This window comes from Coenobita brevimanus, chromosome 14, assembly GCF_032717465.1.
Source record: "Coenobita brevimanus isolate Jiangsu-jjx chromosome 14, ASM3271746v2, whole genome shotgun sequence".
NCBI classification, from domain to species: Eukaryota; Metazoa; Arthropoda; class Malacostraca; order Decapoda; family Coenobitidae; genus Coenobita; species Coenobita brevimanus.
In genome coordinates, this window is record NC_136967.1 from 60456526 (window position 1) to 60681525 (window position 225000).

General features: G+C 41.3%; 1 protein-coding gene across 1 annotated transcript; it reads right to left on the reverse strand.

The window, feature by feature from the left end:
• Nucleotides 1-22718: 22718 nt before the first annotated feature.
• On the reverse strand, nucleotides 22719-186703 carry LOC145390422 (uncharacterized). Its single transcript, XM_080265351.1, has 31 exons — nucleotides 186044-186703; nucleotides 184665-184787; nucleotides 175143-175291; nucleotides 173507-173644; nucleotides 170754-170876; nucleotides 169306-169404; nucleotides 167189-167347; nucleotides 157043-157201; nucleotides 145536-145661; nucleotides 144772-144891; nucleotides 135246-135365; nucleotides 130347-130507; nucleotides 129220-129421; nucleotides 119181-119344; nucleotides 114148-116000; nucleotides 108037-108165; nucleotides 105938-106084; nucleotides 100045-100187; nucleotides 93029-93226; nucleotides 90223-90420; nucleotides 82335-82449; nucleotides 75096-75232; nucleotides 73425-73564; nucleotides 61776-61878; nucleotides 38613-38638; nucleotides 38291-38365; nucleotides 34668-34755; nucleotides 26778-26886; nucleotides 25857-25888; nucleotides 24045-24131; nucleotides 22719-22921 (listed from the first exon to the last, which is right to left on the reverse strand). Exons 1-31 carry the CDS (start codon nucleotides 186565-186567, stop codon nucleotides 22719-22721), a joined length of 6150 nt encoding a protein of 2049 aa, XP_080121477.1. The 5' UTR covers nucleotides 186568-186703.
• Nucleotides 186704-225000: the final 38297 nt, after the last annotated feature.

A 225000-nucleotide genomic window follows, 5' to 3' on the forward strand; every position in this document is an offset into this window, starting at 1 on the left:
CAAAGAAATGTAAAATATTGGAAATGGGTAAAAGTACCAAGAGGCCATCTTTGAATTATTTGATAAGTAATGATCCAATCACAAAAGCGAGAGAAGAGAAAGATTTGGGAGTGTTGGTCCATGACAGTTTGTCACCTGAAAAACATTAACAAGACAGTTAGAGAGACATATAAACTCCTGACTAATATAAGAGTAGCTTTTCATTATATGGATGAGGAGATGATGAATAAATTGAGTGCCCATGATTTGCCCCAGGTTAGAATATGCAGTAGTAGTGTGGTCCCCACACACAAAAAAAATATATATATAAACAAGACTGAGAGAATACAAAGAACAGCAACCAAAATGGTCCCCAGTTTGGCAGATCTGTCATACAGAGAGAGGCCGGAAAAGCTGGATTTGTCTTCCTTGGAAGCAAGGAGAAAGAGAGGTGACATGATTGCAGTGTTCAGGACCATGATAGGAGCAGATAAAATTGACAAAGAAGATCTGTTTTTATGGGATAAGAGAGTAACAAAAGGACACGGAATGAAATTGAAGAAGCCAAGCCGCTTGAAGGATGTCAAGAAATATAGTTTTCCTTATAGATGTATAGACCTGTGGAAGGGATCGTCTAGGCTAAAAAACTTGAACGAGTTTAAAGCTAAATTTGACTTACTGAGAAACGGAGATGGAACTCCACTAACGTAGGTCATTTCCTGTTTATCATAATTAGGTAAACACACACACACACACACACACACACACACACACACACTGCTATACAAGAAAATGTACAGGTGCCACAGGAAAAAATAGTAATACAAAAAAAAAAAAAAACATAAGCCACAACAAAGGTTTCCAAAAATGTAGGGCAATAGTTAAGAATGCTCATTAATCTTTGACATTAATGAAGGGAAACAACTCAAGATGCTCATTAACCTCAAACATAAGTGATGGGAGACAACTCGGGATGCTCTTAAATATTTGACATAAATGAAGGAAAACAACTCGGGATGCTCAGTAATCTCTGACATAAATGAAGGGAGACAACTCGGGATGCTCGTAAATAATGTATTTGACTGCGGTCTCTGCTACAGGGGGAACATGTAGGGAACACGTATGGGTTGGTTATAAGGTTACCACCCAGCACTGTAAATGGTTTTCCTGGCTTACAGGAAACCATCAGGCTTGTCACTCAATATAAAGACACCAAAAAGTTAAAGAATAAAAAGTGACAGGAAAAATGGGAGAAATAGGAGGAGGAGAGGAGAGCAGACACAGAAAATGAGTAATAAAGGTGAAGGAGAAAGTAGGCAGCACTACATCAAGTGAGTAGATGATGGTCACCACCACCTACCACCAGTACAAGTCTTAATGCAAATAATTTGTGTCTTATTCTCCAATAGTTTATTGCAACAGTATCTGTATCAGTATCAGCCATATGAGGTCCCCTAGCCTTTCTCCCTGGGTGGATGAGTACCAGCAATAACACTGCCCCATGTTGAAGTATGAATTGGTAAAGGGTGTTTGCAAGAAGAGTGATGCATGTGAAAGTCAGTGCTGTACTGTAATGGCTACATTAGTTTGTGTTACAGTTTGTATGTCATAGACAAAAGTAACAAAGTGTGAATATATGCAAGTATATGAAAGGATATACAATGGTACCTGTATCCACTTAAAATTTTTGTCACAGCTTGGGTTTAAACCCCAGACTCAGGGTATATGTATTGCAAGACCAATACACTAACCATCAAGCCATCACAGCTCCTCTAGCAGCTACTGAGAAGTACCTAAAATGAGTTTGGCCACCACCAATATGGGGGTTCCTTAAGATGTATTTTTTTATCCAATTAGAGAAGGGGCTCTCAAAATGGGCTAAATCTAAAGAATCAAATGGATCCTGACTATACACTGAACAAGCAGGTTACTCAAAGTACAGTTATTGCTTTAAATTTATGTATTTGACATTCTGGTACATATCTGTAAGATGCAGCTGATAATTTCATTTATCAGCAATGAGAAACAAGCACAGTGTGAGTTTATGACATGGCAGTGATGGTGCTCACAGAACCGAAGTAAACCACAGTATACAGCTTATATGACAATATCTTCTAGATTATTGATCACTAAAACAACACATAAATGCCTCAAGTTGGCACTTGTAAGACAGAAGTCTTACCTTGAACTGAGATCCAACCTTTGGGTTACTACTGTACTAGAAACTCTGTACTGTAATTATGACTACTTTCCAATAAAATGATTAATGGTTATCTCTTGGCTAATGTATCAGTGCCAATATAACAAATGGAGTTGCAGTACTGCTGAAACTGAGATTGATGAGAATAATCTACTACATGCTACAACAACAGGTTGTTCTTGCTGAGTAACCCTGGTCTGTCTGGCTGAGCAGACCCATCAACCTCAGGCAAAAGGCTGCCCCAGCAGGGCCATCCTGTGCCATGAACTTTTTTTTTTTTTATAGTGGACAGTACTTCACCACAGTGAGATGCTAGGAAGAGTGTAAAGTTTGGTTCCTGGATGGATGCCGCATTTGTCTATCCACCCAGTTAACAGGCATCACAGTAGGCTGCACATCATCCCATTATTTGGTTATATTGATACTGGCACTACCCAGCATTGTAAATAGTGTCTTGGGTTACAGGAAACCATTAGGCATGTCAATCTATGTAGTGCCACCTGAAGTGGAAAGAAGAGTAATATAAGTGAAGTGACAGGAATGGATGGGAGAAATAAGAAGAGAGGACAGGCACAGAAAAAGAATGAAGGTGAAGGCAGAAATAGGCAGCACTACATCAGGGGAGTGGGTAATGGTCGCCACCACCTACCACAATGAAAGGTCTAAGGATTAATCATCATCATAGGACATGAGAGGAGGAGGAACCTATAACCATACAGGGAGCCCTTTAGTGACTTTACAATTAGGGATTCTCATGTGCCTTTTAAATGTGTGGTGAAAAAGCTATTTCCTTGAAAAATGAGTCATAATCTGCCAAGACAAATGGGGATGACATAACAAGGGTACTGTATAGGCATTTTGTTCTAGGAGCTGTTGTTGCTGATCAACCCCAGTCTCTCTGGCTAAGCAGACCCTTCAACTGCAGGCATGCAACTGCTCCTGGAGGGTTGCCCTGTGCAGTGAAATAAATGGTCCTTTGTGACTGACAGTGCCTCACCATAGTGAAGCACAGGGTTGTGGAGGTTTGGTCCCTGGATGGATGTTGTATTTCTCTCTCCACCCAATTAACAATGGGTACCATAGCTGCCTCCCCACAATTTGATTGTATGGTTACCATCCAACACTATAAATGGTTTCCTGGGTTACAGGAAGCCATATGGCTTGTCATTCAGTGTAGAGCCACCTGAAGTAGACTGAGTAATATAAAGAGACAGGAAGGAAAGGGAGAAAGAAAGCAGAGAGGAGGGCAGACAGAGATTGAATGAGAAGGGGAGGAAAGATATAGGCAGCACTATATCAGCTGAGTGGATGATGGTCAACACCACCTACCACCAGCTCCAGGGTTAAATGTGTACCTAAGCATTTATGTATGTTAGAAACGTAAACAGAAAGCTTTTTATCAATGCCCCACTGACAAGTAACTGTATAATGGCCACTTTCTTAGTACTGTAACTGAATTTATAAAACTGTCATTCTAATTCTATTACCTGCTAAAACGTGAGGTGTGACAAAGCAGAAGTACGACCAAGAATGAATAAAAACTACATAATAAAATTTAAGTACTACATACTGGATACAAAATAAAAATATATACAGTAGTATAATTTGTCAGTTATGCTGTGTAAAGATGAACTCTGGATAACCCTGTTTGAAAGCATGTTGTTAGAGGTATATAGTGTAATTACTTAAAGCTCTGACCTCAATTACTGTACCATGCCTAATGAGATGATGGTGCTTAGTAATGTGGCCATTTAACCCGTTTATACAGTTTATGGGTGTTTTTCTGGTCACTGACTGAAAGGGTTAAATACAGTCTTCATAAACTCCATCACAACGAGCTACAGGTATCTCCAAGCTGAAGAATGCCATCTGGCAGTTGCCTGATAAAAATTAAAACTACATCAGATTCAGGGGGTTAACCCAGTACACTGATCCCCAAATTTCAAGAGATCTGAGGAAACAGTTCATTTGGAAATAAAGTTAATAAACCATGTACAGCAGATGCATGTGGCAGTTTACAGAACAGTAAATTAAACCCTAATACATCAAAAGCCAATTAATTACTCGGAAATTCATGATGATAGCTATGCACTGGGGCATTTCATTGTGAGGTATGACCCTTTCCAATGGTGTATCTCTTGCAGGCAATAAGCTCTAAGGATAAGGTCTCAGCTAGGATACCAAATTTATTGTGGCACATGCCACCATTACTCATAGATATTCACATCCAAGCTCCTGTATCATGTGTAAATAAAGTATAACTGTAAATGGGTGGTGCTTATATCCATTATAGTGTTAATATATATTAAAACTGTGCAGTGTCAATTAAGTCTCGTGCTAGTACACAATATGTTTCAAATACATAAGAAACATACTCTCTTGTACATATCAAAGTAGAGGTGTTGGAAATGTAATGAGCCAATATGCACTAAGATGCCCAAAACTGCATTACAGTATACGCTTGATACAATTTAATACAGTCTACCAAAATGGACTACAATTCATGATAATTTACAGTACACAACTGTTCATTTAAACATTAATATAGTTAAATTGCAGTTATATGCAATGCACCCCTCTCTGAGTAACTAATACACTGCCTGTATGTAGAGGACTTCTGTTGGAGAGTGTAGCACTTTAAGACTGGATATCCTTCCTGATGCCAACCAACAGCCCTTGGGTGGGATCAAGTATTCAACTTTTTGAACAACAGCATGTGCTCTAAGCCACTTAGCCTTGGCAGCTTAATATAATATACTGTAGTTAGAATGTTAAGCTCAATAGCAACACTTTCTGTCATTACTAGCTTGACACTAAGAATGTTCTGTTTTGCTTTACTTAGCATTGTTTTGGCTCAGCTCACTTCACACTAGTCTACTTAACATAAGTCATCAAATTAAATGCTGAATTACAAAAACTTTACCAATACACTTACAGTGTATATTAATGGTTGCACTTTACTGAATTAAACTCCTTCCAACATAATCATCAACATACAGAAAGAAATGAAAATGACAAGACTGACTATATATATATATATATATATATATATATATATATATATATATATATATATATATATATACAGCGTGTCCCAAAAGTATTTAACACTATAATTTTTGTTTAACACTGATTTATTAATTAGTTTTAATATTTTCCAGATTGTTACATTATGGCGCCAAAGTTAACGAGAGCAGAAAGAATAGAGCTGTTGCTTTTGTACACAAAGGATGGTGCCACTTCACATTTGGTTGCAGATACTTTCAGGGCTAATCACCCCGAAAACCTGTCAACTACAGAACCCTCAATAAGATCTTTGTTCGTTTCATGGAAATGGGAAATGTCTGTGATTGACCACGAAGTGGTCGACGAGGAACTTCTACTGATCCCAAAACATCTGCGCTGGTAAGAAGTCGTGTGGAGGAAAGCTCCCGTAAGTCGATACGAAAATTATTGCAGGAAACAGGTGTATCTAGGAGTTCGATTCAGCGCATTCTAGCCACCAATAAATTCCACCCGTACAAAGTCCACTTAGTCCAAGACTTACATGGTGATGATCGAGATTGTCGTATAGAGTATTGTGAATGGTTTATGCAGCATAAGCGGATGGAGAAACGTATCATGTTCACTGATGATGCAATTTTCTACCTAAACGGTGAAGTCAACAGACATAATGCACGATATTGGGCTCCTACTAATCCACATTGGGTAAAGGAAAGTCGTGTGCAATGCAATCCAAGAATTATGGTATGGGCTGCTATGTTTGGAGATAAGGTAATTGGTCTATATTTTTTTCCCCGATACTGTGACTGCCGAGTCACATCTGCATATGCTGACAAACTTCCTTACAGCTTAATTGGATGAAATACTATTACGCCATCGGAGAGATATGTGGTTCCAGCAGGATGGGGCTCTGCCACATTTTGCAACGGTTGTTCGTGAATTTTTACAAGAAGAATTTAGAGGGAAATGGATTGGATGACGTGGACCAATTGAATGGCCACCCAGATCTCCAGGTTTAACACCTTTGGATTACGTCCTATGAGGGCATCTTAAATCAGTACGTTATAATAACCGTCGTAGAACAATACAGGCGCTAAAGGATAACATAACAAGGGAATTTGAAGCCATAAAAACAAATACTTCCATACTCAGAAATGTGCAAAGGTCTGGCATTGTACGCATTAGAAATTGTATAGACGTACACGGATGTCATTTTGAACATGTAAATGATAAACTACCTAATACTTGATCATCATCACCATCATCATCCGGACCTCCTTTCCCACCTAAGGGCAGGGTGAGGAGTAGCAATGTCCAGACAGCCCAAAATTGCCCAATCCAATGGGCCACGCTTCCATTCACTCATCATTCAAGCCCCCGGAATCCTGGCTCTATCGGATATGCCAGAAACATTCACCACGATCTGTAGTCTCACACAATCGTATCCGTCAGAGTTGATCCAGATGCTGCCACGTTAAAAACGGGTGCCAAAAATCCCTGATCATGCACTTCTCCTCACAAAATTCATCCAGCCAGCTCGATCTCCTGTCAGTTCCCTAGCCTCACCGACTTCCAAACCTCTCTTCCTCACACATTCATCCACCATATCTCTCCACCTTCTCCTTGGCCTACCTCGCCTCCTCCCTCCTTCGAATTCGCTCAGATATACCTTCATCACCACTCTGTTGTTATCCATTCTCTCCACATGACCATACCATCTCAGTACACTCTCTTCAATTCTGATGTCCACAGACTTCCTCACTCCGCATCTTTCTTGAATCACATTATTTCGTATCCTGTCCACCCTCTGTACTCCACATACATTCCTAAGCAGTCCCATCTCCACTGCTCTTACTCTTGACTTTTCATTTTCATACCACACCATACTGCATTCCCTCACCATCCAACCTCGCTGTACATTCACTAACTTCACCTCTCTCAAAGACAATCACTTTACTCTTCCCTACATTCACCTTTAGATTCCGTTTCTTACACACTCTCTCAAACTCCTCCACCAAGCCTTGCAGCTCCCCTTCGTCTTCACTCAACAACACAGTATCATCTGCAAACAACAGTACAGGGAGTTTCCAAACACTATCCTCTCTCACCAGGGCCACTCCAACATCCACTACCCTACCTTGTACCTCTTTTATTACCCCATCCATGTACAGATTGAACATTACCAATGGCAGATAACAGCAAAACACCACACTTAAGGGGTCTAGGGAGCAAAATAAGGAGTGGTTAAAACTTATGTGGTTTTGCACAGAACGCGCCACAGTTGGAACGAAACCCTCGCGTTAGGGGCAAGCTTGTTGTACATGTTTATTTTGTTATGCTGTTTTAGCACTAGTAAACACTCTTCATTAAATTTTGGATAGGGCCTGTTTGGTGTTATAGTACTTTCTGATAGGGTAGGTACGTGTCCCACTAGAATGCTCCTCTATTTTTCGCATTGATTCTTAACTTCACAATTCGACGTTTCACTTTTCGCTTAGTTTTGGCGGAACATCCATGGCTTGAAAAACGAGGATTTACATGTACGTATATATATTTTATATATATATATATATATATATATATATATATATATATATATATATATATATATATATATATATATATATAATATATATACAGGTATATATATATATATATATATATACTGTATATATATATATACATATATATACAGGTATATATATATATATATATATACTGTATATATATATATATATATATATATATATATATACACGGTAAAACCTTAATATAACAGACTTCAACAGACCGGAATTTGCTTTTATCAGAATCGAGGAGCTACCAGACTAAATTCCCATATATCGGAAATAGTCTGATAAAGCCAAGAGCAATCCAGACTGCCTGACCACTTCAGCTATGTTCACGACAATAAGATAAATAAAAGACATGTTTACCACTGTACAGTACAGTATTACTATATATATTATACCGTTTAATTAATGTAGTGAAGTTATAACACAGTACAGTATTGCAGTGGTACTGAAAACAGTTTAAAAACCATTGGTGCGATCCGGACTAATGTCTGATATGTCGGTAAAATTCCGGGTTAGCAGGGGAAAGTCCAGATGTCGCTTTTATCGGAATTTCACATTTTCCGGAATGGCTTGGGCCCCAATTAGTCCGTTATAGTGAGGTCTTACTGTATACAGTATATATAGACAGATAGATAGATATAGATATATATCTATCTATATATACACACAGTCAAGTCGCCTATGATGCAGACTTTTATGCCACGGTTTGCTATGACACAGCAATTTACCAGAACCAAAAAAAACGAACCACACACATAAAATACCTATGGCACAGGGGCGCGGCAAGGTTTGAAACACACCTCTTCCCTTGGAACCACCAACCCTACCCCTTCCACTTTGGCACTATCATCGTCGGAGTTAGGTACGTTCAGTATTTTATGCCCTTAAAGCCCTGTATTATTTATTGTTCAGTGTTTAATTTGTGTGTAATACATGCATTGACTGATTGTGTGCCTGTGTAAAGTGAGGGAAAATGAGGAAATGTGGGGTGAAAAGGGGGACTTTGGACAAACATCTAGAACCGAATTCCATTTTTCTCATAGGTTTAGTTATTTGTATGGCACAGTTTTCTATGGTGCGGGCTTGGCTGAGAACCAATTAGTCGTGCCTTAGGTGACTTGACTGTGTATATATATATATATATATATATATATATATATATATATATATATATGCAGTAGAACCCCGGAATTCGTATGCAGTTTGTTCCTGGAGGCTGTATGAGTTGCAAACTGTTCGGAAACAGAATTTTTTTTTTCCTTAAGATGCAATGTAATTTACATTAATCCATTTTTTAGTATGGATGAAACGGTCAATTTCGCCATTCTATAATGAATGGGAAGATCTCAGACACGGGTTCCACTTTCAAACTTTGCAATGAGTTCTTCTTTCAGCTCAATTATTGTTCTCGCTGCTTTACTTTTAGCTCCAGCTGACTACGTAATTCATCACAAAGTTTAATCGAGCCTGTATGACTGATGCATAGCTGGCGGAAGACAAAGCCAGACTGGCAACCATGTGGCACCTATGACGCAGCATCTCTTAGTGTGAATAACGGGTCACTGTACGAAAACTGGAGCGATTTTGGGGCGAAAAAGCTGTACAAAAACCGAGTTGTACGAGTAGAGAGGCGTACGAATTCTGGGGTTCCACTATATACTGTATATATATATATATATATATATATATATATATAAATATATATGCATTTAAGAAAAAAAAACATGAATAAATGACATGGTTGAAAGATCAGTTATCTTTACATAATCCTGTGAGATGTAAATACAGTACTGTATTATAGCTCTGAGAAGACTCTGTGATATGCTCCTTAAGTGTAAGCAGATCAAAGTGAAATGTGGAAGACATTGCTTTTCTCCTTTTTGTCAAGCAAGTGAATACAGCTGGTGATGAATATACAGTACAGTATATAAATATTATACCCACACAATTTTAACAATGAATCACTTGAGAGATTTAAATAATAATTGGTATGAATGTTCAATACAGATATGTAAAATGTTATCACACCTAGACACCTGAAAAGATTATCTACAGTGCTTACCATTCACCAATTATCTTGTACTGGTATTTCAACATGTGTAAGTTTATGTATAAACTCTGTCTTGTTCTTGCCCTTGCTCATTCATTTATGCTTATTTTATGAATGAATAGTGTTGCCTGTACAGTGCTAGTACAACATCTATTACTTATTTCGCAGTTAAAATGAGTGTCATAAAAAAATAATAATAATAATAAAAGCTACATCCAGTTCCTTAATATCTCTTGCAAGGTGCAGAGGCTTAAGAGTAGGCTACCTCAGTCCAGAATATCATGCAGGAGACTGCCTGACAACATTGGAGACATTATATATATACTGTATATATATATATATTTCTTGGAGAACAGCATAACTGTGTGAGCACATTATATTAATCCTATCTGGTGCCTCAGACCATTAAACCACTAGTGCTAAAGGTAAAGGTGGGGGCAGACACTGTGGTGCTCATCCCTGTAACATTGGTCTTTCAGCCTGTAGTGGGTTATTCAACCAACATCCTGGGAAATGAAGCCATTGCATCATCCAGATTACCACAGTTACCTCCCCTCGGTGTTACCCTAGGTACTCTTTTTACCTACCAACCCACAAAGGGTGGGTGGACACCTGAGCTGGGGGATGCCAGTGGCCTGCCCCAGGATTCCAACCCTGGTGCTAACAGGTCAGCAGATTCACAGTAAGCAATGCTGACCACTCAGCCACCGTGGCTAGATTATGATAAAACTGGTAACTGGGCTGGTGTCAATTTTATTAATAGAAAAATCGTGAACTTTAAACAAAATACTTTAAGATACTGCCACATGATCAGTAAAAGCTCCTTCATTTTCCTTCAGCCACTCCTATACCTCTAATAAAATCTCTACTAGTGGTCTAAATTTAACTATATATGGTATGGCACCAAATGGCTATATGTAGAGTGGTAAAGGCAAATCTATAACTCACGGTGGACACATATCCCATTAAGCTGTTTAGCAATGAGGGAAATCTGTGCACAAATGGATAAAAAGACACCTGCATCTTATTAACTGTGGTATGTACTGTCCCTACATTATAGTGTGCAAGTGCCGATATGTATGAAACTACTGTGTTACAATTGTGATACTGGATAAATCAATAGTTTACAAAACCTGACTGCAATGATTTACAGTTCTACCATTTACTCTAAATGGCTGAATTATAATTAACTATACAGGGAGCAGCAGCGATTCTGGTTAGCTTAGTGTGCATCAGTACAGCATTTGATAACTCCAGTTATTATAATACTATGAATGACTACATTATTTACAAGAAAAGAATGACCAATGATACAATCTGCTATACTTTCAGTGATACCTTAAAGGCTTAGTTAACAGACAACTTTTGCAGCTTCTAAAAAACACTATTCTATGTTCACTGTACAGTAGAGTATCTTGCAACATCATAACTTGAATCAGCATGGCTGTCAGTGGGGGGATTTTTATTTCCAGGACTGAGAAAATCTGACAATAGATTAAAGATCAACCAAAAGTTTAAACCATCAAGACATATCAGCACATTCAAGATCATTATATTTACCTATAAACTCTCCTAAAGTAATTAATCTGCATACAGTTAAGTATACTTACAATAAAAGCTGGCACTCTTTATGGTATTACTTAGGAGAAAAATCCACTTAAATACAAGTACAGTACCATAGATAACCATGCAAATCTACGGTAAGTTACAAAATGCTGATTAAAAATTTTATGTAAAATTTTGGAGCCTCCTCATATCCAATTGATATTAATTTAAGACTATGAAATGCAAAAGAGGTCCCACTGCATTCATTAATAATGTAATTTTATGACAATAAGTTAGTCAAAGAAAGGGTATTTTAACTTAAAGCTAGTACATCATGCCTTTAAGGCTAATGCACATACCATATACAAGTATACTGTACACAAGTTCAGTCGACACATACAAGTATTACAGATGCTTTACACATGAAGGGAAATGTAACACTTAGAACATGAACACATACACACATACAGTACTTAAACATGACAATACAACTGAAAATATATACAAATCTTCCTGAATCAAATCAACAATAGGATTCATGACAATATCTGCTATACAGATACATTCATACATCAGACTGGGAATCCTAAAATATATATGTGAGTATATATATTATGTACATCACAGCATACAAATATGTAATCATACACCTCTATTCTTGCTTAAATAACAGATCTATGCCTCTCTATGTCTTAGCCTTCTGTCCAAAATACCACTCCTTACCACCATGGTATCATCTCGAGAGAAGGACACCTTCATGTAGCTATTGTCATCATTTTCATCCTCCTCATCATCATCCCACCTCTTTTTTCCCACCCATAGGTTGGGTGAGGGTGCAAGAAACAAGGAAAAAAATATGACACCAAGAGACCTAATGAACAGCATGTTCAAATGGGCCACACACTTAGTCACTCATCATAGACATCATTCAAGCATTCGGAATCCTGACTACCTTACAGGCACACCCTTCCACATATATGGGCTTCAAGTGATGGAACTGATAAAACTGGGTAGCTCTGCTCCCCAGTTATAAAAGTATCCCAGCTCCTTCCTCATCCTCCAAAAGGGAGATGACGAACTGCAGAAAGGCAACTTCAGCCTGTACTCCACTAGGTTCATGTCCAAATAAAAGTTGGGCTACCACAGCAACCTAAAAAATTCCTTTCATGTACACTGGTACTTCACACTCAATATTTCACCTCAGTCTTGCCTAGAACAGCATTTTCCTACATCAACATATTCATTTGATTTTCTTTGCTCTGTTCTGTTATTAAATGTACAAATATATATATATATATATATATATATATATATATATATATATATATATATATATATATATATATATATATATATATATATATGAACAGCTAAAAGAATGAACATACTACATCTGTCTGACTCTATTATTGTAGCATCTACACTATTGGATTATGAATACAAAAGATGCCCCATTAGACTGACATGACATAAAAAGATGTTCTATATTTACTACATACAACATAGGAGTTGACATATTTTCATCCATCCATACAACCAAATAAACATCACTGTATTATGAATTCAAAATTTACCAGACATACAGAGGGGAATGAAACAAATGAAGGTGTTTCTATAAGTGAATACCATGTGCATCAAGACTACAGCTATACACTGCATGACCATGCACTGCTACTGTATTGCCCTAGAATGAGAAAATGTATGTTAAGGGATATTTGTGCTTCCAAACACTGGCTGAAATATTATAAGATTTTTGCTGGCTACTGCAAGACAATTCTATTCAGATCTTATTGGGATTAACTGGCATGAGAATGACTTCAGTGACTGGATCAGAGTGATCATCATCATCTGGACCTCCTTTCCCACCTTAGGGCAGGTTAAGGAGTAGCAACATCCGGACAGCTCAAGTTTGCCCATTCCAATGGGCAACGCTTCCATTCACTCACCATTCAAGCCCCCAGAATCCTGCCTCTATCTGATACACCAAAAACATTCACCATATTCTGTAGCTTCACATAAATGCATCTGATAAAGCTCGAAAATTATTCGTTACAGAATTTAACTACCTTTAATAAAGGAAAAACATATTATTCTGTTTGCATTCAACCTATGTGCTCCTACATCAGGAATGCAATCCTATATACAAAAAAAAAAAAACTACCTATATAGCTTCATTTGCAACGATATGAATGTTACCAAGAACACAAGTTGTATTCAGTGGCTGATGAATTACTTGGAATGAATTTCAGCTGGTTCTCCTTACATTTTCGGGGATGAGTGTAAATAATTTGGAAAAATAAAGTTTGCATTCTCTGGCTGTTATTTTGATTTGAAGCTGATTACAGCATATTGTTATCTATCTTCAAAGACAAAGAAATAAATTTCACCCAATTATAACTATATAATGCTGGTCAGAGCTCTACATGTCAACAAATGAGTTTGTGGTGAGTTAGTGTCCCTCCCCATAAAACAACAAACTCAAAGACAAATGGCCACCCCTTATGGGATTATATCATCGGGCTATAGACAGATAGATAGAATCCAATACCAGTATGAGATGGCACTATATAATGCAGTAAAATCCAACTTCCAAGAGGACATTGTAATAAACATTCCCTACAAAACAGCACATGTAATCAATGTATTGTCGTATCATGAATAAAGGCCCCAACATGCTTGCATGCATCGGCCTTGGTCACCTAATGGTGGCTCTCCTTGCTGCTTGATTTCTGGCAGCCTCCCTATTCAGTCCCTTATCCCTGAGATCACATTATCACCTCGTACCGATCTGTTTCACTCCGCCTCTCGCAACCCTTCCCCTAACGTTCGTGTTTACTCTGAGGATGACTGCAGCAATCCCACGTATTATTTAAATGCACGTAGTTAAATTATATATCATCTAGTGTTTCTTTCATTCTTTGCAAAGGAAACTTCAGACAAGACAAGCATTAAACTTTACAACAAAAATTCTATTCATATTTCTTGATGCAGTGCTGCTCTCAGGTGTCTGCCCTTTCCTCTCCTCCATCCTTCTTTCCTTCCATCCTCTTCTGTCTTTCTTTCCTTCATTCTTTCCTTGTCCTTCTGCCTATCGGTGACTTGACACTCCCTCTTCTGTCTTCCTTTCCTTCATTCTTTCCTCTTCCTTCTGCCTGTGGGTGACTCTACACTGAATGACAAGCCAAATGTTTTCCTGTACACCAGGAAACCATATACTATGCTGGGTGGTAACCATATAACCAAATTTTGGCGCCTGGTGGTTACGGAGCTCCAATCAGACTAGGCCGGTATAGGTTTATATCCAAGAGGTGGTTGGGGTTCATTGCTCACGTAATGTCACTCAGGGATGAGTGAGGCTGGTTACCATCATCTTAAATGTCAGGACCAAGTTGCCTAGCCCTGGGCTCCTATGCTCCTCATGAGGCAACATAGGATTGGATGATGAATGAATGAAATGAATTTCTATAACTTGACAGCTTAGTCCTGGAGGTGGTAGCCACAAACAAATCACATTAATGTCACCCTGTTCTTCACCATCTGGCAGCCCAACCTCAAACTCACCCAACCCACATTCATGTAGCTCTCCATCTCATCCTCAGTCCCCTTCTCCCCCTCCTCCTTTGCACCTCACTCACATAAACTACCCTAGTTCATATCTCCACATGACCAAACCATCTCACAGTACAACTTACACTTTCAAGCACATCCACATCAATACCTCAACTTACCTTAATTTCCTCCATTGGTTATCTGTCTGTCCACACAGTTCCACATACTCCTCTCAAATAACTCATTTCCACTTGCCTCACTCTTGACTCCAACAAAGTCCAAACTTGAATTCCATTCATTAGAGTGGGGATCACAGTAGTGTCATAAACTGACATATTTATTATCATTTTAGCTTTTCTACTTTTGATCACTGCCCTCAATGTATCTATGGCATTCCTTCTCTGCTGCATCCTTTCTTGGAGTTCACCCTCTTAACTCCCATCCCTGCTCATCACATTATCTAAATACAGTATCTGAACACAATAACTCCCAGTTTTTTTTACCAATGAGCCTCACTTTGCAGTCTCATATCGTATCATTTATAAAGGCTCCAAAATGCTTGCATGCACTGGCCTTGGTCACCTAATGACAGCTCTCCCCACTGCTCAATCTCTAGCAGCCTCCCAGTTCAGTTCCTTATCCCTGAGGTCACACTCTATGACCTCATTCCAGGTCTTTTTCAGTCTGTCTCTCGTAACCCCACCCCCAGTGATCACACCTCTCACCTTTCACACTTAAATGTCATCCTCCAACCTCTCAACACACCCAAACTATCTCAATCTACCCCTCCTCATCCCAACACCAATACATTTCAGTCGTATCCTTCCTCTCAACTTTTCAATCATAATCCTAGCCTCCCCCAGGCTTTGCATTCAATGATGTAGTAAATATCCATCTAAACATTGTCATTTCTGTATATTCAAGCCTACAAATATCCTCTTCCTTTACTGTCCAGGTCCCACTACCATACAACGGTATACTCCTAGCATATGTCACATACAAAGATCCCTTAGCATAGAGGGAGAACACACTCAGTGTCAGCAGAGCAACAGCTCCCTCAGCTTCCTTCAACTATTCCTTACCATGGCCACAGAACCAGTTCCAGCCCACCTCCAGTGCATAATATGTCCTCAAAATAACAAAACTCATCCATGCACCCAAGACCCACAGCAAGATCAATCATTTCATGCCTGATAATCTCTACATGCTCTCCCCGACACACCGCACACACAAAATCAGCATTATCTTACAGTCTGCCTCTAATACCACTAAAACTCTTATGCGCCCATATATCAAAAATACTGCACACAATGGTATTACTTCCCACACCCTTGTGGCAAACTGCACTTGACCACACTCCCTGTGCTTTGACATTACCACCACTAGCTCTAGATATCATCACCTCAGTTTTATCTGCATTTACTCTCAAACCCATGTGCCCCATTCCATCTCTCCATTTCCCAAATCTTTCCTCTGCATCCCTGTTATAACATAATTCTTTGCTACATTCACATCAAAGTTGTTTCTTACATGTTCAAAAACATTTATTTAACTACAAGACTGCATCATCTGCAAGCTACCAGAATACTCCATGTACTGCCTTATTACAGTACAGTATATATATCTTTTATAACACCATATATACAGTACCCTCGCATCCAACACGCGTTAGTCCAGCACGATTCACGTCCAGTACGGAGAGCAAATAATTAGTATTATTTAATACGATTTAATTACTGCAACACGAGTGTGTTAGCATAACACGCACAGAGCTCCGAGAAGTGGGTGAAATCCGCAGAGTTCACCTTTAGCACGATCACCCCCGGTCCAACACGGTCATACTGGACATTCCCATGATGATGATAGCCAATGAAAAACTTCTGATCAAGTAGCCTTCCCTGCCCGCTATCGTGACGTGATCGTGATGCCGCCCAATTAAAAACGCTTCTGCTGTCACGTGATGTTTTGTTTAAATTTCTCCCGCCACAGCGCCACTCAGTCGCATAATTCGCATTGGAAGGTGCTTTTTTCTTGCTGCATTTTCTGCCCTTGTTACTGCATTTTACGCTGCTCACGATGCCTAGGAAGCCTTCTGAGAACCTCAAGAAGCGTTGGCACCTCCCTCAGGCCACCAAACTAGAAAGCATCGAGAGGAAGAGGAAAAGGGAGAGGAAAGTTGACATTACCAAGGCCTACGACATGAATGAAGCCAACGTGAGGACCATAATAAAAAACCAAGACAAGATCCTGGCAGCAGTGAAGGCTTACAGAGTGCTAGGACTGGCAGAAGCAGGACCTTCCATGGCTGTGGATGAAGATAGTGATTCTGAGTGTGATTTCGAAGGATTTATGAGGGAGGTTGAGGAGGAGCAGCAGCCATTACCCGCTAGTGACGCCAGCAGCCATCCCAGTAGGACTACCTACAGCCTTGGATACCACCTTCCATTCCCAGCAAGCCCACCAACACTATCCTAAAAGGTTAGTTATCATTCATAGCACAGTACCATTTATTATAATTACAACAGTACCAATATATGTATAGGTATATGGTAGGTATTTAGGGTGACTTTTCCTAGGGTTGCTGACATAATTCATTTTTCCCCATAGGCTCTATTGTTTGTTCAACATGTTTTTGGTCCAAGACGGGACCCATGCATGACAATATTACCGTGTTGGATGCGAGGGTACTGTGTATATATATATATAAATATATATATATATGTAGTATTTATCTATCTATCTGATCTATCTATCAATCTATCTATATAGTATTTATTTATCTATCTATCTATCATCATCAGCCATTTGAGCATCCACTGCAGGACCAGCCTATCCCGATCGAAGTGGGGACGATACAGCCTATGTATCTCTACCAAGTGGCTTAAGCTGTCTGGCTGAGATTGTATGTAAGGTAAGAAGTGCTTGTGTGATTGCAATGTTGGAGTGGCTTTGGATGTGTGTGTAGTCTGTGTAATCAGCCCAAGCAAGCCGACTGGGTGCAAGCATACTTTATAGTCTGCGACACTGGCTCAACCACAGCACCTCTTATGTCTGCCAAAGCAGTACATGGCCGGGTGAACACTTCCAAAGTTTATTACCCTGGTTCTCCCATGTATGAAAATGCACACTCTACCATTGTACCACAAAGGCTCTCACACACACACACACACACACACACACACACACACACACACACACACACACACACACATATGGACAGATAGGCACAGACAATATATATATATATATATATATATATATATATATATATATATATATATATACAGTATACCCAACCTATGTTTTCTTCTATGGATGGAATAAAGTTGGGTTCAGAGCAAGAAAAAAAAAAACTGACAGAGGGCCACACTCTCATTCACTCCCCATTAAAGCCCCTGGAATCCCAACTCTACTTCATCAGCACTTATATTACTCACCAGTGAGGGACAATTCGGCAACTTACATCACTGAGTAAAAACAGGAATGCCAAACCTACATCATACACTCCATACAGCATTCTTCCAACCAGCTTGATCCCATGTCTGTAACTTAACCTCATAAACTTCTATTCTTTCCTTCCATGTTCATTTAACATATCTATTCATGAAAACATTCAGTCCATCAAACGAGTCACTCACTTCATTTTCCATACACTATCTTAAATGCATTCAGCAATTTCTAATCTACTCCCTTATATTTTCAGTGCCTTCCACATTTTTCTGTCTACAAAGCAAAGTCCGATAAAAACTTACTTTTGAAGACATGCTATTTCTTTTTAAAATGGGATTTTACAGTATGAGATGATTACAATGCCATGTATACGTACAGCAATGTTATACATTTATTACAAGATCAGCTCCAGAGAAGTACCTCATATGAGACCTCACTTAACACATGACTATACACACTGTCAGACCACTGATCAGTACTTCTGGTAATTTATATAAACAGGTTTGGTCTGCTAGCTTTTACTGTGTTTGCTTTCTCTGATCAGGATACGACCATGAATGACTACCGTATTTACTCTTAAATGCTTCAAATACATTTACTGGCTTCACTTGTGCATTTCAGCTTACTACTGGTTGCCTGTATATTTGTGGCACGACATACAAACCTGTGATTCATACTTTACCACATTTAAGCAAAGTCAGATCCTTGCTCATCATCACAAATGTCTTTCATTCACTTCAGCCATAGTTTGTCAATCTGGCCTGTGCATGAGCATGTGCTGTGGATTGTGCCTGAGCTTGTGCATGCACATTTTGCCCTCTAGCATGTGCATGGGCAAAGGCCAAAGAGGTGGCAGTGGAGCCAGATCGAAGAGGTGGGAGAGGGAGAGAAAAGTGATGAAAGAATGAGCTCCCTGCTGCCTGCCTTACACTCCCTCCTGCTGGCTGTTGAGCTACAGTGGAAATCGAACTGGTGTCTCCATGCACTCGACTACTGCAAAGCCATAAAGAAGAGTCAGTAGCTGAAGACAGGGTACTATACTGCTGTAAGGTGAGACTTCAAGCTTTATTACAATTCACAATCAGAACATATTATTTATATTTATATATATTTATAACTCAGGACTGATACTACAGCACATAACTTACTTTCCATGCAAATCTTCTCCTTGGTTTCGGTGATTTCTGTCGCTCTGTAACCTATATTAAGGGAGACAAATAAATCAGCTCAATAACTGTTCATCATCTTGCCAACTTATGATTCTTTCTTTAAAAGTAACTATTGGAAAATCAGTCAATGCTACCCAAGCATAATTCTAACAACATTATGATTAAATTAAAATTTAAAGTGTGTATTTAAGCTTTCTATAAACAGGAAGCTGATATAAGAAGTCTGGAAGTTTATATATATATATATATATATATATATATATATATATATATATATATATATATATATATATATATATATAAATATATATATATATAAATATATATATATATATATAATATATATATATATATATATATATATATATATATATATATATATATTTATATATATATACTGATATATATATATATATATATATATATATATATATATATATATATATATATATATGTATCATTTAATTTCCTAGATAAAGGCTCCAACATGCTTGCATGTGTCGGCTTTGGTCACCTAATCGCAGCTTTCCATGCTGCTCAATCTCTAACAGCCTCCCTGTTCAGTCCCTCATCCATGAGGTCATACTCCATGACCTCATCCTTTTTTTTTTTTTTTTTTCCCCAACCCTACCCCCAACATTCACACTTCTCACTTTCTACACCCAACTGTCATCCCTCAAGTTCTCTACATGCCCAAACCATCTCAATTTACCCCGCCTCATCACAACACCAATATACTCCAGTCCCATCCTTCCTCTCAACTCTTCCATCATAAACCTAGTCCGCCCAGGTCTCGCATTCAAGGATGCACTGCACATTCACCTGATCATTGTCATTTCTGTACTTTTCAGCCTACAAATATCCTCTTCCTTTAATGTAGAGGTCTCACTACCATTCGGCATGACAGTCCTAACACATGCCGCATATACAGTAGGCTCGCACAGTGAGCGAGAGATTGGGCGGTCCACGACCTCACGCACTGTGAATACATAATATAATGGGAAAAATTACATATGGGCGGTATGCCCTCATACCTGGACATTTTTTGGCCCTTAGAGACATAATAATGGTCAAATTTTTCAGACACTGTACTACAGATATAACGACAAAAACAAAAATATGGGTAGTCACCTTAACAACAGTAGACAACAGGCCTGATGGACTTTAAGAACAGGTTCTGAGGCGCGGCAACACTTACAACGCCGCACCCCCAGCCACATCTCCTGCTGCACCGACACTTCCCTCCACAGACTCCTCTTAAGCACCTTCCCCAGGAGCCTCAAAGTCACTCACTTTGGCCATAAACCCCTTGAAGTCCGATGCTGACACTTCTGACATTGCATCCTCTTCATCATCAATAGGAACAGGAGCAGACGATGTAGCTGGTTCCACAATTTCACTAACTTGAGCCCGCTGTGTGTAACTTGTTATGAGCGTCTGTCTTCTTCTGTTTATTTCTTGCCTGTACCTGTCTGTGTAGAAATGGAAGAGCTTGTCGACACCAACCAGAACTTCCTGCATTCTTAGACTGCTCATTTCCTGTTTCTTCACCTCTTCCTTGAGCTTATCCACGCAGCAAGGATCTTGCTTATTCTTGACATACACAGCACTGTATTCCCCTCCATCACACTAGGCTGCTCAACTTGACTGCCTGGCGTCGGGCTCTGCATCAGCCTCATCTATCTGTTGCAACACTTCCTCGGGAGGCTGTTCCTCATTAGCGGCATGCACTTCTCGTATGTCCGCCAATGTAATGTCCTCGAAACCTGGTACAGCTTGTGCTGCTGTCAGTGTTGCTGCCTCAACCTCGGCCAGTGGTTGAATGGCCGTCTCCTGGGTCATGCATAAGTGAGGCAAGAGCATTCACCATGCATGGTTCACCGTTGCAGGTGTAATCTGGTGTCATACTTGTAGGAGAAAGTCAACTGTGTCCTTCACTGTAAAACGACACCAAAATGCCTCAACAGTCATGGCACCTGTGGCAGGTCAGGATACAGCTGCTGGCGGAGATGGAATGGAAGCAGGTGCCTCATCGAGGTCTTCGTTGTGATCTTCTTGTAGGGCATGAAGCTCCTCTTGTGTGTCGGTCTTCCAGCATAGGTAGTCATACACTTGCTTATGGTGGCAGTGCTTCACAGTGGCGATCAGTTCTTGATCCAGTGGCTGCACTAGTGATGTCGTCCGGGGCGGCAGAAACACAACACGACAATCCTTGTGCAGATCTTCTATGTATGCAGAGTGATTTGGTGCACTGTCCAGCACAAGGAGCATCTTAAATGGAATGCCAAGTTCCCGACACTTGGCCCTGGCATCGGGGACGCAGCGCCTTGTTAACCAGTCTATCATAATGTTCCCAGTCATTCAACCATTTGCAGACTTGTACCAGTACATGCGTTCATGTTCGTGAGGTTTTTGTGGCACCTTGGGTGTGAAGCTGTGTGTACAAAAACCGGCCTCATCTTGTGGCTCCCAGACAGGTTTACAGCAAACATTACTGTCATCTTACACTTCCGGAGCTTGTGACCAGGGATCTGTTTCTGTCTTTTAGCGATGTAAGTTGATTTGGGCATGGCCTTGAAGTATAACGACGTTTCGTTGACGTAGATCTGGTCCTTGGTGTACTGTCCCTCTTGAAGAAGCGCTCTAAATATCGCAGGACAGTCTCTCGCGGTCAGCTTGTTGGCAGAGGCACGTTCACCAGACACTTTTATGTGACGGAGTTCCTTGCGCTTCAGAAAACAGTCCAGCCATCCAACCGATACCTTGAAAGGTTTGTCCACATTTAACTTGCGAGATGCTGCCTTGTAAAAGAGCTGGGCTTGGTTCCGAATAAATCTGCCATTCAGTGGAACACCTTCCTTCTCCTTCCTCATTATGAATGTGGCAAGATAGCGTTCCATTAGTATCACTGCATGATTTCCCACCCGCAAACAGCCATCTAGGTCAGAGACACCATTCGTCTTCACTACAGCCCTTATGGCATCACGGTTCTTCCACACTGTCCTCACTGTTGATTCAGCCAGTCCCAGGGCTTTCCCGATGGCGGTGTTTCCTTGTCCCCCCTCCTTCATCTTGATAATCTCTAAGTTGGTGGCGTGCATTAGAAGTTTCTTAACTATTAGGGCTGGAGTCATGGTGCGGTGAGTACAGGCCAGGATGGAGAAGCAAAAAAAACGCCACATGTTGTACACGACAGGTTAGCTGTAGAGAGCGGATCCGCACTGTGCACAAGCCAGGGCTGTTAATGGCACGCCTGCCGCCTTGTATCCCAAGCTGCACGGTAGAATGCCCGGGAATTTCTGTGCATCAACATGATGACACGTGATGTGTTGTGTGATGGGGGGGTCACGTACTAATAGAAAATGACGTTTTTGAGCACTCCTTGCCTCTACCTTGCGTTCTGTGAGGTATACATGCGCATTCAAGGTTTTTGGTTATGATTTTTAGTCACTCCCGCACAATGCGAATCGCGCACTATGCGAGCCTACTGTATATAAATATATATATACAGGCGGGTCCTGATCTTACGAGCTAACTGAGAGCAAGGATTTTGCTCGTTAGCCGAATTCTCATTAAATGAAGTGAAGCACTTATGGGAAAAATAGAGTTAGGGAGCAAGGCCTCCGAGCAGCCTCCCCCCAAACCACCAAAACTGACTTTCTGATCATTTTAAGCTGGGGTCAATAGAAGAGGGTAATACACAATTTATGAACAAAATTGGTTCCAAGAGACCGTTCGCAAAGCTGACTTCGTCTGCAAAATGAAAATCCCTTACACTACTACATGTACAACATAAAAAACACTGTACTGTTCACTGATCTGTCGGCAGGATTTTGAATGTTCTGAAGCAGATTATATAATATTATGAAATATAAACACATAAATTAACACAAGAAACACACAAGAAACACATACAGTATAAGACACAACTCTGTTCCTGCTGTTGTCCGATACCTACTTACAACTGACGAAAGATGATGGAACGTATACCACCTGCGAAGATGTGGATGTAGCAAGCATTTAATTTTGTTTCGTTAGTTGTACATGTACACTGGACATAAGCGATAACAGAGTTATCTTACTTTATAAACATTACTGTAGCTCGCCTGAGGGCAGACATAGCAGGACCTGCAGAAAGTGAGAGGAGGCAGATGGAGGAGTGGAGTTAGTTGGAAGTGGCGGGTGAGGAGAAAGCAGTGGGTGACTCAGGATTTTCGGGAGAAGCAGGCTGAACACGCATTATTATTTTGAGTTTTTGTTCCATAAAGATGGCACGTCGCTTCCTAGATGAGCCAGAAGCACCGCTATCAACACACTTGCATTTATCAGCCATATTAAATGGAGTGAAAATACTTAAAGCACAATGAGCAGCGATCCTCTCTCCTCCAGGTGAACAAAACAAAAACATTAGATGGCAGGTTATCCGCCTAGCAACTCGTCTCGCAACTGTCACCCGCCACATTCAAATGCAGTCGCAATGGGCCGCTACAAGCTAAATTATTTTGTCGTGGTTACATTCGTACCTGTGAAATGTTCGTTATTTTTTCCGTGTTCGAATTTTTGAAATGCTCGGATCTTGAATGCTAGTAAGTTGAGGTATGTCTGTACACCTGAAATTTAAAAACGGCATCAATATACGCAGAATAACATAATTTATAGGCAAATAGGGATGGGGTGAACAACCAGCCAAGTAACCTCCAACGAACACCAACACCTGTGACAGACAATTTCATGCAGGAATAAAGGATTAATATATATATATATATATATATATATATATATATATATATAATAGGAAAAGTGTATGGTAGGATACTTATAGACAGAGTTAGAGAAAGGACAGACAAATTAGTTGGAGAAGAACAGGGAGGCTTTAGGAAGGGAAGAGGTTGTGTAGATCAGATATTCATTCTTAGATCTTTAGTGGAAAAGTTTCTAGAGAAGGGAAAGAAGTTGTACGCAGCTTTCATGGATTTGGAGAAAGCATATGACAGGGTGGATAGACAAGGATTGTGGAAAGTGTTCAGAATATATGGAGTAGATGGGAAGTCGTTGAATGCTGTGAAGAGTATGTACGATGGTGCGAAGGCTGCAGTGTATGTGGATGGTGAACTAAGTGAATTTTTCTCTTTGAAAGTTGGTTTGAAACAGGGATGTGTCATGTCTCCATGGTTGTTCCTGTACATGGATGGGGTAATAAAAGAGGTACAAGGTAGGGTAGTGGATGTTGGAGTGGCCCTGGTGAGAGAGGATAGTGTTTGTAAACTCCCTGTACTGTTGTTTGCAGATGATACTGTGTTGTTGAGTGAAGACAAAGGGGAGCTGCAAGGCTTGGTGGATGAGTTTGAGAGAGTGTGTAAGAAACGGAATCTAAAGGTGAATGTAGGGAAGAGTAAAGTGATGGTCTTTGAGAGAGGTGAAGTTAGTGAATATACAGCGAGGTTGGATGGTGAGGAATTGGAAAACGTGAGTACATTTAAGTACTTGGGTAGTGTGATGAGTAAGGATGGAGGTTTGGAGGGTGAAGTGCTTGAAAGGGTACAGCAGGGAAGAAAGGTTGCTGGTTCTTTGAAAGCAGTGATAAGAAACAGGGAAGTGAGTATGGAAGTGAAAAAGTTACTACATGACAGTATTGTGATACCAACTCTAACATACAGAAGTGAAGCTTGGACATTGTTGGAAGGACACAAGTCAAGAGTGACAGCAGTGGAAATGAGTTATTTAAGAGGAGCCTGTGGAGTCATGTGGAGAGACAGGCTGACGAATGAGGATATAAAGGGGCGTTGTGGTGTGTATGTGGATGTGATAGGAAGTGTTATGAGCAACACACTGAGGTGGTTTGGCCATGTGGAGAGGATGGAGGGTGAAAGACTGACGAAAAGAGTGTATGTGAGTGAGGTGGAGGGGGGAAGAGGGAGGGGGAGGCCGAGGATGAGATGGAGGGATGGGGTGGAGAGGTATATGAGAGAGGGGGGTGTGAGTTGGGAGCAGGGCAGTGAAATGGCGGGGGACAGGGCGACTTGGAGGCAATTTGTTTGTGGCCACCCCAAACGGGATTGAGGCGTCTGGCAATAGATAGATAGAAGAGTTCCTTTATACTGATGTGGAGTGATGCACCCATAGTGTCCCAGATGTCTGACTATTTATACCCAAATGATGAGTGGTATCCGTAGCCTGACCTGATGCATCTATGCATACTATGTTATCTTGAGGCACTTTCGTCCATGGTACAGAGACCATCAGATTGTGGTCAGTGATCCACCAGTGTCATGGGCTGGGTAACCTGTCTGATATGGGATGATGGTAATATCCTGGCATGCCAAATACTGTATTACCCTCTATTATAAGCCTTTTATAGTTGGTGTACCTGGCTCAAAGGTAGAATGACGGTGATTATAGGTGTAGTTTTATTCTGATTCCAGGGTGGGATGACTTCTAAGACTACAGAGTACTTAGATGTAGAGAGAAGAGAGGGTCACTGTTTAGGGAAGTGAGCTGATACACCTGCTTGAATATAAAAATTATTAAGGTATTCAAATAGTTAGATTAGGTAGCACAAGGACACTGAAAAGTATGACATTCTTACTTGTAGCCGCATCATGCACTATCGCATCAGCACACTGGTGCTAGTTTTAAAAGCTTAGCCTGCCACATAGGATTAACTAATATTATTTTTGATGTTATAAAAGTTTCTGGAGTTTCCACTTTCCTGTTTATTAAATAACTACATTTTCAATGTATGGGCTTTTCGAGGGTAACTGTAGGTTTGACACTGCATTCTTCTTGACTGCTTGAACTGTACGGTGGAAGGGGGGGGAATGATTACTTGGGACATCCCTCCTGACCCAGACACAGGAGGGAAATTTCCCCCCATTCCTCCAGGTTCTATGCCCATGACTGCGGTTAGATTTAGCAGGCCTAATAATAATTTCCACTGGTGGCTGTGATAACAGAAAACTTACTATGTCAAAAGTGGAGATTGCCAAGCAGTATGGAGGAAGTGCAAGAATGCAAGAAGCTCATTGTTACCTAGTCTCTTCTAATGAGCAGACATGAAAACTGTTGGGGAAAGGTAGTTATGCCCAATGATGCATTTCACCTGAACATATGAAGTACTGCAAATCCTTAGTTCTGTATCTGGGTTGATTCCTTCTGACACTATTTAAAGTGCCTGGATGGTTACTGAAACCTTCCAATACCATATAGTACATTATTATATTTAAATATTGCATTTAAATAACTGATCAACAACTGACCTGGAATGTGGGTGACGATGTGTGGGTGACTGGGTAGAGGCAGAGGGTGTGAGAGTGGGTCCCGGGTTCAATGGTTGTGCCCCCATCACCACACTGTTCACACCCAGTGCTACAGCATGGAATAAAACAGTTAGTCTTCAACTGGATGTGTGCTTATATACATTAGTGAGTACTGTACTTTCCACAAGTAAGGAATATTAGTTAAAAATGGCCAAGTGCATTATTGCAAATGTGTGCCACCATAAGCTGCATAAGCAGTGATCCACTGTGATACCAAGACTAAAATTAGGATTAGATAATGAGATAAAAAAAAGTCTAACATTACAAAGATGACTGCATACTGTAGCTGTTTACATTTCCATACTGTATTTAAAGTTCCTAGTTTTGACCCTGTTCTGCCTCTTTAATCTGAGAGGTGTACCGTACCCTAATTTAGTACTCTAAAAATATAATAATAATAATAATAACAATAAAAACTAGAAGACTGTAGCTGCAAGAGACAGTTACTGATTTCCACCTATGAGAATACTGCTGACAGGTACAACTTATGTTTTTTTTTAATAACTCAAAAACCGTTGGTCAAACTGCAACCCAAAAGTATACAGACCTGGTCCAGGACAAGACAACACTTCTAGGGCCAAGATGTGTTTCATTTATGTTTTGGTTTTTCCTGTACAAAGGAGCAATTGAAAAGTGTTGAAAAGTTGGGTATCTGAAATATCGTAATGTCACACATGCGTATGACCTCCAAATTTGTTTCCATACAAATGTTTGGAAAATAATTTTATATCATGATTTCGTTTCATGTATGTATAACTGTTTGGGAGTAACTGGGGTTGAAAGTTTCTGATATTTGGACATTTTTGGACCTGTGACCTTGAAAGGGTCAAGGTTACTGAAACACATTTTTTTTTTTTTAAATAACTCAAAAACCATGGGTCAAATGGCCACCAAAAAGTATACAGACCTGGACCAGGACCAGACAAAATTTCTAGGGTCAAGAAGTGCCTCATTTATGTTTTGGTTTTTCCTGTATGAAAGAGCAATTGAAAACTGGGAATGGCCAGTATATCATAATGTCACGCATGACTGACCTTCAACTTTTTTCCATACAAGTGTTTGGAAAATAATTTCATCACAGGATTTTTTTCCATGTTCATGTTCCTATAATAGTTCTGGAGTAAACTGAAGTTGAAAATTCATGATTTTTGGACATGTTTTGACATGTGACCATGAAAAGTAGGCCAATGTAACTGAAACTGGGTCAGGGTAATAAGGGTATGATGCTATACATTCTTAATAAGTCATCATCATCTGGACCTCCTTTCCCACCCTAGGGCAGGGTGAGGAGTAGCAACGTCTAGATGGCCCAAGTCTGCTCAATCCCATGGGTCACACTTCCATTCAATCATCATTCAAGCCCCTGGAATCCTGGCTCTACCTGATACGCCAAAAACATTCATCACATTCTGTAGCTTCACATAAATGTATCCGATAGTGTCAATCAATAAGTACGAAGAAAATCTGCGATGAAAAGTGACAGAATAATAATAAATAATACAGATGAGTGAAGTGAGTGCAAGAATAATCATGGCATAAGTTTACTAAGTGTTGTTGAAGGTACAGGTACACCCTGAGATATGATACCCCTAGATGTGATACCCCCATATGCGATACCCTGACTTAGCGAAATACCAAACATACTTCGCCTAACGATGGCCAAACCCCAGTTTAACAATGGGTTTAAATTTTTGTTTTTTTACTAATTTTGATGATATCTTTGACTTAAATTTTGTTAGGTTGATATATAAACTGTTTTTAGACTTGGATCAATGTGTTTTAGTCATAGGTGGGGTGAACACTGTCATTTTGGGGTACAGTTTACTAAGTTTGATTTTTTCCAGACTCATACACTATTATGATGATTTTCACATTTTATTTTTGGGTTTATGTGAGTTATAAACTGCTTTTGGGCTTAGTTTCACTCATCTGAAAGCTATTTGGGGGTTTAGATTAGCTAGAAACTTGTTTTTGGACTCATTTGGGTGGGTTTAGGACTTGGTTGGGAGGGAAACCCACGAGACAAAAACGCATCCCTATACTTTACATGTAAAATCTACCGAGATGATACCCCGCCTAGCTATGGGTTTTTACTTAACCAACTGCATTGTTAAACCAGGGTACTGTATATGGAAGAATAATTATAGAGAATGTAAGAGAGATATCAGAAGTCCTAATGAGTAATGAACAGGGTGGTTCTAGAAGTGGCAGAGGATGTGTGAATCAAATACCTGTACAGTATTTGCATCGAGACAGATAGTAGAAAAGGCTTGTGAGATGGACCGCAAGGTGTTTAAGGCATTATGGATCTGGAAAAAGCACACGACAGAATAGACAGACAAGGATTGTGGAATGTTTCACACATGTAATGTGTAGATGGTAAGCTGCTAGATGTTGTCAAAGAGTTTTTATGATGGTAATGCGGCATGTGTAAGGGCACATGGGCATCTAAGTGAATGGCTTACGATCAATGTGGGCGTGCAACTAGGTTGTGTGATGTCCCCATGGTTGATCAATATATATATATATATATATATGGATGGGGTGTTAAGAGAAGTAAAAACATGAGTAATGGAGAAAGGGATGGCATTGGTAATGAATGGTGGTGGATAGAATATCTCAAAACTGTTGTACACTGATGATGCAGTGCTACTTGCAAATACCAACTGAGAACTTGGTAGACTAATGTAGAGTTTGCTGATGCCTGTGAGCGTTGTGCCTTGACAGTAAATGAAGAAAAAATAAAGTGATGGTAATCGAGTGAGAAAGTGACTCCCAGTGTGATGTTACAATGGATGGAGAGAGATTGGAACTGGCAAGAGAGTTCAAATACCTGGATACAGTGATAGAAAAGAGAGGAAAATGTGCAAGAGGTGGAAAATAGAGTGACATATGGAAGAAAAGTAGCTGGTGCAATGAAGGCCTTGATCAGAAACAGAGGCTTGAGTGCTGCAGCTGCTCGAGGCTTACATGAAGAAATGTTAGTGCCACCTTTAAACATATTGATGTGAGACTATGGTGTGGCATAAAAATGAAAAGTAAAGAATGACAGCAGTGGAGATGGGACTGCTGAGGAATGTATGTGGAGTACAGACTGGATAGGATACAAAATAATGTGATTAATGAAAGATGCGGAGTGAGGAAGTCTGTGGACACTAGAATCGAAGAGAGTGTACTGCGACAATGGTCATGTGGAGTGAATGGATAACAACAAAGTGGTGTAAAAAGTATATCTGAGCGAATTTTAAGGAGGGGAGGAGGTGAGGTAGGCCAAGGAAAAGGTGGAGGGATATGGTGGATGAGTGTGTGAGGAACAGAGGTATGGAAGATGATGAAGCTGAGGGGACTAACAAGAGATTGAGCTGGCTAGATGAATGTTGTGAGAAGTGCATGATCAGGGATTTGGCACCTCTTTTTAACATGACAGAGTCTGGACTGACTAGCAGATATGTTTATGTCAAGCTACAGAAAGTGGTGAAAATTTTTTGGCGTATCAGACAGAGCCAGGATTCCGGGGGCTTGAATGATGAGTGAACGGAAGCGTGGCCAATTGGATTGGGCAAACTTGGGCTGCCTGGATGTTGCTACTCCTCATCCTGCCCTAGAGTGGGAAAGGGTCTGGATGATGATGATGATGATGATGATGATGATGATGATGATGATCTATCTATCTATCTATCTATTGCCAGATGCCTCAATCCCGTTTGGGGTGGCCACAAACAAATCGCCTCCAAGTCGCCCTGTCCCCCGCCATTTCACTGCCCTGCTCCCAACTCACACCCCCCTCTCTCATATACCTCTCCACCCCATCCCTCCATCTCATCCTCGGCCACCCCCTCCCTCTTCCCCCCTCCACCTCACTCACATACACTCTCTTCGTCACCCTCCATCCTCTCCACATGGCCAAACCACCTCAGTGTGTTCCTCATAATGCTTCCTATCACATCCACATCCACACCACAACGCTCCTTTATATCCTCATTCGTCAGCCTGTCTCTCCATGTGACTCCACAGGCTCCTCTTAAATAACTCATTTCCACTGCTCTCACTCTTGACTTGTGTCCTTCCAACAACGTCCAAGCTTCACTTCCATACGTTAGAGTTGGTATCACAATACTGTCATGTAGTAACTTTTTCACATCCATGCTCACTTCCCTGTTTCTTATCACTACTTTCAAACAACCAGCAACCTTTCTTCCCTGCTGTACCCTTTCAAGCACTTCACCCTCCAAACCTCCATCCTTACTCATCACACTACCCAAGTACTTAAATGTACTCACATTTTCCAATTCCTCACCATCCAACCTCACTGTACATTCACTGACTTCACCTCTCTCAAAGACCATCACTTTACTCTTCCCTACATTCACCTTTAGATTCCGTTTCTTACACACTCTCCCAAACTCATCCACCAAGCCTTGCAGCTCCCCTTCGTCTTTACTCAACAACACAGTATCATCTGCAAACAACAGTACAGGGAGTTTCCAAACACTATCATCTCTCACCAGGACCACTCCAACATCCACTACCCTACCTTGTACCTCTTTTATTACCCCATCCATGTACAGATTGAACAACCATGGAGACATGACACATCCCTGTTTCAACCCAACCTTCAAAGAGAAAAATTCACTTAGTTCACCATCCACACGCACTGCAGCCTTCGCACCATCGTACATACTCTTCACAGCATTCAACAACTTCCCATCTACTCCATATATTCTTAACACTTTCCACAATCCTTGTCTATCCACCCTGTCATATGCTCTTTCTAAATCCATGAAAGCCGCATACAACTTCTTTCCCTTCTCTAGAAACTTTTCCATTAAAGATCTAAGAATGAATATCTGATCTGCACAATCTCTTCCCTTCCTAAAGCCTCCCTGTTCTTCTCCAACTAATTCCTCTGTTCTTTCTCTAACTCTGTCAATAAGTATCCTACCATACACTTTTCCTATTATACTAAGAAGACAAATGCCCCTATGATTACCACACACTTCTTTTTCCCCTTTTCCTTTGTACAAGGGAATAATTATACCTGACTTCCAATCCTCCGGGACTCTACCTTCCTCCCAGGCCAATCTGCACATCTTCCACATCCATTCTACTACTATCTCTCCCCCATGCTTCAGCATTTCACCACACACTCCATCAATTCCTGGGGCTTTCCCCAATTTAACTTTCTTCATTGCTTCCACAACTTCTATCCTACTGATTTCTTCCTCTCTTCTCACCTCCCTCCTTCTCCCAGCCATTCCCCAGCCACTTATACGCGCATTACTTCCATCCTCTATGTTCAACAATTCCTTAAAGTGTTCTCTCCATCTGCTCACTTTTTCTCCCTTCTCCACTAGTAATCTACCGTTTTTATCTTTCACTCCCCTGCTAACTTCACTTCCACCCTGTCTTACTCTTTTCACCTCTTTCCAGAACATTTTCTTACAGTCCCTCCACTTTACACTCAAATTCCTTCCAAATTCCTCATCCACTCTCTTCTTACTCTCTCTTACTAATCTTTTCACCTCTCTCTTTCTCTCTGGATATAACTCTCTCTTCCGCCTCTCAACTTCTTCCACGCCCCTATTTCTCATCCATTCATTGTATGCTTTCTTCTTTTGTGCCACAGCCTGTCTCACCTCTTCAGTCCACCACGTTGTTCCTTGCACCCCCCTCCGTCTTCTCTTCCTTCCACACACCACATCACATGCTGCACATATTTCTTCTGTAAATATCCTACACACACCTTCCACATCTCCCATTTGCTCCAATTCATATTTGCCCAATCGTTCCTCCACTTCTCTCTTATACTCTGCCATTTTCTCATCCTCTTGTAACCTTTCCACTCTCCTTGCAACTACTCCTTCCTCTCGTCTTTCCCTTCTTCTATTCCTCCATCTTACTTGCATTCTAATTCTAGCCACCACCAAGTAGTGGTCAGAAAGTCCACTCCCCCAACCTCTATAAACTCCTGCATCCATTACACATCTTTGCATCCTTTCATCCGCACACACATAATCAATCATTGCCTTCCTTTCATTCAGTTCACCACACACCCTTCTCATCACTCGCCATGTATACCTGTGGATCATTTTATGCCTGAAGAGGGTATTGGCTATCACCAACCCCCTCCCAGCACAAATGTCCACTAACACACACCCATTCTCATCTATCTCAGCAGGCACACCCCACTCACCAACTATTCCATCCACCTTCACATTCTCAACTTTACCATTCATATCACCAATCAAAAACACTCTCTCATTCCTTCCAAACTTTTCCATGCACACTTCTACATTTGTCCAGAACTCTTCTCTCACTCTTCTAGCATGATCTTGCATTGGCGCATACACACACACAATCGCCCACATTTGTATTCCAACTTTCAACTTTACCCACACAATCCTTGACCCAACTGATCCATACTGTCTTATGCTCTTCTTCCATCTTTTACTCACAACTATACATACTCCTTCCTTTGCCCTCTCATTCTCACCTACTCCTGCACATATACCCCATCCATACTCCCATTCTCTCACACTTTCTCTTCCCCATTTTGTTTTAGTTATTCCACATACATCCACTTTCGCACCCTCAAGCACCTGGACAATCTCTCTCTCTTTCACCTCATCATTCGCTCCCCTTACATTCCACGTTAATAATAATTATAATAATAATAATAATAATAATAATAACAAGAATAATAATAATAATAATAATCCATCCACCCATCATCCAATCCCATGTTGCCCCATGAGGAGCATAGGAACCTGGAGCTAGGCAAGTTGGTCCTGTCATTTAAGATGAGAGTGACCAGCTTCACTCATCCTTGAGTGGCATTACATGAGCAATAAACCCCAACCACTTCTTGGATATAAACCTGCTCTGATTCAATCCGATCAGAACGCTTTAATTTAATAATACAGTACCCTTGCATTCAGTACGGTATTTTTGTCAGACAGTACTACCGTACTGGACTGAATCTGTACTGGACAAACAACAGGCCTTATGGGAAAAATGTATAATGTCAGACAAGCCTTGAAAAAGTCCCCCCAAAATTCAACTTAACTATATTTTGACACAACTAAGGTTTTACCAACCTTTAAGGTGAGTGGTGATGGGCTTGAGGGGGGGGGAAAGGGGAGGGGTTTCCGAGGCTGTAGGAGGTCCTACTGATGCCCTGGACGAGGGCCTTCAGGATCCTGAGGAGGTCTCTCTGCCTCAACCTCCCTCATAAATCCGTCATAGTCACACACTGACACATCGTCGTCTTCATCATCAGGGGGAAATGCAATACTGTACTGCAATTTGACTGGCACATGTCATGAGTCATGCGGAAGGCGTACTGGACTGGCATGACAGTACTAGGGAAACATTCCTTAGCGTTGGTCATCTTCCCACACGCGCGCGGGTAGTAGTACTGGTCGCAGCTAATCAGTACTAGAAAGGAACTCCTCGGATTTTGCTCACTTTGTGCGGCTGATCTGTACAAGCCTAAAAAATCCATACTGCAGTACATTAATAAATTAGTTATATAATTTTTTGCCGTCTGTACTGGACAAGAATAGTACTGGACAAATGTGTACTGGATGCGAGGGTACTGTAATAATAATAATAATAATAATAATAATAATAATAACAAAATAATAATAATACAGTAATAATAATATAAATACTGACAGATACAAATATCTCCACCTATGGTAATAGGTAGAGATCAATAATAATACTGCACTGTACCAAACCCCCCATACCAGAAAATGTGTTCATGTTGTACAGTACTGGAGTCAGTGGTAACGGTACATCATTAATATGTACCGTACTGTAAGTTACCTTGAGTGCCTACTAGAGTATGTTCCCACTGGGCATGGTGTACACTGCTGCCTGCCCCCACCACTGTACATCCCTGGGGCACACGCCACTGGTGGTACAACAATACAATCAAGTTACAAAAATAATAGTATCCTACTTGGTAAGATAGTATGATTATTTATTAGAACTATTGCCTGATAAAAGATTCCAGTATTCATCCATGGTGGCCGTGGTAATAATGTCTCCAAATGTTCTCTATAAAACCTCACCAACACTCTCTCCTACTTTTGAAGAGAATGATTCTAATCAATAAAATTCAATTCATGCCTTCATCATCTAATACCAACTACTAATTGCATGGAATAGGTACAATCCAAATACTAACAAGAAAACAGATAAGCATGAGTGGCTGTCAACAAAACATCCTGTGAACTGACTAGCATTTACTCACTCATCAATTAAGCATTCAAAATTCTCAGGTTAAAAATACCCATATAAAACAGGAATTAGAGACCATTTTCTATTATTTCTTTGTGCCCTGATTCTTTCTACCTGCTCTTGGGTACTGACCCTCCTCAAGCTTATCATGTACATAAATGATAAATGCTGCATATTTACTTTCTGAAAACATTTCAATGCACTCTCCATTACAATATAAAATTTTAATCAACACTTCATCTAGCTACCATTGCACTCTTTAAATAACAATAGAGGAAATCATAGCTTTCTACACTTTTGACTCATATACTCCTTGGAATTCCACTTCTTCCTCTTCTTGTGGTCCCATACCCAAACATATCACACCTAATTTATTTTATATTATACAGTAAAATTTTTTTTTTTTTTAACAAAACTCAAATAAATACACACTGAAAGACCGTAACTTGTTTTTGGCACTTAACAGACACCAAAAGGTAATACTGCTCTCTTTTTTCCTAACTGCACATCAGTGGAGGTCTAGGTAATGACACTTTAGTAAAGCAGATATGAAAACAGATATGAAGAAAAGGAAGTCCCAGGTAGAATGCCTCCTCCCCCCTTACCTATCCTGTCTGTGCCATACAAAACTGATAGCAATAGATCTGCTGGGTGGTGGGTTTACCAGATCAGTGCACCGACAGAAAAGGAGCTAAGAGCACTTCACTCCCGTTTGTTTAAGTTGTTTAAACACTAAGAGAATATGTGAGAACTGAAGTATTCTTTCTCCCTACCTTTAATGGATTAAAGAGGAACACCACACTACCGAGAATATACTGTACTGTGATAATCTACATCTACCCCGTACCAGTTCTTTATTGCATAGTGTTCAGGAACACAGGCATACGGCTAGGCTACTCAGTTCTGGTATTCAAGGCAAGGGTAACTATCCTCACTGGCCCCTGATTGGCATTATTTGAGCAATAAACCTGAATCACTCTTCAAACAGAAATGTTTACAGTTCTCATCCAGCTGAAATACAACAACCTACAAAACCACCATGCATACCTTGTAAATGGAGTGCTCCCGCCGCTGGACTCCCCACCCCGCTACGGAGCCGCAGCCCTACCCCCACCCCAGGAGGACACCACGGTGGGCCAGGCGAATGCGACACTGGCCCAGAGCGAGACGGGCTCAGGTGCGCCCCGACCTTGTGTCCCTCTTCCCCTCATCCTGCCCAACAACGATGTCGCAGGAATGCGCAACTACTTCTCGGCCGGACCAGCCCTCGTCAGGATCGGGGTGGCACTACTCCAGATACAGTCCCAGGCAGCACCGTGATAATGGCCACTGTACGTACCGGGGAGGGAACGGCCACTGTACGTCTCTCAGTTGCTTCCCCCTGCAGTCCTGTGATGATGGCCACTGTATGTCTCGGGGGAAGGAATGGCCACTGTAAGTCCTGCGGCAGCCACATCTGGAGCCCGCCTCAGTGTGATGGCCACTGTACACACACCGACAGGCAAACGCAAGAGAAGTGAAACCGCGACGATGGCCACTGTACGTGTCGAGGAGGGAATGGCCACTGTATGTCCCTCATCCACCTCCTCCTCCTCCTACGGGAGTAGCACTGCTGTAACGGCCACTGTAAGTACCGGGGAGGGAATGGCCACTGTATGTCCCTCAGCTACTTCCCATTGGGCAGGCAGACCCACAGCAACAGCCACTGTACGCGCCGGGGAGGGAACAGCCACTGTATGTCCCTCATCTGCCTCTTCCTCCTTTGGGAGCAGCCCCGTGGCAATGACCACTGTACGTGCCGGCGAAGGAATGGCCACTGTACGTCCTTCTGCTGCTACCCCGAGGGGTTGTGGAACCACGACGACGATCACTGTACACGTCGGGGAAGGGACGGCCATTGTACGCCCTTCGTCCACAGTCCCGAGGGTTCTCCCGGAGGAGAAGGTCCCTTGTGCGGCCCACTCTCCACCCCTCGGCTGCATGGGATGCCCTTCTGTCTCTCCCTCCATGTGTGGTTCCCCGGAGGTGCTGCCGCTCCAGGAGTGGTGGCGTGGTCACTGAAGGCGGGGTTCATGCCCTCCTGCCTGCCCCTGGACGACGCTGGATCCTGACGGACGCCCCGCGGGTGAGGTGCCGCAGCCAACCCCTGACAGCACCCCCCCACTAGAGGCGATCGCAGTCCCAGGCCTCCCAGGTCCAGCCCCCGGATCCCAGGGCGGGACCGCTCTGGCCCCACTCACCGTCAGCCCTCCGTCAGGAGCAAGAAGCGGCAGGCCCGACTCCTGACACTGTTTGGCCCCAGTCCCGAGGGCCCCTCACCAGGTCGAGGCCGGAGCACGAAAGGGCATCCCTGCATCCCAGAACAGACTTGCGCCTGGGCCGTGACGCCCCCGAGAGCTGTCCCGTGCCTTCTGCAGGAGGGCTTCCCCAGTAGGGTTCCCTCCAACCCCCGGGTGCCACCTCAGTTAAGCCCAGACCTCAGCAGCCCAGTGACGATGCCTCAAGACCCCAGTGTCGTGCTAGAGACTTAGTGGTGACAGTGACTGTGTGTAACATAGAAACAATGAGACCGAAACACCACCCATAAAGTGTCTCTACCCCAGTTTATCCAGAATGCTGTGTTAATGCCTAAGCACCCTAGAACCAGAGTAATATACTAGTGTTTGGCCAAGAGATCATATACCATGTAGAGTCCAAAGAGACCGAGTGTAAGAACAGTGTCACCATATCTATGTGATATTCTCTTCTGTAGTAACTCAGGTGTGAGCACAGTGCCCATGTGATATATCGTACCAATATGAACTGACCTGTCACTATACCCCATCCACATTCACTGTACCATTGTATGTATATTGTAAGGAAGTTGGGCTAAGGCAATATATGTGTTAAGGTGTCCTGCTGAGTTTTTATGCCCTGTTCCTTTGTAAGTGTTCTATTTCCGGTCTAGAAAGAGGACCCTGCTCAGTCGCTGGTGTCTTTAGAACGAGAAGTCGGTCTAAAAACACCCAGCATAACACCTTGGTTATATCGTTAACAACCAATGTACTAAATGACTTCTTGGATTACATAAAGTCCTTTGGCTTGCCACTGCGTAAAATCACTTGAAATGAATGGATGGTGGATGTCTCACTTAAATCTTTAAGAAAGTCATGCCTGCATATTTATATTATTTTACCAAAGTTATCCATATCTATCACCGTACTCACAGCAAACATGTGGATGGGTTTCCCGCCATTCAAACCCGGGCAGACAGCCATCACTTGACTGGAGTGGAATGCTGGCTGTAAAAGAATAGCAGTCCATCAAAAGACTCATCATACACATTTAAGCATTGTAGTTGAACAGTTATAAAATTACATATTCAAGAAGTTCTGGTATCAATATCAATATCAATTGCATAATGCTTAAGGTCAGCCAATTATACTTTTCTTTAATATTTACAGCTTAACACCTACACAGTATTTCTAGTACAATAATTTACAAAACTTGTTTTACCTTTACTCTACAAAAATCGTGGCTGGTACTCACGCGTGCAGACTGGGGGGTTGGCGGTGCTAGAGGGATGCCAGAGCCCCGAGGATGTACCGCATATGTAAAGAGGAGAGGGCGGATCTTGGGTCATGGTGTGTCCGAGGAGGCAGCGGGCACGGCACACCCGCCCCCCAGCCAGCCCCCAGCATACCCATGTCCCGCCCCGCAACACCCCTGGTTCCTCTCCACAACCCAAACCTCCTCCCACTCCTCCACCTTCAACCACTGCTGCTGCTGTGTTGGTGGTGTTAGTAATGTAGCCAAACAGGTACTATCTAATGAGGGCCATTGTGGATGTTATGGTTACAATCAAGTGCAGTGCTAATGTTTCTCACGAATGTGTGTGTGTGTGTGTGTGTGTGTGTTTATTTACCTAATTGTGATATACTGGAAATGAGCTACGCTTGTGGGGTCCCGTCTCTGTTTCTCAGTAAGTCAAATCTAGCTTTAAACTCATTAACGTTTTTAGACTGGACGATCTCTTTGTCCAGGCTATTCCACAGGTCAATACATCTATAAGGAAAACTATATTTCTTCATATCCTTCATGCAGCTTGGCTTCTTCAATTTCATTCCATGTCCACTTGTTACTCTCTTATCCTATACAAACAGATCTTCTTTGTTAATTTTATCTACTCCCATCATGGTCCTGAACACTGCATTCATCTGTGTGTGTGTGTGTGTGTGTGTGTGTGTGTGTGTGTGTGTGTGTGTGTGTGTGTGTGTGTGTGTGTGTGTTTATTTACCTAACTGTGACATACAGGAAATGAGCTATGCTCATGGGGTCCCATTTCCATGTCTCAACAAGTCAAACATAGCTTTAAACTCATTTAAGTTCTTGGACTGGACGAGCTCTTTGTCCAGGCTATTCCACAAGTCAATGCATCTATATGGAAAACTGTATTTTTTGGTAACCTTCAAGCAACTTTTTTTCAATTTCTTATCATGTTCTCTTGTTGCTCCCCCATCCCATACAAACAGATCTCTGTCAATTTTGTCTACTCCCATCATGGCCCTGAACACTGCAATCATGTCACCCCTCTCTCTTCTTTCTTCTAAGAAGGGCAGACCGAGCTTTTCCAGTCATTCCTTGTATGCTAGATCTGTTAGGCTAGGGACCATTTTGGGTGCTGCCCTTTTTATTCTCTCTATCTTGTTTATGTCTTTTTTTGTGTGTGGGGACCAAACACTGCCGCATATTCCAACTTGGGGTGGATCATAGCCGCAATCAATTATTTCATCATCTCTCCATGTAATAAAATGCCACTGTAATATTTGTCAAGAGCTTATATGTCTCTCTAACAATCTTGTTAATGTGTTTTTCAGGTGACATTATCATAAACCAACACTCCCAGGCCTTTCTCTTCCCTTGCTTTTGTAACTGGATCATTACCAATCGAATAATTCATTGAGGGCCTCTTGGTACTTTTACCTATTTCCAGTATTTTACATGTTTTTACGTTAAATTTCATTTCCCATATCCGGCTCCAGTCATAAGTCCTGTCCAGATCTTCCTGCAGCATTTTACATTCCTCTTCATACTCTACTTTCCTCATAATCTTTGCATACCTGCAAACAGACTTGCATAACTGTTCATTCCATTCACCATATCATTTACGTAAACCAGTAACATTACAGGCACTAGCACCGAGCCCTGTGGAACTCCACTTAATATTTCCCTCCACCCTGACATCGTGTACTTTACAGTATTATTGTCCTCATCCTTCTGCCTCTCATGATGTCTCTCATCCACTTTAAGAGATTCCCCTTCAGTCCTCCTATATGCTCCAATTTCCACATTACTTACTTACGGGGTACCTTGTCAAAGGCTTTCGCCAGATCTAAATACGCACAATCCACTCAATTATCTCTCTCCTGTAGCATGTCAATCACCCTTGAGTAGAAGTTCATCAAATTAGAGATACACAATCTCCCATTTCTGAACCCAAACTGACCAGATATTTCAGAGATTCAATATCATCAGGTTCTTTGGTTAGCAGTAAGGCCCCCCCACACACGGGCCACATTTCAGTGGACGGTGGCTGCCACTTTTTCTTGGCGAGAAATAAAACGCACGTGTTTCTATGGATGCCCGCACACGGGCCAATTTTTAGTGGCAGCCGCAAAAATATGGTGACTGGGTCCATTTTACCCACCATGCCATGGTGGCTCGCCACTGGTGACCGATGATGGATGCCGTTAATTCAAATGGCAACCCGCACACGGGCCACTTTGTGGTGGTACTGGCAGACGGACTGGCATTGCTGATAGTCCAATCCCTACCCAAGGTCATGTGTCTATCCCAGGTCCTCTCCCTAACCAAGGCCATCTTCCTTCCCAAGGTTACATGCATACACAAGATCATTCCCAAAATAAAAGTTACACTACACTAAAAAGTCATTCAAAGCCTGAAGTTTGCAAAAGTCTACAGTTTGTACCTGGTAACATTATAAATGTGTCCTCCCCTGTGCCAGACAGAATGTCAGGCATTCCAAGCAAAGCTGAACAGTTTGACTGATTCATTTATATATTTTGTTTATTGGCAGCATGTTGGTAGATTTTTCCTAGCAGGGATACAGTTCTTTGATAAATCAGTGTTGTATGTTTTGTTAATATTAATATATTTGCCACTAGGTTTCATCATTTTCAGAAAGGCAAAACATTATGCCATTTTCTTAAATATCTGTGGAACGTAGTTCTGTGTTATACAATTTCAGAGTAACATCTTTACACTTGCAAAAATACAATGTCTCATTTATGACATGTGGTTAATTTACTCACAAGTTTTCTCATTAAAATTCTTGCGCAACGTGTACAGTATGTGTTTTTCTACTTTTACTGTAAGATTGCAAGTCTTTCTTCTGTTGGTACACTCTTCCTCATGTCTGTGTTTAGACATGAAACTGAAGGCCCAACTGCAGTCAGCAGGTCATCAAAAGAAGCACAGGTCATTTTAAAATAGTTTGTAACTTCTTTGGGTATGCTTTTAAGTCTTCAAATAGTGTATAAAATTAACCCCTGATAAGGCTATGGCTGATTATTAGATGTACCCAGTACTTTCTTGTATGGTAGGTGCTTCTTTTCTTATTGTGAGGAGCACAGTGATACATGCCACCTTCTCAACATCCATGATGGAACTGCCTGTGGCTGCCACGAAAAAGTGGCCCGTGTGCAGGATATCATAGCATCCCTCTCCACTTTTAGTGGCACCACAAAAAAGTGGCAGGCACCGTCCACTGAAAAGTGGCCCGTGTGCGGGAGGCCTAATTCTAGTCTTGCTGGTGTGTCATCACCTGTAAATCTTGTCTCTTGTTTGACCCACTGGGTCATTACATTAGTCACTGCTGTATTTAATAGTATACTGCCCCATGAATATTCACTACTTCCTGAGTCCCATTCCTCCCAATTCAGCACTTTACAATTAAAATCACCCATCAGGATTATCTTGTTACTTTTTTCAGTCACTTTCTGTAGGTATCTAATCATGTCTGACAACATCTGGTATTCATCCTCATTCCATGCCCTTGTCGTAGGGGGAACATGTTAAAGTGATGTCTCTCTTGCCTTTCCATCTGGTATCTGGTTTCATATTTATCACTTCAGCCCTACCTTCTCCCCAGTTCGACATTCTCTGCATTTAGGCTGTTCTTCACTGCTATCATACCTTCTCCTCCCATTTTCCTTTTCTCTCTCTTCCCCATAATTTGTATTTACCATCTATCTATCTATCTACTGCCAGACACCATAATCCCGTAAAGGGTGGCCATTTGACACTGAGTTAGTTGTTTTACAGGGGGGGGGCACCAACCCTCCACCAACCCACTTGTTGACACGTAGGGAGCACGTATAGTTTGGTTATATGGTTACCACCCAGCGTTGTAAATGGTTTCTTGGCTTACAGGAAACCATTTGGCTTGTCACTCAATGTAAAGCCACCTATAAAGGAAAGAAAAGGAATAAGAAGTGACAGGAAAGATAGGAGAAATAGGAAGAGAGGAGGGCAAGCACAGAAAAAGAATGATAAAAGCTAAGTACGCAGCACTACATCATGTGAGTGGATGATGGTCGCCACCACCTACCATCTCAAATTTGGATATCGATATCCTCTCCTAACTTAGTCTCTACAAAGCAAATATTATCTGGCTCATTTACCCTCAGGAAATCGTTAATTTCTAGCCTTGCCGAGATTAAACCATCTACATTAGCATATGCCACTTTCAATCTTTTTTCATTGTTTTTTATTCCCTTATTCTTTCTCCCTCTCTTCGTTGATACCACTTCTTCAATTTCTGATCCAAACTCTCCAAAAAGAACTCTGTCTTCTCTTCTTCCATTCTCTGTTTTTTTTTTCCTTGGCTTCCTTCACTTGCTCCTTTACCTTAGCTATTTCTTCCTCATTTGCATCTCTCCTTATCCAAAGACTCTTGAACCCCTCCTTGTCTGCTAGTTTCCATGCCTTGTTCATGATTTCATTTACTGTGATCTGAGACATAAATTTAACTTTAAGTGGCCTCGCCCTTCCCTCCTCATATCTTCTCAATCTAAACACCTTTTCAGTCTCTGCTTGAGCTTCATTGTCACCCTCCATAACTACTGACACTAACTCTTTAGCCCTTCTCAGTTCTTTGTTTTCCCCTTCTGATCTTACTGACATTGGTTTTTCCTCTAATCCTGAAATTATCACATTTTTTTTCTTGTCTGCTACATCCCTGACTAGTGATTCCCTATTTTTTAGTATCCTAACCACTTCCTTCTCCACATTATCCTGGTTTTTCTTTCTCTGTTGTTCTATAATCTTTTTTAGGTTTATTTTCCCCTCCTCCTGAATTTTCTTCCACCCCATGCTCTTCCTTGATTTCCTTAATGTGCTCAACTTGCATCCTCATTTTTTATTTATTCTCATCAAGAGTACTTTTCTTCCTATCCCTATCTTCTTGCAGCCTCTTGCTTTCCCTCCTGAGCTGATTTATTTCATTTGTGGCTGATTCATAACTCACTTTCAATTTTGTTACTTCTCCCTCTTGCTCAGCACTATGTGAACATATGCTCTGTAACCTATTTTTCAATTCTTTAATCTCTCTCTTGTTGTAATGTTCGTTCCTGCAACTCTAATTACAGACCATACCCTTTTAATTCTTGGGCAATCCTCTCAGCCATTTTCTCTACACCTGCTGCTCTTGCTTGGTCAGTTTAATACTCCCTCCTCTCAGGTCTTCACTAGAAAAACCTGCAATTTCACCTTCACTGAATGTGAACAGTGGACTCTCTTCTTCTGCCACTACACAGCCATATGAAAAATTTTAACTTCTAATGTGTCTTGTGTTTCTGAGTGAAGCCTCAGGCTTTTTCGTTAACATCAGATGGGACCACCACTCATGCATTCAATTCACATAATTACAATAGACTGACCCCTTTTTGCCGCTGTTTTGGCGATATTTCCCCACAGTGTGTGTGTGTGTGTGTGTGTGTGTGTGTGTGTGTGTGTGTGTGTGTGTGTGTATATTTACCTATTTGTATTTACCTATTTGTAGTATACAGGAATTGAGCGATGCTTGTGTTGTCCTGTCTCCATATCCACATTTATCTAGTTTACTTTTACACACATGAATGTTTTTCTCCTGCACCACCCTTTTGTCTAAGTCGTTCCAAATACTTAAGTATTTACCCAATATACCTAATTGAGATACACACGAAATATGCTATGCTCGTGGGTTCCCATCGCTGTTTCTCAGTAAGTCAAATTTAACTTTAAACTCGTTTAAGTTTTTAGAATGGATGATCTCTTTGTCCAGGCTATTCCAAAAATCTATACTTACGTAAGGAAAGCTATATTTCTTGATATCCTTCAAGTAGCTTGACTTTTTCAATTTCATTCCGTGTCCTCTTGTTGCTCTCTTATCCCATAAAAACAGATCTTCTCGGTCAATTTTATCTACTCCCACCATGGTCCTGAACACTGCAATCATGTCTCCCCTCTTTCTCCTTTCCTCTAAGGAAGGCAAAATCCAGCTTTTCCAGCCTCTCTCTGTATGACAGATCTGCCAGACTGGGGACCATTTTGGTTGCTGTTCTTTGTATTCTCTCAATCTTTTTCATGTCTTTCTTTTTGTGTGGGGACCACACTACCGCTGCATATTCTAACCTGGGGCGGATCATGGCCACTATCAATATTTTCATCATCTCCTCAACCATATAATGAAATGCTACTCTTATGTTCGTCAAGAGTTTATGTCTCTCTAACTATCTTATTAATGTGATTTTCAGGTGACAAACTATCTTGGACCAGCACTCCTAAGTCTTTCTCTTCTCTCATTTTAGTGATTAATCCATTACCCAACAAATAATTCAGTGATGGCCTCCTGGTACTTTTACCCATTTCCAATATTTTACATTTCTTTACATTAAATTTCATTTCCCACTTCCGGCTCCAATCATGTATCCTATCCAGATCCTCCTGCAGCATTTTACAATCCTCCTCAACCTCTACCTTCCTCAAGATCTTTACATCATCAGTAAACAGACTTGCATAACTGTTCACTCTATCTACCATACCATTTACGTAAATCAGGAACATTACTGGCGCCAACACCGAACCCTGTGGGACTCCACTTGTTACTTCCCTCCATCCAGACATCCTGTCCTTTATTACTGTCCTCATTTGTCTGTCTCTCAAAAAGTCTCTCATCCATTCCAGGAGTTTCCCCTTCAGTCCTTCTAGATATTCTAGTTTCCACATTAGTCTCTTATGAGGGGCCTTGTCAAAGGCCTTCTGTAAGTCTAAGTACACACAATCCACCCAACCATCTCTCTCCTGTACCACGTCAATGGCTCTTGAATAAAAACTCAACAAGTTAGAAACACATGACCTTCCACTTCTGAATCCAAGCTGACATTCGGCCAAAATATTCATCTCTTCTAGATATTTTATCCATCTGTCTTTCAGGATTCTCTCACACAATTTTGCGACCATGCTGCTTAGAGACACTGGTCTATAATTCAGGAGTTCTTCCCTGTTTCCTCCCTTATAAATTGGTACCACATTTGCCCTCTTCCATTCTTTGGGCACTTTCCCCTCTTCCAGAGAACACATGATTAAACTGTGAATTTTATCTGCCAGTTGTTCTCTGCATTCCTTCAGTACCCAATTAGAAATTCCATCAGGTCCTGAGGCTTTCCTTACATCATGAGTTTCCAATAATTTGTACACTTCCTGTTCCTCCACTTTTATATCTTTTATCACCGGTACATTTCTAGTCACTCCCTCCCCTTCCACAAACTCTTTTTCTTTAGTGAAAACTGATTGGAAACATTTGTTTATTATTTCAGCTTGCATTGCTGCATCTTTATAGACCTCTCCTTCTACTTTCAATTTAGTGATTCCTTCCCTTTGTTTCAATTTGCCATTAACAAATCTATAAAACAGTTTGAGTTCATCCTTGTATTTGTCTATTATACCTTTTTCAAAATTCCATTCTTCTTCTCTACGTATTCTTGTGTATTCATTTCTAGTTCTTTTATATTCTTCCTTTGTTCTGGTGTTGCCCCTCTTTCTCCAGTTGTTCCACACCTTATCTCTTTCTTTTTTTGCTATCATACACCTTCTATTAGACCACTCCTTTTTCCTGTTTTCTTTCCCTCTTACTCTTGGTACAAATTTTTCCACTCCCAAATTGTAGAGGTCTAGAAAGATATCCCACTTCCTTTGTATCTCTCTTGTTTCTCTGAATTTTCTCCAGTCCGCATTTTCAAAAAAGTTTCTCAGTCCTGTGAAGTTAGCTTTCCCAAAGTTGTATCTTCCCTGTCTATGACGCTCGTCTCTTGGCTCGACGTTCCCTATTATCATCTGGAACTCAATGACCACATGATCAATTTTTCCTCTAGGACAGAAATATTTCAATGATTCTATTACATCGGGTTCTTTGGTAAACAGCAAATCTAACCTTGCTGGTGTGTCCACACCTCGGAACCGTGTCTCTTCTCTGACCCATTGCGTCATCACATTATTCATTATTATATTTAATAATATAGTGCCCCACGAATCCTTGCTGCCTCCTGAGTCCCATTCCTCCCAGTTCACCTCTTTACAGTTAAAGTCACCCACCAAAATTATATTATTGCTTTTCTCAATTATTTTTTGTAAATAGCTAGCCATATCTGACAACATCTCATGGTATTCGTCATCATTCCATGCTCTCGTCTTAGAGGGAACATACACTACTGCCATATCTCACTTGACTTTCTCTCCAGTTTCTAATTTCATATATATCACTTCAGCCCTGCCTTGTCCCATTTCCACGGTATCTACATTTATGTTGTTCTTCACTGCTATCATCACTCCTCCTCCCGTTTTTTCTTTTCGATCTCTTCTCCACAGTTTGTATTTACCATCTCCCAAATGAACATCAATATCCTCTCTTAATTTGGTCTCTACAAAGCACATGACATCAGGTTCATATTCTCTCAAGAAGTCGTTAATTTCAAGCCTGGCCGATATTAAACCATCAATATTAGTGTATATCACCTTTAAATTATTTTTCATGTTTTTTATACCCTCTTCTCCCCGTCAGTACCACTTCCTCAATTTCTAATCTTTCACAGCTATCCCCCTTACTTTCCTTTACTTCTATTTCCTTATATACCACTTCCTTACTTTCATATCCAATACTCTCCAAAAAAAAGTATTACATTCTTCCTCTGTCCTCTTATCATTTTTTTCCTTTACTTGATCCTTCAATTATTTTAAAACTTCTCTTTCTTCTTCATTTAAATCTTTTCTTATTATAATATTTTCCATTCCAGCCTCTTTGCTTAATATCCAGGCCATTTTGAGTATATCATTTACTAAACTTTCTGATGTCAACTTGACTCTCATTGGTCTTGTTTCCCCTTTCCTATAAGGCCCTATCCTCCTTACTTCCTCAATTTCTTTTACCTACTTGTCTCCTTCAGGGTCAATTTTGCCTAATATACCTCTCACCAGGTTCATGTCTCTCTCGAGTCTCACGGATCTAACCCTTTCTTCCTCCTCCCTGTTTCCAAATATTACCACGCATCTGTTCCTTTCTACAGTTTCTCTCACTACTTTCTCTTTTTTCTTCAGTATTTTCACTACATTTTCTTCCATCTTTTTCTTGTTCATTTCCCTTTCTTCCTGGATGATTTCTCTTAAGCTGACCACTTCTTTCTGTTCTTCTTCTACGTGTGCCCACTTTGCCTTATGTTCTTCTAATACACTATTCACCTTCTCTGTTTTATTAGTACTCTCTTCGTTTCCTCCTCAATTCAACATTTTCACGCTTCAAATTTCTGATTTATTCATTCGCCGTCTCATTGGACTGGATCAGACTCTGTATAGTAATTTCCGTATTCTCAGACACGTCCTTTAACCCTAAATTCTCCACTTTCTTTTCAAGTTCACTAATCCTCATTATCAATGTTTTAACCAGATCCATGATATTAGTATTTCTATCAAATCCTGGAAATTCAAGTCCCTCAGTGTTTACATTTTCGGCCATGTTGGATGTTGGTTACTGTAGCAAAAACAGCTGTTACCGAAAATACTACAAAACATTCCTGTATATTCTTCCCAATAAATCTTTACATTTTTTGTAGTCTCTATTAACTTACAATATTTTAAACTTAAAACAAAACTATAGGAGACAGGATAAACATAATTCCTGGAAACTATTTAAGGTATACAGCCTGGGCCTGGGAGCTGTTGAAAGACACGTCCGTCCGTTGTGGCTGTCCGTGTGTGTGTGTGTGTGTGTGTTGAGAGAGAGAGAGAGAGAGAGAGCAAGCAAACTCTGGTACCTTTTCTAATATATGATGGACTCCACCTACAGATAAGTAGGTTGTGGATGATGGTTTCATTTATGTGTATATTGTATTTGTACTTCTTTTGAGGCAGGAATAGGACAGGGTACAGTTGGATGTTCATAAGATTTTGTGAAAATGAATTTCCAAGTAGTAAACAATTTTGATGACCACAGTAATAATGGAATACATTCAAGAAATATAAAATAATGCAATGTACAAATACTGGACAAACTTACAAATTATGCAGTTAAAAGAAACATTTAAATATCTCAAACTTTACAAACTATACATCATACATCTATCCACTACATTACATCCAGTCAGACACTGATAACTGATCAAGTTAAAAAAGAAAACTGTTGTACTACTGTGTTCTGTACATATATTACAGTATTTGTGGTCAGCAATTCCGTCTCTTGGCTGATCAGCTAACCACGAGAAGAGCATTTACATTAGTACAGTAATATAAGGATGAATGATACTAGGTTAATGGTAACTTGGTGCAATATTTGATAATATATGATATGGAATGCTACCATACTTTCAATTTGATGATGCCATATTAACTGAAAAATTTCCTCAAACCGGTCTTTTAGGCTATTTCTTGAGGATATATGGCATGGCAGGTTAAAATATATACATATACATATATATATATATATATATATATATATATATATATCCATCCATCATCCAATCCTACATTCGCCCATGAGGAGCATAGGAGCCCAGGGCTAGGCAGTTGGTCCCGACATTTAAGATGAGAGTGACCAGCCTCACTCATCCCTGAGTGGCATTACATGAGCAATCAACCCCAATCACCGTTGGATATAAACCTTCACCGGCTCAATCTGATTGGAGTGCAATAATTACCCACTAAACCACCAGGTGCCAAAATTTGGTTATATGGTTACCACCCAGCATAGTAAATGGTTTCCTGGTGTACAGGAAACCATTTGGCTTGTCACTCAGTGCAGAGTCACCCACAGGCAGAAGGAAGAGGAAAGTTTGAAGGAAAGAAAGAGAGAAGAGGGAATGTAAAGTCACCCGTAGGCAGAAGGACGAGGAAAGAAAGACATCTGAGGATGGAAGGAAAGAAGGATGGAGGAGAGGAAAGGGCAGACACCCGAGAGCAGCACTACATCGAGTGAGTGGATAGTGAGCGCCTCCACCTACCACAATAAATATATATATATATATATAAATACAGGATAGTCCAAAGTAGGTTGACATTTACCATTTATTCCAACACAAAAGACACACTTTTAGTCTTGTAAGTGTTCAAAGTGTCCGTCCTCACCACTGACACATTCCTGGAGTCTGTCAGCCACACTTCAACACACAGTAATGCACAGGTCCAGGTTGGTGTTGATTTCCTGGCAGGCCTCTGTAATGAACTCATGCAGTTGAGACAGAGTGTGTGTGTGTCAACCTACTTTTGCACCACCCTGTATATATATATATATATAATGTACAGTATATACACACGTTACCAAATTAATTTTAATGCACCGTTACAATCAACCTCTTTTTAACCCCTTTCTTCTTGCTCATATAGTGATACTATTCTCCATTTCACCGAGTCTGGTACAATCAGTGATGTCGTCATCACCTGTAGCACTGATAAAGGTCCTCAGAACTGGATATACCTTTTTGTATTGCCTTTGTATATTAATTTTCAAGGTAATAAATAGAGGTTTACCCAGTGCAAAGGATTTATTGTACATCAACACAATAGACGTTGAGGACATCACTGATGGTGCCAAACTTGGTGAAATGGAGTATAGTGATGACAATGGGTGTTTAGGAAATGGCAGGAACTGTTGTGATGGTTGTTATGTAGCAAGTGTGGCTGTACCAACAGTTATAATGCATTAGTAATGACAGCAGCAGTGATGATGTGGGTACTAATAAGACAATGAAATGACAGCCACTCTGTGTTCAACCAAAATTCATGACAGTATCCAAGTAAAAGAGCAGTTACATAATGGACATTCATTTGCAGCTTGCTGCAGGTGACACTGGTGACTTCATAAATTACTTTCACACATCTTGAGTGATAAAAGTTTTTGACTGAAATGTATTTTTAAAACTATGAATGTTACTTTACCACCAACTCAAAATGACATTGAAGCAAACACTGTACAGCAATGCAATTTCTTAATAACAATGAATACTTTGTGTTTTAATTCCAGGTTGTAATACTGAAATAATACAGTGAAATGTCATTTCGAGTTGGTGGTAAAGTAACATTCATAGTTTTAAAAATACATTTCAGTCAAAAACTTTTATCACTCAAGATGTGTGAAAGTAATTTATGAAGTCACCAGTGTCACCTGCAGCAAGCTGTAAATGAATGTCCATTATGTAACTGCTCTTTTACTTGGATACTGTACTGACCCTTAACTGATTATTGTATCTCAGCTATCTTATATGAATATGACAGTCCAGCACTGTGAAAGATGATCATATACTATACTTGTTTGGTTTTATTTATTTTGGCTCTAAAACACTTTGTACATGCTTCCAGGTGTCAGTCTTATTCACCTCATGCTGCACTACCTCTGGCAGCATCACTATTTAATCCATTCAACCTGAAGCAGTGGTGTTAATGAAGAGCCTACTCTTGGTGGTATCATGTACCCTGGGTGGAGCTAAATAGCTATAGCATCAACTATTTCCCTGAATCTCACTGTGCAGGAGGACCCTGGTCAAACCCTGGCGAGGCACTGTCTAGCCTAAGGGGGTACTGGTTCCCTACATGATAAATTGTACTATACTGTATTTGTAGAATGGCCCCACAGAAGCAGTTGCATGCCTGCTGTCCATAATTACAAAAACACCCCTGATGTGGTTTTGTAGGACTTGATCCAAATTCTAAGGTGCAATTCTTGGTGTTCTATTCTTCACATTCACACTCCTAGATTTTTCATCCTATTTTCATCAACTAACCTTTCCACATTTTCACACCACCTCATTCACTCCTTATACATCACATCCTCACTGCATGCAATTCCTAGCTGACCCCTCAGCTGCTAATTTTTTATTCAGTCTTATGCAGCACTGTCTATCTATCTATCTATCTATAGCCCGACGCCCTAATCCCGCAAAGGGTGGCCGCAGACAAAACGCCTCCAAGTCACTCTGTCACCCACCATTTGACTCCCCTCCCCCCAACTCACCCCCCCCTCCCTCATATACCTCTCAACTCCATCCCTCCACCTCATCCTCGGTCTACCCCTCCCTCTCCCTCCCTCCACCTCACCTACATACACCCTCTTAGTCAGTCTTTCATTCTCCATTCTCTCCACATGTCCAAACCACCTCAGTGTATTTCTCCTAATCTTTTCAACCACATCCACATCTACCCCACAACGTTCCTTCACTTCTTCATTCGTCAACCTGTCCCTCCACGTCACTCCACATGCTCCTCTCAAGTAACTCATTTCCACTGCTCTCACTCTTGACTTGTTCCCCTCTTGCAAGGTCCATGCCTCGCTTCCATACGTCAGGGTAGGAATCACAATACCATCATGCAGTGACTTCTTAACTTCCATACTCACCTACCTATTTCTCATCACTGCTTTCAGTGTACCAACAACCTTTCTTCCCTGCTGTACCCTTTCACGTACTTCATCCCCCAAAGTTCCATCCTTACTCATCACACTACCCAAGTACTTGAATGCACTCACATTCTCCATATCCTCACCATCCAACCTCACTGCACACTCTGTGACTTCATTCCTCTCAAACACCATAACTTTACTTTTGTTTCCTCCTCCTACACACTGTCCCAAATTCATTCACCAAACCTTGCAACTCCCATTCATCTTCACTCAACAATACTGTATCATCAGCAAACAGCAACAGCGGAAGCTTCCAAATCTCACCCTCATTCATTAGGGCCACCCCCACATCCACTGCCCTACCTTGCACCTCCTTTACAACCCCATCCATATATATATTAAACAGCCATGGAGACATCACACACCCCTGTTTCAGTCCCACATTGAGATCAAAGAACTCACTCAGCTCACCATCCACTCGCACCGTAGCCCTAGCTCCCTCGTACATACTCTTCACAGCACTCAACAATTTCCCCTCCACTCCACATATTCTTAATACTTTCCACATACCTTGCCTATCTATTCTGTCATAAGCTTTCTCCAAGTCCATGAAGGCAGCATACACTTTCCTTCCCTTCTCTAGATACTTCTCCACTAAACATCTTAGAACAAATATCTGATCTACACACCCTTTTCCCTTCCTAAATCCCCCTTGTTCTTCTCCAACTAGCTCCTCTGTCATATGCCTAACCCTATCAATGAGTATTCTACCATATATTTTACCAGTCACACTAAGAAGGCAAATACCCCTATGGTTACCACATACTTCTCTCTCCCCTTTTCCTTTGTACAGAGGAACAATTATACCTGATTTCCAGTCCTCTGGAACCCTTCCCTCTTCCCAAGCCAATCTACACAACTTCCATATCTACTCCACAACAATCTCACCCCCATACCTAAGCATTTCACCACACACTCCATCAATTCCTGGGGCCTTTCCCAGCTTAATCTTCTTCATCGCTTCCACTACTTCCGACCTACTGATCTCTTCCTCCCTCCTCTCATCTCTTCTTCTCCCAGCCATTCCCCAACCACTTATACTCACACTGCTCTCACTCTCTACATTCAACAAATCCTCAAAGTGCTCCTTCCATCTCCTCAATTTCTCTCTCTTCTCCACCAACAATCTATTATTCCTATCTTTCACTCCCCTACTATTTCCCCTTTCACACTGCCTTACTTTCTTTACCTCCTTCCAAAACAATTTCTTACTCTCCCTCCATTTCACACTCAGATTCCTCCCAAACTCTTCATCCACTTTCTTCTTACTCTCCTTCACCAGTCTCTTAACCTCCCTTCTCCTGCTCACATATACCTCTCTCTTCTCTCTCTCATCTTCTCCCCTACCTCTACTCGCCAACCATTCACCATATGCCTTCTTCTTTTGTTCCACAGCTCGTTTCACCTCATCATTCCACCATGCTGTCCCTTGCACACCCTTGCATCTCCTCCTCACTCCACAAACCGCCTCACACGCTGCGCTTATCTCTTCCGTGAATATCTTACATACGTCTTCCACCCCTTCCATCTGCTCTAGCTCATACCTTCCCACTGTCACACACAGAAAAACTACACATTCATATGGCCATCCTCATCTCTGTGAATAGAGAATCACTGTGCCCTCATCACAACACACTAATCTCATGTATTTCACTATCACAAAGAACCCTTTAAAAAAATCTGTCTAACTATATACAGTACCCTCGCATGCAGTATGGGTTTGTCCAGTACTATTTTCGTCCAGTACGGCAGACAAAAAAATAAAATAATTTATTACTGTAGTACGGATTTGTTGGGCTAGTACGGATCGGCCGTGCAAACTGGGCCAAATCCGAGGAGTTCTTCTTTAGTACTGTCGCACTGAGTCCAGTACTATTACCCGCCTGGGCGCGGGAAGATGGCCAACATCGAGGAACGTTTCCCTAGTACTGCTACACCAGTCCAGTACGCCTTCCTTGTGACTCGTGATATGTGCCAGTCAAATTGCAGTATTGCACTTCCCCCTGATGACGAAAACGACGATGTGTCAGTGTGTGACTGTGAGGGATTTATGGGAGAGGTTGAGGCAGAGAGGCCTCCTCAGGATCCTGAAGGACCTTCTCTAGGGGGTCAGTAAGACCTTCTACAGCCTCGAAAACCCCTCCCCTTCCCCCTCATGACCATCACCACTCACCTTAAAGGTGGGTAAAATCTTAGTTGTGTCAAATTGTAGTTACGTTGAATTTTGGGGGGACTTTTTCATGGCTTGTCTGACATTATCCATTTTCCCCTTAAGGTCTGTTGTTTTTCCAGAAAGGATTTAATCCAGTACGGCAGTACTGTCTGACAAAAATACCATACTGGACGCGAGGGTACTGTACCTAGGCTGCTTCCCCCAAAGAAAGGGAGGTAGCCAAGACAGGATGACACACTCCCAATTTACTCATCCACACGCCTACATTCATTTGCATCTTAGCCCTAAGGGGAGAAGGGACAGATCCCTACTGCACCACACTGCATAAGGGTCAACTGCACAGGACACTCGGCGACATCCACTGCAGGGCCCAACAGCAGAGCTGGTTTACCCCTGCTGCATCATAATGGACTTATCCCCTTACTCGCACCTGATCTGATCAGCTGATTAGACCAAATGCGGGAGAATATTCCCTCAGGGCTGCGTCATCATTTACTCATTCACAACTTCTCTCCAATAATTTCTACCACATGCAGCCACTCTTCCTTGCTCAACAGACATCCCTCTCGCATCCAACGCTCTCTTCACACTGTCCATCCATCCTATTCGTAGTCTTCCTCTCGGCGTTACACCTCTCATATCTGATCCAGTTATTTTTTTCACCAATTGCTCATCATCCATTCTCTCCATATACCCTAACCATTGCAACACCCTCTGCTCAACTCGATCAGCCATCTCCCGCACGACTCCAGTTCTCTTTCGCACTTCATCAAAAATATTTTAAAAAATAAAAAATAACCTCTAGAATTGCTCAGCTGAAATGGCTGGCTTCCTGTGGTTCACTGAACTCACATCCAGATGTGCCTGGCACTGCAATTACTAATACAATACATTATCATTACTCACTTCCCACTATTATCAACACATAAAATCCATTCCTCAGCACCCAACTTCCTCTGTGCCCACTATACCACCTCTCAATGTATCCCATCAAAAGCCTTCTTAGATCAACAAAAGGAGAGTAAACTATCTCTTGTCACCTAGGAACTTTTCATGGAGTTGCCTGACAAGTCAAGTAGTTCCTCTTCTGGGCATGAAGCTAAATGTATCTTATTAGCCTCTTCAATACAATGATGATTTTTTTTTTTGCAATTTAATTATGTTTAGTAGACCCTCTTTTGAAAGAATGAATGAGGGCTATTTCTAACCTTTCCAATTAAAACAGAAAATCTATCTTGAGGTGAAGAAAATTATTAAATAATATATTACCAGACTGAAGGGGTAAATATTCACTCTCTCCCTAACAATACATTCCCAAAACTCTGTTCGTTCATTTGTTTTTGAAGGCTCCAACATGCTTGCACATGTCAGTCTTGGTCACCCAATGGCAGCTATCCATGCTGCTTGATCTCTGGCAGCTTCCCTATTCAGTCCTTTATCCCTGAGGTCACACTCAATGACTTAGTTCCAGGTCTTTTTTGATCTACCTTTCACAACCCTGCTCCCAGCAATAACATTTCTCACTTTCTGCATCCAATTATCACCCCCTATCCTCTCCACATGCCCAGACCACCTCAATCTACCTCTCCTCATCATAACACCAATACACACCAGTCCCATCCTACCCCCAAACTCTTCCATCATAAACCTAGCTCCCAAGCCTCACATTCAAGGACGCACTGCACATCCACCTTATTGCTGTCATTTCTGTATATCTGAGCCTGCGAATATCCTCTTCCTTTACTGCTCAAGTCTCACTACTGTACAACATTACACTCCTAACACATGCTGCATACAAAGATCCCTTAGCATGGAGGGAGAGCCTTCTCAATGTCAGAAGAGCCAACAGCTCCCTGAACTTCTTCCAGCCACTCCTCACTCTAGCCACAAAGCTTCCTCCAGCCCTACCTCCAGTACATGTTTCCCAAATAACAGAACCCTGCAACACACCCAAGAAACTCTGCAGCAAGTTCTCCTTTCATGCCTGACAACATCCACCTGCTCTCCCCAACACAATGTACACATGAAATCAGCATTATCTTGCAGTCTACCTTTAACACCACTGCATCTCTTATGCACCCACTTATTACAGGTAGAGTCCCGGAGGATTGGAAGTCAGGTATAATTATTCCCTTGTACAAAGGAAAAGGGGAAAAAGAAGTGTGTGGTAATCATAGGGGCATTTGTCTTCTTAGTATAATAGGAAAAGTGTACGGTAGGATACTTATTGACAGAGTTAAAGAAAGAACAGAGAAATTAGTTGGAGAAGAACAGGGAGGCTTTAGGAAGGGAAGAGGTTGTGTAGATCAGATATTCATTCTTAGATCTTTAGTGGAAAAGTTTCTAGAGAAGGGAAAGAAGTTGTATGCAGCTTTCATGGATTTGGAGAAACCATATGACAGGGTGGATAGACAAGGATTGTGGAAAGTGTTAAGATTATATGGAGTAGATGGGAAGTTGTTGAATGCTGTGAAGAGTATGTACGATGGTGCGAAGGCTGCAGTGCGTGTGGATGGTGAACTAAGTGAATTTTTCTCTTTGAAAGTTGGGTTGAAACAGGGATGTGTCATGTCTCCATGGTTATTCAATCTGTACATGGATGGGGTAATAAAAGAGGTACAAGGTAGGGCAGTGGATGTTGGAGTGGTCCTGGTGAGAGAGGATAGTGTTTGGAAACTCCCTGTACTGTTGTTTGCAGATGATACTGTGTTGTTGAGTAAAGACGAAGGGGAGCTGCAAGGCATGGTGGATGAGTTTGGGAGAGTGTGTAAGAAACGGAATCTAAAGGTGAATGTAGGGAAGAGTAAAGTGATGGTCTTTGAGAGAGGTGAAGTCAGTGAATGTACAGCGAGGTTGGATGGTGAGGAATTGGAAAATGTGAGTACGTTTAAGTACTTGCGTAGTGTGATGAGTAGGGATGGAGGTTTGGAGGGTGAAGTGCTTGAAAAGGTACAGCAGGGAAGAAAGGTTGCTGGTTCTTTGAAAGCAGTGATAAGAAACAGGGAAGTGAGCATCAAAGTGAAAAAGTTACTACATGACAGTATTGTGATACCAACTCTAACGTACGGAAGTGAAGCTTGGACGTTGTTGGAAGGACACAAGTCAAGAGTGAGAGCAGTGGAAATGAGTTATTTAAGAGGAGCCTGTGGAGTCACATGAAGAGACAGGCTGACGAATGAGGATATAAAGGAGCATTGTGGCGTGGATGTGGATGTGATAGGAAGCGTTATGAGGAACACACTGAGGTGGTTTGGCCATGTGGAGAGGATGGAGGGTGAAAGACTGACGAAGAGAGTGTATGTGAGTGAGGTGGAGGGGGGAAGAGGGAGGCGGAGGCCGAGGATGAGATGGAGTGATGGGGTGGAGAGGTATATGAGAGAGAGGGGTGCGAGTTGGGAGCAGGGCAGTGAAATGGCGGGGGACAGGGCGACTTGGAGGCGATTTGTTTGTGGCCACCCCAAACGGGATTGAGGTGTTTGGCAATAGATAGACAGATAGATTATTACAGACACTGCACAACATGGAATTACTGTACTTCTCATGCCCTCTTGGCAAATCACACATGGCCACTCTCCCTCTTCTCTGACAGTACCACCACCAACCCTAGATATCATCGCTTTTGTTTTATCTGCATTTGCTCTTAAGCCCTTCTGCCCCATACCATCTCTCCACTTCCCATATCTTTCCTCCGCCTCCCTTTCATTCTCTGCAATCAACACCAAATCATCAGCATACAACATCTCCCACAGAAGTCTATTTCTAAGTCATGTGAGAGGGCTTCAAGTACCATGATAAACAACAAAGGACTCAAAACTGACTCTTGGTGCACACCAACATTCACAGAAAACTCATCACTCAAATCTCCACTCATCCTTACGTGGGTGCAAGCACCCACGTACATTGCCATAACCACCCTAACCAGCCACTCCTTGATCCCAAGTTTTCCCATTGCCCACTTCACCACCTCTATAAGGACTCTGTCAAAGGCCTTCTCCAAATCAACAAAAACAATGTACAGTTCACATTTCTTTCCTATATATTTTTCCTGATGCTGTTGAATAATGAATATGGCATCAGTGGTCCCTCTGCCTGGCATAAATCCAAACTGCATCTCATCAATATTCACTGTTTCTCTAATCATACCTTCTAGAACTCTCTCCATTCCTTTATTATCTGGTCTAAAATCTTTATGCCTCTATAAATTCCTCTTTCCAGGGCATCACCCTTTCCCTTTATACACATTCACAGTCACACTCTTCAGCCAGTCATCTGGGACAACACACTCATATATAATCGTATTTATCAGGTCAGTGACAAACCTCACACCTCTATCTCCTGAGGCTTTCAACATTTCAGCAGTCAACCCAGAAACACCCACTGCCTTCCCCACCTGCATCCCGCCTATTGCCCAGCTCACAGTAGCAGTGCCAATTAAAGGCCAAGGGCCAAATACTGGATCTGTTGGCTCAAAACCTTCCCTGTCCCAATCAAACTCCTCATTTAACAACCAGCTGTAATGATCTCTCTATGTATCTTTAATATCCCCACTGTTCATCACTACCCTTCCTTCATCATTCTTCACACTCTGCTCACCAATGATATCCCTACTCTCCCTCTTCCTCTGATTTGCCACTTTAAATATCATATTCTTCCTTTCCACATGATTTAGGTTATCAAGTCTCCGTGACTCAGACTTCACCATGTAAACCTCTTTCCTTGCCCTATGCTTGGCAGCCAAGTATTCCTCTTTGTTACCATCCTTCTTCCATTCCCGGAAAAGCCTTCTTTTCTCCATAACTGCAGCTTCCACACACCCATCCAACTTACTTTATGTCTTGGTGGGCCTATTGTCCATCCACACACTGAATCAGTAACTCTCAACTTTCATTACCTGCTTCAACAGTTTTAGACACCTATATGCTGTTCCCCAGATCAAGAACACCAGCCTTCTTCTTATAAACCTTCACAACCACATTCTTCAACCAATCATTTGTTACACAGCACTCACTCTGTAATAGGATTCATGATATCAGTTACTAATTTCACCATTAAATCCCTAGACACTTTCAAAATTTCTGTTAAACGTTTTTATTTTTGAAGGCTCCAACATGCTTGCATGCATCGACCTTGGTCACCTAATGGTGGCTCTCCATGCTGCTTGATCTCTTGCAGTTTCCCCATTTAGTCCCTTAACCCTGAGGTCACACTCAATGACCTCGTCCTAGGTCTTTTTCAGTCTACCTCTCACTACCCTACCCCCAACATTAACACTTCTTACTTTCTGCACCCAATTATCATCCCCCATCTTCTCCACATGCTCAAACCATCCCAATCTTCCTTTCCTCATCACAATACCAATACACTCCAGTCCCTTCCTACCTCCCAGTTCTTCCATCGTAAACCTAGCCCTCCCAGGCCTTGCATTCAAGGATGCACCGCACATCCATCTAATCATTGTCATTTCTGTACGTCTGAGCCTGCGAATATCCTCTTCCTTTACTGCCCAGGTCTCTCTACCATACAGCATTACACTCCTAACATATGTCACATACAAATATCCCTTAGCACGGAGGGAGCGCCCTCTGAATGTCAGGAGAGGCAACAGCTCTCTGAACTTCTTTCAAACACGGAAAAGGATTCTGGGCTATGTTGTCTTATTGCGGCAAAGGAAACAGTCTCATATGAGGTTAGTACTGGACCATTCAAAAATTTCTGTACAAACTTTAAGATAACTGACAAATTATAATCACCTAGTTCATGCTGTCATGAACTAAAGACACTTCACTGTACAGTAATAATGCATATCTTTTTCTTTCTTCAACTCTGTGTGAAGTCTAGTACAAGACATTTTGGAAAATGAAAATATTCCACATTTAAACACAGAGCAGGCTTCCAAACTCACCACACAAATGAAGGGAGCTAATGTGCCATGATTTAAAAATTCCTTCATCTCACCCTTCCTTAGAGATGACAGGCTGGTAAGGGGGTAGAGCTGTCGTGCCCAGTGCATACTCAGGCAGAAATTCATATGCAGGCACAATAATCTCCACAGTGAGCTATGTGGAAAATATTAATATAACAAGGGTAGGGTACTGTCAAACATTCCTGTGTACAAATTTATGACACATCTTTAAAAGAGAAAACTAATTCTTCCATAGATTAACCCTCCAGTGGTCTGGGATTCATTTTTGAATTTACTTTGGCTATTGCCAGATAATTTTTATCATAATCACCATCATCATCACCCCACCTTCTTCTCCCATCCAAAGGTGGGGTAAGTTTCCCTGCACACTAAAGGGTATAGATGATAAGGGAATAAGTTAGATGAATAGAAAGATCTTTGCATTTACAGGCTACATATTGCAATATACAGCAGGAAAGCTAACAGGAGAGTACAAGAAAAAAAAAAAGAAAAAAAAAGAAAAAAAAAAAAGGGTAAAACATATGCTTAAAGTTATACTGTATATAAAAAAGATTAACCAATCACCTGTACAGTCTCCCCCCTACAAGGCAATTAGGACAGATTTCACATTTTTTCTGACCGCTGATCATGCTTGACAATCTGGGGTGGGTTGAAATGATAAGTAATCAACACTATAATCATTTGCACAACTGTACACAGGTTTCATCACTTAGGCAAAACAACAGAAATATACAAACTATGGCAGCAACTATCATATCACCTGCATGCTTCAATAATAAAAGTACCATAATAGAAATACTAGCCACATACTGATTGTTACAATAAAACTAGATATTAGGGAGTTGAGTAAATACCATAACTCTGATGGTGAAACCTTATTTTTTCTTTAATATATATTTACAGTAATCTTTCTTTTCTAGCCAAAACATAGGAGTATTATCAGTCATGGATAATCAACAAGCACATTCACTTGCCTATCAGTATTGTAGAATATGTGGCCTAAGATCTCATTTGCACCCAGCTGACTAGAAATTTCAACTGTTATGATTTCTCCCACATAATAATGGAGTGTGACAGGATTCACAAGAAGGCAAACTGAATGCATTAATGTGGGAGAACTATCAACTCAATGCTCAGTGAAATGAGCCATGCAGTCACCCACATATTCAAGTTCCTGGAATGCTGGCTCCACTTCAAAAACCTAACTACAGTATATGCATATTTTTCTTCTAACAGATGGAAAAATAATTTGAAATATGCTGAAAATATCTGTATGTTTCCTGATTCCTTTCTATCATCACATTCTAACTGTAAGTCATCCAATTTAAACAAGTCCAAAAGTGCCATGCTATTTTCATCCACTCAGTACTCATTACTTGTCTTCTTAGAGTGTACATTCTAATACTCTATTCCAACTGAACTTTATTTATATCATTATATATAACTAAATTATGCTAGCATTTTGGTCAATCCTTAAGGTATAGAGATTTAGTTTTGGTCCATGTTTTCATTTCACTGTAACTCTGCCCTAATGTATCCACTACTACCTTAACTGTTTTCAATTCTACTACAGTACTTTCAAGACCCATATCTATACAAGGGAATGGAGGAAATACTTACAGTGGACTGTGATTGTGAAAGAACATTTTCCCCGATTACGGTAGGGATCCATGGCCACATAGTGAACTGGGTAGGTACCAGCAGTTAGTGACCGACCTGGTTCCTGAAAAGTAGGATCAAGTAATGAATGAAGACAGTAAAGAAATACCAGCCATTATTTTCTGCACTCCAACCCTAATTCTCACCTATGAGACTGAATGAGGAAGGACCCACAAACAAAGAAAATGGGGACAAAAGTTGGAGGTTTATCAAGCAGTGCTGCTGTTGTGGCCCCAGGCTAATCTGAACATGAATTGGGTTAACTGCATGCTGAAGTTGCCCTCTTTCTGCAGTCCATCCTCCTCCTTTTTGGGAACAGGGCTAGTGGTAAGTGGTGGCGACCATCATCCATTCACTTGATGTAGTGCTGCCTACTTCTTCCTTAGCTTTTATCATTCTTTTTCTGTGCCTGCCCTCCTCTCTTCCTATTTCTCCCATCTTTCCTGTCACTTCTTATTCCTTTTCTTGCCTTTACAGGTGGCTTTACACTGAATGACAAGCCAAATGGTTTCCTGTAAGCCAAGAAACCATTTACAATGCTGGGTGGTAACCATATAACCAAACCATACGTGCTCCCTACGTGTCAGCAAGTGAGTTGGTGAAGGGTTAGTGCCCCTCCCCATAAAACAAATAACTCAAAGTCAAAAGGCCACCCCTTACGGCATTATGGCATCTGGCAATAGATAGATTGATAGATTCCGTTGAGAGGCATCTTTAGTTCTTGCTGCTACTTAACCCTAGTGTATCTAGCTGAGCAGACCCACTGACCTCAAGTAAGCAACAGCTTCTGTGGGACTGCCTGCAGATGCAGTACTGTACAGTACATACATTGTGAGGGGAATCAGTAACCAGTTATGTGAGTATATGGCATATGTAACACCATCTGTGGCTGAAACCAGTGTGATAGGCTGAGGATGATGAGGGAGTGGGGGGGAATCCTAAGCTGAGAGTTTAAACGAGTGGGAACTGAGCAGTGCTTTTAACTCCTCAAGGGGCGAGATGTCATCAAAGTCCTCAAACTCACTCATTCCTGCAGATGTCAGAGGCACATGTCTTGGTGAGACAGATGGTGCAGATTCACCTATGCTTCTTAAACTGTGTGCTCCAAACACTCCTTAAAAGTCTCATTTCTACTGATAATATTCACAATCCTTAACTGTCTCAGTTCTACTGATAATATTTAAGGGTATCCTAGGTTTGTTGAAGGGTGCCACCCATTAAAAAAAAAAAAAAAAAAAAAAAAAAAAAAAAAAAAGTTTCACCCAACACTCCTTTTTCGGGAAACAGTTCAGAATAAAAAAAAAAAACTTCAACAACCACACCAACTCCAATCATACCCACCACCCCAACATATTCCAAAGCTGTCCTTTCTGGATATATCCTGGAGACACACCCCAGATGTACACCACACACACCTCAACCCCCACCCCTAAGACACACCACACATGCATACCAGATATACTTGTACTACCAATACCCTCTGCCCCTAAACATCCCCATATAAAGATGTTAATAAAATTATGTCACTTCAACTTTAGAGATTTCACCGTTCACGACTGGATAGTGACTCAGTGAGTAAGTGAAACAGTTAGGGACACACACTGGACATGGCTGCTGCTGTGGATGCAGCAAAATGTAACAGCCAGTCTTATATATCTCTTTACAAGCTCTCGAAGACCAGAAACTCTGGAAGGTTTGAAGCTTGGCTACAGTAGTCTAGATCATTTAAGTCACAGTAGACTACCCTGTGTCCCTGGTATCATTAAGATAACAGTATAATTTCAGCCACCTCTTGGAATCTAACTATGCTCACCTCTGACCCAAAATCACTATCAACCATGTCACCATGGCATTTATATTACCAGTATGGTAATTTATTTCAGGATCTTCAAGTTCCGTACACAAGTGGAGGCCACGTTAACTGTGGTGGAATGGTGCCACATCAATCTTCAAGTTCCGTACACAAGTGGAGGCCACGTTAACTGTGGTGGAATGGTGTCACATCAATCTTCAAGTTCCGTACACAAGTGGAGGCCACATTAACTGTGGTGGAATAGTGCCACATCAAAACAGAGGTTATGCTAACCAGCCCTCAGCTCAGCACCACAGCATCAACCAGATCCCACTCTCCTAGGCAGCTCTGTACTCTGCACCACCCCTCCAGCCAGACCTTCACACAAAGCCTGCTAAGTCTGTTATGGCATTCATGCAAAAACTTAACTTTTTCACTTTGGGTGTATTTTTTGGGCTGGATGTCCCATACATGGGAGTTTTGAGAAATATAAAGATAATTGTCTAAATAAAATATTCCACACCAAAAAAACAGACCATAATTTCCTGAGTAAAATTATGACAGAGCCTCATCCTCAATGGCTGGTATCGACATTGTAATGGACAAGGTCAAGGAGAGAAAGACGAAATGCGATTCAGACGTGCCACAGTGAAAACAGAAAGACTTAACGGAAAGGAGAAGGTTGGAGGAGACAGTGATTTTGAAGGAATCCAGCTCTACATCAGCAGCTTCCACATATGACGATGAATTCGTCAGTCTGACTCCAGCCAAATCTCCCTGCTGTCATTATGCAGCAACAAGCAAGAACTGAAAAGCTGTCTGGGAAGAACTTGACTGCTGCCTGGGACAGGAACAATCTTTCGGTGTGTCAGGCAACAAGTTTATATGCTGCTGCTGCCCAAAGCCTTGGTCATAATCTCAGGGAGTCTGTGATTTCACCTGCTACAGTCTATAGCTGGAATCTCTGCATCAACCATGACACTTCACTGGGATGAAAAACTATCTATCTATCTATCTATCTATTGCCAGACACCTCAATCCCGTACGGGGTGGCCACAAACAAATCGCCTCCACGTTGCCCTGTCCCCCGCCATTTCACTGCCCTGCTCCCAACTCACACCCCCCTCTCTCATATAACTCTCCACCCCATCCCTCCATCTCATTCTCAGCCTCCCCCTCCCTCTCTCCCCCTCCATCTCACTCACATACACTATCCTCGTCATCTCTCACCCTCCATCCTCTCCACATGGCCAAACCACCTCAGTGTGTTCCTCCTAACGCTTCCTATCACATCCACATCCACACCACAACATTCCTTTCTATCCTCATTTGTCAGCCTGTCTCTCCATGTGACTCCACAGCCTCCTCTTAAATAACTCATTCCCACTGCTCTCACTCTTGACTTGTGTCCTTCCAACAATATCCAAGCTTCACTTACATCAGAGTTGGTATCACAATACTGTCACATAGTAACTTTTTCACTTCCATGCTCACTTCCCTGTTTCTTCTCACTGCTTTCAAAGAACCAGCAACCTTTCTTCCTTGTTGTACCCTTTCAAGCACTTCACCCACCAAACTTCCATCCTTACTCATCACACTACCCAAGTACTTAAATGTACTCATATTTTCCATTTCCTCACCATCCAACCTCACTGTACATTTACTGACTTCATCTCTCTCAAAGACCATCACTTGACTCTTCCCTACATTCATCTTTAGATTCCGTTTCTTACACACTCTCCCAAACTCATCCACCAAGCCTTGCAGCTCCCCTTCATCTTCACTCAACAATACAGTATCGTTACCAACAACAGTACAGGGAGTTTCCAAACACTACCCTCTCTCACCAGGGCCAATCCAACATCCACTGTCCTACCTTGTACCTCTTTTATTACCCCATCCATGTACACACTGAACAACCATGGAGACATGACACATCCCTGTTTCAACCCAACCTTCAAAGAGAAAAATTCACTGTTCACCATCCACACGTACTGCAGCCTTAGCACCATCATACATACTCTTCACAGCATTCAGCAACTTCCCATCTATTCCATATATTCTTAATATTTTCCATAATCCTTGTCTATCCACCCTGTTATATGCTTTCTCCAAATCCATGAAAGCGGCATACAACTTCTTTCCCTTCTCTAGAACCTTTTCTAAATCCATGAAAGCTGCATACAACTTCTTTCCCCTCTCTAGAAACTTTTCCACTAAAGATCTAAGAATGAATATCTGATCTACACAACCTCTTCCCTTCCTAAAGCCTCCCTGTTCTTCTCCAACTAATTCCTCTGTTCTTTCCCTAACTCTGTCAATAAGTATCCTATCATACAAATTTCCTATTATATTAAGAAGACAAATGCCCCTATGATTACCACACACTTCTTTTTCGCCTTTTCCTTTGTACAAGGGAATAATTATACCCGACTTCCAATCCTCCGGGACTACCTTCCTCCCAGGCCAATCTGCACATCTTCCACATCCATTCTACTACTATCTCTCCCCCATGCTTCAGCATTTCACCACACTCTCCATCAATTCCTGGGGCTTTCTCCGATTTAACTTTCTTCATTGCTTCCACAACTTCTATCCTACTGATTTCTTCCTCTCTTCTCACATCCCTCCTTCTCCCAGCCATTCCCCAGCCACTTATACTTGCATTACTTCCATCCTCCATGTTCAACAATTCCTTAAAGTGTTCTCTCCATCTGCTCACTTTTTCTCCCTTCTCCACTAGTAATCTACCATTTTTATCTTTCACTCCCCTGCTAACTTCATTGCCACCCTGTCTTGCTCTCTTCACCTCTTTCCAGAACATTTTCTTACAGTTCCTCCATTTTACACTCAAATTCCTTCCAAATTCCTCATCAGCTCTCTTCTTACTCTCTCCTACTAAACTTATCACCTCTCTCTTTCTTTCTACATGTAACTCTCTCTTCCACCTCTCAACTTCTTCCACGTTTCTATTTCTCATCCATTCATTGTATGCTTTCTTTTTTTGTGCCACAGCCTGTCTCATTTCTTCATTCCACACGCTGTTCCTTGCACCCCCCTCCGTCTTCTCCTCACCCCACACACCACATCACATGCTGCACATATTTGTTCTGTGAATATCCTGCACACACATTCCACGTCCCCCATCTGCTCCAATTCATGTTTACCCAATCATTCTTCCACTTCTCTCTTATATTCTTCCTTTTTCTCATCCTCTTGTAACCTTTCCACTCTCCTTGCAAATACTCCTTCTTCCTGTCCTTCCCTTCTTCTATTTCTCCATTATCCTTGGATCTTGATTCTGGCCACCACCAAGTAGTGGTCAGAAAGTCCACTCCCCCAACCTTTATAAGCTCTTGCATCCATTACATATCTTCGCATCCTTTCATCCACACACACACAATCAATCATTGCCTTCCTTTCATTCAGTTCACCACCCACCCTTCTCATCACTCACCATGTATACCTGTGGATCATTTTGTGCCTGAAGAGGGTACTGGCTATCACCAACCCCCTCCCGGCACAAATGTCCACTAACGCACTGCCATTCTCATCTATCTCAGCAAGCACACGCCACTCACCAACTATTCCATCCACCTTTGCATTCCCTACTTTACCATTCATATCACCGATCAAAAACACTCTCTCATTCCTTCCAAACTTTTCCATGCACACTTCGACATTTGTCCAGAACTCTTCTCTCACTCTGCTTCCAAATATCTGTCAAGGCAAGAGTTTGCAAAACTGGATCACAGTACTAGCTTCCAGGGAAGAGACTGAAGACCTTCTAGGTGTTCCAGTAGCACTGAATGGAACTGGAGAAGTACTTGTTTGTTTTGTACCGAAAGAGGTTTAGGAGGCCAATCATCAAGACAAGATTGTTGTGGTGAGCTTCGATACTACGGCAGCAAATACTGGAATGCATCGGGGTGCATGCATACTAATCAAGCAAAAACTCAGAAGATCAACTGTGTGGTTGGCTTGCAGACATCATGTTCATGAAGTCATCCTGAAACCCGTCTTCAAAGTTTGCCACGGATCTTCCTCTGGACCAGATACAGGATTATTCAAGTGGTTCCAGACATACTGGCCCTTTATCAATCAGTCCATGTACAAAACTGTGGATACCAATGAAGATTTTGTGGAATTCTTTGCCATCATCATCGCCCTTCAGGAACAGAAGTACATGATGACATTCTTGAATCAACCCTTGTGAGTGGAAATCAGCCTTGTGAAGACTACAAAGAACTATTCCAGTTGACATACAGCTTCTTGGGAAGTCAACATGACCAGTCAACTTTCCACCCACCAGGAGCCATGCATCAGGTGCGACTGATGGCAAAAAGGATTTATGTGATTGTCATGTTCGGCAGCCAATTCCCAACAATGACACAGAGAGAGGCATAAGGCATGCGCCTGATTGCACTCTTCATATCCTTCACATATGCTGAAGCATGGCATGGAGCGATGATACCTCAATGAGCACCTTGAAATTATGTTTTTTTTTTTTTTTTTTTTTTTTGACAGCTACTTAGATCGATGCAGTCGAAAAGGTGGCAAAACATCATTTGTGGTATCTGACAGAGGAGCTCATAGGCCATGCCTTCTTTGACAAGCATCTGGAAGCTTCAGTGAAGCGGGACATGGTGAACAACTTGACAAGGAAGAGTTGCAGCAAAGGCTTTAAAAGGCCCAACGGCATGAGGGTCTGGTTGAATAAGCACTAGGCAGACTTCATTTCCAAAAAATCGACTGGTCTAAGCAAGTGTCTTATGGACTCTGGCTAGGAGCCAACATTTTTGAACAAGGATCCAGAGAATTGGGAAGACGATGGAAACTACCAGTTGGCAATGAAACAAGTGAAGTCCTTAAACGTCATCAATGGCGCTGCTGAGCATGACATTGCCTTAATCAAGTGCTTCAACTCACTGATGACAATGGCACAGGATCAGAAACAGATCCTGCTCAAACTGGCACGCAAACATGCATGGGCAGTTCAAAAGAAGATAAAAGAGCTAGTGAAAGTGGCTTCAGTTAGTGTATTAGTTTCTGCATGGTATTTTATACTTTGAATGAAAAAGAAAAATTATCAAACATTTCTTTTCCACTACATAGACAAGTCATCATTTTAAGCAACTGGGCTTGAATGATCATTATGATTTGTGTAAAAAGGGCATGATGTACTTGCATGAAAAAAATGAAGATGGAATTCTTACCCTATTTTTGATACACCCTATTCTTCAGCCTGTATCTATTATAATTCTTTTCTGGCATACCATAACAATCCATTACAGTATATGATTTGCAGGACCTGTAACAACTCCCCCTTTTATCAATCCTAAATATTCTTCAGCTCCTATGAATGTGTTCTGCTGCACTTCACAGCTGATTCAAAAACTCATAAATTTTCTATCATACCTTGGTTATCACACGCGAGCAAACAGCCAGAGCAAACGGACATATTTTTACTGCTCCCAGCCACCGCTGCAAACCTTAAGTAGTTTTCCGGAATTATGTTTGTCCTGTCTCCTATGATCTTGTTTTAAGTTTAAAATACTGTAAGTCAATATAGACAACCAAAAATGTAAAGATTTATTGGCAAGAGTATGCATGAATGTTTGTAGTATTTTTGGTAACAGCTGTTTTTGGTACTGTAACCAATCTCTAACATGGCTGATAATGTAAACATTGAGGGACTCGAATTTTCAGGATTTGACAGAAATACTAATGTCATGGATCTGGTTAAAACATTGATTATGAGGATTAGTGAACTTGAAAAGAAAGTGGAGAATCTAGTGTTAAAGGACGTGTCTGAAAATACTGAGATTACTATACAGAGTCTGATCCAGTCCAATGAGATGGCGAATGAGGAGATCAGGAATTTGAAGCGTGAAAATATCGAATTGAGGAGGAAACTAGAAGAGAGTACTAATAAAACGGAGAAGGTGAGTAGTGTATTAGAAGAGCATAAGGCAAAGTGGGCACACGTAGAAGAAGAACAGAAAGAAGTGGTCAGCTTAAGAGAAATCATCCAGGAAGAAAGGGAAATGAACAAGAAAAAAATGGAAGAAAATGTAGTGAAAATACTGAAGAAAAAAGAGAAAATAGTGAGAGAAACTGTAGAAAGGAACAGATGCGTGGTAATATTTGGAAACAGGGAGGAGGAAGAAAGGGTTAGATCCGTAAGACTCGAGAAAGATATGAACCTGGTGAGAAGAATATTAGGCAAGACTGATCTCGAAGGAGACAAGTGGGTAAAAGAAATTGAGGAAGTAAGGAGGATAGGGCCTTATATGAAAAGGGGAAACAAGACCAATGAGAGTCAAGTTGTTATCAGAAAGTGTAGTAAATGATATACTTAGAGTGACCTGGAAACAAAGCAAAGAGGCAGGGATGGAAAATATTATAATAAGAAAAGATTTGAATGAAGAAGAAAGAGAAGTTTTAAAATCATTGAAGGAACAAGTAAAGGAAAAAAATAATAAGAGGACAGAAGAAGAATGTAATACTTTTTTTTGGAGAGTGATGGATATGAAAGTAAGGAAGTGGTATATAAGGAAATAGAAGTGAAGGAAACTAAGGGGGATGGCTATGAAATATCAGAAATTGAGGAAGTGGTACCGACGGAGAGAAGGAGAGAAGTGGGTATAAAAAACATCAAAAATAATTTGAAGGTGGTATATACTAATGTTGATGGTTTAATATCGGCAAGGCTTGAAATTAACGATTCCTTGAGGGAACATGAACCTGATGTTTTGTGCTTTGCAGAGACCAAATTAAGAGAAGATAATGATGTTCATTTGGGAGATGGTAAATACAATCTGTGGAGAAGAGATCGAAAAGAAAAAACGGGAGGAGGAGTGATGATAGCAGTGAAGAACAACATAAATGTAGATACTGTGGAAATGGGACAAGGCAGGGCTGAAGTGATATACATGAAATTAGAAACTGGAGAGAAAGTCAAGAGAGATATGGCGGTAGTGTATGTTCCCTCTAAGACGAGAGCATGGAATGATGACGAATACCATGAGATGTTGTCAGATATGGCTAGCTATTTACAAAAAATAATTGAGAAAAGCAATAATATAATTTTGGTGGGTGACTTTAACTGTAAAGAGGTGAACAGGGAGGAATGGGACTCAGGAGGCAGTGAAGATTCGTGGGGCACTATATTATTAAATATAATAATGAATAATGTGATGACGTAATAGGTCAAAGAAGAAACACAGTTCCGAGGTGAGGACACACCAGCAAGGTTAGATTTACTGTTTACCAAAGAACCCGATGTAATAGAATCATTGAAATATTTCTGTCCTAGAGGAAAAAGTGATCATGTGGTCATTGAGTTCCAGATGATAATAGGGAACGTCGAGCCAAGAGACGAGCTTCATAGACAGGGAAGATACAACTTTGGGAAAGCTAATTTCACAGGACTGAGAAACTTTTTTGAAAATGCGGACTGGAGAAAATTCAGAGAAACAAGAGAGATACAGAGGCAGTGGGATATCTTTCTAGACCTCTACAATTTGGGAGTGGAAAAATTTGTACCAAGAGTAAGAGGGAAAGAAAACAGGAAAAAGGAGTGGTTTAATAGAAGGTGTATGATTGCAAAAAAAGGGAGAGATAAGGCGTGGAACAACTGGAGAAAGAGGGGCAACACCAGAACAAAGGAAGAATATAAAAGAACTAGAAATGAATACACAAGAATACGTAGAGAAGAAGAAAGGAATTCTGAAAAAGGTATAACAGACAAATGCAAGGATGAACCCAAACTGTTTTATAGATTTGTTAATGGCAAACTGAAACAAAAGGAAGGAATCACCAAACTGAAAGTAAAAGGAGAGGTTTATAAAGATGCAGCAATGCAAGCCGAAATAATGAACAAATGTTTCCAATCAGTTTTCACTAATGAAAAAGAGTTTGTGAAAGGGGAGGAAGTGATTAGAAAAGTACCGGTGATAAAAGATATAAAAGTGGAGGTACAGGAAGTGTATAAATTACTGGAAACTCAAGATGTAAGGAAAGCCCCAGGACCTGATGGAATTTCTAATTGGGTACTGAAGGAATGCAGAGAACACCTGGCGGATAAAATTCACAGTTTAATCATGTGTTCTATGGAAGAGGGGAAAGTGCCAAAAGAATGGAAGAGGGCAAATGTGGTGCCAATTTATAAGGGAGGAAACAAGGGAGAACCCCATAATTATAGACAAGTGTCTCTAACCAGCATGGTTGCAAAACCGTGTGAGAGAATCCTGAAAGACAAATGGATAAAATATCTAGAAGGGATGAATATTTTGGCTGAATGTCAGTTTGGATTCAGAAGTGGAAGGTCATGTGTTTCTAACTTGTTGAGCTTTTACTCATGAGCCATTGACGTGGTACAGGAGAGAGATGGTTGGGTGGATTGTGTGTACATAGACTTACAGAAGGCTTTTGACAAGGTACCTCATAAGAGACTAATGTGGAAACTAGAATATATAGGAGGACTGAAGGGGAAACTCCTGGAATGGATGAGAGACTTTTTGAGAGACAGACAAATGAGGACAGTAATAAAGGATAGGATGTCTGGATGGAGGGAAGCAACAAATGGAGTCCCTCAAGGCTCGGTGTTGGTGCCAGTAATGTTCCTGATTTACGTAAATGATATGGTAGATGGAGTGAACAGTTATGCAAATCTGTTTGCTGATGATGTAAAGATCTTGAGGAAGGTGGAGGTTGAGGAGGATTGTAAAATGCCGCAGGAGGATCGGAATAGGATACATGATTGGAGCCGGAAGTGGGAAATGAAATTTAATGTAAAGAAATGTAAAATATTGGAAATAGGTAAAAGTACCAGGAGGCCATCACTGAATTATTTGTTGGGTAATGAATTAATCACAAAAATGAGAGAAGAGAAAGATTTGGGAGTGCTGGTCCAAGGTAGTTTGTCACCTGAAAAACACATTAACAAGATAGTTAGAGAGACATAAACTCTTGACTAACATAAGAGTAGCATTTCATTATATGGATGAGGAGTTGATGAAAAAATTGATAGTGGCCATGATCCGCCCCAGGTTAGAATATGCAGCAGTAGTGTGGTCCCCACACAAAAAGAAAGACATGAACAAGATTGAGAGAATACAAAGAACAGCAATGAAGATGGTCCCCAGTCTGACAGATCTGTCATATAGAGAGAGGCTGAAAAAACTGGATTTGGCTTCCTTAGAGGAAAGGAGAAAGAGAGGAGACATGATTGCAGTGTTTAGGACCAAGATAGGAGATAAAATTGACCGAGAAGATCTGTTTGTATGGGATAAGAAAGCAACAAGAGGACATGGAATGAAATTGAAAAAGTCAAGCTACTTGAAGGATATCAAGAAATATAGTTTTCCTTACAGAAGCATAGACTTATGGAATAGCCTGGACAAAGAGATCGTCCATTCTAAAAACTTAAACGAGTTTACAGCTAAATTGACTTACTGAGAAACAGCGACGGGAACCCACGGGCATAGCATATTTCGTGTATATCACAATTTGGTATATTAGGTAAATACATAAATATTTGGAACGACTTAGACAAAAAAGTGGTGCAGGAGAAAAACAATCATGTGTGTAAAAGTAGACTAGATAAATGTGGATATGAAGACAGGACAACACAAGCATTACTGAATTCCTGTACTCTACAAACAGGTAAATACAAATAGGTAAATACAAGGTGACAAAGAAATACATGGAACGGTAGATTACTGGTGATATAACGCAATCCTATGTAAAGGGTCTGCAGAGTAAAAAAAAAAAAAAAATGCTCGTAACAAAATAATAATGTTACAGTTACTCACAAGAGACTTCCACAGATTTGAAACTTCCACATTGTCCTTGAAGACAGGTTCCTTCCACCTGACGCGTGTGCTGACCTCTCCTTCTGCTAACTGAACTGAGAATGACTTTGGGCACCCGAACACTTGTGGTTCTTCTTTGTCTGGTGGGAGTAGAATATTTCAACACACCATGTCATTTTCTGTATTGTAATACTGTGGACCTTGTGTGTGTTTATTAATCTGTATACAGTATGTGTTTCTTATGTTCAAAATCAGGTAAATAATGTACAGTTATGGGGTATGCAGAACTGGTTACTTTCAATACCTGTACAATGCTGGGGTGAGAGCTGTTTTATGAGGCAAGGTTGAAGATTCTAGATATCATCCATAAATGAGGAAAAAAAGAGGAAAGATTTAATTATGATGCTTAAAAGAGTGAGAAAAGTGGAAAAAATACAGTAAACTATCAATTATTCGGCACAATTTAGCCAACCCCTCCCCCCCGCCCGCCGGATACTGCCGAACTCTGGGTATTGCATAGATACCCCCCAGTCAGCTATCCATTCAGCGTCAAACCGGATAATGTGTCACTATCTGTCTGGACCCTCTATCCTAAAAACTTTCCTATAATTTTATCCATGAGTTAATGATTACAATCAAGCATAAAATACAATACAGTACTGATACAATACATATAAAACAGTAATACAGTACATAATACAATATACTGTACTCATCGTGTCATCTAATCTTCGCATCAATGGAGAGTAGATACACACAGATATGTCCTCACTAAACAGTAGTCAGGAAACTGGGGCACAAAGCTCTGAGGGGGGTCACAAGGTTAATCACTACAGCAATGAGTGATGCATGGGAGGCCACAGACTAAGTCACGGAACTAAGGGCTAGCCACTGTGTGGATCACAAATGAAGAGTGCATTGATACGTCCTCACTTTAGGTGTCCATGGGAGAGAATGAGAGAGCAACGGTAGGCTCAGTGCACCGGGTGGGCCACTTCCACAATGCATTATGAGAGGTTGGCACACTGCGGGATTTTCCTGTGTGCTAAGTGGGTCTCTCACCTGAGCCAGATAATACACTTTGCCACCAAAAATCACATAGGACTGTTGATTGCTTCCTGTTTTGGTGCCAGATATTGCCAAATTCTGCCAGATATTGTTTTAACAGCGCTGAGCATAAGAGTTGGATATTGTGATAAAGAATAACTGAGAGTTTACAGTACACTGAGGATCTTTTTGTTAAAGAAAATAGAAGACGATGAGGATACAAATATAAACTACGGAATGATGGAAAAGTTTATTTTTCCTAACATAAGTATAGATGTTTTTAGCAGTTTGGAAGGGAGAAGTGATTTAATAAGATGAAACTGGACAGTTCTGTATGGTAAAATGCAATCAGGTAAATATAGTACACGTAAGTACCAGTGGCCATTGTTATATATCATGGGGTTTCCAAAATATCACCATGTTCCATGCATTTTGCACTCTAACTGATGGAACTGGCAAATCAGCTTTAAAGGTAGGAATGGAACTTACTATGAATGAGCAATTTTTCTGTAATCTATTGTGGACAAACAGATTTTTTTTTTTTTTTTTTTAAAGTGAATCATAATGAGTACCTCCTGTAAAGAGTAGTGTGAAGAAAAAGGAGTTGAAGGGGAATGGACCTACCAACAACCTCAACAGTGAAGGAGCATGAGGCAGCTTCATGAGACAGGGGAGAGCGTGCCAGGAATGTAACTGCTGTCTTGCCAGCTGGAAGATCAGCCTCTAACTGCTTGGCCCATTCAGGTGATGCCTCCACATACCTGCCCACAGAATCAATGTTACCAATTATCTTTCTTCCTTAAATGGATATACTGTATTTATGTATATCATTTTTTACCTCTGATGTTTATTTTGTAAAGATTATATGGAAAATAATTATAAAATCAGAATGGCATTACTAGCATACTGTTCTATTAAATCACTATGAATCATCAGTAACAATACTGCATACCAGTTGTATTAAGAGAGTCATTATTATTTGTAAGATTTCTTCAAAATCCATTAAATAAAAAAAAGGGGGATTCTGCAAGGTAAAAAACCCATTTTCACTTTGAGAGAAATGAAGGTACCCTTAGGAACAGAATTTGAGCCACCTATATCATTACCAAGGAATTATAATGAAGGAAACATCCTAGACTCAGAAAGCTGAGGGGAGGAAGTAAATGGCTCATGTCTCCATTTTATAATGCATAGTGAGTTTTGAAAACCTTCTTCCAAGGTCAATGAAGTCTTGTGCACTGATTATTGGTATAGTCCCTGGCACTCTGCCCAAGGCTGCCCCAAACATACAAATGCCATTATGTTCCCAGCATGAAGGAGTAGGGTAGCACTAAACTGAGTGGGCTGAGGCTTTTAGAAGATTTAGGTGTCAAGTCTTTGACTCAGTTCAGTAAAAACAATAACTGCCTCCATATCTGCTTGATGCTTGGGCTCTTCTTGCCTTGACAATCCCTCTTTCCATCTTGGGGATTCTTCTTAGGGGTGCTTCAAAAAGGAGTACAATAAAGTACAATAAAAAATGAAAGGTTTTGGAAGGCCAAACTCCCAGTTTGCATTCATACTGAGTGAGTTTGCATGCACTAAATTCACAAGGGCAAACTTGAGGGAACCCTCCTCCTTCTGCCTCCCCATGTTGCACAATAAAAAACTGGCACATGCAAGTAGCAGCAATACAGTACAACTAGTCTCCCTGCTTCAACATTTATGATAATGCAGAGGTGATGCTGGACAAGCACATGCCTCAAAATATTCAAACTACCTACAGCTGACCTTTAAGCCTCTCTTATCTCTACCATTACTGCTCATCCTCTGTTTCTTGTCCTCCGTAATGAAAATGCCTTGTCGGTAACAAGGGTACCTGAGAGGGACAAACCGTGGCAATTCTGGTCCATGATCCAGATTTGAAGGACATCTCCTCCATGAAAGGACTTGTTAACTTCTTGGCAGTCAAGAAGGATACATGCTCCCCTGAAGCCACAGTTGACTGTGGAAACCCTACAGCACTTTGCAATACCACCAGCACCTTGCCCTTCCTTGTGCTGCTTCACAATATCTAACTTGACGTCTGGGGATAAGCTCTTCCTTGCCTGCTTTGGCTTAGCACAACTAGCACCAACAACCTCACCAGCACCACATTTGCTTCACTGCAATTCACTTGCTGCTTTAACTGCAACTCTATGCTACGGCCTGATAACCGATACTGCACAGTAAAGACTGAGATGGCTGAGTTATGGCAAGACACATGAAAGAAGAGAATGCAACATGTAGTACATGGGAGAAGATTACAGAGGAGGCACACCAGTAACTGAGATGGATTTGGCAGGAGAGGTGAGGCCACTGCAGATGACTAAAAATCAGGTTTTGTGCATGTAAACACCACTGGAAATCTTGGTACAGACAAATGACTGTAGGTTTGCAGGTTGATGACCACTTGAGCAGCATAGGGCAGGGTGACCCAGAAAAACCTCCCACATTTCAAAAGTAAATGAAAAAAAGAAATGGTTAAAGATAATCAAAATATTATTTGCACACATGAAACATCATTCAATACAGTTTTTATTCATCATGTTTTAAAGATGACATCCTCCAAATGGTGGCTGTCATTGTCTATACACGCTTGGAGGCGATTTCTGAAGGCTGCCATGGCTCGACGGGTCACGTCGGGTGGAACAGCGGCTATCTATTGCTGAATAGCAACCTTAAGGGCTTCAACAGTCTGGGGTCAATGAGTATACACTCGTGATTTAAGGTAGCCCCACAGAAAAAAATCACAAGGGGCGAGGTCAGGGGAACGGGCCAGCCTTAACCTGACTGATTACTCATCACAAGGCTCTAGTCAAAATCATAATTTCTGCTCAAAAAACACCTGCCAGCCACCAAAACTACCACTACCAAACTAGTTAAAAGCCATTTACAGTCATTACCACCACACCATCACCAACCACAAACTTGACACTAATCATCACTACTGTCAGTATCATGACAACTATGGTACAGTAAAAAAAAAAATTAAATTTCCGTCTTATTTAAAAATATGTAACATATCTGGAAGAGAGAGAGAGAGAGAGAGAGAGAGAGAGAGGGGACTGTTTAAAAAGTGCTGCCTTCCACATAAAACGGATTTAGCTTTTATTTCACTATTTTACTCCTTTCTCTTTTATATCTTTAGGATGTGATAGAAGAAGGAAAGAAGAGAGGAAGAAAAAAGAGGTATAGAAGTAACAAGAAAGGAAAAGAATGTAAGAGAAAAGGAGAAAAGGTGAGGAAGAGAAGTGACATGCAGAGGGAAAAGGGTGGAGAGAGGGAGAGAAGGGAGACTCAAAGTCACTGCTAGCCAGATAAAAAGGAGGTTTGCAAATTTCCACTTCTTCCCCTCCTTTATTGCACTCTTTTAATATACTCAATGTGACAAGAGAAGAAATGAAGGCAAGAATATGACAGACGACTAATGCAAGAATATGAGTAAGAGAGAGAAAAGTAACAGGATGAATGGAAAAAGGAGAAAAGCTGGAAGACAAGCAGAAGCGGGACAGCAACTGATGGGAGAGAGATGGTATGGAAGCAATGAAGTTAGGGCACCAAAAGTTAACCCTTATGCTAGAGGTATCACAAGAACACATTTGGATAAGATAAGGGATGAGTGTGGTGGAGGGGATGGCAATGCTGGGTGAGAGACAGGTTGATGCTTCAAGCTACCCAAATGAAGTCAAACATTGGTTGAAAATGCCATACTTGGGTCATCTGGGGCCCATGTTTTATATATATATATATATGTATATATGGGGTAGGTCGGGGCCCTCACCATCCATCCACTCACCTGATGTAGTGCTGCTCTCGGGTGTCTGCCCTTTCCTCTCCTTCATCCTTCTTTCCATCCATCCTCTTGTCTTTTTTTCCCTCATTCTTTCCTCTTTCTTCTGCCTGCAAGTAACTTTACACTCCCACTTGTGTCTTTCTTTCCTTCATTCCTTCCTCTTCCTTCTGCCTGTGGGTGACTCTACACTAAGTGACAAGCCAAATGGTTTCCTGTACACCAGGAAACCATTTACTACACTGGGTTGTAACCATACAACCAAATTTTGGCTCCTGGTGGTTCAGTGGGTAATAACGGTGCTCCAATCGGATTGAGCTGGTGAAGGTTTATATCCATGGGATGGTTGGGGTTTATTGCTCACGTAATGCCACTCAGAGATGAGTGAGGCTGGTCACCTCATGGGGTAATGTAGGATTAGATGATGGATGGATGGATGGATGGATGGATATACTGTATGTGTGTGTGTGTTTATTCACCTATTTGTAGTCTCTCATCCATTCCAGGAGTTTCCTCTTCAGTCCTCCTATATATTCTAGTTTCCACATTAGTCTCTTATGAGGTTCCTTGTCAAAGGCCTTCTCTAAGTCTAAGTACACACAATCCACCCAACCATCTCTCTCCTGTACCACGTCAATCGCTCTTGAATAAAAACTCAACAAGTTAGAAACACATGACCTTCCACTTCTGAATCCAAACTGACATTCGGCCAAAATGTTCATCTCTTCTAGATATTTTATGCATTTGTCTTTCAGGATTCTCTCACACAATTTTGCGACTATGCTGGTTAGAGACTCTGGTCTATAATTCAGGGGTTCTTCCCTGTTTCCTCCCTTATAAATTGGTACCACATTTGCCCTCTTCCATTCTTGTGGCACTTTCCCCTCTTCCAGAGAACACTGTGTGTAATTCACCGGGTCGGTCAGGATCACTTGATGGTCATGATCGTCAGCTTTTTACCCTCCCGGAAGGGAGCTGAGAGCTCATATAGTCTGATCTAAAGGCAAGGCTGTGACCTTCACACACCTGTCCCCTTGCTCAAGGGGGACAGTAACCACCCACTTTGTCAGTGAAACTTTTCGCAACCTGAGCGAGGCGCGAACTCCCGTCTACCAGATGGCAAGCGAGAACGTTACCACTGCACCAGCAAGCGGTGTGTGTGTGTGTATTTTGGGCAGCCGAAACTACACATTCAAATCGCACCAAAATTGGCACCAAAATTGCAAAAAAATCGCTGATGTAAGAAAACTTGGTCCCATCACGATTGAAAAACTTCTACTACATTTAGCAAGCAATCATATTTTGACCAAAAAATGATGCTCCCGGAGCCCAGCATAGGATCTCTGTAGAATTTTTTGCCCAGAGGTAGAGCTAAGATAAACTGTAGCAGTAGACGTGTGTCTGTGTAAGTACTTCGGACTTGCGTTCGGACAACTTGGGTTCCATTCCCAAAGCTGCAAATAACACAATCAATTGGTTAGCTGCAAACAATCCAAGGGACAATGTTACACTAGAACAGCACATAAACGCGAGAGCCCTCAGCAGGAGTAAGTGCGAGGGGCCTGAAGGGCCCACAAGCACTTGTAACATCTATGTACCCTATGTGGAATAACTCGTTTACTTGCTATGAACTGTTACTAAAGTTCTTAACGGTTGCTCTGAAATATGTACAAAGCTGGCATACAGTGATTATGCAGGAAGGAAAGGACTGTCAGTTTGGTAATTTGACTGCATTCTGTTTGCTAAAGTTTTGTTGTAAAAATGTGCAGAAAATGACCTATTAATTAGGCTACCTAGGGAATATACATACCACATTGCTTTACTAGAGCATTGCAACATTAGGAAATGAAAATACCTACTTCATGTACTGAATAAGGTAAATAACAATTCTGTTTGCACCAACCCCCTAAAGCTGACAGTATGGTCATAGTGAAAATGTTAATACTGTACTGTAATAATTACAAAACACTGCTAATTAAGCATGGTAAGTACTAAGTTGTGCTTGAGATGGACCCCTTCACACTGTGGCATTGATACAATCAGAAGGTTCCTCTGCCTGGTTATACAAAATCTATTAAATCCCTCTCTCTCCCTCAGAGGAAGATGGTGGACTGCAAGAGAAGGGCAACTTCAGAGTGCAATACACTGGGCTCATGTCCAGATAAGTCTGGGAAAAAAAAAAAAAAAAAAGCAACATAAACAATTTGTGAGTAAATATATATTTCTAAAAAAAAAAAAGAAAAAAGAAAAAAAATCAACACCTTAAGAGACACACAGCTGTCTAAATCATGTCAATCATTATAATTCTCTAGTGTTTATTTTTTCCACTATCAAAGTCCATTAACAACATGAAGATACTCCAGTGGAGCATGACAACTCACAAAGAGTACTTTTTATATCTTAAAATAATGGTCACTGACATCACTATCAAACTACAATATGAAGCTAATGGAGCCAGAGAATAATCAACAATAATCCAATTTTAAGTTACAGTACTGCACAATTTTCCCTCTTGATCACTTTGTTTTTCATTTCATTTTTGATGGCTCCAAAATGCTTGCATGCATCGGCCTTGGTCACCTAATGGCAGTTCTCCATGCTGCTTGATCTCTGGCAGTCTCCTTGTTCAGTCCCTTAACACTGAGGTCACACTCAATGACCTCATCCCACGTCTTTTTTGGTCTACTCCACCCCTAATATTAACACTTCTCACTTTCTGCACCCAATTATCATCCCCCATCCTCTGCACATGCCCAAACCACCTCAATCTACCTCTCCTCATCACAACACCAATACACTCCAATCCCATCCTATCTCTCAACGCTTCTGTCATAAACCTAGCCCCCTCAGGCCTTGCGCTCAGGGATGCACTGCACATCCACCTAATCATTGCCATTTCTGTACATCTGAGCCTGCAAATATATTCTTCCTTTACTGCCCAGGTCTCACTACAATACAGTTTTACACTCCTAACACATGCTGCATACAAAGACCCCTAAGCACATAGGGAGAGCCCTCTCAGTATCAGGAGAGGCAACAGCTCCCTGAACTTCCTCCAACCACTCCCCACCCTAGCCACAGACCTAGCTTCAGCTCTGCCTCCAGCACATAACATGTCTCCCAAATAACAAAACTCTTCCACACACTCAAGAGACTCACCAGCAAGTTCAATCCTTTCACGCCTGACAATCTCCACTTGCTCTCCCCGACACACCGCACACATAAAATCAACATTGTCTCGCAGTCTACCTCTGATACCACTACATCTCTTGTGCACTCACTTACCACAAACACTGCACATGATGGAATTACTTCCCATGCCCTTGTGGCAAATTGCACATGGCCACTCTCCCTCTACTTTGACAGCACCATCACCAACCCTAGCTATCATCACTTTTGTTTTATCTGCATTTACTCTTAAGCCGTTGTGCCCCATACCATCTCTCCACTTCCCAAATCTTTCCTCCACCTCCCTTTTATTCTCTGCAATCAACACCAAATCATCAGTATACATCTCCTATGGGAGTCCATTTCTGAAGTCATGTGAGAGGGCTTAAAGTACCATGATAAACAAGGGACTCAAATCTGACCCCTGATGCACACCAACATTCACAGAAAACTTATCACTCAAATCTCCATTCACTCTTACCTGGAGGTGAGCACCCACATACATGGCCATAACCACTCTACACAGCCACTCCTCGATCCCAAGCTTTCTCATTGCCCACTTTACCACCTCTCTAGGAACCCTGTCAAAGGCCTTCTCCACATCAACAAAAACAAAGTACAGTTGATCAAGAGTATTATCAACATAATGAACCACACAATTCTCGTTCTTTACACAATGACGAATATTCATTCCCTTATTATCTGGGAGGTCATAAAATGCAGGGCACAGATGGATGAATTATTATTTCAACATACATGGTCAGCTGAGTAATCAGTCTAGCTGTGAGTGCCTCATACACTATAACACCCAATCTTTTATAAGAGTATTATTATGTCCCGTTTAATATGAGGTAATTGATGCAATACAGGTACTATGTACTAACCTGAACCAATCGACATTTGCCTTTGGTTGTTGTAGTCTGACATGGGCTGAGTTCTGGTGTGGAGCCAGGTTCACCTTCATATCATTTGGGCACTGGATAAATGGCTTCAGTGTGTCTATAGGCAAAAGAGATGCAGTAAATGAAAATCACAGAATATGATGAACCGTTGGACTGCTTGAAATTTCAGATTTAGTAAGGGGGAAAAACTAAGATACAGCTTCCTCAAAACTAATAATTAAATCCTATGCATAGATAATTATAAATAAAACTAACATTACCCTGCTATGAGCTATGAAAGTCCTGAAGATATATACTTAGCTCTCTGCATCCACTGGGTCCAGTCCCTTAAAATTTACACTGACACATTCTGCATCTGAGAAACAGATTTTTGGATAAAAGAGAGAAACTCAGTACTTTATTACACGTCCACTCAGTGCTGAAGTCAGTAAACCAGAAATTCACACGTGGGAAGTACACAAAAAAATCTCGAGCTCACTTACGGAAAAGTTCAGAAAATTCTGCGATATTTCTGTTCATGCTGGCTCTAATTTGTTTTGTATTTAGAGTACTGTTAGCCATATTTATTGTGCTGACATTGTCATAGAAGGTAGAATTATGAGGGGGAAATGCTGTAAAAAATTAGTGCTTGGATCTACAGCTGACAGACAATGACTAGCAAACAAGTTCAGTTTCATCAGGTGCTTGAATTTGTTTATTCATCCTCATATTCATAAGAATAAAATTACAAAAATTAATATCATGAATAAACTTAGCATCCATGACTGAATGTTCACATAGCTGAAAGATTAACTCCTTCCGCCAAAACTAATGATTTTTTAAAACCACTACTTAACTTGCTCCCAGCACCAAAAGTGGGTGAATACATTACTTCCACTGCACAAGTTCCTGAGTCTTGTATATATTGAAATGACTGTTATTTACCACAGTCCTCTTACTTCCGAATGCAAGAAAATAACAGATAATGCTAAGAAAAAAAAACTTTTTGTTTATGTCTGAATACCATACTCTAAAGATGATAGATGACTTAATACCAAAGGCATGTGAGAAATTCCACTGTGCAAGTTTCTAAGTGTTCGGATAGTTACAGTCTGAAACAGTTTGTTAACAGTTTTTCTTAACGTATTCAAAATTTCTGTTTCATTTGGAGCTGGATGTTATAATTTGTTTAAATTTGTTTCTCTTTCCTTAACCCCTTAACCGCGGGGCGTCACTTTCGTGACGCTTGGGAGCAAGGGATCATACCGCGGGGCGTCGCTTTTGTGATTCTGTGTTATTTTGAATTCACCCGGGCTTTCAAGTGGGGGCTTGTATCATCTATCAGTACTGACAATGTCCAACACTAGTCAGCACTCCTAATCTCATCTGTACTCCCATCCATTGTTGACAATTTAGCCATTTCTCCCTGTTCTTGACTCCCCTCCCTACCCCCCCTCCATTACCCTATCCTCTCGCCTGCCCGGCCATGCTACGCTAAGTAAATCTTCCCTGGAATTTTTCACTGATTTCATCCATTGAAATAAGCCCTATGTCGTATTCTTATACCAAATAATATATGCAAGAAAGAAATCAGGTAAGTGAGAGTGCCATACACCTGGAATTGGCTAATTATCACCTGACAACACCTCACGTGCACTCGTTCGCTAATTTTCGCTGTTTTTTCCCCTTGAAATATGCCGTATAATCTATTTTCGTAATGAATATACATGTAAGGAGAGAAGGGAGAGGCCTAAGTGATATTTACATTCACCTGGAACTACCTAATTTATAATGTATTGTCTAGATTTCCTGCCAATCATATCAGTGCTACACAAAGCTGTTTCAAGATTTAACATTGGTAGCTCTGATTATATATCTCCTAAGTAGGCCTCTAATCTATTTTCGTAATAAATATACCTGTAAGGAGGGAAGGGAGAACCCTAAATGATATTTACATTCACCTGGAACTACCAAATTTATAATGTATTGTCTAGATTTCCTGCCAATCATATCAGTGCTAGACTTAGCTGTTTCAAGAAGTAATATTGGTAACTCTGAATAACCCCTAAAGCAGGCCTCTAGGCTGCCCCTGCGTTATCAGTGTACTGTCATCTTCCGAAGTGAGAGGACGTATGTTTCATCTTGCTGACTTCAAGGCCTTTTTTCACCCCCATGCAAATGGCTCTGTGACCTTTACCCCCTACTAAACCTCGTGTGGAAAGAGGTAAAGGGCTGACAATTGATAAAAGAGTGACTACGATCTTTCTATTGAGTAAAACAGTGCAAGTGGAATTGTAAATAATGTGTAAATAATGTGTAAACAGCAAGTGAAAGTAATGAATGTAAATATACGTGAACAATGGAAAATAGTTTTATAAGTTATTTCAAGTGACAGTGCATAACACTGTAAATAAAATAGAAATGTAAATAACGTAAATAAAATAGAGATCGTAAATAGAAATGTAAATGAGTAGTATTATAAGAATATGAGTATATACCCTAGGAGTAATGAAAGTGAGTTTCACTCTAGCATGTCTGAATGCTATGAGTTATGAGAGTGAAGATGAAAGTGACATTCACTCTCAATGCCAGTATAGCCTACAGGACGAGAAAGTGAATGCTACGTATTTTACTGAAAGAAATTGAATCCCTACAGTGACAATAAACTAATACTACTGAAGGAAACTTATGGATAAAGACTGTAGATATATATAAGTGTTATATAGTAATAGAAATATAAAGTGTGAGGGGTTTTATGAATAATAAATGACAGACTACCATGAGCGAACTAGTGCCAGTGCGACGATCAGACGCGCTCGTAATTTCCATTGCTTTCACAGTGTTTTTTTTTTTGAGTATGGATCCCAAACTACTTGAAAATTGTAGAATAGTGTTTATAGTGTTTGTATCTGGCTGTGGTAATCATATTACGGGTTGTTGGGAAGTGTAAAGTGGAGACTTCGTTACCCTACTTCAGAGGTCTCCACAAGTCCTACGGTAACCGACGAAGGCTCAACAATCATTCCAGGAGAAAGCTGAAGGTATGTGCCATAAGCATATGTAATTTTATTATTCTAGGACTAATAACTGATTTTTGGCAAATATTTTTTGAGAGTCTGTCGGAGCCCAAATAACCCCGCGGCACACGCAAGTAATTGGTAAACAAGCCCGCGGTGTAGGGGTTAATGAACTGTCCGATCTAGAGTTAGAAATATGGATTAAAGCTCTCAACAGTACCAGTAACATTACATATATATACAGTATATATATATATATATATATATATTATTATACACTCAAACTTCGATTTAAGGGACTAAATGGGGAACCAACTTGTCCCTTACTTGAAAATGTCCATTGTTTTACCATATATAAAGACAATCTTATTATGAAATGCAATGATTGTTTCACTTATTTATATGATTATGAATATTATTTTACGGGTATTGTATAAAGAAACATAATAATGTGTATAACCTAGAAATTACCTATCATTTATGAATGGTCTAGTCTGTTTGTCAGGTAGAATATGGAGTCCCTTAAATCCGAAATCCCTTAAATGGAGGTCCCTTAAATCGAGGTTTGAGTGTATATATATATAGCCCGACGCCCTAATCCCGCAAAGGGTGGCTGCAGACAAAATACCTCCAAGTCACTCTGTCACCCACCATTTGACTGCCCTCCCCCCAACTCACTCCCCCTTCCCTCATATACCTCTCAACTCCATCCCTCCACCTCATCCTTGGTCTTTGCCTCCCTCTCCCTCCCTCCAATTCACCTACATACACCCTCTTAGTCAGTCTTTCATTCTCCATTCTCTCCACATGTCCAAACCACCTCAGTGTATTTCTCGTAATTTTCTCAACCACATTCACTTCCACCCCACAACGTTCCTTCACTTCTTCATTTGTCAACCTGTCCCTCCATGTCAGTCCACATGCTCCTCTCATGTAACTCAATTCCACTACTCTCATTCTTGACTTGTTCTCCTCTAGCAATGTCCATGCCTCGTTTCCGTACGTCAGAGTAGGGATCATAATACTATACAGTATTGTGATTTGGCTCTCTTTTGTATTGTTTTTGTTATTTTCTTGAAAGGAACGTTCATGCGGGCTCTGCCTTTGGTTCCTTCTTCCTCGCATGAAAATTATATATATATATATATATATATATATATATATACAGTAATCCCTCCACTTTCCGATGTAATAGAGCCAAAAGCACGTCCGGAAAGTGGGCCCCAGCCTCCTGGACTTGTACTTATGGACCTTAACCTACCCTGACTCAGAAAAACACCTATACAACTCCCTCTGGACATGCAGAGCACCTATTTAAGACCCAAATCACACCAATAAGGGACATAAAAGACTGAAATAAATGCAAAAGAACCAGAGAATGAGGTTTTAGAGGTGAGTTTATACAATATTAAACATTCTGGGTACTTACAACAAGTTCCTGGCTCCTGGATTGGTACATATGGACCCTGACCTAGCCTAACTCAGAAAAACACCTCCCTACTGCACATGCATAGCACCTAAGACCCTATTCACACCAATAAGGGACATAAAAGAGTGAAATGAGGTTTCAGAGGTAAGTATGAAAAGTACAGTATAATACAAAACATTCTGGGTACTTACAACAAGTCCCTGGCCATCTCGATGAATAACCCACCTCCTCTCAGACTCTGACAGTAAAAAGGAGTACCTGAGGCACCTGCAGTAAACTGTACATGAAGTCTTGCACTGAATTTTGTCATTTGCACTCAGATTTCCATTCTCTTAACACTGCGCACTCTAGTCTTACTTGCGCTCCATTGCACCTTAATGAATTAAGTGTTGCACTCTGCACTTAAGTCTTTGCACTTATAAATCCATTTTCTTAACATTACACACTCTAGCCTAATTTGCACTCCACTGTACATCAATAAAATCAGTGTTGCACTCTGTACTGTACTTTAGTCCTTGCACTCACAATTCTAATTTCTTAACACTATGCACTTTTTTCTTCACTGCACAAAACTGTAAATTCCAGTGTGGTCTAGTGGAGAGTTCTTGTCGTTTAATCACTGTCAGAGTCTGAGAGTAGCTGAAGCAGGTGGCCTAGGGGTGCACTGCTGGGTCGTGGTGATGGACTACCCACTGCAGAAGATTCTGAAGACAGGCGCAAACTCACGTCCAGAGGTGACTCCACCGTGCCTGATGTGCTGGGCTGTGGCTCGAAGAATGAGGGTCTGTCTTGGGGAGGCAATGGTGTGGAGCCAGGGCTGGGCACAGTGGGGGTCGTGGGTCTGAAAAAGCTGTCAATGGTTGATTGACGCAAGGAACGACGATTTTGGCGATTAATGATGCACTGCCTGAAAGCGCGCACTTACCCCACAAGTCCCAAGGGCCCCATCTCCCTGTCGCAGTCCGGGTGCTCCAGGTAGTCAAGAACGAACTCTACGTGTTCCCGGAGTGCGCTCAGCTTGGGGATGGCTGTAGTAGTGTCAAGCTGAGAGGAGTCTGCATCATCGTCGCTGTCCTCGTTGGAATCTTCAAGCTGGGTACTGACACCTGCTTCATCCACATCAACATTGTCGCCATGCGCATGTAGACGTGCATGGAAGTCATCCACGTCGAAACCTAGGAAATCGTGCTCCACATCCATTCCAAGAAGCAGATGAGACAATCATTTTCTAGAGTCTTGAGAGGGACTTCCTTCCATGCACTGGTCTAGTTATAGATTGCAGACTTGATGTTGTGGCGGCGAAGGTTTTCCAAAGTCTGCTGGCCTCACGTGTCCCATCCCTCCCTGAGCTCATCCTCGTCCTCGAGAACAACCATCACCTCGTCCAGGAACTTCCGTCGGTACGGCCTCTTCGTTGCCACAATCACTCCTTGGTCCATTGGTTGGATGAGAGCAGTCGTATTAGGTTGCAGAAACATGCACCAAATGCGCCCATTCTAAGCCACCAACTCCTTGTCGCACGGGTGAGCAGGTGCATTGTCGAGGAGAAGGAGGGCCATTACCTGGTCGCGCGGAATTCCCAGTGTCTTCGTCTGGTAATGAATGACCTCCTTGATGAAATGGCAGTGGAACCAGCCTTTGAAGGTCTGGGCTGTGAACCATGCCTTCAAAGAATGGTACCAAACGACAGGAAGGACATCCATCACCCCACGAAGACACCGAGGCTGCTTTGCACGGCCAACAATAACGGGCTTAAGCCGGTGCATGCCGTTAGCATTGGCACAACACAAAGCAGATATCTGTTGCTTGGAGAGCTTGCGGCCAGGTACACACTTCTCCGTCTCCTCGGCTAAAGTGTTCGTTGGCAAAGAGCGATAGAAAAAACCAGTTTCGTCAGGGTTGTAGACTTGACCAAGAGTGAGGCCCTCCCTGTCGATCAAGCGCTTCACCTTGTGCTGAAACTCCTCTACTCCATCCTCATTGGCGTCCAAAGCTTCGCCATGGGCCTTACGGTTGGTAAGGCCATGTCGTAACTTGAACGCAAAGGGCCAACCATCAGATGCCTTGAAGTCTGGGGCGTCGTGAAGTCTTGTGAACTTCTCAGCAGCAGCCTTCAGTTCCGTGCCATGCACCAGCACACCAGCAGCACGTTGCTGTCGATACCAAATCAACGTGGCGCGGTCGACTTCAGCATACCGGGGAGTAAACATCATCTTCCTCTCCATGTTGTGTTTGTTCTTCAACAAGAAGTCAGCTGTGTATTGCATGAGTTTGTCGCTGGATCTCTTGATATCAAACAAAGTAGATCGGGCCAGGTTGAACTCATAGAGGATGCATGAGGTTAACCATCCCTAGTCCACCTTGTCCAATATCTCCTTCTTCTTCTCCAGAGTCAAAACCACTCTCTTCCTCTTCTCAGGAGGCGGGGCCATCATCACACACACTAACAAGGGGCAGGAGAGCAGCAGCAGAGCCTGCAGCAGGTAAGGCACCACCATAAAAGCGAGCACGTGGGCGGCCATGATGACAAGCATGCACTCACAACAAGAGACAGGCGGTAAGTGGGGAGGATGCAGGGGCGCTCTAGCGGACGGCGGCGGAACAACGCACCAAAACACAGCTGGTCTGCGCCATGTATGCTGAGTTCAAATTACGGGGGGGATAAAGTTGGATTTTTTCGATATTTTTTGCGATTATTGGCCCATTTTAGGAATATTGGATCCCAGGCCCAAAATATCTGGTAAGTGGGGATGTCCGGAAAGTGGGCGTCCGGATAGTGCGGGGATTACTGTATATATACATACATATATATATGGAGCCTCTGTGGTACAGAGGTAAATTGTGCATTTTCGTACACTGAAAAATGAGGGTTTGCATCCCACTAGGGTAATAAACTTTGGGAGCGTTCTTCTGGCCACATACTGCATTGGTGGACATCAGGGGTGCTGCGGTTGAACCAGTGTCACATACTATAAAGTATGCTTGCACCCAGTCGGCTTACTCGGGCTGATTACACTTGGTTCACAGACTACACACACATCCAAAGCCACTCCAACACTACAATACACTTACAAGCACTTCTCACCCTACATACAATCTCTACCAGAAAGCCTAAGCCACTTGGTAGAGATACATTGGCTGTATCGTCCTTGCTTCGGTTGGGCTAAGCCGGTCCTGCAGTGGACACTCAAACGGCTGATGAGATGAGAGAGATCTCTATCTATCTATCTACAGAGTATCTATCTATAGCCTGACGCCCTAATCCCACAGAGGGTGGCCGCAGACAAAACGCCTCCAAGTTGCTCTGTCACCCACCATTTGACTACCCTCCCCCCAACTCACCCCCCCTTCCCTAATATACCTCTCATATATATATATATATATATATATATATGTACTACCAATACCAGTTCTGCATCTTCCCAGGAAATGCATTATGACATACCTTTTTCACAGTATGGGCTGGGTGCATCAGGTGACCAGTGACCATCAGGTCGGCATGTTCTAACTGGGTTGCCAACAACCCTGTAGCCAGGTGAACATGAAAGGTAGCAGTGTTGACCAGGTGTTGATGCCCTTGACACACATCGTGCTGGAGACACACGCCCATGCTCTACATCAGCTAGCACTGAACACTTCAATGCTGCATGTGGGACAGGAACAGTTAAAATTGAAGCACAGCTTTTTCCTGTAACCAATTATCTATCTATCTGTCTGTCTATCTATCTATAGCTGGGCAACTCAATTCCCAATTGGGCAACCACAAACAAATCATCTTCATGTCACCATGTCCATCAACATCAGGCTGCCCTACATCTAACTTGCATTTTCCTTGTTCATATACCTCTCCACCCCATTCTTCCATCTCATCCTTGGTCTCCCACTCCTCCTCTCCCCTTCCACCACTCTCTCTTCCAGTCTTCTAGTCTATCTTTCACTCTCCATTCTCTCCACATGGCCACAACATACACCATATCATTTTGCTGTTTTGCTGAGAAATGCTATTACAAAGTCAAGTTATACTGATTACTTTAAGGTGCAATTACTCATTTCTGGACACATAAAACTGTAGAAGCAGTGAAAATTTTTAGAAGCTGGGCACAACAGTGACACACTGGAAGACAGAGAAGCATGGGAAAGAAGTGGATGAATGGAAGATGTGACATGTGTTGAGTAAGGTCTGGTTTGAGTATGAATGGGTGGAGTTTTGAGGAAGTAGTTCTGCTAATGAATGATAAAAGGCCAAGAAGAATAAGTCACCATAAATGTAACAACATGCAAGTCATGCATGTTAAGCTGAAGTCTGAGTGGATCATTGCAGCACTAATTACCTGCACTGCTTATGCACCTTGTAATGACAGATAATGAAGAGAAAGATATATTTTCACACCAATATGACAGATTGATAGCAGATATGTCAATGGGCTACAGAGTGTTTGTGTTGGAAAATCTGATAGGAAGAGTTAATATGATCTCCGTGAATGACGTACACTGTAATGGGTTGTTGTGGAGTGTAAGGGGATAAGGATAATGGGCAAAGATTGCAGAACATGAGTTAAGAAAGAAAGCTCTGAATTAGGAATTCATATTCTAAACACAGAGAAGTACATAAGTACTGCAGGATGAGATATATAAGGATCCATGAAAGATACAGAATAAGGAAGTCCACTGATAAGGGGATATAAGAAAGTGTGCTTAGATGTTATGGTTATGTAGAATGAAAGGATTTTGAGTGATGGGAAGGTATTTTGTGACAGAGTTTGAAGGTGAGAGGAGACAAGGTAGCTCAAGAAGATGGTGGATGCATATGGTAAATGAATATGTAAAAAAGCAAGATATGACAGCTGATGAAACTAAGCAACCAGTAGAAAAGCATTTAATAACTTTTTATTATGGTAATTTACATACAGCTATCAGACATATGTAGTTATACAAAAAGAACTTGCAACAAGTGCCCTAGGGAATGGGCCCCACACCTGTTGAGTAATTATTCAAACTTTAAAAATTCTTTGCTCAGTCTCACAGCCAAACAATCCAGGGCTTTTTTCTGTCATAAATACCTGTGGAATAGAGCAATTCTATCTATTATAAAGTACAAAAGGAAAACCATAACCCTTATCAAAAGCATCTCCATTCATCCTTTGTCAATTACTTTGAATCACCAATATCCACACCAAAATTTCTAATACATTTCTTTACTATATCCCTCCATCTTCATCTTGGTAGTGTATACCAAAACCCAGCCTCCTCCCACCTTGAAACTTATCATACACCTGTTTCACCACTCTGTTCATATGCATTCCCAGTATATACTCATAACATCTAGGCACATTCTTCTACAATATTACTAAAAGACTTCCTTACTCTACACCTCTTGTGACTTTATATTATTTTATTCTATCCAGCCTATTCAATCTAAATAAATTCCTTAGCTCCATTTTTACTGTTCTCATACTTTACAAACCCTAGACTTTTCTGTCTAATACTGTAAATACTAAAAACACACAGGCACAACTCAGTGCAATCCTGCTTCTAATCTAGCTCTTCATATTACCAGCCAATTTTATTCCTTCAGTAATTCTACTCTCCACATTTACTTGTTTACCTTTCCATCACTGCACTGAAGAACCTACAATCTTCCACCAGTTCAAACCTCACTCTGTTCACCAGCATACTGTATAGCACTCCAGAATACCCACTTGCTGAAGAACTTCTAAATTTCTCATACCTACATTTACTTTCAGACTTCAGCAATTTATAAAGGAAAGCATGCTGATATTACACAATATTTACTCACTGAATTTCTGCTAATAAATCTAAACCATTCTATGTATCCTGAGCACTGTTATTATAAACTTGGAGGTCTGATATCAGAGAATACCTGGAAGCTTGATACAGAAACTATTATATTATACACATAAAATTTAAAGTACTGTATTGTGTGCTGATGTGTCATTCTATGATATGCCATACTACAACACAACAGAAATTATGTCCTGCAAGTACAGGGAAAAAAAAAAATCATATAATTAATAATTACTTTCTGGAACATACTGCAGATTAATCTTTTAAAATAGTGTACCCATAATATGATATCAATCGTAATTTTTAGCAACTTCGAATTTCCAGGCATACTGATGTTTATGAAAGAACATTTCTTAGAGCAAATACAATAAAAGTTTTGAGCAACAGTACTTTTTGTTGCCTGTACATGCAGTCTTGTGGTATATATGCTAGAGTACATCCCTCACCCTGACATACAGGTGTCTCAGTGGACCATGCTCCAGACACGAGGCAGGTGGTGGTGCGAGCTCCCCGCAGTGACGCCCCAACATCGCACCTGAAGGTGCAGGAGGTGCCTGGAGGGTAGCCAACCCCTGACACACCCTCAGTGCATCTCATATCACTATGTTGTGGTGTTGGAAGAACTGGACATAATTCTACCTTTGCTGGGGAAGAAGAAAGAAGTGCACTCTGATAATGATTCAACAGATATGTACCAGAGCATCAACCTGAAATACTGGAATGCAACAATGATCTGATGTAATGAAAGATTCTGTAAAAGATATCCCTATGAATCCTCTTAGCATATATATATATATATATATATATATATATATATATAAATACTGTATATATACTATATATATATATATATATATATATATATATACTGTATATATATATATATATATATATATATATATATATATATATATATATATATATGTGTGTGTGTGTGTGTACAGTACCCTTGTGTCCAGCACAGTAATACTGTCAAGCATGGGTCACGTGTTGGACCAAAAACGTGTTGGACTAACAACAGAGCTTATGGGGAAAAATGAATTATGTCAGCAACCCTCAGAAAAGTCACCCTAAATACCTACCATATATATATATATACAGTATTTATATATATATATATATATATATATATATATATATATATATATATAAATACTGATATATATATATATATATATATATATATATATATATATATATATGTGTGTGTGTGTACAGTACCCTCGTGTCCAGAACGGTAATACTGTCGTGCATGGGTCACGTGTTGGACCAAAAACGTGTTGGCCTAACAATAGAGCTTATGGGGAAAAATGAATTATGTCAGCAACCCTCAGAAAAGTCACCCTAAATACCTACCATATACCTATACATATATTGGTACTACTGTATTGTAATTATAATAAATGGTACTGTGCTATGAATGATAACTAACCTTTTAGGATAGTGTTGGTGGGCTTGCTGGGAATGGAAGGTGGTATCCAAGGCTGAAGGTAGTCCTACTGGGTCCCCGGAGGATGGCTGCTGGCGTCACTAGCGGGTAATGGCTGCTGCTCCTCCTCAACCTCCCTCATAAATCCTTCAAAATCACACTCAGAATCATTATCTTCGTCCACAGCCATGGAAGGTCCTGCTTCTGCCTGTCCTAGCACTGTAATCCTCGGCAAAGGGCATGCTTCTCACACTGTTGCCAGAGCCCCGTCTCGTGACTGTGGAAAGTGATCGCTGTCGCTGACTCGGTAGAGAATAAGGAGAAGCAACTTTGTTTATAAACTGGTACGCACGCCGATGAGAAGGGTTTCAAAACGATTGATATTTATTCTAAAATATTAATATGTATTCAGTGTCAGGCTAAATGTTCAATGCTGTAGTATGATACATTCTCTGTCGAGTCGCCTGGGTTTTGGTCACACTGTTTTTCCCGTCGTATCCTCGGCAGGAATCCATCCAGATGAATTCCAAATGCCCGTGGTATCGTCGGCAATTTTACCACGTTACCGTTCCAATTTACCATCGTATCCTCGGCAAACCTGGTATGAAGTGACGTGTGATAGCCTTCGGCTGCCAGGATCTTGTCTTAGTTTTTTATTATGATCACGTTGGCTTCATTCATGTCGTAGGCCTTGGCAATGTCAACTTTCCTCTCCCCTTTCTTCTTCCTCTCGATGCTTTCTAGCTTGGTGGCCTGAGGGAGGTGCCGACGCTTCTTGGGGTTCTCAGAAGGCTTCCTAGGCATCGTGAGCAGGATAAAATGCAGTAACAAGGGCAGAAAATGCAGCAAGAAAAAAGCACCTTCCAATGCAATTATACGACTGAGTGGCGCTGTGGCGGGAGAAATTTAAACAAAACATCATGTGACTCCAGAAGCGTTTTTAATTGGACGGCATCACGATCACGTCACGATAGTGGGCAGGGAAGGCTACTTGATCAGAAGTTTTCATTGGCTATCATCATCATGGGAATGTCCAGTATGACCGTGTTGGACCGGGGGTGATCGTGCTAGAGTGAACTCTGCGGATTTGGCCCACTTCTCGGAGCTCTGTGCGTGTTATGCTAACACATTCGTGTTGCAGTAATTAAATCGTATTAAATAATACTAATTAATTGCTCTCCGTGCTGGACCCGAATCGTGCTGGACCCGAATCGTGCTGGACTAACGCATGTTGGACGCGAGGGTACTGTATACAGTGCTCGTCAGAAGTATAGAGCGCCCTGCGTCCCTCCTGAGAAACAAACCTTTCAACATTGAAAAAACATATAAATAATGCATTTTATTTACCTTTAGTGCTTCGTAGGGTAGCCTTTACGTTTCTTCACGGACCTGAGACGTCTTGGAAGTGAAAGGGCGAGGCTCCTGAGGTGCTGGAGGGGTATTTTGTCCCAGGAGTCACGAATGGCGGCTTCCAACTTAGGCAGAGAGCTCACGTCTTTCCCTTGGAGACTCTTCTTTACGAGGTACCAGAGGTTTTCAATGGGGTTGAGGTCTGGGCTATTTCCTGGCCAGTCTGTCATGAATGATACCTCACAGTCACGAAGCCAATTGGTGACCGAGTTGGCTCTAGGAGCAGGTGCACCGTCCTGCTGAAACACTCGTGCACCTGTTAGCTTGAAGGAGTCTGGTAAATGATCACACAGAAGCTCCAGGTAAACATCCTGATTCACTCTGATGTTCTTGGGAAGTACAACAAGCTTCCCCAAACCCTTCCCTGAGAAACAACCCCATACCATGAGTGAATCAGGATGTTTAACTGTGCTTTCTACATACCGTGGGTCAAGTGGGTCACTACCTTTGCGTCGATACACACGTGCTCTTCTGTTACAGGTAACACTAAACGTTGCCTCATCAGACCACAACACTGACAACCATTGCTCCTCACCCCAGATTAGATATTTATTAGCAAAGGCAAGCCTACGAATTCTCTGGCTCTTGGTGAGAAGAGGCTTTTTCACAGGCCTGTGACTTGTGTAACCAAGCTCATGCACCCTACGAGACACTGTTCTCACTGACACCTCACCAAACACTTCCGGGTTGCTCTCCTTAATTTTCCTTGCACTCACACGAGGATTAAACTCCACTGCACGTTTTAAAACATTAACAGACCTTGGGGAAGTTTTCCTAGGCCTACCAGACCGCGGTTTCTTTGTGGGAACTGCACCACTGTTTTCCTCCCGAAACCGCGCACACCAACGGCGCACTGTCGATCGTGCCACACCAACCAATTCACTAATTTCCTTTGTCTGGTGGCCTGCCTCCTTTAGAGCAATGATCTGGGATATGATTTCACTCGATAGTTCACGGGTAGGTGCCATAACAAAGTTGTGAAGGCCAGAACACTGTGGGACACTCGGTAAAAAATGGCGCAATTTGAGAGGGACACTCGGCGGAGTTCCTCTCTCTCAGGCAGCCCGTGGGCGACTGAGGCGGGAACCAACCAGCGCGTCGGAAGGCCCCAGGCTACCGTGACGTCATGCTCGGAGCTCAAACTTGTGGCTCAATTCTTACCCCCCAGAATGGGTGATTCTTTTTGGGCCATAAGTATTGCGCGCCTGGCGGACAACGCTGAATACTTCTGACGAGTACTGTTTACTGTATATATAATATATATATATATATATAATATATATACACAGTATATATATATATATATATAGTGGTGGTTGGGGGCACTCACCATCCACTCACTCGATGTAGTGCTGCTCTCGAGTGTCTGCCCTTTCCTCTCCTCCATCCTTCTTTTCTTCCATCCTCTTCTGTCTTTCCTTCATTCTTTCCTCGTCCTTCAGCTTACTTGTGACTTTACACTCTCTCTTCTGTCTTTCTTTCCTTCAGTCTTTCCTCTTCCTTCTGCCTGTGAGTGACTCTACACTGAGTGACAAACCAAATGGTTTCCTGTACACCAGGAAACCATTTACTATGCTGGGTGGTAACCATATAGCCATATTTCGGCACATGGTGGTTTAGTGGGTAATTATGGCACTCAAATCAGATTAAGCCAGTGAAGGTTTATATCCAAGGGGTGGTTGGGGTTCATTGCTCATGTAATGCCACTCAGGGATGAGTGAGGTTGGGCACTCTTATCGTAAATGTCAGGACCAACTTGCCTAGTCCTGGGCTCCTATGCTCCTCATGGGGCAATATAGGATTGGATGATGAATAAATGATTTTATATATATATATATATATATATATATACACACACACATACATGTGTGTACATATGTATATATGTATAGTACATATACTGTATATATAATATTCAATCTGCAGTTTCTCATTCCAGTTCTTTATTCTTACATCACCAATGTCATCATCATCATCACCCATATGCCTTACCCAAAGATGGAATCATTTAGGATCAATAAATGGGGTAAAAGAAAATACTACTTTGGAAAAATGATCAACTGTACATGTATGCTCAGTCCCATGGGCCACACAAACATTCGCACACTGCATATGTCTTCAGAATCCTTGCTTTACTTCACAAGAATAACCATCTGCATATAATGTACTTTTTTTTTTCTTTCTTTACTGATGCTGTCAGATACAGTCATTCCATCAACTATAAAGTTACAAAAAAAGGGTGCCAACCCTTGTCACGTAATTTGGTATATAGACATCATCTGACTGCTGTACTTCCATCCATGTTAGCTCCAAAACAAAATAACCTTTCATACCTCATTAACTTACATTGTCATTTACCTTCTACACCTTCTATCATCTTGACCTATCACACCTCCTCCAACCTTCAAACTCACCAATAGATACCAATTTCATCACCCAATCTATATAATTTTTCTCCTTTTGACCACATCATGCAAACACAAACTTTTACCCCAATTTTAACATTTATCCTTACTCCAAATCTCTCACGAATCACTATGTCTCATCTTGTCTCCACTATGTTCACCACACATACCTCAAAAATTACCTACAAGGTACCATACAGTACATCCCCCTAGTACGTGCCTATATGGGCGGCAGAGGACATCGCGTACTAGGAATTTGAGTACTGTGAATGCATAAACTTATGGGAAAAATTACATATGGGTGGCACCCCCCTTCATGGGCAACTCTTGAGATGCTATTCAGACATAAGTATTGTACTGTACAGGGAAACTATCTAAGACATACAGTATTACCTAAGATGAAGTAAACCAACAAGATTATGGCTTTACTAGGTAAATCAACAGGGATATGACTTAACTAAACCAACAAGCATATGGCTGAAGGTGGGTGGAGTGTAGGCTACCGTTATCGCTTCTTCGGGGGGCAATGTCCCGTACTCGGCGTTACCCCAGAATTGTGCAACTCTTCGCTGCCCGTCTCGCTTACAAGGAGTTCAATTCGTGTACTAAAAAAAAAGAAAAAAAGAAAAAAAAAAAAAAAAAAAAAAAGTCCTCTCGTATAAGGGAGATCGCGTACTCGGAACTCGCATACTCTGGGGATGTACTGTACTACAGTATAATCTTACACATGCTAACCTCTCACAGCACAGTCATTACAGCTTGTGACAGTTTTCCATCCACAACATACATACATGACACCTTCCCCACTCTCTACCTATGCATTTTGTTATAAAAACTGCATGAATGCCATAAGAATAATTTTCACATGTATTCTCCAATGTCTTACTGTAAGTACCTGATCCATTCATCCACTACCCCTCTTCATCATCCACCAACATTCAGATATACAGTATTGCATTTTTTTCTTTCTCTCTTCTAAATATACTTATTCTTCCACATACTTTTCCTACAACACTCAGCAGTTAATTCACACACTTACTTTGATCATCTCTACTTTTGCACACATGCACAATCACAGCCTTCTTCAACTTCTCTGGTACAATTTCACTCATCGAAGCTTTCAGACATATTCCAAAAATCAAATAATCTCTCTCCACTACATTTTATTATCTCTGGAAACATCTCATCAACACATGCTGCCTTCCACTTCTTCAAACTCTTCATGGCATTCTTTGCTTCTGTCAATGTCATACTCTCAGGCACGACAGTCTCTGTGCACCATCAAAAACCAATCATCTCCACCGTCACCCTGCTCTCGTCATTCATATTCATTAGCTTTTCAAAATATTTCCATCTGCTCCTTACCTTGCTTCCATGAGTCTGTACCCTCCCACTACTATCCTACACATTTTCACACTATTTTTCACACTCATTCCTATACAACCATCCCTATTTCCATAGGAACCCATAATTATACATTACAGTCATCGCTCGCATAACACGGGAATATTGTATCCTAATTCATGAAAATTCCACGTTATAGGGCCATGTGTTTATACGTTAAAGGGTTTCATGGTACCCAAGCCAAACTCAATTTCACCTTTTGGGGTAATTTTCAGGGTTTTTTCTAGGACATTTACCTACCTAATAAAGACTTCATTACATACAAACACTAGAGGATTCCCCACCTTGAATGGAAGAGGTTGTAGGCTTGCTGGGGGGAGGTGGAGTGGAGTTCTGTGGCCAAAAACAAGAGCAAAGATCACACAGAGCATGTGAGCAGCCAGACTGAGGGGAGAGGGTAGGCTCAACTAGGGCAGGAATGCTCAGTGGACCGTGACAATACCCCACACAGACACGTGACAGCTATACATTATTGGCTGATGCAACCCGCACTAAGACTATCAGTGGCCACATTATGTTCATTCCCATCGCGTTATGATCCTGTTTTTCCACATTATGGCTGTTTGAACCATAATATGGGGCCTCTGGCCGTGTTATCTCGATCGTTGCAGTGTAGTATGGTTTTCAAAAAATGGCCAGCTTCCTCCACCTGCGTTGTCTAACATTTTCGCGTTGTGACCATTTTTTGCCCTCAAATTGTGCCTTCCGTGTTATGTGAGTTTTGCGCACTAAGATCGCATGTTGTGCGAGTGGTGACTGTACACAAGATCTTTTTACTGAAACGGTGGTATGGAGAAACACAATGCATACTGACCTTCACATGAGCGTCCATCTTCACTGAGCTGGTAGCCAGTGGAACAGCCGCAGTGATAAGAGCCTAGAGTGTTGAAACAGTCCTGGGCACACCCGCCATTGCTCTCCTCACACTCATTAACATCCCAGCACTGACCCACACCGCTGACACACACCAGGGAATAGCATTCCACAGTTAATATTCCTTCAAGGTATAAACGTACCTACCAGTAAATAAACAGTAACAGCCAATCTCACTGTACTCTCTTCAGGGTGTAAGAGCCCATAGCTGGGTAACTGTAGCTAAGAACATTTAAGGATAGGAGAGCAACCGATGCTGTTTGCAACACATTTATATGACAGAAAAGTTACAGTTTTCTTCTAGGCTTTAAACTTATGTATGTAAGGCACTACTATAGCTGCCCTGAGAACTCTACCACAAGATTATTAAGCATCTAACAATTAGTGACTATGAAAAAAAAAAAAAAAAAAATGCATCCCTGACAAAACTGCATAAACATTGCCATCATTATTACTAACATCCTAATCCTATATCCCATTAGAATGTAGGATGGGTAGGATTCAGAAACAGCAAAAGGAAATTATAAAATTAGGAGAACTATAAACAGACTGCATGATGAAATGATTCGGACATCCACTTGTTCATTATTCAAGTCTCAACTTACATTACACTGAATATATAGAGTACAGTATATGCAGTACTGTACATATACATAGACAATACAGTATATGCATAATGGCAATACACATGCAAAACACAATATCTCACATAGTAAAACTAGCTGCATGTTGCCATGCTATGGTCTCAAAGATGAACCCTCATTTAATTGTTGCCATGTTCAACAGAGTCTGTTATTCATTGATCTCAGGCTTTGTGGCCACTCAGTTAGAATTCACGATCCATTCACTGGGATGTACTGTAGGAAGGTGCAAGCATTAAAAAAAAAAAAAAAAAAAAAAAAAAAAAAAAAAAAAATTAACCTGAACTTTGTCACTTTTTCATAGCACCTAATGAGGTAGCGACAATGACAATTATTTGAAGCATTTTGTAATTTGCCAATTTCCAGAGGGCTGTATCAAATTTTGATAAAAGCACAAATTACTGCACTTTGAATGTCCTTTCCAGTTATGCCAATTACATGCCTATACTCTTGTACATAAAAGACTGCTTTATTGCCTTGACCCTTTTGATCACTCTGATCTTAGGGTTGACCTGATCATGTCGGACAACGAAACATCAGCTGGAGAGGGCTACAACTACAGGCTGTAGAGTATGAACTCCCAAATGTACTGACAGAAAACTCACTCACTCAGCCACTCAAAGTCCTCAACTTTGTCTTCAGGAAAAATAATACTTTAAACCAAACATCCCATGTGCCCAATACAATTGACACCCTTAACACCTCTTCAGCAAATAACCATAAGCTATTACAACTTTAAATACATTACTGTATGTTCACTGTCTTGTACCAATGCCACTATATCATAGACCACAGTACAGTACTACAGTAATTCTAAGCGAGGGTTAAAGGTTTCCTTGTGTATAATGAATAAATTATACTGTACAGTACCTCATCATTACCATCATCATGCAAACCCTATTCGCCAACAATAAACTGGGTAAGGAATACTCTACAAACAGGAATAGGAAAACAAACATGATTGAAACTACCGATACTCTAACAAGTGAAACAGACCACACAGACATTCACTCATTCTCCAAATCTTCTAAAAATCTTGGCTTCCACACACACACACACACACACACACACACACACACACACACACACACACACACACAGTAAAAAAAGACTTAGAAACAAGGGTGGAGGAAAAAAGCATTAAAAAGGAAGTGAAAAGAATAATCCAAAACAATCCAAAGTTAGTCAGAGATTCAGTAGAGATAAACAAATCTATAGTAATCACTGGTATAGAAGAGGAGGAAGTAAAAAACAAGATCACAACAGACAAAAAGGAGATGGAAAATGTAATGAGCTTACTGAAAGAAGTATCAGAGGAAATCTGTAGTAAAGTCATAGAGGAACACAAAAGGTTAGGGAAGTACGAGAAAAGCAAGACAAGACCTCTAAAGGTGACTTTCCAGAGTGTAAACACTGTGGAAGACATACTAAAAAATGCAAAGAATCTTATGGAAAAAGAGGAGTTCAAAAATGTATGGATAAAAAGATGCCTAACACAAGAGGAACTGGAATTACTGAAAGAGAAAAGGGAGGAAGCAAAAACAAAAAATAAGGGAAGATCAGAAGAGGAGAAGAAGAAATTTTTTTACAAAGTAATAGGATTGCAGGTACGAAAGTGGTACACAAACAGGATGGAAGAAAAAGGAGGAAGATAGTAGAACCATGACATGACAAGTATATAAACAAGATGATAAAGTTGATGTACTCAAATGTGGATGGAATGGTATCTAAATTACTGGAGATGAATGATTATGTCAGAGAAAATGAACCACAAATAATATGCCTAACTGAAACAAAATTAACACCAAGGATATCCAATGACATATATACTAAACTTAGAGGAATACAATATATGGAGAAGAGACAGAAATTTAAAAAAAGGAGGAGGAATTATAATATTAACTACGAAAAATCTAAAAGTGAGTTTGTGTGAGTTTTACGCCAGGTACCCGTTTTTGGATAAGGGCTAAGGCGTTGCCCCTGGGTAGAGGACTTTGGTTTGGAGCGTGTAGCATTTTATGACTGGATGCCCTTCCTGATGTCTACCAATGACCCTTGGGTGGATTCGATCCTCCGACCCTACGGTCAGAGCGGAGCGCTCTAACCCACTGAGCCACGGCTGCTAAAAGTCAAGGAAATAAAACTAGATATACCATCACAAGTAGAACTGATTGCAGTAGAGATCAACACATCTGAAGGTAAAGTAATTGTAGCCAATTTGTACATGCCACCCAGATCAAACACATGGGAAAGAGATGAATATGAGGACCTGGCAGAGAGTACAATTCAGAGTTTAAGATCATTACTACATAAAATGGAAGAGAAATCGGAAAGAATTATACTAACTGGGGATTTTAATACAAATATAAATTGGAATACTCTAGATATAATTAGCCAAGAAAGCTGTTGGGACCAAAAGCTCCTGGATCTAGTACAAGAGTTTTTCCTAACGCAACATGTGAGGGAAACCACCAGAAAAAGAGGACTTGATGTACCTTCAGTGCTAGATCTAATATTTACTAGGCAAGAAAATGATACTGACAGTTTAATATATCACCCTCCACTCGGCAAAAGTGATCATGCAGTACTAAATTATAACTTCAGGATAGCATATGACATAGTAAACAGCAATGATAGTTACAAAAAGAGCCTAAACTATAAAAAGGGAAATTATCAAGACCTAAAGAAGTATTTCTTAGAAGTTGATTGGGAAAATGAGCTTAGAGGACAAGATTTAAATGCTGTATATAAAAAATTCTGTGAATTTTATGAAATAGGAGTCCAGAAGTACATCCCACAGCACAAAGAAGCAGATAAGAAAATACAGAAATGGTTCAATACAGAATGTAAAAGATCAAAGGAAGAAGAGATTTGTTGTGGAATAGATACAGAAGACACAATAGTGAAAGGGCGTATAATAATTATAAACAGGCAAGAAACGATTATACAAGAAGAAGGAGGGAAGCCCAAAAACAGTTGAGGAGGATATCATAAATAAAAGTAGTGATCAACCAAAGCTGTTTTACAGCTATATCAGAAGCTGAACCAAAGTAAAAGATATAATACAATCCATTACGGACGAGGGAATCACTTATACACAAGAGAAAGATATTTGTGAAGCACTAAATAAGAATTTCCAATTAGTTTTTACAGAAGAAAAAAATTCTGAGAGGGACTATATGGAACACGCATGTCCACACATACTACCAGATACACAAATAGCAGAAAAAGTAATACAGGAGGAGTTAAGTAGATTAGACAGAGGAAAAGCAAGTGGTCCTGATGAAATTTCATGTTGGGTACTACGAGAATGTGCAAAGGAGTTAAGTAAACCATTATTTTTAATTTTCAAGAAATCCTCGAGTCAAGGAAAACTACCTGATATTTGGAAAAAAGCAAATATTGTCCCCTTATTCAAGAAAGGAAACAGACAAAATCCACTCAAGTACCGACCAGTATCACTGACCAGAGTTGTAAGCAAGGTATTAGAAAAACTTATAAGAAAAGCTTGGGTAAATCATCTAGAAGAACACAGTATGATAACAGAAAGACAGTTTGGTTTCAGAAAAGGGAAATCATGTGTTACTAATCTGTTGAGCTACTATGACAGAGTAACAAACACAATACAGGAAAGGGAAGGATGGGTGGACAGTATCTATTTAGATTTCAAGAAAGCTTTTGACACAGTACCACACCAAAGACTTTTATGGAAACTGTACCATCAAGGAGGAATTCGAGGCAAACTGTTTTGTTGGATGCAAGACTTTCTCATAAAAAGAGAAATGAGAACAGTACTAAGAGGAAACTACTCATCATGGAAAGAAGTGACTAGTGGAGTACCACAGGATTCAGTGCTGGCACCAATCATGTTTTTAGTGTATATAAATGATATAAACAGTAACACTGGAAATGAGAGCTATCTGAATATGTTTGGAGATGATGCAAAAATACAAAGGAGAATTACTAGGACAGACTCTTGTAGGGAGCTACAAGAAGAATTAAATAAACTTCATGAATGGAGTAGTACATGGCAAATGGAATTCAATGTGGACAAATGTCATGTAATCAAGTTTGGTAAAAGTGGAAAAAGACCTGATTGGGATTATACGTTAGGAAATAAAACCCTATACACATCAGAAAGAGAGAAAGACCTAGGTGTGATTATCAATAACAGACTATCTCCGGCTGACCACATCAGCAAGAAGGTACGGAACATGTATACACTGCTTGCAAATATGAGAATAGCATTCACATACATAAATGAAGACATGCTAAGAAGGATACTAACATCATTCATTAGACCAACCCTGGAATATGCATCAGTAGTCTGGAGTCCTTATCTCAAAAAACACATAGTCAAGATTGAAAAAGTTCAAAGGGCCGCTACAAGATGGATACCAAGCTTAAGGGACCTAAGCTACGAAGAAAGACTAAATAAACTGAATCTACCAACACTACAGGAGAGAAGGAAAAGAGGTGACATGATAATGCTATATAAGTGCATATCAGAGAAGGAGAAAATAGACATAAATGATTACTTAACATATGGAGAAGCATCAGCAAGAGGACACTGCAAAAAACTGCATAAGAAGAGAGGTGATAAAGATGTAAGGAAATTCAGTTCCCCAAACAGAGCAACTGATCAATGGAATGCACTACCGAATGAAATAGTGTGTGCCAAAACAGTTCACAAATTTAAGGATATGTATGATAAATATGGTTTAAGACACGGGACAGTACGAGCTTGACTCATTCCTGTAAAGATACAATTAGGTAAGAACAATTAGGTAGGTAAGAACACATACAGTATTTCTTCCTGAGAATGTGCTTCATTTGATTAAAAAAAAAAAAGTTCATAATACCTGTGCGATTATTTCTGTTAGTAACTCAGTTTTTAAATTCATTCAGCTTGCTAATATTGTTGTAGTTAAAAGTCTGACTTTTCAAAAGTCTGATCTATGAAGTTCTAGCCACAGCCTGGGTACCTGAGGTCCAGCTTAATGCAGTCTAGATAAGGGAGGTGTGATTAAACACTATACATTAAAAGTAACAGCTGACACCGAGGTTCTTTTTAAATGCTAAAAAAAATGTGACACATGATGCTTGAATGAAACATTCTAAAATACATCTGAACCTACTTGCTAACCTCTTTATATGATTTACTGCTTGTCAGCATAGCCTAATAACACTCACTCTGGCCTAGGTCTGTAGCCAAGGGTGCAAGAGCAGTAGTATGACCCCAGTGTGTTGTGGCAGGCATGGTGACAAGGGGAAGATTGACATTCAACAACATCCCGGCAGCTGTACTGGTTTTCATTCAGCTCATATCCTGCTGGGCACCTGGATATAATGGATAATGTAATTGGAACTTCTTTCTTAACATTGTCATACTCAACCAGATGGGGTGGGGAAAGGGGCCAAACTCTGTAAATCCAGACTATCACTGTACCAACCAAACTCCAAATATAGCTGATCATCATAATTTTCTCTCCAAGCACAGCTTATTTTAGCACTTAAATGAGCAACACTGCCTAAGCCACTTTTCACAGGTAACTCAACATTATTACTACCTAACACATATCTAGCTACAGGATCCTGAAAATCTCACCTTTATTATGTATACTATTCAGATCATTTACATGATTGTCCTGTCACCTTTTTGGCTCCAATTACATGGGTAAAGTATTAACCTCGCCTTGTGTATAAAAGGAGAACATCTAAGTGGAACCATTGAATGCATTATAAAAAAGCTAAAGTATTATCCAAGTCTCTGACCATACCCCAACTCGCCTACTATATATCCTCTATGACCCCCAACCACACTATAGATATGCCTCTCAAGGGCATAACCTACTGTATAGAAGTAAAACAAGACATAAGACAGTAACATTAAACAGATTTCATGGCTTAAAATGAGAAAAAGCTCACCAGGACAAACTTTAACTTGCCAAGTAATATCCCTCTGACCCCAAATGATAGGGGGTGCTAGGTGCAAGTCTCAAATTATCTCACATTCTTGGCAAAAACCCTTTAATTCTTGACGGGTCAAAATGGATGCCAAGATGGCAACCTACATGTCACCATATGGGTTTTTTAAAGCACCTCACCAATTTCTGGCACAATTCATGAACACCTCACCTAATTTTGGCAGAGTTTTAGGGCACCGTATAAGTGAAATCTGTGCAAGTGGGATCCATGTAAGAGAAAGGTTCAACATACATAATCCTCTTCCAGCTCTACACTTAGTAAACCAGTAAACTCCCTACTTTCACCTTCAATCCAAGCCATGAACACTTTCTTTTTTACTGCTGCCTCCACTATATCCAAAAAAATAAAAACAATGCCTACTTTCTCTTTGAGAATCCCCATACTGTGATTGACCATGGTGAAACCGACATCTTCTATGGAATGGGAGCTGAACCAAGTATCATAACCAGCAAATTACTTCCCAACAGTTGCTGGAAATTGTTAGGAAAAAAAAAAAAAGAAACTTAGATGTGTGATAAGATATGTAATGGGAGTCTCAGCTTGGACCAGAACTCTATTTACTTGTGGATGCACTTCCTACATTGAGAGTGATGACTGTGTGGCGAGTTACCAAGCTTGTGGCCATATTTCACTCATATCAGTACCACCCAGGGGTTATTCTAGCCAACCATTTCACAAAGTTTCATAGCAATAATTCTAAAATATTACAGGTTCAAATGCACTTGTAAGTCTACTAGCACTGTACTGTAACTGTACTGTGCTTTGACTTTCACTGAAACTGATACTGTATAGGTAAAAAAAAAAAAAAAAAAAAAGTGACTCATTTTCATTATACTAAATGTACCCTCACTGAACCTACGTTATCTACCTATCTACTGGCAGATGCAATAATGACTACAATAAGGGGTGGTCATTTGCCTTTGAGTTATTTTATGTAGCGGGGCACTAATCCTTCGCCAACCCACTTGCTGACACATAGGGAACACATATGGGTTGGTTATATGGTTACCACCCAGCACTGTAAATGGTTTTCTGGCTTACAAGAAGCCATTTGGTTTGTCTGTCAACGTAGTGCCACCTGAAATGGAATGAAGAGTAATAAAATGTGACAGGAAAGAAGGGAGAAAAAGGAGAGACAAGGGCAGTCACAAAAAGAATGACAAAGATGAAGAAGTAGGCAGCACTACATTAAACAAGGGGAAGATGGTCGCCACCACCTACAACCTGCAAATCTGTTTATTTATAAACAAAGAGAGAAAGAGGGAGATTGGGAGGCATAATCGTGACTGTGAGTGGTTACGCACGTGCAGCTGAAAGATCCCTTTGAGTTGAGACAGCCATGGGAACAACCACCATTAGCCAAGGAGCACTCATCAATATCTTCACAAGTAGTTCCATCAGCGCCAAGTCGGTATCCAAGTTGACATTCACACCTAGACAGGAAATGTGAATAATATGGGATTTTTCTTTTCCTCCACAGCTTTATTCCCAATCTTTTTATAATGAATTCAGAGAAACTAATGGCTTATGTCTCTATCCTTAAAATGATTAGCAGTCATAAACTGAAGACACTATGAACAAATATGGTCACATCTATTTAAGGGCATAATCTACAATTTTTTTGGGGGGGTGTGGGTGGGGGATTTGACCTCTAAACAAAACTGGGATAATACATCAATCGCTGGGCGACACACAACTGAAGCTTTTTTACAGTCTGGCAACAATAAATATTTTCCCAAATATTTTCAAGCGAGACTGCACAATAGAGCTTGTTGTGTGTGAATGTTTTTCCCAATGCACACCCTTTTTTTTTTTTTTTTTCATCCATCCATCATCCAATCCTACGTTGCCCCATGAGAAGCATAGGAGCCCGGGGCTAGGCAGTTGATCCTGACATTTAAGATGAGAGTGACCAGCCTCACTCATCCCCGAGTGACATTACTTGAGCAATAAACCCAAACAACCCCTTGGATATAAACCTTCACCGGCTCATTCCAATTGAAGCACAATAATTACCCACTAAACCACCAGGCACCAAAATTTGGTTATATGGTTACCACCCAGCATAGTAAATAGTTTCCTGGTGTACAGGAAACCATTTGGCTTGTCACTCAGTGTAGAGTCACCCATAGGCAGAAGGAAGAGGAAAGAATGAAGGAATGAAAGACAAGAGGGAGTGTAAAGTCACCCGTAGGCAGAAGGACATGGAAAGAATGAAGGAAAGAAAGACAGAAGAAGATAGAAGGAAAGAAGGATGGAGGAGAGGACAGGGCAGACACCCGAGAGCAGCACTACATTGAGTGAGTGGATGGTGAGCGCCCCCACCTACCATCGAACTTAAGAAAACAAAGTTATGTAGAGTGTTAGACCTCCATCCAGACCAGGTTTTAGGCTGGGCTGGAGACCTGGGAGGGATGCAGCCCTGAGGGTCTCAGGCAATACCAACAGTATTTGCCTACGAAAATCAAATTTTCTAGTGGTTGATTTCCACCCACAATTAGGTTTTATGCAGGATGGGAACCCAAAGGGCAATGCATCAATAGTCCTGGAGATCCAGAACAATTCACATCCATCATCCATCATCCAATTCTACGTTGCCCCATGAGAACAACCATAGCTTTTTACCTAAGAAAATTAAATTTTTCATAGTGATATACCTCCACAGAGGTCAGGCATTAGGCAGTTTGGGACCATCAAGTGCTGCCCATTGAGTGACAGCTCCCAAGGGTACTATCCAACACAGAATATATTAAAAAATGTCAACATGGAACATAAGCCAACACTAAAGAAAAACTTTGATGTTAATTTTTTCAAAACAGTTTTCATATTATACATGAGAATCTTTCTCCGTTAATTTTGGACCAAATTTAACTCACAAGGGTTAACTTTAAGAGAGAAACTTGGCAGAACAAACTGATCCATCCATCCATCCATCATCCAATCCTACATTGCCCCACGAGGAGCGTTGGAGCCCAGGGCTAGGCAGTTGGTCCCAACATTTAAGATGAGAGTAAAAGAGTCTGGGGAAAATTTCCTAGACTGTCTAGACTTTACACTGAGCTGTTTTCTTCTTATATCTAAAAAAAATAAATAAATAAATAAAATGAAGCATGGAAAATATTCATAGTGACATTAGTTTTGGCAGTAAAGAAATATCTATGGATCAAAATCAAGTACTATGTCTACAAAATAGGGCATAAAAATAACAGCTATGCCCTTCATCTGGTTTGCCCAGCACATAACCTTGAAAATGATAAAAAAAAAAATATTTTTTTGGGAAAAAAAAAAAAGGTTAGAGCAAAACCTTCATCTGGTTTGCCCAGCAAATAACCTTAAAAAAAAAAAAAAAAAAAAAAAAAAAAAAAAAAGATTAGAGCAAAACACAGTCAGAATGCATCTTACAGTACAGTAACTCCTCGTATTTCAACACATTTTAATTCAACCCATCGTTTTTCGCACGAGAAAAGTTTCCGAGTTGTCTCACAGTTCGCTAGTTTCCCTACATTTCGCTGCTCCCAGCCGGCAGCCCTAACTCAGCAGACGATGAGTACCGACGCTCAGTCTAGGCTCCGTCTATTTTTCTATGCAATAGTTTTCCATGATGGGACTGGAGTGTATTGGTGTTGTGATGAGGAGAGGTAGATTGAGGTGGTTTGGACATGTGGAGAGGATGGGGGATGATAATTGGGTGAGGAAGGTGGGAAGTGTTAATGTTGGGGGTGGGGTTATGAGGGGTAGAACGAGAAAGACATGGGACGAAGTCATTAAGTGTGACCTTAGGGTTAAGGGACTGAACAGGGAGGCTGCAATGGATCGTGCAGCGTGGAGAGCCGCCATTAGGTGACCAAGGCCGACACATGCAAGCATGTTGGAGCCTTTAAAAACGAAACGGAACGAAACTTTATACAGCAGGTCAAGCAGGGCAGTAGACACACGTGAGTTTGTCACTGTTTATGATAGTAATGTAGGATCTTCAGCCGTGTTGTGAATACACAGCAGGTCAGGCAGGGCATTAGACACACATCTGTTTGTTATTGTTTACGATCGTTACATACTGTATGTACGATCTTCAGCCTTGTCATGATATTATTTTTTAACAATGAAGCGTTACATGTTTCTCATAGCACTATTTATGTTTGTTTTGATGGACAAATACATGAAATGGATGTAAAATAAAGTTTATCGATATTTAAGGATGGAAAGAATAATAACCATCCCAATACAGTGATGGTAGACTCAGCCCACCAATTTTTTATTCTATTTGACTACATTACATCCTCTCTTCCTTGTAGCAGTGAGTAAAATAATGTTGTTATAATTTCTCCCTTCCTTTTAGTGTCAAAGAAGGCACATAAAATGACCGGGGTTTAGTTGACAGACTTTGATGTTGAAAATTAAATAATCTGGTGAAGAGTGGCAGTTTTTCCATGGTTAGTGACATCGGGAACTAGCCCATCCACCCTCAACACACCTTCACTTGCCACTCAAGCCAGTCTTCACTTTATTTCCGGTAAGGATTTTTGGTGTTGCAGCTCTTTATAACAGTTTTAATGCCTTTTCAGGTAGGATTTTTGGTGTTGCAGCTCTTTATAACAGTTTTAATGCCTTTTCAGGTACATGTTTATTGTGTTGTGTTTTAGCACTAGTAAACACTCTTCATTTAATTTTGGGTAGGGCTTGTTTCGTGTTATAGTACTTTCTGCTGGTGTTATGGTGCTTTCTGATAGGGTAGGTAAGTGTCCCACTGGAACGCTCCTCTATTTTTCCCATTGATTCTTAACTTCACACTTCAACGTTATGCATTTCGCACGGTTTTGGCAGAATATCCAAGCAGCGAAAAACGAGGAACTACTGTACTTTATATTATTTGATACAAGTCTGAAAACAATACCAATAATTTCAGGGCAAACCCTCCAAAAAGTACCGTAGATTATCCCTTTTGCCATGAACAAAAACAACCTTGAATTTTATAATGGCAATTACAATAATGATGACGAAGATGATGATGATGATGATGATGATGATGATGATGATGATGATGATGATCATCATCATCATCATCATCATCATCATCTCATCATCATCATCATCATCATCATCATCATCATCATCATCATCATCATCATCATCATCTGGATCTCCTTTCCCACCCTAGGGCAGGGTGAGGAGTAGCAACGTCCAGAGAGCCCAAACTTGCCCAATCCAATGGGCCACGCTTCCATTCACTCACCATTCAAGCCCCTGGAATCCTGGCTCTATCTGATATGCCAAAAACATTCACCATGTTCTGTAGCTTCACATAAACATATCTGATAGAGTCAGTCCAGATGATGTCACATTAAAAAGGGGTGCCAGATCCCTGATCATGCTCTTCTCCTCACAATGTTCATTAATAATAATAACAATAATTCATCCATCCATCATCCAATCCTATGTAGCCCCATGAGGAACGTAGAAGCCCGGGGCTAGTCAACTTGATCCTGACATTTAAGATGAGTGTGACCAGTCTCACTCATCCCAGAGTGGCATTACATGAGCAATAAACCCCAACCACCCCTTATTATAATAATAATAATAATAAAAATAACTCCTTTTTAATGTGACGGCATTCAGACTGACTCTATCAGATAGGCTACAGAACGTGGTGAAATTTTTTTGGTCTATCTGATGAAGCCAGGATTCCACGGACTTGAATGATGAGTGAATGGAAGTGTGGCCCATTGAATTAGGCAGACTTAGGCTGTCTGGATGTTGCTACTCCTCACCCTGCCCTAGGGTGGGAAAGGAGATATGGATGTTGATGATGATGATGATAAAAATAATAGTGATAATAGTTAAAATCAATTATCTATCTATCTATTGCCAGACGCCTCAATCCCGTTTGGGGTGGCCACAAACAAATCGCCTCCAAGTCGCCCTGTCCCCCGCCATTTCACTACCCTGCTCCCAACTCACACCCCCCTCTCTCATATACCTCTCCACCCCATCCCTCCATCTCATCCTCGGTCTCCCCCTCCCCCCTCCACCCTCCACCTCGCTCACATACACTCTCTTCGTCAGTCTTTCACCCTCCATCCTCTCCACATGGCCAAACCACCTCAGTGTGTTCCTCACAACGCTTCCTATCACATCCACATCAACACCACAACGCTCCTTTATATCCTCATTCGTCAGCCTGTCTCTCCACGTGACTCCACAAGCTCCTCTTAAATAACTCATTTCCACTGCTCTCACTCTTGACTTGTGTCCTTCCAACAACGTCCAAGCTTCACTTCCGTACGTTAGAGTTGGTATCACAATACTGTCATGTAGTAACTTTTTTACTTCCATGCTCACTTCCCTGTTTCTTATCACTGCTTTCAAGGAACCAGCAACCTTTCTTCCCTGCTGTACCCTTTCAAGCACTTCACCCTCCAAACCTCCATCCTTACTCATCACACTACCCAAATACTTAAACGTACTCACATTTTCCAATTCCTCACCATCCAACCTCGCTATACATTCACTGACTTCACCTCTCTCAAATCAATTATAATAATAATAATAATAATAAAAGAATAACAATAATAATGATAATTATAATAATAGTAATAATATTTCTCCCGCTAACAATGAACATAAGATGGGGAGACTTTGGGTGTCTGGTGATTGTTGACAAAATCTGCAAAAACAACTGAAGAATGAACAGTTCATAGACAATTGCGGTAGGCAAAGTGTCCTTGGTACAAAAATGCTACCAGTACTCTAACTTTATAGTACTGTACACAGTACCATTTGCTGATGTTAAGTGGTACTGCATTAAAAGAAAAGAAAAAGCCCCAAAACATTTCATTCCCAGAGCAAACCAAAATCCCTCTGGTAACAGAGTAAAAGTAAAACTAATGAATAACATCAATAGCATGTCTTATAAAATTTTATGTTACCAGTACACATCCAATAAAAGATTCATATTATTGCTGAATTACCTGTAAATATATAAAACAATATGTTCTTTAAAATTTTTTTGTAACTTTACTGGTGAATAAATTGGTCTGGTCTTATAATACTGGATTTGCTGCAACAGAGAAGATAGTGATACAATATCTATCTATCGATCTATATACCTAGGCTGCTTCCCCCAAGGAACGGGAGGTAGCCGAGACAGGACGACACACTCCCCATTTTCTCATCCATTCAAACACATTCATTTGCATCTTAGCCTAGGGATCCTCTCCTCTGTTTGTTAGTTCCTAAAAAGAGACAGGCCAGTGATACAATATGAAATGAAAAAATCAAAATGATACATGCTGAACTATCTTCATAAAAATCACTAATATAATGTTATTTTTCATGGTATAGATGTTTAACTAGCAAGCATACTATACACACACATGGCTGAAGTCCACAACCTGAGATCAAACATATTTCAATCTTACCTGAAAGAGCCTCTGGTGTTGTGACAATGGCCACTACAACCTCCATTATCCTGTGCACACTCATCTGTGTCCCTGCAAGTGTGGCCATCACTGCCAAGTTCCATTCCAAGTGGACAGTGGCAGTCATAGCTCCCATCGTTATTGACACACTTGTAGCTACACCCACCATTCCCTCTTTCACACTCGTTCAAATCCACACACGTATGATTATCAAGGGATAGAGAGGAGCCAGCTGGACAGAGGCAGGTGTAGTGACCCTCATGGTTGGTACACTGATGTGAGCAGCCACCGTTGTTGATACCACATTCATCAACATCAAGACAAGTTAGTCCATCCACACCTAACGTGAGGCCTGATGGACATTTGCATTTGTGGAAGCCCTTCTTGTTCTTGCATCTATGTGAACAACCACCATTATCTACTTTGCACTCATTTATGTCCACACAGGTGTGAGCATCATCTGACAAAGTATAACCAGTAGGGCATTTACAGATATATTGCCCATTTAAGTTATGGCAGTCATGGGAACACCCACCATTATCTGCACCACACTCATTCACATCACTGCATGTTACATTATCTTCCTCCAGGATAAAACCAACTGGACAGGAGCAGACAAAGCTCCCTATCTGATTTACACACTCATATGAACACCCACCATTGTTACTCAGACATTCATCAATATCCAAACAATGTGTGGTATCTTTTACCACATATCCACTTGGACAGGAACATATGAATGATCCATCAGTGTTTGTGCACTTGTGAGAACATCCTCCCTGTTCAACAATACATTCATTTATGTCATGGCATGTACGGTCATCATCTCCAAGGAAATATCCAGTTGGACATGAGCACTTGTAATTCCCTGGCTCATTCTGACAAGTATGACTGCATCCTCCATTATCTTCTCTGCACTCATCCACATCAATACACTTTCTCCATATCACGTCATTTAGTACTTTATTAGCCGAGTCATCATAGTAATCCAAATAATCATCAGGGATATCAAACTCCCAGCCATCAGGGCACTCACACTCATATGTTCCTGGGAGATTTATGCAAGAATGGCTGCATCCACCATTCTCCTTAAGGCATTCATCTATATCCTGGCACTGCAATACCTCTGAATCATTTTGTGGTGTGTCAAATAATGTCATGCCATCAGGACAGATGCACTCAAAGCTTCCAACAGTGTTCACACAGACATGACTACACCCACCATTATCAACCTGACATTCATCAGTATCTTCGCACTCAAACTGGCTGTAAGTACCATCTTCCAGATATTTGAATCTGAATCCTTCATAGCATTCACATTTAGAGGAACCTTCAGAATTAAGACAGTTTTGACTGCAGTTTCCATTGTTGTCAAGACACTCATCCACGTCCACACACATGTGACGCCTTTCATATACACTGCCTTCATCTAACAACTGCAGACCCTTTGGGCATATGCACTCATAACTCCCTTCAAAATTCTGGCAATCATGTGAACATCCCCCATTTTCATTTTCACACTCATCGATGTCAGTGCAGGTGTGTTCGTCAGATGCAAGAGTAGTTCCAGGAGGACAGTGACAGGCATAAGATCCATTGTGGTTAGTGCAGAAGTGAGAGCAGCCATTGTCAGCTCCACACTCATCAATGTCAATACAGGTGCTGTTGTTCAGATCCAACTCATAGCCATCATGGCAGAGACAATCATATCCTCCTGGTATGTTGAAACAGTCATGCTGGCAACTGGACAGCAGCAACAGGCATTCATCAACATCAAAGCACTGGAACTCATCATCCAGCTCATACCCTGGTAGGCATGAGCACGAAAATGTTCCCTCCTCATTAAGGCAGTTCTGTAAACCAAACACAGAAGTAAGTTTTTATTTTAATATGGTGTTTTCAGCTTAAAAATCTATGATAAAAAAATGACCAAAATCAAAGTTGAGATAGAAAGTGCAGATGCAGAGCCAGAGAATGAAAACATCATCCATCTATCGCCAGATGATTTAATCCCATAAGCGATGGTCAGAAGGGCATAGCCTCCATGTTCCCCTGTCCTCTGCCATTTGGCTACCCCTCCTCCTGCTCATATGCCTCTCCCTTATACCTCTCCATCTCAGGCATAATGATGGGAAACATAATTGGGTATTCTGATTCTGTACAACTACATATACGATGGTGTTGAGCTGCTATTACAAAAGAAATAAAATAAAAGAATCAACATCACCATCACGATACTGTATCTAATACCAGCATCACCCCTGGAAACCACCCTAATAGATATAAGCCAAGGGGAAAAAAATGTCTCCTAGCTACTTTGTACTTTCATTCTTTTCTTACCCTTTTAGTCATTCCTTCTCTTCGTACTGCTCTATCACTGATGTCCTATGTCATTCTCTTCTTTAACATCACATACTTTTCTAACATTACTATCTACACAGAATCCTCACCTTATATAGATTTCCGTGCATGACATTCCTTCATACAAGGTTAACCCAAATGGGACCTGTTAACCCCGAACACAGCCCTGTCATAGTGTTTGTGGACCAATTTTGGCAGAATACCAGCACTTGAAAAAGATGTACCACGGACGAGTTGAAGGCCAGCCCCTGTCTCAATTTCTCAGCTCCAGATCCCTCCCCAGTCAAGCTGCCAGTCACTGTTGTCATTCAAGGTAACTGCCACTCCAGTACCATACTTGTTGCTTTAAACTTCTCTGATGTCACTATCTCATGTCTGTTTTACGAGTGTGTAGTAAGATATTTCCTTGGCAAGCAAATCAGTTGGCAATTTGGAGTCTTATATGGTTTTAGTGAGAAAGTGGCAATGAGACTAGCTATTTGGCAAATACGTTAGCCTTATTATCATGGGTAGATAGGGCTCTCTTACCTGGTTTCCATTTAAAAGAGGAACTTTGTAAACACATTAGCCATGTAAGACAAAGGTCTGCTGTACCTTACCTACAAAGACTTACTTCAGCATCTTATCTATGTGCATTCTATGAATATTTCCTAACCCACTACTGTCACTTTTTTTTTTTTTTTTTTTTTTCAAACTAAAGTTCTCATACCATCATCTATTACTTTCATCAACCTAGTGTTGTAAGTACCCTTAATGAATATTTTTGTAACTTTCCATTCATTTTCTTGGACGTAATGTTTCTCAAGCTAAGTACTCAAGGACATATCAATTATACTGTACAGTATTAAGTTAAAGTCAGTTGTTGATAATCAAACCCAGTCTGTCTGGCCATGCAGACCCATCAACTGCAGGCAAGCAACTGCCCCTGCAGGATTGTCCTGTGCAGTGAACCGATGTTCCCTTGCAGCAGACAGCGCCTCACCAGAGCAAGGTGCAGGGAATAGTAAGGAGGTTTGGTTCCTGGATGGATACCACATTTGCATCTCTCCACCCAGTTAACAGGGGCACTGTAGCAACTCCACTTTGCCTCATAATTTAGTTTTATAATTACTACCCATCACTGAAAATGGTTTCCTGAGTTACAGGAAACATCAGGCTTGTCTCTCCATGCAGAGCCATGACCAGTGGAAAGAAGAGTAATAAAAAGTGACAGGAGGGAAAGGGAAAAGCAGGGAAAGAGGAAGGTAGACACAGACACAGAATGAAGAAGGGAATGGATGAAGTAGACAGCAATGCATAAAGTTAGTGGATAATGGTCACCACCTCCTATCACCACAATGGTCAGTAAATACATCATATACTGAATCCACAAAATTCATAATTTCTTTTGGCAACAATATAGAGTAAAATATGGTAAAGTGGTGACAGGATATGTGTGGCACTATGCTCGTTTTATCAAAGCTAGTGAAGCTGAAATTTTTTGAAGAAAAATGTAAGGTTTCAGTACTACAATGTCACATGATCCAACAGTTTCTAAAGTTCCTAAATATTTGATAACTTTAAGTATCTGAGGTGAGATTCTGTGATTCTGTCATTATTACTTGAAAAATTTCCACTGGGCACAATCCAGTTCTATGATCATACAAGAAAAGCTACTGTACAAACCTTAGTGTTAGATGCATGGAGTTAAAGAGATGCAAGCCAGTGGAGGGTAAAACTGTGACTCAAAGGATGGGTCTATGGGTAACACACATAGCTGAAGACCTCTGAAGGCTTGTCATTTTATTCTATCTATCTATCTATTGCCAGACACCATAATCCCATACAGGGTGGCCATTTGACACTGAGTTAGTTGTTTTACGGGGAGGGGCACCAACCCTCCACCAACCCACTTGTTGACACGTAGGCAGCACATATGGTTTGGTTATATGGTTACCACCCAGCGTTGTAAATGGTTTCTTGGCTTACAGGAAACCATTTGGGCTTGTCACTCAATGTAATGCCACCTGTAAAGGAAAGAAAAGGAATAAGAAGTGACAGGAAAGATAGGAGAAATAGGAAGAGAGGAGGGCAGGCACAGAAAAATAATGATAAAAGCTAAGGAAGCAGGCAGCACTACATCAAGTGAATGGATGACTATCAAATTCTGACTAGCAGGAAGTTAGAACAAGTGACATATGAAGATCTACTCTCAGATACCATTATTCTTCCTTCTATAACATCTCATAACTATGACAGAGAAATGACCTTGTATTACTGTTCACTGGTATGATCAACATCACTGTTAATACAAACTTTATTACCCACCTTAAAGACAGAGTGAGGTAGCATTAAAAAAAAAAAAAAAAAAAAAAAAAAAAAAAAAGTGGGGGAGGGAGCTATCAACAGCGTGGCCAGTGAAATGGGGAAAACTCTTATTCTCACATAACTCAAGCACCAGAATCCTGGTTCCACCTCACAGGTCTCACCAGCTGCACACGTCTGGGGGGAAGGTTTTTTCTGATGGATGCATAAGCATTACCTGTCAGACTGAGTCAGTTCACTGATACTCTGTTACAATCTAACTATTATTTGTCAAATTGATATTGTTTGGGTGTCATTGGTGGGGGAGTGGGATATAAAAGTATGACATACAGACAGAATTATGGCTGCAGGAAAGTGTTAAATCTTACCTGCTGACATCCTCCATTGTTATTTTCACACTCGTTGACATCTGAGCAGCTGAAGTCATCAGGAGCTAAAATATATCCCTTGTCACAGTCACAGTAATATGAGCCCACTGTATTTTCACAGATCTGATCACACCCACCATTGTCAGCTGCACATTCATTTGTGTCTGTAAAATTAAGTTTGTTTATTTACCGTCAAGCACATAAGTCATCTCTAATTAGTCTCAAAAAACAGTCAGTTGTTGTTTTAGAAAACAAAATCAATTACAATGTGACAATGCAAAGTGGCACATACAACAGTATGTATGTATATATATATATATATATACACACAGTAAATTCTCATTTTTCGTGGTGTGGATGTTCCTCCAAAACCGCGCAAAACATGAAACATCGAATTGTGAAGTTAAGAATCAGTGGGAAAAATAGAGGAGTGTTCCAGTGGGACATGTACCTACCATATCAGAAAGTACTATAACACCAAACAGGCCTTCCCAAAATTAAATGAAGAGTGTTTACTAGTGCTAAAACAGCATAACACAATAAACATGTACCTGAAAAGACATTAAAGCTGTTATAAAGAGCTGCAACACCAAAAATCCTTACTAGAAATAAAGTGAAGACTGGCCTGAGTGGCAGGTGAAAGTGTGCTGAGGCTAAATGAGCTAGTTACTAGGTGACATGCGCCTCTCTGGGGAAACCCCATCACCTATGCCAAAGCCCTCTAAGTTGAATTCAGGCTCCAGCACCTCCACCTCCTTCATCCACCCCTGCTGGCATGTCCAAGTCTTGCAGAATAGCAGCCACATTCTGTCTCTCATGAAAATATAGTGTGATCCGGGCTTGTCTCTGCTCCTTTATGTTTCTGTTGTAGATGGCCATCACTTGAGACTTCAGATCACTCAAGGCCAATAGGACGTTGGTAGCCTGAGGCATAGTCCTGGTGTATGCATCGAGGGTGGTTGCCATGTTGGTTATGGTAGACAGGGTGGTCGAAAAATGGCCACCACCAAATGAGCATCAGTATGCGTCGTTGGCTGCTGGCTGGGAGCATCGAATTGTGGGGAAATTCACGAATTGTGAGACAACTCGGAAACTTTTCCTTACGCGAAAAACGAGGCATCGAAGTAAAATGCGTCCAAATACGAGGACTTAAGGCATATATATATATATATATACGGTAAACATCGGCGTGGAGTGGAGAGAACGCCTGACTGATGGGATGGTAGAGTAGGGTCATGTACACGCACCAGTGACCTTGGTTCCCTTCTCATAATTGTTTGCAGTTTTTTATAATGCCCTAACTCAACGTCATTCACACCGAAACAGTGAAGTGTTGTTCAAGGCTGGCAACTACGAAGGGGTTAATGGAATACTGTATGAAAAATTCAAAATGGGCGCGGTGCATAGCACCTCACTCGCTTGCCGAGAGAAAACGAACTAACCCCTCTCTGGTAAACAAATTTTCATGCGCTTCTAAGTTGAGTCCACGTCCCTCCTCTCCTCACAGTCTCTCTGTATATGAGGAAATTTTTGCAGCCCTTCACCTTTTCGTATTGTTTTGCCATGCCTCCCAAGCCCCCTGCATCATCTCCAGCATTGGAGGAGCCCGCTGCAAAGTAGCAGCAGCACTGTACCCTAATTCTGAAAAGGAAATTGGAAGTTATAAGACCCCATGAGGAGGGGCAGGGAGTTTCGGAGATTGGGCGTGCTTTAGGTCTTGCTGTTTCCACCATTGGAACTGTGATAAAGAAAAAGAAGCTGTACAAGAATATGGCCACCTTCTCTACAACTGTATACAGGTATTGCTTACTTCTTAATAAGGGGGGGGGGGTGAAGTTTAAGGTGTGGGTCCGAGGGGGTCCTGGGATGCATCCCCCATTCATATGTGCATTTCAATGGGGAAAATCGCTCCGTTATACGAAATTTCGAATTACGAAAGGTTTTTTTGGTCCCTATCCCTTTCGTATATCAAGGGCTCACTGTACTGGGCACCTATGCTGGAGCATGATAATGAAAAAATTTTTGAAAATAATCATGCAGATGTGATGAACTGAAGCACCTTCCCCATTTCTGGCCTACTACCAGTATTTACTGCATAATTTGTCACCCTCCTTCAAAATCGATGAGAAACACTTGGACATGGCAAATGCCCACTGATCATCTGGAAGGGCCTTAAGGCTGAATCTGTAACCTTGCCCTGTACCTTTGATCTTTTGACTGATTACTCTGAAAACTGCATTACTGTGCAGTAGTGCACCAACTTTCGCTACAGCAGGATTCGCGGAATCCACTTTCGCGGCATGCACCAAATATTCCCTAACTTCCACTTTCGCTTGAAAAAAATCGATTTTCGCGCACAAATTTTGGGTTTGGGACAATATTTTGAACTTTGAATTTCCTGCACCGCCCGCCCGCAACCCACCGCCATCTTGAATGACGTCATGTCAACACTCTGTCCACCCATTCCCGCCATTGTGTACGAGCGTGCTAGCTCCATTGTGTTGGATTCTCACGGTTCAATGGCCTCTACTATACCTGGTAGTGTGGGGAAAGGGCCTGGTGGTGTGGGGGGAGAGCCTGGTGGTGTGGGGGGAGGGCCGGGAGGCAGTGGTGGTGATAAAAAGTGGCCGGGACATTCAAAGTCGGGAGGAAAGGCCAAGGCTAAAAGAGAGTATCGTGTTGGAGTGAAGAAACGGCACCTCAACCTGGTCTCTGTGGTATGTTTCTCCTCATATAATGTGTACTGTACAGTTTTTATTGTTTGTATCTCACAATGCAATGTACAATAGTGATTTGATGTACTGTATTGCAAGTGAAAATGAAAATCTGATGTTACTTTAGGATAACCGGGAACCAATTAGCCTTTTTGCCATAAAGACAAAGCCCCAACTTTCGCTAATTCCACTTTCGCGCATTATTTTTGGACCCAATTAGGCGTGAAAATTGATGCCCCACTGTACAGTGAACTCTCAATTATCCGGCATAATTCAGCCAACCCCTATACCAGATACTGCAAAGTACCTCCCCCATTGGCTCAACATTTGGCGTTGAGTCAGATAATGTGTCACTATATGTTTCGACCCTGTATCCTAAAAATTTTCCCATAAGCAAAAGATGAAAATTATGCATGGAATACAATACCTGTAGAGTATTCATACAGTACAGTAATACAGTACAATCCCGGTTAATCGGGAAGCCTGGGGAATTTACCTTTCCGGTTACCGTACTTATTTTTTCCGGGCATCTGATATTTACAGTTAGTGGTAGGTGGTGGCAACCTTCTCCACTCACGATGTAGTGCTGCCTACTTCTTCCTTGGCCTTTATCATTCTTTTTCTGTGCCTGCCCTCCTCTCTTCCCATTTCTCCCATCTTTCCTGTCACTTATTGTTTTTCTTTCCTTTACAGATGGCTTTATGTTGAGTGACAAGCCAAATGGTTTCTAGTAAGCCAGGAAACCATTTACAACGCTGGGTGGTAACCATATAACCAAACCATACGTGCTCCCTACGTGTCAACAAGTGGGTTGGTGGAGCATTAGTGCCCCTCCCCATAAAACAAATAACTCAAAGTCAAATGGCCACCCCTTTCGGGATTATGGCATCTGGCAATAGACAGATAGACAGACCTCCCTCAGTCAGCATAATAGGGGCTGAGGCCTTGCTGACTTAGGCAAACTACCGATTTAGGCGAACTGCTGACTTATGAGAATCACCCCTTCCCTCCACCTCCACAAAAATACAAAGTGCCTAAGATCACTTACCATGTTTGCAAACATGGAAGCCTCCCAGAGGCTTCCTTGGTACTGTACAGAGACAACATGATGGCAGGATGCAGGATAAGTACACTTGAAAAGTGTGCAACACATTGTCACAGTCACGAGCACATGGGAGAGACCAATCGCAGGGGGTGGCTGGGGCAAGACTGAGCTCCACTTGATGAGCGGTGCGGCGGCTTGGTACGTTTACACCCCCTAAGTCAGTATATTGCCAGCCAACAACCAATATGCCAACTTAATTTTGACTTCTACAAGTTTGAACGGGATACCTTGACGCATCATGCATCATGCGATGCCGAGTTTGGGTTGCTATTAGTCGGCATTTTGCTGACTTAAGATCAATTTTGCCTACTATTTTTTTGCCACATGGTCAGTTTTCGAAAATGAACGATTTTTTTGAACGAATATTTTGAAGCTCTGCCAACTTATATAAAATCCCAACTTAGGGGAATGCTGACTATGGGAGGTTTTACTGTTCTCTTATACATAGGCTACATCACTGCAGTACAGTACAGTATATACAATACCTCTCGTATCCAGGACTACACAAACAATTCCATTTAAAATATAACCTCATCTTAAAAAAACTCCATAGGGTAACACACATGATTGCAACGTCTTGCAGTAGTACAAAATGCACAAGGCAGATTCATTTTGTTATACATTATTTGCTATTTATTCAAAAAATATGGAAAAATAAACTAAAGAAATAGAGCTTGAGCAATTATTGGTGAACTGATGATTTGGAATGAAGTGTTGTGCAGTAGAATTATCATGACTCCCTTGCTCAGAGTTGTGTATATGGCTGCGACCTGACAATTTATTCCTCACCTGACCACCATTACTCAACCCCTCACTCACCACTCAGCTGTTTTTCATATAGTACAGTGAATACGTACAAATGGCAAGAACGGTAATTTTATCCAATAAAGCAAACTTTCATTTCTATGAGCTATATTTTATCTTCCCTGCCAGTCCAAATGTGTTTCAAGATGGATTTATACATCATCTTAGAATGCATCTGCAGTGGCAAAGAAGATAAAATCTAGATGACAGAAATGATGGTTTGCTTTGTTGGATAAAATTACTTCATTGCAAGTTGCACATATTTACTGTATTATCTGCAAAACAACTGAGTGGTGAGTGAGGGGCGAAGTGACAGCAGTCAGGCAAGAAATAAATTGGCAGACTGTGGCCATGTACATAACTGTGAACAAGGGAGTCGTGACAATTCTACTGTAAAACACTGCTGTACTTTTCAAACCATCAGTTCATCAACAAATGCCCAAGATTTTTTTGTTTTTGTTTATTTCTCCAAGATTATATGAATAACGCTTAACACAATGAACTTGCCAAGATACTGAAGGATATTGTAAGTTCGGTGCTAGTTAGAATTGGTTCATTAGGCAGAAAACCATATGGGTACCACCAATTTTCCGCTGATGAAGAGCATGCCTTTTTTCAATGGATTTATTCGTCCTGCTTTTCTCGACCATCTATCCTCAATACTTTACAATGAGCAAAAGATGAAAACTAAACATAAAATACAATCTAGTAATGATATACAGTAGTACAGTAATACAGTTCATAGCATACTATGTACTCACCTAGTGCTGGCATCAAAGGAGGGTAGAGTTGTACACCATGCAGTACAGTACAGTGCACTTAAACTCCTGTGGTCTAGTGGTGATAAGTACATGTACAATAATTTAAGAATCACAACAAAGCACTGGGACACAAACCACTGGGAGGCCACAAGCATTGCAACAACAATGAGCAAGGCACAGAAGGATACAGAGTAAGTCACAGCACTACAGTACAGTTTTGCCACCACATGGTAGAAAGAGCAGAAAGCACAGATATGTCTCCACTCTACAAGATCCATGGGAGAGAATGTTGTGTTCACGGAGGCTGGATCTCATGGGTTCTACTGTCAGACTTCACAGTCCGTCCTATCAATTCATGTAATCACTTTTCCAGGGATCTTTCAACTATGAGTCATGTTCTAGATATTCCATGTTTTAACCCCTTAACTGTGGGATTCATTCCAGAATGACATTGAAAAAACTGGACCAAACTGCGGGTGTCATTCTGGAATGTTCGTGAGTATTTTGAATACCGAGGGTTTTTTCTGTGCGCCAATTGTTTCATGGGAGAGTAGCTGTTAAGTTTTTTTACTCCAGTCAACCTCCATCTCCCTCCTCCCACACCCCGGAGGCCCCCCCACCCTTGCCCAAACACACATCAGTCTCTGTCCAGCTTTGTGCATGACAATGGCGCTGACGTGGCAGTGAAGTGCAGGCAATTACAGTGCCTTTTACCTACCTCAGTGAACACAGAGTGGGTGTTTATTGTATGTGCAGTGTTCATATTTGTTCATAGTATTATCATCAGAGTGTGGTTGGCATTTGGTACTGGTGTGTGGGGCAAAAAATAGTGATTTTACATCGCTTACTTCTAACAGCACTGCCTGTCCAGTGAAAGTCCACAAAGTCATGAAACCTACATCACTGTAAAGCTGAAGGTTAGTACTTTCTAATGGTACCTTATTTTTTGATATAGCTTTATTCTGTGCAGAGTTATAAAGGTTTAAAGGTTTGTTTACATTTTGGCTGGAACCCCTGGGGGGGGGGAGCAGGTAGGTCAAAACAATGCCCACGGTTAAAGGGTTAAACATGGCATACTGTAAACAAGCTGACTATAATGTTATTCTTATCTATCTCTAAACCATTCCACCAATTTACTCCAAAATTATTCTAATCTCTTTGGATTGATGAGCCAAACTTTTGACCTAGTCCAGTGACCTTTGCTTTTGACTGACTGCTCTAAAAACCGAAGCACTTCAGCATTTCAAGTCCTGCAGCTCTTCCACCAAATTTTGTTGAAATTGGATTGAAATTCTTTGAGTTGACCATGTCCTAGACTTATGACCTTTTCAGCCAAAAATTAATCACTTCACCCAGTGATGGTCCTCAATTATTATACCAAATTTCATGCAGATCTATCCAATAGTTTTCCACATGCTTTTTGACAGACAGACAGATGGATGGACATACTGGACCAATCACATAACCCCTTTGTGGTTTCACATGTGGGTGAAATAATAATCTAGTCTTGTTTCTCAAAAGTGTCAGTTTTTCCAAAGGAATTCACTAGCGCTCAAAACATGTTTGCACTTTTATAATTACAAGACCTGTGACATTATTCATATACAATACAAACATCATGTGCAAAAGTGGTAACAACTAAATCCTATGAAGAAGTGGCAACAATTTAACCCTTTAATCATCCATCACAACACTTCTCTCAGGATTGTAACTTCTTGTAATGAGAAAGGCTTTTAGCTGCTCCTAAAAAGGTTTGCCAGAGGTCAACAGTCTCATGGATAATGGAAATCTACTCTATACTCACCACCCTAGAGAGGTGGGAAAGTAGGCAATGAGAAAGTCTGAGATCAAGGAGTGGCTGGTTAGGGTGGTTTTGGCCATGTGTGTGGGTGCTTGCACCCAGGTGAGAGTGAAGAGATTTGAATGATGAGTTTTCTGTGAATGTTGGTGTGCACCATGAGTCAGTTCTGACCACTTTGTTGTTTATCATGGTACTTGAAGCCCTCTCACGACTTCAGAAACGGACTCCCATGGGAGATGTTGTATGCTGATGATTTGGTGTTGATCACAAATGAAAGGGAGGCGGAGAAAAGATTTAGGAAGTGGAGAGATGGTATGGGGCACAAAGGCTTAAGGGTAAATGCAGTTAAACAAAAGTGATGATATCTTGGGTTGGTGGCAGTACTGTCAAAGAAGAGGGGGAGTGGCCATGTGCAATTTGCCACAAGGGCATGGGAAGTAATTTCATCTTGTGCAGTGTTTGTGACAGGTGGGTGCATAAGACATGTAAAGATATTAGAGGTAGACTGCGAGATAATATTGATTCTATGTGTGTGGTGTATTGGAGAGAGCAGGTGCAGATTGTCACACGTGAAAGTGAATTGAACTTGCTGGTGAGTCTCTTGAGTGTGTGGAAGAGTTTTGTAATTTGGGAGACATATTATGTGCTGGAGGTGGGGCTGGAGCTAGCTCTGTGGCTACGGTGGGATGTGGTTGGAAGAAGTTCAGGAAGCTGTTGCCTCTCCTGACTTTGAGATGGCTCTCCCTACTTGCTAAGAGATATTTGTATGCAGCATGTGTTAGGAGTGTAATAATATATGACAGTGGGACCTGAGCAGTAGAGGAAGAGGACAGTCACAGACTCAAACGTACAGAAATGGCAATGTTTAGGTGGATGTGCAGTGCATCCCTGGGTGCAAGGCCTGGGAGGGATAGGTTTACAATGGAAGAGTAGAGAGGTAGGATGGGACTGGAATGTATTGATGCTGTGACAGGGATAGGTAGATTGAGGTGGTCTGGGCATGTGGAGAGGATGGGGGATGATAAGTGGGTGCAGAAAATAAGAAACGTTAATATTAGGGTTGGGGCTGTGAGAGGTAGACCAAAAAAGACCTGCGACAAGGTCATTAAGTGTGACCAGGGTTAAGGGACTGAACAGGGAGGCTGCCAGAGATCGAGCTGCATGAAGAGATGCCACTAGGTGACCAAGGCCTATGCATGCAAAGCCTTCAAAAATGAAATGAAAAACGAAACGGGGGTCACAAAAGAAAGGTGTGCCAGTGACAGAGTTAGGATTTCAGGGAACTGAATGGTGAGTGAATGAGTGGATGGCCCACTTCATTATGTAAACTGTTGATTAGTCCTCCCATTATCATGCTTTTTTATTTACCTTGCTTTCTGAACCCTACTTCACCCCACCAGTGGGTGATGATGATGATGATGATGATGATAACTGTGTGAATAAACTGGGGAAAACTGTTCCATACTTCCAGATGTATGAAATACCCCATACACTACATGTGGTATGAAATTAGTTACACGATAATCTCTCACTTAACAATGTAGATGTGCTCTTAAAAACTACTGTCAAATGAATATCGTGTTATGGAGAAATGAACTCCGGAAAGAAAGATTCATAATAAAAAATCATACTCAAGGTTGTAAATAATTATGTATCTGAATAAGTTATATGGTATGTTGTGAGACGATGTAATCAGCATGTTCAATTTGTTAAAGCTCATAAACAAGTAAGGATACAATGATATATTGAGATTTGTGCTGGTGTACGTTATATCAGTCCTAACCCTTCATTCCATATGCCGACTGCATGCTGTAATAGTGAACAATGACATGTTATGTGAAATGTTTTCCTATGTTCATTGACAGTGTTAAGTGAAAGTGTGCTAAATGAGAAATCATTGCATTTTCTCACATAAGTAACATACTCCTTTCATCTACTCAGTTACAATACAAGAACTACAGTATATTTCTAACTACCCATCAGTTACTTGATGGTATATCCTGATGATTCATACCACGTGGCTGCAACAGAACGACCCCAATGGTATATTAGCCTGCATCAAGTGAAGTCCATCACTTCCCTTCAACTCTCCCCTCCTACATATACTCCTCTGGTACCCCACCTGACGTTTGTTTCCCCTTCTCCTACGTAACCACAGTATTCTATTATTTTCTAATTCTATGTTTGTTCCAAAGGAAACGTATTACTTTCAGCACACCCTATGACATCAAATTATACATGTACCGCATATTGCATGCAGATTTATTCATTTGCCTGCTTATACATACAGAAGGTAAGGTATCCACTATTTAAGCCAATTTCACAAACACAACTGGGAAATATTATAGCTGTATAATATACTTTCAAAGCCCTGTATTTTACATTAGAATGAGGAATTTACATTTTCTCTTGGTACAGAGAGGAAAAAAAAAAAAATAGGGGGACCAGGTCATCTCAGTACTGACTTCTTTTGGCCTGATCAAGTTGTTCCTGTCATCACCCCTAATTTTTTTCTTACAGGTTACGATACCAAGTTTGGGTCACAGGATATCTCCCACTCCATCACCAACCAAACTATGCAATGTTATTACTGTGATCTGAATTAGAGGTAAAAAATTTATGACTTAATGCCTTCAGCCTGATGGTGTTTTTTTCATTTACCTTATTAAAGAATTCATTTAACTCAATAATCATATGTATACAATTTTTTATGCATACATATATATACAAACATTAATATACATACATATGTATACAGTACATACCTATATATTGCTATATATTCACATTAGAAAACACATTGATACCAGAGAGAGAACATTAGCTTAGCCAGTCATCAGCTTCAATCACTCACCATGACAGGTCTTGTTGTCATGAGCCAGGTTAAAGCCACGTGGACAGGAGCAGTGTGCTGAGCCAGGAGTATTGATGCACATATGTGAACAGCCATGGTTCTCCTTCTCACACTCATCCACATCCCTGCAGCCTTGCGACCCTTCTGTCACGTAGCCTTCCGGGCAAGAGCAAGAAAACGATCCCAGTGAATTAATGCACTCCTGGAACAGCAGAAAGAACAGCAGCAGATAGTGGGATTCATATTTCTTTCTCAACTGGTCCCTAAATGGTGATAAAGACCATTCAAACATTTGTTTTCAGTTTCCAATATACAGTAACAGGGCTTGGATATTTTCAGCATCTTAGTAATGCACTCCTGACCTTTGGATACAGATTTGCAATCAATGAAAACTCCACTGTACCTTGTGGATTAAATAATTATGTCCAATATCAAGTGGGTTTTCAGCATCTTAACACTGTATTAACCCCTAGGGTACGCAATTCTACAACCTCGACTGTCCCCCAGGATGCAAAAACAGGCCTATTTTTTGACTTTCTCAAAGGTTAAAAGTTTTATGCCCGATTTATAGAGCTTGAATTTACACACCTGAAAATGCAAACCCCACCCTCCTAGACCCAATAGTTACCGAGCTATGACCCGTCAAAGTTAATAATAGTTACCCGTCACAGCCCTGGTAGGAAAGAATATATGCCGCTCGCACCTGTTTTCCTCAGAAAAATACGTACAAAAGTAACCAAAATCAATTTTTTTTGGTATGTATTGACGTTATAAACCACTATAATGTGCTCAGAAAAAAATAAAATGGAGACAAACCCCCCTTGTTAGAGTCACCCATAGGCAGAAGGAAGAGGAAAGAATGAAGGAAAGATAGAAGAGGGAGTGTAAAGTAACCCACAGGCAGAAGGATGAGGAAAGAATGAAGTAAAGAACGACAGTAGAGGAAGGAAAGAAAGAAGGAAGGAGGAAAGGAAAGGACAGACACCCAAGAGCAGCACTACATCGAGCGAGTGGATGGTGAGTGCCCCCACCTCTTATTTAAAAAAAAAAAAAAAAGGATTAAAACTAGAACACACCATCTCCCTGTACACTTACTTATACTAATCAACAGTTCCTCAACCTCTCACCTGTTCACAACCTCCGTTTTCCTCGGCACACTCATCAATATCTTCACATGTGTTGTTCTCAGCTGAGATGAAACCTGGATGGCACTCACACTTGTATGATCCATCAAAGTTTACACACAGCTGCATACATCCTCCATTATCTTGCTCACACTCATCTATATCTGTGAAAGATCATGAAGAAGGAAGAAAATTAGCATGAAATAAAAAAGAAAAGAAAAGAAAAAAAAAGGAAAGGCAAATAATTGCACAGCCAAAAACCTATAGTCTCACCAATCTAAAACCAAGGTTTGGGTGGAGTCCAGCCGGGGATTTCCCGGCGTACAGCGCTGCCTTGTTTCCTATACTTTGATTGGGTAGTGGCTGACCTGACACCGTTAGAGTTCGTCCGCTCACACCTCGCCACCTGGCCTGACATGACTTCACCCACTTCTGTGTGTGTTTTTGTGTGTGTGTGTGTGTGTGTGTGTGTGTGTGTGTGTGTGTTTTTTTGTGTGTGTGTGTAAAGACAAACTAATTTAAGTTATAAATATAATTTAAGTTATATATATAACAAAGTGAACAGTGGAAGCACGTGACAGAAGCTTAATCTCCCTCCAATGGATTAACTCCCAGTATGGGCCTGGATGTTGCCGCTCGTGAGTGCTTTAACTTATTTATTTCTGTTAAGAAAATAGCGTATGTTCTACTGATTCCTTCAAATTATATTATAAACGTAATTGTTACATTACTTACCCAGCTTAGAACTACCGTGAAAGTCAGTAAAAGTAACCACATTTTTTTCAGCACCACTGTAAAATATGTATGCCACGTTTCTTTATTGATGTACAAGAGCCATATGCATTACAAGTTTACCTTCCTTTGATATGCTAGAATACTTACGTTTATATTGTACTAGTATGTGTGTACCTATCTGTGATGCCTATTACATATATAACAGAATCTACTCATCGCTCGTTTAGGAAGTATGGCATGGCTGCACCCAGCGCCAGACCCCACCCAAACCTTGGTTTTAGATTGGTGAGACTATACCTGTCACACACAGTTAATGAACTTAAGGCTACTTTTAAGAATAGGTCCCATAGCAACATGGTATAAAGACATCCTACAGCATCAATCAGGCATTTAAGTGGTAAATGGAATAATCATACCAGACTGAGAGCTGGAAAAAGGGTGCACTATTTGAAGTATTCAGTTACAAGAAATAAGTCATGGATGTCTGTTTATAGCAATTGCTCAGCAGTGCACATCGCAGGCAGAGCATGTATACCCACATTTGAGTGATGTCTTAGCAACTGCCACTGTTTTGTGTGTGTAACATGGAGAAGAAATGAAGTGTTCTTAAGTAGGGTTACTGTGTGTGGTCATGAAGTTAACTTGCTGGCAGTGAAAATTGGGTTTCTAGTGGTGTAAATGCCAGTTTTGTCTATTGCAACCTTGGAGACAACCTAAGGGAGAGTACCCAAGGACAGAGGGAGAGCTATAGCAAGGACTTGACTGTTCACCACCCAGTCTGAGATGGAGACCTTTTATCTTTCATGTGAGCTGGCTATGAAGTGAACAGATACCACTGTAGGCTTTGATATCACTGTAGGATCTGCAAATGTATTACAGTACATCCCCCTAGTACCCGAGTATATGGGCAGAAGAGGACAGCGCGTACTAGGAATTTGCGTACTGTGAATACATAAACTTATGGGAAAAATTACATATGGGCAGCACCCTCCTTCATGGGCAACCCTTGAGTTGCCTTTCAGACCTAAGTATTGTACTATACAGGGAAACTATCTAAGACATATTACCTAAGATAAAGTAAACCAACAATATTATGGCTTTACTAGGTAAATCAACAAGGATATGGCTTAACTAAACCAACAAGAATATGGCTGCTCACCTTTACCCAAGAGGACAACAGGCGTGATGGAGGTAAGAAGAGGATCTGAGGCAGGATGAGGCACCTAGCGTGCATCTCCTGCATCACCCACCACACCACCTGACACACCACCTTCCTCACCACTTTCGTCACCAGCACTTTCGACACTTTTACTAGCTAATGCACTCACTTCGTTTATAAACCCTTCAATGTCTACTTCTGATACCTCAGACATCGAATCAGTTTCTTGATTCTCCTCAGGATATGGCTCTTCTGATGTTGAAGGGAGTGATTCCTCACTTTGTTCAAGCCGAAGGTAACGAGTGATGAGTGTTTGCTTCCATCTGTTTACTTCCTGGTTGTGCTTGTCGGTGTAGTAGTGGAAGGTTTTGTCCAGTGAAGACATTACCTCCTCCACTCCCAACTGAGAGTGTTCAATGTCCTTGAATCCTTCCTTGAATTTATCAAGGGCACACAGTACCTTGCTGATCTCCATCATGGACAAATCTTCACTCTCCATCACTGGTGTTGCTGCCTTTTCTGCTGTGATCTCCTGCTTTGTGTCGGCCTCGTCCACTCGTTGAACGATTTCCTAGAGATCCTGCTCTGCTGCCGCCGAATGTACACCCCTGATCTCCTCCAGCGAGATGGCCTGAAACCCGGGCACAGCTTGTGCACTTGTGACAGTGGCTGCCTCGGCAGCCGCTTCCAGGTGCAATTTCACACAGGTGCAGTATGAGGAGGCGCCAAGCATGGTTAATTGTTGCAGTGGTTATATTCAAGGGGTGGTTGGGGTTGATTGCTGATATAATGCCACTCAGGGATAAGTGAGGCTGGTCACTCTCATCTTAAGTGTCGGGACCAACTGCTTAGCCCCGGGCTCCTGCACTCCTCATGGGGCAATGTAGGATCAGATGATGGATGTATGGATGGATGGATGGTTATATCTGCCCAAGAAGACAACAACAGAGTGATGGCATCGTTGAGGTTGAATGACCACCAAAAAGCCATAATAGTCTTCTCAGGAGTTGAAGTTGGTTGTGCGGGTGCTGTGCGTGGTGAGGATGAAGCGGGTGAAGTGGGTGGTGAGTCCAAACCATCCTCAGCGTCCATGACATCCCTCCCAGCTGTGTTCAAGTCAAGAACTGCCTGCAGTTCCTCTCAGCTGTCGGTCTTGCTGTGGAGGTGATCACAGAGGCTTTGGTGGTATAGCTGCTTGACCGTTGCAATCAACTCCTGGTCTATCGGTTGGATGAGAGAGGTCATCCTTGGGGGCAGAAAAACGATCTTGCATTCCTTGCTGAGGTCTGCTAGCCAGGTTGGATGACTTGGGGCACTGTCGAGGATAAGAAGCACCTTGAAGGGGATGCCAAGTTCCGGGATTTTGCCTTGGCATTAGGGATGAAATGCCGCAACAACCACTCGGAAATGATGCTACTCGTCATCCAACCATTGGAATTGCTGTACCAGTATACCCCGCTGTCATCCATGCAGCGCAGATTCTTGTAACATCTGGGGTGTGCTACGGTATGCACCACAGCGGGATGCATCTTGCGTGAGCCTGATAAGTTCACGGCGAACATGACTGTTATCCTGCTCTTGTTGATTTTTCAGCCCTGGGCCTGGCGCTGGTGCTTACTAATATAAGTACACTTTGGAATAGCCTTGTAGTATAGGGCTGTTTCATCAATGTTATAAGTTTAGTCCCTGTTGTAGCTGCCCTCATCGATTATCCCCTTTAGGATGGCTGGATAATCCCTGGCCACCATTTCATCCGCTGATGCACCCTCCCCCATGAGGCGAATGTGACATAGCTCCTTTCTTTTCAGAAAGCGGTAAAGCCGTCTCACAGAGGCTTTAAATGGTTTCTTTACAGCAAGCTTCAGAGCTGCAGCTTTGTAGAAAATCTTGGCCTAGTCCCTGATGTAGTGCCCGTTTAGTGGAATTACTTCCTTCTCCTTCCTCAGGATAAATGTAGCCAAGTTCTGCTCCATAAGAATTATAGCATGGTTGGTCAGCCTGCTTCTCCCGTCCAATGCCGCCGTCCCATATGTCTTCACAGTCTTCTTTATGGCCTCCCTGTTAGCCCATATAGTTCGCACGGACGATTCTGCCAAGCCTAATTCCTTGTCAATGGCCGTGTTACCCTTTCCACTCTCCTTCTTCCTAATGACTTGCATCTTCATGGCATGGGTGATGCACTTCTTCCTGGAGGAGGGGGCAAACATCCTGGTTCAGAAAAAAAATAGCCTCAGAGTACACGGGGATGTACCTGGAACAGCGAGTGTACCCTATGTGCGCGTGTGTTTCCTCTACTGGGACTCTCACCTCACCACCCGCCAAGTGGCACATATGGGCAACACGTGACAAGTGAGCAGCATCGACGTCGCCAGGTTGGCGGAGCGAAAGTAACCATTATTGCTTCTTGGGGGGGGGCAATGTTGCGTACTCAGGGTAACCCCGGATTTAGGCCACTCTTCGCTGCCTGTCTCGCTTACAAGGAGTTCAATTTGCATACTAAAAAAAAAAAAAAAAAAAAAAAAAAAAAAGGCCTCTGGTACAAGGGGGATCACGTACACGGAACTCGCATACTGTGGGGATGTACTGTATATGCTTAAGTAGCTTGGAATGTTTTGAGACATCTGGTACCAAAGAGAGGAAGTATGTCATATTCATCCAGGCTACAAGTGAAGGCAGACCAACTAAACTACATTACTGTACTCTTATCCTGTGGTTGGATTCCATTGGAAGGAGGGCCCTATGGGACACCAATGGAAAGGATTCTGAATCTGGATCTATAATTTTTGCTGAAGTATCTGGACCTATCCTTCTAAAAAGAAGTTCCTAGTCATTTTTGTCACTATCATGCCAGTCTACTCATGTATGCAGAAGTACAGTATGCTCAGGATAAATATTCTTTTCTCATCCTCTCTCTTAAACAAATAAAAGTTAGGAACAGGCCATACAGGAAATTTTTGCAGTGTTTATAATAGAATCAAAGACAAATAGTTAAGTAATATTTATATTACCCATGCAATTGGTTAAATCTGGTGCCAGTGTCCAACCATCCAAACAAAGGCAGGAGTAAGAGCCATGAGTGTTGTTGCAGATCTGGGAGCAATGATGCTCAATCAAACACTCATCAACATCTGGCAATACAGACACAAAAGTAAGCATTATGCACAAAGTTCCTTAGGATTTAGCTCAAGAAGAAATGATGAATATGTACAGGGCATAAGAACAATGTAATAATTTGAATGTATACAAGACACGTTGACAAAAATGTGATGAAACTATCCTATCTAACACCAACTGCTAAATTACTGAGAATTTTATACCATAAATATCACATGCAAACTACTAACTTATCATTACAGTAGTATCACTTGATAAAGAACAAAGAAGTAAATGAATGGGGGGATCATAAACAAGATTACAACTGCATAAACATCTAAGAGAAAAAAACAAAGTAGCATCTGGGAAAACATGTTTATGGAAAACTCAGCATCACTATTTAGATGGTTAAAAAAGAAAAACTTAATGACATCCATGAGGTTTATAAAATATCGAAAGAACTATGTCACATGGGTACAAAATTTGTACTGAGAATGAGAGGAGTGTATGTACTTATTAGTGATGTACTGGATACCAAATTTTAGACCTCCGCGGAGGCGGAGGCGGAGCCGGATATCTATTTCTTATAAAATGCGGTTGAGGATATACCTGCAGAGGTTAAGATAATAATTTTTGCAAACGCGGACACAACTGCGGATTATTTTTACCTCCATGTCCGCGGTTGCAGACGCGGACGCGGATTTATTTTTTCTTTACACATATTACATTACATTTATGCAGTATAAAGTGACGAGTTTCAGCCACACTGAAGTGTACACTTAAGTGTGTTACCAGGATGCGGGACGGGGACCCAACTCATCATGCAGTATGAAATAGTATTGGCTTTAGTCTAGATATGCCTATAGTTGTATACAGTATTAATATAGCATGTGTAACTACTGAGAGAGAGAGACAGAGAGAAAGAGAGAGAAGGATGAATAACAATTTACCACTTAATATTTCTATTGGAGTACTATGTACTGTATTGTACAATATTTTTCTTCACTTTTTCACAATGATGGGTCTCTCCAATCCTGAGTAAAACTGTCTGGTTGCAATTCAAACTTATTAAAAAATATTCTAAGAAGACTGCTCCTAATCCCAGTACCATGAGCAGATTTAACTAAACTGAATCAGTCTGTCTGATGGAGATAACAGTAATAAAATGCAAATAATATCCTGGTACTGTAGTGGCTAATTACATGATGTCAGTTTCTTATCAAACACATCCTAAGGTGTTTATCTATCTATCTATAGCCAGAAGCCTTAATTCCACAAAGGGTGGCCATGAAATTGTATTCATGTCGCCCTGTCCCCTACCATTTTGTTGCCCACCCCCCAACTTACACCCCCCTCTCTGATATACCTCTCTACTCCATCCCTCCATGTCATCCTCAGTCTCCCCTTCCCTCTCCAGCTCATTCACATACACTCTCCTAATTAGTCCCTCGCTCTCCATCCTCTTCACATGGTCAAATCACCTCAATGTATTTCTCCTAATGCTTTCTATCACATCTACATCCTTCACTTCCTCATTTGTCAGTCTCTGTCCATGTAACTCCACATGCTCCTCTCAAATAACTCATTTCCACTGCTCTCACTCTTGATTTGTGTCCTTCAAACAAGGTCCAAGCTTCGCTTCTATACATAGGAGTTGGTATCACAATGCCATCATGTAGCGACTTTTTTTTTACTTCCATGCTCACTTCCCTATTCATTATCACTGCTTTCATTGTACCGCAACCTTTCTTCCCTTAAGCACTTGGTCTTCCAAACTTCCATTCACACTTATCACACAACCCAAGACTAAAATGCACTCACATTTTCCATTTCCTCACTATCCAGACTCACTGTATATTCAGTGACTTCATTTCTCTCAAAGACAACAACATGACTTCCCTACATTCACCTTTAGATTCAATTTCTTACATACTCTCTGAACTCATTCACCAAGCCTTGCAGTTCCCCTTTATCTTCACGTAACAATACAGTATCATCTGCAAACAACAGAACAAGAAGTTTCCAAATGCTGTCCTCTCTCATTAGGGCTACCTTGTATTTCTTTTATAACTCCATCCATATACAAACTGAACAACTATGGAGAGATGACACATCCCTGTTTCAATCCAACATTCAGACAGAAAAACTCATTCAGTTCACCATCCACTCGCACTACAGCCCTAGCACCCTCATGCATACTCTTCCCAGCATTCAACACGTTCCCATTTACTCCATACATTCTTAATATTTTCCACATTCCATGTCTATCCACTCTGCCATATGCCTTCTAAATCCATGAAGGCATCATACAACTTCCTTCCCTTCTCTAGAAACTTTTCTACTAAACACCTTAGGATGACTATCTGATCTACACACTCTCCTCCCTTCCTGAAACCTCCCTGTTCTTCTTCAACTAATTCCTCTGTTATTTCCATAACTGTCAATAAGTATCTTACCATATACTTTTCCAATTACACTAAGAGGACAAATGTCCCTAAGATTACCACACACTTTTTTCCCTTTTTCCTTTGTACGAGAGATTAACTATACCAGACTTCCAATCCTCCGGGACTCTACTTTCCTCCCAGGCCACTCTGCACATCTTCCATATCCATTCTACTACTATCTCTCCCTTGTGCTTCAGCATTTCACCACACACTCCATCAATTCCTGGGGCTTTACCCATTTTTACTTTCTTCACTGCTTCCACTACAATAAATTGCAAAAGTATTGGTGTATACGGTGCACACTTGAGGAAAAAAAAGAAAAAAAGAAAAGAAGACGGCCATGGGCAATGGCTACTGGAAACTGCTCCATGATTTTTTCTCATGTTGAAATATCTCCCTTCTTATGGATGTCATATATAGCTTGCTTATGACATTTTCTTGTCAATATTATTATCATTATATATATATACCGGTATATATATATATATATATATATATATATACACAGTACATCCCCCTAGTACGCGTGTTCAAAATACGTGATCCTCATTGTACGCGAGGGGCTATTTTTTTTTCAAATTTTAATGTATTTTTGATTAGTACGTGAATTGAATCGTTGTAAGCGAGGCGGGCAGCAAGGAATGGCCCAAATCCAGGGTTACCCCGAGCACGCGACATTGCCACCCCAAGAAGCGCCAGCCACCAGTGATGGAGAGTGGATACTTGTCTATGAGCCATTTCCTGGGGAGGATCAAGAGGATGATGCAATGTCTGAGGTGTCAGAAATAGACTTTGAAGGGTTATGAATGAATTGAGTGCATTAGTTAGTGAAAGTGTCGAAAGTGCTGGTGACGAGAGTGGTGAGGAAGATGGTGTGTTGAGTGGTGCAGGAGTTGCACGCTAGGGTTCCGAGACAATTCGCTGTCAAGTCAATTCGCCATCAGTGCCCCGTCAAAACATGGACGATTCCCCGTCAGTATACTTATTATTAATTAATCAATACTTTAATAACTATATTTCAGGGGGATCCATAAAAGTCAATGTTCAATAGCGCAGGCTTTGGGTATTATTCATTAGTTGCACCTTTAGTCAATATTGACTAAAGGTGCAACTAATAAATAATATCCAAAGCCTATGCTATTGAACATAGACTTTGATGGTTATTAAAGTATTGACTAATTAATAATAAGTATACTGTATTTACACAATGACGGGGAATTGTCCAGGGTGCGAATTGTTCTGATGGGGAATCGTCCATGTTTTGATGGGGAATTGTCTGACAGCAAATTGACTTGACGGCAAATTTTCTCCTGCACCACTCAACACACCACCTTCCTCATCACTCTCGTCACCAGCACTTTCAACACTTTCACTAGCTAATGCACTCATTTCGTTCATAAACCTTTCAAAGTCTATTTCTGACACCTCAGACATTTCATCATCCTCTTGATCCTCCCCAGGAAATAGCTCATAGACAAGTCTCCACTCTCCATCACTGGTGGTTTAATTAACTTGTATCTTCCTCGCTGCAGTCACCTTTGAATTATTCTAGCGTCACCCATATCTGTCTTCATTAATGACGGCAAATTGTCTTGTCATTGTTGTGACGGCGAATTGACTTGATGCAGAACTGTCCTGAAACCAAGTGGTGCAGGAGACAATTTGCCTGTTGTCCTCTTGGGTTAAGGTGAGCAGCCATATTCTTGTTGGTTTAGTTAAGCCATATCCTTGTTGACTTAGTAAAGCCATAATCTTGTTGGCTTACTTTATCTTAGGTAATATGTTTTAGATAGTTCCCCTGTACAGTACAATACTTAGGCCTGAAAGGAGTCTCAAGGGTTGTCCATGAAGGGGGGGGTGCCACCCATATGTATTTTTTCCCATAAGTTTATATATTCAGAGTACACAAATTCCTAGTACACGCCGTCCTCTGCCGCACATATACTCACGTACTAGGGGGATGTACTGTATATCGTTTTCGTTTTTGAAGGCTCCAATATGCTTGCATGCGTCGGCCTTGGTCACCTAATGGCGGCTCTCCACGCTGCATGATCTATTGCAGCCTCCCTGCTCAGTCCCTCAACCCTGAGGCCACACTTAACGACCTTGTCCTACGTCTTTCTCGGTCTACCCCTCACAACCCCACCCCCAATATTAACACTTCTCACCTTCTGAACCCAATTATCATCCCCTATCCTCTCCACATGCCCAAACCACCTCAATCTACCTCTCCTCATCACAAAACCAATACACTCCAGTCTCATCCTACATCTCAACTCTTCCATCGTAAACCCCTCAGGCCTTGCATGCAGGGATGCACTGCACATCCACCTAATCATTGTCCTTTCTGTATGTCTGAGCCGGCGAATATCCTCCTCCTTTACTGCCCAGGTCTCACTACCATACAGCATTACACTCCTAACACATGCTGCATACGAAGACCCCTTAGCATGTAGGGAGAGTCCTCTCAATGTCGGGAGAGGCAACAGCATCCTGAACTTCTTCCAACCACTCCTCACCCTAGCAACAGAGCTAGTTCCAGCCCCACCTCCGGCACATAACATGTCTCCCAAATAAGAAAATTCTTCCACACACTCAAGAGATTCACCAGCAAGTTAAATCCTTGCACGCCTGACAATCTCCACCTGCTCTCCCCGACACGCCGCACACATAAAATCAGCATTATCTCACCGTCTACCTCTGATACCACTACATCTCTTGTGCACCCATTTATCACAAACACTACACAAAATGGAATTACTTCCCATGCCCCTGTGACAAACTGCACATGGCCACTCTCCCTTGTCTCTGACAGTACAACCACCAACCCTAGATATCATCACTTTTGTTTTATCTGCATTAACCCTTAAGCCCTTGTGCCCCATACCATCTCTCCACTTCCTAAATCTTTCCTCTGCCTCCCTTTCGTTCTCTGCAATCAACACTAAACCATCAGCATACAACATCTCCCACGGGAGTCTGTTTCTGGAGTCACGTGAGAGGGCTTCAAGTACCATGATAAACAACATGGGACTCAAAACTGACCCCTGATGCACACCAACGTTCACAGAAAACTCATCACTGAAATCTCCATTCACTTTTACCCGGGTGTAAGCACCCACATACATGGCCATAACCACCCTAACCAGCCACTCCTCCAAGCCAAGCTTTCTCATTGTCCACTTCACCACCTCTCTAGGGACTCTGTCAAAGGCCTTTTCCATCCATCATCCAATTATACATTGCCCTATGAGGAGCATAGGAGCCTGGGGCTAGGCAGTTGGTCCCGACATTTAAGATGAGAGTGAGCCTTTACCAAATCAACAAAAACAAAATACAGATCTCTTTTCTTCCCAATATATTCTTCCTGAAGCTGTTGAACAATGAATATGGCATCAGTGGTCCCCCTGCCTGGCATAAACCCAAACTGCATCTCATCAATATTCACTCTCTCTCTAATCATAACTTCTAGAACTCTCTCCATTACCTTCATTATCTGATCTAAAAGCTTTATACCCCTATAATTTCCTCTTTCCAGGGCATCACCCTTCCCTTTATACACATTTACAATTACACTCTTAAACCAATCATCTGGGACAACACATTCATATATAATCATATTTATCAGGTCAGTGACTAACCTCACCCCTATATCTCCTGAGGCCTTCAACTTTATGGCAGTCAACCCCGACATACCTGCTGCCTTCCCAACCTGCATCCTGTTTATTGCCTCACTCACAGTAGCAGCATCAATCAAAGGCAAAGGGCCAAACACTGGATCTGCTGGCTCCAAACCTTCCCTGTCCTAGTCAAACTCCTCATTCAACAACTGGCTATAATGCTCTCTCACTGCATCTTTAATATCCCCACTGTTCACCACCACCCTTCCTTCATCATTCTTCACACACTGCTCACCTGTAATATCCAAATTATCCCTCTTCATCTGATTTGCCACCTTAAGTATCATATTTTTCCTTTCCCCATGATTTAAGTTATCAAGTAAAAGCCTCTGTGACTCGGACTTCGCCCTATATACCTCTCTTCTAGCCCTACACTTGGCAGCCAAGTATTCCTCCTTGTTACCATCCTTCTTCCATTCCCAGAAAAGCCTTCTTTTCTCCTTAACTGCAGCTTCTACACCCTCATCCCACCACCAAGTTACTTTTATGTCTTGGTGGGCCTCTTGTCCAATCGAATATTACATCAGTAACTCTCAAGAGGTTGTTCTTGAGGGCTCTGTACTGTTCATTAACGCCTCTGTCTATGGCTCCCTGTTCAGTCACCACTCACCTCATCTCACTATAGAAGGCATCCCTTACTACGTGGCTTTCCAGCTTCCATATTTTCCACTTAGGTAAATAAGTCCTCTTTTTCATCACTCGTTCTTTAACCCACCCCATCCCGACGTTTTTGGACCTTTTTTTTTTTTTTTTGCCCAAACATCCGCTTTTGGTGAGAAACATCGAAAATTCATAGAGAAATCGCTCACCTGAGGTTTAAAATACGCGATTTAGGTACAAGTACTTCCTTACCTGACTGGGTTTTCTAACAGCTGGCACCAAAGGAAACAAGTTCTATGGGAGAGTAACTATTTTATCCACTCATAAACAGTATTTATTTATTTACTTGGTACAAATTTATATGTAGTACAAGAGTATATTGGTTTTCAAACAGTAATATATGCATTATAAGCATTGTTTCACTCACTAACTCATCACCATTCATGACCTTTTTTTTTCCCACATTACCTGATCATCATTTCTGACTGTTTCTTCCTCTAATGCTATGTAAACATTGTCCTCCACATTGTCATCGATTGGGAAATCACTCTGGCCCTGAATGTCTTTATTGGCCAGGTCACAGGTAACAGGTGAATTGCCGAGACAATGGCGTGCAGGGGGGGGGGGAGACATTATACGGTGTAAGGCACTGTTCCTGCTTGGCATCTTGTAGAGGAATAGAGGAAGGTGTCCCGTGTATACATGCCAAAAATCACTCGCGAATTCACTCGCGAAAATTGAAAATTGTGCAAATTAGGGACCTTGCAATGCTGCCGCATTAATTCACATCGCCGGGAGGGCGTGGGTTAAGCACCATATCACATATCAATAATTTGTGCTGCTGCACACACTCCTTGCTTCCTATAACTAACATCCCTCATTAATCTCCTAGCAGCCCTCTTAACCAGAAAATAATCTACCTGACTGCTATTTCCCCCACTCTCATACGTTATTAACCTACTCTCTCTTTTCCTAAAATGTGTGTTGCACACAATCATGTTCGTTGCCTCCCCAAACTTGAGTATCCTTTCCCCTTCCGAATTCCTTACACCATACACACATCCCCCATGTACTCCTTCATAACCCTGAGGTGCTTCACCAGCATGACCATTTAAGTCCCCTCCCAAAACAACTATCTCATCATCACGCATACCACCTACACGTATTAAGTCATCCCAAAATCTATCTTTCTCTACTTCATCCAAGCCTGCCTGTGGAGCATATGCCAATATAATTGCAGTTATCATTCCACCAAACAGAATTTTCACTACCAATATCCTATCGCTTACTCTCATAACATTCATAACATATTCCACTCACTTCTCTGCAACCATCACACTAACACCCACATATCCGTCTGTACCCCCCTGCCAAAACAACTTATAGTAACAATCCTTCCCAACAGTCTTTCTGGCTGATCCACCTCAGTACTGGACTTCCTGCAAACATGGCACATCCACCCACCTCCTACTGAATGCCTCAACAACTTCCGCTGCTCTTCCCCCCCAACTTCCCACATTCCATGAACCCACCCTCATTACCCTGGACAACTTAATGTCCTCAGGCTTGCTTTGGAATTTATTCTTGTGTTTAGTCATAGTCAGTATTAATAAAGTCAGTATTAATAATGCTAGGAAGAAGGTACCAAAGGCCATGAGCCCACAAACTGTTCCTTCCAAGAAAAAACAAAATACAAGAGAGAGCCAAATTCAAGATCCGATCATTTTGTGATGCCTGGACACACTGCGTTTGAAAGACTGGAGATCATAGCTAGCAGGAAATACAGACAGAAGGGGACAGTTCCAAAGCCGACCTATTGCATGAATATGAATAATTAAATAATAACCGATTAATCTTCTTGAGACTTCATAAGGTATAAGGGTCATTTTTAAATAGCATCACAGACCTGCATAATACTTTTTTTTACTGACTGTACTTACATGTACTCTTCCTAACAGTCACCCAGCATTCTACTCTGTTCCCATGCAATCCCAAATATTCCAAATATCAAGTTCATTACTGTTATTCCTCTGGACGTCAAGATTTCAACCTATATTCTGTACCATACACTCAAAAGAATCTGTCCCAAAACCCGTTTTAGTGACAGTCACTTCCTTTCACCAAATCACACTCTATCTAATCATCCTCAGGCCCTCTACTTCTGCCATTCCTAATACAGCTATCCTAGCCTGCTTTTCATTGTTGGTTACAATATTCTTTCAACCTCTAACATGCTGGAAGTACAAGAACTTCAAGATTCTGCAATCATCACAAGACACACATTATCATCATGACTAATGTATTACACTACTATACTCCACCTAGAAAAGAAGCCTTTACAAACAATATCAATTATCAGATTTACTTACCAAGCTTGAATAGGCTTTTCCAATATTGAGTCTGTTAGAGGAAAAAGTTAGGTTTCACTAATGTCATGCAATGCTTGGTTCATTATTAATTATTATAATAGCACTGTTGACTAAATTAATGTGATTCAGGCTTATGAAAGATATTCTGCATTTCATTAGGTTATAATATCAAAGAAAATAAATGTTAGTTTATCAAAGAATGAGTCAAGCATGAAATATATTTATATTATACTCTAAAAAATATTACGCCAATAAATACAAAATTTCCTGGAAGAAGCCTGTAATTTATATATTTATAAAATCTGTATTTAACTTATAAGCAATAAACATTAAGGGGATGCATACCCTGGCATGTGAGGGCATCAGATGCAAGGGTAAAACCTGTAGGGCAGGAGCAGGAGAATGAACCATCAGTGTTGTGGCAAGTGTGGGAACAACCATGGTCCTTCTGGCACTCATTCATATCTGTATATAGTTATTGTAGCTAATATCAATGAAAGGAGAAAGTTTTGCAAGGAAGTGTATATACAATAAACTTGTCCAACACTGGTCAATACAACATGTTTTTCATCACAACAAAATCTGGTGTTAATCTTGTTTACTCAAAATAAAACAATATTCAACTATATGTAAAGAAAAGTGAACTTGTCCATTGCTAGTTAACACAACATGGTTCTGATCACACACAAAATCTGATGTTAATCTTGTTTACTCAAAACTGACAATGTGAGATAAGCTCTTAGTTTCAATAACACTCTCAATGCCAAGTCTTACATAACATTATATCACCATGACTGTAACTTGTGCAATCTCAGCTTTTTCGACCATAAGTAAGTTACTTGGCATATTAGGAAGGCAGCAAATCAGTAATAACTAGCACATACTAGTGCAATGGTGGCGAAAGAACAGCTAGACACAACCATCAATCCAGAACACAACTGCTATAACACTGGGAATGGGGGTGAGGGGCTGTGTTGGGAAGGAGGATAAATGCAAGGTGATAACAGATCACTTCCATCAGCACCCACCACTGCCTTGGGTCAGGATTCATTTCAAGCAGAGCTAAAACCTTGTACAGTACATCACTGATATATTGCATATCCTCTCACCATAACATGTCTTGTTGTCTGCTTCTAGTTCATATCCAGCAGGGCAGGAGCAGAATGCTGAACCATGAGTGTTAATGCAGGTATGGGAACAGCCATAGTTGTCATCACCATCACACTCATCTACATCTATTAAAGAAATTGGTTCCAACATTTGACAAATACCATATTTTATACATTCCAATAATCAAGCTAATAAAACACGATATGAACAGTTTTTTACAATTTTTCTTGTTTCAACATACTTTAGCAATAGATAACACTGTACAAACAGTACTGATTTAATTTTTCATTATAAAAACAAGGAAAGTCAACAACTGTTGGCAAACACAAGTGGAGTAATAGTGGAAAAAAACAAACAAACAAAAGTTTTCACCTTACCCTCAGTCCTGGAGATGCCTAGTTAGGATGAGACACAAAGGTCTTTACTGCCACCACACAGGTATTTGTGGGGTTGAGGGCATCATCAAAGAAACTCAGTGACGAGGTTATGGATGCTCTTATTTCCAAAATGCCACAAAACCTTGCAACAAAACTATCTCCAAGGTTCCAGATGAAATTTTTCCATTTCAACTTAGTCTCTCACTGGGCTCTTCTAGATCATATTGAGGTGCAATACTGCAGTACCTTAAGCATCACTGGCATCATAAGAACAACTTGGTACCTGGAAATCTGGCTTTTTTATCCGTCTATCCTAGTCTTACCTATGCTGTAAGGATTAGGTTTCGGGTTGGCAGTAGTAGGAGTGATGGAATTTGTCTCATCAACAGAATGCTGCATATGCAACAACCATCTCCCCCCTTTTTGTTTATTTATTTTTTCTTTTTTTTTGGGGGGGATCAACAAGACCAGTATGTCTTAAATTTACATATTTCTTTGATCAACACTGATTGTTTTAGAGAACACCAACTGGGTTATTATATTTAGCCACCTAATTCTAGTACATATAATGGATGTTAATGGGGTTCCAGGATTATCCTGTTTCCTTTATTATAGTTCTGTATTGTATATACATAATTCTGGGCAAGCAGCCTCCAATTGTACAGAGTTTATTCTTAATTTGTGCACAGCAGATGACAAACTCATTCAGCATTCACTGTTGGTTTTTCTAGAGTTTGGCATCTTGTCTCAACTATATTCATGCTTCAGCTAGTCTCTGAGCTTTATCAATAAGAGGGAGGATTCTTGTTAGCATGGCAGATGTGTTTCTTACCCTCTTCATGGATCTAGCTCTCCTGTACAGGTATTCTAACTACAATACTCAGAAAAATGGAGATGGAGGGACGGAGTGCAGAGGTATATGAGAGAGGGGTGTGTGAATTGGGAACAGGAAAGTGAAATGGCGAGGGACAGGGTGACATGGAGGCGATTAGTTTGTGGCCACCCCATATGAGGGATTAAGGCATCTGGCAATAGATAGATAGACAGATTCTGAAAAATCTCTATTTATACATAGCCAGATCCCTCAATCCTAAAAGAGGTGGCCACAAATGGATTGCCTCCATGTCACCCTGTCCTCCCTCATAGGGCTACCCTCTCTCCAACTCATAATCTCCCTCTCTCTCATATACTTCTCCATCCCATCCCTCCACCACATCCTTGGTCTCCTCCTCCCCTTCATCCCTCCATCTCACTCACATGCTCTCCTAGTCAGTCTTTTTCTCCATCCTCTCCATATAGCCAAACCATCTCAAAGAGCTTCTCCTGATGCTTTCTACGACAATCAAATCAACATGTTCCATAACTTCCTCATTTGTCTGTTTGTCTCTCCATATAATTCCACATGCTCCTCTCACATAACTCACTTCCTATCCTCTCACCCTTTCAACAGGGTCCAAGCTTCACCTCCATACATTATAGCAGGCATCACAATATGCTCATGCAGTGACTTCTTTACTTCCACGTTCACTTCCCCATACCTCATCACTGCTGTCAGTGAACTAAGACATGTCATCCCAAACCTTATTCCCAGTTAAAGACTGGGTGAAAAAAAATAAATTTACTGTTAGTACTTTGATGCATGTTTGTTTGGATATGATTCATTTTTCACCATTACGATTATGATGTGTACTCCCAGCAAATAGCTAAACAATTTTTCCAAATAAAGTCATGTACAGTAAATAAGATAGGAAGTGTTTACATTCAATTTTTTTCTACAGGAATCATGGATTTCCAATAGATCATCTGAGCTTAATTAACACTACTGTATTTGCATGCAACTCAGACATTATTTATGGGCCTGCCAGGTCTGATTTCTAACTACTGTAGGCATGGAATGTCTATTCATTATATTAACTGCAACACAACATTTTCTTACTTTATCTGCTATTCAGATCTTAAATCTACATTAATTATTGTACAGCCTACTGATGAATTAAGAGGGACAGTGCAGTATGATATACTGCCTCCTGGCCAGCCTGTTTTTCAGCTTCACCAAGCCGGGAAATACTTACCGGTACTGCCACAGAACACAGTCACCACTACTGACTCACTAACCACCACTTGGCTTGGCTACCACTAGGTATCCACATCAATTATGATTGCTTTTACACCACCATCAATTCATTAATACCATTACTGACCAAAGACTGCCAGCAATATTTATCCACATCAGTCATGATTGCATTTACACCACCATCAATTCATTTATATCGCTACTGAGCAAAGACTGCCAGCAATATTATATCTTTAACTGGGATAAATAAGAGATTTTCTGCTCATTCCAAATCATGAGTCCAGTTCTCCAATTCTACATATTACCAGTCCTCCATCTTGCACTACATAAACTATTTTGATCTTGATAATATTACTAATTTGCACCTTTTGGATAGTGAGACGAATTACTGAATCGGTGGTCATTTACTGAATCGGCACTTTTAACTGGAAACCATTATAATTTTTATTGCCATACAGGTTCATAAACAACCAAGTATTTTAAATCCAGTAAAAAATTTGTGCTAAATTTAACTGTTAATAAAAAATCAGGATTCAGAGCTTTAACATGCTAAAGTTAGTGGGTATTTCCCCTTCAGATCACCAGCATGCAGTGACAGACTTCTGTTTTGCATAAATTTTGATTTGAAGTGCAAATAAATATACTTACATTGTAGATCAACATTTACACAAAATACAAGTTTGTCATGGGGAGTAGTCAAGCTAAGGGTGAAATACTTCCAACAGCTTCAGCAAGTTTTTTGCTCTGAATCCTGGTTTTTTATATTAATAGTTAAATTAAGCAAAAAAATTTGAATCAGATTTCAGATAATTAGGCATGTATGAACCTATCTATCTATCTATGGCCAGATGCCATAATCCCTCAAGGGGTGGCCATATGTCTTTGAGTTAGTTGTTTTATGGGGAGGGGCACTAACTCTCCACCAACCCACTTGCTGACACGCAGGGAACATGTATGGGTTGGATATATAGTTACCACCCAGCGATGTAAATGATTTCCTGGCTCACAGGAAACCATTAGGCTTGTCACTCAATGTAAAACCACCTGAAAAGGAAAAAAGAGTAATAAAAAGTGACAGGAAAGATGGGAGAAACAGGAAGACAGGAGGGTAGACAGAAAAAGAATGATAAAGGTGAAGGAAGAAGTAGGTAGCACTAAATCAAGTGAGTCGATGATCATGAGAAATAGGAAGAGAAAAGGGCAGGCAAAGAAAAAGAATTATAGAGGTGATGGAAGAAGTAGGCAGCACTACATCAAGCGAGTAGATTTTTTTTTTTTTTTTTTTTTTTTTTAATGCAAGGATGACAGAACCAAAGGCCTGGAGCCCACAAACCATTCCTTTCATAGAAAAAAAACAAAAACAATACAACAGAGTGCCAAATTCAAGATCCATTCATTTCAAGATACCTGGACACACTGTATCTGAAAGACTGGAGATCATAAGCAGTAGCAAATACAGACAGGGGGAGACAGTTCCAGAGGTGGCCTGTTGTATAAATGAAGGACAGGGGGTAACAGTTAACTCTTGCATTGAAGAGTTGGACAGAAAAGGGATGAGAGTTTGTTGCTTGATGGGTGCTATGCGCCTGTCCTAAAGGAGGAGGGATGCAAGCAGACAGTTCAGAGAAGCAGTAACCACTGAATTAGTGACGGAAATGAGATAAAGATGCAACAGTGTGGCAAAGAGACAGAGGTTGAAGGGAGCCAGTAAGAGGAGCAGATAATGAGATGAACAGCCTCTGACTCCACCTTGTTGAGAAGAGCTATATGTGGGGAGCCTCCTCACATATGAGAATTGTACTCTACAAAGGGGAGAATAAAACCCGTGTATAAAGTCAACAACTGTGCAGGGGTAAAGAAGGTAGGAAGCTGGCTTGATACACCTAATCTCTTGGAAGCTGATTTTACAAGAGATGTAATGTGATCTTTCGGGAATTAAACTCCAAGTATGTTTAAGGATGATGCAGGATTAGGTCACCACCACCTATCACCAATGTATGAACCTACATGATGAAAAAACTGATAACATTTTCCAATCAAAAGTGCCAAATCAGTAAATGAATGCCGATTTGGTGATTTGCCATACCCCCTTTTGGACAGTACAGATATTTTACATTTACATCATATCACCAATCTCCAGTTTACTATGGATATTAACCGTTTGCAGTGTTCTTACCTAATTGTATCTTTACAGGAATGAGTCAAGCTCGTACTGTCCCGTGTCTTAAACCATATTTATCGTACATATCCTTAAATTTGTGAATTGTTTTGGCACACACTATTTCATTCGGTAGTGCATTCCATTGATCAATTGCTCTGTTTGGGAAACTGAATTTCCTTACGTCTTTATCACCTCTCTTCTTATGCAGTTTTTTGCAGTGTCCTCTTGCTGATGCTTCTCCATATGTTAAGTAATCATTTATGTCTATTTTCTCCTTCCCTGATATGCACTTATATAGCATTATCATGTCACCTCTTTTCCTTCTCTCCTGTAGTGTTGGTAGATTCAGTTTATTTAGTCTTTCTTCGTAGCTTAGGTCCCTTAAGCTTGGTATCCATTTTGTAGCGACCCTTTGAACTTTTTCAATCTTGTCTATGTGTTTTTTGAGATGAGGACTCCAGACTACTGATGCATATTCCAGGGTTGGTCTAATGAATGATGTTATTATCCTTCTTAGCATGTCTTCATTTATGTATGTGAATGCTATTCTCATATTTGCAAGCAGTGTATACATGTTCCGTACCTTCTCGCTGATGTGGTCAGCTGGAGATAGTCTGTTATTGATAATCACACCTAGGTCTTTCTCTCTTTCTGATGTGTATAGGGTTTTATTTCCTAACTTATAATCCCAATCAGGTCTTTTTCCACTTTTACCAAACTTGATTACATGACACTTGTCCACATTGAATTCCATTTGCCATGTATTACTCCATTCATGAAGTTTATTTAATTCTTCTTGTAGCACTTTACAAGAGTCTGTGTTAGTAATTCTCCTTTGTGTGTGTGTGTGTGTGTGTATTTACCTATTTGTATTTACCTATTTGTAGTATACAGGAATTGAGCAATGCTCGTGTTGTCCTGTCTCCATATCCACATTTATCAAGTCTACCTTTACACACATGAATGTTTTTCTCATGCACCACCTCTTTGTCTAAGTCGTTCCAAATACAGTAATCACTCTAATATCCGGACGCCCAATATCCGAACATCCCCACTAACTGAACCTTATCGTCCTGGGATCAAACATTCCCAAAATGGTCCGAAAATCCAAAAAAATTGGAAAAAAAATCGATTTTTTGCCGTCCGTAATTTGAACTTGCCGCGCGCGCCGCGTGAGAGCATTGTTTTGGTTCGTCATTCCTCCGACGTCCGATAGAGCGCCGCTGCATCCTCCCCACTTCCCGCCTGTCTCTCACCGCGACAAGACCTACGCTCTTCACCATGGCTGCCCACGTGCTCGCTTTTGTGGTGGTGCCGTACTTGCTGCAAGGCCTCCTGCTGCTCTCTGCCCTACTCTTAGTGTGTGTGATGATGGCCCCGCCTCCTGAGAAAAGGAAGAGAGTGGTGTTGACTCTGGAGAAGAAACGGGAGATATTGGAGAAGGTTGATGCGGGTTGGTCTTCCTCTCGCATTCTCCGCGAGTTCAACCTGGCCCGGTCGACTTTGTTTGATATCAAGCGTTCCCGAGACAAGCTCATGCAGTACACGGCTGACTTCTCGTCGAGAAGCAAACGCAACGTGGAGAGGAAGGTTATGTTTACCCCAAAGTATGCAGAGATCGACCGCTCCACGTTGATTTGGTATCGACAGCAACGTGCAGCTGGTGTGATGGTACGTGGAACGGAGCTGAAGGCTGCTGCTGAGAAGTTTGCAAGGCTTCACGACGCCCTAGACTTCAAGGCATCCGAGGGTTGGCTCTTCGCGTTCAAGTTGCGACATGAACTTACTAACCGTAAAGCACATGGCGAAGCATTGGACGCTAACGAGGATGGAGTGGACGAGTTTCGGCACAAGGTGAAAGGCTTGATCGACAGGGAGGGCCTCACTCTCGGTCAAGTCTATAACGCTGACGAAACTGGCCTATTCTATCGCTCGGTGCCAACGAACACTCTCGCCGATGAGACGGAGAAGCGTGTACCTGGCCGCAAGCTTTCTAAGGAACGGATATCTGCTTTGTGTTGTGCCAATGCTAACGGCATGCACCGGCTTAAGCCCGTTATTGTTGGCCGTGCAAAGCAGCCTCGGTGCCTTCGTGGGGTGATAGATGTCCTTCCTGTCGTATGGTACCATTCTTTGAAAGCATGGTTCACAGCTGTGATTTTCAAAGACTGGTTTCACCATCACTTCGTCAAGGAGGTCATACATTACCAGACGAAGACACTGGGAATTCCTCGCGACCAGGTAAAGGCTCTCCTTCTCCTCGACAATGCACCTGCCCACCCGTGCGACAAGGACTTGGTTGCTGAGAATGGCCGTATTAGGTGTATGTTTCTGCCACTTAATACGACTGCTCTCATTCAACCAATGGACCAAGGAGTGATCGTGGCAACAAAGCGCCTGTACCGTCGGAAGTTCCTGGACGAGGTGATGGTGGTTCTCGAGGACGAGGACGAGCGCAGGGAAGGACGTGACACTCGAGGCAAGCGGACTTTGGAAAACCTTCGCCGCTACAACATCAAGTCTGCGCTGTACAACTGGGCTAGTGCATGGAAGGAAGTCCCTGTGAAAACTCTTGAAAATGGTTGGTCTCGTCTGCTTCTCGGAACAGATGTGGAGTACGATTTCCTAGGGTTTGACGTGGATGACTTCCATGCACGGCTACGTACGCACGGCGACGATGTTGATGTGGACGATGTTCGTGAGTGGTTGGACGACGACGAGGGCGATCCTGGGTATCAGACGTTGTCTGATATCGAGATCGCGTCTTCGGTTGCTGGTGTCAGTCCCGAACTTGAAGATTCCGACGACGAAGGCGATGATGATGCAGACTCCGCCCAGCAGGACACTACTCCAGCCATCCCCAAGCTGAGCGCACTCCGGGAACATCTAGAGTTCGTCCTAGACTACCTGGAACACCCGGACTGCGACAGGGAGATGGGGCCCTTGGGACTCGTGGAGGAAGTGCGTGCTTTCCGGCAGCGCATCATCAATCGCCAGAATCGTCGGTCCTTGCGTCAGTCAACGATTGACAGTTTTTTCAGGCCCGTGACCCCCGCTGTGCCAAGCCCTGGTTCCACTCCGTTGCCTCCCCAAGACAGGCCCTCATGCTCTGAGCCACAGCCCAGCACATCAGCTACAGTGGAGTCACCGCTCGACGTGAGTTTGCGGCTGTCTTCAGAGTCTTCTGTAGTCGGTACGCCATCACCACTACCCACCGATGCACCCCTTGGACGCCTGCCAGTGATACTCTCGGGCTCTGACAGTGAATAAACAGCAAGAACTTCTCCACTAGACCACACGGGAATTTTGAGTGTTGTGCAGTGAAAAAAACGGTGTGTTGTGTTAAGGTTTTCAAGTTGGGAGAAAAGACTAAGTAGAAAAGAAATTTAACGTAACTAACCTTCTTTGTTTTGGCTTTGGAAACTTAAAAAAACTTGGGAAAAGTTAATGTGCAACACTTAAATTTAATGGAACATTATTTGGACTAAAGTGAACACTGTGAAAAGAACGGACTTCTGTGTGTTATTGACTAAGTTCAGTGCAAGACTTCAGGAAGAGTGTAGTGCAAGTGCTTCAGGAAATCGTTCTTACTGTCAGAGTCCGAGAGGAGGCGGTTATTCATCGAGGTGGCCAGGGACTTGCTGCAAGTAGCCAAAATGTTTCATGTTGTACTATTTTCCATACTATATTTACCAGAATGTTTCATATTGTATTTTTTCCCATACTATACTTACCAGAAAGTGTCATACTGTACTTCTTTCCATACTAAACTTACCTCATGCATGTGCAGTAGGAATGTGTTTTTCAGAGTTCGGTTAGGTTCGGTTAGGTTAGGTTCGGTTTGAGTCCATAAGTACCAGAATGTTTATTAATGTATGAACATACTTCTAAACCCACATTTTATGTGTCTATTGCATTTATTTCAGTCATTTATGTGCCTTATTGGTGTGATTTGGGTGTTAAATAGGTGCTATGCATGTCCGGAGGGAGTTGTATAGGTGTTTCTCTGTGTTAGGGTCCGTAAGTACAAGTCCATAAGCTGGGGCCCAATATCCGGACAAAACCAATATCCGAACCTACCGATGGCTCTATTGATCCGGATATTGGAGTGATTACTGTATTTAAGTATATACCTAATTGTGATATACACGGAATGTACTATGCTCGTGGGTTTCCGTCGCTGTTTCTCAATATGTCGAATTTAACTTTAAACTCGTTTATGTTTTTAGACTGGACGATCTCTTTGTCCAGGCTATTCCATAAGTCTATACTTCTGTAAGGAAAGCTATATTTCTTGATATCCTTCAAGCAGCTTGACTTTTTCAATTTCATTCCATGTCCTCTTGTTGCTCTCTTATCCCATACAAACAGATCTTCTTTGTCAATTTTATCTACTCCCACCATGGTCCTGAACACCGCAATCATGTCTCCCCTCTTTCTCCTTTCCTCTAACGAAGGCAAATCCAGTTTTTCCAGCCTCTCACTGTATTACAGGTCTGTCAGACTGGGGACCATCTTGGTTGCTGTTCTTTGTATTCTCTCAATCTTGTTTATATCTTTCTTTTTGTGTGGGGACAACACTACCGCTGCATATTCTAACCTGGGGCGGATCATGGCCACTATCAATTTTTTCATCATTTCCTCATCCATATAATGAAATGCTACTCTTATGTTAGTCTCTCCAACTATCTTGTTAATGTGCTTTTCTGGTGACAAACTATCTTGGACCAGCACTCCCAAATCTTTCTCTTCTCTCCTTTTTGTGATTAATTCATTACCCAAAAAATAATTCAGTGATGGTCTCCTGGTACTTTTACCCATTTCCAATATTTTACATTTCTTTACATTAAATTTCATTTCCCACGTCCGGCTCCAATTGCGTATCCTATCCAAATCCTCCTGCAGTATTTTACAATCCTCCTCAACCTCTATCTTCCTCAAGATCTTTACATCATCAGTAAACAGACTTGCATAACTGTTCACTCCATCTACCATATCATTTATGTAAATCAGGAACATTACTGGCGCCAACACTGAGCCTTGAGGGACTCCACTTGTTACTTCCCTCCATCCAGACATCTTTTCCTTTATTACTGTCCTCGTTTGTCTGTCTCTCAAAAAGTCTCTCATCCATTCCAGAAGTTTCCCCTTTAGTCCTCCTATATATTCTAGTTTCCACATTAGTCTCTTATGAGGTACCTTGTCAAAGGCCTTCTCTAAGTCTAAGTACACACAATCCACCCAACCATCTCTCTCCTGTACCACATCAATCGCTCTTGAGTAAAAGCTCAACAAGTTTGAAACACATGACCTTCCACTTCTGAATCCAAACTGACATTCAGCCAAAATATTCATCTCTTCCAGATATTTTATCTATCTGTCTTTCAGGATTCTCTCACACAATTTTGCGACCATGCTGGTTAGAGACACTGGTCTATAATTCTGGGGTTCTTCCCTGTTTCCTCCCTTGTAAATTGGTACCACATTTGCCCTCTTCCATTCTTTTGGCACTTTCCCCTCTTCCAGTGAGCATACAATTAAGCTGTGAATTTTATCCGCCAGTTGTTCTCTGCATTCCTTCAGTACCCAATTAGAAATTCCATCAGGTCCTGGGGCTTTCCTTACATCTTGAGTTTCCAGTAATTTATACACTTCCTGTACCTCCACTTTTATATCTTTCATCACTGGAACATTTCTAATCACTCCCTCCCCTTCCACAAGCTCCATTTCTTTAGTGAAAACTGACTGGAAACGTTTGTTCATTATTTCTGCTTGCATTGCCGCATCCTTATAGACCTCTCCTTCTACTTTCAGCTTGGTGATTCCTTCCTTTTGTTTCAGTTTACCATTAACAAATCTGTAAAACAGTTTGGGTTCATCCTTGCATTTGTCAATTATACCTTTTTCAAAATTCCTTTCTTCTTCTCTACGTATTCTTGGGTATTCATTTCTTGTTCTTTTATATTCTTCCTTTGTTCTGTCGTTACCTCTCTTTCTCCAAACGTTCCACGCCTTATCTCTCTCTTTTTTTGCTATCATACACCTTCTATTAAACCACTCCTTTTTCCTGTTTTCTTTCCCTCTTACTCTTGGTACAAATTTTTCCACTCCCAAATTATAAAGGTCTAGAAAGATATCCCACTTCCTCTGTATCTCTCTTGTTTCTCTGAATTTTCTCCAATCCGCATTTTCAAAAAAGTTTCTCAATCCTGTAAAATTTGCTTTCCCAAAGTTGTATCTTCCCTGTCTATGAAGCTCGTCTCTTGGCTCAACGTTTCCTATTAACATCTTGAACTCAATGACCACGTGATCACTTTTTCCCAAAGGACAGAGATATTCCAATGATTCTATTACATCTGGTTCTTTGGTGAACAGTAAATCTAACCTTGCTGGTGTGTCCTCACCTCGAAACCGTGTCTCTTCTTTGACCCATTGCATCATCACATTATTCATTATTATATTTAATAACATAGTGCCCCACGAATCCTCGCCGCCTCCCGAGTACCATTCCTCCCAGTTCACCTCTTTACAATTAAAGTCACCCACCAAAATTATATTATTGCTTTTCTCAATTATTTTTTGCAAGTAGCTAGCCATATCTGACAACATCTCATGGTATTCGTCATCCTTCCATGCTCTCGTGTGTGTGTGTGTGTGTGTGTGATATCATATCATTTATAAGACCGCTACATGCTCAAATGCGTCAGCCTTCGTCACCTAACAGTGGCTCTACATGCTGCTCAATCTCTGGCAGCCTCCCTATTCAGTCCTCTATCTCTAAGGTCACACTCTATGACTTCATCCCTGGTCTTTCACTGTCTGCCTTTTGCAACCCTACCCCTAACGTATTATTGAAGTAATTACAAAATAATTATGAGGTATGTCAGTACTGACCAACACAACCATGTAAGTCTTCAGTGTGTGAGAGGCCAGGTGAACATTCCAGGGTATTAACCAGCTCCCCTGACTGGTCACAGTGATAACTCCCAGGGGTGTTGATACATCCATGTGGACATTCACTTGAAACACCATCATACTCGCACTCATTTATATCTGGAGACAGACAAGTTAGAATATAAATATATTGTCTCAGTTACATCATGCCCTACTATGTGCCTCTAATACATCACTGTACATTATAATAAAATATTTTACTAAATTTTCCAGGACCAACTTACCTAGCCCCAGGCTCCTACACTCCTCATGAGGCAACACAGGATTGGATGTTGGATGGATGGACCAATATAGTATATACAAATATTAAATATGGCAGCACAGCAGCAACTACATTTCTATGTCTACTGTATGCTGATAATGCCATTTAACCAATCTCAATGATGCACAGATGTGAAAAAAATAAATATATAAATAAAATGCACCATCACCATCATCCCAACCCATTTTTGTTCCCAATACAGTTCATCATCATACCCAGCGATATGTGCCATTATTCACACACAGGGCTCTTGCTAACTGTTGATGGTTGCGAGCCATTTGGCTCCTAAGGTTTCAGATTTACGAGCCAAATAATCTTTAGTAGCCAAACGGACTATGAGGCGAAATGTTTTACGAGCAATAAATGTATTTATTTATTTACACATTGTGATGATTAGAACCATATAATGAGGTTTTAAACATTCACAGTGGCGACAAGGAAAGACTTAATAATCGATCACAATGTGCTTTTTTGTTCATTTAAGTGAGATTTACTTATTTTGGAGTTTACTGGGTTTTGAAGCGGATGCATTTTCTCATCGCCAAAAGACGACTTGCATGTAAAATTTGTTCGCCAAAGGGAAAAAATACTCGCATTTGCGAGCTGTGGCTCGCCAGACAAGAGCCCTGACACATCATTCAAATCCTGAATATCCTGGTTCCATCTTAACAAACAAACAATCTACACATATTTTTCTTCTATTAATATGCTTAACATACTGCCAAATCCACATCATGTGCATCTCTACCACTGCTTCATCCATCCACTTCAACATTACTTTGCTTCCTCATCATCCATGCCTTACTTTCTCACAAACTCCTTCACAATAGGCTATCCACCCATCTTCTCAGTTTATGATGCCTCCTCTCACCTTCAAATTCACTGATGTATACCCATTCCACCTTGCTAACTATACATACTCTCTCTAAATCACACTAGCACCTCTTTTCATCAGCAAACCTCATTCCACATACAAGTTTCCTGGAGAGAGGTACAGACCTTATCACACTACTTTGTGCCTCACTCTTTGAATCTCTGACAGGAGTGCTTCTCCTTCTTCTCGGTTGAGTAGATCTATGAGAGATGACCAATTTATACAGGATCCTAAAGGGGGTATCACACAGTACCTGAAATCATGGTCTGCCGACGGAACGCATTCCTAGTTTGCTGGAACCAGACACAAACCCTATCACACACATTCCTCAAACACCGCCGACGGTTGGCAAAAATGTAAACAAAGCATACCGGAGTCTGTCCCACCACCTCACACGAGTCACACGTATCAGACACAACATGGTTTTTCTTGAATTTGCTGAGGGGAGAGTGATTGCTGCACTGGCTCTTGCAGTGGTGGCATTTGAGAAAAAAGAAGTGGTGGCGGCCTAAATCACGAGAAGGCGGCTGTGGAGCCGCCTTCTCATGACAAGGGAATGGCCTTATTTTTTCAATGAGGGCAATTTCAGCAGCCCTTTCCATACTCTCTGTCCAGATGCCATCGTATCTGCAGTGCCGAATGAACAGCAAGATACATACAATACTCTTTCACCCAGTGTGGTGTGCTGTATCCACTCCCCAATGAAAACCACTGAATTATCGACATAGTTATTTCACCCGTGCATGATATAAAAGGCTATTTAAGCTTTCATAATTAATAATATATATAATGGAAAGTAATAGGCACTCTAGGAGGGAATTATAACTTTTAAAAAATAAACAAAATACTGCAGTATAGCCTCCAAGTTCTCCATACAGCTCACTCTGCAATCAGAGAAAACGTTTTGTTCCTGGTTTCATCGTCAGGAATGGATTTGAACTGAATCCAGTTTTGCCGATGAAATTCTCGGCGGCTACCATGGTTTCTTGGGCAGTTACCACGATTTCTTCGGCAAACCATGATTTCAGGTACCATGTGATACCCCCTTTATGTTCCAATTTATATAGGATCCATCTGATCCCAAGGACAAGTGAATGGCCTCACATTTTCTATTAGTGAGTACTCAGCTTTCCTACTCCAAGCAGTCTGGGCACAAGCCACTGTATCTTCACTACCATACCAAGTCCTCACTACTGAAAATTGGAACACAGTACTCCATGTTCTGCTCCTCTCTACTGGATTAGCTTCCCAGTGTAAGCAATGATTTATCTGCATCACAGATTTCAGTAGTTCATCACAGTGCATGAAACATACACTCACTTATGCTTTCATACTAATAAGCAACAGAAATACTATTCATATTCATTAAAAAAATCTTTATCAATTTACCAACAGCACCAGCCTGACTTTGCTGAAGTTTTCTTCAGAGGAACACACAGTCCTAGGCAAAAGTACTCTTGTTTCTTCGGCCAACTTGGTTTATGGTACTACAATGACAGCCCCTTTAATAATCATGTCCATCTAAGGACACACTCTTTGCCCATTTTATCAAAACACTTCCTTGCATTACATCTTCCACAAATCTATGCTTCTTATCCTACCCACTCTATATGATTCACACAAATTCTTCAAGAATCCCATTTCAACTGCTCTAAGGCCTTGTTTACATGACCAGTTACTAAGCATGATGGTCATGCACACAAGAAATTAGTAACATGGCATGGGTGTGGAATATGGCATTAACCTCCATTGAGTTTACTAACTTTACACTTCTTCTTCAATATGGCTATCAGTTTTAGCTTCTCCCTGTACAACTGCATAATATGTATGTCTTCTTCTTGACAACAGCAACTATGTACATAGGATTCATATATTTCGTACTGCTGTTTCATACAAGTTTTTCATTCTATTTCTGTATCTAACTCTTAAGACCTGAAGGTAGACATGGTGAATTCCTATACTGCTGCAATGTTAATGTCTCTGCCCACTCCAATAGCAACCTTGACTCTTAAGGGTTACTGGTGGGATATATAGGTTACTGTCCACAGCTGCTCTTAACTGGTACAGTCGTCAGCACAAATTCGCTGCAAGCCTGCTCGTGTGATGTGGGTCGCGTTGTTTGGCAACGATGTATGGGAACTAGTTGCCACATAAGCTTTTTTAGGCTCTAAAGACAAGTTTGTAGGAATTAGTACTGTAAATAGCCCAGAGTGCAATATACTTTATATCTGATTAGCAAAATAATGTGCTGAAGACGACAAAAAAACGCTATGGAATGACGAAAAATCTGCTCTCTTCCCTGTACCCCTACGATCACCCACCCCAGCCTACCTCTAACCACACCTCTCCCTCTGCTCTGCTTCATTTCCACTCTCCTCTCTGCCCATCCTGTCTACCTTATATTATCCATGGCGCTAATCAAACGTAATAAATCGTACTCTTCTCTGTTTCTTGTCTATTCTTGTAACATTTTTGTTTCACTGCGTTTGTGAGATTCTTGCCATGCCACAGTCTATTTCTCCCATTCATTACTTCAAACATGATGCAGCATTTCGAAACATTATGGTTCTGATACTGGTTCATGAATCAGTGAACAGTATGATAAGAATGGGAACATTTTCCGTGGAAAGAGAGAGAGAGAGAGAGAGAGAAGTAGGAGGAATGGGCACGAATGTTTAATTTTGCCTTCCGAAATAATAGCCACCGACTGCCACACACACACACACACACACACACACACACACAGTATGGAATACAGTACTTCAAAAGAACGAGACCTCATATGTTTCTGTATCTAGCGGCTGTTGGTAATGACAAGGGGTGGAGAAAAGAATGACAACTGGAATAAAAGGAGTGGGAAGGAGATGGGGAGGGTGAGAATGGGACTTGAATAGGAAGGAATATTGATAATTAGCCTTGGATACAGTTTGTTTTATTAAAGTATTGCGAGCAACTGAGAACAGGACGGACTGGGTTTAGTTAACAGTCAAGAGAATTGCGATGCTCCAGTCGGGATAGTGCCATGGATAAATGAATGAATGAAGGTAGAGAGGGTGGGGAGAGGAGAAAGTGGAGAGACATGAATGTGGGTGAGAGGTAGGAGGGAGGGGAGGGGTGGGGGGGACATCAGGAAGAGTAAGGGGGAGTGGGGAAGGGAGCTTAGACATGATTATAGTGAGGAATGCCAGAATATTATTCTTATTCGTCGTTCCATAACATTCTTCTGTCAACTCTTGCATTTTTTTATACTGATCAAATACGGTATACAGACTATTGCACTCTAGGCAGTCTCTAGCACCACTTCTTACAAACACTTCTTTAAAGAATATAAAAGTCTATGTGGCAACTGTTCCCCTTACACTGTTGCCAGACAAAAGGACGCACATCACACGAGTGGATTTCCAGTCAATTTATGCTGATGACTGTACACACTGTGTGGCAAAAATGATAACCTAAGTGGCCATGCAGAAATCAGGCATCATTTTGTTTTGTCTCACTTAATTTGTATAGGCTCCAGCATGCTTGTATGCGTCAGCTTTGGTCATTTAATGGCCATTTATGACAAAAATGAAAATGAAGGAACCCCACACATAATGTGTGTTGCTACTTACATGATCACCTCCTGAGGATGACACTGTTTCCATGCTTCAAAGACATACTCCAACACTTTTAAATGAACCCTGCCTTTTACCTCTTCACACTTAAGCCATTCCAAAGTCTGACTCCCATACAATAACATGGGCATCAGTCATTTTTTTCCTTGGGTCACTCTATTTACCACTTCCTTTACACATTTATGTCGTACTGTTGCACAGTACAGTACAAATACATTAACATTCTTAATTTTACATACCATAAATCTGAAAGAAAATATTATTATTAATGGTTGTCTGGAGTGGAGGCATATATGTCTGTCCTCATACTAAATGAAATCACCTAATATGCCATACTCTAATTACTAATTCTCAGCACTCATCAATAAATGTACTGATCACTAGATGACCCTTAAAATTCTTATATAAATGTGTGTGTGTATTTATCTAGCTGTATTTACCTAGTTGTATTTACCTATTTGTAGTATACAGGAATTGAGCAATGCTCGTGTTGTCCTGTCTCCATATCCACATTTATCAAGTCTACCTTTACACACATGAATGTTTTTCTCATGCACCACCTCTTTGTCTAAGTCGTTTCAAATATTTAAGAATATACCTAATTGTGATATACACGGAATGTACTATGCTCGTGGGTTTCCATCGCTGTTTCTCAATAAGTCGAATTTAACTCGATCTTGTTTCTATCTCTCTTTTTATGTGGGAACCACACTACTGCCACATATTCCAACCTGGGGCGGATCATGGCCACTATTAATTTTTTCATCATCTCCTCATCCATGTAATGAAATGCTACTCTTCTGTTAGTCAAGAGATTATACGTCTCTAACTATCTTGTTAATCTGTTTTTCTGGTGACAAATTATCCTGGACCAGCACTCTCAAGCCCTTCTCTTCTCTCACTTTTGTGATTGGTTCATTACCCATCAAGTAATTCTGTGATGGTCTCTTGGTACTTTTACCCATTTCCAATATTTTACATTTTTAGCATTGAATGTCATTTCCCACATCTGGCTCCAACCATGAATCCTATCCAGGTCCTCCTGCAACATTTTACAGTCTTCTTCAACTTCTACTCTCCTCATGATCTTTGCATCATCAGCAAAAAGACATGCATAACTGCTCATTCCATTTACCATATTGATTACATAAATCAGGAACATTACGGGCATTAACACCGAGCCCTGTGGGACTCCACTTGTTACTTCCCTCCATTTTACAGTCTTCTTCAACTTCTACTCTCCTCATGATCTTTGCATCGTCAGCAAAAAGACTTGCATAACTGCTCATTCCATCTACTATTTTGTTTACGTAAATCAGGAACATTACGGGTGCTAACACCAAGCCCTGTGGGACTCCACTTGTTACTTCCCTCCATCCAGACATCCTGTCTTTTATTACTGTTCTCATTTGCCTGTCTCTCAAGAAGTCTTCATCCACTCTAAGAGGTTCCCCTTCAGTCCTCCTACATGTTCCAATTTCCACATTAGTCACTTCTGGGTACCTTGTCAATGGCTTTCTCCAAATGTAAATACTGTACACAGAATCCTCCCAACTATCCTTCTCCTCTAGCACGTCAATAGCCCTTGAGTAGAAGCTCAACAATGTGGAAACACATGACCTTCCACTTCTGGATCCAAACTGGCTTTCTGCCAAAATGTTCATCTCCTCTGGATATTTTATCCATCTGTCTTTCAGGATTCTCTCACACAGTTTTGCAACCAAGCTGGGAAGGGACACTGGTTTATAATTCAGGGGTTCTTCCTTGTTCCCTCCCTTATAAATTAGTACCACATTGGCCTTCTTCCATTCCCGAGGCATTTTCCCTCCTTCCAGAGAACATACAATTACACTATGAATCTTATCCACCAGTTGTTCCCTGCATTCCTTTAGTATCCAATTAGAGATCCCGTCTGGTCCTGGGGCCTTCCTCACATCTTGGGTTTCCAGTATTTTGTATACTTCTTGCACTTATATTTTTACATCTTTTGACACTACATTTCTAGTCACTCCCTCCTCCTCCACAAACTCACATTCTTTAATGAAGGCTGATTAGATGCATTTGTTTATTATTTCAGCTTGCATAACCACATCTTTATAGACATTTCCTTCTATTTTCAGCTTGTTGATTCCTTCCTTCTGTTTCAATTTGCCATTAACAAACCTATAAATCAATTTCTGTTCTTCCTTACATTTGTCAACCATGCCTTTTTCGAAGTTTCTTTCTTCCTCTCTGTATAATCTTGTATATTTATTTCTAGTTCTTTTATATTCTTCCTCTGTTCTATCATTATCTCTCTTTCTCCATTTGTTCCATCTCTTATCCCTTTCTTTTTTTGCTATCATACACCTAAGTTGAACCAGTCATTTCTCCAGTTCTCTTTCCCACTAACTTTTGGCACATACTTTTCCACATCTGTATTATAGAAGTCTAGAAAGATATCTTTCTTGTTTCCCAGAATTCTTGCCAATCCGTTTCCTTGGAAAATTTTCTCAGTCCTGTAAAGTTTGCTTTCCCAGTTGTATCTTCCATGTCTGTATAGCTTATCCCTTGTCTCCCCATTTCCTTCTATCATTTGGAACTCTATCACTACATGATCACTTTTTCCTATAAGACACCGATATTTCAGCAATTCAACTGCATAAGGTTCTTTGGTTAGAACTAAATCTAGTCTTGCTGCTGTGTCATCCCCCCTAAATCTTGTCTCTTCTTTGACCCACTGGGTCATTACATTATCCATTGCTACATTTAATAGCATACTGCCCCATGAATCTTTACTACTTCCTGGGTTCCACTCCTCTGAGTTTACCTCTTTACGACTGAAGTCACCCATCAGGATTATGTTGTTGCTTTCTCAATCACTTTCTGTAAGTATCTAACCATGTCCAACAACATCTCCTGATATTCTTCCTCATTCCAAGCCCTTGTCTTGGAGGAGACATATGCTACTGCAATGTCTCTCTTGCCTTTCCCTCTGGTTTGGTTTCGATTACCATGTTTATCACTTCAGCCATACCTTCTCCCAGTTCCACACTATCCACATTTAGGCTGTTTTTCACTGCTATCATCACTCCTCCCATTTTTTCTTTTCTATCTCTTCTCCATATTTTGTATTTCCCATCACTCATTTGGATTTCAATATTCTCTCTTAGTTTAGTCTCTATGAAGCACATAATATCTGGCTCATTTGCCCTCAAGAAATCATTTGTTTCTAGCCTTGCTGAGATTAGACCATCTACATTAGCATATGCCATTTTCAAACTTTCTGCATTGTTTTTCTCTCTCCTTCTGTACCACTTCCTCAATTTCTAATCCATAACTCCCCAACAGAACTCTGTCTTCTCTTCCTTTGTTCTCTGGTCGTTTTTTTCCTTAGCTTCCTTAACAAGTTCCTTTATTTAAGCTCTTTCTTCCTCATTTGCATCTCTCCTTATGCACGTATTTTTTAATCCTTCCTTATCTGCTAACTTCCAAGTCTTGTTGATTATTTCATTTACTGTGACCTGAGACTGAAATCTTATTTTTAGTGGCCTTGCCCCTCCCTCCACATAATTTCCCAGCCTAAATACTTCTTCGATCTCCTCTTGGGCATCGCCATTTCCTTCCATAACTATTGATACTATTTCCTTTGCCCTTCTCAGTTCCTCCCTTTCTGACCTCACTGACATCGGTTTTTCTTTCAAACCTGAGATAATCACGCATTTTTCTTGTCTGCTGCATCTCTTGACATGTGATTCCTTACTTTTTAATACCTTCACCACTTCCTTCTCCACCTGTTCCTGGTTTTTCTTTTTCTGTTGTTTTAAAATCTCTTTAAGACTTATTTTACCTTCCTGCTGAGTTTTTTTCCACCCTTTATGCAGAGGTGCACCCCGGGGGGGGGGGTCCTTTAAAAATTTATATATATTTATTTCAATAACAGCAAAACATGAAAAATTGGCAAGTACAAACAAAGAGTAACACATGAGCCAGCAGCTCTCTGACTCTAAACCTGCATGTGACCTCCTAGTAATTATCGGATTACCAGACCTCTCCTCACTATGGGCCCCCCCCTTAGAAAATTCCTGGGTGCGCCCCTGCCCTTATGGTGATCTTGGATTTCTTTGATAAGTTACTCATGCATCTTAGTTTTAGATGCATGCTCGTCAAGTTTACATTTCATCTTGTCCCTTTCCTCCTCCAGCCTCATACTTTCCCATTTAAGCTGTCTTATTTTACTTGCGGCTGATTCATTACTCGCTTTTAATTCAGACACCTTTCTCTCCTGGTCAACACTAGATGCTCTCTAACCTATCTCTCAACTCCTCTATCTCCCTCTCCTGTTCCAAGGCTTGTTCTTGTAATTCACTAAGTACTGCCCATACATGTTTGAATTCCTGGGCATTCTTCTCAGCCACTTTCTCCACGCTTGTTATTCTTGTCTGGTTCAGTTTGATCCTTCTGCTGCTTTGGTCTTCCTTGGAGAACCCCATGAACTCGCTATCACTGGCTGCAAACAATGGACTGCTGTTCTCTGCCATGGCACAATCGTACAAAATTTAAAACTGTCACTATGTTTTATTTTTATTTGACAGAAACCTCCAGCTTTATTACTTCTGCCAAAGAGGTTATGTTTTCACCCCTGTCCATTTGTCTGTTTGTTTGTTGGTTGGTTTGTGAGCAAGATTACACAAAAACTACTGGACGGATTTCCACGAAACATGGCAGAAGAATGGGCCTTGGCTCAGAATACACTCCAATAAATTTTGGTGCAGATCCAGTTAAAGGTGCGGATCCAGGAATTTTTTATTTTTCATTTTCTTTAATACTGCGAGATAGGGCGTTGGAGAAGGTATGCGCTCTACTGACTGCCATTCTAGTTTTCACTCAAACGAGATGGGACCACCACTCACGCATTAAATTCACATATTCACAATAGGCATGCTTCCTTTTCGTCACTGATTTTACATTATTTTCCCAAGATCTGCATGGAGCTCCACTGCTGACAATGTCCTTTGTGTGTGTGTGTGTGTGTGTGTGTGTGTGTGTGTGTGTGTGTGTGTGTGTGTGTGTGTGAGAACCTTCATTATTTTACGAGCACATGGATGGTGCTAAACCAAAACTCATGAAGCCTTACACATTTGAGAAGTCAGGCTATTACCAAAAACTGTTCCTAAACACAAGGAACCATCACCATCATAGTCATCAATAGCATCCTGACCTATTCTCCCACTTAAGGATAAAGCAAGGTAAAATTAAGAAACAAGGCAAGAGAAAGTACAAAAGTGGGGGAACTATCAACAACTTCTGAGGATGGTAAGGATGCACTCATGTATAACTGTTATAAAACAACTCACCTTCACATGTCTTCCAATCCATACCAAGTATGAACCCCTCTGGACAGGTGCAGAAGATCTGTCCAAATGTGTTGAGGCAAATGTGTGAACAGCCACCATTGTTGCTGGCACATTCATCCTCATCTTCACAGGTGTGATTATCAGCCCCCAGATGTGTCCCTGCAAGAGTGTGATCTTTTTTTTTTTTTCTTTTCTTTTTTTAGGGGGGAGAGGGGTGTTATAAAAGCATAATGATTATTTTAGAATGACGTGTGTTACAATTATCACCTGAAGTACCAATATGCATGTTATCTTCATCGCCATTCCATCCACAATTTCCTCTGGCAGCTGGGTGAGTAAGATCCACACACACACACACACACATACATATTACATATACAGTGTATATATATATATATATATATATATATATATATATATATATATATATATATATATGTACTGTATATACAGTGAATAAATAAATAAATATATAAAGGGGCAGGAAAAGTTTTCAATAGTGCCAAAAGGAATTCCATTAATTTATCATTCAAGTCACAGAAAAGTAGATACTGTACAGTATTCTTGGCACCATCCTACAGGTTGTATCATCCACAAATCACTTCACCATTAAACGGTAGAGCTATTCCATCAAATGCCAAGTTAAAAATGGACAAAACTCTTATTTTGTTAAAGGGCAGTTCCATTCTTTGTTTGCTTCCAAACGCTGCTTTCAAACTCATGTGTCATTTTCCTCTTAGTTTGTCAAATTCCCTTCTACTTTCAATTTACTTTAAATAAAACAGTTTTTGCCACTAAACAATTTTTTAAAATACTTCCTCATACCACCTACTGTAAGTACAACCTCTTCTATGCTGTGACTGGCCAACTTAAATCAATATATTTTACAAATGTAGAAAATGTCTGTGCTTTCTGACTCTTTTGGAGGAATAGCCAATCCTGAAGTGCCATTTTTCCATAAGTGCTAAAATTCTGAAGTATTTGGTACTTACAGGCACTGGCCAACAGTATAAGGCATCAGACTGAACACTTGGGTCTACATTCCAACTGTTAGCATACTATTGCACATACAAGATGGTGAAAATGGTAAGGAAATTAATGGAAGAGAAAAAATATAGTACAGTTAAACCTGTACATATACATTACATTAGACCATAACTTATTCTGCTAAAGTCTGTCAAGCACTGTAATAAAAGCATAAAGAACAAAAATTATAGAAAAAGTAAGGAATACATTACTCCAACATTGACGCTGTACTTCTCACTGTGGTATAAACTTCCTCTAATACAAACTTCAATACCATCATACTGTAATAACCGAACTGAAAATTAACAAAATAATCACACTGTCCTTGCCGATACACAATTTCAGGCTCTCACACTTGATACACGTGCATGTTACCAATGAGCCGAAGAGAGAATCCCCGCTTTACCTCTAAACAACGCGGGCTTTTATAGGCCCCATAACATCACTCTTTTCTCTCCTTGGTGAATAATTTAGTCAGTTTCTAACACACAGTAACGTAACATCGGAGGCCACCATTGGGGACGTTGCGGACCACACTGAACAGCTCATCCCCGGGATGTAAGGACTAGGATGCTGTCAGCTAATCGACAACATCATTGCCCTCCAAGCCTCGCCTCACATCCCAAACCACAGCCAACCAATGTAATAACCAGACAGAAACTTAACAAATTAATCACACTGGTCTGGCAGCGATTCAGTCTCAGGCCCTTGCACTTGCTATGCGCACACGTTACCACTGAGCCAAAGAGAGGATTCCTGCTTTACCTCTAAGCAATGTTGGCTTTCATAAACCTCATTACAATACAATATTCAAATCTCCACATTGTCTGGGTGGGTAGATTCCCCAGGATGATGGATACAATTAAAGTTCATACATCGGTGAAACTTTAATTAGGGAAGGTTTCATATGACTTGCAATGGAAGTCTTGTCCACCCTCTAATGAACGTGGTTACTGATTGAAGATGTTTCAAATTCCACAAATCTCCATGACAGTTATAAGAGAAAAAATGCTGTCACTGCCGTGGGTACTAACATCACCATAGGCAGGGGAGAAGGAAAAGCAGGCATATCAATGCTTGTATTCTCCTACCTGGCAAGTTATGACAGGTGCAGTAGTAGCCACCCTCTGTGTTGTGGCAGGTGTCTTGGCAGGGGCCATGACCATTACGTAGAAGACACTCATTCCTGTCTAGCTGGGGGAATCAATAGTTAAAAAGAGGTATTATATGCCCAGTTCACACCAGCCTGCTTTTACATCCATCTCCAACAAAATACAGCCATCGATGACTTTAGTGCAGGCAACATACATATGAACCAGTGTTCATCTATACTTCGTCTCCTTGTTTTTCCGACGTGTCTGTTCTGCTCAAATACGGTATATTTTGTCTCATTCACTCTGAGTGGGCACTATGGTGTCCAAAACCTTATGTCCATATCTATCTGCCACAGTATTGTTTTTTGGCATCTTCACTACAAATCTTTCATGCTGAGTACTCCTCTAACTCCCTATCCTCCAAACTCTCATCTTATACCAAACATAAAAATAGCAAATATAATAATATCTAGACACAATCTGATAGAGCAGCAACACCTAGTAAACATGCAAACACAGGTAATGAGGCATGTGGTATTGTGTAAGGATCTTTCCCAATACCATAGTGGCTTAAAGCTCCAGCTGCCACTCACTGATTTTATTGTCTCTCTCTCAGTACCTACTAAACATGAGTTTGTAAAGGTCACTGAAGTCATATGGTATGTGGTAATGTATAAGGATCGCTGTTTTTCCCATTCTCTTAACTACAGGCATTTACTACAAAGAATCCTCTTGATCAGCAACTACTATGCCCATACTTCTCTTCACAGCTTTCTCAGGCAGGGGCAGACATATCCACAAGGAAGAAAAGGAGGGTATATTGTAGAAAATGGCTGTCCATGTCTTCATACTACCTGACGGTATCTATCCAACGTCCAACTTATTTAAATGGCCAGCTGTGATATTATCAGTGCCTACATTCCATTAGAGATGGCACCAAAATAGGCTTGTGTGAACTTGGCAGAAGACAGAGGCATTAATAATTATAGATGTATAACAAATCAGATCTATATGACAGTGTAGTTGTGTACTATAAACAAATTTGGTTGTTCATTATAACTGCAACAGCAACTTAAACAGCAAAGAGACAACTTTATTAATTATACACAGTTTGTCTGACAGCTCTAGGGTGATAAATGAAAAATTCTTTTGCACCTTCCCTGACACTAGAAATACTCATACATGTATATCACATATCACACAGCAACTGACCACTTACATGTAAGGATCATTCATAAATCATGCAAAACATATGGATTACCACCGCTCAACTGACACTTCATATCCTATGGATGTGTACATTGGTCATGGTCCAACTCTAGAAGGTCTGCTACTATTTCTGGCTTTCTGAATCCAGTAAAGTTTAGTAGACAGTGATCATACACAACACACTAACTGTGATCAAGTAAAATAGTATACATGACCAGTTCTGAGTCATAACTGACCAATACATGTTTTTCCATTGGTGGTGAGACGATATCCACGTGGACATTTGCACTGGTGTGAGCCTAGCTTGTTGACACAGCGTCCTGAACATCCACCATTGTCCACTTCACATTCATCTATATCTGCAGGGAGGAGCGGGGAAGTCGTAAAATAGTCTTGGGGCACACATTTAAATACTGTACAAGATATATACTTTACCTCAAATATACAGGTTAAATTCATCTTCACTTAATTTCAAAAGATATTTATACAACACCATTAGGAGTGTCATACTGCACGGTAGTGAGACTGGGCAGTAAAGGAAGAGGATATTTGTAGGCTTAACTATACAGAAACAACAATGATTAGATGTATGTGTACTAGTGCATCCCTGAATGTGAGGCCTGGGGGAGCTAGGATTACAACTGAAGAGTAGAGAGGAAGGATGGAAGTGGTGTGCAATGATGCTGAGATGATGAGGGATAGATTGAGATGATTTAGGTATGCTGAGTGGATGGAGGATGACGATTAGGAGCGGAAAGTGAGAAGTGTGAATGTTGGGGGTTGGGTTGCCAAAGGCAGATTGCAAAAGACCTAGGATGTGATCATAGAGTGTGACCCCAGGGATAAGGGACTGCTAGAGATCAAACAATGTGGAGAACTGCCATTAGGTGATCAAGGCCGATGCATGTATGCATGTTGGACTCTTTATAAAGGATACAAACAATAAAATCTGTATTAAGTTTAATACAAAACACATAAGCTCATTAATCTCTCACTTAACCATGCATTAACTGAACCATATTTTACCATCTTTGACTTGTATTTCACCCAGAGGAGCCTTCTACCCATCTATCCATGCATCAAGATTGCAAAAAGTACCTATATCTGGTGCTGTGCCAGCCTACCACCAGTAAGCAAGGTTGAGTTCTCCTAAATCTTTCATTCCTCTTCTAACAGTCTTATTACCAGACAAGCCAGGGTTGCTCCACTACTACTACTACTACTATAATCATTCAGGGTGGTACTCCCGCGGGGAATGGAGGTGAAAGAGAGAGCAGGAATGCCTGTAGCAGTTGTTCCCTAGGCAGTCTGGCCGAACAGCCCCGAGTCCCTAAGGAAGGCCACAGCCGAGACCGGGCTTTCCCACAGAGCTCTCGAGGAGTATATGTTGTGCAGTTGGCGCAGGTGATTGTGTGCAATGCAGTGCTCTCATCATTTCTCAGCTCATCAAAATCATAATTATTACCTCTTGTATAATCACCATTAACGTTTCTCTTAAGTTTTATTTTAATCTTTGACACAACAAGTTGGTGATCACTACCTATATCTTCCCCCCTCGTTACAAATAAATCTTGCAAATAACTTCAATGCCTTCTGCTAATTCCAATGTGGTCAATCTGGTTACAATATTTACCACATGGTGAAATCCAAGTAGCCTTATGTATTTTTCTATGCTCAAAGATAGTTCCACCAATTATAAGGTCATTTGCCAAACAAAAGCTTCCAAATTGCACCCCATTTTCGTTTTTTATACCAACACCCTCCTTACCCATACAATCTTCAAAGCCATCCCTACTACAGCCAACAATTGCATTAAATCACCAATGCAAACTAACACATCATGTCTTGCCACTCTGTTCACTACATCCTGCAGCTTCTCAGTCATCCTTCATTTCATCAGCAGCCTTATTTGTCGGAGCATACCCTACAACCATACTGATATTACCATGGTCAGATTTTAAACAACCATGAAGCATGCGCTCATTAATTGGTTCAAACTCACATACTGCCTTACAAGCATCTCTAATCAGCAGTAAGCCTACTCCTTGGTAATGATTTCCATCACTCCTACCAGAAACCAACAAAGTAATACCATCTACCATATATATACATATATATATATATATATATATATACTGTGTATATATATATATATATATATATATATATATGTGGAGTCACATGGAGAGACAGGCTGACAAATGAGGATATAAAGGAACGTTGTGGTGTGGATGTGGATGTGATAGGAAGCGTTATGAGGAACACACTGAGGTGGTTTGGCCATGTGGAGAGGATGGAGGGTGAAAGACTGATGAAGAGAGTGTATGTGAGTGAGGTGGAGGGGGGAAGAGGGAGGGGGAGGCCACGGATGAGATGGAGGGATGGGGTGGAGAGGTATATGAGAGAGGGGTGTGTGAGTTGGGAGCAGGGCAGTGAAATGGCGGGGGACAAGGCGACTTGGAGGCGATTTGTTTGTGGCCACCCCAAACGGGATTGAGGCGTCTGGCAATAGATTGACAGATATATATATATATATATATATATATATATATGTATAATGTTGAGTTAAGGGTTGGGAGATGATTGAGCCACTGAAGAGGATGGAGGCACCCACCTAACCTTGTTTTTGGTTTTAATGGTGTAAACCTGCTTTATGATCAGTCCAAATAAGTACATGTTTACTCTGTAATTCTCTAGGTACTGTCAAAATGAATACTGTGAAACTTCAGATATACCTATGTGTAGAAACAGTATTAAAAGTTTTTGCTAATTCCAACCTGACATATTGTACAGCTGCAGTTATATAATAAAAAGGTACACCATGATATTGTTATATGGTATAATCTTTATTGACATTATACCCAATTCTGTAATGCCCACCTAGTGGGTACCTTCAAATCACTACTATGAATACGTGAACCTTAGTCTGAGGCTAATACTGTATATCTGGTACAGCACTGGAGAGCCAACATATACACTGTATACTCACCCTGACAAGACACTTCATCTTCCCTGAGCCTGAATCCTTTGTAGCAAACACACTGCCTGCCACCTTCACTCAATGGCTCACACACCTGCTCACATCCACCGTTGTTTTCACCACACTCACCACTTGTCACCTGATGCACTGTGAGAAAATATCAAAGACAATACTGTATACAGTATATAACAAATGTCATATACAGTAATGAACAATTCTTCAGATAAAGCCCTGAAGTGGATGATACTTTACCTCTAAAAAAATAAAGGCCCTTACCTCTAAATGATGCTTTAGTTAACCAGTTTGTCAGGTGACTTACTCTATTATCAGTAGTGTGATTACAAACTACTGTGTGTAAATTATGCTTTATCTGGATCCCTCAGGCCTGCATAATAAGGAAACATTTAAAGCTATGTTTTTAAAGTGAGGATTACCAGTTTTACTGACTAGATGCCTCAACATCCAGTGATAGTGTAGGGTATTTACAAACCCATCATTTAGCACTTATAGAGCAGACTATGTATCTCCTGCTATACGAGAGGGGGTAATGAGACTGGGAATTCTATAATCTCCACACCAGTCAACAGGAAAAAAAAAAAAAAAAAAAAAAAAAAAAAAAACTCTTAAATGGGTCCCAAATCTACACAGTGACCTCTAAAATTAGGCAAACACAAATGACTGTGTAAACTGATAAATATTTAAGAGTGGAAGCTATGTACAGTACCCGTTCAAGAATGAATGATGTGACGTGATGGACTGTGTGAAATAAAGATGAGTGGATGTAACTTGAATGAACTGAACGATCGAACCTTAGTAAGATTAGGTATGAGTAATGAAGGAGTAGGACTGTTGATGAATGCTTAAGAAATGATGGGTAAGAACTTTTGACAAAGAGTTGCAGAGTGAGGGTAATGGATGATCTAACTGGAAAAGATGGTACAGGTATGGACTCCATGATTATAGTACAGTCATGAAGAAGGCATTTGGCAAGACACCAAGTGAGGATGCGAAGGGGTCAGTGATTTTGAAACTTTTTCTGTCATTCATCCCTTATCATTACTATAAAAGTCAACAGTATTTACTCTTACTTTCTCTTCCTTTAGACCTGTTATTTCTCCAAATCTCAGTCTCTTATCAGTCTTTTTCATCTGAACAAAACAGAGTAACACATGACTGAGAAGTATTAAGCATCTGTTAATAACAAAGACAGAGACAGGGTCTCTCTATACATGATCAAAAGAAGTTCCAGCAAGCAAATGATAATAGGCAGGTTTGGTTCTGTCAACCTTACATTATGTTTCTGTTCACTTCATGCTACAGCTAGGAGCTATGGTATCCATCTCATATTTTCATAACTTTTAGTTGATTTAACAACACTGGATTACTCAGTACATATAAAGTCACTCACGAGCCCATACAAAACACTAAATAGCTGCTAACAGAGATTATCAGTTCTCACAGACTATAATTAAAGCTTAACATTTCATATCAATAATCTGTAAAGCATCAGGTCAAAAAAAATTAAGTTAAACTTGGCTGACACACTTAAGCATGTAAAAGCCTTTTAAAATTAAAAAATTCTTTTGACTCTGTAGTTAGAGCTTAATGCTTGGGAACATACAGGTAAATCTAGTAGCAAATTTACCATAGGCAACACAGGATGGGAGGATTCCAAGCCATCTGTCCCTGCGGCAGAAGAGTCTATTGGCGTGGTGATCTGCCAGACGATATCCAAACTTGCATTCATATACAGCCTCTGCGTACTTGTTGTGGGGTGATGCAGGATTCGTCACACTGTGGGAATGAATTACTGAACAGCTAGGAATGGCTATTATCATGACTAGGTGTGAAGAAAAAAAAAGAACAATGAATAGACAGAGTCAAGATATAAATATCAATATGCCCAGAGAAATAAGAGGAAACATAAAGAAGGAAAATGTGATTAATAAGAAAGCAGATACTGTACAGTATAAACAACTGGTAGAAACATGTTGAGGTCAGTTCATTGTTTTGTGTTTATGACCGCTGAGGCACTGTCATAAACACATGAATATTTATCCATCCATCCATCCATCATCCAATCCTGTGCCGCACCATTAGGAGCATAGGAACCCCGGGCTAGGGAAGCTGGTCCTGACATTTAACCCCTTAACCGTGGGGCGACACTTTCATGACACTTGGGAGCAAGGGATCATACCGCGGGGCGTCGCTTTTGTGATTCTGTGTTATTTTGAATTCACCCGGGCTTCCAAGTGGGGGCTTGTATCATCTATCAGTACTGCCAATGTCCAACACTAGTCAGCACTCCTAATCTCATCTGTACTCCCATCCATTGTTGACAATTTAGCCATTTCTCCCCGTTCTTGACTCCCCTCCCTACCCCCTCTCCATTACCTTAACCTCTCGCCTGCCCAGCCGTGCTACGCTAAGTAAATCTTCCCTGGAATTTTCCACTGATTTCATCCATTGAAATAAGCCCTATGCCCTATTCTTATACCAAATAATATATACCAAAAAGAAATAAGGTAAGTGAGATTGCCATACACCTGGAATTTGCTAATTATCACCTGACAACACCTCACGTGCACTCGTTCGATAATTTTCGCTGTTTATTTCCCCTTGAAATATGCCGTATAATCTATTCTCGTACTAAAAATATATATAAGGAGGGAAGGGAGAAGCCTAAGTGATATTTACATTCACCTGGAACTACCTAATTTATAATGTATTGTCTAGATTTCCTGCCAATCATTTCACTGCTATATATTAGCTGCTGTCAAGAGGCTGACGTTGGCAGTAATGCATTTCCCTAAGTAGGACACCCCGGCCCACCCCTATCAGTTCACTGTCATCTTCCAAGGTGAAGGTACGTCTGTTTGCTCCTGCTAACTTCCGCCGATTTTAGCCCCCATGCAAAGGGCCCTGTGACCTTTACCCCCTACTAAATCTCGTGTGGAAAGAGGTAAAGGGCTGACAATTGAAAGAGAGTGACTACGATCTTTCTGTTGAGTAAAACAGTGCAAGTGGAATTGTAAATAATGTGTAAACAGCAAGTGAATGCAATGAATGTAAATATAAGTGAACAGTGGAAAATAGTTTTATAAGTTACTTCAAGTGACAGTGCACAACACAGTGTAAATAAAATAGAAATGTAAATAATGTAAATAAAATAGAGAACATAAATAGAAATGTAAATGAGTAGTATTATAAGAATACGAGTATATATACTAGGAGTAATGAAAGTGAAAGTTTCACTCTAGCATGTATGAATACTATGAGATATGAGAGTGAAGGTGAAAGTGACATTCACTCTCAATGCTAGTATACAGGACGAGAAAGTGAATGCTACGTATTGAATGCCTACAGTGACAATAAACTACTATTACTGAAGGAAACTTATGGATAAAGACTGTAGATATGTATAAGTGTTATACTGTAATAGAAATATAAACTGTGAGTGTTTTTATGAATAAAAAATGACAACACCAGCGGCGAACTAGCACAAGTGGGAAGGTCATACGCCCTCGTAATTTTCATTGCTTTCACAGTTTTTTTTTTTTTGAATATGGATTCCAAACTATTTGAGAATCAGAGAAAAGTGTTTCTAGTGATAATATCACGCTATGGTAATCATATTACGGGTTGTCGGGAAGTGTAAAGTGGTGACTTCGTTACCCAACTTCAGAGGTCTCCACAAGTCCTATGGTACTCGACAAAGGCTCAACAAACATCCCAGGAGAAAGCTGAAGACATGTGCCATAAGCATATGTGATTTTAATATTCTAGGACTAATAACTGATTTTTGGCAAATATTTTTAGAGAGTCTGTCGGAGCACAAATATGCCCACGGGTGCTGCAAGAAAAAGCAAATCAGGCCCGCGGTTAAAGGGTTAAGAAGAGAGTGGCCAGCCTCACTCATCCCTAAGTGACATTATGTGAGCAATAAACCCTAACCACCCCTTGAATATAAACCTTCAATGGCTCAAACAGACTGGAGTGCCTTAATTACCCACTAAAGCACCAGGCACCAAAATTTGGTTATACAGTATGGTTACTACCCAGCTAATGGTTTCCTGGTGTACAGGAAACCATTTGGCTTTTCATTAAGTATAGTCACCCATAGGCAGAAGGAGGAGGGAAGAGTGAAGGTAAGAAAGACAGAAGAGGGAGTGTAAACTCACCCGAAGGCAGAAGGAAGAGGAAAATGAAGGAATTACTAAGACAGAAGAGGAAGGAGGGAAGGAACAGAGGAAAGGGCAGACACCCAAAGCAGCACTACACTGAGTGGATGGTGAGCGCTCCCACCTGCCACTATGAGCACCCCTACCTACCACTATAAAGAATGAAAATATTAGTATATAACAATACAGCAGACCCTTGAGAAAAGTGCTAAAATATATTACATTTTCATTTACCAGTACTGTAATGTAATAGCTCAGTTGATAAAAATACGACTTTCACGTGAGATACAGTAGAAAACTGACTGATCAAAGCATGACGTCGCTCCAACTGGGCGTAATCAGTGTGTGTGTGTGTGTGTGTGTGTGTGTGTGTGTGTGTGTGTGTGTGTGTGTGTGTGTGTGTGTGTGTGTGTGTGTGTTCTAACCTACCTAATTGTTCTTACCTAATTGTATCTTTACAGGAATGAATCAAGCTCGTACTGTCCCGTGTCTTAAACCATTTTTATCATACATATAATTAAATTTATGAATTGTTTTTAGTGGTAAGTGGTGGTGACCATCATCCACTCACCTGATGTAGTGCTGCCTACTTCTTCCTTAGTCTTTATCATTCTTTTTCTGTGCCTGCCCTCCTCTCTTCCTATTTCTCACATCTTTCCTGTCACTTCTTATTGCTTTTCTTTCCTTTACAGGTGGCTTTGCATTAAGTGACAAGCCAAATGGTTTCCTGTAAGTCAAGAAACCATTTACAACGCTGGGTGGTAACCATATAACCAAACCATACGTGCTCCCTATGTGTCAACAAGTGGGTCGGTGGAGGGTTAGTGCCCTTCTCCGTAAAACAAATAACTCAAAGTCAAACGGCCACTCCTTACGGGATTATGGCGTCGGGCAATAGATAAACAGAATTGTTTTGGCACACACTACTGTATTTTATTCAGCGGTGCATTCCACTGATCCATCGCCCTATTTGGGAAAATAAATTTCCTTACATCTTTATCACCTCTCTTTTTATGCAGTTTTTTGCAGTGTCCTCTTGCTGCTGCATCCCCATAGGTTATACAATCATTTATGTCTATTTTTTCCTTCCCTGATATGCATTTACATAGCATTATCATGTCACCTCTTTTCCTTCTCTCTTGTAGTGTAGGTAGATTCAGTTTTTCTAGTCTTTCTTTGTACCTTAGAACCCTTAACCCTGGTACCCATCTTCTGGTGGCCCTTTGAAGTTTTTCAATCTTATCTATGTGTTTTTTGAGATGAGGACTCCAGACTACTGATGCATACTCCAGGGTTGGTCTGAAGCATGATGTTGTTATCTTTCTTAGCATGTCTTCATTTATGTATGTGAATGCTATTCTCATATTTGCAAGCAGCGTAGACATGTTCCGTACCCTCTCACTGATGTGGTCAGCCGGAGATAGTCTGTTATTAATAATCACACCTAGGTCCTTCTTCTTTTCTGATGTGTGTAGGGTTTTACTTCCTAACTTATAATCCCAATCAGGTCTTTTACCACTTTTACCAAACTTGATTACATGACACTTGCCCACATTGAATTCCATTTGCCATGTATTGCTCTATTCATGAAGTTAATTCTTCTTGTAGCTCTTTACAAGAGTCTGTGTTAGTAATTCTCCTTTGTATTTTTGCATCATCAGCAAACATATTTAGACAGCTTTCATTTCCAGTGTTACTGTCTATATCATATATATACGCTAAAAACATAATTGGTGCCAGCACTGAGCCCTGTGGAACTCCACTAGTCACTTCCCTCCATGATGAGTAATTTCCCCATAGTACTGTTCTCATTTCGCTTTTTTAAAAGAAAATCTTGCATCCAACAAAACAGTTTGCTTTGGATTCCTCCTTGATGGTACAGTTTCCATAAAAGTCTTTGGTGCGTTATTCTGTCAAATGCTTTCTTGAAATCTAAATATATACTGTCCACCCATCTTTCTCTTTTTTGTAATGTTTCTGTTACTCTATCAGTAGGTTAACAAATTAGTACATGATTTTCCCTTTCTCAAACCAAACTGTCTTTCTGTTATCATATTGTGTTCTTCTAGATGATTTACCCAAACTTTTTTTATCAGCCTTTTTAATACCTTACTTACAACACTGGTTAGTGATACTGGTCGGTAGCTGAGTGGATACTGTCTATGCCCTTTCTTGAATAAGGGAACAATGTTTGCTTCCTTCCAAATATCAGGTAGTTTACCTTGTCCCAAGGATTCCTTGAAAATTAAAGATAATGGTTTACTTAACTTCTTTGCACATTCAGGTAGCTTCCAACATGAAATTTCCTCAGGACCATTTGCTTTTCCTTTGTCTAATTTACTTAACTCCTCCTGTATTTTCTCTGATATTTGTATATCTGGTAGCATGTGTGGGCATGCATATTCCATATAATCCCTCTCAAAATTATTTTCTTCTGTAAAAACTGATTGGAAATTCTTACTTAGTGCTTCACAAATATCCTTCTCTTGTGTGTAGGTGATCCCCTCATCTGTAATGGATTTTATTTTATCTTTTACTTTGGTTTTGCTTTGGATGTAGCTGCAAAATAGCTTTGGTTGATCGCTACTTTTATTTACGATGTCCTCCTCAAACTGTTTCTGGGCCTCCCTCCTTATTCTTGTATAATTGTTTCTTGCCTGTTTATAGTTGTTATATGCCCTTTCACTACTGTGTCTTCTGTATCTGTTCCACAACAAATCACTTTTTCCTTTTGATTTTTTTACATTCTGTATTAAACCATTTCTTTATTTTCTTTTCTGCTTCTTTGTGCTGTGGGATGTACTTCTGGACTCCTATTTCATAGAGTGCACAGAATTTTCTATATATAACATTTAAATCTTGTCCTCTAAGCTCTTTTTCCCAATCTCAGTTGCCCTTTTTGTAGTTAAGGCTCTTTTTGTAACTATCATTACCATCAACTATGTCATATGCGATCCTAAAGTTGTAATTTAATACTGCGTGGTCACTTCTGCTGAATGGAGGGTGATACATTATATTGTCAATATCATTTTCTTGCCCAGTAAATATAAGATCTAGTACTGATGGTATGTCAAGTCCTCTTTTTCTGGTGCTTTCTTTTACATGCTGTGTTAGGAAAAACTCCTGCACAAGGTCCAGGAGCTTTTGGTCCCAACAGCTTTCCTGGCTTTTTATATCTAGAGTATTCAAATTTATATTTGTATTTATATCTCCTGTTAGTATAATTCTTTCAGATTTCTCCTCCATTCTATGTAGTAATGCTCTTAAACTTTGAATTGTTTTCTCTGCCAGGTCTTCATATTCCCCTTTTTCCCAAATGTTTGATCTAGGTGGTATGTATAAAGCTGCCACAATTACATTCCCTTCAGACACATTAATCTCTACTGTGATCAGTTCTAGCTGAGAGGGTACATCTAGTTCTATTTCTTTGACTTGCAGATTTTTCTTTGTTAATATTATAATTCCTCCTCCTTTTTAAGTTCCTATCTTTTCTCCATATATTGTAATCCTCTAGGTTTAGTGTATTGTTTGATATCCTTGGTATTAATTTTGTTTCAGCTGGCAAACAATATGCGGTTCCTTTTCTTTGATATAATCATTCATCTCTAGTAATTTATATACCATTCCATCTACATTAGAGTACATCAACTTAATCATCTTGTTTACATACTTATCATGACTTGGGTCTACTACCTTTCTCCTTTTTATTCCCTCCTGTTCATGTACCACTTTCGAACCTGCAAGCCAATTCCTTTAAAAAAAATGTGTTCTTCTCCTCCTCTGATCTTCCCTCATTGTTTGTTCTTGCCTCCTCCCTCTTCTCTATTAGTAATCCAAGTTCCTCTTGAGTTAGGTATCTTTTTATCCATAAATTTTTGAAGTCCTCTTTTACAATAACTTTGCATTTATCAGTATTTCCTCCACAGTGTTTACATTCTGGAAGGTTACCTTTAGGGGCCTTGATTTAATTCTCTTATATTTCCCTAGCCTTTTGTGTTCCTCCATGTCTTTACTACAGATTTCCTCTGACACTTCCTTCAATATATTCATTACATTTGCCATCTTTTTGTTTCTCGAAATCTTGTTTTTTATTTCTTCCTCCTCTATACCAGTGATTACTATAGATTTGTTGATGTCTGCTGAATCTTTGACAAATTTTTGATTGTTCTGGATTATTTTCTTCACTTCCTTTTTAATGCTCTTTTCTTCAACTCTTGTTTCTAAGTCTTTCTTTACTTTCACCATTTCAGCATATGTGGTTTCCACATCATTTCTGTAGCTTTGCATCGCTTCATTTACCTCGGTTATCTTCTCAATATCACTGCTATGATCTATCAGAGTGCTTGCCTGCCTTACTGTCTATGTATCATTTCTGAACTCTTCCATAATACTCTCATGGTTGACAACTGTGCTTGCCATTTCATAAATCTTCCTTCTAAGTGTACCCACCTCAACTGATAATTCATCTACTATTGTGTCTTTCTTATTAATCTCCTTTACTAAATTTTCATTTTCTTCCTTCTGCATGTGCAACTGCTTCTTAATTTCAACTATTTCACTCTGAAATGCCTTCTCCAATCTGTACACTCATTCTACCAGCTTATTATACGTCTCCATTTCCACCAGTTCCTGGTAGAAATCATCATCCTGCTTTATACCTTTGTCCCTTTTCTTAACTCCTTCCAAAGTTGATTTGCTAAAGATGGTGGTCATCTTCTGGTACCAACAGCAAGCTTCTACTTACAGTTTTGCATTCCTCTACGTCGCAGACTAAATAGTCCACAATGAAACTGCTGATTTGCTTTTTTGGCACTGCTGCTTACTTCATTGTATTGTGTTATTCGAACAACACTTTTACTTGAACTTCCTCTTTTATATTAGAACACTATTTAGTTGGACCTAGTACTAAGCTTGACTCATATAGATACTTTTTAGGTATAGCCATCTGATGGCCGAGATTGGCCTGGTGCAGAGCGATGAGCAGGCCCGTCCTCTAATTCCTGCGTCTAGTGTGCGTGTGTGTGTGTGTGTGTGTGTGTGTGTGTGTGTGTGTGTGTGTGTGTGTGTGTGTATTTACCTATTTGCATTTACCTATTTGTAGTATACAGGAATTGAGCAATGCTCGTGTTGTCCTGTCTCCATATCCACATTTATCAAGTCTACCTTTACACACATGAATGTTTTTCTCATGTGTGTGTGTGTGTGTGTGTGTGTGTGTGTGTGTGTGTGTGTGTGTGTGTGTGTGTAGTATATTGCTATACCATTTATATGTACTGTACCAGTACATCATCATCATCATCATCCAGACCTCCTTTCCCACACAAGGGCAGGGTGAGGTGTAGCAATGTCCAGACAGCTCAAATCTGCCTAATCCAATGGGCCATGCTTCCATTCACTCATCATTCAAGCCCCCGGAATCCTGGCTCTATCGGATACGCCAAAAACATTCACCACATTCTGTAGCCTCACATAAACATAAGCAATTGAGTCAATCCAGACGCTGCCACGTTAAAAAGGGGTGCCAAAATCCCTGATCATGCACTTCTCCTTACAACATTCATCCAGCCAGCTCGATCTCTTGTCAGTTCCCTAGTATCACTGACTTCCACACCTCTCTTCCTCACACACTCATCCACCATATCTCTCCACCTTCTCCTTGGCCTACCTCGCCTCGTCCCTCCTTCAAATTCGCTCAGATATACCTTTTTCACCACTCTATTGTTATCCATTCTCTCCACATGACAATACCATCTCGGTACACTCTCTTCGATTCTGGTGTCCACTGACTTCCTTATTCCACACCTCCCACAAATCACATTATTTCGTATCCTATCCACCCTCTGTACTACACATACATTCCTCAGAAGTCCCATCTCCACTGCTCTTACTCTTGACTTTTCATTTTCATGCCACACCATAGTCTCACATCCATAAGTTAAAGTTGACACTAACACTCCCTCATGTAAGCCTTGTTCAGCTGCAGCACTCAAGCCTTTGTTTCTTATTAAGGCCTTCATTGCACCAGCTACTTTTCTTCCTTGTGTCACTCTACTTTCAACTTCTTTTCCACATTTTCCTCTCTTTTTATCACTGTACCCAAGTATTTGAACTCTCTCACCAATTCCAGTCTCTTTCCATTCACTGTAACATCACACTAGGAGTCACCTTCTCTCTCAATAACCATTATTTTACTCTTTTCTACATTTACTCTCAAGACACGATGCTTACAGACATCAGCAAAACTCTGCACTAGCCTACCAAGTTCTTGTCCGGTACTTGCAAGCAGTACCGCGTCATCAGCATACAACAAATTTGAGATATTCCATCCATTTATCAAAGTCTATGTTCGATAGCGTAGGCTTTGGATATTATATATTAGTTGCAGCTTTAGTCAATAATTAACTTGTTTCTTCCCTGCTGTAGTTGCCTTTTGAATTATATTCTAGCATTACCCATAGCTGTCTCCATTAATGATGGCAATCTGTCTTGTTATTGTTGTGACAATGAATTTACTCAACAGCAAATTGTGCCTCAATCTGCCTCGGATCCTCTTCTTACCTCCATTAAGCCTGTTGTCCTCTTGGGTTAAGGTGAGCAACCATATTCTTGTTGGTTTAGTTAAGCCATATCCTTGCTGATTTAGTAGAGCCATAACCTGATACTGTAGTTTACTTTATCTTAGGTAATACGTCTTAGAAATTTTCCATGTACAGTACAATACTTAGGTCTGAAAAGAGTTTCGAGGGTTACTGATGAAGGGGGGTAACGCCCATATGTAATTTTTCCCATAAGTTTATGTATTCACAGTAAGCGAATTCCTAGTATGCAACCTCCTCTGCCACCCATGAACTCGCGTACTGTGGGTACCTACTGTACTACAAGGAAATGCTGGGCTTTTTCTGTACAAATTCAGTGAATGTGAAAGTAATTATGATGCAGCCATCCAACTATGGGACTGTACAGCTTACTACACTGAGCTTACTTACATATGGTAGGCTGAAATGTGGGCATGTCGAACTCTGGGTGGAGGGAGGTAGATGCCATCACTCTCAGAAATTACACATGATTGGTCTAAGGTAGAAAAGTCAATGTCTTCTGTCTCAATGAACCTGCCAGGGGAAGAGGGAAAGTGTTGATAGCACATAAATATCGACATACATAAATTTAAGTCAGTAATGAACCCAATACCTTCAAAAACAGAAAAGGTACTGTTTCTGTATCTAATATCATAGAACTGCTCCTTGCCAAGATAATGCGTGACAAGAAGCTAGGTAGCCAATCATCACTCTTTGGCTGGAGACTTGGCCACAAAAAAAATTCAGAGTCCAAACTCAAGTCCTCACACTATTAGTCATATTAATCATCCCTAATATCTTTTCCCAAACAGTCTTTGGCAACTACTGGAAAATAATTAGCTTGTTTTGGCACTTGGTTAAGCTTCCAGTCCACAGAAATCCTTCACCTGTACTATGGCCTACCTCACTCAAGAGGAAGAAACATAACACAATGATATATCTTTGGTATCAAGCTCTTCAACTCACAGTTCCTTTCTGTACCACTCCTCCTGTGACATGCTCCTTTCCACTCTTCTTCATTATCAAAATTCCAAGACAGTAGGCTATAATACAGGTCATTAACCTTAATGACTTATGGCAAGGAGAGTCCTGAGAGTTTTATGGAAATAAAAGATAAATACAGTACAGTACAGCACAGCTATGATCTAACCCTGATTTACTGGAAAATAAATAGGAGCAGGCTACTGGCGTAACAGGGCTTATATAAGCCCATTTTGCCAGAGGCATAGTGGGGATCCTCTCTTTGGTTTAAGTGTAATGTGCATGCACATGGAGTGTGGGGGCCTGCATTCAAAACCTGGCCAGTACAGTGCTTAATTAATTGTGGGATGTGAGACAAGGCTTGACTGGCAAAATAATTAAGATGAGAAGGATTTCTGGTCTGAGCTAGCAGTGTTCTTACCACTGTATGTTACGGTGATGGACTGCAGGTTTTGTCACCCAGCATCCAATGTTATGTTGCCATGTTGCTACCATGAATGTGCATATGTTTGTGTGTGTGGGGGGGGAGGGGTGTACGTGTGCATGTGAGAGAAACTCACCAAATTAATCACTAGGAGAATAAAATAGAGTAATGGGGTCTATACAAGGTTGTGTTGCCAGACGCAAAACCGGGATCCTCACTTTGGCTCAAGTGTAACGAGTATGCATGTGGAGTACGAGGGGCCTCGTATGAATCCAGGCCAGTACAATCAATTTAGTAAGTTTTGTATGTCTTACATTCTATACTATTGGAACACAAAAATATCAGTTACTTCAACACTCATACAAAAGGTCATTACAGTATTCACCTAGTGTTCTGGGACTTTTCCATATCCGTAATGAATCTGTCCATTGGGTATCCATCTGGCAGCTCCTCAGGGTTCGCAGTTCTGCCTTCCATTTCATCCAAGTACTCATCCACTTCACTGTCTTCACCTGGATACTCAGTTGTTATTCCTTCTTCATTTTCATCTTCATTTTCACTCAAATTTCCTTCTTTTCCTTTCTTTTTCTTCATAGAAGTCTTTTTCAGTTCACCTTCTACGGAAGATTCTGGGACAAAATCAACTATTGTTGGTTGTGCATCCTCTCCCTGCCCAGCTACTGTATACTGGGGCTCTACTGGGTTGTAGGAAGAATCTCTAGGGTAACCTGAACCAACACCCTCATTTGTGGTGACAGATGATATCTCAGGATCTGCTAATTTTGGTCCTTCATCAGTACCTACTTCCTGGGAATGATTATGATCTTCCTCCTCTCCTCTCAGTTTCTCACCTTTTCTTTTCTTCTTCCTATTCCTTCTTTCTTCTTCAGGGTGGATCTCATTGTTCATACTGTTGTCAAAATTAACAGATGACCCATCATTGCTGGGTTGCCAAATAGGGATATGATTTTCTTGTGTTGTAGCTTCTGGAACTGTCTCTTCCTTGACCTCCTCACCCTGTCTCTCCTGTCCTCTCTTTTCAGGATGCACTGAAGAAAAATGAACAAAGAGAAATTACATTTACTGATACGGAAACTATCTTGTACTGTATATCCATCTATCCATCATCCAATCCCATGTTGCCCCATAAGGAGTGTAGGAGCCCGGAGCTACGCAAGTTGGTCCTGACATTTAAGATGAGAGTGACCAGCCTCACTCATCCCTCAGTGCCATTATGTGAGCAATAAACCCCTACCATCCATCCATCATCTAATCCTACGTTGCCCCATGAGAAGCATAGGAGCCCAGGGCTAGGCAAGTTGGTCCTGGTATTTAAGATGAGAGTGACCAGCCTCACTCATCCCTGAGTGGCAATACTTCACCGGCTCAATATGACTGGAGCGCCGTATTACCCACTAAACTACCAGGCGCCAAAATTTGGTTATATGGTTGTCACCCAGCATAGTAAATGGTTTCCTGGTGTATAGGACACCATTTGGCTTGTCACTCACTGTAGTCATCCACAGGCAGAAGGATGAGGAAAGAATGAATGAAAGTAAGACAGAAGAGGAAGTGTAAAGTCACCTGCAGGCAGAAGAATGAGGAAAGAATGAGGGAAAGAAAGACAGAAGAAGCTGGAAGGAAAGATGAATGGAGGAGAGGAAAGGGCAGACACCCGAAAGCAGCACTACATAGAGTGAGTGGATGGTGACTGCCCTCACCTATATGCGTTTAGTTTTTCGTTTTCGTTTTTAAAGGCTCCAACATGCTTGCATTTGTCGGCCTTAACCCTAAGGTCACCTAATGGCGGCTCTCCACGCTGCACGATCCATTGCAGCCTCCCTGTTCAGTCCCTTAACCCTAAGGTCACACTTAATGACCTTGTCCCATGTTTTTCTCAGTCTACCCCTCATAACCCCACCCCCAATATTAACACTTCTCACCTTCCTCACCCAATTATCATCCCCCATCCTCTCCACATGTCCAAACCACCTCAATCTACCTCTCCTCATCACAACACCAATACACTCCAGTCCCATCCTACCTCTCAACTCTTCCATTGTAAACCCAGCCCCTCCAGGCCTTGGACGCAGGGACGCACTGCACATCCACCTAATCATTGTCATTTCTGTACGTCTGAGCTGGCGAATATCTTCCTCTTTCACTGCCCAGGTCTCACTTCCATACAGCATTACACTCCTAACACATGCTGCATACAAAGACCCCTTAGCACGTAGGGAGAGCCCTCTCAATGTCAGGAGAGGCAAGAGCTCCCTGAACTTCTTCCAACCATTTCTCACCCTAGCCACAGAGCTAGCTCCAGCCCCACCTCCAGCACACAACATGTCTCCCAAATAACAAAACTCTTCCACACACTCAAGAGATTCACCAGCAAGTTCAATCCTTTCATGTCTGACAATCTCCACCTGCTCACCCCAGCACACCGTACACATAAAATCAGCATTATCTCGCAGTCTACCTCTGATACCACTACATCTCTTATGCACCCATTTATCACACACACCGCACAAGATGGAATTACTTCCCACGCCCTTGTGGCAAACTGCACATGGCCACTCTCCCTCGTCTTTGACAGTACTGCCACCAACCCTAGATATCATCACTTTTGTTTTACCTTAAACCCTTTTGCCCCATACCATCTCTCCACTTCCTAAACCTTTCCTCCACCTCCCTTTCATTCTCTGCAATCAACACCAAATCATCAGCATACAACAACTCCCACGGGAGTCCGTTTCTAAAGTCACGTGAAAAGGCTTCAAGTACCATGATAAACAACATGGGACTCAAGACTGACCCCTGATGCACACCAACATTCACGGAAAACTCATCAATCAAATCTCCATTCACTCTCACCTGGGTGTGAGAGTGAATGGAGATTTGAGTGATGAGTTTTCCGTGCACACCAACATTCACGGAAAACTCACACCAACATTCACGGAGTTTTCCGTGAATGTTGGTGTGAGTTTTCCGTGCATGGCAAAATAAAGAGTGAGGAGTATGAAAGCAAAACAACTGGTGAATATGGCTGTCTAAACAGTATTCTCAAGAGGGGGATAATTAGTCTGGAGGTGAAAAGACCATGCATGAAAACAAACTGCTTCCAAAATGCTTGTACTGGGGTGAAACTGAACAATGATATGGGAAAGAATGTTCTTGACTGCAGACCATACAAAATACTTTTCATAAAAGCCATATGCATAAGCAGTATGGATGTTTATGCAAAAGGGGAATGTATGAGATCTTAATGATGAAAGAAAGCATTCTAGGAGAGACATATGTCACTGGTGAATATAATAAGAGAATTACACTGAGATGACATGGACAATCAATGCATTCAAACTCACACGAATGCATATGGTACCAAAGATAAGTCTGGAATGTGAGATTGATACTACTTGAGGAAAAGGGAGAAAGTATGTAATGGAACAGAAGTGCCGAATAGTATATTAGGGAAAGAGAAGGGAAGGGAGGATGGCAACTCGCAGAGTGAGAGAAGTAAGGAAAAAATGCAGTTGATTCTCTCACAGCCATATCCTAATATGGATTTCCAATGGGGATGAAGGTAAGGGAGGTGTTGATGTTGATTATTATAATTCAAGGGTTTACAAAAACAGTTTAAGCATGGAGTGAGGAATCAGTAACAATCAGCAGGAAAAAACAGTAAGAATTTAGGAATACAGTACTCTAAAGAGATACCATATAACATGACTTAACAAAATCTACTGGAAGCAAAAGTCATGCAATAACTCTTAATCATATCCCATAGGATCCAATAGTTGCTTGGCGAGGTACTGCACTGGGAGGGTACTAAGCGCACCACCCTCCGCCTATTGGCTCATAGTCGCGAAGCTCATAGGTCCCTGCCCGGGGGTTCCCTACTTTATTAAGATTTGAAAATTCCCAGTTCTGTCCAATACTGAGGACACCGGGCTCCAATAGGTTAAAGAAACTGACAGATTTGCCCGTCATTAACCCATTGGATCCCAGAGTTGCAGGGTGAGGCACTGCACTGGGAGGGTACTAAGCGCACCATCCTCCGCCTATCGGCTCATGGTCGCAAAGCTCATAGGTCCCTCCCCGGAGGTTCCTTACTTTATTAAGATTTGAAAATTCCCAGTTCTGTCCAATACTGAGGACACCGGGCTCCAATGGGATATGGTACTTATATATTCTACATTAAGGACAAGTTATAGATTCTTACCTTCCTTGTTCTTCCCTTTGCTTTTATCTCTTGGTCTCTTCCTACCTCTCCTCTTCCCTTTGCCTCTCCTCCTGTTTCTCTCTTCTTCCCCTCCCTCTCTAGACAACAATACATCTTCATTTTGGCTAACTTCATTGACAGAACGGTCCTCATTTTCCTGATGGAGGAGGAATAGTGTTTTAGTTGTAAGATGGTGCTGACAGTGGTAAGGAAAGAATGCCAAGTACAGATGGTCCCCATCATATGTTGGGGAAATGTTCGAAATTATCACAATTTTTATGGTCTCTACACTCTGGTGGAGGTTGTATCGTGTTTTCTCAGATTTTTACTTTTCTTTTTCTCTCTTCCGAACACTTTTCAGTTTAACTACCATTTCTTCCTTTCTTCACCAAACTTGCCACACAAGTTCTTTTGGCAAATACCCCACAAACCTTTTTCATTTTTAATATTTAGGCTTTTGAAAGGGTCATAATATATACTTGTAAATAAACAAATTAAGGATCCTATGTTCTTGTATGTTCACTAATCATCATGGCAATTTGCACAGAAGTATGTCAGTGTACTGTAGTTGGGTGAAGGCTATCCTGCACTTCCTTGGAATGTTGACAATCTTTAATTATTTCCATAAATTTTGTGCTGGAAGTCTAAAGAAACTGGCATAAAAAAATTTAAAAGTAGCTATAGAAATATGTGATGATATTTCAGTAATCTACCGTGGCTTTATGACCAAAATGAACAAAAGAAAATGGGCAACATACAACAAGGACTTGCTGTAATGTAATGATACAGAAATTATAATTACTCTATAATGGGTGCACATTTGACTATATAGTCTCGGTGGAGAAACAGTTGGCTTCATCAGTGACCTTGTCAAATGTTTTGTGTTCCACTGAGGTGAAGAGATCTACAAGGACCTTAGCATCTGGGGGAGGGGGGTTGAGTACATGGGGAAAGGAAGATTCAAGTACAGTACAGTCAATCCTTCTGTGCTACTGAAATACAAGGGTGTTTTCAGCACAAGTAGTGTGCACAGCATGGACACTATATCCCAATGCCATTACAGCTACAAAGATGGGTTTTCTGGCACTAACATCCAAAACTTTAGTCACCTACTATAACCCACATGGAATGAGGAGAGAATGTCATATCTTCCGCTTGTATGTTGAGCTATAATAAGATATTAACAACAGCGTATGATGCTGGTCATAAAGCAGTACTATCAGACGGAAGTTGAGCTACACCATTCATCTCTTATTCTGCCACTGGGCTACAGGATGCAAGTTCAAAAGAACAAATATCTCAGCCATGTTAACGAGGATGAACTATACATGCCCTTTACAACCTGCAAGAAATACGCTGGTGATGTTTTTTCTCCTCTGTGCCACGGAATAAAACGAGACTCAATCCGTATAGTGAATGTCAAATGCTAATTTATCCCTTGGTACCCCTATTACTGACTGGTGTAAGGTATTAGTATCACATACATGTCATGGTTAGGCTACTTATAATTTCTTAACCTCTTCAATTCTGGGACAGTATATATCAAGTATTAACATATATTCTTGCTATTACCATTCATCTTTATTCTGCTTAAGAGAGATTTTCTAAAGTGGGAGTGGCTTTCCTTAACCCCTTCACTACTTGAGCTCAATTACTTAGTAGTAGCAAGAATGAAATATAAACTATGTGCTGGGATTGAAGGGGTTACAAACAAGCAGATAATTATGATCTAAAACATGTACCATGCCATATGAAAGTTTAAACTCTCAAACCCGAGAATGTATTTTTTTTCTCCATTCCTTCTGCTATTTGATGATATATTCAGTTTATGAGAGGCCCATGCTAATGAAAAGGTTAAAGAATGTTGGATCTGACCACTCCACCACAAAAAGTCTCTCCTGAGATAAAAAAATAACCTGAAGAGGGCAGGAATAAAATCAAAGACATGTCATTGTATTAAACAGGTTAATAAATACACATTATGGAATACCAAAAACTGAGAGAGGGGGAGTGGTGGTAGGGAACATCCTCAATTTGTGATGCAAAGAGACAGGGAAATAAATTAAGAAAAAAAAAAAATCTATGAAAATTAATAATGAGAATCTTTACCATAGGTCTATACTGTAGTGTGTGTGACAACTACTGGCAGCAGTGTCCCAGTGTCTGAGGTACTGCATCCTCAAGCTGTGATGCATGAGGGGGAGGGGGAGGAGAGGAAGGTGCTGGTGTGAAGTGGGGATCTACAACCTTGAAAATCAATACAGGTAGGCCAGACTTTGCCCTACTACCAATAGTTCTATTGAATGCACAAAGGTCCACAGCTAATGAACTGGTTACTGTGATGTGAGAGGGAGGGAGGGAGTGGCAGACCACAAACAGATTGAATCATGTTCAAACATGAGTTTTTATATAAGGAACTGATAGACACTTTAGTTTTTCTTTAAAGGAAGACAGACTTGTTGCCACTAGCTTCTTCAAATGCACTGTTTTCAATATAAGGCCAACTTTTTATTTTAAGAGGACATAAGTTATAAACTGGGATGTGTGGGCCTCAACTCTGAAAGTGGCTCAAAGTCTACAAACTCTGAAGTGGGAAGGGGGCTACAGGACTTTCAGATCAACAGGCTTGGCTAATACTGAAAGTATTATTTGCAAAGTAGTAAAATGAAAGGTGGCCTGGTGACTAAGACACAAATACTCAAGGTGTGATGTGCCTAAGGGTGATGGTGAGAGGTGTGGAAGATTTAGAACCTTGAAAATAACAACAGGCTTGGTGTGAACATTGCATAAACAAAGGAAGCCCAATTAGCTTACCAAGACACAGCAGTTACAGGAAGAGGAAGAGGTCTAGAACCTTAGAAATCAATGGGCTGGACCTTAAACACCGTGTATGTTAAATGTGAAATCCAAAGACAGTTCACTTACTATGGTATGATACAGCATCGACAGGTTGTGATGCAAGGCAGTGATATAACTAGTGGAAAGTCACCAAAACCATTATACAACATTCTTCTACAGTTTGGCAGATACAAACACTAGTCTAGCAGCCACCAGCATTTGTAATATGATACTGTGGTGTGCCTGGAGTTGGCAGAGGAATGAGGAATGTAATGACAAATTATGACATTATTACTATTGTGCTATTGTGTCTGCCCAATACTGTGATCAATTACCATTCTTTCATCAACTTGGATATCTGTCTTCCTCCTCCTCCCTTGCCTTCTTCTCTCCTCTCTTCTTCTTTGTCTTCTCACCCTTCTCATTCTCATCTTCTCTCTTCTCCTTTCTATTCTGGCTACCCTCTCAGGAAGCCTTGGTATTCTCATTCCTCTATACATTCTATTTCCTGCATTGATTGCCATTACTGCTCTTCTCCTGGCTTCAAAGTCAACTGAATTCTGTGTGGGGAGAAAGACACTATTACACAACACAGCTTCTGTACACCTGGATTAGATACTGTAAGTGCTCTTAATTTTCTTTTCTTTTTTTTTGATACTGTACCTCTGTGACTAGAATGGATGTAAAGTCAACATTTTTGAAAAACTAAAAAGAACAAAAACTTATACTTCTTGTGGTAATGAATATAAGCCATATATTTCTATTTAAAAAAAACAAAACAACTAAACAAAACAAAAAAAAGCAAATTCTAGTACCAGAACTGTTCATCAGTACCATAAAAATCCTGCACAGTATTATAATAGTCAAGTTCTGAAAGCTGTGGTGGACAGTATAGTACAAAATGAAGTGACATATATACTGTACTGTAAATGAGGCTACTTCACAACTGTATATCCCATTACAGCACAGTAGCTTAACACTACGATATAACTTCATTTCGCAGAGAAAAGAGGTGAAGGTCCACTGTCAGGATTAGCTCCGATCATGCCCATAACCAGTATATATATACCAGGTATATATATATATATATACCGGTATATAATATATGTGGTAGGTGGGGGCGCTCACCATCCACTCACTCGATGTAGTGCAGCTCTTGGGTGTCTGCCCTTTCCTCTCCATCCTTCTTTTCTTCCATTATATTCTGTCTTTCTTTCCTTCATTCTTTCCTTGTCCTTCTGCCTATGGGTGACTTTACACTCCCTCTTCTGTCTTTCTTTCCTTCATTCTTTCCATTTCCTTCAGCCTGTGGGTGACTCTACACTGAGTGACAAGTCAAATGGTTTCCTGTGCACCAGGAAACCATTTACTACACTGGATGGTAACCATATAACCAAATTTTGGCGCCTGGTGGTTTAGTGGGTAATTATTGTGCTCCAATCGGATTGAGCCGTGAAGGTTTATATCCAAGGGATGGTTGGAGTTGACTGCTCATGTAATGCCACTCAGGGATGAGTGAGGCTGGTCACTCTCATCTTAAATGTCAGGCCCAACCGCCTAGCCTCGGGCTCCTACGCTCCTCATGGGGCAATGTAGGATTGGATGATGGATATATATATATATATATATATATACCGGTATATACTGGGTATATTTACTAAATATATATATATATATATATATATATATATATATATATACCAGTATATACTGGGTATATTTACTACATATATATATATATATATATATATATATATATACATATATAGTAATCCCTCTAATATCCGATTTTTTTTTTTTTCCTGCCCGTAATTTGAACTTGGCGCACAGGGCGCGGGACAGCTTTGTTGTGGCGCGTCATTCCTCCGACATCCGCTAGAGCGCCCCTGTATCCTCCCCACTTTCCGCCTGTCTATCGTCGCGAGTGAACGCTCGTCGTCATGGCTCCCCACGTGCTCGCTTTTGTGGTGGTGCCTTACCTGCTGCAGGCACTCCTGCTGCTCTTGTGCCTCTCCTTCGTGTGTGTGATGATGGCCCTGCTGCCTGAGAAGAGGAAGAGAATGGTGTTGACTCTGGAGAAGAAGCGGGAGATATTGGAGAAAGTAGATGCGGGGTGGTCTTCTTCACGCATCCTCCGCGAGTTTAACCTGGCCCGATCTACTTTGTTTGATATTAAGAGATCCCGAACAAACTCATGCAGTACACGGCTGACTTCTCATCGAGAAGCAAACACAACGTGGAGAGGAAGGTGATGTTTACTCCCAAGTCTACTGAAGTCGACCACTCCACGTTGATTTGGTATCGACAGCAACATGCTGCTGGTGTGATGGTACGTGGTATGGAGCTGAAGGCTGCTGCTGAGAAGTTTGACAGGCTTCACGACGCTCTAGACTTCAAGGCATCCGAGGGTTGGCTTTTCGCGTTTAAGTTACGGCATGGCCTTACCCTTACCAACTGTAAGGCTCATGGCAAAGCTTTGGACACTAAAGAGGATGGAGTTGACGAGTTTCGGCACAAGGTGAAGGGCTTGATCGACAGGGAGGGCCTCACTCTCGGTCAAGTCTACAATGCTGACGAAACTGGTTTATTCTATCGCTCTTTGCCAACGAACGATCTAGCTGAGGAGACAGAGAAGCGTGTACCTGGCCGCAAGCTCTCTAAGCAACGCATATCTGCTTTGTGTTGTGCCAATGCTAACGGCATGCACCGGCTCAAGCCCGTTATTGTTGGCCGTGCAAAGCAGCCTCAATGTCTTCGTGGGGTGATGGATGTCCTTCCTGTCGTCTGGTACCATTCTTTGAAGGCATGGTTCACAGCCCAGACCTTCAAAGGCTGGTTCCACCGCCATTTCATCAAGGAAGTCATACATTACCAGACGGAGAAACTGGGAATCCCACGTGACCAGGTAAAGGCCCTCCTTCTCCTTGACAATGCACCTGCCCACCCGTGTGACAAGGACTTGGTGGCTGAGAATGGCCACATTAGGTGCATGTTTCTGCCACCTAATACGACTGCTCTCATCCAACCAATGGACCAAGGAGTGAGCGTGGCAACGAAGCGCCTATACCGCCGGAAGTTCCTGGACGAGGTGATGGTTGTTCTCGAGGACGAGGACGAGCGCAGGGAGGGACGGGACACGCGAAGCCAGCGGACTTTGGAAAACCTTCGCCGCTACAACATCAGGTCTGCAATCTACAACTGGGCCAGTGCATGGAAGGAAATCCCTGTCAAGACTCTAGAAAATGGTTGGTCTCGTCTGCTTCTCGGAACGGATGTGGAGTATGATTTCCTAGGTTTTGACGTGGATGACTTCCATGCCGACGATGTTGATGTGGACGACGTGCGTGAGTGGTTGGATGATGACAAGGGCGATCCTGGGTATCAGACCCTGTCTGACATCGAGATCGCATCTTCAGTTGCAGGTGTCAGTACCCAGCTTGAAGATTCCGACAAGGACGGCGACGATGAAACGGACTCCTCTCAGCATGACACAACTCCAGCCATCCCCAAGCTAAGCGCACTCCTGGAACACCTAGAGTTCGTTCTGAACTACCTGGAACACCTGGACTGCGACAGGGAGATGGGGCCCTTGGGACTTGTGGAGGAAGTGCATGCTTTCCGGCAGCGCATCACAAATCGTCAGAATCGTTGTTCCTTGCGTCAATCAACCATTGACAGTTTTTTCAGGCCCGTGACCCCCGCTGTGCCCAGCCCTGGCTCCACTCCGTTGCCTCCCCAAGACAGGCCCTCATGCTCCGAGCCACAGCCCAGCACATCAGTCACAGTGGAGTCACTGCTCGACGTGAGTTTGCGTCTGTCTTCAGAGTCGTCTGCAGTGGGTACGCCATCACCACAACCCAGCGACTCACCCCTAGGTCACCTCCCTGTGCCACTCTCAGACTCTGACAGTGATTAGACGCCAAGAACTTCTCCACTAGACCACACGGGAATTTACAGTGTTGTGCAGTGAAAAAAACAGTGCATTGTGTTAAGGATTTACAGTTGTGAGTGAAAAGACAATTTTTGGACTAAATTTAAGGTAAATTAACTTGTGTGTTTATGGCTTAGAAAATGGTTATAAGAGTGGAAAGACTTAAAGTGCAGAGTGCAACACTTATTAAGTTACAATGGAGCATAAGTTAGACAAGAGTGTGCACTGTGAAGAGAATGGACTTCTGAGTGCGAATGACTAAGTTCAGTGCAAGACTTCATGAACAGTGTACTGCAAGTGCTTCAGGAAATCCTTCTTACTGTCAGAGTCTGAGAGGAGGTGGTTATTCATCGAGATGGCCATGGACTTGCTGTAAGTAGGCAGAATGTTTCATACTGTACTCTACTGTATTTTCCAAACTATACTTACCTCAAACACCTCATTTCACTCTTTTATGTCCCTTATTGGTGTGAATATGCTGTGTCTTAGGTGCTATGCATGTGCAGTAGGGAGGTGTTTTTCTGAGTTAGGCTAGGTTAGGGTCCATAACTACCAGTCCAGGAGCCAGGAACTTGTAAGTACCCAGAATGTTGAATATTGTATGAACCTACCTCAAAAACCTCATTTTATGCTTCTTTTGCATTTATTTCAGTCTTTTATGTCCCTTATTGTGTAATTTGGGTCTTAAACAGGTGCTATGCATGTCCAGAGGGAATTGTATAGGTGTTTTTCTGAGTCAGGGTCCATAAGTACAAGTCCAGAAGCTAGGGCCCAATATCCGGACAGGACCACTATCCGGACCTGCCTATGGCTCTATTACGTCAGATATTGGAGGGATTACTTATCTATCTATTTATATATATACAGTACTGTGTATATATATATATATATATATATATAGATGTGGATGTGGTTGAGAAGATTAGGAGAAATACACTGAGGTGGTTTGGACATGTGGAGAGAATGCAGAATGAAAGACTGACTAAGAGGGTGTATGTAGGTGAGGTGGAGGGAGGGAGAGGGAGGGGTAGACCGATGATGGGGTGGAGGGATGGAGTTGAGAGGTATATGAGGGGGGGGGGTGAGTTGGGGGGAGGGTAGTCAAATGGTGGGTGACAGAGTGACTTGGAGGCGTTTTGTCTGCGGCCACCCTTTGCAGGATTAGGGCGTCGGGCTATAGATAGATAGATAGATAGATATATTATATATATATATGCATATATATATATATATATATATATGCATATATATATATATATATATATATATCCATCATCCAATCCTACTTTGCCCCATGAGAAGCGTAGCAGCCGGGGCTAGGAAAGTTGGTCATGGCATTTACAATGAGAGTGACCAGCCTCACTCATCCCTGAGTGGCATTACGTGAGCAATGAACCCCAACCACCCCTTGGATATAAACCTTCACCGGCTCAATCCGATTGGAGCACCTTTATTACCCACTAAACCACCAGGAGCCAAAATTTGGTTATATGGTTACCACCCAGCATACTGTAGTAAATGGTTTTCTGGTGAACAGGAAACCATTTGGCTTGTCACTTAGTGCAGAGTCACCCACAGGCAGAAGGAAGAGGTAAGAATGAAGGAAAGAAAGACACAAGAGGGAATGTAAAATCACCTGCAGGCAGAAGATAGAGGAAAGAATGAAGGAAAGACAGAAGAGGATGGATGGAAAGAAGGATGGAGGAGAGGAAAGAGCGAAACCCAAGAGCAGCACTACATCAAGTGAGTGGATATATATATATATATATATATATTAGTGGTAGGTGAGGGCACTCACCATCCACTCAGTCGATGTAGTGCTGCTCTCGGGTGTCTGCCCATTCTTCTCCTAACTCCTTTCTTCCTTCCTCTTCTGTTTTTCTATTCTTCAATCTGTTCTCGTCCTTATGCCTATGGGTGACTCTACACTGAGTGACAAGCTAAATGTTTTCCAGTACACCAGGAAACCATTTACTGTACTATGCTGGGTGGTAACCATATAACCAAATTATGACACCTGGTGGTTTAGTGGGTAATTGCAGAAACAGTAATTGCAGAAACAGTCAGAAATGATGATCAGGTAATGCTGCCAAAAAAGGTCAGGTATGTTGATGTGTTTCATGAATGAAACAATGCTGATATTGCCTATATTACTGTGTGAAAACCAATATTCTCTCGTACTACATATAAATTCGTACAAAATGAATAAATAAATACCGTTTATGAGTGGTGTGGAATGGTTACACTCCCATAGAACTCGTTTTCTTTGGAGCCAGCCTGATAGAAAACACAGTAGGGTGAGGAGGTACTCCTACCTGTTTCGAGTATTTTAAACCTTAGGTGAGCGATTTCTCTATGATTTTTCGATGTTTCTCACCAAAAGCGGAGGTTTGAGCCAATTTTTTTTTTTTTTTCCAAAAAATGGTCGGGATTGGGGGGGGAGTCAGTGGTGGAAAAGTGGTCGGGATGGGGCGTTAAAAAAGTTTGAAAAAGTTTAAAATGGATCAGAAAAAACGATTGAACATTACTGTATACATATATACTGTATATAACAGTACTGTATATATATGCACCACACTATCACGAAACAGACAGTCTTTTTTACATAACCTCAACAAAAGACCTCTGAAAGCTTCCGACTGAAGTGGCCGGTCTGCTGCAGTCTACGGTTCACAACCAGATGAGCCTGGGGTTACAACAGCAACATGCAGTTACCTCCTCTGTTTATCAACTTTCTGACCGTGCAGGAGTTTGGTGGTCTTTAAAGGATTTGCGAAAAAGTGGAAAAAAAAAAAGCGGCTTAAACTTACCTCAGTTTTCATTTTACGCCTTCGTCCAAGTTTGCGATCTTTCCTGCCCTTCTTTCTTCTTCTCTTCCTCTTCCTTTTCCTTTCTCCGCCGCCACCCGGCTGCTGTCTTTCGTCTTCCTCTCCCCTGTTTCCAACCTGAGATTCTCTTCCCTCATCTCTCTCGTTCCTATCACTATGCACCTCTCTCTCTTCTTCTCTCACGCCAGCCTGCCCCTCCCCCTCCACTCCATTACCTTCTCCCTCCTCCGTAATCGGGTTTTTCCTTGCCCCTTTGCCTAGTGCATGCAGTTTTTTAGTGCTGGACTCCGACTCGACGGCGTTGTAGGCTGTGATGATGTGTTGGTCCTGCTGCTCCCTCTCCTCCAGAGGCACATCCTCTCCTTTGCGACTGGAATACAGGGAGTGGGAAGGGAAAAAAAAAAAGTTAAAGATAGTACGGAGAAAGAACAGCAATAATTTTCATAGCAATCGTCGTTCCTTTTCACTGTCTTTGAGATCACGGCAAAGCTACGTGTATACATGCAGCAATGCAAACATCATGTCGCGCATTCCTCCACTTATGCCTCACTCTCTCTCTCTCCGTCAACTATCAAGTTCGAAACAGGCTATGCTAAATCCTTATCATATGGTCCTCTGTAAAATACAAATAAAAAATTCATCCAACTAGCTCGATCCCCTGTCAGTTGGCCTCAAGAATTTCCTTACCCACGTCTCATAACCATATTATTATTATTATTATATTTTTTATTATTATTGTCATGGTGGTAGGTGGTGGCGACCATCATCCACTCACTTGATGTAGTGCTGCCTACTTCTCCCTAAACCTTTATCATTCTTTTTCTGTGCCTGCCCTCCTCTCTTCCTATTTCTCACATCTCTCCTGTCACCTCTTATTGCTTTTCTTTCCTTTACAGGTGGCTTTACACTAAGTGACAAGCCAAATGGTTTCCTGCAAGCCAAGAAACCATTTACAACGCTGGGTGGTAACCATATAACCAAACCATACGTGCTCCCTACGTGTCAACAAGTGGGTTGGTGGAGGGTTAGTGCCCCTCCCCGTAAAACAAATAACTCAAAGTCAAATGACCACCCCTTAAGGGATTGTGACGTCTGGCAATAGATAGATAGATAGATAGATAGATTATTATTATTATTATTATTATCATCAACATCATCATCATCATCATTATTATAAAACTATATTAACAGGTCAAGTCGGCTGTGTCTGTTCCACTTACCCGCCCGGTCGTCGTCTCCTTCCCCTGCCTCCCCCCCTCCCTCTTCTCCTCCCCCTCCTTCGGCCCCTGCCTCGGCGGGGGCGAGATGGGGATGGGGTTGTGGTTGTGGTGGTAGTGGTGGTGATGTGTTCCTCCTCCTCCTCTTCTGGAGGGAATAATAAAGTTAGTAAGTACAGTATACAATTATCAGTGGTGGCTTTTGGGATGAAAAAACTGGGCAACTGCAGAGGGGGGGGGGGGAGGCTAAATCTGGCTACTGTAATATCACAATATTCATGAAAGACATGTTAATAAGATTTTAGTTTTTATTCTTTCACTATATCACAATTAAGTAACAATATTTTAGAACCTGGACCGTTCTGTTTAAAAGCTGCTAGTATTTTAAAGGTAGGACATGAAAATCACAAGTTATGATGGAGTGTGCATTTGACTCTCCTGCCCAGGGCCCCACGAAGTTTAAGGACAACGCTGGTAAAAATATATGTACAAATGACGCATCAAAATGCGCCAGTATGTAAATAAACACGCTTTCAGACAGTACGAATCCAAAACTTAAACCTTATTTCCGATGGTGTCCTGTTCATTAGCTTTTTACTATTTGCTGACAACTTTACTCAGCTTAGAATCTAGTTTTCAAGCTGACACGGTATCAACCAACCTTCTCTAACCCTTGGAGTACCAAGGGGTTTTCCAAAGATAAATAAAACTGTCTGAGATAGTGGGAATTTAGAGAAAAATACGTCATCAGATTGAAGGGGTTCTCTCAACAATACTGACACTGGTACAGCAACATCAGTAATGACAGTAAGTATCCCTACGTATCCCTGATGATGAGAGAAATACAATATTACCCACGTGTTCTCTGCGTCTCGTATCTTGCCACTGGATGGGGTAGAAATGAGGGACAGAACAAGTCTGTTATACTGATGTTAGGATGTGTCCACCTATAGCCCAGCGTTTGTGTTAACCCATTCACTACCATGACTCTCTCTCTCTCTTTCTCTCTCTCTCTAAGTAACAGGGCAGCCTTGGGCGCCTAGGGCTGTGGAAAGCCTGAGAAGATACAACATATATCATCTGAACCAACACTCGCTATAAATAGTTACACAGTTCAATAAACCCCAGACCTGTTGAACTAAAATTCTATAAGTAACCACTGTACATTCCAAAATATTCTAGAAAACGTATCTCTCTCTACACACCTAACACTTGAAATAAATGTCACGGTTCCTAGGGCAAAGCTGCATAATATGCCTATACCCTAGTATTACCTTAGCCATTACAGCATCACACTGTCTTATGCTGGACTTATGCCTGGCTTACGCTATGATATGGTACAACAGTTATCACAGGGCTTAAGGCCTCTGTCAATTTCTTGCTTGCATTACGTCGCCAAGAAGAGCTTTATTCTGAGTTCGCGTCACAAATACTACAATACAACAACAACAACAACAACAACTACTACTACTACTACTAGCAGCAGCAGCAGCAGTAGTAGTAGTAGTAGTAATTTCATTTTATTTCACATTATTTCATAATATAATTACATAGTTTGATAATATGATTCTATATTCTATACAATACGTGTTACAGATGTGTTCTAAATACACCAGCAGCAGTGTTCCGTAATAACAATTCCAATTTTAACCCTCTGATATAAACTGCATATAACAAGGTACATCACTAACAGCACCCCTCTACACTGTCACCATTGTCTCATTCTAATATTATTACTCTTTTCCTTGTCTACAAAGACATGTAGCCCATGTATACATAAGCGGAATTTGACAAACAATCGTTAAAATATTCAGTATATAATAACAGCAGTAGTAGTAGTAGTAGTAGTAGTAGCAGCAGCAGCAGCAGCAGCAGCAGCAGCATCAGCAGCAGCAGCAGTAGTAGTAGTAGTAGTAGTAGTAGTAGTAGTAGTAGTAGTGGTAGTAGTAGTAGTAATAATAATAATAATAATAATAATAATAATACTGATGAAACGAATAGCAATCCTCGAGTAACAACAAATTCAATGTTAGGGACAGCAAGAATGAAAACAGTAATAGGCAAAGCAATACAAAGAAAAAAACAAAATCAGATAAAAACTAGACCAGTGGACGAATGTGTGTGTGTGTGTGTGTGTGTGTGTGTGTGTGTGTGTGTGTGTGTGTGTGTGTGTGTGTGTGCGCGCGCTCAAGACGTTGCTACTGTTTGTGCTTGTCTGCTTGCTTGCTTAAGTGCAGACCAGAGTTAACAGGGCTCCCCTAATGGCTGCATTATCAACACCAGTCACACACAAGCTCACACACACACACTCACACTTTCACACTTGCTCACTCACACACACACACACACACACTCACTCACACTTTCATACTCGCTCACTCACACAGTCACACACACAGGCTTTCACACATTCACTTGCCTACTTTTTCACACATATTCCTTTCCAAACATACTTCACACACTAACTCGATCAGTCTTTCACACACTCACTTATAAACTGCTTCACACTCACAAAGTTAATCCCTCACAAATTCACCACGATATTCATAGATTCACACACACACACACACACACACACACACACACACACACACACACACACACACACACATTCTCTCTCTCTCTCTCTCTCTCTCTCTCTCTCACCCCCCCTCACACACACACATCGCTCATTTACTAAACACACTCATTCATTCACATACTGTACTCACACACTCATTCACAAACTCACACTCATTCACACAAATACATATTCACTCACACATTCACAAACACTCATACGTATTTACTCAAGCAATCTCCCATTCACACACTCGCACGCTCTTTCATTCCTTTACACACACATACACACAAATACACAAAAGCATATACACATTCACACACACTCATTCACATCCACACATGTACACACACAATTTCACACACACTCATTCACACAACCACACTCTCATTCACACACACACTCATTCACTCATACACACTTATTTTCCCACTGGTTGTGTAATCTCGCTAATTAACGATCTCTCTCTCTCTCTCTCTCTCTCTCTCTGCTTTATTAGTTACGCTTTCAAAATTAATACTAAACACTGCTTTATTAATATTAACGCCACAACATCGTCGGCACATGCAGGGTCCGTGTGGTTTTGTATATACCATATTAAACTATGTCTTACACACACACACACACACACACACACACACACACACACATTCTCTTCCTCTACCCCCTCTGTCCGCCAACCCCCTTCTCTCTCTGTCTCTGTCTGTCTGTCTGTCTCTCTCTCTCTCTCTCTCTCTCTATGTAATTACACAAACAGAGTCTACTGTACACTCTTGCCAACAATGCTCCTCTCAGTATCACCAACACCTTGCCATCACCATCCTTCTATTCTCTTTTTTTACTTAATCTAATATATCCCCATCAGAAGCGTAGGGCACCGGGGCTAGGCTACTTAAATTTTACAGCAAATAAACCTCAACCTAGCCTTGGACTTAAACTCTTATTATATGCATTCAGGTGATTTTTCCATAATGATATCAACCCCTTCAGTCCGTGCACGTCATCTCTATTTCATTCTTGATATAGCCTGACTTTTTAATTTACTTTATGACTACTTTTCAAATTAAAGGGATGAGATAATTACAGCCTTCATTAAAACCCTTCACTACACGAGATATCCCTTTAGTGGAATAAAATCGATTAGGGAGAACTAAAACGATAAAGAGAGAGAGAGAGAGAGAGAGAGAGAGAGAGAGAGAGAGAGATTCTTCATCTTTTCTCTTTCATACTGAATTGCCTATCAAAATTTTAACTCACTCGAGGATACAACTTCTAAAACTTCTAGAATGTTACCCTTAACCCCTTGACTACCAGGCGGCTGTACATACCTGAAAACAATCATGGCTGCAGTAGGAATAAGCTATAACAAGAACAAAACTGCTAGACAGATGCGGAACCATCAGGGAATACTAAGAGGCGTCGCTAAAGTCTTCAGGAGTCAAAAATAAATAAATAAATAAGTAAACAAAATAAAGCGACTGAGGGACATGGCCACTTCATGAGATGTTCCCGCATCTAAAAACACGTCAGACATATCCCTGAGCCTGAGTTTTTACGTAATCTGCATTTGCTCCCCGCCCGTCACGGCTCAAGGGGTGATTTGCTAAGACACATCTGTATATATGTTTCCCTGGCTGACTCAACACATGTTGTCTCCCTCCTGTCCACCTCAAAGCACCCTATAACCAGGAAACTTACTTCACACAACTCTAGTATTCTATTCCAGCCAGCACACTATTCCAGGTTGCACTAGACGATTTCATTCAGCTGAGATTATAGGCAGGAGAGACTTTAAAGTTATCATCACTAACCCTCTCCTGGTAGAGTCTTCTCAGCATTGTGTTCTAGCTAAAGCCAGGCGGCATTGTCTTTTTTTTTTTTAATTGTGTTCGACTCTGGGCAGCGCTTCACAGCCCGCTCCCAAGGCCCAGTAGTCCTTCTACATTCCATACCCTTCTACTTGCCACCACTGCTGCGCTAACATCTACCGTCCATATTGAATGCATGCTAGGGCTGTCTCATACAGGACTGGTGTATTGGTATTAGCGGGGGTATTTTTACATGTCGGCGGGTAATCTGGTAGATCAGTAAAGTCTGATTTTATGAAATCAAATCCTTAAACTGTTCCCGGTCCCAGCGGGGATCTGAACCTGGGTCCGGTAAGACTGCAGGCCACCTCTCTACCGATTGAGTCACTGCCTTCCCCTTTAGATGGAGTGAGTCATAAGAGCCTTAAGGTGTTAAGTATTACTATATAACTTGTAGTGTTGAATGAATATCAGTTTCGTCTTCATTCATTCGAAATTCTATAGTTTTAATACTTCTGATTCTGTCCTTGGGCTTAACACAGTAAATTGGATAGGCTACACAGACAGTACTCTTAAGAATAATGGAAGAGATAGGCGTAGAGGTCAAATTTATCACAGGACCCAGCGTATCCACCCAAGTGCTGGCTTCCACAACACGACAAACCCAACCCCAAGTGAAGTACTAGACATCTGTATAGCGCTACTATTTCTTACCACCAATTTCGACTCATTCTCTCTGATTCACTTGCTCTTCTACACTCTCTCAACAATCGTAAATAAGTGTGGCCTGTCACTGCTCACTGCATTTATATCTTCACTTTGCCTCGCCACAGAACGAAGCTTTGTAACTCCTTTGGATCCCCTCTCACACAGTTAAGTGTTATGATTAGGTTGACATGCTACGAAAATTTTTACAGTTATATTGAATTAAATAGGGTTATCCAACTGTGCAAGTAATTTATAACAGAAAAAATATGCCTTTGTTGACTTCAAGGAGGATATGATGGCACGTGACCTGCACCTTAAGTATCAAATACTATGACTGAAATCATTACACAACAAACACTTTTATGACAAACACAAACCTAGCTTCTAATATGAGACTGTCGTATAACTAAAAATATGTAAAGGTGTAAAATTAATCCAGCCACCCTTAACTTTACTTACCCTAACTTGTAATATAAACTACAATTATAATATTTAAATTGCCAATGACGTGAAAGATATTTTGCTTTTGTATCTACAGTATAATATACCACTCTTGTTTCGCAAGCACGCAGCAGTTCTTATTTCAGTGTCACAATTTACCTTTGTACACTATTCAGTATCCTCGTACTGGCAGAGAATGTGATGTGTTTACCCCCGCCCACAGCGCGGTATGGTAAGTAAAGACTACAGTCCAAAGCCTCTCCACCCGACAGCTCCATCACCACCCGTCAACACCACTAACATATCACCACAAAAACTCTGTCCCAACAATCAACCGCTCAGCCCCACGTCTCACTGATATCTTCCTTTGTGGACTGTCCCTGTTTCAGTTCAGTATGCTTACTGATTCTTCTACTATCATCATTATCATCATCCTAACCCTACAGCTTGCTGATTCTGTTACTACTACTTCTATTCTTCTCCTCCCCCTCCTCTTCCTCCTCCTCCTCCTCATCATCATCATCATCATCATCCTGACCCTCTCCCTCATCCAAGGATGGTGTGAGACACAATCCGGAAGCATGGAAAAGGGAATTGTGAAACCGGAAAACTACTGCCGGTGGCAGGTGGGGTATATCCGCTCAATCGATGTGGTGTTTCTTCGATGTACTATACTGAGTGACAACCCAAGTGACTTCCTGCACTCCGGCGAACCATGTTGCCCCCGTACTCCCTGCGTGACAAACAGGCGAAAACGGAGAGGGTGGTGGGGATTGCAGATCTTCCACCCTTTATATGCCCATCAATACGGTCCTGGGACATACTGACGTAGTAAATACTATACATTGGTTAGGTATCACTGGTTTTGGTATCTTCTGTATCTTAAACACCTAACAGTGCTAACTGAAAACGCTCCTTTATTCGTGTAAGAGTGAGTACGATTTTTTTTTGTTTTTATTATAATTATATGCTTGTCACTTCTAGATGATTATATAAAGTTTAGACGCAGCGTTTCGCTGTGAAGAGTTGGACACAATGTCCAGTTACTCATCCAGCCCGACAGCACTAAATATCCTTCATAATTCCACACGATTAAGTTTAGCTGCGGAATGCTCTCTCTTTGTACACAAGTTAGTGAACAGAGATTTTGCTGTTTAGATTCAAACTGTGCACATTTTTATTTACACTATACATCTCTTTCTTTACTCGGCAAGCAGCATCAACAAGCAAACATTACCTCCATAAAAAGCCCTAACTTGGGTGGACCTCCCCTCAAGCCTTCCACACATTATATACACAGCTTTATACACACAAACACCATCCTTACTTGCCAACATGGTCATTCGCAGATTATACACGGTGGGGATAATTCACTGTTGGCTGCTGCTACTGAAGATGAAGGCGGATTCACTCAGCTTAATAAATTGGTGTAACATAATATGCAATTCTGAAGGCATCTCTTGGTAAACTTCCTGAGCTCTGAGGGGTACTGACAGTTTGTTAAGGGTCATGACTATGATGATTGTAGAATTTTCAAAATGCAAGGGTTCGCCTTAAAAGCCCCTCCATTACTAGGAAACTTTCCTTAGCTGAATAAAATCGTCTGGGGGCAGCAGAAGATAATAAAAAACGCTCTATCCTACTGCAGGGTTAAAACGCAATAATATGAGAAGAGAGGATAACTGAAGAAGGTCCGTTGGTCCATTCTAGGCAGCTCCTCTAACAGTGTGACTAACTACTTGAATAAGACAAGGACAGCAAAGATGAAGGTTCTCCCCAGCCCATCAAATCCTCCAAAAAAGTTAAACATAATCACTGCAAGATGAACAAGGACACGAACTGAACATAAAAGCGAACACATTGGATCAGAGCCGATATTTACACACAAATTTACAATGAACTCCCTGTCCTACGTAATGTGCACTGCAGGAAGGACAAAGAAAGTGTAGAATCGTCCCACGTCTGTTATACTTACTACAATAAAAATATCCGAGTAATGAGAGGAAAAATAAAACTGAGTTATGTCTTTGTTTTTTGCCGGTAGGACATGGAAAGCAATATTATCTCCCCATGTCTACTGTCCCACCTGCACTTCAAGATCTTAATTACAAGAGGGGGGGGGGAATTGTCTGTACGTCTGTTTGTGAATCAGGGAAGCTGAGTCGTCCCACGTGAACCAGGTGTGGTACCCCAGATGACTGAACAAGGATGGAGTTTAATGCATGGTAATTTATGGTGATGGTATTAATGGCTGAGGCTTTTTTAGGGAAGGCCTTATTGTGCTTTGATTGCTAGTGCTGGTGGTGGCGTTGGTGGTGGTGATGGGTGTGGTTGCGGTAGTGGTGGTAACGGTGGGTGGTGATGATGGGTGTGATTGTGGTGGGTGTGATGATAGGTGTGGTTGTGGTGGGTGGTGATGATAGGTGTGGTTTTGATGGGTGGTGGTCATGATGATGGTGATGGTGATGGTGGTGCTCTGAAAGGGTAGTTATGACATAAACTTTAGCTGCTGTAAAACTGTGGTGATAATGGTTGTAGTGATAATGTATGAGACTGTGCTGATGAGGGCTCTAGTGATAATGTGATTGCAAATACGGCTAAGGTTATTTTACAGCATCAGGTACTTAATGACTTCGATCAGAAGAGTATGTATTTTATTCTTGTTACCTTCATGCGAATTTCCTGCGATAAGGATAAGGCTTTCTTATTGTCAGGCTTAGATACTGCCTTCATCAATCCCTCTACTACCGGGCCGTTCTACTAAAGTATAAATACAATGGTTGGGGGTAGAATTAATTTTATATATATGGCGTCCTCTGATCCACTGGTAGACATCACTAGTCATTACTTTTAGGCTCGATGTCTGAGTGCCTCTGGAAATTCCGCAACACCTCTTCCTTAGCGATTTATCCTTCACATTACACCTCAGTATCCTCTTTAATGTTACTGATACAAATTGTCTATATTAACACGATATAAATACCGAAGTGAATTTTTAAGCGTAATATGTAAAATAAATCGCTAAAGGACGGTGCTACGAAGCCTTCAATTGCACGTACAGTCGCCCCAAGAAGTGATGGCAGAGTTTCAGATTGCTTCGGTCACTGCACTGACATACGTTCAATGAAAACTGAGAATATAACGTAAACATTCAATGCCTTCATCACGTTATATCAAATAAAATATATATTACATCGCGCTAAGAATGATGTAAAATGAGTAACAGGAGGCAGTGATATATTAAAGTTAATAGTTACCTTTCCCGATTTGAATGAATGTGAAATGTATTACTCCGCGCGCGGTGGGCAGTAGGCCTATTACTCCGCGTTCCTGATTTCAAATGCAGATGCTCTAGTTTTGAAGACCAGTTAAGGAAAACTCTTGTGACTGCAATACGCTACATTATTTTCAGATGCTATGGTGATGATACAGCAACAATAAGGATGCCATAACAAAGAAATTATTCTTCGTAATGATGCCCTACCTGCGGTAGCAGCAAGACCATACTGCCTTTTTATTCCGTCTTCCTCTCGCCAATAATAATTATAATTAGCAACTTTTTTCTCAATTGATGCAAAAATTATTTTTAGTTGTAAGGAGGTATGACAGATTCAGCCTTTTTCTCTTACACTAGGCAATAAGCAGGACCAAAACATGAGTTCATAAACTCTTGCAATGCAAAAGCACGCAATTTTTACTCCATCTTTTAATCTTAATATCTGTCTTTTAAAGTAAACTGTAATGTCCTGCTGAACAGAAAATGCTGATCTGGAAGTTTTGAACTCAATGATTTTATTACTCTTGCTAATCGATTATGCACTGAGGATATCAGACTACGACAAAAGTTAGCATTCTCCAAGGAGTTCCGTCTCTAGGCAAATTTCGAGGTTTATTTTTTTTATACTTCCTTCACAGATAGCCCTCTGGCTTATATAAATAAATCAGAGATTTTTCGTAATGGAAAACTGGCCAAAGGCAGTGAAATAACTGCATGTCTTTGAGTAAATGTTATCTCCTTTCGTGCGTGTTGCTCGAAACATTTAAAATAGCTTACTGGCTTACGTCGCCTTCCCGCTTTCTGTCGTCGTGCATGGAGACTTTGGAAACGGAAATAAATGACTTCAAATTATTCCCTAGTATTGTAACGGAAATTATTTTATAAATAATAATTACTAATTTTAATTCTTTATTGAAGCTCCCTTTTGTTCAGTCTTACGCTGCTAAAAAATTATTGCGTGTTACCATACTAGTTTTGAACTCCACAAATTATTCCTTACTGTCCCTGAGCGATAGTTGTGAAATTTCAATTAGTTCCGGTTAGGATTTCCTATTATCGTAACTATCGAACTGCTTCCTACAATTTTGAAATATATAGGCACCTTGACAATGATTTATTGTTTTTTGTAACAATTTTACGTATTAGGTTTCACCTCGTAGAGATATAAGGAAGAGTATATGCACTATCGCTGACCGAAAACTTCTGGATACTCCGCCGTCACTTCTTAGGCCGACTGTACAGTACGGCTGTCAGTCCTCTTAAATTCAAACTCAGTTTCATCACTCACTACCTCTTACTTCAGCCCACGTGATTACTTTTAGCAATTCACTAATCTTCAGCATCTTTCTCCCCATCTCAGTAGCTCCTCATATTACCTCTCTTACTCTGTCAAAACATAATCTTATCTCTATCCCTCTCCCTCATCATTCATACACTTCGCCTACTTTAACTAGATCCAAAACTGTCATTTCTCCATCTCGAAAGCTTAACATGAGATTAACGCTAAAGTATGAAGCTGATCACGAAAAGACGTAAGGGATAGGATGTAGAGCAGCAGTGTTGTCTTATTTTGTCACTGAGCAACGGGAATGAAGCTGCAAAAGGACGAAAATCTGGTCAAACTTTACACGTTACCCTCATCCGATTTTCGACTTTTCGTTAACATTTTCCAGTAGAACTGGTCATTCTAAGAATCTTTTCTTCTATGACATTTCTCTCGCAAATTGATAATAAACGAGTTACTTCCACCAATCACAATCACAGACGAGCGCGCGCTCTGTCCGCTCACCCGCTCACATTTGAAAGTTTGTCCCCGAAGACCAAACTTTACACAGTTCTACCAGCAAGAAGATAAAACTGTAGGCTTTGTGCGATTGCATGGTGTTTTACCTTCAACAGAAACAAAGTACCCAAATCAAGGCAAAAGTCTCATTTTACGTGATCAGACTGTTGCACTGTCGCCCGCCACCAGTTGCCGTTTACAGCTACAGACAGCTCTTCAGATGCAGACGAGGAACTGTAAACTGCTAGGTAAATGCATTATTTCTTATTTACACTCGGTTAGGTTAGGTTAGATGAGGTTTGGTTAATGTCATGGGGGGTCTGGGGGGCGAAGCCCCCCAGTTAGGAAGCACGGCCAGGGTTGGGGGGTCTGGGGGGCGAAGCCCCCCAGTTAGGAAACACGAACTCCCAAAGAAGCTTAAAATTATTTTCTTCCGAAGGATTTTAGTGTTTTTCATTTGATTTTGATAACAGTTCCTGTAGGAAATCACTCGCTTTTGCGTTTTTCCCCCACCCAACACCCCGGTTTCCCACAGGTTCCCCAGTATTCCTGGGGGAGGGGGAAGAACCGCAAAACATTACATTTCAAGTGATAACAAACATCCAACCTGAGTGTTTTCGGTTGTTTTTGGTGTGATTTTTGTTGATTTGGACCGGTCCTTTCCACCGGAAGTCGCTAGTGGCGTTCAACAAAAACTAGCGACTTGCGATAGAAACGAAGGTCAAAATCGATCGAATCACACCAAAAACAACAGGAAACACTCAGGTTGGATGAAAAAATCGGATGAGGGCAACGTGTAAAAATGAGGAGTACGTGTAAAGTTTGGTCTTCCGGGACAAACTTTCAAATGTGAGCGGGTGAGCGGACAGAGCGCGCGCTCGTCTGTGATTGTGATTGGTGGAAGTAAATCGCGTGTAACTCGTTTATTATCAATTTGCGAGAGAAATGTCATAGAAGAAAAGATTCTTAGAATGACCAGTTCTACTAGAAAATGTTAACGAAAAGTCGAAAATCGGATGAGGGTAACGTGTAAAAATTGACCGAAAATCTTTGGTAAGTAAAGGTGAACGAAATATAATACCCTAAGGATGTTCTTTCCACTGATTTTCTTTATCTTCCTCCCGCGTCACTTCCTCATCCATATTCCTTTACCTTTAGTTCTCGTTTTCACCCTTTATCGAAGTCTTTCACCATGCCCATCTCTCTCTCTCTCTCTCTCTCTCTCTCTCTCTCCATACAATTTTTCCCACTCTACCGTTTTCCTTCTTGCTCCCTCTCTCTTTCCTCCCCTCTCCCTTTCCTCCTCTCTCTTTCCTCCCCTCTCCCTTTCCTCCTCTCTCCCCTCACCTCTCCTTCTCTTCTCTAACCCCCCTCTCTTCTCCCCTCTACCATCTCTTCCCTCACCCCCACTCACTCCTGTTCAGTTCAGTTGGTATGTGGCAGGAGTGGTCTTCCCGCCTGCACCTCCCTCATGTTTTTCTTCCTCGCTTTGGTCTGCTCTTATTTATTATTATATTGTGGATTTGTTGTTTTTGTACGACACTGTTTAATATTTTTCCTCTTCTACATTCTTCATTTAATTTTCTCTTCCCTTGTACTCCAAAATTTACTTAGTGACTATTTGCTCCGCTTTATGCTCCCACCCAACTCCGTCTTAAATCATACGCTGGTCTTCCGTATATGGTTGTTTTAATTTCCTCTCTCTCTCTCTCTCTCTCTCTCTCCCCCGTAATCTGGACCTCATAATAAGGATAAACCACGCTTCTGGGACTAATTCACATCTGACAGAAAGAAATGAAACTCGTGATAAAAAGACGGCGTTTTGGTGGAATTGAAGACACCCAGCCTGAAGCCATGAGCGTCCTGAAGAGCATCAAGAAAGAAGAGGTCTAGCGATACACCAGTGGCAAGAACGTTGGAACATTTGTGTGGATGCAGTATGTTAAAAAAAGGGAGTACTTTCAAGGAGACAAATGAAGCATAGTATGTGTTTAATGTCCCTTTCCTCCTTAGCCTTCCGCGACAACGTTCCTCAGGGTGTTGGGACTTATACTATATGGTGAATTAAAAGAATCTAAAAAATATATATGTTCAACAAAAATGAGCTTGCTGACCATTACCAAAATTTTTGTATCACACCTCACAGATCCCTTAGAATGTTGTATTGTGCTGACTGACCTGGCATTGTGCTGTGAATGGCCTGGTACTGTGACTGGCCTGGTATTGTGCCATGACTGACCTGGTACTGTGCTATGACTGACCTGGTATTGTGCTGTGACTAAACTGGTATTGTGCTGTGACTAAACTGGTATTGTGCTGTGACTAAACTGGTATTGTGCTGTGACTAAACTGGTATGTGTTGTAAGCTGGTATTGTGTTGTGACTGACCTGGTATACACTGCGGAGGCTGTGAAGACCACCTGCCTGCTACACACACAGCCACGGGTGTACCATTAAGGGCGTGGGCGGGGGGGCAGGAGAAAGACGCCACCACCCCGCCCCGCCCCAGCGTCACACTGGTGGGGGGCCGGACGAGGGGCGGGGTGCAGGGGGACGACGGGGCACAGGGGGGCGCCACCAGGACCACCACAACAGCTGCGGGGGAGGATGCATTATATATCAGTTCCAAACACGTACTACAGATCACCAACAATTCACTGTGCTCATCCATACACACAACACACTAGTTTCATACATTTCACACCACAACACCGTAATTTCATGCACCCAACACCACAACACATTCACCTCATACACCTCGCACCACTACACAATAATTGCATGCACCTCACTCTCACAACACAAAATACAACGGACGGAGAATCCACTCTGCCCTCACTGTAATGTAGGTCCCCACACCATCACACACTTGCTCACCTCACACACTTCATCCTCACAATACACCATGCCCTCACTGTAATGCAGCCCCTCACCCTTACTCACTTCATGTATCCAGAACAATGGTGATGATGATAAACGTGAGTAAGACATTGAATTCTGAAAAATTGCAGGATACACACACACACACACACACACACACACACACACACACACACACACACACACACACACACACACACAGGAATGCCCGCGTTCCTCATTAAAAAGAAAAAAAAAAAGTGCCATTAACACGTGAAATAAATATCGGGTATGTCTGGTACAAGAGCTCGGAAAAATATATCAAAGAGCCACAAATTTTGAAATACTGTATATGTATCCAAGAAGTAAAGACAAACGACTACTAGAAAGAAAAACAGCCAAAATATTATGGTCAGTAAAACATATAGCAAAAAGCAGAATTAAAGGCTTAAAGTTCAGCAATGAGACAAAATAATGCAGATAAAATACTGCATTAATTTTTTCAGTGCTATCTCGTTTGTGAATTTGAAGCGGGGTAACTTTAAAATATTTAATATAAGGAAAACCGCGAGTACCCGAAAGCTGAACACACATACACACACACACACATACACACACACATACACACACACACACACACACACACACACACACACACACACACACACACACACACACTCACAAATCCATTATAATTACGGTAGTCCAATTATGCGTTACTTATGACTCTTCTCATTTTCTTTTAATCCCTCCCCGTTTTCCTCCCTCTCCTACACTCCCCCCCTTCCCTTTTCTTCACATCCCTCCCCCTTCCTCACCTCTTCCCCTAATTCCCCTTGACATCCTCCCCCACTTCACCCCCCGTGTCCTCTCTGCTTGTGTGCCCTCGTCTGAAGTGCCTGTGGCGTGCTGGGTCCTTGGGCTATATCTTAAGTGGCTTTGGATATATCGTAACACCTCTTCTTTAGGGATTTATTTTGCACACTGCACCTCAGTATCCTCTTTATGACATACATGCAAACTACGTAACTACGCTGATTTTTTTTAAAATACAGAACACTTATTAGGATATTAAAGTATCGTATGCTTAACAAATTGCTAATAAAGAAGTGCTACGAAGTCTCCCATACCAAAGAGAATGCTGCCCCTTGCCAGCTCACAGTGTACCTCATTGTCTGCCTTCTTGTCTGCCTGATGGAGGTGGTGGCAGTGACAGGTGGAGTGGGAAGGGACTATACAGTGAGGAGGGACAGGAGAGGCACAGAGATGGAAAGGGTGAAAGAAACAGAGAAAAAACATTAAGAAAAGACACTAATAAATAAATGTAAACTTAAAATTCACGATGACAGGCTATAACAGAAAACTGAGTAACCTATTCAACACGAGGACGTAGTTTTATTCTGGGTAACGCAAAAGCTTTTATTCAGCTTACGAGATTCCGTGCAGTGAATGTGTTACAATCTCCATTAAACATACTGGGGAAAATGACGCATGAACGTATATATAAAACAACTTCCTAAGTGTATGCGCGAAGTATTTCTGCGCTCCTCTGTATGCATAAAATTCAAATGATCCTGGATGAAGTCTAATCCATGCGAAGTCAACGAGTACGCAACTCTTCATGAAGCTATCTTGCCACATCCACACATATTAATGGAAGGAATTAAACTACAAATTAGATACTAAACACAGTGCTCTAGCGCTCTACATGAGCTCCATTTGGGGCGCTGCAGACATCCCACCACTCAGTCCAAACACAGCTCAGCATGTCTTGAGTTATGGTTCCTTTGGCTGCACTTCTTCCTTGTTTCACATTATCCACTCATTCCTGTTGACCCACACCGTACATAATTTTTTTTTCCCCCAAACTGTAAGTAATGTTTTACCCACTCACTCACGGCATTTCCCCCCCCCCCACTAGACGATTTTATCAAGCTTTTAAACAGATTCCTCGAAATGAGGGGGAGGGGGTTAGACATGTCTTCACTATCCTCCCCAATACGAGAGGATTTTCACAAGTTGAATAAAACTGTCTGGAGGCGGCAAGGAACACTATAAAGGAGACGTACCTGTACCATATTCACATTTTCGTGACTAGCATCATATTCTTGTGTTAATCATTGTTAGAACTCAGCACTCAACACAGAGAGACGGGCGATTTTAGGTAAGTGAAAGGAGTAAAATAAGCGATTTACCTCTCCATAACAACTGAAATGTTACGCCTATGACAGCGTATAGAAACACATTCCTTTGACTGTTACACACACACCAAAAAAAAAAAAAAAAAAAAAAAAAATCAAGGAACTGCTTTACTACAGGCTACGAGCTGTTACTTTAAAAAAAATCCTTAGTCGAATTTTTCTTTTATCACCATGAAACTGGATCATTCATTATTTCTCTCTCTCTCTCTCTCTCTCTCTCTCTCTCTGAGAAAGAAAACAGGAAATGAAGAGGAAACGAGGCATAAAACAAAGTTGCCTCATGCCGACTCATCATGATTTAGCAAGTTATATGGCACCACTGGGGGATGTAGCCACACCTAATGCAGCCCCATTATCGAACCAGTGCTCATTAATATGGCAAATACGGCCTTCTTCTAAGTCCTGTTGCAGCCAATCAGAGAAGACCTGCGTGTTTGGTCGGGGTAACAGTTCGCCTACTAGTTTCACCTTTTCTACTTGCCTCAATTCCTCTGTTGGGTAAATATTCCTTAATTAAGAAAGGCCTGGTTTAATTCTGGTATATTTTACTACCCAAAGATGATTCTCTTTTACATGATGCATCAGGGAGGAAAGTGACGGACATGCTCTAAGAGTGAAGCGGTGAATTAACGGGAGAATTTTTGCACTGCACTGTACGCCTGTCTGCAAGCTAAATTGTGCCAGCGAGGGAGGTGGCGCGGGCTAATCTAACAGCGCCATCTAACGAACGCTCACTAACACGGCGCAAACATCTTCTAATTGGCCGTATCTTTGGCCCAAACGGATGATCGGGCCATTAATACGTGCTGGTGGCGGGGTGACAGGGGGGGGGGCCAGGACTTCGCAGGTGCTGGGGGTAGGAGCTCGTTAGGATTTGGTGTGGGTGTGTGTGTGTGTGTGTGTGTGTGTGTGTGTGTGTGTGTGTGTGTGTGTGTGTGTGTGTGTGAGAGAGAGAGAGAGAAGGAGAAGTGAGGAAAGTTGGAGAAACTGAGTAGAAGAGAAAGGGGACTGAACTGAGTTAGGAAGTGAAAAAAAAAAAAAAGGGAAAGACACACCAAAGAAATGAACAGTACTTGACTGAACTAGAGCGAAAATGAAGAGAAGAGAAGGGAAAAGATGCCAGAAAAGAAGAGGAATAGAGAGAAATTCTTGATATTGAAGTGGATGATAATGATGATGATGAGAAGGAGGAGGAGGAGGAGGAGGAGGAGGAGGAGGAGGAAGAAAGGGAGAAGAGAGATAGGCAACACTGAGGTGAGGAAGAGGGGGAGGTAGAGGAAGAGAGGAGTTGGGGATTAAAAAGCAGTGAGAAGAAATGGTCAGTCCTTGTCCGAGGCTTATTGTTTGTTTTTTTAGTTAGTTGTTTTCCGGGGAGGGGCACTAACCCTCCGCCAACCCTTTTAGTCGCCTTTTACGACAAGCAGGGATACTGGGGGAGTATTCTTGAAAAAACCCCTTACCCCCAGGGGGGGGACATTATTATCTCATCAGCCGTTTGAGCGTCCATTGCAGGACCGGCCTAACTCGACCGAAGTGGGGACGATACAGCCAATGTATCTCTACCAAGTGGCTTAGGCTGTCTGGTAGTGATTGTATGTAGGGTGAGAAGTGCATGTAAGTGTAACTGTATTGTTGGAGTGGCTTTGGATGTGTGTGTAGTCTGTGAACCAAGTGTAATCGGCCCGCACAAGTTGACTGGGTGCAAGCATACTTTATAGTATGCGACACTGGTTCAACCACAGCACCCCTTATGTCCGCCAAGCAGTACTTGGTCAGAACAACGCTCCCAAAGTTTATTACCCTAGCGGAGCGCGAACCCTCGTTCTTCAGTGTACGAAAACGCACACTTTACCACTGTACCACAGAGGTTCTTTGAGAGAGGTGAAGTCAGTGAATGTACAGCGAGGTTGGATGGTGAGGAATTGGAAAATGTGAGTACGTTTAAGTACTTGGGTAGTGTGACGAGTAAGGATGGAGGTTTGGAGGGTGAAGTGCTTGAAAGGGTACAGCAGGGAAGAAAGGTTGCTGGTTCTTTGAAAGCAGTGATAAGAAACAGGAAAGTGAGCATGGAAGTGAAAAAGTTACTACATGACAGTATTGTGATACCAACTCTAACGTACGGAAGTGAAGCTTGGACGTTGTTGGAAGGACACAAGTCAAGAGTGAGAGCAGTGGAAATGAGTTATTTAAGAGGAGCCTGTGGAGTCACATGGAGAGACAGGCTGACGAATGAGGATATAAAGGAGCGTTGTGGTGTTGATGTGGATGTGATAGGAAGCGTTATGAGGAACACACTGAGGTGGTTTGGCCATGTGGAGAGGATGGAGGGTGAAAGACTGACGAAGAGAGTGTATGTGAGTGAGGTGGAGGGGGGAAGAGGGAGGGAGAGGCCGAGGATGAGATGGAGGGATGGGGTGGAGAGGTATATGAGAGAGGGGGATGTGAGTTGGGAGCAGGGCAGTGAAATGGCGGGGGACAGGGCGACTTGGAGGCGATTTGTTTGTGGCCACCCCAAACGGGATTGAGGCGTCTGGCAATAGATAGATAGATAGATAGAGAAGAAATGGAAAGGAAAAGAAGAAGAATGAGAGAGGGAGGAAGGTGAGAAGGGAGGGAGAAGAAGAAAGGAAAACCAGATGAGGGAGAAGATGGGCACAGAGAATGAGAGAAGGAGAGGAAAAGGAGAGAGGAGGAAGGGTGGAGGGAGGGGACGAAAAAGAAATGAAGAAGGAATAAAACAGCGGGGAGAAAAGAGAAAAGGAGAGGACAGTAAAGAGACAAAAGGTTAAAACAACGAGAGGGAGGAAGGAGGCAGGGAGACTGTTATACGAAAAAGGTTCTGAACTGATACCCACACCTAAACCTGTCACACCCACACCTGTCACATCCACACCTACCACCCCACACCTATCACATCCATACCTGTCAACATGTCACACTCACATTTGTCACATCCACACCTGTCACACCCTCACCTGGCACATCCATACCTATCAACATGTCACACTCACACCTGTCACATCTACACCTGTCACAGCCTCACTTGCCACACCCACACCTACCACCCTACACCTGTCACATCTATACCTGTCAACATGTCACACACCTGTCACATCCACACGTCACAGCCACATCCACACCCACACCTACCACCCCACACCTGTCACACCCACACCTATCACACCCACATTTATCACATGCCGCTTGGACAAACCTTCCCGGTGTTATTATGGGGTACATCCTTGTAGCTGCAAATGCGATAGCTGAAAACTTTTAAACACCTTCAATCCGAGGACGTCTTCTGTCATTTATTCTTGCTATTACCAAAGGATTTTAATACAGGAGAGCCACTTGGTATTGAATGGGTAAATGAAGTGTGTATTAACCTCCTCCAGTTCGAAAGTCTATCTTAAGCTGAGTTAAATCATCTGGGGTTATAAAGGACATCCAGTACCTGAAGGGGTGAAAGGGAAAAAACACCGCGCATTCTGTCAGGTGTACACATTCATACACATACAACCTGGTCCAACCCTCAAGTGTATTTATATTTATTTATTTATCTACTTATGATTTTAATATACGCTGATTTATCTATTTTTCATCTCCGTTATGCCTAGTATGTTTTCTGCTCACCTCTGTAACAGGGGCCTAAAACAGTAACTGAAAACACTAAGCGAACAATAAATACAATAAGCATACTTGAATACAAAGAATACAACACTAGTTATTACCAGGTCCAATAAATCATTTTCTTACACAATAGGCAAATATATGTATAACTGACAATGTATACCCGGTACATATGTATAATAGCCCACTGTCAAATGTATGCATTTATAATTAGTCATTCACGGCCCCATTCGCACGCCCTTCGATACCAGATGGTCAGCCGGACATAAGAAGGGGTTATTTGATGCAGACAGCTGCCTGGGGAGGGGGTGGGGGAAAGTAGAGAGAGGAGAGGAGAGAGAGGGAGATGGGAAGGAAAGGGAGGACGCAGGGGAAAGGTGGGTAAAGACTGGGCAAATGGAGAGGAAGAAGTGGAGTGGAAGGTGGTGAAACAGCAGAGGAGGGAGAATATTGATGGGAAGGGGGGTAGTAGTAGGTGAGAAAGAGAGAGAGAGAGAGAGAGAGAGAGAGAGAGAGAGAGAGAGAGAGAGAGAGAGAGAGGTCAAAGGTAAGAGAGAGGGCAAGCTGTGGTGTTGACCCTCTTGCCTGAAGCACTCGTGTCTCCTGTCAAGCACCAGATGGTCACTGCCTCATACACTTACTTTTTTTCTTTTTTTTGTACTGCCTGATAGTGCTTGTGTAAACCTCTTTTGGGATTATCTTAGGTTTACTTTTTGGTGTGTGTGTGTGTGTGTGTGTGTGTGTGTGTGTGTGTGTGTGTGTGTGTGTGTGTGTGTGTGTGTGTGTGTGTGTGTGTGTGTGTGTGTGTGTGTGTGATTACAATAATAATGGTACTATTAGATTTATTCATTTATTCATTCCAGTCGCTTGCTGGAAAAAAAAAATACTTTATATAGGGTAATGCACTCTAAGCGGGTCAAGAGGCTGATCATGGCTGCATCTAAAGAGCACTGACACACTACCAAGCATCACTGGGGGAAAGATGAGGCGTAGGCACCAGGGGACACACCGCCTAAACTTTACCCCACCGAGATCGAACCCTTGCAAGTCTTTTACCACGACAGACCTTGGGCTACACATAGGTGGAGAGTCCCCCCCACCACCCTCCTTGTGTGTGTGTGTGTGTGTGTGTGTGTGTGTGTGTGTGTGTGTGTGTGAGAGAGAGAGAGAGAGAGAGAGAGAGAGAGAGAGAGAGAGAGAGAGAGAGAGAGAGAGAGAGAGAGAGAGAGAGAGAGAGAGGTTAAGGGTGAATCTGAGGGGGGCTTTCCACTCATACCTCTCCACTACAGCATGGAATCAAAGGCTGTTCTGCTGATCTACTCCGTCCATTTACTTACTTATTCCCATCTTTCCTTTTCACACATTCTCTCTGCCTTACTTTCACTGTCTCATTTTCATTCTCCCCGTCTCTCTTTCTCACTCTCTTCTATCGATGACAGTTTCACGTATTGTCAGTAACTTCAACCCTTTACCTGATACGGATTTCGAAGCGGAAGAAAACCATCTGACTAAAGAAATATATATTCTTAGTCCATTTCTGTGAGCTGGCGCGTTTTTCATTTGTCATGCTACCACGAGTTAATTTTATTGACTTCAATGAGGAAAAGTAACTCTGAAAGGATCAATTACGTCTGCATCTAACCCATCCATTCGACAAGGCCCTCCTAAGCTGAATACAACTGTCTGGTGGTAGAAGCATTAAAGTAAAATGAACACCCTGGACTGAAAGTATTTTGTCTGTAGCCAGACGCATTAATACCGCATGGGGTGGCTATAAAACAAATCGTCTCCGTGTCACCCTGTCCTCTCCATTTGGCTGTCCTACCTCCAATTCATACCCCCCTCTCATATATCGCTCAAATCTATCCCTCCATCTAATCCCTGGTCTCCCTCTCTCCCCCTCCGTTTCACCCACACGCTTCTAGCGAAAGTATTAAGAGCAATAAAAGCATCGAAAGAGTGGGCCCACAACCCGCAACTTCTTGGAAGTTGATTAAGCAAGAGAAGTAACATGATCCCGCCAAGAATGATCAGCAGAGAGTGATGAGAAGGGTGTGAGTGAGGTGAGGCTTAAGACAAGGGAACAGTGGTGTTTGCATTTGCCTGTGTGTGTCCTTTGTGTCGGCTTATCTGATCTCTGGCCTATTGTGTCCACCAGCTTGTCTCTCTCCCCCCCCCCTCCTTATGTTCGGCTAACCCCCTTCAAGTAAAATCTTCTGTGTTAACTTCTGCATCCGGTAAGGCGCTGGAAAGGGACGCCTTTCCGCGGTGGCACGGACACCCAGATGCCCAAACATCCATCAACTCCTCTCACCTCTCAAAAGACGGATGGTGGGCTGCAGCATGTTTTCCACTCTCTTCACGTCCAGACGAGACTGGGGTTGCAACTACTACCACTACTCTGTTCGAAAAAGTATTTTTCCATTATATTCTTGTTACCTTAGGTGAGACATCGAGCATAAGGGTTAGTTATAGGTTTCTTTAATTCATTCACTGCTTGCGCTCCCCCTTAGGCAAGAATTAAATCAAAATGAAGCCACCGCAGACGACTGATCATTAACTTCGGAATGACCTCAAGAGGTGAAAGTGTTAATTAAGGCTATTTATGTAAAAGATCTCCAGGTCGGAGTTTCCTTTCATAAGAAGAAAATCGTCTAATGGTAACAATATAAAAACACAAGTCATCGTGTTGATGTGGTGACATGTGACTGTGAGTTTGTTCGTGTTTGTGGGTGATTGCAACTGTGTATTTATAGCAGGCAGAACAAGCAGGACAAGCTGTCAGACAGGTCACAGCCAACATCAACAACCAGATAAGCAAATTCATCGAGGGAAAAAAAGAAATAGAGAAGAAAAATGTGCAAGACAGAACCAAAACCATCAGTGCCAAATATGCTCCCTTTTACGAGTAATTTGAGAACCCACAACACAAGCGCCTGGTGGTCTGGTGATTTGTATGCCCCAATCGAAGTGAGGGTCTTGCATCGGTTTAATCTCCAAGAGGTGCCTGGAGGTTTATGGATCATGTAATGCCATCAGGGGAAATTCGCTGGTCATCTACCCTTTAATATACTGAACTACTGTGGCCTAGTGTCGGTCCCCTATACACCTCAAGGGGGAGAGGGTAATAGTGGGTTGAGCTGTTATCGACTTGGAGGCGATTTGTTTGTGGCCACCCCAAACGGGATTGAGGCGTCTGGCAATAGATAGATAGATAGACCTCGATGATGTATTTTTTCTCCACTATTCCTGCTCTATCCAAACGTTCTTTTAAACTTAGAAGAGGCCAGAAGTACTGAAGGGGGTATTGAAGGCGATATCTAACCCGTTCAGTTCGAAAAGTTTATTCTACATCTTAGCTAAACAAAATCGTCTAGACACAGCAAAAATGCGGAAAAAATATAGCAAGGCTGATGGGGTTTAAATAATATCTCCTCCGTTAGCAGTATAACATATATAAACAACACAGCTCAACACAGACATCACCACACAAAGCAATACCATCAACACGAACACTCCGGTGGGGATAAAATTTGACAGACGAGCCACGAAAGCATTAATAAACAGAATATTCTAATAACTGGCTCACTACTGAAAAAAAGAGGTGCCACGTTGATCAGGGTGTGGGAGGGATCTGTGACAAGGGTGCAGATACTGGAAGAATCTAAACCTCTCTAAAATTATGAAGCATTTTATATTTTTTAAAACTCCTTCAATATAATAGCAACTTTTCTATATTGTCTTGCTATCTAAACTCCTTCAATATAAAGATATGCTTTCTATTTTTTCCTACTAAGGTCCCTGATTATAATGGCACCTTTTCTGTTTTTTAACTGGTATCTAAACTCCTCCAATACGAGACGCATATTCTGTTTTTTCCTGTGCTGTGTGTGTGTGTGTGTGTGTGTGTGTGTGTGTGTGTGTGTGTGTGTGTGTGTGTGTGTGTGTGTGTGTGTGTGTGTGTGTGTGTGTGTGTGTGTGTGTGTGTGTGTGTGTGTGTGTGTGTGTGTGTGTGTGTGTGTGTGTGTGTGTGTGTGTGTGTGTGTGTGTGTGTGTGTGTGTGTGACGGCTGGACACAACAACATATGTCACTTGAGAGGGGCAGTGACAGATGCACCAGACACAAGAGACAGGGTGACCAGCGTGTGTGTGTGACAGAGGAGAGGGGTGTCAAACAACACCATCATCACTATCAATCAACACCATCACCCTCAGCACCAAGACAAACACCACCATTTCAAACTCCATCACAGCACCATCGCCAGCATCACTACATCAGCAGAAGCATTAACACCTACGACACCATAAGCAAAACAATATCCTTAGCATCACCATACACACCACCACCACCAGTCCACCACCATTAACATCAGCGTACGCACAAACCCCAGTGATATCAATAGCACCATCAACTGAGCACAACAGCACCGTCACCATCATCAGAAGTACTGTTCATCTCCACCCCCACCAACATGAACCGAGCATATTGTACCATGAATAATAATAATGATGATGACAATGATAATAATAATAATAATAAAATAATAATAATAATAATAATAATCCATCCATCCATCCATTATCCAATCCTACATTGCCCCATGAGGAGCGTAGGAGCACGGGGCTTGACAGTTGGTCTCGACATTTAAGATGAGAGTGACCAGCCTCACTCATCCCTGAGTGGTAATACATGAGCAGTCAACCCCAACCATCCCTTGAATATAAACCTTCACCGGCTCAATCCGACTGGAGCGCAATAATTACCCACTAAACCACTAGGTGCCAAAATTTGGCTATATGGTTACCACCCAGCGTAGTAAACGGTTTCCTGGTGTACAGGAAACCATTTGGCTTGTCACTCAGTGTAGAGTCACCCACAGGCAGAAGGAAAAGGAAAGAATGAAGGAAAGACAGAAGACGGAGTGTAAAGCCACCCATAGGCAGAAAGACAAGGAAAGAATGAAGGAAAAAAAGACAGAAGAGGATGGAAGGAGAGAAAGATGGAAGAGAGGAAAGGGCAGACACCCGAGAGTAGCACT

Bases quoted from the DNA above. Each gene is read 5' to 3' on its own strand.
- LOC145390422 (XM_080265351.1), bottom strand. From the start codon at position 186,567: ATGAACAATGAGATCCACCCTGAAGAAGAAAGAAGGAATAGGAAGAAG. The intron at 116,001-119,180 runs GTAAGATTTAAC...TTTGGTTTACAG, and splicing joins ACAATGGAGGATGTCAGCAG to AACTGCCTTAATGAGGAGGG. The intron at 25,889-26,777 runs GTCAGTTGTTGA...CCTTTGAGCCAG, and splicing joins CATCGTCACCCACATTCCAG to GTACACCAACTATAAAAGGC.